We start from the raw sequence: 288,358 nt of genomic DNA, 5'->3' as shown, positions 1-288,358 counted from the left end.
AGTGTGCTCCTAATCTCAGCTCGTTACCTGTATAAAAGACACCTGGGAGCCATACATCTTTCTGATTGAGAGGGGGTCAAATACTTATTTCCCTCATTAAAATGCAAATCAATTTATAACATTTTTGACATGCGTTTTTCTGGATTTTTTTTATGTTATTCTGTCTCTCACTGTTCAAATAAACCTACCATTAAAATTATAGACTGATCATTTCTTTGTCAGTGGGCAAACGTACAAAATCAGCAGGGGATCAAATACTTTTTTCCCTCACTGTAGGTATTCAGACCCTTTACTCAGTACTTTGTTAAAGCACCTTTGGCAGCGATTACAGCCTCCAGTCTTCTTGCGCCATTCTTCAGCAGATCCTCTCAAGCTTTGTCAGATTGGATGGGGAGCGTCGCTGCACAGCTATTTTCAGGTCTCTCCAGAAATATTTGATCCGGGCTCTCGTTGGGTTACTCAAGGACATTCAGAGACTTGTCCCGAAGCTACTCCTGCATTGTCTTGGCTGTGAGCTTAGGGTTTTTGTCCTTTTGGAAGGTGAACCTTCGCCCCAGTCTGAGGTCCTGAGCGTTCTGGAGCAGCTTTTCACAAGGATCTCTCTGTACTTTGCTCCGTTCATCTTTCCCTCGATCCTGACTAGTTTCCCAGTCCCTGTCGCTGAAAAACATCCCCACAGCATGATAATGCCACCACCATGCTTCAGAGTAGGGATGGTGCCAGGTTTCCTCCAGACGTGACGCTTGGCATTCAGGCCAAAGAGTTCAATCTTGGTTTCATCAGACCAGAGAATCTTGTTTCTCATGGTCTGAGAGTCCTTTAGGTGCCTTTTGGCAAACTCCAAGAGGGCTGTCATGTGCCTTTTACTGAGGAGTTGCTTCCGTCTGACCACTCTATCATAAAGGCCTAATTGGTGGAGTGTTGCAGAGATGGTTCTCCTTCTGGGAGAACGTTCTCCCATCTCCACAGAGGAACTCTGGAGCTCTGGCAGAGTGACCATTGGGTTCTTGGTCACCTCCCTGACCAAGGCTCTTCTGCCCCGATTGCTCGGTTTGGCCGGGCGGCCAGCTCTAGGAAGAGTCTTAGTGGTTCCAAACTTATTCCATTTAAGAATGATGGAGGCCACTGTGTTCTTGGGGACCTTCTATGCTGCAAAATTGTTTTGGTACCCATCGCCAGATTTGTGCCTCGACACAATCCTGTCTTGGAGCTCTACGGACAATTCCTTCGACCTCATGGCTTGGTGTTTGCTCTGACATGCACTGTCAACTATGGGACCTTATATAGACAGGTGTGCGCCTTTCCAAATCATGTCCAATCAATTCAATTTACCACAGGTGGACTCTAATCAAGTTGTAAAAACATCTCAAGGATGATCAATGGAAACAGGATGCACCTGAGCTCACCTGTGAGTCTCATAGCAAAGGGTCTGAATACTTATGTAAATAAGGTATTTCTGTTTTTAATTTTTAATACAACATTTCTAAAAACCTGGTTTCGCTTTGTCATTATGGGGTATTGTGTGTAGATTGATATGGAAACATTTTTATTGAATCCATTTTAGAATACGGCTGTAATGTAACAATGTGGAAAAAGAGAAGGGGTCTAAATACTTTCCAAATACACTGTATGTAAGCACTCTGATTTTAATGGGAACCCGGCTAAATTCTGGAAAACTGTCAAATCCCTGAAGTGTTCTACTTCCTCTTCTCTGCCACAACAAATTAATTCAGACACTGGCCTCATTACTGAAAAAAATGCCAAATGCATTTAATCACTATTTTATTTCAGCGGGCTATCTCTTTGAAATAACTTCTAAGCCTATTCACAATGATATTGGGCTGGATGCTGATAGGGGAAACTTGCTGAATGATCAGAGAAATGATATTCAAAGCTTTCTTTTAGGCTATTTAAAGAAAAATAAGTCCTGGATGCTTTGCTAGCAATAGACAACAAGAAATCCACAGGGGCCGATCAATTGGATCCTGGTCTGCTTAAGTGTGCAGCGCCCAGCATTGTTGACTCGATAACCCACATTCTTTATTTAACATTGTTATCAGAAAATATTCAAAAAGTAGGGAAATCAGCTCCATATGGGCGGGATAGTAGTGATCTTAATAATTATCGGCCCATTTCAAGGCTTCCTCGTCTAGCTAAGATTCTTGAATCCTTGGTAAATGTACAACTTTGCTCTTTTTTATTTGATAAATGTATTTTGAATGTAAACCAAATCAGGGTTTAGGCCTGGCATAGCCCTATTACAGCAACCATTTTTGTTGTTAAAACCTCTTAAGGATCAGAACCTTTTTTTCAATTTTCGCCTAAAATGATATGCATATTCTTGATACCATTTGAAAAGAAACACTGAAGTTTGTGGAAATGTGAAATTTATGTAGGAGAATCTAACACATTAGATCTGGTAAAAGATAATACAAACAAAAAAACATTTGTTTTCTATTTATTTTTTTGTTCCATCATCTTTGGCCACAATATAATATTGCAGTTTAGGCACAATTTAGATTTTGGCCACTAGATGGCAGCAGTGTGTGTGCAAAGTTTCAGATTGATCCAGTGAAGCGTTGCAATACTGGACTATTTTGTATCAAGTCTGCCCAAATGTGCCGAATTGGTCAATCGATACATTTTCAAGTACATAACTATAGAGAACATACAAAAATTTAAGTTTACACACTCCCAGGAATGTCATACATGACGGATCATTAGATTATACACTAACTTTCACACATCTAGATGGCCGGGCAGGGTGAGTGTGGAGCCAGAGACCCAGTTCCTACATTTGAATATAAAAATGGATTTTATCAAACAAAACTATGCTACATTTTATCTCTGGGACCCTTAGGATGACAAATCAGAGCAAGATTACTGAACGTAAGTACATTATTTACCTTCAGAGGTGAATGTATCAAACCAGTTGCCTTGATAAGTGTTTTGTTTTTGTGCACTCTCCTCAAACAATAGCATGGTATTTTTTCACTGTAATAGCTACTGTAAATTGGACAGTGCAGTTAGATTAACAATAATTTAAGCTTTCTGCCCATATAAGACGTCTATGTCCTGGAAAGTTTGCTGTTACTTACAACAGTCATGCTAATCACATTAGCGCACGTTAGCTCAACCGTCCCGTACACGGGACACTAAAATGAAATGTGCTGCTTTGTATGTGGACTTGTCAAAAGCATTTGATACTGTTGATCATGCTATTTCATTGAATAAGTTGTCCTCGATAGGCATGATCTCTGACACCTGTTAATGGTTTTATGAATATCTTAGTGACAGAACTCAGGCCTTCGTGATTGTGGGGTTAAGTCTGAATTTCTTGAAGTGCATAAAGGTGGGACCTGTTCTCTTCACTATTTATAGAAACACCATTGGTCAATCTGTTAAAAATGGTCAACTTAATCTACAGTGAGGGAAAAAAGTATTTCATCCCCTGCTGATTTTATACGTTTGCCCACTGACAAAGAAATGATCAGTCTATCATTTTAATGGTAGGTTTATTTGAACAGTGAGAGATAGAATAACAACAAAGAAAAACGCATGTCAAAAATGTTATAAATTGATTTGCATTTTAATGAGGGAAATAAGTATTTGACCCCCTCTCAATCAGAAAGATTTCTGGCTCCCAGGTGTCTTTTATACTCTTAAAGGGTGTGCTCCTAATCTCAGTTTGTTACCTGTATAAAAGACACCTGTCCACAGAAGCAATCAATCAATCAGATTCCAAACTCTCCACCATGGCCAAGACCAAAGAGCTCTCCAAGGATGTCAGGGACAAGATTGTAGACCTACACAAGGCTGGAATGGGCTACAAGACCATCGCCAAGCAGCTTGGTGAGAAGGTGACAACAGTTGGAGCGATTATTCGCAAATGGAAGAAACACAAAAGTACTGTCAATCTCTCTCGGCCTGGGGCTCCATGCAAGATCTCACCTCGTGGAGTTGCAATGATCATGAGAACGGTGAGGAATCAGCCCAGAACTACACGGGAGGATCTTGTCAATGACCTCAAGGCAGCTGGGACCATAGTCACCAAGAAAACAATTGGTAACACACTACGCCGTGAAGGACTGAAATCCTGCAGCACCCGCAAGGTCCCCCTGCTCAAGAAAGCACATAGACATGGCCGTCTGAAGTTTGCCAATGAACATCTGAATGATTCAGAGGAGAACTGGGTGAAAGTGTTGTGGTCAGATGAGACCAAAATAGAGCTCTTTGGCATCAACTCAACTCACCGTGTTTGGAGGAGGAGGAATGCTGCCTATGACCCCAAGAACACCATCCCCACCGTCAAACATGGAGGTGGAAACATTATGCTTTGGGGGTGTTTTTCTGCTAAGGGGACAGGACAACTTCACCGCATCAAAGGGACGATGGACAGGGCCATGTGCCGTCAAATCTTGGGTGAGAACCTCCTTCCCTCAGCCACGGCATTGAAAATGGGTCGTGGATGGGTATTCCAGCATGACAATGACCCAAAACACACGGCCAAGGCAACAAAGGAGTGGCTCAAGAAGAAGCACATTAAGGTCCTGGAGTGGCCTAGCCAGTCTCCAGACCTTAATCCCATAGAAAATCTGTGGAGGGAGCTGAAGGTTTGAGTTGCCAAACATCAGCCTCAAAACCTTAATGACTTGGAGAAGATCTGCAAAGAGGAGTGGAACAAAATCCCTCCTGAGATGTGAGCAAACCTGGTGGCCAACTACAAGAAACGTCTGACCTCTGTGATTGCCAACAAGTGTTTTGCCACCAAGTACTAAGTCATGTTTTGCAGAGGGGTCAAATACTTATTTCCCTCATTAAAATGCAAATCAATTTAAAACATTTTTGACATGCGTTTTTCTGGATTTTTTTGTTGTTATTCTGTCTCTCACTGTTCAAATAAACCTACCATTAAAATTATAGACTGATCATGTCTTTGTCAGTGGGCAAACGTACAAAATCATCAGGGGATCAAATAAATTTTTCCCTCACTGTATATGCGGATGATACCATTATGTATGCTATTGTCTCGACTGTTGGACTCTGCAGCAGTGGAAACGCGTTCTCTGGAGTGACAAATCTGGGTTTGGTGGATACCAGGAGAAGGCTACCTGTCCGAATGCATAGTGCCAACTGTAAAGTTTGGTGGAGGAGGAATAATGGTCGGGGTTGTTTTTCCTGGTTTTGGCTAGGCCATAGAAGGGAAATCTTAATGCTACAGCATACAATGACATTTTAGACTATTCTGTGCTTCCAACTTTGTGGCAACAGTTTGGGTAGGCCCTTTCCTGTTTCAGCATGACAATGCCCCCGTGCACAAAGCGAGGTCCGTACACAAATGGTTTGTCGAGATCGGTGTGGAAAAACTTGACTGGCCTGCACAGAGCCCTGACCTCAACCCAATCGAACACCTTTGGGATGAATTGGAATGCCGACTGCGAGCCAGGCCTAATCGCCCAACATCAGTGCCCGACCTCACTAATACTCTTGTGGCTGAATGGAACCAAGTCCCCGCAGCAATGTTCCAACATCAAGTGGAAAGCTTTCACAGAAGAGTGGAGGCTGTTATAGCCACAAAGGTGGGACCAACTGCATATTAATGCCCATGATTTTGGAATGAGATGTTTGACGAGCAGGTCCACATACTTTTGGTCATGTAGAGTGGCTGTACACAGCAGAGCTGATGGCAGTACTGTTGGCCTTGCAGTGGGTGGACGAAATTAAGCTGGACAGGATTGTTGTGTGTTCTGATGCGTGTGCTGTATGGATGAGTCTGAAGTCTTTTAGTTCACGGAGGAGACAATATATGCTATATGAGGTACTCCAAATTCATGCCCAGGACGGGGGGGGGGGGGGTGGGGGGGGGGACGACGACGACTAGATATGCTAGCTAAACAGGCCCTTAGGAGAGAGGAGGTGGATGTGCCAATGAGCAAGGCGGAGGCTAAGGGAATGATATGGACAGTGGTGGTGCAGAGATGGCAGGAGCAGTGGAACAGAGACACTAAGGGCAGGCATCTATTCCAACTACAGAGTAAAGTCAGGGAGGATGGAAGGAAGAGACAGAAGAGAGGAGGCCATCTTTACAAGGGTGGGACACAGCCATTTGAACAAGATATTAAATGTGATTGGAAATCATCCAACAGAAAGGTGTGATTACTACCAGGAAACAGAGACAGTGGAGCATGTACTGATACAGTGTGGGCAGTATCATAGGGAAAGAGAGAGACAGATCCAGTATTTTTTTTAATTTTTATTTATTTTACCTTTATTTAACTAGGCAAGTCAGTTAAGAACAAATTCTTATTTACAATGACAGCCTACACCGGCCAAACCCGGACGACGCTGGGCCAACAGTATGAGGGAGAAGGGGATACAGGAATTGAGTTGAACGAGCATACTGAGTAGAACATTAGATACAGTCTCAAATATTTTATATTTTTAAGAGAAACGGGCCTGGCAGGTACTGTAGGATTTAGTTCCTCCCTGTCTTTGGCCCACACTCCAGTGCAATAGGTGGCGGTAATGCTGCACCATAACATTGGATGCCTAGCGCCAAAAAACTCCACAGCAGTAGAATAAGTGCGCATGACCGGTTGTGGAATTGTCTGACGTCACGACTCCCTACAGTTTTGGCAGTTAGCTGAATTCCGGCTAAATAACTACATTTCTTGGACGCAAGTCACACCCTCGCCCCCAAAATGGCAAGTGCATTGTATATTATGTGAATACCTTGATTTGCATTCGTGTCCTTTACATGCTCTGTTTAGTTAATATCTTGCTAACTATAACGGTAGGTAGCTAGCGACTAGCTATAGGCTACATGATGCTGGGCGTTGCCATAGCTAGTTAGCTCGGCTTCGACGCCGGTGTCAAATTCCTTTCGTAGGATAGCAAATGGAAGGCAAATACCGCGTTCAAAACAACTGGGAACTCGGAAAAAATGTCCTCCTACTCGTATCTTTCTATAGCTCAGACTTTCCGATTCAAAGATAACTGTCGTCATGATTTGGCCTCGTTTTTTCCCCAAGTTCCCAATTTGACAACGAACATCCAGAGCGCACTCTGGCACTCCAGATTGAATGTACTAACACACCCCTAATATTCCCGCATCCCAATAACATTGTCGCCGTGGAGGGCTTGTTACTTAGCTGCAATGTTTGTCACCTCCGTAGGCTGGACATATGACATTTTTAACAACGCTTTTTTCTAATAAAAACGAGTTAATTGTATCCGCCACGGAGCCCAGTTTCATAATATTACCATATGTCCCAGCTGCTTGCCGTAGTTTTGAAGTAATCACAAAAAAACAGGCCTAATTTTAGGGCATTTTTCACCCTGCCAGCTCCTATTAGTTCTATTGACCACTGTGGCACCAATTCGCCTTCCGAAAGTTATATTCTATTGTTTTGCGTCACAATGCCAGTTTCGCTATTGCTGGCAATGAGACCTGCCTGCGTTTACCTTGTAGGCTTACCTCAGGTAACTTACTATTAACAAGGTCACGGCTACGCCTCACTTCGCCTGTGTAGGCGATGGTTGGCGCATAGCCATCAAACGTTAAACATTTTCTGGTATTGGTAACCATCTTTTTTTCTTCAGAAAAAGGTGTATAACCTAAACAAAACCCATGTCCCTGGCCTCTTTTTCAAGATGTGGCCGATTTAAACAACCAGAATAATTTTTTTAATCAAGATAACTTTTTTTTGTTGAGGATTTGTTGTTTCTAAATGGCTGCTGGGTAATTTGATATGCGTGGAAATCTGTTCATTCATAGGCATCGAATTGAGCAAATGCTGCGCAGGTTCACTGACTTGCAAACTGAATGGATAGGTCTAGCTCATTGATTTGTAGATCTGACGCAGTTGCTACCTCAGATGATGAGCCTTGCAAGTGTCGCGAATGAGGTATATAGTACCCACAAAGGCTACAGGGAGGAGCAAGAGAGCATAAACCCATACAGTTTTTTGCCTTAACTGTAAAAATAACCAATCCCATTTATTTATAAAGCCCTTTTTACATCAGCAAATGTCACAAAGTGCTATACAGAAACCCTAACCCTAAGTATAACCTAAGCCTTAACCCTAACCCTAATTCTAGACTAGTATGAACATGTATGCACTCACTACTGTAAGTAGAATGACGTAAATGTAGGGTAGGATAGCCTGGAACACTTTTAGAAAATATTTTATTAATAATATTATTATGTTAGTAAATACCATTATAGTACTAAATAGCATTTATATAAAAAAAAATAAAAAAATCTAAACCTAAGCATTATGTTGCATTTTTTTTGTTATTAGTTATTTTATTACATTTATTATTGCAAGGCAGAACACTTGATAAACAAGCCACATTTGTTTTATTTTTCAAATGTGGTTTGAACTGGGTGTGGCCAAGTAACCTCTATGTGAAAGTCCAGCAATTGGTATGGGGCAGGTTTGAGACTGATCTCAGGAATTAATCAAAATTGCCACAGCCATAGTTTCAGTAAATGTGAAAAGAAAAAGACACTTTATTTCTCAGCTTCCTCACCAATGTCTTTAGGTGAATGAATAACTTTTAATTGCTAAATATTTCCAATAGATGGCAGCATAAGACCACGAAGCATCAGTTATAGGCTACAAGCAGCAATATGATTGACATAAAATAGCATGCAACCAAAGACTATGTCCCATGATTTTCTAAAATGGTCACTCATTACTTTACAGTTTTATATCTCGTATTTATTAGGCCTGTGTTGCTTTTGGGAGAGGAAAAAAATAATAACTATAGCATATATTGAACCCCATCCAAATAATCACCAGTCAGATGCGCTAACCTCAACCCGAGTATACATGCACTATAAAATCATCTTAATATCTCATATGACAGTCCGAGTAAACAGCCTCGGAATAGAAAAGACAAGAGAGTGCATCTTCCACAGCCCGCCAAGAGATTACATCATGCAACCCTCGCGGTTAGCAAATTTACCTCAACATGCCAACAAGTCAGAGTGCTCGCTGACAGCACAAGCTTTTGGCGGGGCTTGTTGAGTTGGCTACTTGTGCGAAAAGGCAGAGCGGCTCGATGCTGGTTGATTAATTTGACAATGACTGTACTAGGAAAATATGTTTTTAATCGAACAGAGGTGACTGAATTAATGTTCAGGATTATTGATAATAGTTAGATATAGTAATGAAGTATAATTTGAAAACATGAGCATAAAGAGGTAATAATAAAGATGAATCATCATTACAGTAATTCACAGTCTGCTAAATCTGCTAAAATTATGTTTCAGTCCTTACTCTTGCGTTAGCAGTGTGGAAAGGGACAGAAAGAAACGTGCGCAGGCGTTTTCCCTTCACCCTCACAGGAAAACGCCTGCGCACGTTTCTTTCTGTCCCTTTCATTCGTGGTCTTATACTGCCATCTATTGGAAATATTTAGCAGTACAATCAACACGTTTCTATAGCCAAGGTCACTGAGTACGTGTATAGTAATCCTTATTGAAGTAGTAATTACTCAGAATTGCAAAATATACTATATTTGTTCGTTAGTTTTATCGCTTACAACCATAAAATAGCTATTTACAGCATAACAATGAACAATGCAAAATGCAAAAAAACACCATACATTTAGCTAATTATATTACTTTCTTAAGATGGGTAACGTTATCTGCCAAAGTAACACCCCCTTAAAGTGCCAATCAGCAGTTGAAACAATAACAAAAGTGCTCTCCCGACACTGTTTTGGTAAAAAGCTGGGATAGGGCTGGAGAAATTTAACCACAAAAATTAATAGACTGGCCTCCCGAGTGGTGCAGCAGTCTAAGGCACTGCATCGCAGTGCAAGAGGCGTCACTACAGACCCGGGTTCGATCCCAGGCTGTGTTGCAGCCGGCCGCGACCGGGAGACCCATGAGGCGGCGCACAATTGGCCCAGTGTCGTCCAGGTTAAGGGAGGGTTTGGCCGGCTGGGATGTCCTTGGCTCTAGTGACTTCTTGTGGCGGGCAGGGCGCATGCATGCTGACTCCGGTCGCCAGCTGAACGGTGTTTTACCTCCGACACATTGGTGCGGCTGGCTTCCGGGTTAAGCAAGCAATGCGGCTTGGCGGGGTTGTGTTTCGAGGACGCATGGCTCTTGACCTTCGCCTCTTCCGAGTCTGTACGGAGTTGCAGCGATTGGACAAGCCTAACTACCAATTGGGGAGGAAAAAGGGGTAAAAAGTGCGACTTTTTTTTTTATAGACAGAGTTATGGATGCAAGGACTGACCATCCATGGTATAAAAGTGATAGTTTTAACCATGTTTTGAGGCTTTAGTGTTTTTTCTTTTAATTTACAAACATGGGAGTAAAACAAGCTTGTATTTGGGTTCTGATAGAGAATGACAGTTGAACTAAGCTCATGAGGCATTTATACGTTTAGGGGAAATGGAATTCTGAGCATCACTCCAGTCAGAAGAGGCTCAGCAAAGGTTTGTTTAAATTAATTTGCTATGGCCTCGCGCTAGTGTTCCAGCTCAGCCAATGTTCATTGGCCGTTTTTCAGCCTTGGGTGAATTTTGACTCGTTCTATTGTCCAGCCAATGAACATCTGAATGATTCAGAGGAGAACTGGGTGAAAGTGTTGTGGTCAGATGAGACCAAAATCGAGCTCTTTGGCATCAACTCAACTCGCCGTGTTTGGAGGAGGAGGAATGCTGCCTATGACCCCAAGAACACAATCCCCACCGTCAAACATGGAGGTGGAAACATTATGCTTTGGGGGTGTTTTTCTGCTAAGGGGACAGGACAACTTCACCGCATCAAAGGGATGATGGATGGGGCAATGTACCGTCAAATCTTGGGTGAGAACCTCCTTTCCTCAGCCAGGGCATTGAAAATGGGTCGTGGATGGGTATTCCAGCATGACAATGATCCAAAACATACGGCCAAGGCAACAAAGGAGTGACTCAAGAAGAAGCACATTAAGGTCCTGGAGTGGCCTAGCCAGTCTCCAGACCTTAATCCCATAGAAAATCTGTGGAGGGAGCTGAAGGTTCGAGTTGCCAAACGTCAGCCTCGAAACCTTAATGACTTGGAGAAGATCTGCAAAGAGGAGTGGGACAAAATCCCTCCTGAGATGTGTGCAAACCTGGTGGCCAACTACAAGAAACGTCTGACCTCTGATTGCCAACAAGGGTTTTGCCACCAAGTACTAAGTCATGTTTTGCAGAGGGGTCAAATACTTATTTCCCTCATTAAAATGCAAATCAATTTATAACATTTTTGACATCAATCTACACACAATACCCCATAATGACGAAGCAAAGACAGGTTTTTAGAAATGTTTGCAAATTTATTAAAATTAAACTGAAATATCACATTTACATAACTATTCAGACCCTTTACTCAGTACTTTGAAGCACCTTTGGCAGCGATTACAGAATCCAGTCTTCGTGGGAATGACGCTACAAGCTTGGCACAGCTGTATTTTGGGAGTTTCTCCCATTTTTCTCTGCAGATCCTCTCAAGCTCTGTCAGGTTGGATGGGGAGTGTTGCTGGACAGCTATTTTCAGGTCTCTCCAGAGATGTTCGATCGTGTTCAAGTCTGGTCTCTGGCTGGGCCACTCAAGGACATTCAGAGACGTGTCCCGAAGCCACTCCTGCGTTGTTTTGGCTGTGTGCTTAGGGTCGTTGTCCTGTTGGAAGGTGAACCTTCACCCCAATCTGAGGACCTGAGCGCTCTGGAGCAGGTTTTCATTAAGGATCTCTCTGTACTTTCCTCCTTTCATCTTTCCCTCGATCCTGACTAGTCTCCCAGTGCCTGCCATTGAAGAACATCCCCACAGCATGATGCTGCCACTACCATGCTTCACCGTAGGGATGGTGCCAGGTTTCCTCAGACGTGAAGCTTGGCATTCAGGCCAAAGAGTTCAATCTTGGTTTCTTCAGACCAGAGAATCTTGTTTCTCATGGTCTGAGAGTCCTTTAGGTGCCTTTTGGCAAACTCCAAGCGGGGCTGTCATGTGCCTTTTACTGAGGAGTGGCTTCCGTCTGGCCACTCTACCATAAAGGCCTGATTGGTGGAGTGCTGCAGAGATTGTTGTCTTTCTGGAAGGTTTTCCCATCTCCACAGAGGAACTCTATAGCTCTGTCATAGTGACCATCGGGTTCTTTGTCACCTCCCTGACCAAGGCCCTTCTCCCCCGATTGCTCAGTTTGGCCAGGCAGACAGATCTAGGAGTCTTGGTGGTTCCAAACTTCTTCCATTCCATTAAAAAAAAAATTGGTACCCTTCCCCAGATCTGTGCCTCGACACAATCCTGTCTCGGCGCTCTACGGACAATTCCTTCGACCTCATAGCTTGGTTTTTGCTCTGACATGCACTGTCAACGGTGGGGCCTTATAAAGACAGGTGTGTGCCTTTCCAAATAATGTCCAATCAATTTAATTTACCACAGGTGGACTCCAATCAAGTTGTAGAAAAATCTCATGGATCATCAATGGAAACAGGATGCACCTGAGCTCAATTTCATGTCTCATAGCAAAGGGTCTGAATAATTATGGTTTTTATTTTTGATAAATTTGCAAAAATGTCTAAACCTGTTTTCGCTTTGTCATTATGGGCTATTGTGTGTAGATTGCTGAGGAAAATGTTTTATTCAATCAATTTTAGAATAAGGCTGTAATGTAACAAAGTGGAAAAAGTCAAGGGGTCTGAATACTTTCCTAATGCACTGTATATACTGTTTGTCAACCAGCTCTCACAGTCTCGCATCAGAATTAGACGTTCATCCATGTGTCTCTCATTTCTAAGTGTTTAAGGTAAACTTAACTCTGAATTTTGAAGGTTAAGTTCAGCCATTCACTCCAAATTCTTAAGGCTAGGCATCAACTCTGAATGGTTAAGGTTTGGGATAGGCTTAAAACAAAAATATCAAACTACTTTCTATCGCTGGATTTGAAACTTGCAACCTTTGGAATCAGAGGCAGATGTTTACGCCCAGCCGCCATCCCTGTCTACAACACCCTAGCAAAACTGAAACCTACTTGAAGGTAACAGCGCTCACGGTTGCCCCTAGTGGCTGGTTTCCACGTCATCTCCCGATGTCCTCAGACATGGATGGACGTCGAATACTGACTTGTATCACGGGTGATCTGGTTGATAAGTATTCAGACCCCTTCACTTTATCCACATTTTGTTACGTTACAGCCTTATTCTAAAATGGATTAAATAGGTTTTTTCCCCTCATCAATCTACACACATAACCCCATAATGACAAAGCAAAAACAGGTTTTTAGAAATGTTAGCAAATATATGAAATATAATAAAACGGAAATATCACCTTTACATAAGTATTCAGACCTTTACTCAGTACTTTGTTGAAGCACCTTTGGCAGCGATTACAGCCTTGAGTATGACGCTACAAGCTTGGCAGACCTGTATTTGGGGAGTTTCTTCTCTGCAGATCCTCTCAAGCTCTGTCAGGTTGGATGGGGAGCGTCGCTGCACAGCTATTTTCAGGTCTCTCCAGAGATGTTCGAGCGGGTTCAGGTTTTCATCAAGGCTCCCTCTGTTCTTGGGGATCAGCAGGCTTCCATTGTCAATACCAGTGATTTAATAATGAATGTTATTTTGTGAAGTGGTTCCTTGCATCAACACAATTTTCAGTCACCTTTGTGGCCCATGGTTTTACAGAACTTTTTTTATTGATTTAGTTTTTGGGACAAGTGATTTTGAGCTTTCGGACAAGTAAAAAAAAAAAAAAACAGTCCACAGTCCTGGCTAAAAAAGTAAATGTCAAGCCCTGATGTAAACACTTTACTCTGCTCATTTTTAAATCAGCGTCCGGTCAAAATCGAAGTAAGCATACACCGATTAAAACACCTGGTTTTCTGAGCAATCTTTTGAATTATTAGGTGTATTTGATTTGGTTTGGCTGGCACCTAGCCGAGAACCGAAGGAGTGTGCTCGCACTCTCCCTCAAAATACCTTACATGCTGACTAGACCGGGCACGCGCGTGCGTCCGCCTTCGCGCTCATGTTGATTTTTCCACCCACACCAGACGCGATCAGAACATGCAGGTTGAAATATCAAAATGAACTCTGAACCAACTATATTAATTAGGCGACAGGTCGAAACGCATGAAACATTCATGGCAATTTAGCTAGCAAATATTTTCTGGGATATAAAGTTGGGTTGTTATTTTACCTGAAATGCACAAGGTCCTCTACTCCGACAATTAATCCACATATAAAAGGGTAAACCTAGTTCGTTTGTAGTAATCTCTCCTCCTTCAGTCTTCTTCTTCTGACTTTATATGGCTGTTAATACTTTGTCCATCTTGAGACACTGTAGCCAGGATACACTTCCTCAAAAGTCAGAATTAATCTAAGATAACTCAAGAAATGTCATTCATCTTTATGTATTTGCTGAGGAGATCTTAGTCGCACAATTTTACATCTAACTAAGATGTTTGGTGCAGTATTTGCAAGAAATATTTGCAAGAAAACAATTAGTCTCTCGTTGAATGACAACAAACATTTAATTGAAGAATCTATACTGTTGACCAATCACGACGAAGTGGCATAGACTTCGGCTACCGATTTTTGGCTTGTGCACGAACAGCCGAAAACATAGTAAACGAACAAAAACGTCACAAAATGTCGTAATATATGCACAAACTGTTCCAAACTGTTTCGGATGGGAAGCATGCACAAGTGAAGGGAGTTTGGAAAAACTGAAAGTATGCATCTTAGAAATAGTTCACATACAAACTTTTCTGCATTTATTTAAGTTCCATCAGGTAGCCTGATTTCAGATATCCATGTAAACAGGATTTGTATTTATTTGGGATCCCTATTAGCTGCTGCCTTGTTTGGCCGTATTGCCCCCTAAAATAATCCATGCCTTTTGTGGCTGTTGTGCCCTTAGGCTGAATTTAATAATTATTATTCCCTTCTACCGGCTGCGTGCCGAAGCACCTCACTCACATGACTTTCAGTCACATGATCAGGTCTTTCTCACAGGCTACAAGTGAAGACAGACACATCGGGGACTCAACTGCGCGCGTCCTTATCCAATTCCGAGGCGCATATTGAAGATATTGGAAGAAATGTCCACATTTACTTTTCATCAGCCAACAAGATGAGTAGGCCTAACGAACAGCAAAAGCTAATCTAATATCCCCCGCAGTACAAAAGTTGACCTATTCTGTACGATAAATAAATATTCAAACATAGTCTGGGACAGTTGTGGGATTTGATAGATCCCAAATTAATACAACCACTAGCATCAAAAAAACTGTTTTAAGCAATTAGCCTGATGCAACAGATGAGAAAGTTTAGTTTAGTTTAAAATGTTGATAAACTATTAGGCTATTTCTTTACATTATATGCGCAGCAATGCGAACACGGCAATAGGCTATAAGCGCGAATGTTCCATTAGCAGGAAAACACCATTATTAAAAGTGACCGCAAATGCGATTATGCATGGGTGCTTTTATTATAAAAGGTGAATTTTTATAGTGAAAATTATCTTCCCCAAACTTGAAACTCACGCCAGTTAGGCTGTACACCAGTTGTAAAGTGGATTAATGTGTTTGAACACTTTTTAGTTGTGATACAAACCTTATCAGAACATACAGTACCAGTCAAAAGTTTGGACACCTACTCATTCCAGGGTTTTTCTTTATTTTTTACTATTTTCTACATTCTAGAATAATAGTGAAGACATAAAATATGAAATAACACATATGGAATCATGTAGTAACCAGAAAAGTGTTAAACAAATCAAAATATTTTATATTTGAGATTCTTACATTTTACATTTTACATTTTAGTCATTTAGCAGACGCTCTTATCCAGAGCGACTTACAGTTAGTGAATACATTTTTTTATATTTTTTTTTATACTGGCCCCCCCGTGGGAATCGAACCCACAACCCTGGCGTTGCAAACGCCATGCTCTATCAACTGAGCTACATCCCTGCCGGCCATTCCCTCCCCTACCCTGGACGACGCTGGGCCAATTGTGCGCCGCCCATGAGTCTCCCGGTCGCGGCCGGCTGCGACAGAGCCTGGATACGAACCAGGATCTCTAGTGGCACAGTTAGCACTGCGATGCAGTGCCTTAGACCACTGCGCCACTCAGGAGACTCACGGGCGCCACTCAGGAGACTACTTCTTCAAAGTAGCCACCCTTTGCCTTGACAGGTTTGCACGCTCTTGGCATTCTCTCAACCAGCTTCAGGAGGTAGTCACCTGGAATGCATTTCAGTTAGCAGGTGTGCCTTGTTAATTTGTGGAATTTCTTTCCTCCTTAATGCGTTTGAGCCAATCAGTTGTGTTGTGACAAGGTAGGGTTGGTATACAGAAGATAGCCCTATTTGGTAAAATACCAAGTCCATATTATGGCAAGAACAGCTCAAATAAGCAAAGAGGTCAGTCAATCCGGAAAAGTTAAGAAAGTTTATTCAAGTGCAGTCGCAAAAACCATCAAGCGCTATGATGAAACTGGCTCTCATGAGGACCGCCACAGGAAAGGAAGACCCAGAGTTACCTCTGCTGCAGAGGATAAGTTCAATAGAGTTAACTGCACCTCAGATTGCAGCCCAAATAAATGCTTCACAGAATTCAAGTAACAGACACATCTCAACATCAACTGTTCAGAGGAGACTGCGTGAATCAGGCCTTCATGGTCGAATTGCTGCAAAGAATCCACCAATAAGAAAAAGAGACTTGCTTGGGCCAAGAAACACGAGCAATGGACATTAGACCGGTGGAAATCTGTCCTTTGGTCTGAAGGGTCCAAATTTGAGATTTTTGATTCCAACCGCCGTGTCTGTGTGAGACGCAGAGTAGGTGAATGGATGTTATCCGCATGTGTGGTTCCCACTGTGAAGCATGGAGGAGGTGGTGTGGGGGTGCTTTGCTGTTGACACTATCGTGATTTATTTAGAATTCAAGGCACACTTAACCAGCATGGCTACCACAGCATTCTGTAGCGATACGCCATCCCATCTGGTTTGCGCATAGAGGGACTATCATTTGCTTTTCAATAAGACAATGACCCAACACAACTCCAGGCTGTGTCAGGGCTATTTGACCAAGAAGGAGAGTGATGGAGTGCTGCATCAGATGACCTGACCTCCACAATCACCCGACCTCAACCCAATTGAGATGGTTTGGAATTAGTTGGACCGCGGAGTGAAGGAGAAGCAGCCAACAAGTGCTCAGCATATGTGGGAACTCCTTCAAGACTGTTGGAAAAACATTCCAGGTGAAGCTGGTTGAGAGAATGCCAAGAGTGTGCAAAGCTGTCATCAAGGCAAAGGGTGGCTACTTTGAAGATTCTCAAATATATAATATATTTTGATTTGTTTAACACTTTTTTGGTTACTACATGATTCCATATGTGTTATTTCATAGATTTAATGTATTCACTATTATTCTACAATGTAGAAAATAGTACAAATAAAAACCCTTGAATGAGTAGGTGTACAAACTTTTGACTGGTACTGTATATGCCTAAGGGATAGGCTACATGAGGTGTGCAACCTATGATTTAAAAAAGTCGCAAAAAAAAGCATGTGCTGTTTGCCTTAAGCTGGGCATCATTCACAATGATAAAATATAATTCACAAGTGATAGGCTAATATTGTCACCCATCACACTGGAGAGAAAAAAACATCACATTGTTCTTGATTTAACATTTGCATTGATGTCAGAGTGATTAGCGGGACAATGGAGTGCGGAGTACCAGGCAGTTGGCGAGTTTGGTAGGCTAGTAATGACCATCAGCAGCATCAACTTGGAGAAGCCTAATTACCGTGACTAAATGATCACGTTGAATTTGACTGCCGTCATGACTCATGACTGCCGGTGTGGCGGTAATAGTCACCGTAACAGCCCTAGTTATGATTTATGTTTATTAATGAAATATTGTCTACACAAGAAATTTGACATTACAGTATTTAGGTTGTAGGCTATTTTGTGACAAGAGTAGCCTATTAGGAATTTATTCTGCAATGATCGTGGAAATAAAATAAATAATAGGAAATAATATAAGCCTGTTTCTAATTATTTTAGAATGCAAAGATAAGAAAAATAAAATAAAAATCGCTCCCCCCTAACGGCAAATGAAACTCCCCAAATACAGGTGTGACGAGCTTGTAGCGTCATACCCAAGAAGACTCGAGGCTGTAATCGCTGCCGAAGGTGCTTCAACAAAGTACTGAGTAAAGGGTCTGAATACTTATTTAAATGTTATTTTTCAGTTTTTTATCTTTAATACATTTGGTAAAATTCCAAAAAAACTGTTTTTGCTTTGTCATTATGGGGTAGAATGTGTGGATTGATGAGGGAAAGAAAACAATTGAATCAATTTTAGAATAAGGCTGTAACTTAACAAAATGTGGAAAACGTCAAGGGGTCTGAATACTTTCCGAAGGCACTGTATATCGTGAATCGCCCATAAGTTTGAAAAAAAATGATTTTTAGGCCCCCTCAAACAGCAAGCAAACAAAGTCTGTTTTACATCCATTGAGAATGACAATAGTTCCTCAATGTATTTGAAAAATCTTTCCAGCTCTCTCCCTTTCGATAACCACTCAGCATGAAAGGGAAACATGTCATGCTCTGATCGAGTGGAAACTTCATAAAAAAAATTGGTCTACCTGATCTGCTCTTATCCCTTGCGCAAAAAGCCTACAGCTGTGTCTGTCCCGAGCTCACTGGCTGGGAAACCGAGGGCCCAGAATATTTTATACAACGTTGCAAGTTTGCTAGTGCGAGCTTCAGGCTGGACCTTGGCCATGCGAAGCCAATGTGATTTATAGGATATTTATTTTTGTCAGGATATTTTCTACCTGCAGGCTGCAATGTTTTTATTTGTTGGTTTTATCTAGGCTATTTTTACATAGTTGTCAATGGCAATAGAAGTTACTTTTTAGGGTTGTATAATTTTCATTTAGATTTGGATAGAATTTGGATTAATTAACCACGACAATGATTTTGCGATACGAAGGCGTTAATATAAATTAAATGTAACTGTTCCACGAAAATGTGCATATGAAAACCTTAACTGGTAGAAATTGTAAAATAAATTGGCATTCCACATGAGAAAGGTTGCAGACTCGTTGTGTACACCGATAACTTCAGCAGAGTAATGGCAGAATCTGTGAAAGCCAGCAGGAGCGGGAGGAGGATGGTCGGTCAGGTTAAGGTTTTTCTCTTCTGGTTATGTTGATCTTTGGCTCCCTCCTTAAGTAATTTGTCTTATTTCATCAAACAGCATCAGACAAGCATATAGTTGATTTTTATTAAAACACATAGGGGGCAGTGGCGGTCAGTCCCGTTTTAAGATGAGGGAGGACGATTATTTCTATTACAGCATATTAGATGACTGTCATTCATATTCCATTCACCCAGTTCAATGGAACAGCGATACGTTTAGGCTACTACAGGATACTAAAACTTTCCCTTTACCCATCATGAGATTGCTACAACCTAGCCTATGAATGAAAGTTTATAACGTAGGTGCACACAGGTCGAGAGAAAGATTTGAGGTGACACAGTGACACATTCAATACCGACTTGCACACTCTTGCCTTCATCTAGCTGATATAGGGTGTAATCATTAGTCCAACAGTTGCAAACAACAGTTTCTATTGGACAAATTCAGGCATGTTCATCCCCATTTTGTTCCGTTTGCTTCCGTTTTAAGAAACATTTTAACAGAATCGGCGTAAACACAATTCACTTTCATAGCAGCCACGTTGTATTCCTTCTCACATCTATGCTATCTCCTCCTCTCACCGTGTCCCTTCGCTTGTGGACTTCAATGCACAACACATCAGCTGTATGTGACCAGGTGAAAAAAAACGTTCCAAGCCAAACCATATCGTAACAGCTACATCATTGTCACCATATTAGCTAAAGTAACGTCATAGTCAACATAGCTAATACAACTAACGCATTAGTAAACCCGCTACAATCATGCAGTAACGTTACAGTGTACAGTCAGTAAGCAGTTACACCGGCGGGCCCCGGTGGCAATAAATTAGTAAAAGCTTACCTTGACTTGGAAAAGTTCCAGTGTTGTGTTGGATAACATAGCATCCCTCTGTTCGAGCAGGGTGTTTGAGTAGGCTAAACTAGCTAGCTGCATTTAATAGCTAAGAAAGTGAAAAGTGACACTCTTGCTCTCTCTCTTGCTTCTCCTTCATTTTGGAAGAAATTAATTTGTTCAAAACTGTTAAACTATTGTCTTTCTCTCTCTTTGAGTCAACTACTCACCACATCATAATGGCGCCGGAGGAGATGGCTGCTGTTTTACGGGCTCCTAACCATTTGTGTGTTTTTTCACGTTATTTGTAACTTATTTTAGACAATGTTTCTGCCACCGTCTCTTATGACCGAAAAAAGCTTCTGGATATCAGGACGGCGATTACTTACCTCATACTGGACAAATATTTTTTCTTTAACGAGTCGGACGCGAAGGATTTACTTCAGACACCCGACAAGGCCCAAATCCCTGTCATTCACATGAAGAAGAGACGGAGATATCGGGACGTATGTCAGTGTGCCTTGGAAGGATCCGACAGCGAGCGAGTAATCTGCCTCTACCATCAGTCCTATTAGCCAACGTATAATCATTGGATAATAAAATGGATGAGCTCCGATCTATACCGGTACACCCTGTATATAGCCTCGCTACTGTTGGTTTACTGCTGCTCTTTAATTATTTTTTATTTTTACTGATCTGTTTTTTACTTAACCATTAATGCAGTTAAGAAAAATAAGTGTTAAGGGCTTGTAAGTAAGCATTTCACTAAGGTCTACACCTGTTGTATTCGGCGCATGTGAAAAATAACATTTGATTTGATTTGGTTGTATCACCGCCTGGTATGGCAACTCCTCGGCCTCCGACCACAACTGAGGGTTGTGCGTACGGCCCAGATTGGTCAACAGTAGGGATTCTTCAATTAAATATGTTGTCATTCAACGATAGACTAATTGTTTTCATGGAAATATCTTCACTTGAGAAATACTGCACCGAACATCTTAGTTAAATAGTACCCGCAAAACACCAGTCTCAACGTCAACAGTGAAGAGGCGACTCTGGGATGCTGACCTTTCTAGGCAGAGTTGCAAAGAAAAAGCCATATCTCAGACTGCCCATCTTAATCTTTTCTTTTTGTTGGCCAGTCTGAGATGTGGCTTTTTCTTTGCAACTCTGCCTAGAAGGTCAGCATCCCGGAGTCTCCTCTTCACTGTTGACGTTGAGACTGGTGTTTTGCGGGTACTATTTAATAAAGCTGCCAGTTGAGGACCTGTGAGGCATCTGTTTCTCAAACTAGACACTAATGTATTTGTCCTCTTGCTCAGTTGTGCACCGGGGCCTCCCACTCCTCTTTCTATTCTGGTTAGAGCCAGTTTGCGCTGTTCTGTGAAGGGAGTAGTACGAGATCTTCAGTTTCTTGGCAATTTCTCGCATGGAATAGCCTTCATTTCTCAGAACAAGAATAGACTGACGAGTTTCAGAAGAAAGTTATTTGTTTCTGGCCATTTTGAGCCTGTAATCGAACCCACAATTGCTGATGCTCCAGATACTCAACTAGTCTCAAGAAGGGCAGTTTTATTGGTTATTTAATCAGCACAACAGTTTTCAGCTGTGCTAACATAAATTTCAAAAGGGTTTTCTAATGATCAATTAGCCTTTTTAAAATGATAAACTTGGATTAGCAAACACAACGTGCCATTGGAACACAGGACTGATGGTTGCTGATAATGGGCCTCTGTACGCCTATGTAGATATTCCATAAAAAATCAACCGTTTCCAGCTACAATAGCCATTTACAACATTAACAATGTCTACACTGTATTTCTGATCAATATGATGGTATTTTAATGGACAAAAACAATAATTCCTAAGTGACCCTGAATGGTAGTGTGTGTATATATAATATAATATAATATAATATAATAAATGCAGGCCTCAACCACTACCCTGAGAGCACTTGATTCAGTATATCATGCAGTCCTCAGGTTCATTACCAATCAAAAACTTCTAACACATCATTGTGATCTCTACAGCGCCGTTGGCTGGTCGTCATTGACCTTGCATAGGCTTAAACACTGGGATACACTGATTTTATAAGGCCATGCTGGGTAAAATGTCACTTTATCTCTGTTCTTTTTCAAATCGGGTCAGTAAATAAATATCAATTACAGTCCCATTCTCATTTGCTTTTAACAGTACCAAGAATTAGAACAGGTCATTGTAGAAATAGTTTTAGTTACTCAGCTCTGTGGTCCTGGAATTCTCTCCAGAACATAACTTTTTTTGATGATCTAGTCACGTTGGTGGAGTTTAAACACGTAGTCGATGTAAATATCATAGAGTGTAATTGTCTTTAGGACAGCAGTTTTTTAGTTATGACATTCGTGTTTCTTTACGTAATATGTCATTGTTGTACTGTATGTGTGGCTGTAGTTCTGTTCAATGTTGCGTTAGTGTATGTAAGTTGTTTTGTCTGAAACTTTGTTCCCCCTGCTGCTGTTGGACCAGGTCTCTCTTGAAAAATAGATTTTATCTCAATGAGAAAAACCTGCATAAATAAAGGTTAAATAAAACATTGATGCCATTGCACGGACTGTTGACCAAGCTATGTTAGAGCTGCAATCTGATTTTGTTACATTACAGAAAGACCTTGTTGATTTAAAACTTGTAAATATATTGTTCTCTAATTCACAGAAAAATGTCTCAAATGGGCTACATTCACTCATTGAATGGTTCTCTCATGGAGTAGGTTCCCACCTATAAATATCTGGACATTTGGATTGATAAAGATCTAACGTTTTTTTTTTAAACATACTGATGAGATAGTTAAAAAGAGAAGATTTAAAAGTGGTCTTATTTTTTTGCCTCTATGAACAGCAGGAATCAGATTGTAGTCAACTTTCCTGCCAGTTCTTGACTATGGTGACACCATTTACCAGAATGCAGCAGCCACTACTCTTAAACCTTTGGATACCTTCTACCATAGCACCCTTCGCTTTATCATAGGTGACAGTTTTAATACTCATCACAGCATCCTGTATCAGAAGTTTGGCTGGACCTCACTAAAGTCCCGTAGATCACTTCATAGGACAATTATAAGCACCCAACAAATTATTATTATTGTTGAAAGGAAATTTCGCAGGTCGGTGGCTGCTGGCTAGCTCGCTAAGTTAGTACCAAACCAGAATGTTGTTAGCTATTTCATGAAGGGAAACCATTTTAATTAACTTAGCTAACTAACCCTAAAAACAGTAGATTAACTGCTTAGCCACCACTGACCAGTCTAGTGCTTTGTCACTTTGAAGCTGAGTTGGCCTGCTAATGTTAGCTAACTAGTCAATGGCTAGCTAGCTACAGTAGCTAAAGTTTTTTTGTTCTTCTGTCTTGTTGCAATCTAGATGATAATGCTTTTCTTCCAAAAGTAGCAAACTTATAAGGAATGTGTGATCTTTTAAATTATATTTAAAATAACTGCTGTCTTTTAGGCTGAGGTAGAGGAAACCCTCAAGAGAATTCAGGGTCAAAAAGGGGTGCAAGGAATCATCATTGTCAATGCTGAAGGTAAGCCTAATTCAATGATTACCATAGTTTAAACTGGTTAGCTATTTTATTAATAATATCCTTTGTTATGGTAAATCATGGCACAATGAAGTTTCTTTCAAATGTATTTTCAAGACCGCAATGATCTTCCACAGACTCAATGCACAATGGTTCCTTTTGCATTCCCCTCTGACATTCTCCAGGCATCCCTATCAAGACCACCCTTGACAACTCCAGCACAGTGCAGTATGCTGGACTCATTCACCAATTAGTGATGAAGGCACGTAGCACAGTTAGGGACATTGACCCCCAGAATGACCTCACCTTCCTCAGGGTCCGCTCCAAGAAGAATGAGATTATGATTGCTCCAGGTAACTCACAATGATTGTCTCAGTCACATATAGCATGGCTTTTGAACATCGCTGTCCCCTCTCCACATTTATCTTGGATGTTGAATTGTGTCAAATGCAATACTGCAGTGGTAGTAATTTGTTGTAGAGAGGACACTGACACTACAGAAGTGTTTAGAATCTGTATACAGTTAAGATTAGGGTTTTCAAATCAACTTTTATTTGTCACGTGCACAGGATACAGTACAGTGAAATTCTTACTTGCAAGCTCTTCCTCAAAAGTGCAGTGTCAATATCAAAATAGAAATAAAGGGTTGATTTAAAAAAGTATCAATCAACAAAATATAAATGTAACATGCAACCATTTCAAAGATTTTACAGAATTACAGATTATATAAGGAAATCAGTAAATTGAAATATATGGATTTCACATGAATGGGAATACAGATATCCATATGTTGGTCACAGAATACAGTACCTTAAAATAAAAAGGTAGGTGCGTGGATCAGAAAAGCAGGAAGTATCTGGTGTGACCACCATTTGCCTCATGCAGCGCGACACATCTCCTTCGCATAGAGTTGATCAGACTGTTGATTGTGGCCTGTGGAATGTTGTCCCACTCCTCTTCAATGGCTGTGTGAAGTCGCTTCATATCTGTATTCCCAGTCATGTGAAATCCATAGATTAGGGCCTAATGTAGTCCCGTGTAGCTCAGTTGATAGAGCATGGCGCTTGCAACGCCAGGGTTGTGGGTTCGTTTCCCACGGGGGGCCAGTATGAAAATGTGTGCACTCACTAACTGTAAGTCGCTCTGGATAAGAGCGTCTGCTAAAGGACTAAAATGTAAATGTAAAATGAATTTATTTCAATTGACTGATTTTCCTTATATGAACTGTAGCTCAGTAAAATCGTTGAAATTGTTGCGTTTTATATTTTTTGTTCAGTGTATATTTGTTTGGAATAATACTCCTTGCTTTCCCCCACAGATAAAGACTATTTCCTCATCGTCATTCAGAACCCCTCAGACTGAGCGGATAACCTCCACCATCTCTTTGCTGTATTAGTTTTTTTCTATTTAATGGCCAAATGTTTATTCTATTGTGTTAGCAAAATAATAACTCGTGCAATAAGCTTGATTCATATCATCCTGGGTGGGTTGATATGCTATGTATGTTCATGTTTGATCATCATTGCAGTTCCATCTCCCCTGTCTGAAAGGTTCTTTATTGGCACATAACCTTATAGAAGGATAGTTGACTGTCATTGGAGGTTGCTGTCATTTTGGGGCAAAGTCCTTAAAGCGTTTGAAACTTTGTAACACTTATTTATTTTGTTGTTTACATCCAATCACCAATAGGTTTGAACAATATTCTTTGTAAATGGTGAGCAGTGTATAACACATCTGATTCAACATTTTATGTTGGTACCTTGTAAGGCCTGATAAGAGATATACAATAAACATTTATCATACAAAAGAGCCTAAACTCAGTGACGTTTCAAATGTTTACTCAGTGAAGATGTACAGCTGAATAAATACATTCAATACAGTGCACTTCCACAAAGATGTACTTCAGTACTTTTTCCATCACCCAGGATTTCTCCGTGCTCCTCCGTGCATATCACAGGACTTATCAGTCAAGAGAGGCCTTGAATTATTGGGAGGACACATTCCTGCAGTCCCTGTAGCTCAGTTGGTAGAGCATGGCGCTTGCAACGCCTGGGTTGTGGGTTCGTTTCCCACGGGGGGCCAGTATGAAAATGTATGCACTCACTAACTGTAAGTCGCTCTGGATAAGAGCATCTGCTAAATTACTAAAATGTCAAATGTAAATAATTAAATTTCTCATACACTAAGAACTTGAGCCTAATGCTACTTTCAATATATATATCACAACAATATATTACTACGAAGAGGATATAATGATATAAAACGGTAACTTACAATCTATCAGGCCTATAAAAGTAAAAGCTAGTGCTGAGCGATGACTGATTTTTTTTGGTCGTTTCGGTAATTTGTTTTATATATATATATATATATATATATATATATATATATATATATATATATATATATATATATATATATATATATACACACACACACAGTGGGGAGAACAAGTATTTGATACACTGCCGATTTTGCAGGTTTTCCTACTTACAAAGCATGTAGAGGTCTGTAATTTTTATCATAGGTACACTTCAACTGTGAGAGACAGAATCTAAAACAAAAATCCAGAAAATCACATTGTATGATTTTTAAGTAATTAATTTGCATTTTATTGCATGACATAAGTATTTGATACATCAGAAAAGCAGAACTTAATATTTCGTACAGAAACCTTTGTTTGCAATTACAGAGATCATACGTTTCCTGTAGGTCTTGACCAGGTTTGCACACACAGCAGCAGGGATTTTGGCCCACTCCTCCATACAGACCTTCTCCAGATCCTTCAGGTTTCGGGGCTGTCACGATACATGGCCCCATCCATCCTCCCCTCAATACGGTGCAGTCGTCCTGTCCCCTTTGCAGAAAAGCATCCCCAAAGAATGATGTTTCCACCTCCATGCTTCACGGTTGGGATGGTGTTCTTGGTTGTACTCATCCTTCTTCCTCCAAACACGGCGAGAGGAGTTTAGACCAAAAAGCTATATTTTTGTCTCATCAGACCACATGACCTTCTCTCATTCCTCCTCTGGATCATCCAGATGGTCATTGGCAAACTTCAGATGGGCCTGGACATGCGCTGGCTTGAGGAGGGGGACCTTGCGTGCGCTGCAGGATTTTAATCCATGATGGCGTAGTGTGTTACTAATGGTTTTCTTTTGAGACTGTGGTCCCAGCTCTCTTCAGGTCATTGACCAGGTCCTGCCGTGTAGTTGTGGGCTGATCCCTCACCTTCCTCATGATCATTGATGCCCCACGAGGTGAGAGACAGAATAACAACAACAAAATCCAAAAAAACGCATGTAAAAAATGTTATAAATTGATTTGCATTTTAATGAGGGAAATAAGTATTTGACCCCTCTGTAAAACATGACTTAGTACTTGGTGGCAAAACCCTTGTTGGCAATCAGAGGTCAGACGTTTCTTGTAGTTGGCCACCAGGTTTGCACACATCTCAGGAGGGATTTTGTCCCACTCCTCTTTGCAGATCTTCTCCAAGTCATTAAGGTTTCGAGGCTGACGTTTGGCAACTCGAACCTTCAGCTCCCTCCACAGATTTTCTATGGGATTAAGGTCTGGAGACTGGCTAGATCACTCCAGGACCTTAATGTGCTTCTACTTGAGCCACTCCTTTGTTGCCTTGGCCGTGTGTTTTGGGTCATTGTCATGCTAGAATACCCATCCACGACCCATTTTCAATGCCCTGGCTGAGGAAAGGAGGTTCTCACCCAAGATTTGACGGTACATAGCCCCGTCCATCGTCCCTTTGATGCGGTGAAGTTGTCCTGTCCCCTTAGCAGAAAAACACCCCCAAAGCATAATGTTTCCACCTCCATGTTTTACGGTGGGGATGGTGTTCTTGGGGTCATAGGCAGCATTCCTCCTCCTCCAAACACGGCGAGTTGAGTTGATGCCAAAGAGCTCGATTTTGGTCTCATCTGACCACAACACTTTCACCCAGTTCTCCTCTGAATCATTCAGATGTTCATTGGCAAACTTCAGACGGGCCTGTATATGTGCTTTCTTGAGCAGGGGGACCTTGCGGGCGCTGCAGGATTTCAGTCCTTTACGGCGTAGTGTGTTAACAATTGTTTTCTTGGTGACTATGGTCCCAGCTGCCTTGAGATCATTGACAAGATCCTCCCGTGTAGTTCTGGGCTGATTCCTCACCGTTCTCATGATCATTGCAACTCCACGAGGTGAGATCTTGCATGGAGCCCCAGGCCGAGGGAAATTGACAGTTATTTTGTGTTTCTTCCATTTGCGAATAATCGCACCAACTGTTGTCACCTTCTCACAAAGCTGCTTGGCGATGGTCTTGTAGCCCAGTCCAGCCTTGTGTAGGTCTACAATCTTGTCCCTGACATCCTTGGAGAGCTCTTTGGTCTTGGCCATGGTGGAGAGTTTGGAATCTTATTGATTGATTGCTTCTGTGGACAGGTGTCTTTTATACAGGTGAGTGTGCTCCTAATCTCAGCTCGTTACCTGTATAAAAGACACCTGGGAGCCAGAAATCTTTCTGATTGAGAGGGGGTCAAATACTTATTTCCCTAATTAAAATGCAAATCAATTTATAATATTTTTGACATGTTTTTGTTGTTATTCTGTCTCACTGTTCAAATAAACCTACCATTAAAATTATAGACTGATCATTTCTTTGTCAGTGGGCAAACGTACAAAATCAGCAGGGGATCAAATACTTTTTCCCCCTCACTGTATATATGTATATATGTAGATATATGTGCTGATATTTGTGTGTCCAAACCTTTGACTGGTACTGTATATATTAATTTTTTTAACATTAAATACATTGAAATAATGACATTAAAATGATTTTAGAGCTTTTTAATGGAAATTCCAAAGCCCCAAATAGTGAACATTCTATTGCCAAAACATTGAAAATATTCCATTGTCTCTGTCAGGCCCACATTGGGTAGACATCAATAGAAAAATAGGAAATTACTATGAAATTATAAAATATTTCAGTTGTGTATATTACTTAGTTTTTATTTGATTACTATTATTTTTCTTTCCTTTAAAAAGTACTAATCTCATCTCTGCTCAGGCTGTAGCAGCCAGCCAGACAATGTTATATCTGTGCTCCCCATACTGTACTGTCTTTAGTCATCCTATTTAGCTAGAGCTGTCTGATGAAATCATTTTACTAGTTCTTCAAGGTAGATAAGGTGTAATTTCACAAACTTACTCTATTCCTCTCATCGTGTGTTGTGTACCTTCCTCGTCTATGCGGTCATTGTGTATCTAACCTAACGTAGCAGGTGTAAAAGCACAGACAGAAGGGGAAACCCAAGCACGTCACAGCCATAAACCTGAAGCATCCGTTAAGAACGTTTTCTCACCACCAAATATGGTAGTGAGAGGAAGTCCAGTCGCGGGTAGTCGGAGAGGATGGAACTAGGTGAAACTGGGCCGACATTCTGCACATTATCTCATCGATGAAACATCTGATCTCTCTACATTTTTCTGTTCCCAAAACTAGAATCTGTTACGAACACAGTGCACTAAGTTCTATAGACTTTACGCATTGCCAAAGTTAAAAAAAAAACTGTTGTTTTGAAGGAGTGCAAGGTTGAATTGAATTTTGCACACGTGCACTTCAGAGGAAGCGTTCCCTAATGGAAATATCCAAATACATGCTACAATGCGCCAATGGGATCTCACTGGCTTGTGCATGGCTTTGCCCACCTCCTTGCTTGTTCTGCCTACTATGCTTAATTTGCTCCCACTGTAAACGACACAGATTAACTATCTTGGATTAGTTAAAAGTGTAAATTAGTAAAAGTGTATCCATCTTTGTCTGAGCCATAAAGAACAGGCGCAATGGAATATCGTCATTGTAGTTCATTACCATGTTTCTGCGCTGAACTAAGTTGAATATTTGCTTAATGAAAACTACAGCTCCATCCAGCCCAGCGTCCCACATAGTTCGACTTGATTTCTTTCGTGAATGATTTGATTTCTCTCTGATGAAACGGCACGCTGTGTTCACAAAATAACGAACTAAATGGAATTCAAGTTATTGAACCGACGTCCATCAATTATTGTCACGGTTCAGACAGACGACCAGAGGACCACAATTGCGTCACACCAGAAAGTTTATTAAAACTTAAGGGAAAAGGGAAGTAGGGAGTGAATGAAGGCTCCAGGGGTAACAGGGATCCCGTCCAATGTGCTGGGTCTGTGCCCCCCCCAGTGGCAGCGATGCGTCCTATGAAGCCGGTGGTGGGTGGTCCAGAAGTCCTGGGGGGGGGGAGACACAGACACAACAGGGCGGAATGAAACAAGGCAGCAGTACAGTTCAAGGGAAATCCAAAATACGTAGTAGCAAGGCAGAAGGCTGGTCAGAGTTACCGGGATTGAAGAGTAGTCAGGAGTCGTTAAGGCAGAAAGCAGGTCTGGATCTCCTGGGGCAGAAGAGTATCCAAAAATCAGGCAGGTCCGGGGTCACAAAACCAGGGTGAGCCAGAAGCGCGAGCAAACAGGTTCCGGGAGTGAGCTTTGCAGACGATCTGACACCGGAGAGCTGAAAGACAGGGCCTTAAATACTGGGAGAGGTAGTGGGTAATGCAGCGCAGCTGGCAGAGTAATTAGAGCAGAGCAGAGCAGGGACAGGTGGAGCTAGTTAGGCTGAGTAGAGAGAGTGGTGAGCAGAGTGGAAGAAAATTAGGGTGGTAACCCGGTGGAGTGAGAGGCTCATGACAGAACCCCCCCCCCAAGGGACGGCCCCAGAAGTCCCAAGAGCAACACCACGCCGGGCGGGAGGAGGGGAGCCGGAGGAGGGCTAGAACTCCTCCGAACGGTCCGAGTGAACGTCCTCATCCTCGGAGGAAGCCGGAGGGCCGTGGTCGGGAGATGGGACAGGTCCCGAGACAGGATCAGGCACAGGACAGGAAGCCGAGCGGGCAGGACGGTTAGGGACCCCTCTGGGGCGGCCCCTACGGATTGCAGGTTGATCAGGATGCCGTTGGTGGAAAGCGGTGATGAGAGTCCTATCCACAATCCGACTAGCTGGCACCCAGGTCCTTTCCTCAGGTCCATAGCCCTCCCAGTCAATGAGGTACTGGAGACCCCTACCCCTCCGTCTGGACCGAAGCAGGCGGCGGACGGTGTAAACCAGACCACCATCGACGAGCCGTGGAGGAGGAGGACAAGGCGCAGCAGGGACCAGCGGACTCTCATGGATGGGCTTAATCTTAGACACATGGAAAGTGGGGTGCACCCTCAGGGAATTAGGCAGTTGGAGCCGGACAGCAGTTGGGCTAATCACTCTTATGATAGGGAATGGGCCAATGAACCGAGGTGCCAGCTTCTGCGACTCCACCCTGAGTGGCAGGTTCTTCGCTGACAACCACACCCTTTGACCAACATGGTAGGTGGGAGCAGGAATTCTCCGACGGTTGGCCCCGGTAGTGTAGCTGGCAACGGATCTGAGGAGTGTGGCTCGGGCTTGTGACCAGGTGCGGCGACATCGACGGGCAAAAGCAAGTGCAGATGGGCAAGTAACCTCCTCTTCCTGGCTGGCAAATAGAGGAGGCTGGTATCCATAAACACATTGGAAAGGGGACATACCGATGGCAGAGCAGGTCAGAGAATTGTGTGCGTACTCCACCCATGTCAATTGCTGCGACCAGGAGTGGGGGTTGCGTGAAGTCATGCATCGCAGTGCCTTCTCGAGCTCCTGATTAGCCCGCTCTGACTGCCCATTGGATTGGGGATGGAATCCGGAAGTCAGACTGACTGTGGCTCCCAGCAGGTGACAGAACTCCTTCCAAAAAGCGGAGGAGAATTGTGGACCACGGTCAGAAACTACATCCTTTGGCAGTCCGTGGATCCGGAAGACGTGTTCCAGGACCACCTGGGCGGTCTCCTTGGCGGTTGGGAGCTTGGGGAGGGGAATGAAGTGTGCCATCTTGCTGAAACGGTCAACTATGGTGAGAATGACGGTCATGCCACTTGAAGGGGGCAGCCCCGTGACAAAGTCAAGGGCGATGTGAGACCAGGGACGTCTGGGCACAGGCAGGGGCTGCAGCAATCCGGCTGGGGGCTGGCAGGACGACTTGTGTTGGTTGCAGATGGGGCAGGCTTGGACGAATTCCCGTACATCCTTTCTCAGAGAGGGCCACCAGAACCTCTGGGCGAGCAGGTTGTAAGTGCGGGTGGAGCCAGGGTGACAAGCTAGGCGGGAGTCATGTCCCCACTGAACGACCTGGGACCTCAGGTCTTCGGGGACAAAAAGGCGGTCAGCTGGGCAAGTGCTGGGACCTGGCTGGTTACGGAGAGCTTCCAGCACCTGTTCCTCAACAGCCCAGGTCAGAGCTGCAACGATGCAGGGACTTGGCAGAATCGACACAGGGTCCTTGGAGGGGGTGTCATCCTTCTGGAATTGACGGGAGAGGGCGTCTGGCTTGGTGTTGCGTGATCCAGGCCGGTATGACAGAGTGAAATTAAACCTGGTGAAGAACAGGGCCCAGCGGGACTGCCTGGAGTTCAACCGTTTGGCCGTGCGGATGTACTCCAAGTTCTTATGATCGGTCCAAACGAGAAATGGAATGGTGGACCCCTCCAGCCAGTGACGCCACTCCTCCAAGGCAAGCTTCACAGCCAACAGCTCACGGTTCCCTATGTCGTAATTGCACTCAGAGGGGGACAACCGACGTGAGAAAAAGGCACAGGGATGGAGCTTCCTATCCTCCGCAGCCCACTGAGAAATCACAGCACCAACTCCCACATCCGAGGCGTCCACCTCCACAATGAATTGCCGGTCCACATCAGGCATCTGGAGGATGGGAGCGGAGGTGAACCTCACCTTGAGGGTACTGAAGGCTTTGTCGGCTGCTGGGGTCCAGGTGAAGGGTTGCTTGGTGCTGGTTAGAGCAGTGAGAGGGGCAGCAACGGTACTGTAGTTCCGGATAAACTTTCTATAGAAGTTAGCAAACCCCAGAAACTGTTGCAGCTTCTTTCTGTTCTCCGGAACTGGCCATGAAGTGACTGCTGATACTTTGGCCGGATCCATTTGGATACTTCCCTCTGCCACTATGTACCCCAGGAAGGCCACTGTCTTGACGTGAAACTCACATTTCTCTGCCTTGGCGTAGAGGGAATTCTCCAGAAGACGATGAAGGACTTGCTGGACATGGCGGGTGTGTTCAGACAGGTTTCTGGAGTAGATTAAGATGTCATCCAGGTAAACGAAGACAAACTTGTTTAACATGTCCCGCAGTACATCATTCACTAGAGCCTGGAACACAGCAGGAGCATTGGTGAGGCCAAAAGGCATAACCAGATACTCGTAGTGGCCTGTTGGTGTATTGAATGCGGTTTTCCATTCATCTCCCTCCCGGATCCGCACTAGGTGGTAAGCGTTTCTGAGATCCAACTTGGTAAAAACAGTGGCTCCCTGGAGCAACTCAAAAGCAGAGGTGAGCAGAGGCAGAGGGTAACGGTTTTTCACTGTGATGTCGTTGAGTCCCCTGTAGTCGATGCAGGGGCGAAGAGATCCGTCCTTCTTCCCCACAAAGAAGAAGCCAGCACCAGCAGGAGATGAAGATGAACGGATTAATCCTGCGGACAGAGAGCCATTGATGTAGTCCTCCATGGACTTTCTTTCAGGAGCAGACAACGAATAAAGACGACCCTTTGGAGGGGCTGTTCCAGGGAGGAGGTCGATGGCACAGTCGTACGGTCGGTGAGGGGGCAGAGATGTGGCTCTTGCTTTGTTAAACACCTCTCTGAGACCATGGTAGCATTCTGGGACATTGGAGAGGTCAGGAGCGGAGTTAGTAGGTTCTGGCCGAGGGGGTAGTGCGGCAGCAAGCAGGCAGGTTCGGTGGCAGTCCTCTCCCCACTCCCTGATCACCCCGGTCACCCAGTCGAGCTGAGGGTTGTGCCGGCGGAGCCATGGGTAACCCAGGATGAGGGGTTGGCCTGGAGAGGGGAGCAGGTGAAACTGGATAGTTTCTTGATGGTTTCCGGACAGACCCATCGAGACCGGGGCCGTGACATGAGTGACCGATCCGAGTAAGTGTCCGTCCAGTGCCCGGGCAGGAATAGGAGGTGTCAAACGGAGGTTCTCCAGTCCCAGTTGGCGTGCCAGCTTGATGTCCATTATGTTGGCTTCGGCGCCAGAATCCACCAGAGCAGCCAGGGTGTGAGTTGAGTCAGAGAGGCGGAGGTGAACTTGCAGCAGGGGTTTGCGGTCGGAGGACTGGATGGTCATAGAACTCAACCGGACTCCCCCTATGCCCGGTGAGCTTCGCCCCTTTAAAGGGCAGGTTACCACACGATGTCCATCACCTCCACAATAGAGGCAGAGGTTTGAGGTGAAGCGGCGCTGGCGCTCTGCAGGAGTGAGAGAGGCTCGCCCAATCTCCATAGGCTCAGACTGATCAAGCTGACCTGGGTGAGTGGCAGTAGATGACAGGAGCCCAGTCGGATCTCTCCGAATGCCGGTAGTAGGTGGACCTTGGCGCCCCCTCTCACGACGACGGGTCTGTATCCTTCTGTCGATCCTGACAGTCAGTGCGATGGCTTCATCAAGAGTGGAAGGCAGTTCATGGGAGACCAACTCGTCCTTGATATAGTCAGCCAAACTATGGAAGAACGCGTCCACCAACGATGGTGTGTTCCAAGAACTTCGTCTAGCCAGGGTTCGGAAGTCGATGGAATGGTCTGCGACTGTACGTCCGCCTTGTCGAATACTGAACAGTTCACGAGACGCCTCTGCGGTTGGTGAATCCAGGTCAAACACCTTCAGCATCTCCTCAGCAAACAGGTCGAAGGTTGCACATGCGGGGGTTTGACGTTCGAACTCTGCTGTTCCCCAGAGTCGAGCTCGGCCCGTCAGGTGAGTGATGGCATACCCAACTTTAGCCCCCTCCGTGGCGAAGGTCCTTGGCTGCAAGGAGAACTGAAGTCGGCAGCTAGTCAGGAATGGCCGGACCTGGGTTGAATCGCCGTTGAACCGCTCGGGGGTTCCAATCTTGGGTTCCGGAGCAGCGGCTGCAATGACCGGGGCAGGTAACTCGGGGGCAGGGCTGGTGGGCAGACTGGCTGGGGTAAGGTTGGTGAGGAGTTGAATGATCATGGCGAGTTGTTGTTGCTGCTGCTGGAACTGCTGCTCATGCTCATCGGTTTCCATGTCGAGGGAAGTGTGCGCTGAGTCCATAATGGTCAGATCGTACTGTCACGGTTCAGACAGACGACCAGAGGACCACAATTGCGTCACACCAGAAAGTTTATTAAAACTTAAGGGAAAAGGGAAGTAGGGAGTGAATGAAGGCTCCAGGGGTAACAGGGATCCCGTCCAATGTGCTGGGTCTGTGCCCCCCCCAGTGGCAGCGATGCGTCCTATGAAGCCGGTGGTGGGTGGTCCAGAAGTCCTGGGGGGGGGGAGACACAGACACAACAGGGCGGAATGAAACAAGGCAGCAGTACAGTTCAAGGGAAATCCAAAATACGTAGTAGCAAGGCAGAAGGCTGGTCAGAGTTACCGGGATTGAAGAGTAGTCAGGAGTCGTTAAGGCAGAAAGCAGGTCTGGATCTCCTGGGGCAGAAGAGTATCCAAAAATCAGGCAGGTCCGGGGTCACAAAACCAGGGTGAGCCAGAAGCGCGAGCAAACAGGTTCCGGGAGTGAGCTTTGCAGACGATCTGACACCGGAGAGCTGAAAGACAGGGCCTTAAATACTGGGAGAGGTAGTGGGTAATGCAGCGCAGCTGGCAGAGTAATTAGAGCAGAGCAGAGCAGGGACAGGTGGAGCTAGTTAGGCTGAGTAGAGAGAGTGGTGAGCAGAGTGGAAGAAAATTAGGGTGGTAACCCGGTGGAGTGAGAGGCTCATGACAATTATTAGTTTAATAACCAATAAACAATTAATCTGTTAATCGCTCAGCACTAGTAAAAGCAAATAGTCATATTCTGGCCGCATTCCACAACTAAGGCAAGCATAAGGATGTGACCTATGTGATAGTACCCTATGAAAGTCCTGCCTACTTCCTGGTGCAACGGGCACATTTTACATACAAAAATACAATTTGTTCAAATATACAGACTGAGCAACATATGTTGCAGCATTCAAATCATGGTCATCATGTGTCTGTGAATCACAACATTAAAGACTATGAGTGATCACAGCGTTTCCATAAATTGAGCCATAGAAAATACAATTTAAGCATTGAGGTCTAGGGTTGGGCGGTTTCCAGATTTTCATATCGTCATACCGTCCTCTTATCCTGGGATTTACAGTATTACCGGCTTAGTACACAAGGGGGCGCCAAGAAAATGCTAAAAATACCATTGGGCATCTGTTACCAGAATGCTAACAAAATTAGCACAAGTAATAGCGAATTTCCATTGAGTCTGCTAGCTAAATATGCTAACGAGCGCAAACGAAAATAAACTGATTGCAGACAGGCAATCCAGCTCAAAGTTACCAATTGTGCAAGTTCTCCCACTTAAAAAGATGATAGAGGCCTGTAATTTTCATCATAGGTACACGTCAACTATGACAGACAAATTGAGGGGAAAAAATGGTGCAAGTTCTCCCACTTAAAAAGATGAGAGGCCTGTAATTTTCATCATAGGTACACGTCAACTATGACAGACAAATTGAGGAAAAAAAATCCAGAAAATCACATTGTAGGATTTTTAATGAATTTATTTGCAAATTATGGTGGAAAGTAAGTATTTGGTCACCTACAAACAAGCAAGATTTCTGGCTCTCACAGACCTGTAACTTCTTCTTTAAGAGGCTCCTCTGTCCTCCACTCGTTACCTGTATTAATGGCACCTGTTTGAACTTGTTATCAGTATAAAAGACACCTGTCCACAACCTCAAACAGTCACACTCCAAACTCCTGCTGAGTTGCATCCAAAGAACACCATACCTACTGTGAAGCATGGGGGTGGAAACATCATGCTTTGGGGCTGTTTTTCTGCAAAGGGACCAGGACGACTGATCCGTGTAAAGGAAAGAATGAATGGTGCCATGTATCGTGAGATTTTGAGTGAAAACCTCCTTCCATCAGCAAGGGCATTGAAGATGAAACGTGGCTGGGTCTTTCAGCATGACAATGATCCCAAACACACCGCCCGGGCAACGAAGGAGTGGCTTCGTAAGAAGCATTTCAAGGTCCTGGAGTGGCCTAGCCAGTCTCCAGATCTCAACCCCATAGAAAATCTTTGGAGGGAGTTGAAAGTCTGTGTTGCCCGGCGACAGCCCCAAAACATCACTGCTCTAGAGGAGATCTGCATGGAGGAATGGGCCAAAATACCAGCAACAGTGTGTGAAAACCTTGTGAAGACTTACAGAAAACGTTTGACCTGTGTCATTGCCAACAAAGGGTATATAACAAAGTATTGAGAAACTTTTGTTATTGACCAAATACTTATTTTCCACCATAATTTGCAAATAAATTCATAAAAAATCCTACAATGTGATTTTCTGGATTTCTTCTAATTTTGTCTGTCATAGTTGACGTGTACCTATGATGAAAATTACAGGCCTCTCTCATCTTTTTAAGTGGGAGAACTTGCACAATTGGTGGCTGACTAAATACTTTTTTTCCCCCACTGTATTACCTCAACTAGCCGGTGCCCCCGCACATTGATTCTGCACCGGTACACATATAGTCTTCCTACTGCTATTTTATTTTACTTCTGCTCTTTTTTTCACAACACTTTTTTTGTTGTTGTTGTTTTATTTTACTTTTTTTATTAAAAAATAAATGCATTGTTGGTTAAGGGCTGTAAGTAAGAATTTCACGGTAATGTCTACACCTGTTGTATTCGGCGCATGAGTTTAAAATAGAAAAAAATATTACGGCGAAGGGGGAACATTCCGTACAGATTCTTAAAGACTTGAAACTAGTTTTCCGAAGACACCTCAGAGGGCTTTATACTTATACTCCTGTGGTAGCTGTAGTAATAGCCCTTTACTAAATCTTGAACTATATCCACATATCTACGGGTGTTGTGAGCCGTAAAGTATTTCCACATCCTCTCCTTCAAAGTCCTGTTAAAGTGTTCAACCACTGAAGCTTTCAAATCTGAGCCTGTAGCAAAATGTACTATATTGTGATTCTTCATGAGTTTCTGAAAAGTCGCTGTCAGTCTGCACTTTCTTGCGTGCTCCTCCTTCCTCCAAGATAGAGTCAAAGGCCCGGGTCACCTCTGACCCACTCTTATTTTTTAAGACCCTTACAAAAGCTATTTTAGAGAATGTCTATAACTGTTAACATATTATGCAAATAGTTCCCCATTACTTTATATGTAATAAAATAAAATACAAAGTTTTAGTTTTCTGGGGCCTTATTGAGCCAGAAAGTCACCACATCCGCCACCAAAGCTTCCTTGTCTTTGTTGTCGTCCACCAGTGAATGTTTGATTTCTTTGAGTTTCTCATGGATGAAGATCGACTCCTTCAGTTCATGTAGAAAAGCCTCTGTTACACCATAAACCCTAGGAATAGATGGTACAAGACTTAGACTCCAGGGCTCTGACCGTCGATGTTATAAAACAATCGGACCACAGTCTTTTCACCAGTTCCTCAAAGTGGTTGAATAATAATAATATATAATAATATGCCATTTAGCAGACGCTTTTATCCAAAGCGACTTACAGTCGTGCGTGCATACATTTTTTTTTTGTGTATGGGTGGTCCCGAGGTTCGAACCCACTACCTTGGCGTTACAAGCGCCGTGCTCTACCAGCTGAGCTACAGTTGAAGAAGAAGTACTTGGGTAGATTATATAAACAAGGATGTCGTTGCTGGCTGGGATGATTGATCTCACAACCTTGGCATTTTCTCTTATATACTGTCCAATCACCACATCTAAAAGTGCGGCTACAGAGGCCTTGATGGTATTCTTCCTTTGGGCTCGGGGCGTGGTTAACGTACCACCAGCATACTTAGTTTTTTTCAGGGGTTGACCCTTCTGGGGTCTCGTTTGAATCAATATCCGTAGTATCCATAGGTATAATGCACTTCCTTAGTTTAACAATACTCTGCCTGCGAGAGCATCCACTAACTCAAACATTTTAAATTCCATTATATCCCAACCTAAAAATGGAATAAGCATACATAACCTAAAATCCCCTATCAGCCCCCCATCACGGAGGTTCCTGTTGCGGATTTTCTTGTTGCTGACATAGAACTCCTCGCCTCCACAAGGAAGTCCGTTCTTTCTTTGCATTTTCACCCTATGAAATATTCTTCCTGAGGAGTCAGGGGCACCTTCCCACCATGTCTCGTACCCCGTGTACAAGCTATAACCCTTTGAGCTAGCTCTCAGTTCAGGACACACCACCTTGCGAAACACATGCTAGTCTTCAATCCTGTAGTCCACTCCTAAGGTTTGGTCTGTATATTCTTCTTCTTCGGCTAAGGTATAGAGTTTCACTCTACATGCAGGGTAATCAAACATATACCCCCATAGTTGTCCATTAGACATCAACAATTGATCTTTCAGTACAGTTACGGGAGGTATTTGGGTTCTATACAAATTTAGAGAATGCTTTTTTGGAGCATCATATATTGATGATTTATACTCATCCCTTTCTCTATGATATAGCCTGGGTCCTACTTCCGATGTTAAGGTCGTCACGGGTGTGTCAGTACGTAACAACTCCATGTTTTCCATCGAGTTTTCAGGGGTTTATCTCTCTTGAGGTTTCTTGTCACTCGTAGTGTTCACAGGTCTAACACTTACTTATACTCAGGCAGACCTACCCCCCGGAAATTACTTTTTCATTCTACAAGGGGTCACAAGCTCACTACACAGCAACTCCATAAGTTCACCACAAAAATTCCCAACTGTTTCAACTCTTCAAACACTTCAAACTCAGGCCTCCCCATTCACTACAAGGTCACTACACAACACATCAATCACCAGGACATTACTTTTTATTGCAAACAGGTGCTTTCCTTCAAAGGAACAGCTGCACTATCAAGTTACATAAGCACTCAATCGATAGCATGAGAACATCCAGACAGGATGTCCTTAATAGGGCATAAACACAGGACACAAAAATAGCCCATCAATCACTTTTTGACACATACCGTCTACTATATTCTCTCTGATAAGTTCATTAGAGTTATTAGCCTCAGAAATTGCAGCCCAAATAAATGCTTCACAGAGTTCAAGTCACAGACACATCTCAACATCAACTGTTCAGAGGAGACTGTGTGAATCAGGCCTTCATGGTCGAATTGCTGCAAAGAAACCACTACTAAAGGACACTAATAAGAAGAAGAGACCTGTTTGGGCCAAGACACACAATCAATGGATATTAGACCAGTGGAAATGTGTCCTTTGGTCTGGAGTCCAAATGTGAGATTTTTTTTTTGGAGTGTCTTTTGTGAGACGCGGTGTGGGTGAATGGATGATCTCCTTATGTGTAGTTCCCACCGTAAAGCATGGAGGAGGAGGTGGTATGGTGTGGGGGTGCTTTGCTGGTGACACTGTCTGTGATTTATTTAGAATTCAAGGCACACTTAACCAGCATGGCTACCACAGCATTCTGCAGCGATTTGCTATCCCATCTGGTTTAGGTTTAGTGGGACTATCATTTGTTTTTCAACAGGACAATGACCCAACACACCTCCTGGCTGTGTAAGGGCTATTTTACCAAGAAGGAGAGCGATGGAGTGCTGCATCAGATGACCTGACCTCAACCCAATTGAGATGGTTTGGGATGAGTCGGACGGCAGAGTGAAGGAAAAACAGCCAACAAGTGCTCAGCATATGTGGGAACTCCTTCAAGACTGTTGGAAAAGCATTCCAGGTGAAGCTGGTTGAGAGAATACCAAGAGTGTGCAAAGCTGTCATCAAGGCAAAGGGTGGCTATTTAAAGAATCTCAAATTTAAAATATATTTTCATTTAACACTTTTCTGGTTACTACATGATTATTGATGTCTTCACTATTATTCTACAATGTAGAAAATAGTAAAAATAAAGAAAAACCCTTGAATGAGTAGGTGTCCAAACTTTTGACTGGTATTGTACATGAAGACTGGAGTTTGATACTCCTGGTAATGTCTCACAGACATTCATAGCTGAACCGCACCTTTATTTGCCAAGGGAGAGTACATGATCAGTGAATATATTCAATGTACAGGCTACAATGTAGGGATCTCGTGCTTGGTAATAACTACATGTATATACGACATATCCTTGGCACAATAAAGTTATATTATATTCTAGTCAATCCATAGGCTTCATTGATGCCATTCAGACTGTTTTGATGTCGATACATCAGGTCTGTGAAGACGCCCTGGCGGCACAGTGCGCAACGCCGGCGCATAGCCTGGTGCCTGCACGGTCACACGCTCCTCAAAGCGAGTGCGGGGAGTTGGCTCTGCTCTGCAAACTGGCTTCGCCAGCCTCTGCTCTAAGTACTGAGCTCTCTGCTGCTGAAGGGTTATCTCCTCTCTCAGCTCCTCCAATTGCCTGGCCAACTCCTCTCTCAGTGCATCCACTGACTCCTTCTCCCTGTGAGCCTCCTGTAGCGCCTCCCTCTGAAGGGAGAACTCCTGCTCCTTCCTCGCTATCAGCCCCCGTAAAGGTGGTTGTCTCTTCTGTCAGAGTGCTAATCTGCAGGTCTTTCCGGGCCTCCTGCTGCTTAGCCAACCACCCCGAGTGCCCCCCCAAAAACATTTATTGGGGTTGCCTCTCGGGCTTCCTTCGCGGTCTCGAACTCCGATTTCGCCGTTGATCCTCTCCTGCCTGGGCTTCTTCTTTCACCCAGGGTCATTTTCCAGCCAATATCTCCTCCCATGTCCAAAATGTCTTCCCCACCTGTGTCCAGGGTGTCTTCTCCTCCTGGCCACGCTGCTTGGTCCATTGGTGGTGGGATCTTCTGTCACGTTCGTTGAGTATAGGATTGGACCAAGGTGCAGCGTGGTATGCGTACATGTTTAATTATGAAGTAAACACACGACAAAACAACAAAAGCAACGTAGCGTGAAGTTCTAATGGGCAACACTTAAACAAGCCAAACCAGAAACAAGATCCCACAACTAAAGGTAGGCAAAATGCCTGCCTAAGTATGATCCCCAATCAGAGACAACGATAGACAGCTGCCTCTGATTGGGAAACACACCCGGCCAACATAGAACTAGATAAACTCGGGGCACCACCAGTGCAGAGCTTGCTCAGGAATGGCAGCAGGCAGGTGTGAGTGCATGTGCACGCACAGTGAGGCAAAGACATTTGGAGGATGGCCTGGTGTCAAGACGGGCAGCAAAGAAGCCACTTCTCTCCAGGAAAAACATCAGGGACAGACTGATATTCTGCAAAAGGTACAGGGTTTGGACTGCTGAGGACTGGGGTAAAGTCATTTTCTCTGATGAATCCCCTTTCCGATTGCTTGGGGCATCCGGAAAATACCTTGTCCGGAGAAGACAAGATGAGCGCTACCATCAGTCCTATGTCATGCCAACAGTAAAGCATCCTGAGACCATTCATGTGTGGGGTTGCTTCTCAGCCAAGGGAGTGGGCTCACTCACAATTTTGCCTAAGAACACAGCCATGAATAAAGAATGGTACCAACACATCCTCCGAGAGCAACTTCTCCCAACCAAGAACAGTTTGGTGACGACCAATACCTTTTCCAGCATGATGGAGCACCTTGCCATAAGGCAAAAGTGATAACTAAGTGGCTCGGGAACAAAACGTTAACATTTTGGGTTCATGGCCAGGAAACTCCCCAGACCTTAATCCCATTGAGAACTTGTGGTTGATCCTCAAGAGGCGGGTGGACAAACAAAAACCCACAAATTCTGATAAACTCCAAGCATTGATTATGCAAGAATGGGCTGCCATCAGTCAGGATGTGGCCCAGAAGTTAATTGACAGCATGCCAGGGCAGATTGCAGAGGTCTTGAAAAAGAAGGGTCAACACTGAAAATATTGACTCCTTGCATAAACTTAACGTAATTGTCAATAAAAGTATTTGACACTTATGGAATGCTTGTAATTATACTTCAGTATACCATAGTAACATCTGACAAAAATATCTCATAACACTGAAGCAGCGAACTTGTGAAGCCCAATACTTGTGTCATTCTCAAAACTTTTGACCACGACTGCCGTGCGGTAGCAGAGAGAACAGTCTATGACTAGGGTGGCTGGAGTCTTTGATAACCTTTAGGTCCTTCCTCTGACACCGCCTGGTATAGAGGTCCTGGATGGCAGGAAGATTGGCCCCAGTGATGTACTGGGCCGTACGCACTACCCTCTGTAGTGCCTTGCGGTCGGAGGCCGAGCAGTTGCCATACCAGGCGGTGATGCAACCAGTCAGGATGCTCTCGATTACTTACATTTGCTTCCATCCTAGTATTTTTTAGCCCTTTTTCTCCCCAATTGGTAGTTACAGTCTTGCCCCATCACTGCAACTTTCGTATGGACTCGGGAGAGGCGAAGGTCGAGAGCCATGTGTCCTCCTTAACACGACCCTGCCAAGCCGCACTGCTTCTTGACACACTGCTCACTTATAATAATAATAATAATAATATGCCATTTAGCAGACGCTTTTATCCAAAGTGACTTACAGTCATGTGTGCATACATTTTTACGTATGGGTGGTCCTGGGGATCGAACGCACTACCCTGGCGTTACAAGCGCCATGCTCTACCAATTGAGCTACAGAGGACCGCTTAACACGGAAGCCAGCCGCAACAATGTGTTGGAGGAAACACCATACAACTGGCGACAAGAGTCAACGTGCATGCGCCCGGCCGGCCACAATGAGTCATTAGAGCGCAATGGGACAAGGACATCCCCGCTGGCCAAACCCTCCCCTAACCCGGACCATGCTGGGTCAATTGTGTGCTGCCTCATTGGTCTACCGGTCGTGTCCGGCTGCGACACAGCCTGGGATCGAACCTGGGCCTATAGTAAAGCCTCTAGCACTGCCCTGTGTACACTAGCACGTGGTGAAACACTGCTTCCCATTCATTTTCAATGGAAGGAAAGCGGTGAGAAGCGGGTAGGGCGGCGGATCGTTGGGCGGCGCGAACGTTGCGTTGGAGGCGGTGAAAAAGTTGAACGTTTCCCAACTTTGTGCAACCTCCGCTATCTTAGCCGGTTGTATCAACTTAAAAATGGTTTGAATGACATTAATGAAGCATATGGATTGAGTAGAATATAACTTTATTGTGCCAAGGATGCCAGTCTTATATACATGTAGTTATTACCATGCATGAGATCCCAACGTTGTAGCATGTACATTGAATGCAGTCGTGGTCAAAAGTTTTGAGTTTGAGTTTGAGTTTGAGTTTGAGTTTATTTTTACAGGGACAGTGCACATTAATCAACGTTTCAGTAAAAGTGCCGGTTTTAGCCAGCCGGCTAATTTTCAACCGCAGTCCCTGGGCAGGTTATTAGAATGACAAGTATTGGTCTTCACAAAGTTCGCTGCTTCAGTGTTATGAGATATTTTTCTCAGATGTTACTATGGTATACTGAAGTATAATTACAAGCATTCCATAAGTGTCAAAGGCTTTTATTGACAATTACATTAAGTTTATGCAAAGAGTTGTGGGTTCGATTCCCAAAGGGGGCCAGTATGAAAAATAAAAAAAATATGTATGCACTCACTAACTGTAAGTCGCTCTGGATAAGAGCGTCTGCTAAATGACAAAAAATAAAGAATTATACATGCATTATAAATATTATAATTGTAATATATTCTAAATACAAGTTCAATCTGTACTTCAATGCACATCTGGTGTGCATTATGAAAGAGGAGGTGGGTAGAGAGGTGTAAGAAAGAGTGTAAAACACAAAGGGAAAGAGGTAAGAACAGAGGAGCAGGGAAGACAGCACATGATTAATGAATCACAGTGCTACCCTAAAATGTTCTCAGTTCATCACAATTACATAATAGTGTCTCTAGCAGTGTCTCCTAACAGCCTTGGGCCCCCAGTTGGCCCGAAGGTTATCTTAAGAGCGGGTGAGATGGTGAGGACGGGACTGGGGGTTGGCACCCTCTCTCACATCAAAACATACCTGCAGACGAGAGACAGATTGAGAGAGAGAGCATGATTTAGCGTGTTTTTTTATTCTAACACTCAGTCATCATCATCATCAGGAGATGAAATGCAAAACGGACCTTGGTATCATTAACTCTGTGACTACTACATCTATCTGTATTTCAATGTAAATCATCTCTTTAATAATACTTCCCGTTGACCCGACCAAGTGACCTCTCACCTCTGATCATGCTGTGCCCTCTGTGTCAGCCAGTTCAGATGCGGGAGGGGTTCACTGACACCGCTGATATAACCTAGAGGATTTATAGGAGAAGGGGGGAGAAGGATGAAGTGAAGGAGAGAGACTGTTATTGAGAAAATAAGGTAGTAAAGAGACAGTGTTCAACAGGAATCTGTGTGTGTGGCCTCACCTGGTGTCCACACTTAGTCGCTGCAGAGTACTTTATACTGAAAAACATGCACAGACACATGAGGACAAACAATATAGCGTAGTTCTATAAATATAAATAATGAAGTGTCTTACTATTCTCCATGGTTGGTCCTCTTGCCTATTCTTTGAAGGTGGAAGGAGCCACAGTTATACACCTGAGCCTGCTTACTGCACAACACAATCCATCTATCAGATTGATACATGAGTATGTAGGCGTAGGTTATCGTGTGTCTAATTGTTTTAAATGTTTTCAATATGGGTGACTCTTAAAAGAGCCTGTTTTGTTTTTGTACAGACATCACCCTTACCTGAACAGCACCCTCACCTGAGAAGTAGAGAAACTGGGAATTTAATAACTGCAGTTGACATAGCTAAGTAAATGGAAGAATACTCTTATTGCAATGTGGATGGCTCTTAAAAGAGCATTTGGTTGTGCATAGTGTAGTCTATGGTGTTGCCAGGGAACAGCATCCTCTTCGAAGAAGTAGGAGGTGAAGATCTCCCTCACATGGATTGCCTCCCATGCTGCGTTGTTGGCCCCCATCCTTGTAACATCCTGCAGAGCAGTAGACCTCTCCTCTGGCACACGGCGGTGAGCTGCAGATCCCCTCCTGGTCCTCGTGTCCATCCTCATGAAGTTAGGCAAGACACAGGTAGCCTTCACACACCTGAATTCCCCCAGGAGGCAGTCCCAGATGGCCCTGGTCACCCAACCTTGCAGTGCCCTACACGGTAACTGTAGGCAATCGTTTTGAAGGAATCTCCAGTTGCAAGGTATCTGTAGGAATATGGAAGAATGTCATTATTAGACTTTTACATCACAAGGTCATTGTGGATTACTAAAGTATCATATCCCTTATAGCAAATCATGATAACATTGGATAGATAGATGCATGTGCACACACGTGCATGTGTAGCATGTGACAATAGCAGGATCATATCAAGGATAGCATCACAAATGAATACATAAATACCACTTGAAGCTTGATGATGACTTGATCATTTGAATCAGCTGTGTAGTGCTAAGGCAAAAACAAAAATGTGCACTCCTTTGAGTCCCCAGGACCAGGACTGAGAACCACTGCTTTTCATTGGGACCTCTTCATATGCAAACAGGCTTTCACAGCTCTCTGTATCTGAGGACAGAAAACCTCACAAGAAACAGACTTCATTACACTCAAATTAGACCGCACTGAATATTATGTTACTATTATCTCCGTCCTCACTTCTAGGGACTGGAACTACACAAAAGTACCTGCCCTATCCAGAATAGCCTCTCACTTTGACAGATGGGGCTGCTATCCTTTCACCCTCCTCCATGTCTAAATTTGAGGAGGGTAACCACCTGATATATACTTTATATCAGTGGTTCTCAAACCTTTCCTCTGGGATCCCCAGCCATTCCATGTATTTGATCTATTCCAGAGCTAGCACACCTGATTCAACTTGTAAACTACTCATCAAGCCCTTGAATAGGTGAATCAGGTGAAATGGTTCCAAGCTACAACAAAATTGTTAAACTTTGTGGGTCCCCAAGGAGAGGTTTGAGAACCACTGCTGTATATTCTATATCTATGAAGGTAACATTCTAGTAATATCTGGTTTGTTTGAACATAACGTTTGTTCAGTCTTTGTACACAACCCAACAACAGCTAACAGTGTCACCTATCAGTACCATTATTTCATTTAGTGCATCCATTTGCTAATTTTTTAATCATTAATAAAGCGACGCCCTGATGCTTAATATATGACCCTCCGCTTCAGGACATTCAATCTCACTGATGCCAATTATAGTAATGCTACACTGAACAAAAATAGAAACACAACATGCAACAAATTAAAATATTACAGTTCATATAAAGAAATCAGTCATTTGAAATAAATGCATTAGGCCCTAATCTATGGATTTCACGACTGGGCAGGGGCGCAGCCATGGGTGGGCTTGGGAGGGCATAGGCCCACCCACTGGGGAGCCAGGCCCAGCCAATCAGAATGAGTTTTCCCCCCCACAAAAGGGCTTTATTACAGATGGAAATACTATTTTATTTCAGCTCATGAAACATGGGACCAGCACTTTACATGTTGCGTTTATATTTTTGTTCAGTGTATATGTGTGCTTTAAACTTGCTTGCATGAAATGCTTGCCTCAGAATACACAAGCCCTGCAACACCTCCAGGTGGTTCAATTTAAAAGACGGGTCAGGCAGTTGGAAAATGTTTTTACTACAGTGTGCCCTAATGAATGCAACCATGGTAAAGTGACCAGCCCTGACCCCCTGAATCCCCATGCAGGCGCCAGCTGCAGCTCAACCCCACGCATGCCTTCTTCCTCCTGGTCAACCAGCACAGCATGGTGAGCGTCTCCACACCCATCTCAGAGATCTACGAGCAGGAGCGCGACGAGGATGGCTTTCTCTACGCCTCTCAGGAGACCTTCGGCTGCTAGGGAGAGAGGGAAGTCTGGTCAGAGAAAGAGGGGAGAGGTGAGCAAGAGGGAGGCACAGGGGTACAGAGAGAGGTGAGGTTGGGTAGAGTTAGGTCTCGCCCGGCTGTGTGTTCTCTCTTTTGCCCCACCCCCTGGATGGTTGAGTTCCCCTTAAGGGTCATTAAACAGATAACAAAATAACTGCGTCTTTTCATGACCGTAGTAGGTAAACAGGAATACTGTGCAACATCCCCTTCCCCTTTTGTCCTCCTTATTAAAACTAGTATTCTTGGTGTAAGATTGGGTGGAGGTACATTATATTAGGAGTCTTTAAGGTTAGGGTAGGGTTAGCGGTGTGGTGGCTGTGCCAGCTAGTGACCACTGCAGAGCTGCTTCTAGTACGAGTCCTCTGAAATGCCAACCTGCGACCTGCTTTTAAAGACAGCAACATGTCGTTTGTCCTTGTAAATAGGTTTTTCAGGAGAGAAAACTAAACATTTTATTTTTAGGTTTTCATTCAGTCTTTTTACTAACGTGGTAATAGGTTTTATCCATAACCATTGGTTTAGGCAATGTCTTGAGTTTTCCCCAATATTGATACAGCTTACCGACGTTACGTCTCTGTTTGCCAACAGTGCAACTGAATAAACTACACAAGGAAAGCAATTGCGCTACCATAGGCTAAGCCATCAATATCATTGTACCTAAATCTGCTAGAGCAATGGCTATTTTAGGTTGTTCTCCCCTCTCCCTGTATTTTCAAGTACTGTTTAATAATCAATAAGATAACTGTGATGAACGCTTATTCAGTAGTTTCAGTCTGTCACCTTCGAATGGCAACAGTCTTGGGTGGCTGACTGGTTCCATGGGCAAGACGAACATCCATACAGTCATGACAGGCAGTGGTGGAAAATGTGTTGTGATATAGGCTAGTACATAGAATTGAGTGGTGGAAACTGATATGTAGAAATAAGCTTCTTTGCACATCAATAAAATAAGACTCAGCATTGAATAAAAAAAATGTATTACTGTATAACATTCATATTTGTCTGATATTCTCGCCGTATGCCTTTGGTAAATATACTTTTGAAATGAAGGGCTTGTGATACACTACATACGTTGCATGTTTTTGACACAATAGATATTTCTGTAAGTTTATAAAAAACGTTCTTTTGGTTTGAAACATTGTGTGTGTATAAACAATCAAATCAATGTGTATTTAAATTCTTCAAATTGTAACAAACTCAAGCAGCGTCACAGCATTGCTTCAAATTTATTTTAAGCATTTGCCAATAATGACTTTACTTGAGCCATGAATGCAATTAGTGGTTTACAGGTGTCACTTAAATACGAATTAGGGACGAACAATAAATTGGCCTTCATATTACCGATAATCTGGGCAGATGTAGAAATTAGCATAAAAGTAGCTCCATCACCACAGGTGGATTGTATGGTGAGCAGCCAGAGTCAATCTGCCACTCAAGTATACCCACAAATTACTGCTAAGGATGCATGCATAGTAAACAAGATTTAGAATTTGCAAATGAATTTAGATGTGAGTAGGTCTAAAGAACTTTACCAAAGGGCACCAGAGACCCATGTAGGTGGACAGTAAAAGAAAGGAATAACTTTCAAATCAGAACAGTGTCTTCACTCAAAAGTTTGACCACAAGGTAAGATGTAATAACTTGATGAGAAACAGATTGTGACAAAAATGCAACGTGTTAAAGGGTAATCCATTTATTGTACATTGCAGAAATCTGCACAGAATATCCCCACATCTCAACTATGTTAAGTGTTTACCAATTGTATTACAGTAAAGCCATGCATGGCAGACACAGACATGTAATGTACACTTCACATATGGAACATTCAACTTTTCTAGGAATCAAAACATGGCACTCAAATGTAACATTGATACTGTTTTATGGGAAAATCTTGATTTAATATTGCCAGACTATACATAGTTATTGTACAAAATTATGAAGTCTAGCATTGATATACCATACACATTTCCAATGCTAAACATTGAAGGTTTTAACCATATCAAATGACGAGAAGTGTTTTATGGGAGACATTTCCAGCTTCTTGCATTCTGCAGCAGTTTTTCCAGAGGTGCCTCAAACCTTTCATTCAAGGTGGAATGGCATCTTATGTGAGGCTAGAAAAGAGAATGTAATATTAGAAATGGTGCTACAGTATAGCCTTTTATCTGCAATGGTAATTGTATGTCAAAGGCGCCAGTAAATATCCATGAGCATCTTAACGCAATTTTTTTTTAACTGTTCCCGTTGAAAAAAACGATACACAGTAATGTACACACACTTAAGTGTAAAAAAAAAAAGTTGAGCAAAATGGTTTCAGACTTTTCTGCGCATTCAAAAAATATCCACCCCAAAATAAAGGGTTTACAAAGGTGATTTGCTAGGTCATTGGCCATAACTCCTCCTGTAGGGCAGGGGTTCCCAAACTTTGAGCTCACGACCCCACCATGTGAAAAGAATGATGTAATAAACATACAATATTTACTTTATAAAATCAGTCACAGTATTTCATAGGGTTGGGCAGTTTCCAGATGGTCATACCGTCCTTCTCATTACGGGATTACCGGCTTAGTACACAAGGGAGCGCCAAAACATGAGACCATTGGGCATTTTACCAGAATGCTAACAAAATTAGCACAAGTAATAGCAATTTCCATGGAGGCTGCTAGCTAAATATGCTAATGAGCGCAAACGAATTGCAAAGACAGGCAATCCAGCGCATAAAGTTATACATGTATAGGTAGGCGCTACCAAATGTCATTTTTGGTGAGTTTGGACATTTACAAGCGAATGTGAACGAGAGACATTGTGCAAATGAACAAAGCTGACGCATGCTTGTCTGCTCTGAAGCAGCATGTGTACAACGCTGTGTCTGGAGTCGCTAGGGCAACGGGCCTGCCTGCTCGGAGAGGAGGAGCAGACAGCCGAGAATGGAGAGGAGAGAAAAAAGGCAAGGAAATCAAGATGGTGGCAGCTGTACAGAACTCCTTCAAAGGGCTATGACTTCTCAAACACGGCACAAAGCTTACATAATATGATGCCCTGTCACCTTATTAATTCAGTTACTTAGATAACTAGCAAGTTAGACTTGGGGTCGCGTTAATCCAGAATTTATTTTTACGCAGGAAAAAGAGATAAACGCCTAACAACTATCTTGCTGCGTTTTTGTAAACACAGATCTAAAATGCTTCTTATTGTAATTTCTGTTCGGCATCAGAGTCATTTTGTGCTTCTCCACTCGGATGAGAATTCACAAACGGGCATTCTATCACAGCCAGCGCTGTGACTGATGTAGCTTTTTTCTCCCGTACTTTTTTCTCTGTGGTAAAATTCAAGATTAACTTTAAGCAAACCTTAAGGAAATGTAGCTGGCTACATTCTTTCTATGATAAACAGAAATATGATGGCCATGCATTGTTTTTGCAAAAACAACCTTGCCTTTTTCATTGTAACCTCATTTACTGTGGCTGCCAGCCAAATTGCGTTGCACTTCTGTTGTCATCTGAAGCGAACTCTGGATGGTGCCTATAATAAGTGAGTTTCTCATGGTGTCAAGAAATGATCACTCACCTGTCAATTAGAGAGTCTCTCATTGTGGTAGCGATGGCGCTGGGCTGAGACTCGCTCAGTCTGAACACACTCTCGATGACAGACAGCTCTGTGCTGGTGGTGTCCAGCCCAGTGAAGGCGCACCAGTCGTTTACCACCATCCCTGCGGCGATGACCTCGCTACCACGGTTCACCGTTCCTGCCTGTGGAGTGCGGACAGAGAGAGTTGGGAGTAACTCAAGCACTCATCACCAACTTGATGCAATGTGCCCCCCCCCCCCTTGGCACTTCAGTAGATCTAAAAATGTAAACAATGTGGAGAACTGTCCACCTAACCTATCAGAGGGCAAGGTAGACGTATTATCACATTGCTTATACATATCCGATTGATTTAGATCTACATAAAAAGCCTTGTAGTATGGGATAGGAACATAGTAGAAATGACCATAAGCAGCACCATGACCACTATCACTCACCACCAGAGGCACTTGGAGTAGGGAGGAGAGCTCATCCTGGTCTTCTATGGATGTCTTGGGGTGTACCAGTCCCCCCTGATTGCTGAAGGCACAGTAGCTCCCCACTAGAACTTGCTCTGCTACTGTCTGACGGAACACCTCCACCTTCAGACTGTCTGCCAGGATCTCCTCTGTCTCCTAAACAAACATGGGAAGTGTGTTAACATCCCCTATGTCAGACAATGTCCTAGGGATGGGCATTTGAAATAATTTGTGTTAAGAGTACTCGTGAAAATCATTTCATTTAAAAAATGTGAAATGTGGCTGGCTGAAGGCAAAGTTAGGAGTATGCTGTATGTTCCAATGAATGGCTGTTCTGATACAACTCAAAACATAAAATATTTGCACTGCACTCCAAACACATCTTTTGGTTTGACATTGTCATAAATTTAACCTGTTAAATATTAGCTTTTGAAAATGTAGAGTACCCATTGTAATCGAATACAAACAAGGGAAATATAACTTCTGACGAATTAAGGTATATAGCAGCTAGTCAGACTGGTTATCCACTCATAACTTTTACTAGCCCAGGACAATGTTTAGACATCCAGGCAATTACGCATCGTTTCCCCTCACCCTGTCCAGGTCAGGATGCACCAGGGCCACATAGTCATTACAGGCAATGACATTCCCCAGTGCTGAGAGCCTCTCCTCTACCCTCTGGATCTTGACTGTGTCTGGGAGACAATTCCTAATGTGCTGCAGCTCCTGGTCCGTGGTGTTGTTGGGCACCAGGAGTCCATGACGATTCCCTGGTGCGCAAAGTTACAATTAGAAGTAGTTGAGTGTTCGCTGTACATTTGTATTTATCACAACAGTCAATTACCTAAAATATTTTCATAAAATATCAAGTACAGTCCTAGTCTATTACATAAAGCGTAATTAACCCTTGGGCGCATACGATAACATTTATGAGCATTGTTGAGTGGTCCCTGCAGCGTACCATCGCAAATATGTGATTGGAACAGTGCCAACAGAACATATGATGCAACATTCGTGTCTGAAAAGCATCTAGACAATGTTTTGTACTGATGGGAAATAAGTCCACAACTTTATTCCTCAATTTCACCTTTTATTGTAAAAGATAAATGCGAACTTGATCATCCAAAACATCACACGGAACACATCCACAGCCAAACACATTCCATAAACCAGTCTAAAGAACAGGTTGCGCTGACAAAACAAAACGTAAGTTAGAGACCGAACAGCTAGACTTGTTTACAATCTCTCTGGTGAGCACAAGGGAAAAATGTAATATTGTTTAGAAAAGAGATGTGTGTCAGCTAAGCTAACAGCAGCTAAATTCTTTATGATGGCAGCCATGTTTGTTTATGTTTGACAAGCGAAAAACTCCAATTCCAGAATGCCATTCACTATAAGACGCAAATAAACAAAGTAAAAGACGGCTTTGCTCATTGCCTGAAAAATATGAACAAGTTTGGCCACTTTTCAGCATATTACAAATCTTCAATGTACTTGTTACAGTGTATACAAGAACCGGAGCACATGACTTTACAAGTCGTTTACCGTTTGACCAATCACAAAGCAAATAAAATGTTCATTTCATTCGTGGGGGATTTTCAAGTACATGGAGGGTAGAAATGGGGGAAGGTATCGTTGGGGGATATGATGCAGGAAATACGCTGCAGAGGTTTATACGCCAAATACAAATAAAACCACTGGATCTGAGCTGGCAACCCTGAGATACCATAGTTATAATCTGATGCCGCATTCAAAACAACTGGGAAATCTCAGACTTCCAAGCGTTCAAGACAACTGGGAACTCTGGGGGGAAAAAAACTAGCTCAGACTGGGAAAAATCTTTGAACGGTCATCCAACTCGGAATTCCAACTCAGGAACTCAGGCCTCTTTCTAGAGCTCCGACATTCCGACCTGAAGATCACTGACGTCATGATTTGACCTCGTATTTTTCAGAGTTCCCAGTTGTCTTGAAAGCAGCATAAGTCAGTCGAGTGAACTATCCCTCTACCTCATTTTTTTACAACATCTTTGGTCTGACAGACGCTTACGTGACAACCAGAATGCATTGTATGTCAACAAACATGGCGCCACACATAGCTGGCAAATAGCTTAGCTCGTCATAATCAATACAACCTTCTAAAAAGTATTTTACAGACATCATGTGTCCATTACAATCTATGCAAGAATCGGAATGCATGATTTGTCACCAGTACTTGAAAACTTGAATAAAACAGCAAATACATTATTATCATCCAAAACATCAAATGGCAGTGGTGGTCTCTCGTGACTGTTAACGTAAGCGCATGTGAGATTTTGTTCTAGCTAGCGGGTAGCTACTGGTAACGATTAGCTGTTCCCACTGTTAAATGTGCTTCTAGCCAACGTTTAATTTTTGCTGCGTTCTGCGTTAGCTGGAGGTAAGCAAAGCTGGAGGTAAGCGTAGCTGGAGGTAAGCAAACTTCTCATTTGGTGTTGAGTATAGCTTAACCATGCATTAGATCGTAGGTTGGTAGTTAGTGTAGTTAGGTATTGTATTTATTATAGGTTAGTATTGTTGTTATTGTAGGTTTCCGTAGGTTATTGTAGGGTAGTATCGAAGCACGAGGCTAGCTAGCTAGCGGGTAGCTACTGGTAACGATTAGCTGTTCCCACTGTTAAATGTGCTTCTAGCCAACGTTTAATTTTTGCTGCGTTCTGCGTTATGTAAGGAACTAGACAAGGACATGAATCATCTGTTTAGTGTGCTAACACACTCTTGGCAGTTTGTTGTAACCAAGTATTGGTGCTAATTGTGTGTTAATGGATGCTAGCTTGCTAGTTAGCTACGGCGTCATAGCTAGGTATCGTGGGTAGCTACTGTGTCTTGGCAGTGTCTTCCGCCGTGCCGGCTGTAGCACGAAGCGAGCTAATTAGCCGTTTTTTCGAACAGAGTCAGAGTCAACACAGTAGCCATTGTGTGCCGGGTGTAGCACGAAGCTAGCTAGCTAGCCGTTCTTAAAACAAAGCCAACACAGTGGCCATTGCTAGCTACCCAGCACGACCAGCGAACGGTACGGTAGTAGCTAATTACAATATACTTGTCCTAGCTAGCCAATGTTGAATCATTGCTGCGTCATGAAAGGAACTTGACACAGACACGAATGATCTGTTTAGTGTGTTATCACACTATTGGTGGTTTGCTGTGACCAAGTGTTTGTGCTTGGCTGTGTGTTACTGGATGCTGGCATGCTGGTTAGCTAGTTAACACACTATTGGTGGTTTGTTGTGAGTATTTGTGCTTAACTGTGTGTTAAACTGTGTGTTATTGGATGCTAGCATGCTAGTCAGCTATGGTGTCATAGTTGGCTAGCTGAATAAAGTGGGTTTGAGTTTATTCCTTTAAACATTGAACAACTGTTCAGTGAAACAATTTTAGTTTCTGAGGTAGAAGTTTTTGGTGAGGGAGGCCCCCCTCTCTCCTCTCCCAGATGCTTAGCTCATTTCATTCCGATCTCCTCTGCATTTTTGTAGCCATTTGCTACAGCCTGTCAACTATGCCTCTGCCTATCCCTGTTCTCTCGTCTCTGCACAGGCTACACAAACAACGCACAACACCGCGCGGCTGCTGCCTCTCCAACCTGGTGGTCCCTGCTCGCACCCCTCACCTGGAGTTCCAGGTCGCAGGCAGCCTCTGGAACTGCCGTTCTGCTGCCAACAAAGCTGACTTCATCCCAGCCTATGCCAACCTCCAGTCCCTCGACTTCCTGGCGCTGACGGAAACATGGATCACCACTGAAAACACGGCTACTCCTACTGCTCTCTCCTCGTCTGACCATGTGTTCTCGCATACCCCGAGAGCATCTGGTCAGAGGGGTGGTGGTACAGGAATCCTCATCTCTCCCAAGTGGACATTCTCAATTTTTCCCCTAACCCATCTGTCTATCTCCTCATTTGAATTCCATGCTGTCACAGTCACTAACCCATTTAAGCTTAATATCCTTGTCATCTATCGCCCTCCAGGTTCCCTTGGAGAGTTCATCAACGAGCTTGACGCCTTGATAAGTTCCTTTCCTGAGGATGGCTCACCCCTCACAGTTTTGGGGGATTTCAACCTCCCTATGTCCACGTTTGACTCATTTCTCTCTGCCTCCTTCTTTCCACTCCTCTCCTCTTTTGACCTCACCCTCTCACCGTCCCCCCCTACTCACAAGGCAGGCAATACACTTGACCTCATCTTCACTAGATGCTGCTCCTCTACTAATCTCACTGCAACTCCCCTCCAAGTCTCCGACCACTACTTTGTTTCCTTTTCTCTCTCGCTCTCCTCCCACACTACTCACTCTGCCCCTACACAGATGGTAATGCGCCGCCGCAACCTTCGCTCTCTCTCTCCCACTACTCTCTCCTCTTCCATCCTATCATCTCTTCCCTCTGCTCAATCCTTCTCCCTCCAATCTCCTGATTCTGCCTCCTCAACCCTCCTCTCCTCCCTTTCTGCATCCTTTGACTCTCTGTGTCCCCTATCCTCCCGGCCGGCTCGGTCCTCCCCCCCAGCTCCGTGGCTTGATGACTCACTGCGAGCTCACAGAACAGAGCTCCGGGCAGCGGAGAGGAAATGGAAGAAAACTAAACTCCCTACCGACCTGGCATCTTTTCACTCCCTCCTCTCTACATTTTCTTCATCTGTTTCTGCTGCTAAGGCCACCTTCTACCACTCTAAATTCCAAGCATCTGCCTCTAACCCTAGGAAGCTCTTTGCCACATTTTCCTCCCTCCTGAATCCTCCCCCCCCCCCCCCCCCCCTCCTCTCTCTCTGTGGATGACTTCGTCAACCACTTTGAAAAGAAGGTTGACGACATCCGATCCTCGTTTGTTAAGTCTAACAACACTGCTGGTCCTGCTCACACTGCCCTACCCTATGCTTTGACTTCTTTCTCCCCTCTCTCTCCAGATAAAATCCTGCGACTTGTGACTGCAGGCCGCCCAACAACCTGCCCGCTTGACCCCATCCCCTCCTCCCTTCTCCAGACCATCTCCGGTGACCTTCTCCCCTACCTCACCTCGCTGATCAACTCATCCTTGACCGCTGGCCATGTCCCTTCCGTCTTCAAGAGAGCGAGAGTTGCTCCCCTCCTCAAAAAACCAACACTCGACCCCACTGATGTCAACAACTACAGACCAGTATCCCTTCTTTCTTTTCTTTCCAAAACTATTGAGCGTGCCGTCTTTAGCCAACTCTCTTGCTATCTCTCTCAGAATGACCTTCTTGATCCAAACCAATCAGGTTTCAGGACTGGTCATTCAACTGAGACTGCTCTTCTCTGTGTCACGGAGACTCTCCGCACTGCTAAAGCTAACTCTCTCTCCTCTGCTCTTGTCCTTCTAGACCTGTCTGCTGCCTTTGATACTGTGAACCATCAGATCCTCCTCTCCACCCTCTCCGAGATGGGCATCTCCGGCGCGGCTCACTCCTGGATTGCGTCCTACCTGACCGGTCGCTCCTACCAAGTGGCGTGGCGGGAAGCTGTCTCCGCACCACGTGCTCTCACCACTGGTGTCCCCCAGGGATCGGTTCTGGGCCCTCTCCTTTTCTCCCTATACACCAAGTCACTTGGCTCTGTCATATCCTCACATGGTCTCTCCTATCATTGCTACGCTGACGATACACAACTAATCTTCTCCTTTCCCCCTTCTGATAACCAGGTGGCGAATCGCATCTCTGCATGTCTGGCAGACATATCAGTATGGATGACGGATCACCACCTCAAGCTGAACCCTGGCAAGACGGAGCTGCTCTTCCTCCCGGGGAAGGACTGCCCGTTCCATGATCTCGCCATCACGGTTGACAACTCCGCTGTGTCCTCCTCCCAGAGTGCGAAGAGCCTAGGCGTGACCCTGGACAACACCCTGTCGTTCTCCGCCAACATCAAGGCGGTGACCCGCTCCTGCAGGTTCATGCTCTACAACATTCGGAGAGTGCGACCCTGCCTTACACAGGAAGCGGCGCAGGTCCTGGTCCAGGCACTTGTCATCTCCCGTCTGGACTACTGCAACTCGCTGTTGGCTGGGCTCCCTGCCTGTGCCATTAAACCCCTACAACTCATCCAGAATGCCGCAGCCCGTCTGGTGTTCAACCTTCCCAAGTTCTCTCACGTCACCCCCCTCCTCCGCACACTCCACTGGCTTCCAGTTGAAGCTCGCATCCGCTACAAGACCATGGTGCTTGCCTATGGAGCAGTGAGGGGAACGGCACCTCTGTACCTTCAGGCTCTGATCAGTCCCTACACCCAAACGAGGACATTGCGTTCATCCACCTCTGGCCTGCTGGCTCCCCTTCCTCTGCGGAAGCACAGCTCCCGCTCAGCCCAGTCAAAACTGTTCGCTGCTCTGGCACCCCAATGGTGGAACAAGCTCCCTCACGACGCCAGGACAGCGGAGTCACTCACCACCTTCCGGAGACATTTGAAACCCCACCTCTTTAAGGAATACCTGGGATAGGATAAAGTATTCCTTCTAACCCCCCCCCCCAAATTGTAAAGTGGTTATCCCACTGGCTATAGGGTGAACGCACCAATTTGTGAGTCGCTCTGGCTAAGAGCGTCTGCTAAATGACGTTAATGTGCCCTTGAGCAAGGCACTTAACCCTAATTGCTCCTGTAAGTCGCTCTGGTTAAGAGCGTCTGCTAAATGACTAAAATGTAAATGTAAAAAAATTATGCTCCATACATACGGTATGCTACAGTAGGAACGACAACGTGATATACAGAAAATAAGGCACTTACTTTGATATGAACGTACACATATCCAAAGTTATTATTTGTAAGGAAAACAACAAAGGCAATGCGGCAGGGGGGAAAAGTTTGTGAAAGGCCTATTCTGACTAGAGATGTGCAATGTCTTCATACTTGATCTGGGGAAACACTGGGGAAGTGCTTGGGCTCTTGTCGAATAGAGAAGTTTGTCCGGCTCAGTAAAGCCTCAACCATAAATTGTCTGTAACAGTGAAATGGGCTACTTCTTATTTGAATTAACGAGGAGGCGGAACACACCTCAATTCAATCTGTTGTTAGAAAATAGCGTGCCTTGGTTTGAGGGCAGCTCAGGTAACTGTCCTGTTGCATAACAAATCACATTTTGGAAAATTGAGTGCATTCGGTCATCACAAGCAGAAAATAATTCACGCTGGGGGGAACGTTAGAGATATTTGGAACTCACACGTGAAAAGGTTAAGTATTCCATTCTCCTGTTGAACTGATGACATTGCTTTGTGTTTCTTTGTGCACTTGCAGTCTCTAGCTGTTTGACCTACAATGTTAATCTGTTACAGAGCCATACTCACCCACACACATTCTTCCAATTATCCGACATCCTGCTATTGAGGCATGTACAACTGGGATGGTTTCGGACAACTCGCCTTCAAAGACACTGTAATCATAAATGGCATGTTACCATGACAACAATGCTGATTTTATAACAAACACTCCCCAGAGAAGGCTGACATTACTGTATGTAAGTATGTAAGCTTTCAATACAACTTTACTCTTATGCTCTGTTTTCAATCAGACACACACACTGAGAAGAACACAGGGTCAGCCACAGTGCAGCACCCATGCAGCTAGTTATGGGGTTAAGTGCCTTACTCAAGGGCACAACGGTAGGCAATTGCACCTGGGATCTGACATCAGCAGCCCTCTAGTTGCCAGTAGTCCCCACTTTGTTAGTGTCATACAATCACACCAGGAACACTTGTGGTATTACATAACTTCAGTCATCTACCATTCTACTCATGTCATAAACATTCTCAAAATGTAGTGCCGATTAGCCTCAATGCTTGGTAGACCATTATATTGGTCTCCTGTCGCTGAACACTATATCCTCATACCTTAGACTAGTTAAATAAAAGGTTACATTTAAAAAAAATACCCCACAAAATATATACCAGCCCACTGGTTTACCTGTTTCCGAAAAACGTTTCGCGTCAAAGGCACATCTATAATCCGGAATGCTTTACCAGTCAATAGAGGTTGTTAAATGTGTGAACCACTAAAAATGAACAAACATTGAAATACAACTTTTCCAGAGCTCACCGAATTCAATTCATACTGTATCTCCCTAAAGTCCGCCGCCATCTCGGATCACGCGGTAATCTCGCGTGGCAACTACTACCGAGTATGTCCTAGGGAGTGAGCGTCGGAAAATTTTGATTTAAAAGTTTATTTTAGTTGTTTACACATTTTGCAACCCGTACTGACTGGTAAAGCTTTCCGGATTAGGTGACTGGAAACAGGTATTCATTACATCTTGAAACTGAAACGGTTTAAGAACCAAACGGAACGGAGAGGGGCATACCTGAATTTGTCCAATATAATAATAATAAGCCATTTAGCAGACGCTTTTATCCAAAGCGACTTACAGTCATGCGTGCATAAATGTTTATGTATGGGGGGATAAACTCTCGTTTTCGTTACAAACCGCTTTCCGTTTGGCGTAAACGGTTTCTTTCGAAAACCGTTAAGAGGACTGATAACGTAACATATTTTGCGGAGTACTGGAATATAGCGTTCCGCGACGAGATACCCGTCTTCGCTAACGTTAATGGTAGATGCTGTTCTCGATAAAAGATGCCACATCTCGCTTACCTGTAGAAGTTCTCTGACCCGCCAATTGCAACTAGGCAGTATGTGTTTGTTAATTTGGCGAAGCAGCCTATTTCGTTGTTCTTCTCGAAAGATGCCCTGACAGCCATGTTGAAGTTTTACAGTTGAGGCAGAACTTTTCTTAAACAAAAGAAAATGGATGTGAAGATTACGCACTTCCTAACTAGCTAACGTTTACCGTTAGTTAACTATCAATAGTTTCTACTAGTACTAGCCAAGCGAGCTAGCCGTCTCAGTTAGCCCAGACTGACAAATTAGCTTCTTATAAAATTTAGTGGCTACCGACGGCTGTATTACTACAATGGTCCATACAAACATGACAACTGTTTCATTGCAATACATTACTACGCGATCCATACAGATAGTTAGCCAACGTTGGCAATTTAGCTAGCTAGCCAAATTGAGTAACGTTTGCTAACCAACATTTTAAGAAAATCCAAGATCACTGGCTGGTACCCATACAAACTATAGTTATATACCTACGTTTCAATATTCACCAGATATTTTTGCCATATCGGATTATATAAATAACAATATATAACTTTACCTACTTAAGTGTGGCCTCTCAGCAAGCGTTGATTCCTTTTTCCCCACACGTGTTCAGTTCCTCATCTACGTTGACTTCTTCTATGATATCATGGCTTCTTCTTCGATGAGGTTTAACGGCGGTTGGCATCCAATAAATGTTAAATTACCGCCACCTACTAGACTGGAGTATAACTCCCTTATACTTTGCTTACATTTTTTTTTTTAAATACAACAAATACCCTACCATCTAATACTACACTAACAAAAAAAACCCACAATATTTATAACTACCATACTCCACTATTTAAATCGATGTATTACTACTGCAGGCCAACAGCCTGAAGGGATGAGACACCACCACTTAACACACCCTGTAACTCTTCTGATGTCAAGTCTCGCACACCCAAATACCTCTCTGCAGCTGCCACCACAACCTCTATTTTCTGCGACTTTAGTACAGTTGATAACCATTGCTATAAATGCCAAAAATCCAATCTTACTGATACATATCACTTGTTGGTTTATCCCTCTGTACTGGTACATCTCTACTACTCACACCATTCCTCTCAGGATACCTCCCCCTTTACCCATCTTCCTCTACTTTCTTCACTGCCTCAGCATATGACAACTTCTGCACTACTCTAACCCTGGAAACTTCAACCTGCCTCTCTCGCACCAGACATTTCGGATCCCCAGCCCCATGGGCACCCCTACAATTAACACATACCACTACTTTCCCCAATGCTACACATTCCTTTGTCTCATGCCCTTCTGCACAATTCTCACACCTAGGAACCTCCCTCCTACACACTGCTGCCACATGCCCATAAGCTTGACACCTGTAACAACGTAATGTATTCGTCACAAAAGCTCGTACAGGATAACTTATATATCCTAACATCACTTTGTCGGGCAAAGACTCAACATCAAAACTCAAAAGAGCAGACAATGACTCTTCTGTTTCTCCACTCACGCCACCCTGTCTGCGTCGCACCAAACGACGAGCATCACAAACAGCGGGAATCTTCCCCTTCAGTGGTCAGCTTTCACATTTACCGCTACCCCAGTAATCATTCCTTTCAATGGCACCCTTTTCCTGAGAACAAAACAATTCACATCTCTTGCCCCCATTCGTTTAACACGGAGCGCCTGCTCCCTCTGACCAGCAGAAACACAAACAATTATCACTAGACCACTTCTGGTTACCCTCACCGATTTCACAACAACCATCCTGAAACCACAAATGGATCAGCCAAAAGGCAAGGGTCCACTTTTTCCCAAAACTTCACTCCTACTGTCACAGACTCATCTTTATCCTGACCCTCGGTGCAAACCTCAGGCTCAGAGAACTTCACCACACCTACCACCTCCGATACTTCGCCCTCATTCACTTCCATTTCTCCTCCTGTCTTCAACTCACTCTGTTTACACTTTCTACCATTCTTCTTTAACAAACCATCTCCCTTTCTCCCGACATTTTTAACTGACTCAAGCTCACCCTCCCTCTCTCTCTTAGACCTCCTCTGCCTCTTTTTCCTTCCATACCTCCTCCGTATTCCAAGTATAACTCTCCTTATGATAGTACTGCACGTCTCCTGGTCCCCTGTAGCTCAGTTGGTAGAGTATGGCGCTTGCAACGCCAGGGTTGTTAAGCAAGTTAAATGTTTCAGTGCTGTTATTGGAGAAGTGGAGTGAGTTCTTGCAGCCATTTCTGGTGGATAGTAGTGATGTTCCGTTTGATACCAAAGCGCCGAGGCATGCATCGAAATGGCTAAGCAGTTAACTTCTAATCAGTGTGCCGATGCGTGTATCACTTTATCAGAAGTACGTAATCAATGACATCCGAAGCTTTGTTTGATCACGTGCTTTTTCAAACCTTGTGTTGCAAAATGCGAGATCCCACAGATTTTGCCGTGGTTCCAGTGCTTTCTTTCGATTCCTCCGATTCCAAGCGGCTTTCAAACACTGACCTCTACTGGACACCGTACTTACAAATATAGTTAGGATTTTGACAAAAATCTGTACCTGACCGGTACTTTAGCAAATATATTAGGGGACATTCAGGGACGTGAGGGTATGAGGTCGAATCCTGTTGAAGGCACACTATTTAATATAGTATAAACCTCTGTCTTAAGCATCCTAAATAATGCCATTGATTCAGTAAAACCAATGGCACAGGGGCCCCACAAGAGTGCGTGCTCAGCCCCCTTCTGTACTCCCTGTTCACCCATGACTGCGTGACCACGCATGCCTCCAACTCAATCATCAAGTTTGCAGACGTCACAACAGTAGTAGGCCTGATTACCAACAATGACGAGACAGCCTACAGGGAGGAGGTGAGGGCCCTGGTGGAGTGGTGGCAGGAAAATAACCTCTCCCTCAACGTCAACAAAACGTTGGAGCTGATCGTAGACTTCAGGAGACAACAGAGAGAGCATGCCCCTTTTCACATGGATGGGACCGCAATGGAGAAGGTGAAAAGGGGGGGGGGGGGCTCTGCCGGTCTTGACACCTTAATACTGCCATAAATTAGAGATAGATTCTCCTATCTCTGGCCCTGTTGTATGGTGAAAGGAATGTCCTTTGTTTCAGAGTCTTTTGCCGCCCAAAAACTTCAACATCCTACAATGAACATTGGGACAATATATTTCAACATCCAAAACGTTGGGAATGATGAGAAATTGAATATGGAAAATTAATGTATATTTTGTGATGTCATAAAAAATGGTATAAAGGCGTTAAAACGAAAACATTGTGACTTGAAGAGCTTTTACACTGTGTATATCAGGTATACATCCTTTACCTTGTGTAGAAAATATCAAGGAGGAAGACAATGTTTCTGTGAAGATGGGAATGTGATTTTAGCTTTCTAACAAAATCATAGTGATGATAATACTTTTGCCTCGTAACTAGCCACGCCCGAGGGAGCTCAGAGAGCGTGTCAATATGACGGAAACACCCCTCTTTACCAGAGTGCATAAAATATTTTGTTAAGAATTATCAGACTAGACGGACCTCAAGCTGCAGCTTTTGTCCATATTGGTCCTGACCCTGAAAATCAACACGAGGTGAAGACGACTGTGACGAGTACTGAGGTTACGAAGAGGCAGGACGCAGACGCAGGAATCAACAATGTAAAGGTTTACTTACCACTGTGCAATAGAACAACCAAAGAGCGAGTACATGACACTAACAATCACACACAACACAGAACAGTCCAGGTCTAGTGGTTAAGAGCGTTGTGCCAGTAACCGAAAGGTCGCTGGTTCTAATCCCCGAGCCGACTAGGTGAAAAATCTGTCGATGTGTCCTTGAGCAAGGCACTTAACCCTAATTGCTCCTGTAAGTCGCTCTGGATAAGAGCGTCTGCTAAATGACGTAAATGTAAATGTAAATGTAAAATGTATATAGGAGTGGTGATGAGGTGCAGGTGCGCTGGAGGTGATTAGGGTGCATTGGGTTTCTATTCCGGTGTTGCCGAGGTGGTGCGCTCAGACCGGTGGCTCAGTAGACCGGCGAATCAGAGCGCCTGAGGGGAGCAACGGGAGGAGACTTGACAACGACAAAGTTGCCTCCACTAACAATCAATGTTACGGCTGAGTAGCTGTTCTAAGTACTGTATCTAAGAAGGTGAATTTAAGTTGGACCATCCTGTTACTCTCTTCAAGCCATCGTCTACTACACTGCTCTCATCACCCCACAGGGGCTCATCGACACGGCTGATTAGCCGTCCTCAGAAGACCACTTCCAGAACGAGTGAAAGTAAACAGACAACTAAGAAGAAGGACATTGTGACTTCTTGTGGACAATCTGAGCCTTACATATAAAAGGCAGTCCGAAAGAGAACCTATGACGTGTACCTATGATGAAAATTACAGGCCTCTCTCATCTTTTTAAGTGGGAGAACTTGCACAATTGGTGGCTGACTAAATACTTTTTTTCCCCACTGTATATTTTTGTTCAGTGTAGATGGAACATATTCCCTTTTGCTTACAAGATGAACCGCTATGGTGACAAATATTTACCATCTAAACCATGTGTGACCGCTCACCTCACTGGCTGCAGAAGTGTTCTTCCTAACCAGTCCCTCAGCAGCTCTCTGACTGATCTCCACCCTCACTGGGTCCTCAGAGGAGAGGAAGGCTGGGGAGAGATGTAGGGATGGAAGGATGAATGGATCAATTGTTGATAAGCTTAAAATGTCCATCTCCCACCCAAGGAGAGACGTACAATGCATTCGGAAAGTATTCAGACCCCTGGTCTTTGTCCACATTTTGTTATGTTACAGTCTTATTCTAAAATGGATTAAATAGTTTTTTCCCCTCATCAATCTATAAAAAATACCCCATGATGACAAAGCAAAAACTGGTTTTTAGATTTTTTTGCAAATGTATTAAAAATAAAAAACGGATCACATTTACATAAGTATTCAGACCCTTTACTCAGTACTTTGTTGAAGCACTTTTGGCAGTGACTACAGCCTCAAGTATTCTTGGGTATGATGCTTCAAGCTTTGCAAACCTGTATTTGGGGATTTTCTCCCATTCTGCTCTGCAGATCCTCTCAAGCTCTGTCAGGTTGGATTGGGAGCATCGGAGGAATTGTCCGTAGAGCTCAGAGACAGGATTGTGTCGAGGCACATATCTGGGGAAGAGTATCCAAAAAATGTCTGCAGCATTGAAGTTCCCCAAGAACACAGTGGCCTCCATCATTCTTAAAATGGAAGAAGTTTGGAACCAACAAGACTCTTCCTAGAGCTGGCCGCCTGGCCAAACTGAGCAATCGGGGGAGAAGGGCCTTGGTCAGGGAGGTGACCAAGAACCTGATGGTCACTCTGACAGCGCTCCAGAGTTCCTCTGTGGAGATGGGAGAACCTTCCAGAAGTACAACCATCTCTGCAGCACTCCACCAATCAGGCCTTTACGGAAGCCACTCCTCAGTAAAAGGCACATGACAGCCCCGCTTGGAGTTTGTCAAAAGGCACCTAAAGACTCTCAGACCATGAGAAACAAGATGTTCTGGTCTGATGAAACCAAGATTGAACTCTTTGGCCTGAATGTCAAGCGTCACATCTGGAGGAAACCTGGCACAATCCCTACGGTGAAGCATGGTGGTGGCAGCATCATGCTGTGGGGATTTTTTTCAGTGGCAGGGACTGGGAGACTAGTCAGGATCGAGGCAAAGATGAACGGAGCAAAGTTCAGAGAGCTCCTTGATGAAAATCTGCTCCAGAGCGCTCAGGACCTCAGACTGGGGCGAATGTTCACCTTCCAACAGGACAACGACCCTAAGCACACAGCCCAGACAACGCAGGAGTGGCTTCGGGACAAGTCTCTGAATGATTTTGAGTGGTCCAACCGGATCGAACATTTCTGGAGACCTGAAAATAGCTGTGCAGCAACGCTGCCCATCCAACCTGAGAGCTTGAGAGGCTCTGCAGAAAATAATGGGAGAAACTCCCTAAATACAGGTGTGCCAAGCTTGTAGCATAATTCCCAAGAAGACTCGATGCTGTAATCGCTGCCAAAGGTGCTTCAACAAAGTACTGAGAAAAGGGTCTGAATACTTATGTAAATGTGATATTTCAGGTTTTTATTTTTCATAAATTTGCAAACATTTCTAAAAATCTGTTTTTGCTTTGTCATTATGGGTTATTGTGTGTAGATTGATGAGGGAAAAAAACAATTTAATCACTTTTATAATAAGGCTGTAATGTAACAAAATGTGGAAAAAATCAAGGGGTCTGAATACTTTCTGAAGGCACTGTAAATGATCAGTATTTCAATATTTTATTTGGACGGGCAAGGAGGTACGGTAGGGCGGGCCAGGCCCCCTAAGGCCTGCCAATAACAACGGCCCTTCCCTCCAGACAGTCTCGGAGGTAGCGAGGTGGGCGGCTTGGCTCATCTCCTGGTTAGCTGACTTATTGTAGGAAGTGAGCGAATCATCACTGGTTCATATACACACACACGACAGAGACATAGAGCCTAGTTAATACAATACTACTATAGAGAGAAATAGAAATGGCGTCTTTTTGTAGGCTCTAACCGCCATGGTTCGTTGGACAAAGCCTACGGGGAAATGAATGGCGTTTTTGTATAAATGCCGAAAATAAGATCGGTGGTAAACACAGGCTTAGGAGATCTTATATGTTTTGTTATGAGATCATCTTTATCAGCCAAAGTCACTGTGAATTTTGAAGCATTTATGTAATCATAAAAAGCACATAAAGGCTTCATAATTCATGAAGGTCATGTTAACTGACTGATTATCTCATAGAACAAAACGTATAAAATCTCCTAAACCTGTGTTAACCTCAGACCTTATTTTTGGCGTTTATCACAAAACCCTATTCTTTCCCCATAGGAATGTCTGAACAAACGCATGTCCGTTTTTAGGACTACAAGCTGGCGAGCTCTATATCATGCTTTCTTAAGTGCCCGTGGGAAGCTTCATTAAGTTGTAATGATTTGAATGAAATATAAAACTTCAGTTTCACAGACATTATGTTAATACATGTAGTGTATAAAAACCGGTATTAGAGTGTTATAGGTTTGATTATGATAATGCCATCTCTTACCTATCCAGCTTGAGTCTGGGTCCGTTCCTGGGTTGGTACTGCCTGAGAGGGTGCAGTCTGCCCTTTGACCTCTTGAGGAAGATCCAATCTGTCATCAAGCGGCTCTGTTTCTTCATTAGACAGTGGACTCATCAGTGAGAGCAGCTCCTTGGTCATCCTGAGGGAAAGAAACACATTCCCTGTGTCCTACACAGAACTCATAACAAGGCAGTCAGCCTACTGTAGGGGTGCACCTCAACAGTAGCTTCCTCCATCTCCTTTCTTTCATTTTTTACATTTTTACATTTTTAGTCATTTAGCAGACGCTCTTATCCAGAGCGACTTACAGTTAGTGAATCCTTATTTTTTATTTTTATTTTTTTATACTGGCCCCCCGTGGGAAGCGAACCCACAACCCTGGCATTGCAAACACCATGCTCTATCAACTGAGCTACATCCCTGCCGGCCATTCCCTCCCATACCCTGGACGATGCTGGGCCAATTGTGCGCCGCCCATGAGTCTCCCGGTCGCGGCTGGCTGCGACAGAGCCTGGATTCGAACCGGGATCTCTAGTGGCACAGTTAGCACTGCGAAGCAGTGCCTTAGACCACTGCGCCACTCTGTTGCATTATTTGTTCTGTTGTTTCTGGAGGATTCAATTGAAATTGCAACCAACTTCCTACGGACAATTCCTTCGATCTCATGGCTTGGTTTTTGCTCTGACATGCACTGTCAACTGTGGGACCTTATATAGACAGGTGTGTGCCTTTCCAAATCATGTCCAATCAATTGAATTTACCACAGGTGGCCTCCAATCAAGTTGTAGAAACATCTCAAGGACGATCAATGGAAACATGACGCACCTGAGCTCAATTTAAGTCTCATAGCAAAGGGTCTGAATACTTATGTAAATAAGGTATTTCTGTGTTTTATTTTAAATAAATTAGTTAACATTTCTAAAAACCTGTTTTCGCTTTGTCATTATGGGGTATTGTATGTAGATTGCTGTGGAAAATGTTTTATTTAATCAATTTTAGAAGGCTGTAACGTAACTAAATGTGGAAAAAGTAAACGGGTCTGAATACTTTCTGAAGGCACTGTAACCAAATTGAATCATTTCCCCCCCTGTATAAACACTTATCGTTTGTGTATCGTATCTACATACATATCGGATCATGCTGAAAGGGAAATTCAAGCTTTTTGGAATTCAAATTCTTCAAATGCATTTTCTGTTTTAACATCAGCTATGCAAAAACCAAACTGTTACATGACATACCTTGTTTAACAGAAAAGCAAAAATAAGCATGGCAACATATTATAAAAACTATTCTGTTGATATTATCCTACCATGACAGTTAAGTTATGCGACTGGTATGACAATAATATCACTAGCTAGCTATTATGGCTGTCACTCAGCAATAAAGTGAAGTGCATCACAGCCTAACAAAACTCTGGGAACGCACAGCTCTAGTTTAACTTTGTCACTGAGGGTGCTCACAGACACATGCACACAGAGAGGGGGTGAACGTTTAAACAAAATGTGGACCCGTTTCATGATTTTGCTCAATGAAAACATGTTTGACTCACTAACTAACTAATACAAATGGTGCAGTAATCAAATGTATCACGGCAGAAAAGTGCGTGCTGGCGCACCAACAGTAGGTACATTTAACAAGCCAACCTGATTCCCTCTCAGCGCCATATTAAGCTCCTTTTATGAGCTAGCTAGCTTATGACAGGGCACGTATGCTCGGACAAGCATACCCAGGTGCAGTGCACCTACCCGTGACATTTCCCCATCTTTTCCCGCGACGATTTAAACCCCCCCTGGCAAAGAAAAAGTAGGTCTCATACAGTGTAACATTCAAGAGTACAAATACAAAATATCACGACTAAGTGCATATTTAATGATATAAAGACTTCCTCACTACTACATGTGACCAAATGTCCAGTTTAAATTATTAACTCGCACCGACTGGCTCCTACCAGCTCCTCACTCCAGTTACCTCGTAATTCGCTCTCCATTTAGGGTATGGACGTTAGCGTTTATTGATTTTGTTGCCATGACACCCATACCTACGAAAACTAACGAGGATCAAATGAAGAAATTCGTTTTGCTGCTGGTAGACAGAGATCCTTAGCGGAAATGAGAATGCGTTTCTCAACTGGCGGATTTGGAATCATATGCAGACATTGCGATGCGATTCAAGATCAATAAATGGATTCACATTAAACACACATTAACACATTCAACCAATAATAATGAAATGCATTACAAATGATTTCCATTTGATTTGATTCCCTCTTGTTTAAATGCCATTCATGCTGCAGTAGACACATTTTCATGGAGCAGTAGATGGCAATATTTCCCTGATGAGAAGCTGACACCCTAAGCAGGTCAGTGCAGTTCAAATGGTAGTTAAAATATCGATTTCAAATTGTTATAAATTCAGTTGTTATGCACCCATAAAATTACAGGCCGTTTTCAGTCATATTATGCCTATGTCAGAACATCTGACAACTTGACAAGTTACATGTCATCAACAAAAATATATATTTTATGAACATGTTGTGGATATTTCCATGAAGCCACCGTAATTCAATCAATATAGGGTATGCAATATATTGTTATTATTGTGGATCTCATGTTTCCAATACCGCAAGCTAGCAGTCAGGCTAATCTTTGGCTAAATTTGGACCAAAAGGGATGGACTAAACATGGGATGACTATATTTGGGCGAAATAGTGGCCAGGACAGACCTGATATTGCCAATAATTCAACGTCCATGGACGTCACGTGATGAGTGGGCTTCTTCAAAAACTGCATGACCTTTGATCACATGATTTTTGTAAAGTTCATGCATTCGATATGCAGGCGCAAATCGGACAATTTTATACCCATAATGCAACACACTTGGAAAGGCAGACAACATGTATCCGCTCGAACGTGCCCATTTCCATTCAATAACCCGCATAGCAACTGCGATTTCAGAGCCAATCACTTTGGGGCTCCGTGTGACGTCTTGTTTGTTGACACGTTTATTAGCTAGCCACCTGTGAATCGTCATTGCAGTAGGGGAACATCATTCCGTGTACTGTCAGCCAGCCTTTTCTGCCTAGAAACACAAAACTAACGGAACATCGACACATACGGATCTCGTGGCTTTTCTAGGCATCTAGCGTACACCTTTATCACGTAGCATAGTGTTCATGAAGCATACTCATCAAACTGCTGAATGCATAGATCTGCTCGCTTTCAACCTTGAATATTATTTGCCACTGTGCTGTAAGGTTAGCTAGGATATTCCTTGCAAGTTAGGCTACTCTAAATGGCTTTCAAGTTGGCTATAGTGCAGCCACCAAAATGTTCAACTATAAACACATTGATTTCACCAGCTTCCTTATAATGATCATAATATACGGTCTAGGGAAAGGTCTTCTTTAGCCTTATGTTTTGATTAGTTGTGAGGGTGAGTTGCTTTGAGGAGAAATTTGGTCTACCAATTGTCTTTCACAAGAGGGCAGCATAGAGAGAAGCAGGGGTGGTCAAAAGCACCACATAGCATTATATATAGCAACATGTAGTGACTTTTTCTGAAACTGCATGCTGCATGACTTTGTGTTAGGCTATTTTATATGAATAATTTGTTATATACCTAAAAGTGTTCCCGAAAGAAGTTTAGACCTCTTGGCATAGGACCTACCTAGACTGATAGATTTAAGGTTGCGGGTTCAAGTCGCGCCTGGACTGCAGTCAGATCTGTTGTTGAATTGTTGTCAGTGGGATAGTGGCATCAGTATGTTACCACTCCAATCTTTAGGGATTTCATATCCCGAAGCAAGAGGGTATAGGTATAAATGACGGTGTAGCGTTGTGGTAACACCTGACTTAATCAAAAGGTTGGATCCCTTTGGGTTGGACCGACAGACACAAGGTTATCTTACATGTACTGCAACAACAACAACAAAAAACATCCAGTCACAAACTCTGATGTGACTGATTGAGTTTGAATCTCCTGTGTGCCACAAGACTGTGTTAGCTCGCCGAGCTAAAGCCTAGGCATTCACTTGAGGAGCAAACACAAGCCTTCAGGTCTCAGGCAAGGTTACTCATTATCCAAATATGGTTCCTAATGTCTTAAGCTCCATTTAAACCTGGTTTTAACATGTGTCCTTTGTCCTGATCTTGTCCACATTCTGATTGTGCCCACGTTTTCAGACATGCATCTACACATAAAATAAGTATCATATTCGTCCACTGTGTCCAGATTGTGACCAGTTTTCCTGGTCCCTCCCTATATGCAAACTATTTGAGAGATATTCTTTAAACCGTATATTTATTTATTTACTTTAAGTGACATATTGATGCCATAAGTCAATAGGACGAGTGGCGCAGCGGTCTAAGGCACTGCGTTGCAGTGTAGATGCATGTCTGAAAACGTGGGCACTGCGTCACAATCCCGGGCTGTATCACAACCGGCAGTGATCGGGAGTCCCATAGGGCAGCGCACAATTGGCCCAGCGTTGTCTGGGTTAGGGGAGGGTTTGGCCGGGGTAGGCCGTCATTGTAAATAAGAATTTGTTCTCAACTGACTTGCCTAGTTAAATAAAGGTCAACGTTTCACTGGTTACACCTTGCATTAACAAGTGGATGTCGTCATCTGATTAAGATGATCCAATCACTATCTGATCGAGATTTGTTGCGTCTACACATGGTAATAAAATGTCTTATCTGCCCATTTCGTCTGTATTGTGACCAGATTCCCTGGTCCCTTCCTGTATGCAAATGATTCCAACCTGCCTTGGACCTGCCTTTATGGCAGAAGCTGTATAAATCGACAGACAACAGCACTTTTATAGTCAATAGTTTTATACTCCGATGATTACAGCCTACTTTTGTTATCGAACGATTTAAAGGTAGACTCAGCGATATGACGTAGATGCAGAAAGTATATAGCATAGTGGGTCAAATTCCTCAACATCTGAGAGCGTTGAAGCATGAGGCTCAACTTCTCTGCTGGTTTGGTGCCCTGGCTGGGGTGCTGTTCGTGGCAATGCATTTAGTTGAATCTACCTTTAAGACTGGGCGTAATAGGCTACTGTCTTGATAACCTCGACTTGTCCACAGCCATACAAATAAACATTCAGAGAATCGTTCCCATTCCTAAAAAAGTCACCACGTAAACGAGCTGAGTATCTGGATGTGTGTACAAAATACAGTGAATGCACTGTATAAATAAAAATGACACTTCGACCAGCGGCGGCCTGCCGATTACGGCATTAGGGGGGGCACCCCACTTGTGATTGGTAAAACAAAAAACACTTGTTATTGGTCCCCCCAAAAAGTACAAATATTATTTAAAATATACACTACCGGTCAAAAGTTTTAGAACACTTACTCATTCAAGGGTTTTTCTTTATTTTTACTATTTTCTACATTGTAGAATAATAGTGAATACATCAAATCTATGAAATAACACATATGGAATCATGTAGTAACCAAATAAGTGTTAAACAAATCAAAATATACTTCAAATAGCCACCCTTTGCCTTGACGACAGCTCTGCACACTCTTGGCATTCTCTCAACCATCTTCACCTGGAATGCTTTTCCAACAGTCTTGAAGGAGTTCCCACATATGCTGAGCACTTGTTGGCTGCTTTTCCTTAACTCTGCGGTCCGACTCATCCCAAACCATCTCAATTTGGTTGAGGTCGGGGGATTGTGGAGGCCAGGTCATCTGATGCAGCACTCCATCACTCTCCTTCTTGGTAAAATAGCCCGTACACAGCCTGGAGGTGTGTTGGGTCATTGTCCTGTTGAAAAACAAATGATAGTCCCACTAAACCCAAACCAGATAGGATGGCGTATCGCTGCAGAATGCTGTGGTAGCCATGCTGGTTAAGTAAATTCTAAATAAATCACAGACAGTGTCACAAGCAAAGCACCCCCACACCATAACACCTCCTCCTCCATGCTTTACGGTGGGAAATACACATGCGGAGATCATCCGTTCACCCACACCACGTCTCACAAAGACACGGCGGTTGGAACCAAAAATCTCCAATTTGGACTTTAGACCAAAGGACAAATTTCCACCGGTCTAATGTCCATTGCTCGTGTTTCTTGGCCCAAGCAAGTCTCTTCTTCTTATTGGTGTCCTTTAGTAGTGGTTTCTTTGCAGCAATTCGACCATGGGTGCAGGCCAGGCAGCAGGCTGTTAGCCAGCCTGCCAGCTTAGTGGAGTCTGCCACTAGCATAGTCAGTGTAGTCAGCTCAGCTATGCCCATCGAGACCGTGTCTGTGCCTCGATTTAGGTTGAGCAAAACTAAACATGGCGGTGTTCGCCTTAGCAATCTCACTGGAATAAAGACCTCCTCCGTTCCTGTCATTATTGAAAGAGATTGTGATAGTTAACATCTCAAAATAGGGCTACTTAATGTTAGATCTCTCACTTCCAAGGCAGTTATGGTCAACTAACTAATCACTGATCAAAATATTGATGTGATTGGCCTGACTGAATTTACTGTGTTAAATGAGGCCTCTCCTCCTGGTTACACTAGTGACCATTTTCCCCGCGCATCCCACAAAGGCGGAGGTGTTGCTAACATTTACGATAGCAAATGTCAATTTACCCCCCCATAAATGACTGCGTTTTCGTCTTTTGAGCTTCAAGTCATGAAATCTATGCAGCCTACTCAAATCACTTTTTATAGCTACTGTTTATAGGCCTCTTGGGCCGTATACAGAGTTCCTAACTGAGTTCCCTGAATTCCAATCAAACCTTGTAGTCATGGCAGATAATATTCACATTTTTGGTGACTTTAATATTCACATGGAAAAGTCCACAGACCCACTCCAAAAGGCTTTCGAAGCCATCATCGACTCAGTGGGTTTTTTCCAACATGTCTCTGGACCTACTCATTGCCACAGTCATACCCTGGATCTAGTTTTGTCCCGTGGAATAAATATTGTGGATCTAAATGTTTTTCCTCATAACCCTGGACTATCGATCCACCATCTTATTACGTTTGCAATCGCAACAAATAATCTGCTCAGACCCCAACCAAGGACCATCAAAAGCCATGCTATAAATTTCCGGACAACCCAAAGATTCCTAGAGGCCCTTCCAGACTCCCTCCACCTACTCAAGGATGTCGGAGTACAAAAATCAGTTAACGATCTAACTGAGGATCTAAATTTATCCTTGCGTAAAACCCTAGATGCAGTCGTACCCCTAAAAACAAAAAACATTTGTCACAAGAAACTAGCTCCCTGGTATACAGAAAATACCCGAGCCCTGAAGCGAGCCTCCAGAAAATTGGAACAGAAATGGCGCTCCACCAAACTGGAAGTCTTCCTACTAGCTTGGAAAGAAAGTACAGTGCAATATTGATGAGTCCTCACTGCTGCTCGATCATCCTATTTTTCCTACCTAATTGAGGAGAATAAGAACAATCCAAAATGTATATTTGATACTAAAAAGCAGTGATGAATTCATGAACTTCTTCGACGAAAAGATCATGATCATTAGAAAGCAAATTACAGACGCCTCTTTGAATCTGCGTATTTCTCCAAAGCTCAGTTGTCCTGACTCTGCACAAAACTGCCAGGACCTAGGATCAATGGAGACACTCAAGTTTTTAAATCCTATATCTCATGACACATTCATGAAAATAGTCAGGGCCTCTAAACCTTCAAGCTGCATACTGGACCCTATTCCAACTAAACTACTGAAGCTACTTCCTGTGCTTGGCCCTCCTATGTTTAACATAATAAATGGCTCCCTATCCACTGGATGTTTACCAAACTCACTAAAAGTGGCAGTAATAAAGCCTCTCTTGAAAAAGCCAAACCTTGAACCAGAAAATGTAAAAAACTATCGGCCTATATCGAATCTCCCATTCCTCTCAAAATTTTTAGAAAAAACTGTTGTGCAGCAACAAAAAATGAATACGAAACGCAACAGTCTGGTTTTAGACCCCATCATAGCACTGAGACTGCACTCGTGAAGGTGGTAAATTACCTTTTAATGGTGTCAGACCAAGGCTCTGCATCTGTCCTCGTGCTCCTAGACCTTAGTGCTGCTTTTGACACCATTGATCACCACATTCTTTTGGAGAGATTGGAAACCTTAATTGGTCTACACGGACAAGTTCTTATCTGGTTTAGATCTTATCTGTCGGAAAGATATCAGTTCGTCTCTGTGGATGGTTTGTCCTCTGACAAATCAATTGTACGTTTCGGTGTTCCTCAAGGTTCCGTTTTAGGACATCTATTGTTTTCACTATATATTTTACCTCTTGGTGATGTCATTCGGAAACACAATGTTAACTTTCATTGCTATGCGGACGACACACAGCTCTAAATTTCGATGAAACATGGTGAAGCCCCAAAATTGCCTACCCTGGAAGCCTGTGTTTCAGACATAAGGAAGTGGATGGCGGCAAATGTTGTACTTTTAAACTCGGACAAAACAGAGATGCTAGTTCTAGGTCCCAAGAAACAAAGAGATCTTCTGTTGGATCTGACAATTAATCTTGATGGTGGAACAGTCGTCACAAAAAAAAACAGTGAAGGACCTCGGTGTTACTCTGGACCCTGATCTCTCTTTTGACGAACATATCAAGAATATTTCAAGGACAGCTTTTTTCCATCTTCGTAACATTGCAAAAATCAGAATATATTTGTCCAAAAATTATGCAGAAAAGCTAATCCTCAGTTAGTGCTAAACACGGCTGCTAGAATCTTGACTAGAACCAACCTACAAAGCATTATATGTACTTGCTCCTACCTATCTCTCCGATTTTGTCCTGCCGTACATACCTACACGTACGCTACGGTCACAAGACGCAGTTCTCCTTATTGTCCCTAGAATTTCTAAGCAAACAGCTGGAGGCAGGCTTTCTCCTATAGAGCTAAATTTTTATGGAATGGTCTGCCTATCCATGTGAGAGACACAGACTCGGTCTCGACCTTTAAGTCTTTACTGAAGACTCATCTCTTCAGTAGGTCCTATGATTGAGTGTAGTCTGGCCCAGGGGTGCGAAGGTGAACGGAAAGGCACTGGAGCGACAAACCACCCTTGCTGTCTCTGCCTGGCCAGTTCCTGTCTCTCCATTGGGATTCTCTGCCTCTGGCTTACTGGTGCATTCCATGCCATCCCTAGGAGAGGTGCGTCACTTGAGTGGGTTGAGTCACTGACGTGATCTTCCTGTCCGGTTTGTCGCCCCCTCAGGCTTGTGCAGTGGAGGAGATCTTCGTGGGCTATACTCAGCCTTGTCTCAGGGTAGTAGGTTGGTGGTCTGTTGATATCCCTCTGGTAGTGTGGGGGCTGTGCTTTGGCAAAGTGGGTGGGATTAAATCCTGCCTGGTTGGCCCTGTCCGAGGGTATCGTTGGACGGGGCCACAGTGTCTCCCGACCCCCCCTGTCTCAGCCTCCAGTATCTATGCTGCAATAGTCTATGTGCCGGGGGGCTAGGGTCAGTATGTTATATCTGGTGTTATTCTCCTGTCTTATCTGTTGTCCTGTGTGAATTTAAGTATGCTCCCTCTCTCCCTCCCCTCCTGGAGGACCTGAGCCCTAGGATCATGCCTCAGGACTACCTGGCCTGATGACTCCTTGCTGTCCCTAGTCCACCTGGTCGTGCTGCTGCTCCAGTTTCCACTCTTCTTTCTGCGGCTATAGAACCCTGACCTGTTCACCGGACGTGCTACCTTGTCCCAGACCTGCTCACTCTCTCTACCGCACCTGCTATTTCAACCTCTAAATACCTGGCTATGAAAAGCCAAGTGACATTTACTTCTGATGTACTGACCTGTTGCAAACTCTACAACCACTGTGATTATTATTTTACCCTCCTGTTCATCTATGAACATCTTGGAGAAAAAACTGGCCTTAATGGCCATGTACTGTTATAAACTCCACCCGGCACAGCCAGAAGGGGACTGGCCACCCCTCAGAGCCTGGTTCCTCTCTAGGTTTCTTCCTAGGTTTCTGCCTTTCTAGGAAGTTTTTCCTTGCCACCGTGCTTCTACATCTGCATTGCTTGCTGTTTGTGGTTTTAGGCTGGGTTTCTGTATAGCACTTTGTGACATCTGCTGATGTAAAAAGGGCTTTATAAATACATTTGATTGATTGATTGATGAAGGCCTGATCACACAGTCTACTCTGAACAGTTAATGTTGAGATGTGTCTGTTACTTGAACCCTGTGGAGCATTTATTTGGGCTGCAATTTCTGAGGCTGGTAACTCTAATGAACTTATCCTCTGCAGCAGAGGTAACTCATCATCGCGCTTGATGGTTTTTGCAACTGCACTTGAAGAAACTTTAAAAGTTCTTGACATTTTCCGAATTGACTGACCTTCATATCTTAAAGTAATGATGGACTGTCGTTTCTCTTTGCTTATTTGAGCTGTTCTTGCCATAATATGGACTTGGTCTTTTATCAAATAGGCTATCTTCTGTATACCCCCCCTACCTTGTCACAACACAACTGATTGGCTCAAACGCATTAAGAAGGAAAGAAATTCCACAAATTAACTTTTAAGAAGGCACACCTGTTAATTGAAATGCATTCCAGGTGACTACCTTATGAAGCTGGTTGAGAGAATGCCAAGAGTGTGCAAAGCTGTCATCAAGGCAAAGGGTGGCTATTTGAAGAATCTCAAATATAAAATATATTTTGATTTGTTTAACACTTTTTTGGTTACTACATGATTCCATATGTGTTATTTCATAGTTTTGATTTCTTCACTATTATTCTACAATGTAGAAAATAGTAGAAATAAAGAAAAACCCTTGAATGAGTAGGTGTTCTAAAACTTTTGGCCGGTAGTATATATATTATATAATTCATGGATTATGTTTTAAATGCTCATAAAAGTGCGTTAAATGTGTACATCTGGGCTCCCGAGTGGCGCAGTGGTCTAAGGCACTGCATCTCAGTGCTAGAGGCTGTATCACATCCGGCCTTGATTGGGAGTCCCATAGGGCGGCGCACAATTGGTCTAGTGTCGTCCGGGTTTGGCCGGGGTAGATCGTCATTGTAAATATGAATTTGTTCTTAACAGACTTGCCTAGTTAAATAAAGGTTAAATAAAATAAAAAATCTTCCTGTTCAAAAAATATTGTTCAACATAAGCTGTTCAGTTAATTACTACTGTGTGGTCAGGTGCCACAAAGAGGGACATAGGAAAATTACAATTGGCTCAGAACAGGGCAGCACGGTTGGCCCGTAAAAGTACACGGGGAGCTAACATTAATGATATGCATCTCTCCTGGCTCCGTGGAAGAGAGATTGACTTCATCACTACTTGTTTTTTTAAGAAGTGTTGACAAGCTGAATGTACCAAGCTGTCTGTTTAAACTACTAGCACACAGCTCGGACACCCATGCATACCCCACAAGACATGCCACCAGAGGTCTCTTCACAATGCCTATGTCCAGAACAGACTATGGGAGGCGCACAGAACTACATAGAGCCATGACTACACGGAACTCTATTCCACATCAGGTAACTGATGCAAGCAGTAGAATCTGATTTAAAAAAGTTAAAAATACACCTTATGGAACAGCGGGGACTGATATTGTTGGATGGTGGTATTATACATTTTGTATTGTAGATATGTAGTGGTGTAATAATGTTACATGATGTACTGTTTTATATTTTGTTTTATATGTAATGTAAGTGCCTTAATGTAGTTGGACCCCAGGAAGAGTAGCTGCTGCCTTGGCAGCAGCAAATGTGGATCCCTAATAAATACAAGTACAAATACTACTCTGCCCCTCAGTGACTGCCAGCAGCAGCAGCTCTGCCTCCACGGGCGCATAGGCCATGCGAACATTGCTTGGATTGTTTTGCTAGCTATTTCTTATGAGGGGGAACTGCCCCACAGCATAAACTATAACAGCACAAAGTAAATGGTCCGTCCTGGTGTGCTCAAATGTACGTTCAGTCAGAACTTCTGGGTCTGCTCTAGTCTCCCTCCCAATATGTATCTAGCGTCAGACTGCTTACTTGAGACTAGATCTGCTCTATCAGGTACAGATGGCGCCAAAGCAAAAATAAAATTGTAATTAACTTGTAAATAAATAATCATAACAGTCATGGGAGCCTGGGACCTGATAAAGTGTACATCTACATCCAACAAGAGTCGAAGGACAGAGGGATACACTAGCTAGAACCTTCTCATCGTGGATCTGGTAGGAGAAAAAAGCATGACGTTGGCTTGTTTTTTCCCCCCCCATGTTGTTCATCAGGTTCTTCTGTAGGTGAAGGGCGACATGTTGTGTATACTAAAACAGCATTAAACCGGGTGTATCACAAAGCATGATCAAATGAATTAGCCAGTTACAGTAATTTTTTGAAACATTGAGAAAACTTCATCACTACGTGGTCCTCTGTAGCTCAGCTGGTAGAGCACGGCGCTTGTAACGCCAAGGTAGTGGGTTCGATCCCCGGGACCACCCATACACAAAAATGTATGCACGCATGACTGTAAGTCGCTTTGGATAAAAGCGTCTGCTAAATGGCATATTATTATTATTATTATTAGAAATAATTAGGTAATTATTTTGGTAAAAAATCTTTTTTTGTTGTTGGTCAAATTAACCAGTTATCTACCTTAAGCAGCTAGCTAGCTGGTAGCTTGCTAGCTAGTTAAATCCCATGCCAATTTCAAGTATTTTTAAACTAATATCTTACTAACTAAAAAATATGAAATTATTTCAGAATGACTGGATAGCGCATCATGATTTTGACATTATGTTAGCTAGCTATTCCCAGTTAGATAATGTGTTTTCACTTATTGCATCTGCATTGTTGACAACTCCAACCACTTCACGCCCCGGGTATTCAGCTAATAAAGCGGCCGCCACTGACTTAGCCCTAATGGCACAGTAAAAACAGAAACAGGTTAAATTACAGAGTATGCTACAAAGTACATATTCGAATGGCACAACATGGTCTGGATTGGGTTGATCTTTACGCATAGATGTTTACATATGTTGGCTTTATATTATTGTAATCTTGTATTGTAAATAACCTTTAGCGTGGAACCCCGTATTATCCGCATATTCAACAGCGTTTAAGAAATATATTACCTTCAACAGTGTTATCTTGCGATCAAGCCATCAATGTTAGGTGATTATTGGTGTCGTAAAAATGTTAGCTAACGGGTTAGCAATTAGCAAGTTTGACATTTCAGTGGTTTACTAGATAGTTGACTAGTTGGCTAGCCTTCCTGTAAAAAAGAATTACTTGCCTGTCAACTTTTCATTGCGTAGCCCGGTGCGCCCTCCTGTGGACTCTTAACAAATGGTTATTCACCAACATATTCAGTGTTGTAACCAAATAATGTCTCATCATTTGTTTTCCAGATTAATCTTATGTTTTGAGAAAGTAGATAACAGTTGAATACTAAAATATGAGTATTAATAATTTACATCAAATAAAACTTTAATTTCAGTTATGTGCATTGACATAAACAATGAAAACACTGTTGGAGTTTGTGTTGCAGAGATGCACTTGGAAAGTAAAGGAAGAAATACACAAGATGGGTTGAATAAATATATATATTATATTTTAGACATTTCTTTTTTGTACAAATAAATAATTTCATATGAACACAAACAAAACAAACAATTGAATCTCGACCTCCATCCCTATATTGGCACAAAAATCACAATAAAAATCCAGATCCACCACTACCTCTGGATCCCACTGCACACACCTGCAGTGGAACCAGTGCTGGCAGAAGTCACAGCACAACCATGGCACCTCGGATCTACACTCCTGAGGGGAGCTTGCAGGCGGATCACGCTCCCCGCAGCGAGCACAGCAGGTGGTGTCTTCTTTTATAAAAAATAAAATAAGAATAACAATTGATTAATATGGTTTTGCAAAATCAAAATCAAATCAAATCAAATCAAATCAAATTTTATTGGTCACATGCGCCGAATACAACAGGTGCAGACATTACAGTGAAATGCTTACTTACAGCCCTTAACCAACAGTGCATTTATTTTAAACAAAAAAGTAAGAATAAAACAACAACAAAAAAAGTGTTGAGAAAAAAAGAGCAGAAGTAAAATAAAGTGACAGTAGGGAGGCTATATATACAGTAAAATAAAGTGACAGTAGGGAGGCTATATATACAGGGGGGTACCGTTGCATTGTCAATGTGCGGGGGCACCGGCTAGTTGAGGTAGTTGAGGTAATATGTACATGTGGGTAGAGTTAAAGTGACTATGCATAAATACTTAACAGAGTAGCAGCAGCGTAAAAAGGATGGGGTGGGGGGGCAGTGCAAATAGTCCGGGTAGCCATGATTAGCTGTTCAGGAGTCTTATGGCTTGGGGGTAGAAGCTGTTGAGAAGTCTTTTGGACCTAGACTTGGCACTCCGGTACCGCTTGCCGTGCGGTAGCAGAGAGAACAGTCTATGACTAGAGTGGCTGGAGTCTTTGACAATTTTGAGGGCCTTCCTCTGACACCGCCTGGTATAGAGGTCCTGGATGGCAGGGAGCTTTGCCCCAGTGATGTACTGGGCCGTACGCACTACCCTCTGTAGTGCTTTGCGGTCAGAGGCCAAGCAGTTGCCATACCAGGCAGTGATGCAACCAGTCAGGATGCTCTCGATGGTGCAGCTGTAGAATTTTTTGAGGATCTGAGGACCCATGCCAAATCTTTTTAGTCTCCTGAGGGGGAATAGGCTTTGTCGTGCCCTCTTCACGACTGTCTTGGTGTGTTTGGACCATGATAGTTCGTTGGTGATGTGGACACCAAGGAACTTGAAGCTCTCAACCTGTTCCACTACAGCCCCGTCGATGAGAATGGGGGCGTGCTCAGTCCTCTTTTTTTTCCTGTAGTCCACAATCATCTCCTTTGTCTTGGTCACGTTGAGGGAGAGGTTGTTGTCCTGGCACCACACGGCCAGATCTCTGACCTCCTCCCTATAGGCTGTCTCATCGTTGTCGGTGATCAGGCCTACCACTGTTGTGTCGTCGGCAAACTTAATGATGGTGTTGGAGTCGTGCCTAGCCATGCAGTCATGGGTGAACAGAGAGTACAGGAGGGGACTGAGCACGCACCCCTGAGGGGCCCCCGTGTTGAGGATCAGTGTGGCAGATGTGTTGTTACCTACCCTTACCACCTGGGGGCGGCCCGTCAGGAAGTCCAGGATCCAGTTGCAGAGGGAGGTGTTTAGTCCCAGGATCCTTAGCTTAGTGATGAGCTTAGAGGGCAAAATGTTGAAGTTCTTCAACAACAATAGTAATTGATACAACTGAGAGAGAGAGAGAGAAAAACTGATTATGAAGTACCTGAGAGTGGTGCCATGGGTGGCGTGACAGACGTGACTTTTCTCTTCCTTTTCTGTGCTACAGTTTGAGAAAAAGTAGTGTTAAACAGAGCATGTTGCATGAAAACTCTTTTCAACTTTTTTACATCAATACCTCTGGAGGAAGCTGCAGAGGTTTTGGAGGAGGTGGAGATGACTTGACGGCTGGTGCTATGGACTGTAGATATGTAAAGAGAGATTTTTTGTTGTTGTTGACATTACTGTTTTATAAAACAGATAACAAACTGTCATTTTTTCGTAATTTAACATGTGTTTACCTGTGGAGGTGGCGGTATTCAAATTGCAGGGGGCAGGGACACCAGATGAGGCTGCTATGGTGGTGTGACCAGGGGAGACGGAGAAGGCAGTTGGTCCAGAGGAGGCCGTGTTGGTGGTGACAGACAGGGGGGGTGGTGTGCATCGTGGTGGTGGTGGACAAAACCGCAGACGATGGCTTGGAGGAGCTGGTGTTTGTAATGGTGGGGTTGAGGGGCCGACGATGGTGTGGCCGGGAGAGTAGGCATGTGGCCTTCTTCTGCAGCTGGGGACTCTGGCGGCTCCTACAGGTGTTTCACACTGGGAGGCACTGGCAGTGGTGATGCAGCTGTCAGGAGTGGTTCCAGCAGGGGGTCCAGCAGAGGCGATGGCGTCAATGGTCTCATCCATGGCAGCCCTCTCCTGTGCCCTCTGTGTTCTGAGGGCTGCCCGACGCTCTTTCTACTCTGCCTCGGCCCTCTCCTTCTCACCCCTCTCCTGCCACTGGCGCGTGTATTCCTCCCCGGTGAGGCATGTGGCGACCACAGGGAGTCTTCTGTATCGGTCCAGCCGATACTTCAGGACAGTAAGGATGTGCCCCAGGTCCTTTGCTATCAGCCCCCCCCCCCCTCTAATAGGGGGTGCTCTTCTAGAGCTAGGGCTGGGACTGGAGCAGGGGCTGGGACTGGAGATGGGGCTGAGGGTCCTGCTGTGGTCACTGGGGAGGAGGTGCTCATGGACAACAGTGCTGCTGGTTCCAGGAGAGGCGGTGGTAGTGTGTAGTGGCCCCCAGTGTGTAGTGGCCTCCGGGGAAACACTTGGGGTAGATGATAAACAGGGGGACGTCCTCCCCAGCTGCGTTGAAGCAGGCCAGCACTGTGATGTGCTCCTTGGTCCCCGGAGCCTGCTGGTACACGTGTTTTGCGCCCCGGGGAGCCAGCACTTTGTGCCTGCTCTGGTCGCTACGAACCCAGACTCATCGCAGTTATAGATTCGTCTGGGTTTCTCCCTCAACCCACTCTCCTCCAAGTACTTCTCATAAGAAGTGAAGAAGGTGTCCATCGTCGGACGTGTGGCACACTCAGCTCTCCCCCTGTCCAGGGTGTCCGGCCTCCTCATGCTCAGGTTCTTGTGCCTCCTCCTGAACATTTCCCACCACCTCTTCCCCAGTGGTGGGATTGTTTCCCCTGGGTGCCGAAACCTACAATAGAATAGAATATATAATTGTCCATCCAGGATGAAAATGTTTGTTTTGGCATCACCATACACATCCACATTTACATCACACACATTGAGAACAGTCAGTCCACCAATCTACATACATAAACACATAGAATACCAAATACCTGCGTATTTTGTCGGCATATTTCATCAGCCTCTGTCTGGTGAAGGGGAACCCATGGCTGGTGCAGTAGATACAGTACTGCACCAGATAATTTTCATCCTCTGGTGCAAACAATGTGGGTGGTCCACTGCGACAACCATTGGTCACCCTGCCGCTCAGCCTGTCCATTAGGGTCTGCCGAGGTACACCATGCACATTGGTAGATAAGAAAAGAAAACTGTTACTAGCAGATAAAATTCACATACACATGGTAATCTCCTAAAAACAAAAGATGCCTAACCTTGGCAGCCTGGCGGATAGCCATCCCTGCCCCGCAGTCCTCCATGGCATGGAACATGTCCACCTCACTCCACTGCTTCCTCTTGGTTTTCTCCATGCTGTGGTGGTAAATACATGTAGCTAAATAACTTGGCATACTATACATCTTTTAGAAAGATAACTCAATCTGAATATATATATAAACATTTACATTTCAAAGCTAAGGCATTGAAAGGTGATGAAAGTTTTCACAATAACTGAAAGTGTACCCACGTTTTTTGTTTGATGTTATCTGTAATGAAAATTAGTGTCCCAATTAGTTTAATATTGATGCATACATTGTAACATTTGACTAAATACTACCTCTATGTAGCTGTTGTAAGATGAAACATAACCAACAGTGATAGGTGTCAAAAAGTTAATGGTTCAAAGTTCCAAATACGTTTTTGCAGATTGTGCAAAACGCCTCCGTCAGAGGACTCCAATTTTGATACGGTAAAGCTTGACAACATTCAGCTGTTTTCGTGATATGTATTATCTAACACTTACAATTTCTTTCCTTTTTGCTGTCTTAGCAGTTCTATCAACATTTAGCAACCAAGCTAGCAATATTAGAAAATCCGTTAGCTATATTTCAGAGGTAAACTGTTGGATATTAAATGATGTGTGGTCTGTCGCGCAGTTGAATTTTACAATATGCGACGTGTCCCACAAAATGTGTACATATATAACTTTTTTGAAAACTCTCAAAACCTAACTTAACTTACATAAATTGCACTGAAAATCGGTGGTCAGCTAGCTAGAAGGGTGTCTTTAGTCGCAAAACGTACCGTTATTTTTCAGTCCATTTAAATGTTGAGTTCGAGGTGATTTAGTCCTCCAACCGCTAGAGAGTGTCCGAAGTTAGGGGGTGTCCGATGTTGGGGGAAAATGAGCTAGTATTGGCCTAAACAGTACCAAAGGAAAAAAAGTGGCATGCTAGGTCAACCACCGTGGCTTAGTTTCCTCCAAATGATTGATCAGTGATTTAAACAATAATACACTATATATACAAAAGTATGTGGACACCCCTTCAAATTAGTGGATTCGGCTATTTCAGCCACACCCGTTGCTGACAGGTGTATAAAATCGAGCACACAGCCATGCAATCTCCATAGACAGACATTGTCAGTAGAATGGCCTTACTGAAGAGCTCAGTGGCCCACACTCATTGAATATGGCACTTTTAAATGTTAGAGCAATCACTAGTAAAATGTATCTTGTGAATGACATCATTGCTGAGCGCAAAGTTGATTTGCATGTTTCTCACTGAAACATGGCTGTCTTCAGACTGTAGTGCCGCTCTTATTGAAACGCTCCAGTCTGGTTTTAGACCCATCATAGTACTGAGACTGCCTCGTGAAGGTGGTAAATGACCTTATAATGGCGTCAGACCAATGCTGTCCTCATGCTCCTAGACCTTAGTGCCGATTTTGACACCACCGATCACCACATTCTTTTGGAGAGATTGGAAACCCTAATTGGTCTAGACGGACATGTTCTTGCCTGGTTTAGATCTTATCTGTTGGAAAGATATCAGTTCATCTCTGTGGATGGTTTGTGCTATGACATCAATGGTACGTTTCGCTGTTCCTCAAGGTTCTGTTTTAGGACCACTATTGTTTTCACTATATATTTTACCTCTTTGGTGATGTCATTCGGAAACACAATGTCAACTTTCATTGCTATGCGGACGACACACAGCTGTATATTTCGATGAAACATGGTGAAGCCCCAAAATTGCCTACCCTGGAAGCCTGTGTTTCAGATAAAAGGAAGTGGATGGCGGCAAATGTTTTACTTTTACACTCTGACAAAACAGAGATTATAGTTCTAGGTCCCAAGAAACAAAGATCTGCTGTTTGATCTGACAATTAATCTTGATCAAATCAAATTTTATTGGTCGCATTCACATATTTAGCAGATGTTATTGTGGGTGTAGTGAAATGCTTGTGTTCCTAGCTCCAACAGTGCAGTAGTATCTAACAATTCACAACAATTCACACAAAACTAAAAGTAAAACAATGGAATTAAGAAATATATAAATATTAGGATGAGCAATGTTGGCGTGGCATTGACTAGAATACAGTATATATATATGAAATGAATAAAACAGTATGTAAACATTATTAAAGTGACCAGTGTTCCATTATTAAAGTGACCAGTGATTCCATGTCTATGTACATAGGGCAGCAACCTCTAAGGTGCAGGGTAGGGTACTGGGTGGAGGCCGGCTAGTGATGGATATTTAACAGTCTGATGGCCTTGAGATAGAAGCTGTTTTTCAGTCTCTCAGTCCCAGCTTTGATGCACATGTACTGACCTCGCCTTCTGGATGATAGCGGGGTGAACAGGCCGTGGCTTGGGTGGTTGATGTCCTTGATGATCTTTTTGGCCTTCCTGTGACATCAGGAAGTCCAGGACCCAGTTGCACAGGGCGGGGTTCAGACCCAGGGCCCGAGCTTAATGATGAGCTTGGAGGGTACTATGGTGTTGAAGGCTGAGCTGTAGTCAATGTACAGCATTCTTACATAGGTATTCCTCTTGTCCAGATGGGATAGGGCAGTGTGCAGTGCGATGGCGATTGCATCGTCTGTGGATCTATTTGGGCGGTAAGCAAATTGAAGGGGGTCTAGGGTGTCAGGTAAGGCAGAGGTGATATGATCCTTAACTAGCCAATCAAAGCCCTTCATGATGACAGAAGTGAGTGCTACGGGGCGATAGTCATTTAGTTCAGTTACCTTTGCTTTCTTGTGTACAGGAACAATGGTAGACATCATGAAGCAAGTGGGGAAAGCAGACTGGGATAGGGAGAGATTGAATATGTCCATAAACACACCAGTCAGCTGGTCTGCGCATGCTCTGTGGATGCGGCTAGGGAGGCCGTCTGGGCTGGCAGCCTTGCGAGGGTTAACATGCTTAAACGTCTTACTACGTTGGGTACAGAGAATGAGAGCCCACAGTCCTCGGGAGCGGGCCACGTTGGTGGCACTGTGTTATCCTCAAAGCGGGCGAAGGTGTTTAGCTTGTCCGAGAGCAAGACGTCGGTGTCTGCGACGTGGCTGGTTTTCCTTTTGTAATCCGTGATTATCTGGAGTCCCTGCCACTTATGTCTCGTGTCTGAGCTGTTGAATTGCGACTCCACTTTGTCTCTGTACTGACGTTTTGCCTGTTTGATTGCCTTACGGAAGGCATAACTGCAATGATTTTATTCAACCATATTCTAAGTCACCTTGCCGTGGTTAAATGCAGTGGTTCGCACTTTCAGTTTTGCGCAAATGCTGCCATCTATCCACGGTTTTTGGTTAGGATAGGTTTTAATAGTCACAGTTGGAACAACATCCCCTAGACACTTTCTGATGAACTCAGTCACCGTGTCAGTGTATACGTCAATGTTATTCTGAGGCAACCCAGAACATATCCCAGTCCTCGTGATCAAAACAATCTTAAAGCATGGATTCCGATTGGTCAGACCAGCGTTGAATAGACCTTAGCACGGGTACTTCCTGTTTGAGTTTCTGCCTATAGGAAGGGAGGGTGGGGGTGGGCCTTGAAGCCATCCCGGAAGGGGGAATAACAATGGTCGAGAGTTTTTGAAGCGCGAATACTAGAGGAAATGTGTTGTTTTAACTTCGGTAGCGTTTTCCTCAAATTGGCTTTGTTAAAGTCCCCAGCTACAATAAATGTAGCCTCAGGATATGTTGTTTCCAGTTTGCACAAGGTCCAGTGTAGTTCCTTGAGGGCCGCCGTGGTATCAGCTTGAGGGGGAATATACACAGTTGTGACTATAACCGAAGAGAATTCTCTTGGTCAGCATTTGTTTGTGAGGTATTCTAGGTTGGGTGAACAAAAGGACTTGAGTTCCTGTACATCACAATCACACCATGAGTAGTTAATCATGAAACACACCTTTCTTCTTCCCGGAGAGTTCTTTATTCCTGTCTGCGCGATGTACTGAGAACCCAGCTGGCTGTATGGACGGGGACAGTATATCCGGAGAGAGACATGATTCCGTGAAACAGAGTATATTACAGTTCCTGATGTCTCTCTAGAAGGAGATCCTCGCCCTGAGCTTGTCTATTTTATTATCCAGGGACTGAACATTAGCGAGTAATATACTCGGAAGCGGTGGATGGTGTGCACGCCTCCTGAGTCGGACTAGAAGTCCACTCCGAACACCTCTTCTCTGCCGGCCCCGTCTTGGAGCAGCCTCTGGGATAAGTTCAATTGCCTTGGGGGTACGAACAAAGGATCCGATTCGGGGAAGTCGTATTTCTGGTCGGAATCCCTCTAGTGGTGTGGGGGCTGTGCTTTGGCAAAGTGGGTGGGGTTATATCCTGCCTAGTTGGTCCTGTCTGGGGGTATCTTCAGACAGGGCCAGTGTCCCCCCACCCCCTGTCTTATCTGGTGTCCTGTGTGAACTTAAGTACGCTACCTCTAATTCTCCCATCTCTCTCTCTCGCTCTCTCTCCTCCCGAAAGACATGAGCCCTAGGACCATGCCTCAGGACTACCTGGTCGTGCTGCTGATCCAGTTTCTGCTGTTTTGCCTGTGGCTATGGAACCCTGACCTGTTCACCAGATGTGCTACAGCACCTTGTCATGCTGCTGCTCCAGTTTCAACTTTTCTGCCTGTGGCTATGGATCCCTGACCTGTTCACCGGACAGGGCTACCTTGTCCCGGACCTGCTGTTTTAATGAATTTATTTGCAAATTATGGTGGAAAATAAGTATTTGGTCAATAACAAAAGTTTCTCAATACTTTGTTATATACCCTTTGTTGGCAATGTCACAGGTCAAACATTTTCTGTAAGTCTTCACAAGCTTTTCACACACTGTTGCTGGTATTTTGGCCCATTCCTCCATGCAGATCTCCTCTAGAGCAGTGATGTTTTGGGGCTGTCGCTGGGCAACACGGACTTTCAACTCCCTCCAAAGATTTTCAATGGGGTTGAGATCTGGAGACTGGCTAGGCCACTCCAGGACCTTGAAATGCTTCTTACGAAGCCACTCCTTCGTTGCCCGGGCGGTGTGTTTTGGATCATTGTCATGCTGAAAGACCCAGCCACGTTTCATCTTCAATGCCCTTGCTGATGGAAGGAGGTTTTCACTCAAAATCTCACGATACATGGCCCCATTCATTCTTTCCTTTACACGGATCAGTCGTCCTGGTCCCTTTGCAGAAAAACAGTCCCAAAGCATGATGCTTCCACCCCCATGCTTCACAGTAGGTATGGTGTTCTTTGGATGCAACTCAGCATTCTTTGTCCTCCAAACACGACGAGTTGAGGTTTTACCAAAAAGTTCTATTTTGGTTTCATCTGACCATATGACATTCTCCCAATCCTCTTCTGGATCATCCAAATGCACTCTAGCAAACTTCAGACGGGCCTGGACATGTACTGGCTTAAGCAGGGGGACACATCTGGCGCTGCAGGATTTGAGTCCCTGGCGGCGTAGTGTGTTACTGATGGTAGGCTTTGTTACTTTGGTCCCAGCTCTCTGCAGGTCATTCACTAGGTCCCCCCGTGTGGTTCTGGGATTTTTGCTCACCGTTCTTGTGATCATTTTGACCCCACGGGGTGAGATCTTGCGTGGAGCACCAGATCGAGGGAGATTATCAGTGGTCTTGTATGTTTTCAATTTCCTAATAATTGATCCCACAGTTGATTTCGTCAAACCAAGCTGCTTACCTATTGCAGATTCAGTCTTCCCAGCCTGGTGCAGGTCTACAATTTTGTTTCTTCTCTTTGGTCTTGGCCATAGTGGAGTTTGGAGTGTGACTGTTTGAGGTTGTGGACAGGTGTCTTTTATACTGATAACAAGTTCAAACAGGTGCCATTAATACAGGTAACGAGTGGAGGACAGAGGAGCCTCTTAAAGAAGAAGTTACAGGTCTGTGAGAGCCAGAAATCTTGCTTGTTTGTAGGTGACCAAATACTTATTTTCCACCATAATTTGCATATAAATTCATAAAAAATCATACAATGCGATTTTCTGGATTTTCTTTCTCTCAATTTGTCTGTCATAGTTGACGTGTACCTATGATGAAAATTACAGGCCTCTCTCATCTTTTTAAGTGGGAGAACTTGCACAATTGGTGGCTGACTAAATACTTTTTTCCCCCACTGTATATACTTATTATGGACACAGTATGCTTACATTATTAGCTATCTTTGTTATTATTTGTTGTTATTTGTTATTAGTCCCATCCTTCAACTCTATTCAATACCTCCCATCTATCTCTTAACACCATCCATATAGGATTTCTATTTGCCATATATATTTTAACAGTACTGTGATGTTTTACAAAAGTTCTGAACCTTTATATTCTCATTGCTTCTACAGATTGTGAATTAAAAATAAACATTTTTGCTAAAAGTATTATTATATTATTGATTGATTGACTATGACTTTTCAGATCACCCAGTAATGCAATCTGCAAGGTTAGTTCCAGGTAAATATTGCAATCCTTTAGCCATTCCTGGACCTGTGTCCAAAATCAAGCTACAAATGGACAGAACCAAAACAAATGATCTAATGATTCTGTTTCTTCACAGCAAAATCTGCAGAGCTGGGAAGATTGTATCCCCCATATAAATAACATTCTATTGGTAGCAAGAATTTTATATAATAATTTAAATTGAAAGATTCACATTTTTGAATCCGGTGTCGTTTTGCGTGTCAGTTCATAAACACTATGCCATGGGATCGGTACGTCAAAGATCTCTTCCCAACTATTTTGCAATCTATATGGGATGGCTGTCAATCCTTTGGTCCTTAAGTGAAACTGATATACTTTTTTAGTTATCACAGTTTTCCTTAACCAATTATGTTCTTTAATGCAAGGCCGACAGACAAGTTCCTTACTTTCTCCCCCTTCCACTTTCCACTTCCACTTTTGCGGTAAGGCTGCAATTATTTGGTTGTAATTTTGGGTAGAGCAGACATTTCCATATGTTTTTGTTAGCTGCATGTGCGACATAACTCCACCAGTCCTACCGATTCTGTCAAAAAATTAAGGTTTTTTGTCAATTAGTATATTTGAATTTAACCACAATATTTGTTGCATTATTTGTTCTGTCGTTTCTGGAGGATTAAATTGAAATTGCAACCAACTTTCTATGGCTTGTTTTAGAAATAGTGATATTTGGGAGATTATTTCCTTTTCAAATAACTGAAAGTGAGAGGTTGTAATCTGAATAAAGGGAAAAAGGCCTTTCTTGAACATTGGGTGAGACAATCTTACTAATTTGCTTGAGAACCAGTTCGGATTTAAGTATAACTTTTGTATGAGTGAAGCTTTTAGGGATCGGTCTAATGCTTTAATATGTAATAATTTCTGTCCTCCGAATTCATATTCATTATATAAATATGCCCTTTTAATTTTGTCTGGCTTGCCGTTCCAAATAAAATTGAATATTTTTTTCTCATATAATTAAAAAAACTGTTCGCTAGGCGTAGGCAAGACCATAAGCAAATAGGTAAACTGGGATAATACTAAAGAGTTAATCAGGGTGATTTTCCCACAAATTGACAGGTATTTTCCTTTCCATGGTAGTAAGATCTTATCTATTTTTGCTAACTTTCTATTAAAATGTATTGAAGTGAGATCATTTATTTCCTTTGGGATATGTATTCCGAGTATATCCACATCACCATCAGACCATTTTATTGGTAAACTACATGGTAATGTAAAAATTGTATTTTCTAGTGATCCAATACGGAATATAGTACATTTGTCATAATTGGTTGTAATCCAGAGAGGTTAGAAAATGTATCTAGATCCTCTATGAGGCTGTGGAGGGATTCTAGTTGTGGATTTAAAAGAAAACATGAATCATCAGCGTACAATGACACCTTTGTTTTTAAGCCCATGATTACATTTTGGTTCCAGCCAGTGACATTGGGCATGATATTTGGCTTAGATTATGACCAGATAAGACTGTACTAGTCATAATCTAAAACAAATTGTGTCAGTGTTGTGCAATCCAAATTAACTTGTTGATTTGTAAATGGAAAATCCACAACGTGGATGCATTTAAGGAAACATCCCCAAAAATGTGTCACAGGACGCATTTTGATACCAGGTGTGGACGCACTGACTGCTATTGGAGGATAATTGGTGATGGGATTTGAAATATTATTTTACCAGGTATGGGCAGGATCTGACAGTGTACTAGGTGAAGTGGTCTGACATTTACATTTTACATATTTAGCAGAAGTTCTTATCCAGAGCGACTTACAGGAGCAATTAGGGTTAAGTGCCTTGCTCAAGGGCACATCGACAGATTTTTCACCTAGTCAGCTCGGGGATTAAAACCAGCGACCCTTCGGTTACTGGCACAACGCTCTTAACCACTAAGCTACCTGCCACCATGGGGGCAGAGCTATTAGAAGACAACATAGCATGAAGAAGACAGTGAGATCACTTCGAGCCAACCTAAGGAGTCACCCACGAGGCCTCCTCCAGAACAATAGATACAGTCCCCCGGCCAGAGGCCTCAGCCGAGCTTCGCCAGTGTCAGATGGGCAGCAGAGGAGTGGACAACATGCGCTTCATGATCTCATTCACCAAGTGGTAATGATAACAGTAATGACGGAAGACAATTGCACACAAGAAGGCTTGCTTTCACTTTCTTTTATTGACATTTCTTTGTTAATAGAGCATGGTGATATTGTTAGATGGAACTGTTAAATGAAACTGAACATAAAAATATTTGATCCAATCTGTTGAAAATTAAAATGATATTTCTTTTTAAATAAAGCTTCAATAATATCTTTAGACATAAACATTAACCAAGCCAATTTCATTGAAGCATCTTCTTGAAAATTGTAATCGATTTTGTGCAAATTATAAGCTTCAAGAAAGAGAAAGAAGCTTAGATCTGTCTGTATATTTACATGAACTGATACACTACATTATCAAAAGTATGTGGACACCTGCTCATCGACCATCTCATTCCAAAATCATGGGCATTAATATGGAGTTGGTCCCCCCTTTGCTGCTATAACAGCCTCCACTCTTCTGGGAAGGCTTTCCACTAGATGTTGGAACATTGCTGCGGGGACTTGCTTCCATTCAGCCACAAGAGCATTAGTGAGGTCGGGCACTCATGTTGGGGGATTAGGCCTGGCTCTCAGTCAGCGTTTCAATTTATCCCAAAGTTGTTCAATGGGGTTGAGGATAGGCTCTGTGCAGGCCAGTCAAGTTGTTCCACACTGATCTCGACAAACAATTTCTGTATGGACCTCGCTTTGTGCACAGGGGCATTGTCATGCTGAAACAGGAAAGGGCCTTCCCCAAACTGTTGCCACAAAGTTGGAAGCACAGAATCGTCTAGAATATCATTGTATGCTGTAGTGTTAACTGGAACTAAGGGGCCTAGCCCGAACTATGAAAAACAGCCCCACACCATTATTCCTCCTCCACCAAACTTTACAGTTGGCACTATGCATTCGGGCAGGTAGCGTTCTCCTGGCATCCGCCGAATCCAGATTCGTCTGTCGGACTGCCAGATAGTGAAGCGTGATTGATCACTCCAGAGAACGCGTTTCCACTGCTCCAGAGTCCAATGGCGGTGAGCTTTACACCACTCCAGCCGACGCTTGGCATTGCGCATGGTGATCCTATGCTTGTGTGCGGCTGCTCGGCCAATCAGTAGTGAGTGTTGCAACTGAGGACAGACGATTTGTACGCGCTACACGCTTCAGCACTCAGCGGCCCCTTTCTCTGAGCTTGTGTGGCTTACCACTTCGCGGCTGAGGTGTTGTTGTTCCTAGACGTTTCCACTTCACAATAACATCACTTACAGTTGACCGGGGCAGCTAAAGCAGGGCAGAAATTTGACGAACTGACATGTTGGAAAGGTGGCATCCTATGACGGTGCCATGTTGAAAGTCACTGAGCTCTTCAGTAAGGCCATTCTACTGCCAGTGTTTGTCTATGGAGATCGCATGGCTGTGTGATTTTATACACCTGTCACCAACGGATGTGGCTGAAATAGCCGAATCCACTAATTTGAAGGGGTGTCCACATACTTTTGTATAGTGTATTATCTGATTGTAAATTAAACAAGATTCCACCACAAAATGTTGCAATTTACCAAGTTGTTTTAACAAATTAATTAATCAACAAACAAAAACAAATCAAAGCGTATGTACAGAAAATTTTATAAGAAACACCAATGAATTAATTTTCTCTTAAAGCTGTATCTGTTAGAATCTCCATTGATCAGTAGTATCCAAAGAATTTCAATATATGTAATAATTTTAAACATCTGGACCTTTATGTTTTAACCAATTATTACTTTATGAAAAAGAACATTAGAAACAAAAGGCAACAACAGGGAAGTGAAAGGCAACTCACTGTTGTCTAAAGCCACCAGCATATCCTTAACAGAGGCAAATTCAAGAGGACTCGTCGCCCCCCTAGAAGAGTAGAAACCATTTCAATAAATAAGAGAAAAAGAAAAGTGGGAAGTCCACCTTAGAATAAAAGTCATGTACATTTTGCCTTCATGTGTTCAATAAACAATTGTAAGTGAATGTCATTATAATGAATCTCAAGTACCCCTACATCTTCTCAAACATAACCATGCCCAATTCATATGTTGTGGTTTATTGGTACTCTTTTGGACATGTCAGATCTGATTTTACATTTCAGTAAATATATACATTACACAGTTTTGCCTTGACAACTCTGTGGGTACACGCAAGCATTGTGATGCCCCGTGTAGCTCAGTTGGTAGAGCATGGCGCTTGCAACGCCAGGGTTGTGGGTTCATTTCCCATGGGGGCCAGTATGAAAATGTATGCACTCACTAACTGTAAGTCGCTCTGGATAAGAGCGTCTGCTAAAATGTAAAAAAATGAAATCAATGAACAAATTCAAATTACTTTGGAACAATTTCATGTGACCTCCAATATGAAATGTCCTTTTCGTAACGTGAAGCATATGGTGAATGAGATGTATTTGGCTCCCCCTTCTACAACAGGATTTAACAACATGATAACCATGCAGATTGAAAATGGCTTTGCCTGGAAAATGTTAATCTAATGAACAATGCCTGGCTAATACCCTGAACCTTTCCCATTCATCTGCCATCATCTTTAGTTGAGATGTGAGTTGAGTAATACCAAGAACATGGTCTTATTAGATAAGCATGATTGTACTCATAGGTTCCCTACTCATATGAGCATGTTCCACATACATTGAGTGGATGTTTTAATGGGTTATTTTGTCAGAATCAGATTTTTGTAATCTGCATCAAATACTCCAAAATGTAAATTGATCCAGTAGCTATCAGTTAAGACGTTGGTTTCAGATCCCGCCCATAACACTAGCTAATAAACCTTGTTTCGTTGTATTGGATACTTCACTCCATACAATGTTTGCCTATAAAGACATACAGAGTTTAGAAGTCAGAAGTTATGTTCTGACGTTGAGGGAGAAATTGAACATCACTATTTCACTATTCCTTTTGTGGCTCTCTGTAGCCTGAAAATAGATGCATAATGCCACTCCAAAAATGTTACCAAAAGTCTGCCCAATGATTTATCTAGAGATCGTAAAATGGAGTCATTAAAATATGGCAAACACACTGATAAGTCTGTTCTGATTCAGTGCCATGTCTCTGCCACTAGCTAAACTGCTCAAAACGAAAACAGAAAATGACAGAATAAGAAAAGAAAATAGAGAGAAGAAATACCTTCAACTAAGTGCATTTTCTAGTGTGAGAAATATTGGAGGGAAATACACCTTGAAAAATAAGTTATACAAAAGAAAACATACAAATGTTAAGTCGGATGTTATCTCCTTGAAAGAAACCTTCAAGAGGTATGTGTTCATCAACTAAAAAAGCACATTAATTGAGCAAGCCACCGCAAAGTTTGACAAGGCACAACTTCCAGAAGTACCAGCAGAGGCTATTAAGGCAGACACTGACATGGTCAGACATATACACTATTTCAGTAAAGATCTCATGGTGGGGAGCATTTTGGAAGACTAGAGCAGCTTAGGGATGTAGACATAAAGTAGGGTAGCCTACAGTAAATATATTTTTTCAAGTCACAGATTCCTCACAAAACAAAATTATCTTTGCCTACTGGAGATTTTTCTGATGAACATTCAAGTCCTCCAAGACAGAGCAAAATACCAGACTGGGAGGGCTGTGGTGTGTCTTAGTACATATTGCTCACACATTCAGTGCAACACAGAACTAGAGAGCTCTTGACTAGGAGCATAAAGGATACAGAGAGGGGGTCAATGGTGGCAGAGCTGAATAGGTAGTATAGACCCATTCTCAGACTCTTCTCAGAGACAAAAGCCACATAACTGATAGTTTTGTTAAGCTGATGGTTTTGCGGATGAATGATTGGGAATGGGATATATTTTGCTTTGAAATGATGGAAGGAGAGAAAGCGATTTGGCACTTTGTCAACGCAGCCATATCTGCAGTATATAAATAAGCTCACCCCAATTTACAGATGTATGAATAAAACCGTAGATGTAATTTATTTGTTAGTAGTACTACATTATGACAAGGGGTAAGCAGTGTTATAGAAGGCCCTCCTGTAGCTCAGTTGGTAGAGCATGCAACGCCAGGGTTGTGGGTTCGATTCCCACGGGGGGCCAGTATGAAAAATGTATGCACTCACTAACTGTAAGTCGCTCTGGATAAGAGCGTCTACTAAAATGTAATAATGTAAGTAACATTATCAGTATGCACATCTGAGATTTAAAAAATTGGATAATGAGAATATCCTTTAAAAAAAATCTATGCAAGTTACTTTCAATGTAATTTCATAGTACATGTTATCAGAATTCTGATAATGATTCCAGTGGTTGCAAAAACCCAAAAGATAAAGTTTCTTTCAGAAAACTGTCAGAATTTCAAATTCTCACCATAATAACACACCACTTCAGAAAGCTTTATACAAAACATCAGGCCATTTACCTATTCAACTCCACTTACCAACAATAATTGTGTAATATCCAAATGTTTACATGACATATGTGCATTTGAGTCTCTGTGTGTGTGTGTGAGAGAGAGAGACGGGGATCGAGAGACACAGAACTGAGAAGAATCTCGCAGGAGTTAGTAACATCACAGATAAACTAATAGAAGTACTTAATAGGCATGATAAAAAAGCATGTCAAATTATTAGGAAAAGAACATTAACAGTTTAAAAGAGGTTGTTGAATTAACTTTTTAGCAACAACCAATCTACACTTAAGATTGTAACAACACTTTGCCAGTGATTATCATACTATTAAGAACCATTAGGAGAAGAAGTGGAATTCCCGCTCTGGTTGCAGGTAACCTAGCGGTTAGAGAGGCGAGCCAGAAACCGGAGGGTTGCCATTTGGAATCTTGGGTCCAACGGGAAAAATCTGGCGGGAAGTGAGCTGGCAACCAGAGGGTTGCTGGTATCAAATCCTAGATGCCATTGCCTTACGTTGTGCCCTTATGCAAGGCACTTAACCCCTCACAATCAAGCCTCCTTATATTTGTGAATGCAGAAAAACATATATGAATTTTAGAATAGGCTAGCTCGATAGGATACATACAACCAGAGAGGGATATTCGCTAATAATAAGTTAAACACAAATAAAAAACATTTAAAAGTTATTAAAAAATAAAAAGACTACATTTTTTATGTGTGAGTTCTGGATGGTACCCAAACCCCATTGGGGTCAATGTTAAGTCAGAAAATACAGTATCAAGGACTATACAGATGTTGGATCTTAATTTGAGCCAGTTTGCTACAGCAGGAACATAATCCTGCAGCAATGGGAAATGTAAATGATGTGGATTATAATTAATGGACATTTTTGTAGGTGTTGATACATTTTTCGTTAGGGCAAATCAAGTCTGACATTTCTGGAAATTACTAGCTTTAGAGGCCTTTTTAAACCTCAAGTAAACCGCAAGTTTGCATTTCCTGCTGTACAGGAAAATTCTCTGCAACAAAAGATCAGATTAAGATCCTACATCTGTATCTGGTTTCAGTCTTGGTAACTACATTGCCATTATTATCTGGGTGAGATTAATACATGATGTAGCAAAGCAGTTGAGAATAAAAATACAGGGAAATGGAACATATGAAATAACTTTGCTTTTATCATGGGTCATCTGTGTATTTGTTTTTATCAGGGTAAGAAACAGCTGAACTCAGGAAATCCTGACCTGTCCTACAGAGATAGACAAAGGACGGTAATTACCCCAGTGTACCAATGCACCCCAGTGCAGAAAGACTCTACCTGGATCTTGCTTTTAAACATCATTTTCCCATTGACATGTTTTCCTATTGAAGGCGAGGTTAAAAACAAAATTGTAAAATAGATCATGATCATGAGGACAGCATTTCAATGAAATGTAGGTTGTTAGATACAGTGCCCTCCGTAATGATTGGGACAGTGAAGCATTTTTTTTATTTTGTCTCGAACTCCAAAAGTTTGGATTTGAAATCAAACAATGACTATGAGGTTAAAGTGCAGACTGTCATCTTTAATTTGAGGGTATGAAACGTGAATACTGAAAAGTTAGAAAGTTACAGACGCACAAATATCATACCCCCCCAAGACATGCTAACCTCTCACCATTACAATAACAGGAGAGGTTAGCATTTTTTAGGGGGGGTATGATATTTGTGAGCTGTAACTTTCTAGAAATATATTATATTCTTATTTACCTTAAAATGGACTCCAAAATGACACAATACATTATTTACCATTTATTTCTATTGGGCACAAAATAATCTAAAACACAACCAAAAGAAACAGCAAATGCATCCAACAAATTTGTAGAGTCACAAGCTTGATGTAGCCATTGCGTGCTATGAATATGGGACCAAATACTAAATTTTTTACTACTTTAATACACATATAAGGCGTTTTTCCTATTTTGTTGCATTACAACCTGTAATATAAATTTATTTTTCTATCAGGAATATCAGGAACTTTGAACATCCCACGGAGCACCATTAAATCCATTATTACAAAATGGAAAGAATATGGCACCACAACAAACCTGCCAAGAGAGGGCTGCCCACCAAAACTCACGGACCAGGCAAGGAGGGCATTAATCAGAGAGGCAACAAAGAGACCAAAGATAACCCTGTAGGAGCTGCAAAGCTCCACAGCGGAGATTGGAGCATCTGTCCATCGGACCACTTTAAGCCGTACACTCCACAGAGCTGGGCTTTACAGAAAAGTGGCCAGAAAAAAGCCATTGCTTAAAGACAAAAATAAGCAAACCCGTTTGGTTTTCGCCAAAAGTCATGTGGGAGACTCCCCAAACATATGGAAGAAGGTACTCTGGTCAGATGAGACTAAAATTGAGCTTTTTGACCATCAAGAAAAACGCTATGTCTGGCGCAAACCCAACACCTCTCATCACCCCGAGAACACCATCCCCACAGTGAAGCATGGTGGTGGCAGCATCATGCTGTGGGGATGTTTTTTATCAGCAGGGACTGGGAAACTGGTCAGAATTGAAGGAATGATGGATGGCGCTAAATACAGGGAATTTTCTTGAGGGAAACCTGTTTCAGTCTTCCAGAGATTTGAGACTGGTACGGAGGTTCACCTTCCAGCAGGACAATGACCCTAAGCGTACTGCTAAAGCAACACTCGAGTGGTTAAAGGGGAAACATTTAAATGTCTTGGAATGGCCTAGTCAAAGCCCAGACCTCAATCCAATTGAACATCTGTGGTATGACTTAAAGATTGCTGTACACCAGTGGAACCCATCCAACTTGAAGGAGCTGGAGCAGTTTTGCCTTGAAGAATGTGAAAACATCCCAGTGGCTAGATGTGCCAAGCTTATAGAGACATACCCTAAAAGACTTGCAGCTTTAATTGCTGCAAAAGGTGGCTCTACAAAGTATTGACTTTGTGGGGCGAGGGGGCGGTTGAATAGTTATGCACGCTCAAGTTTTCTGTTTTTTTTGTCTTATTTCTTGTTTGTTTCACAATAAAAAAATTTTTGCATCTTCAAAGTGGTAGGCATGTTGTGTAAATCAAATGATACAAACCCCCCAAAAATCAATTTTTATTTCAGGTTGTAAGGCAACAAAATAGGAAAAATTCCAAGAGGTTTGAATACTTTCGCAAGCCACTTTATGTACAAGAAGTGCTGTAAGTTCTTAACAGTTCACCCGATATGGATGAAAATATCCTCAAATTAAAGCTGTCAGTCTGGACTTTAAACTCATAGTCATTGTTTGATTTCAAATCCAAACTTTTGGAGTATAGAGCCAAAAGAAGAAAAAATGCTTCACTGTCATTAAGGAGGATACAAACAAAGAGCAACACAGGAAGAGAGAAAGTGAGAGAAATGAGGAGGAATGAAGAGGGGTACGGAGTGGAATTCAGGCTGCCTCAACAGCAGTTCATTGTGCCTAGTCAATGTTGGTCTGACGTGCTGAGCCTATTGAAACGGCCATAGGTACTCCTCCACGCCTTCGGGCATGTAAAAAAACAAAACATAACTGTGACCAATGTCTTTAAACGCTAACTTAACTAGCTTTCCCCTACGCCCCTCGGTCCAGACAGAGGAGCAGGGAGTCTGTGCTGGGGGATGTTGTTATAGCGGTGGTCCTTCAGTGGACATACGTATAGTCTCAGTCCTCTAGCTTAGGTGAGTCGATCGCTAGAGGCAGAGGTCTGGGTATGAAGACATTTGTCATTTGCGATGTACAGACAAAGTTTCTCCTCTTGATAACTCAAAGCTCTCTAACTGAAAATATTAAATGATCCACAGAAATCCTTGGTATTCTTTTCTATGGCCTTTCTACCTACATTTTTTGTTAAAGTTTACATTTTTTTCTTTAAATATCTTGTTTGACTTGACAATACTTGAAGTTCATGTACAAGTTGATATTGGACTCAGACAGATTGCTGGTACCTGGCTATGTGAGGGGTTGGCTCCCCCCCCCCCCTCTCTCCCCCTGAGAAAGAGTGTATGGGAGTCCCATCGAGGTAAAGTATGTGTGACAACCCCCACTGAAACAGCCAGATAAGAATGGACAACATATAGACAAGAGGTGCAAAAGGCAGAGCAATCGGATTGGCTCTGCTCTCCCAGCGTCCTATGCGTCGCCTCATGCTAATATTCAACATACTCAATTTTGCCGATGTTCATCTAAGGGTCCTTGCCAGGGGACAAAAGGGAGTTACTTAATCCCCCTCCTTCCTTTCTCGCAAAGGGTTTGTGCAAGACAGGCACTGGTCACATGGTGCTCAGAGTTTTTGTAGCCCTCTCAGCGCAGTTTCGTATCGTAAGCGGCGGCGCGCAGCCTAAGCCTGTCATACCCACTCCTGGACAGGATGTTTGTAGTAGGTGACGTTCTGTTGCACCCCTTTGTTTTTGAACTGGAAGATGGTGTAGACCAGGACCAGGATGCACAGCGACAGGATGCAGGGAATCACCACAGCGATGGCGTTGACAGTGCTGTGCACGTCGTTGATGGTCACCATGATGTCCACGTCATCGTGGGGAAGCTGCCGGTCCTTGTTCTTCTCCATGTCTGATTGGTGGCAGCCCATCCAGTCATTGACAATAGACTTGGGGTAGCCGGGCTCAACGGTCAGCTTCTGGTTGTCAAACTTCCAGTAGTCCTTGCCTTTGTAGAAATAGGTATAAACTAAAGAGGGAAAAAGAGTGCGAAAGTACAAATTCATTTGTATCTAACATAGATAGGTTTGCAAACTGTACAAGTCAAACACCTCAAACATTTTGCCTGACAACTCATCCTGAATTTAACGCCGCTGCTCTATCAATCACTTCATACATTCTCCACACATTCCATTGTGGAGAATAAACGCTAGTGGGCATGGCGTTTGGCCCGGAGCGATGTGATTTGGTAGTCAGGCTACTCAAACATTCCCCTGTCCAAATAAACACTGTACCTGATTATCTACCATTTGTCATATCATAACGGTATGCTATCAAAGCTCTACAACCGAAAATGCAGTCTCCAAACCATAACGCTCTAAATGCCCTGTTTGTTTTGGAGGGGTAGTTCTCTGTACTACGCAATGCCTGGGAGACAAGGCATGCTGATTGAGAATGTCTGGCAATCAGAGGACGACAGAAACCCTGGTGGCTACTGATTGTTGAAGTGCTCCCTTCTGCTGCCTCCCAAAACAGCACCTCCAGATCCCTTAAGAAAATGGCTGAGCTAGAGTCTAGTGGACGGACTAGCCAAATGGACCATGCGACCCCCTCTAATTTCCACCTCTGATGTTCTCAAGTCCTCTGTTTAATGTGTTTTAGGAGGTTGTGACATGACTCGCAAAAAGTGATGAGAGTTCCTTCCAGAGGAAGTCTCCCGGGAGGTGCCGGGGCAGTGCAGCGTATTTTAGCTAGAGCAGCACAAATGAGCGGTGGGCTGAGGTCCCCGGTTGGGTTAACCCTCTGACCCTGACTGACACCGCCACTTCCACCACACTCATGGCACAAACAGACCTCGGACACAGACGGCCAACAGTTCAGTGACAGCCCTCTGGCCAGAAGGGACACTTATCTGATGTTGACATGGCTGACATGGCTCTCACTGATGGGTTAATATTAGCCGACAGCATCTCAGAGAACGGCGAGCAATTCTGACTCACACAAGCTGCTGAGACTTCATAAATACACACTAAAAACAAATGGTTCTATAAAGTGCCAAATAAGGGTTATTTGGGTTGAAACGATAGTGGAACCCTTTTTGGTGCTATATGGAGCCTTTTTTTGAAGGTTCTATAAAGAACCATGCTCATAAGGTTCTAAATGGAACATGTATAGTGCTATAAAGAACCATTAAAAAAAGGTTCTATATAGCACCAAAAAAGGGTTCTGCTATGGTTACAACCCTTTTTGGGGCTATATAGAACACTTTTGATGGTTCTTTATAGAACCTTTATGGAGAAAGGTTCTTTATAGAACCATTCTCAATCTCAAAGGTTCTTTGTAGAACCATACATGTTTTTATTTAGGTTTAATAGCCAAATTATATTGTTAAAATACCATAGTTTTTGTTATTGTGCTTATTAACAAGTTGAATCAAATGTGCTAGCTTTGGAACAGCTTGGGTTCCCTGAGGAGAGAATTGAGAACTACTGAGTCAACAGTTCTAAATTGACACAAGGACATACATGAGTCTTTCACAAGAGACTGTCACTGGCCATAGACATATATAAGATGAACTAGCATAACACAACAGATTGAATAAACTGGAATGACACTCTCACTCACGGTTACACAAAAAGAGCTGTGAACAAACCATACCCCAAAATATTCTAATGAGCTGTCGCCCCTACATTTTAATTATCACTAAAAGAGGAAATAATACTTTTTTTCAGTATGGTTCCACATAGAACCATCACCCTTCACAAAGAGCCCTTAAAGAATCCTAATGTTTTAGTATGTACATGATGAACTTCAGCTATTTTCTGCTGTGTTGTTACGAATGTGTTGTCAATACTAATGACCGACCAAGACTGTCAGTCAGCGCAACACATTTGAGCTCGATCTCGCATAATATGTACCTCCTGTATACATCTTTAGTAGGCCGACTATCCATTGGTACTTTACTCCAGAGGTAGTCAGGGACCCAGATCTGGATTGTCAAACCATTAAAATCATCATTATACCAGCCTCTAAAATCATTGACAGGCATCAATGATTGACTTATGGCATCAATAATTGTCTTAAAATAAATACATTCATATTATTCTGAAAAGATATCTGTTAAATAATATGCCTGAAGGGAGGCACCAGGATATCTGGTCAGCAGGAAAACAATGTGGACACAGTGGACAGATAAGATACATTTTAATACCATGTGTAAACATGGCAGACCTTGATCCGATAGTGATTGGATCACGAAACCCACATGTTAGTGCAAGGTGTAAACAGGGCCTTCTGATAAGACTAAAATAAAAGTGCAATGTTGGTATCATAAGACTTCAGTTATTGATTCTATGTGTAGATATGACTACTGTTAATGGTACTATTGCAATTACAGCAGATAACAGTTCAATTGCTTTGTTACAGTAATAGCAATTACAGTACCAAATGTAGTTAATTAATAAAGTAAACAGAAATTGGAATTTCAAATTACTTCCCGAATTGACGGTATTGAGATGGAATTAACCCAAACCCCTGTTCCTCTGCATCCCTTCAAGGCGGTAGCCACATGGTCTGTGGAGAATTATACTCACAGCCCTCCCTGCTGACAAAGGCTCCCTGCGGCGCCTCGGGGATGCCCTTCCACACAGTGATGGGTTTGGGGTAGCCCGGGTCGACTGTGCGTTTCTCCTCGTTGTAGCGCCAGTACTGGTCCCCTTTGAAGAAGTAGGTTTTGCCCACGGGCTCCCAGCGCAGTGCTGTGTCAATGCCGTCCTTAGGGAGACAGTTACCCAGCTCCACCAGACTGTGGGGGTACCCGGGCTCAGCAGTCACTTCTTTGAACACCCAGTACTTGTCACCTGTGGGGTAAACAACAACAGGGTCATGTTCATTAGGCACCAAACAGAGGAAAACCGACTGAAACGGGGAGATTATCTCTGAAACTATTTTCATTTTCCGTTGTAAAACCTTTTTTAACCTTTTACTGCAGTGGGCTAAATCAGGGTCACACATTGTTTCTTGGTAGTCTTAAACAAAACTACTTTGAAACAAAAGTATACACCTCACACATATGGTTATGGGCTTAAAAAAAAGAAGACACCTGTACCATGTCAGATATAGGGCTCTATTTTTGGCTGCCGTTAAGCCGGCACTAGTGTCAAACGCACGTTAGTTTGCAATTTCAGCATGTAAAAACTGGCGCATTGGCATGTTCCAGCCCTAACGCCAGGTTTAGCAATTTACCTGTCTAACATAAGCATGCTTGCACTCAGATGGAAGGGATGGAAATATTTGAGGCATGTCCTTAAAAACATGCTCCAAAGTGCTAATTTCAGGTAGCGCTGGTTGGGAACGTAGCCTATCCAGCCATGACGCGCACTGCCCATATGCGCATGGAACAAGATGTGATTTGGTGCCTGTATACTTCGTATTTAGAAACATAAAACACAAATGTTTTTTCCCCATTTCGTTTTATTTGATTAAAAACCAAGCATAGCCTCCCCTCCTCTCAATGAAGACTGTTTTCTTTTTGTTTTGCCCAATGTCATCAAGTAGGCTAGTCAAGACCGTCGATAAAGTGTTTGGCTCATGAGACCGCTTGGAAATAAATCTTAAATCACCAAAGCTTTATTAAAATATAAAGTTTTAGAGGAGCAAAACAGTGAGCTGACGTTACATTATTTTAGCCATGCTTTGGACGTGCATAAAACTCCCTCCATGATGTAGGCTACATGTGTCCATGCCCATCATGAAACGAGAGATGATAACCTCAGTGAATACCGATGAACCTCATATTTAGAAGTTATTTTCCTGTAACAATTGTTTGTTTTCCGTTTCATATTTTTAAAACCCAAGCCTACCGTAGGCTACCCTTACCCTAGGCCAGGGGTGTCAAACTCATTTTAGCTCAGGGGCCACATGGAGGAAAATCTATTCCCAAGTGTGTCGATGTGCCCTTGAGCCAGGCACTTAACCCTAAATTGCTCCTGTAAGTCGCTCTGGATAAGAGCGTCTGCTAAATGACCAATTTATTTTATTTATATAAGTGGGCCGGACCGGAAAAATCATGGTATATATAACTTAAAAACAACAACTTCAGATTGTTTTCTTTGTTTTAATACGATCAACATACAACATAAAGCTGGAGCCTGAGGACAGTGTGTCCAAAATAGTACAAGCACAACATCACTATTAATCATAAAACACGTCAAGTTTATTTGAAAATTCTAAAGAAAAAGAACACACAAACACACAATGCCTCAGTGATTAACAGAACTGTTTCACAGATCACAGAACTATATCAGGGTGTCATTTCTCAGGCAGAAATGTAGATACAAATAATGAAATCCTGTTCCCCAAACAAGTGCAAGAACCACAGAGTCAAGAATAGGTTAAATATACAAATAAAATAAAATCAATTAAAAACAATAGCACATCAACATAAAAACATATAAACATAAATCTGAAAGCGTTGCTCAAACTCCCGTAACAGTCCAGTTATTTTATCTTTGAACCGCTTCATGTCTGCCACATGTTGGGTCGCGCACACATTTTTCAGACAGGGGAAGTGAGCTGCATCACCACCGGCAAGTTGCGTCTCCCACAATGACAGCTTCAACTTGAAAGAACGTATGCTGTCATAATACTGCGTGACAACTTTGTTGCGCCCTTGCAGCTGTTTGTTCAAGTTATTCAGGTGCTCTGTAACATCCACCATAAATGCAAGGTCCGGCATCCATTCTGCGGAATGAAATTCTAACACTGGTTTGCCCTTTTCTTCCATGAACTGTTCAATTTCTTCTCGTAAATCAAAGAAACGCCTCAGCACAGCACCTCGGCTTAACCATCTTACCTCAGTGTGGTATGGCAGGCCATAGATGTGGTCTTTCTCTCTGAGAAGGCTGTCAAACTGACGGTGATTTAGGCTTCTGGATCGGATGAAATTAACAGTTTGGATGACCACCTTCATGACGTTATCCATCTTTAATGACTTGCAACACAAAGCCTCCTGGTGCAAAATACAGTGAAAAGTCAAAAAATCACGTCCTCCATTTGCAGATTGCACTTTCTCTCTGAACTTTGTCACAACGCCTGCTTTTTTCCCGATCATTGAGGGCGCACCATCTGTAGCCAGGCTGACAGCGCGGGACCAGTCCACTCCGACCCTGTCCAGCGCGCCGACCAGTGCGGTAAAAATATCAGCTGCTGTCGTTGTATCTGTCATCGGCACCAACTCCACGAACTCCTCGGTGACGGTCAATGTGTCATCAACTCCGCGGATGAAAAAATGGCCAGTTGTGCAACATCTGTAATGTCCGTGCTTTCATCAATTGCAACCGAAAACGCAATAAATGACTTTACTTTTTGCTTCAACTGGCTGTCCAAATCCACTGAAAGATCGGAAATCCTGTCTGCAACTGTTTCTTGTCAGGCTGACAAGAAACAGAAACACACAATCTCCGCTGCCTTCATCATGCATGTTTTTACAAATTCACCCTCACTAAATGGTTTTGAAGCCACTGCGATTTCATTAGCAATGAGGTAGCTAGCTTTCACTGCAGCGTCACTGATGTCTCGGCTGCTGTTTCTTCAGACCCGCCAACAGTTCATTCACCTTCTCTCATCTCCGCTGTCCTTGAAAGTTGTCATATTTGTCGGCATGAAGACTCACATAGTGGCGACGAAGGTTATATTCTTTCAGCACTGCAACATGCTCTGAACACACCAAACATACAGCTTTCCCATTCAATTCCGTGATTAAATAGGATGACCATTTTTCTTGGAACACTCTGCACTCTGCGTCCACTTTTCTCTTTTTTGACAGAGACATATTGGGGCAATGAGGGTGCCAAAGCACATAATGTTAAAAGTAGAAGCCGTAATAAATATCGCGGGCAAAACAAAGTAGCTCATTGGCTGCACGTGCTTGACCTACTTGCTCTGCCCCGGTATAAACAGTTTGCTTGCTTAACACAATTGCTATTGCGCCATCCAGTGGACGCAATTGGAACAGCAGTTTATTTTATTGAAAAATTGCAGCGCATTTTTATACTTACAAAAAAACAAAAAAACAAAAACGTTTTTTTTTTTTTTTTTAATCATCTCGCGGGCCGGATTAAACCCGTTTGCGGGCCTGATCCGGCCCGCGGGCCGTACGTTTGACACCCCTGCCCTAGGCATACGATAACAAAGGCTGGTTCAACAGCAATGCATTGTCTTTTTTTATGATGGCGATTTTATGATATCATTACATTTTACATGTACTGTATTTATTGTAGTTGAAAAAAACAGAACAGATTACTTGTTTTTCATTTAATTTCTATTAAAACTTCAGATGGCGTAGCAGTGCGGTCGTGTACTCTGTGTGTGTCAGTGTATATTTTTGTATTTTTCGTACATATTTCCCTATCACACTTTTCATCCTTCTACTATATATACTTTCCTGCAACCCGCCTAACTCAATGTGGAATGAATTATATTATGCTTTATTCAATTTTTTCTAGAATCTCCAGTTGAAACTAGCTAGCCAGCTAACTAGCTACTTGCTATTAGCCACCGTTAGCGGTTTTCACCCAGAACATCGGATTTTCTGCCGGAATAACTGAATCACTGGACATTAACATGCAACTAGCTAGCCGCAACCGAATGGATGTTGCTGTTGGATAATCACCACTGCCCTCGAAGCAAGCACCAGTTAGCCTTGAGCTAGCCTCGAGCCAGGCCCATATCCCGGCAATCTACCTCTCTGTCTACCGGACGGGAGTAGCCAGCTAACTAGCTACTTGCTATTAGCCACCGTTAGCGGTTTTACACCATTGTCCGTGGCCTGCACTACCTACCAGCCAGCTCTAGCCTGGACTATTATCAGCCAGTCTGCACTGTCTGCACAGTACGTTATCGAACCAGAACAAATCGGTTTTTCTGCCGGAATCACTGAATCACTGGACCTTTAACACCGAATAATCGCAACTAGCTAGCTGCAACCAAATGGATGTTGTTGTTGGCTAATCAGCCTTGAGCTAGCCTCGAGTCAGGCCCATCTCCCGGCTATCTACATCTCTGTCAACCGGACGGGACCTCCTAGAGTCGACACGGAGCCCCGCCGATCCATCACGACTGGTCTGCCGACATAATCGTCTGTGGTTTCAACAGGCTTCCCGTTGCGATGACCACGAAGATCCATCTGCTAGCCCCGGCCCGCTAGCACACGCAAACAACAGCCATGCTTCCTGCTAGCCTGTGCTGTAGCACGAATTCGAACTGCTCTCAGACTCACATATTGCTGTTCACTGGACCTTATGATCACTCAGCTGCACAGCTGATGCCTGCTGGACTGTTCCTTTACACGGTACCCTGTCCTGTTTATCTGTTTAGCCTCAGCCCAAACTTTCATCGCCATTACCAGTTGTTGTCTTAGCTCTCTCGAATAACACCTGTGATTGCTTTATGCCTCTCTCCCATATCAATATGCCTTGCCTATTGCTGTTCCAGTTAGTTCTTATTATACAATTTCACTGTAGAGCCCCAAGTCCCTCTCAAACTGCCTCAAATACAGTGGGGAAAAAAAGTATTTAGTCAGCCACCAATTGTGCAAGTTCTCCCACTTAAAAAGATGAGAAAGGCCTGTCATTTTCATCATAGGTACACGTCAACTATGACAGACAAATTAGGATTTTTTATGCATTTATTTGCAAATTATGGTGGAAAATATGTATTTGGTCACCTACAAACAAGCAAGATTTCTGGCTCTCACAGACCTGTAACTTCTTCTTTAAGAAGCTCCTCTGTCCTCCACTCGTTTCCTGTATTAATGGCACCTGTTTGAACTTGTTATCAGTATAAAAGACACCTGTCCACAACCTCAAACAGTCACACTCCAAACTCCACTATGGCCAAGACCAAAGAGCTGTCAAAGGACACCAGAAACAAAATTGTAGACCTGCACCAGGCTGGGAAGACTGAATCTGCAATAGGTAAGCAGCTTGGTTTGAAGAAATCAACTGTGGGAGCAATTATTAGGAAATGGAAGACATACAAGACCACTGATAATCTCCCTCGTTCTGGGGCTCCACGCAAGATCTCACCCCGTGGGGTCAAAATGATCACAAGAACGGTGAGCAAAAATCCCAGAACCACACGGGGGGACCTAGTGAATGACCTGCAGAGAGCTGGGACCAAAGTAACAAAGCCTACCATCAGTAACACACTACGCCGCCAGGGACTCAAATCCTGCAGTGGCAGACGTGTCCCCCTGCTTAAGCCAGTACATGTCCAGGCCCGTCTGAAGTTTGCTAGAGTGCATTTGGATGATCCAGAAGAGGATTGGGAGAATGTCATATGGTCAGATGAAACCAAAATATAACTTTTTGGTAAAAACTCAACTCGTCGTGTTTGGAGGACAAAGAATGCTGAGTTGCATCCAAAGAACACCATACCTACTGTGAAGCATGTGAGTGGAAACATCATGCTTTGGGGCTGTTTTTCTGCAAAGGGACCAGGACGACTGATCCGTGTAAAGGAAAGAATGAATGGGGCCATGTATCGTGAGATTTTGAGTGAAAACCTCCTTCCATCAGCAAGGGCATTGAAGATGAAACGTGGCTGGGTCTTTCAGCATGACAATGATCCCAAACACACCACCCGGACAACGAAGGAGTGGCTTCGTAAGAAGCATTTCAAGGTCCTGGAGTGGCCTAGCCAGTCTCCAGATCTCAACCCCATAGAAAATCTTTGGAGGGAGTTGAAAGTCCGTGTTGCCCAGCGACAGCCCCAAAACATCACTGCTCTAGAGGAGGAATGGGCCAAAATACCAGCAACAGTGTGTGAAAACCTTGTGAAGACTTACAGAAAACGTTTGACCTGTGTCATTGCCAACAAAGGGTATATAACAAAGTATTGAGAAACTTTTGTTATTGACCAAATACTTATTTTCCACCATAATTTGCTAATACATTCATTAAAAATCCTACAATGTGATTTTCTGGATTTTTTTTCTCTCATTTTGTCTGTCATAGTTGACGTGTACCTATGATGAAAATTTCAGGCCTCTCTCATCTTTTTAAGTGGGAGAACTTGCACAATTGGTGGCTGACTAAATACTATTTTTCCCCACTGTAGCTCCTTTGTTCCACCCCCCATACACGCGGAGACCGGCTCAATCGGTGCCTCCAGTGATGCTATCTCTTTCATTGTTACCCAACGCTTAGGTTTACCTCCACTGTACTCATATCCTTCCATATCCTTGTCTGTATATAATGCCCTGAATCTTTTCTACAACGCCTGGAAATCTGCCCCCTTTATTCTCTGTACCCAACGCACTAGAAGACCAGTTCTTAAAGCCTTTGGCCGTATCCTTATTCTAGTCCTCCTCTGTTCCTCTGGTGATGTAGAGGTTAACCCAGGCCCTGCAGCCCCCAGTATCGCTTCTACTCCCCAGGAGCTATCATTTGTTGACTTCTGTAACCGTAAAAGCATTGTTTTTTTGCATGTTAACATCAGAACCCTCCTCCCTAAGTTTGAGTTATTCACTGCGTTAGCACACTCCGCCAACCCTGATGTTCTAGCAGTGTCTGAATCCAGGATCTCAGCGATCACTGCCTTATTGCCTGTGTCCGTAACGGGTCCGCGGTCAAACGACCACCCCTCATCACTTTCAAACGCTCCCTAAAACACTTTAGCGAGCAGGCCTTCCTAATTGACCTGGCCCAGGTATCCTGGATGGATATCGATCTCATTCCGTCAGTAGAGAATGCTTGGTTGTTCTTTAAAGTGCTTTCCTCTCAATCTTAAATAAACATGCCCCATTCAAAAAATGTAGAACTAAGAACAGATATAGCCCCTGCTTCTCCTCAGACTTGACTGCCCTTGACCAGCACAAAACATCCTATGGTGTACTGCATTAGCATCGAATAGCCCCCGCGATATGCAACTTTTCAGGGAAGTTAGGAACCAATATACACAAGCAGTTAGGAAAGCAAAGGCTAGCTTTTTCAAACAGAAATGTGCATCCTGTAGCACTAACTCCAAAAAGTTTTGGGACACTGTAAAGTCCATGGAGAATAAGAGCACCTCCTCCCAGCTGCCCACTGCACTGAGGCTAGGAAACACTATCACCACCGATATATCTACAATAAACGAGAATTTCAACAAGCATTTTGCTATGGCTGGCCATGCTTTCCACCTGGCTACCACTACCCCGGCCACCAGCTCTGCACCCTCCGCTGCAATTTGCCCATGCCCCCCCTCCCACTTCTCCTTCACACAAATTCAGACAGCTGATGTTCTGAAAGAGCTGAAATATCTGGACCCCTACAAATCAGCTGGGCTAGACAATCTGGACCCTTTCTTTCTAAAATTAGCCGCCGAAATTGTCGCAATCCCTATTACTAGGCTGTTTAACCTCTCTTTCGTAACGTCTGAGATCCCCAGAGATTGGAAAGCTGCCGTGGTCATCCCCCTCTTCAAAGGGGGTGACACTCTAGATCCAAACTGTTACAGACCTATATCCATCCTGCCCTGCCTTTTGAAAGTATTTGAAAGCCAAGTTAACAAACAGATCACCGACCATTTCGAATCCCACCGTACCTTCTCCGCTATGCAATCCGGTTTCCGAGCTGGTCATGGGTGCACCTAAGCCACGCTTAAGACCTAAACGATATTATCACCGTGATCAATAAAAGACAGTACTTCGCAGCCGTCATCATCGACCTGGCCAAGGCTTTTGACTCTGTCAACCACCGCATTCTTATTGGCAGACTAAATAGCCTTGGTTTCTCTAATGACTGTCTCGCCTGGTTCACCAACTACTTCTCAGATAGAGTTCAATGTGTCAAATCGGAGGGCCTGTTGTCTGGACCTTTGGCCGTCTCTATGGGGGTGCCACAGGGTTCAATTTTCGGGCAGACTCTATTCTCTGTGTATATCAATGATGTCGCTCTTGCTGCTGGTGACGCTCGGATCCACCTCTATGCGGCCGACACCATTTTGTATACTTCTGGCCCTTTATTGGACACCGTGTTAAAAAACCTCCAAACGAGCTTCAACGCCATACAACACTCCTTCCGTAGCCTCCAACTGCTCTTAAACACTAGTAAAACTAAATGCATGCTCTTCAACCGAACGCTGCTTGCACCCTCCCACCCGACTAGAATCACTACTCTCGGCGGGTGTGACCTAGAGTATGTGGACAACTACAAATACCTAGGTGTCTGGTTAGACTGTAAACTCTCCTTCCATACGCACATTAAGCATCTCCAATCAAAAGTTAGATCTAGAATCGGCTTCCTATTTCGCAACAAAGCCTCCTTCACTCATGCTGCCAAACATGCCCTCGTAAAACTGACTATCCTACCGATCCTTGACTTCGGCGATGTCATTTACAAAATAGCCTCCAACACTCTACTCAGCAAATTGGATGTAGTCTATCACAGTGCCATACGTTTTGTCACCAAAGCCCCATATACTACCCACCATTGTGACCTGTACGCTCTTGTTGGCTGGCCCTCACTACATATTCGTTGCCAAACCCACTGGCTCCAGGTCATCTATAAATCACTGCTAGTCAAATCCCTGTATTTATCTTAGCTCACTGGTCACCATAGCAACACCCACCCGTAGTCTACGCTCCAGCAGGTATATCTCACTGGTCATCCCCAAAGCCAACACCTCCTTTGGCTGCTATTCCTTCCAGTTCTCTGCTGCCAATGACTGGAACGAACTGCAAAAATCTCTGAAGCTGGAGACTCCCTCACTAACTTTAAGCGTCAGTTGTCAGAGCAGCTTACCGATCACTGCACCTGTACACAGCCATTCTGAAATTAGCCCACCCAACTACCTCATCCCCACATTGTTATTTATTTTGCTCATTTTCACCCCAGTATCTCTATTTGCACATCATCTCTTACACATCTATCATTCCAGTGTTAATACGAAATTGTAACTATTTTGCACTATGGCCTATTTATTGCCTTACCTCCATAACTGTATATATCTTTTCTGTTGTATTTTTGACTTTATGTTTTGTTTACCCCATATGTAACTCTGTGTTGTTGTTTTTATCGCACTGCTTTGCTTTATCTTGGCCAGGTCGCAGTTGTAAATGAGAACTTGTTCTCAACTGGCTTACCTGGTTAAATAAAGGTTAAAAAAAGCCACATGAAGTTCTTAAAACCTCCTTTCTGAGGAAGGTAACTATTGGGAATCCTCAACTATTGGGCATCTGCATGTTCAGGGCTTGAAAAGTTAAGCAGCATTCAAGGACAGTGTTAAAGATTTGGGTTTTATAGTTGCTATGTCTCTGTAATCCAGATGTATTCACCTAAAGCGAACATGACTTAGCTAACAATAACACTGAGCAGTGCGAAAAGGGCTATATCACATTTGAAAAGGAGAAGGGAGTTGAAATACCCTTAAAGAACACAAATTTGCCGTCTGATCTCTCGTAGGCGGCGTCGATACGGGGCGGTAGACCTTTCCAGAACTGCTCAATCTGCATCGGGTAGCCCTCCTGCACCTTGTTGTTCCGCAGTCGCCAGAACCATCGGTCCTAAAGAGAAGAAAAAAGAGAGGAGAGAGCTCACATCAATCACAGCTCATTATCATTTGGCTCCAGTAAATCTAGGGCACGGCCCAGCAAACTCCCCACTGACTGCTACCCACATGCAAATACCCACACTTACCCCTCAAACAGCCACAACTGAGTCGCATAGCAGAGGCCTTATAGCAGGGTAACTACAGTGCCTTCGGAAAGTATTCAGACCTCTTGACTTTTTCCACATTTTGTTACGTTACAGCCTTTTTCTAAAATGGATTTAAAAAACAAAATTCTACACACAATACCCCATAATGACAAAGTGAAAACAAGTTTTTTGACATTTTTGCAAATGTATTAAAAATAAAAACCAGAAATACAATTTTTACATAAGTATTCAGACCCTTTGCAATGAGACTCGAAATTGAGCTCAGGTGCATCCTGTTTCCATTGATCATCCTTAAGATGTTTCTACAACTTGATTGGAGTCTACATGTGGTAAATTCAATTGATTGGACGTGATTGGGAAAGGCACACACCTGTCTATATAAGGTCCCACAGTTGACAGTGCATGTCAGAGCAAAAACCAAGCCATGAGGTCGAAGGAATTGTCCGTAGAGCTCCGAGACAGGATTGTGTTGAGGCACAGATCTGGGGAAGAGTACCAAAAAATTTCTGCAGCACTGAAGATTCCCAAGTTGCCTACATCATTCTTAAATGGAAGAAGTTTGGAACCACCAAGACTCTTACTAGAGCTGGCCACCCGGCCAAACTGAGCAATCGGGGGAGAAGGGCCTTGGTCAGGGAGGTGACCAAGAACACTCTGACATAACTCTAGAGTTCCTTTGTGGAGATGGGAGAACCTTCCAGAAGGACAACCGTCTCTGCAGCACTCCACCAATCAGGCCTTTATGGTAGAGTGGCTGGACGGAAGCCACTCCTCAGTAAAAGGCACATGACAGACCGCTTGGAGTTTGCCAAAAGGCACCTAAAGACTCAGACCATGAGAAACAAGATTCTCTGGTCTGATGAAACCAAGATTGAACTCTTTGGCCTGAATGTCAAGTGTCACGTCTGGAGGAAACCTGGCACCATCCCTACTCTGAAGCATGGTGGTGGCAGCATCATGCTGTGTGGATGTATTTCAGCGGCAGGGACTGGGAGACTAGTCAGGATCGAGGCAAAGATGAACGGAGCAAAGTACAGAGAGATCCTTGATGAAAACCTTTTCCAGAGCGCTCAGGACCTCAGACTGGGGCGAAGGTTCACCTTCCAACAGGACAACGACCCTAAGCACACAGCCAAGACAACGCAGGAGTGGCTTTGGGACAAGTCTCTGAATGCCCTTGAGTGGCCCAGACAGAGCCCGGACTTGAACCCGATCGAACATCTCTGGAGAGACCTGAAAATAGCTGTGCAGCGCTCCCCATCCAACCTGACAGAGCTTGAGAGGATCTGCAGAGAAGAATGGGAGAAACTCCCCAAATACAGGTGTGCCAAGCTAGTAGCATCATACCGAAGAAGTATCGATGCTCTAATTGCTGCCAAAGGTGCTTCAACAAAGTACTGAGTATAGGGTCTGAATACGTATGTAAATGTAATATTTCAGTTTTTTATTTTTTATTAATTAGCAGAAATGTCAAATACTTGTTTTTGCTTTGTCATTATGGGCTATTGTGTGTAGATTGATGAGGGAAAAATAAACAATTTAATCAATTTTAGAATAAGTCTGTAATGTAACAAAATGTGGAAAAAGTAAAGGGGTCTGAATACTTTCTGAAGGCACTGTATAATGAAATAATTTATGAACCAAGTAGATTATGTGCAATTGTGTAATACTCTATCAACTACTTATCACAATCCATGCTATAATACTAGGGTTGCAAAGGGAGGGAGTATTACTGGTACCAGAATTTTGGACACTTTCAAGGATTATAGGTACATTAAAAATATATAAAATAATAAAATACGTTTTTAATATAAAACATAAAATCACAAAGCTGTAAAATATGATCCTAAATAGAGTGCCTTCAGAAAGTATTCACACCCCTTGACTTTTTCCACATTTTGTTGTTACACCTTCAATTTAAAATGGATTAAATGTAGATGTTTTGTCATTGGCCCACACACAATACCCCATAATGTCAAAGTGGATTTATGTTTTTCTAAATGTTTAATAATCAATTAAAAATGAAAAGCTGAAATGTCTTCAGTCAATAAGTATTCAACCCATTTGTTATGGCGAGCCTAAATAAGTTCAGGAGTAAACATTTGCTTAACAAGTCACATAATAAGTTGCATGGACTCTGTCTGTGTGCAATAATAGTGTTAACATGATTTTTGAATTACTACCTCATCCCCACACATACAATTATCTGTAAGGTCCCTCAGTCAAGCAGTGAATTTCAAAGACAGATTCAACGACAAAGACCAGGGAGGCATTCCAATGCCTCGCAAAGAAGGGCACTTATTGGTAGATGGGTAGAAATAAAAAAGAAGAAATTGAATATCCCTTTGAGCATGGTGAAGTTATTAATTACACTTTGGATGATGGTGTATCAATACACCCAGTCACTGCAAAGATACAGGTGTCCTTCCTAACTCAGTTGCCGGAGAGGAAGGAAACGACAACATTGTAGTTACTCCACAATACTAACCTAATTGAGAGAGTGAAAAGAAGGAGGCCTGTACAGAATACAAATATTTGTGATCTTGGGTATACTTGTTATCGTTAAAGACTTGGGAGTTTTTCAGGATAAAAAAGAAATGGAATGGAGCTAAGCACAGGCAAAATCCTAGAGGAAAACCTGGTTTAGTCTGCTTTCCACTGGGAGATGAATTCATCTTTCAGCAGGACAATAACCTAAAACACTTGAGATGTGTGGCCAAGTTACATTTTTGACTTAAATCTGCTTGAAAATCTATGGCAAGACATGAAAATGGTTGTCTAGCAATGATCAACAACCAATTTCACAGAGTTTGAAGAATTTTGAACATAATAATGGCCAAATTTAAAAGTCTTAGAGACTTACCCAGAAAGACTCAGCTGTAATCGCTGCCAAAGGTGATTCTAACATGTATTGACTCAGGGGGTTGAATACATATCTAATCAATACTTAGATAAGTGAATACTTTCTGAAGGCACTGTATCAATTTAGTGAATATAGTTGCTGTTTAATAAGATGGTTTCAGCATAGAATATAGTCATTTTTATTTATACATGTTTTATTTTGTCAATATACTCTGTCAATATACACTAAGTGTACAAAACATTAAGGACACCTGCTCTTTCCATGACATAGACTGACCAGGTGAGTTCAGGTGAAAGCTATGATCCCTTATTGATGTCACTTGTTAAATCCACTTCAATCAGTGTAGATGAAGGCGAGGAAACATGTTAAAGAATACTTTTTAAGCCTTGAGACAACTGAGACATGGATTGTGTATGTGTGCCATTCAGAGGTTGAGTGGGCAAGACAAAAGATTGAAGTGCCTTTGAACGGGGTATGGTAGTAGGTGCCAGGCATGGGGCTATTGCGGTGACCGTATTACCGCCATCCTGGCAGTCATGAGTCATGACCGCAGTAAAATTCCACGTGACCGTTGAGTCACGGTAATCTCCTTTTATGCACTCTGGACATGTCACACCCTGATCTGTTTCACCTGTCTTTGTGATTGTCTCCACCCCCCTCCAGGTGTCGCCCATTTCCCCCACATGTACATATTACCTCAACTACCTCAACTAGCCGGTGCCCCCGCACATTGACATTGACTCTGCAACGGTACCCCCCTGTATATATAGCCTCCCTACTGTCACTTTATTTTACTGTATATATAGCCTCCCTACTGTCACTTTATTTTACTTCTGCTCTTTTTTTCTCAACACTTTTTTTGTTGTTGTTTTATTCTTACTTTTTTTGTTTAAAATAAATGCACTGTTGGTTAAGGGCTGTAAGTAAGCATTTCACTGTAATGTCTGCACCTGTTGTATTCGGCGCATGTGACCAATAAAATTTGATTTGATTTGATTTGATTTGATTATCTCTAGTGTATTTATACCTGTGTTCTCTGTTTGGCTGTTGCCAGTTTGTTTTGTTCATCATGCCTACCAGCGGTTTTCCCCTTGCTCCTGTCTTTTCTAAAGTTCCTGTTTTGCCTCTGTACAGGATACAGCCTCTTGCGACATTCGTTTATCTCCTGGGGAAATTGGTCATTGAGACCGAATTTGGTCCCTTTAAGTTCCCTTCCCCTGCTTTTGATCAGCTCCTTTTGTTGGTAGTGTTCAAATTTTGCGATGATAGGTCGGGGACCCTCGGTGGAAAGCCACCTTGTTTACAGTCTCTAGAGGAAGTTTCAAGGCGGATTGCATGAACTCTCTGATCGCCCCCTCTGGAATATTAGATTTTCACGCATGCTACGTGTTTGTATGTCTAGTAGCGACTCCCTCATCACCCTGTTTTCCCTGAGTAGACAATCCATGTTGGAATCGAGGGTTTTTACCTTGCCTTGTTCTCTCCTTGGAGCGTGAGAATTTCACTCTGGCTAAACCCAAACTCCCCCTCAGCCCTGTTGCATGGATTCCAGCAAGAGCACTAGCCTCTACTTCAACGGTAAGTAAATTGTCCGTGTCTGTAGATGAATCTGTCATTCTTTTTTTTTTGTAGGGTTAGAGTTATTTTGTGAGGTAGCCGGATCATTCCACAATGGAGTATGTTGTTCCTCCATAGCATAAAGCTGTTGACTCGTCGATTTCCCTCAGGATCTCCTTAGTATCCAGATTGGCTCAGAACTGCAAGCAGTTGTTTACAAATGTTTTAATGATACGTCTTTCCCACGACTACCGAAAACTATGTAACAATAAAGTGTTTGCCACGTGCACTTGGAGGTGGAGGGCTCCGAGAGAGGTGGTGTTGCAATTGATTATATTATTGAATGTTATTGATGGATGCAGCCTTGTAGAACCAAAACCTACACAGCCTTCCTCTGCTTGACACTTGAACTCGAGCTCATTGTATCTTTGCTGTAAATATTGTGGGGCCGAAATGGTGGCATTTGTGAAAAACGTAAGTAGTTGGAAGTTGCAAATTTTACTTCAAATTACATCATTGTTGATTTGATTTTTTGATTTTTTATTAACTAGGCTATTTTCTCCTAAACCATATGGTCTATTTACTAAACACATGGACACAGATATAAAGATTAAGAAAAAATATGAATTGAACTATAACTATAAGATTTCCAAAATTACCTGTTAATTACCAACATTTCTGAAAAGTATGGTAACTTTGGTAAGTTACCAGAAGTTTTGCAACCCTACACTATAACATTTCCTGTAAAATGTACAATAACTTACTGGCTGCAATTGACCAGTAATTTATTTTACAGTACAGCTACTGTAATCCATGTTACGGTACCAAGTCAGTTACTGTAATCTAATTTACAGTACCAATTACAGCATATTACTTGGTGTCACACCCTGACTCATGGGACTCTGGTATGTTGAGTCAGGGTGTGGATTTCTATGTTGTATTTTCTATGTTGGCATTCTATGTTGTGTGTTTCTATGTTTGGCCGGGTGTGATTCCCAATCAGAGGCAGCTGTTGCTTGTTGTCTCTGATTGGGGATCATACTTAGGCAGCCTATTGGCAATCACTAGTTGTGGGATCTTGTTCCATGAGTAGGCTTATTTTGTGTTTAGCCTTAGGACTTCATGTTTCGTTGGTTTGTTGTTTTGTTAGTGTGTTTATCGTTTTAATAAACATGTACGCATTTCACGCTGCGCCTTGGTCTGACCAGTCCTTAAACGAACGTGACAGAAGATCCCACCATACTCAGACCAAGCAGCGTGCCCAGGAGCAGACAGCCTGGACATGGGAGGAGATCCTGGACGGAAAGGGATCCTGGACATGGGAGGAGATTCAGGCTGGGATGGATCGCCGTCCTTGGGAGGAGACAGTGGAGGCCCAGTTTAGAGAGGAGCAACGGCAACGCAGAAGGCACCGGCCGAGGAAGAAGCCCGAGAGACAGCCCCAATAAAAAAAAATTGGGGGGGGGGGCTAAAAGGGTGGTCGGGGAGGAGTCCTCACGGGAGGAGGACTGGGCGCGGAGAGTGAAAGACTGGTACAGTCGGAGAGCTCTAACGTCAGTTCTCAGTCCGGTACACCTCGTGCCTGCGTCTCGCACCAAGCCAGTGGTGCGTGTCGCCAGTCCGGTACGGCCCGTTCCTGCTCCCCGCACCAAGCAAGTGGTGCGTGTCGCCAGTCCGGCCCGGCCCGTTCCTGCTCCCCGCACCAAGCCAGTGGTGCGTGTCGCCAGTCCGGCCCGGCCCGTTCCTGCTCCCCGCACCAAGCCAGTGGTGCGTGTTCCCAGTCCGGTACGGCCCGTGCCTGCTCCCCGTACCAAGCCAGTGGTGCGTGTCGCCAGTCCGGCCCGGCCCGTTCCTGCTCCTCGTAACAAGCCAGTGGTGCGTGTTCCTAGTCCGGCCCGTGCCCGTTCCACCGGTGCCTGGTCCAGCACCGGTCAGCAGCTCCAATCCGGAGCCAGAGTAGTCCGCGCCACCGGTGCCTGATCCAGCTCCGGTCAGCTGCTCCACTCCGGCGCTAGAGCAGTCCGCTCCACCGGGGTCCAGTCCAGCTCCGGTCAGCTGCTCCACTCCGGAGGGGGGGGGGGGTGGATTTCTATGTTGTATTTTCTATGTTGTGTGTTTCTGTGTTTGGCCGGGTGTGATTCCCAATCAGAGGCAGCTGTCACTCGTTGTCTCTGATTGGGGATCATACTTAGGCAGCCTATTGGCAATCACTAGTTGTGGGATCTTGTTCCGTGAGTAGGCTTGTTTTGTGTTTAGCCTTAGGACTTCACGTTTCGTTGGTTTGTTGTTTTGTTAGTGTGTTTATCGTTGTAATAAACATGTACGCATTTCACGCTGCGCCTTGGTCTGACCCGTCCTTAAACGAACGTGACACTTGGGGTGGCAGGTAGCGTAGTGGTTAGAGCGCATTGGGCCCACCTTATTATTTTTATTATTATTATATAATTATCCAGTGACATCCAGTGTTCTTTGCAAGTTGCCATTTTAACATTTATATTTTGGTCATTTTAGCGTGTGTTATTGTCCTCGGCAACTTAGTCGGTGCGTTCAACCAAGGTTGATAAAAAAAACATATCACAGTAATACTATTTTTTTTAAGTACATTTTTTACATTTGAATCATTTAGCAGACACTCTTATCCAGAGCGACTTCCAATTAGTGAGTGCTTACATTTTTCATACTGGCCCCCCGTGGGAAGTTTTGTAATTTCTGTAACTGTTACTGAATATGTTGTAGGTAAGGATAAACTGGTCTTCAAAATAATTTGAATTACAACAAGATGTCTTATGTATCTCTGACTATATCTTAGCACCTCAATGTAATTTGTGCACTGATTTTACATGTAGAAGGTGAAAAATGTCAGCAGTCTACAGCCGGTGGTCCTTAAAACATGATCTGTAGACAAATGCTAGATCCACACTCGGTGCGATGTGTGCGAGCCCTTAGAACCAACTTCTCTGGTTTTAAATGGCCTACGTGGCATCGATATGAGTAAAACATTAATTCTAGTGTTAAAATTGACTACAATGTGTAAATAGGATAATTTTGGTCATAAAGACAGTCTCGTCCAAAACCGAGTTTTGTAAGTGAGTTCGTCACAATTTACTGGAGGGTAGGGTATGGATTACGATCATGCCCACTTGCCCAGTGCCCACTAGCATGAGAGAAGCAGCTGTGCTGATTGAGCGCTAACAGCTGCGCAGACTCTATGCAATCATAGCAGCCAGAACCTCCAGACAGTGAGACAGACAACCATTATGCAGCGCCTCAGACTTGTTAACATTGGCGACTTGTTGTCTTATGTAATGTTGAAATAACCCTTGTCCCTAAGCCCTTTATGGAGTGGCCACTTGCTGATGTGTTAGTGTCAATCACTCAAGTCTGCCACTTTTTGGGCCAAAATGAGAATTGAGACAATCAGAGCACACTTGTATCCCAACTGCAACTTGTCAATATTCCAAAACCCATTCGCGAGCATCTTGTGTCCCCACCACGACCTGTTTTGTAAAATGATTCCCTATGAAACACTGCCAGACAGACGCACACTCTGGTAATGGATCGTGAGAAAGTTGTAATAGATAGTGAGAATTATAAACCACCACTTGCCAGTGACTTGATAAGCTGATTGTGGCCTGGCTGCTCAATGTGCCTGCTAGCTACTACTTGCTAGCTTAATTGACAAACAGAGTTGGAACTTAGCTAGCTAGCAAGAGATTTTGGGCACTGGTAAACAGCGTGTAGCTCATGTTTTATTTATGATAGTTTGACAGCTTGCAGATGAACTTCAGGAACAGGGTTGGAGAGCCCTTCCTTAGACTATTTTAAGGAAGTGACTATTTTGAAGCAGTGGCTATGTTGTTGTTGCTGAGGTGATTAAGGAGAGCCAAACAGTACCTGCCAGGGTACGATATGCGAACATAACACACCCACAACAAACCACACCTACAAGACAACTCTAGTTTGGCTTCAGTCATGGCCGCTAGCATTTCTTAATGAGCAATCTTCAAAACAAAGCCGATTCAGGAAGTGCAGTCGCCCTTTAAAGGTGTACCATGCAGAAATCGCTCCACTATTTCCTGGTTGCAAAACTATAATAGTTTGCCTAATTTCAGTTTGTGACAAAACAAATTATAGTGTATAGAATCATTGTACAATCTACACCGCTGTGAAATATTTTCCATAACCAAAATTATTGTATTTTTAACTGTTTGAAGCTGATGTACAAAACCGAAAGTAAAATGCGCAAAAACGAAACTTAAGAACTGGAAGCATAGCAATAGCTCACATAGAACATATCTACCGCTTCTTAGACTTGCTTTCAACAAGAATGAGGGATCTATAACTGACATTTCTATGTGAATTTGGTCAGGTCGGCCAAAAAGTTACATACTGAAGCTTTATAACCTGCTGCCATTCTGATCTTTCCCCTATATATATTTAATTGTTAGGGAACTACCAACATATAGCCTATCACTTAAATTGGTACATGACTCTCACTAACGCGGTCTGACTGCAACCGTGTCCTGGCCAAGGCCAGGGAAGAAACTTCCAGGGAAGAACCGCTCAGGGAAATTCCACCCCCTCTTCTATTGGCTCTTGGCTACTTCCTTGTAGCATTTTTGGCTAAGCCTAACCTTAACCCAGGGCTCTCCTACCCTGTTCCTGGAGAACTACCGTCCTGTTGGTTTTCGCTGAAACCTTAATCTAGCGCACCTGATTCTAATAATCAGCTGGTTGATAAATTGAATCAGGTTAGTTACAACTGATGTTGGATCAAAAACCTACAAGAGGGTAGCTCTCCAAGAACCGCATTGGAGAGCCCTGCCCTAACCCTTTTCCTAACCTGCTACGTTTGTTCTCCTAACCTGCCATGTTTATTAGCTTAATCTTCTACGTTAGTTCTCCTAACCTGCTATGTTAGTTCTCCTAACTTGCCACATTTATTATCCTAACCTGCTATGTTAATTATCCTAACCTGCTAGAACAAGAAAGTAGCCAGGAGTGACTAAAAGAGGGGATGGGGTTTCCCTGGGCGGGTCATCCCTGGTGTTGCCTGGAGGAAGCGGGTTGCAATCAGACGATATTGGACAAATATATTCACTTACAAGGCATGCCTTAAAATATGTTGAGACAGCAATTCTTTCCCCTCCCACAATATTTTTCCACAATGCACCATCATTGAAATATACAGTGAAGGATCAATACAGTACTTTATTGTTGAATTATAATGAAAAACTATTCAGCAATTGCTAATAGTGAATATGTAATTATATATTACAACAGACCAACTGATATTTGGTGTTTTTATATAGCTTAACAAAGGTTTCTAAACTGACAGTGACTACAGAGCAAACCACTCAACCATGTTTGAGACTTGCTGCCACTCTGATCTGTCCCCTATGTACTTTAGTGACCTTAATTGTATTTCAGCTATCACTGAACCTGATTTAGCTTTGGGCCTTTTTGGAGATGTCTTCAATACTATTGTGGATAATCATGCTCCCTTCAAACAATTAAGGGTTAAAGGTAGAATGCCTGGTACACTCTGGAATTATCAGAAGTCATTCAAAAAAGAGATGCTGTGGCCTCCCGAGTGGCACACCGGACTAAGGCACTGCATCACAGTGCTTGAGGCTTCACTACAGACCCAGGTTCGATCCCAGTCTGTCACAACCGGCCGTGACTGGCAGTCCCATAGGGCGGTGCACAATTGGCCCAGCGCTGTCCTGGTTAGGGGAGGGTTTGGCCAGGGGGCTTTACTTGGCTCATCGCGCTCTAGCGACTCATTGTGGTGGGCCAGGCGCCTGCAGGCTGACTTCAGTTGTCAGTTGAACAGTGTTTCCTATGACACATTGGTGCAGCTGGCTTTCGGGTTAAGCAGGCGGGTGTTAAGAAGCGTGGTTTGGTTGGTCATGTTTCGGAGGACGTGTGACTCGACCTTTGCCTCTCCTGAGCCTGTTGGGGAGATGCAGCGATGATCAAAAAATAATAACATGATGCTTGGGTCAAGGCCAGGAACACAGGCTTAGGCCTGGACTGGCAAGCTTTTAAGCAACTGAGGTGTCATTGTGTAAGACAAATCAGAAAGGCTAAACCTGGTTATTATGTAACTGCTCTTTTGGATTGTAATGGGAAATTCTGGAAAACTGTCAAATCCCTGAAGGGTTCTACTTCCTCCTCTCTGCCAGAACAAATTATTTCAGACACTGGCCTCATTACGGAAAAAGATACCATTATGCATCCAAGATGGCGTAGCAGTGCGGCCGTGTACTCTGTAGTGTGTCCATGTAAATAGCCTTTTTCGTATATATTTTCCTATCACACTTTTCATCCTTCTACTAAATATACATTCCTGCAACCCGCCTCACTCAATGTGGAACGGATTCTATTATTTACTTACCTTTTATCTAGAATCTCCAGTTGAAACTAGCTAGCCAGCTAACTAGCTACTTGCTATTAGCCACCGTTAGTGGTTTTCACCCAGAACATCAGATTTTCTGCCAGAATAACTGAATCACTGGACCTTAACACCGGATCGCATCCAGCTAGCCGCAACCGAATCGATGTTGCTGTTGGCTAATCACCACTGCCCCCCAAGCAAGCACCAGTTAGCCTTAAGCTAGCCTTGAGCCAGGCCCATATCCCGGCTATCTACCTCTCTGTCTACCGGACGGGAGTAGCCAGCTAACTAGCGACTTGCTATTAGCCACCGTTAGCGGGTTTTTCCACCATTGTCCGTGGCCTGCACTACCTACCAGCCAGCACTACCCTGGACTATTATCTGCCAGTCTGCACAGCGCGTTATCGACCCAGACCAGATCGGATTTTCTGCCGGAATCTCTGAATCACTGGACCTTTAACACCGGCTCATCGCAACTAGCTAGCTGCAACCGAATAGATGTTGTGGTTAGCTAATCAGCCTTGAGCTAGCCTCGAGTCAGGCCCATCTCCTGGCTATCTACCTCTCTGTCAACCGGACAGGACCTCCTAGTGTCGACACGGAGCCCCGCCAATCCATCACGGCTGGTCTGCCTATGTAATCGTCTGTGGTTTCAACAGGCTTCCCGTTGTGACGACCACAAAGATCCATCTGCTAGCCCCGGCCCGCTAGCACACGCAATTCAACAGCCGTGCTTCTTGCTCGCCTGTGCTGTAGCACCAATTCAAACTGCTCTCGGACTCACATATTGCTGTTCACTGGACCTTATGATCATTCAACTGCACAGCTGATGCCTGCTGGACTGTTTCTTTACACGGTATCCTGTCCTGTTTTAGCCTCAGCCCAAACTTTCATCGCCATTACCAGTTGTCTTAGCTCTCTCGAATAACACGTGTGATTGCTTTATGCCTCTCTCCCATGTCAATATGGCTTGCCTATTGCTGTTCCAGTTAGTTCTTATTATACCATTTCACTATAGAGCCCCAAGTCCCTCTCAAACTGCCTCAAATGGCTCCTTTGTTCCACCCCCAATACACGCGGAGACCGGCTCAATCGGTGCCTCCAGTGATGCTATCTCTTTTATTGTTACCCAACGCTTAGGTTTACCTCCACTGTACTCATATCCTTCCATATCCTTGTCTGAACATAATGCCCTGAATCTATTCTACAACGCCCGGAAATCTGCCCCTTTTATTCTCTGTACCCAACGCACTAGAAGACCAGTTCTTAAAGCCTTTAGCCGTATCCTTATTCTAGTCCTCCTCTGTTCCTCTGGTGATGTAAAGGTTAACCCAGGCCCTGCAGCCCCAGTATCACTCCTACTCCCCAGGCGCTATCATTTGTTGACTTCTATAACCGTAAAAGCCTTGGCTTTTTGCATGTTAACATCAGAAGCCTCCTCCCTAAGTTTGAGTTATTCACTGCGTTAGCACACTCCGCCAACCCTGATGTTCTAGCAGTGTCTGAATCCTGGCTTAGGAAGGCCACCAGAAATGTCCATCCCCAACTACAACATTTTCCGTCTAGATAGCCTGCAGAGCTCTATCATACTATCCAGGTCTGTGCCCAATCAGTTTGAGCTCCTACTTCTAAAAATCCACCTTTCCTGAAATAAGTCTCTCACTGTTGCCGCTTGCTACAGACCCCCCTCAGCCCCCAGCTGTGCCCTGGACACCATATGTGAATTGATTGCCTCCCATCTATCCTCAGTTCGTACTGCTTGGTGACCTAAACTGGGATATGCGTAACATCCCGGCCATCCTACAATCCAAACTAGATGCCCTCATCTCACACAAATGATCAAGGAACCTACAAGGTACAACCCTAAATCCGTAATCATGGCACCCTCATAGATATCATCCTGACTAACTTACCCTCTAAATACACCTCCGCTGTCTTCAACCAGGATCTCAGCGACCACTGCCTTATTGCCTGCGTCCGTAACGGGTCCGTGGTCAAACGACCACCCTTCATCACTGTCAAATGCTCCCTAAAACACTTTAGCGAGCAGGCCTTCCTAATTGACCTGGCCCAGGTATCCTGGATGGATATCGATCTCATTCCGTCAGTAGAGGATTCCTGGTTGTTCTTTAAAAGTGCTTTCCTCTCCATCTTAAATAAGCATGCCCCATTCAGAACCAAGAACAGATATAGCCCCTGGTTCTCCTCAGACTTGACTGCCCTTGACCAGCACAAAAACATCCTGTGGCGTACTGCATTAGCATTGAATAGCCCCCGCGATATGCAACTTTTCAGGGAAGTTAGGAACCAATATACACAAGCAGTTAGGAAAGCAAAGGCTAGCTTTTTCAAACAGAAATTTGCATCCTGTAGCACTAACTCCAAAAAGTTTTGGGACACTAAAGTCCATGGAGAATAAGAGCACCTCCTCCCAGCTGCCCACTGCACTGAGGCTAAGAAACACTATCACCACCGATTTATATCTACAATAAACGAGAATTTCAACAAACATTTTGCTACGGCTGGCATTGCTTTCCACCTGGCTACCACTACCCCGGCCACCAGCTCTGCACCCTCCGCTGCAACATGCCCATGCCCCCCCCCCCCGGCTTCTCCTTCACACAAATTTAGACAGCTGATGTTCTGAAAGAGCTGTAAAATCTGGACCACTACAAATCATCTGGGCTAGACAATCTGGACCCTTTCTTTCTAAAATTAGCCGCCGAAATTGTCGCAACCCCTTTACTAGCCTGTTTAACCTCTCTTTCGTAACGTCTGAGATCCCCAGAGATTGGAAAGCTGCCGCGGTCATCCCCCTCTTCAAAGGGGGTGACACTCTAGATCCAAACTGTTACAGACCTATATCCATCCTGCCCTGCCTTTGGAAAGTATTTGAAAGCCAAGTTAACAAACACATCACCGACCATTTCGAATCCCACCGTACCTTCTCCGCTATGCAATCTGGTTTCCGAGCTGGTCATGTTTGCACCTCAGCCACGCTCAAGGTCCTAAGTGATATTATAACCGCAATCGATAATAGACAGTACTGTGCAGCCGTCTTCATCGACCTGGCCAAGGCTTTCGACTCTGTCAACCACCGCATTCTTATTGGCAGACTAAATAGCCTTGGTTTCTTAAATGACTGCCTCGACTGGTTCACCAACTACTTCTCAGATAGAGTTCAATGTGTCAAATCGGAGGGCCTGTTGTCTGGACCTATGGCGGTCTCTATGGGGGGGGGCCACAGGGTTCAATTCTTGGGCTGACTCTTTTCTCTGTGTATATCAATGATGTCGCTCTTGCTGCTGGTGACTCTCAGATCCACCTCTACGCAGACGACACCATTTTGTATACATCTGGCCCTTCATTGGACACTGTTAACAAACCTCCAAACGAGCTTCAATGCCATACAACACTCCAACTACTCTTAAACACAAGTAAAACTAAATGCATGCTCTTCAATCGAACGCTGTTTGCACCCGCCCACCCGACTAGAATCACTACTCCCGACGGGTCTGACCTAGAGTATGTGGACAACTACAAATACCTAGGTGTCTGGTTAGACTGTAAACTCTCCTTCCAGACTCACATTAAGAATCTCCAATCCAAAGTTAAATCTAGAATCGGCTTCCTATTTCGCAACAAAGCCTCCTTCACTCATGCTGCCAAACATGCCCTCGTAAAACTGACTATCCTACCGATCCTTGACTTCGGCGATGTCATTTACAAAATAGACTCCAACAGTCTACTCAGCAAATTGGATGTAGTCTATCACAGTGCCATCCGTTTTGTTACCAAAGCCCCATATACTACCCACCACTGTGACCTGTACGCTCTTGTTGGCTGGTCTTCACTACATATTTGTCGCCAAACCCACTGGCTCCAGGCCATCGATAAATCCCTGCTAGGCAAATCCCCGCCTTATCTTAACTCAATGGTCATCATAGCAACATCCACCCGTAGTATGCGCTCCAGCAGGTATATCTCACTGGTCATCCCCAAAGCCAACACCTCCTTTGGCCGCCATTCCTTCCAGTTCTCTGCTGCCAATGACTGGAACAAACTGCAAAAATCTCTGAAGCTGGAGACTCTTATCTCCCTCACTAACTTTAAGCATCAGTTGTCAGAGCACCTTACCGATCACTGCACCTGTACACAACCCATCTGAAATTAGCCCACCCAACTACCTCATCCCCATATTGTTATTTATTTTGCGCATTTGCACCCCAGTATCTCTATTTGCACATCTCTTGCACATCTATCATTGCAGTGTTAATACTAATTGTAATTATTTTGCACTATGGCCTGTTTATTGCCTTACCTCCATAACTTGCTACATTTGCACACACAGTATTTATATTTTCTGTTGTATTTTTGACTTTATGTTTTGTTTTACCCCATATGTAACTCTGTTTTTATTGCACTGCTTAAATTTTTCTTGGCCATGTCGCACTTTAAATGAGAACTTGTTCTCAACTGGCTTACCTGGTTAAATAAAGGTGAAATAAAAATAATAAAAATCATGGATGCATTTAATCACCATTTTATTTCAGCGGGCTATCTCTTTGTAAGAACCTCTATGCCTATTCACAATGATATCGGGCTGGATGCTGATAGGGGAAACTTGCTGAATAATCAGAGGTATGTGTGTGAATTTCTTATTAACAACCTATAATTTTGGCAAGTCGGTTAGGACATCTACTTTGTTCATGACATGTAATTTTTCCAACAATTGTTTAGACAGAAACAGAAATTGATCTGTTTGGCCATAATGACTGTCGTTATATTTTGAGGAAAAAGGGGGTGCTTGCAAGCTGAAGAACACCATCCCAACCGTGAAGCACGGGAGTGGCAGCATCATGCTGTGGGGGTGCTTTTCTGCAGGAAGGACTGGTGCACTTCACAAAATAGATGGCATCATGAGGAAAGAAACTTGTGGCTTTATTGAAGCAACATCTCAAGACATCAGTCAAGAAGTTAAAGCTTGGTCGCAAATGGGTCTTCCAAATGGACTTAAGGACAACAGTCAAGGTATTGGAGTGGCCATCACAAATCCCTGACCTCAATCCTATAGAAAATTTGTGGGCAGAACTGAAAAAGCGTGTGCGAGCAAGGAGGCCTACAAACCTGACTCAGTTACACCAGCTCTGTCAGGAGGAATGGGCCAAAATTCACCCAACTTGTTGTGGAAGACTAGCCGAAACGTTTGACCCAAGTTAAACAATTTTAAGGCAATGCTACCAAATACTAATTGTGAATTGCACCAGTCCCTCCTGCAGCAAAGCACCCCCACAGCATGATGCTACCACCCCTGTGTTTCACTGTTGGGATGGTGTTATTCAGCTTGCAAGCACCCCCTTTTTCCTCCAAACATAACGATGGTCAAACTGTTCTATTTTTGTTTCATCAGACCAGAAGACATTTCTCCTAAAAGTACGATCTTTGTCCCCATGTGCAGTTGCAAACCGTAGTCTGGCTTTTTTATGGCGGTTTTGGAGCAGTGGCTTCTTCCTTGCTGAGCGACCTTTCAGGTTATGTCGATATAGGACTCGTTTTACTGTGGATATAGATAATTTTGTAACTGTTTCCTCCAGAATCTTCACAGGGTCCTTTGCTGTTGTTCTGGGATTGATTTGCACTTTTTGCACCAAAGTACGTTCATCTCTGGGAGACAGAACGCGTCTCCTTCCTGAGCGGTATGACGGCTGCGTGGTCACATGGGGTTTATACTTGTGTACTATTGTTTGTACAGATGAACGTGGTACCTTCAGGCGTTTGGAAATTGCTCCCAAGGATGAACCAGACTTGTCGATGTCTACAATTTTTTTTCTGAGGTCTTGGCTGATTTCTTTTGATTTTCCCATGATGTCAATCAAAGAGGCACTGAGTTTGAAGGTTGGCCTTGAAATTCATCCACAGGTACACCTCCAATTGACTCAAATTATGTCAATTAGCCTATCAGAAGCTTCTAAAGCCATGACATCATTTTCTGGAATTTTCCAAGCTCTTTAAAGGCACAGTCAACTTGGTGTATGTAAACTTCTGACCCACTGGAATTGTGATACAGTGAAATAATCTGTCTGTAAACAATTGTTGGAAAAAGTACTTGTCATGCACAAAGTAGATGTCCTAACCGACTTGCCAAAACTAGAGTTTGTTAACATAAAATGTGTGTAGTGGTTGAAAAACAGGTTTTAATGACTCCAACCTAAGTGTATGTAAACCTCCGACTTCAACTGTATTATGTTGGGTATAATGTGTGTGTGTATATCTCTATATTACACACACACACACACACACACACACACTCAACGCATTTGTAAAAGAGACCTAGGTCTCAATATCAATTCCCTGTTAAAATAAATATGAGTTAAACTCGTACAGCATTCTCACTAACCGGTCAACAAATATAGCCTTTTACAAGACACACCTCAAAATACACTACATAGCCAAAAGTATGTGGACACCTGCTCGTCGAACATCTAATTCCAAAATCATACGCATTAATATGGAATTGGTCCCCCCTTTGCTGCTATAACAGCCTCCACTCTTCTAGGAAGGCTACATGTTGGAACATTGCTGTGGGGACAAAGGTGTTCAATGGGGTTGAGGACCGTGCTCTGTGCAGGCCAGTTAAGTTCTTCCACACCAATCTTGACAAACCATTTCTGTATGGACCTCGCTTTGTGCACGAGGGCATTGTCTTGCTGAAACAGGAACAGGCCTTCCCCAAACTGTTGCCACAAAGTTAAAAGCACAGAATCATCTAGAATGGCATTGCATGCTGTAGCGTTAAGATTTCCCTTCACTGGAACTAAGGGGCCTAGCCTGAACCATGAAAAACAGCTCCTCACCATTATTCCTCCTCCACCAAACTTTACAGTTGGCACTATCCATTCGGGTAGGTAGCGTTCTCCTGGCATCTGCCAAACCCAAATTCGTCCGTTGGACTGCCAGATGCTGAAGCGTGATTCATAACTCCAGAGAACGTGTTTCCACTGCTCCAGAGTCCTATGGTGGTGAGCTTTACACCACTCCTGTCGACGCTTGGCATTGCTCATGTTGATCTTAGACTCCCGACGAACCGTTCTTGTGCTGACGTTGCTTCCAGAGGTACTTTGGAACTTGGTAGTAAGTGTTGCAACCGAGGACAGATGATTTTTACGTGCTTCAGCACTCTGCGGTCCCGTTCTGTGAGCTTGTGCGGCCTACCACTTCGCGGCTAAGCTGTTGTAGCTCCTAGATGTTTCCACTTCACAATAACAGCACTTACAGTTGACCGGGGCAGCTCTAACAGGGCATACATTTGACGAACTGACTTGTTGGAAAGGTGGCATCCTATGATGGTGCCACGTTGAAAGTCACTGAACTCTTCAGTACGGGCCATTCTACAGCCAGTGCTTGTCTATGGAGATTGCATGGTTGTGTGCTCGATTTTATACACCTCTCAGGAACGGGTGTAGGTGAAATGGCCGACTCCACTAATTTGAAGGGGTGTCCACATCCTTTTGGCTATGTAGTGTATGTTAGTCAGAAACAACGTCATGCACCTGCTAGTGTTCAAAAGATTTTTAGTGCTCCAAAAATGCAGTATGGTACTGTTTTTTGAATTACAGTAAATTACTGGCAGCAGTTGGCCAGTAAGTAGTTGTAGATTTTCAGGACAAGGTTTATAGAATTCCTAAAATACAGTATATTACTGTATTATGTGGGGGTAGAGCATTCTCAGTCACAGGTGCAACAAATATAGCCTCTTACAAGACACTTCTTAAAATATGTTAATGAACTAGAGACTCCTTCCCAGCCCACAACATTTCCCCACAATGCACCATAATTAATGTTCTAAAACACATTTTAAGGTATTTTACTGTGCATTCTACTGCGTTTTACTGTTGAAATTACAGAAACATATTAGTGTATAATAGTTATTGCGAAAAGCACTTACAGATTCTCCATTGCGCATGCTATTTAATCCAGGATTCCCATAGGCTTAATCAGTGTTAACTGTGTTAGTCAATAGTAGTGTCATTACTACATAGTACGGTACTTACTTAGCGGTTTTACTATTATGGTTATTCTGGTATAAGTCAACTATCATCCAAATGTGACTAAATATTCCATTGTGATCAAAGGGGCAGGGGTTACTAATAATTATTCAATTTATGTAAATTGTTACATTTTCTATTGATTTGTTTATGAACACTGAACATGTAACAACCTATGCTGTAGTAAGTAAACTTACTGTGTGTATTCATACGCCTTAAACAAGCCTCCAAAAAGGAGCTCCTAAACAGGAATATACAGTTTGTATCAATAAAGGCCAGGGTTTATTGATGTGTGTTAACATTCATCAGATAGCGGAGGAGTGACCTTTTAAGACATTTAGGCAAATATCAAATCCATCAAACTAGATTTGTCTACACACTGCTCAGGATGAAATAAACTTGCATTGATACTTGTCTTTAAAAAAAAAATGTTTTGTTAAAGCACATTATCTGGTGACTAACTTGGTGATGGGGGGGAGGCCAATTGAGTGCGACACAGGCTACTGATTTAGTTTGTTCCTGTAAAAAGTGATCTGAAGAGCAAGGTTATACACCTAAATACGACAGAAATACTAGAATACAAACTCATACTAGATGTATTAATAATAACCAGAGAACCAATGCTTTGGCACGTTGTTTGTACCCTTGCAAAATCGAAGCGCTCCCTACAGTGTGAGAAGCTCTTCAGCATTGCTGAAACCCTTAAGTCAAACAAAAGATTCAATATGGTGGTGTTGTCCATCTTATGTGAGTCCGGTAAAAGAAAACCCTATACTACCAACCAAGGCACATGAAATTAAGAACAAATTGAATGGGTTAGATATTTAACCACTCTTGGAGGAAAATGGCACTGACACATTTTGTCATTGATGGTGAGAGCGATGAGTCGGGAACACGGCAAAATTACAAGCGTTAAAGCAACTCAATACTCAAAACTTAGTCAGTTTCACAACTGAATGCATTCATACGAAATGTGTCTTCCGCATTTAACCCAACCCCTCTGAATCAGAGAGGTGCGAGGGGGGTTGCCTTAATCGACATCATCGGCGCCCAGGGAGCAGTTGTTGTGGGGGTTAACTGCCTTGCTCAAGGGAAGAACGGCAGATAATTCCACTCTTGGGGATTTAAACAATCAACCTTCGCTTACTATCCCAACACTCTAACCACTAGGCTACCTGCCACCCCAAATTATAAAAGGATTGTCCCACACTACACAGACTTAATGTTACACTTTGTAAAGTTCGCCTTATAAAGGCAGTCTCACCCAATGATTTATACATACACTAGATGACTCACAGGGGGCACTGTTTTGAAGTCAGCGTGCCTCCATCTTGGCACTCCCCCGGCAGTGTAAAAAATATTGTGGAAGCTATAGAAATGCATTTACAAATGTCTACATTTTTGTTTTTGCCATATTCATTTTATTACAGACACCTTAATGCATACTTTTAAATGATATTATGTGAGCTAAACATCAAAATGAGAATTATATAAAAACATGTAATTTTGTCCTTGACACATTTAAATGAAATACTGTAGAATTCCATTCATTTCTATGGAGGACTGCTTTTCTGAGGAGTGACAATATGGTCAACCGTTGGATTCAATGTCTCATTGGCCAATACATAGCATCAGCAATCCAGGGTTTATATACGTAGTCCCCTGTAGCTCAGTTGGTAGAGCATGACGCTTGCATCGCCAGGGTTGTGGGTTCGTTTCCCATGGGGGGGGGGGTCAGTATGAAAATGTATGCACTCACTATCTGTAAGTCACTCTGGATAAGAGCGTCTGCTAAATGACTAAAAATGTAAAATCATTGGTCTCACCTTAAAGACAAACATCTCGCGTCTGAAGAAGGCCACGGTGTTGAAGTTGCCATCACAGATGTTGGGTTTGCCATTGGGGAAATAGGGCCTGTCATCGGAGGGTGGACGTGGCGGGCGGGACTGACGGTCGTGTTTCCTCTCCGAGGTGGGGTGGGTTCGGCGAGCGGGCAAGGTGGGCAGCGGCCGTGTAGGCTCCAGCATGGCTGTAGGGACACCTGCACACAGAGGCACGCTCATAAGAACAGGCTTTCAAAAAGCTCTCGTCATTCCTAGAGCTAAATTTGTCTAGGTCCTGCTGTATTAACAGTATATTAGCACCATTTTGTTGTCCCCCACAATGAAATCAGACGGAGGACTATGGATCTGTCTGTCTGTATGTACATTAGTCACACGCGATATCTCAGACACCACTGGCCCGACTCTGACTAAACTTAGGTGAATTATGCATCTTGCCATAGAGATCCGGCATGTACAAAAATTACTGATTTGGCCCAATGGAGGCGCTATAGTAATCAATTGTAATTCTTATCTTTGAACAAGCATATATCCTGTCCCGTTTTGAGCTTGAATTTTTATCACTAATTGGCCCAAGGGACGAAATGTTTAATGTTGCGTTGTTTCACGTTTACATGTACATATGCTATTCAATTGTAAGATGTTTCTGTAATTTCAACAGTAAAACATGGTAGAATGCACAGTAAAATACAGTAAATGGGTTTTACAGAATTCACACTAGTGGGTGCCTGGTAATGTTATTTCTGAACCATTAACATATTTTGAGGTGTGTCTTGTAAGAGGCTATATTTGTTGCACCCGTTAGTGAGAGTCATGTACCAATTTAAGGGATACAAATCAAATGAAATTGTATTTGTCACATACACATAAAAAAAAAAAAATGTAACCTTTATTTAACCAGGTAAGCCAGTTGAGAACAAGTTCTCATTTACAACTGCGACCTGGCCAAGATAAAGCAAAGCAGTGCGATTAAAAACAACAACAGAGTTACATATGGGGTAAAACAAAATAGAATATATATATATATATATATATATATATATATATATATATATATATATATATATATATAATGTGTGCAAATGTAGCAAGTTATGGAGTTAAGGCAATAAATAGGCCATAGTGCAAAAATAATTACAATTAGTATTAACACTGGAATGATAGATGTGCAAATAGAGATACTGGGGTGCAAATGAGCAACATAAATAACAGGTGTAGACCTTACAGTGAAATGCTTACTTACAAGCCCTTAACCAACAATGTAGTTTTAAGAAAAATAAGTGTTAAGTAAAAGCATTAAAATAACGGTAAAAATAACAGTAGCGAGGCTATATGCAGGGGGTACTGGTTAGTCGAGGTAATTGAGGTAATATGTACATGTACAGTGGGGAGAACAAGTATTTGATACACTGCCGATTTTGCAGGTTTTCCTACTTACAAAGCATGTAGAGGTCTGTAATAAAAATCCAGAAAATCACATTGTATGATTTTTAAGTAATTAATTTGCATTTTATTGCATGACATAAGTATTTGATCTCCTACCAACCAGTAAGAATTCCGGCTCTCACAGACCTGTTAGTTTTTCTTTAAGAAGCCCTCCTGTTCTCCACTCATTAACTGCACCTGTTTGAACTCGTTACCTGTATAAAAGACACCTGTCCACACACTCAATCAAACAGACTCCAACCTCTCCACAATGGCCAAGACCAGAGAGCTGTGTAAGGACATCAGGGATAAAATTGTAGACCTGCACAAGGCTGGGATGGGCTACAGGACAATAGGCAAGCAGCTTGGTGAGAAGGCATCAACTGTTGGCGCAATTATTAGAAAATGGAAGAAGTTCAAGATGACGGTCAATCACCCTCGGTCTGGGGCTCCATGCAAGATCTCACCTTGTGGGGCATCAATGATCATGAGGAAGGTGAGGGATCAGCCCAGAACTACACGGCAGGACCTGGTCAATGACCTGAAGAGAACTGGGACCACAGTCTCAAAGAAAACCATTAGTAACACACTACGCCGTCATGGATTAAAATCCTGCAGCGCACGCAAGGTCCACCTGATCAAGCCAGCGCATGTCCAGGCCTGTCTGAAGTTTGCCAATGACCATCTGCATGATCCAGAGGAGGAATGGGAGAAGGTCATGTGGTCTGATGAGACAAAAATATAGCTTTTTGGTCTAAACTCCACTCGCCGTGTTTGGAGGAAGAAGAAGGATGAGTACAACCCCAAGAACACCATCCCAACCATGAAGCATGGAGGTGGAAACATCATTCTTTGGGGATGCTTTTCTGCAAAGGGGACAGGACGACTACACTGTATTGAGGGGAGGATGGATGGGGCCATGTATCGCGAGATATAGAGCATTGAAGATGGGTCGTGGCTGGGTCTTCCAGCATAACAACGACCCGAAACACACAGCCAGGGCAACTAAGGAGTGGCTCTGTAAGAAGCATCTCAAGGTCCTGGAGTGGCCTAGCCAGTCTCCAGACCTGAACCCAATAGAAAATCTTTGGAGGGAGCTGAAAGTCCGTATTGCCCAGCGACAGCCCCGAAACCTGAAGGATCTGGAGAAGGTCTGTATGGAGGAGGGGCCAAAATCCCTGCTGCAGTGTGTGCAAACCTGGTCAAGACCTATAGGAAATGTATGATCTCTGTAATTGCAAACAAAGGTTTCTGTACCAAATATTAAGTTCTGCTTTTCTGATGTATCAAATACTTATGTCATGCAATAAAATGCAAATGAATTACTTAAAAATCATACAATGTGATTTTCTGGATTTTTGTTTTAGATTCCGTCTCTCACAGTTGAAGTGTATCTATGATAAAAATTACAGACCTCTACATGCTTTGTAAGTAGGAAAACCTGCAAAATCGGCAGTGTATCAAATACTTGTTCTCCCCACTGTAGGTATAGTTAAAGTGACTATGCATAGGTAAAGAGCGTAGTAGCAGCAGCTTAGAGGGAGGGGGGACAATGCAAATAGTCCGGGTAGCCATTTGATAAGCTGTTCAGGAGTCTTATGGCTTGGGGGTAGAAATTGTTAAGAAGCCTTTTGGACCAAGACTTGGCGCTCCGGTACCGCTTGCCGTGCGGTAGCAGAGAGAACAGTCTATGACTAGGGTGGCTGGAGTCTTTAACAATACAGTGCCTTCGGAAAGTATTCAGACCCCTTGACTTTTTCCACATTTTGTTACGTTACAGCCTTATTCTAAAATTGATTAAATAAAAACAATTCCTCAGCAATTTACACACAATACCCATAAACACAAAGCAAAATTGAGAAATTGAGCTCCGGTGCATCCTGTTTCTATTGATCATCCTTGATGTTTCTACAACTTGATTGGAGTCCACCTGTGGTAAATTCAATTGATTGGACATGATTTGGAAAGGCACACACCTGTCTATATAAGGTCTCACAGTTGACAGTACATCTCAGAGCAAAAACCAAGCCATGAGGTCGAAGGAATCTTCTGTAGAGCGCCGAGACAGGATTGTGTCGAGGCACAGATCTGGGGGTACCAAAAAAATTCTGCAGCATAGAACACTGTGGCCTCCATCATTCTTAAATGGAAGAAGTTTTTAAACCACCAAGACTCTTCCTAGAGCTGGCCGCCCGGCCAAACTGAGCAGTTGGGGTAGAAGGGCCTTGGTCAGGGAGGTGACCAAGGACCCAATGGTTACTCTGACAGAGCTCCAGAGTTCCTCTGTGGAGATGGGAGAACCTTCCAGAAGGACAACCATCTCTGCAGCACTCCACCAATCAGGCCTTTATGGTAAAGTGGCCAGACGGAAGCCACTCCTCAGTAAAAGGCACATGACAGCCTGCTTTGAGTTTGCCAAAAGGCACCTAAAGAGACTCAGACCATGAGAAACAAGATTCTCTGGTCTGATGAAACCAAGATTGAACTCTTTGGCCTGAATGCCAAGCATCACGTCTGGAGGAAACCTGGCACCATCCCTATGGTGAAGCATGGTGGTGGCAGCATCATGCTGTGGTGACGTTTTTCAGCAGCAGGGACTGGGAGACTAGTCAGGATCGAGGCAAAGATTAACGGAGCAAAGTACAGAGATCCTTGATGAAAACCTGCTCCAGAGCGCTCAGGACCTCAGACTGGGGCGAAGGTTCACCTTCTAACAGGACAACGACCGTATTTTTTATTGGTAAATTTACAAACATATATATATATATGTGTGTGTATATGTGTGTGTATATGTATATATATATATATATGTGTGTATATATATATATATATATATGTGTGTATATATATGTGTGTATATGTATATATATATATATGTGTGTATATGTATATATATATATATATATATATATATATATATATAATGATAAATAGACTTGAAACTTGTATCTCATTATGGTGAAATAAGTATAGCCAGTTATAATTGTAATGGCTTAGCTGATAATAACAAAAGAAGAACAATATTTACATGGCTCAAAGAGAAGGAATATAATATCTATTGTATACAGGAAACTCATTCAACAATTCGAGATGAAGTAGCGTGGAAAAAAGAATGGGGGGGGGGGGGAAATATACTTCTCCCATGGGCAAAGAAATTCAAAAGGGGTGATGATATTAATTAATAGTAATTTCGATCCGAATGTGCAAATTGTCAAAATAGATACGCAAGATAGATGGATTATTTTAAATATGTTATTGGACCATAAACAGATATGGCTCATTAACCTTTACGGACCAAATAATGATGATCCACAATTATTTGACAATATATATATATATAATAAATTATCAAGCCTGCAAGCAATTCAAGACAATATTGTTATGGTGGGGGATTATAATACTGTTTTAAATAGCTCAATGGACCGTAAAGGAAATCACACCACAAACAATCACCCACATGCTCTTAAGGAAATTGTGAATGTCATGGATACATTAGAATTAGTAGATATGTGGAGGCTTAAATATACTGATCTAGTGAGATATACATGGCGGAGACTGAATCAAGCTAGTCGTCTTGACTTTCTTATCTCATTCTCGTTGGCACCAAAAGTTTAAAAAGTGTTGATAGGGGACAGAATGCGGTCGGACCATCATATAATAGGCATATACATTACTCTTACTGAATTTCCACGTGGGTGAGGATATTGGAAATTTAATCAAAGCCTATTGGATGATAATTTATTTATAATTAGAACAAAGGAATTTATAACTGACTTTTTCCAACATAACATAGGTACAGCGAATCCCCTTATTGTATGGGACACCTTTAAATGTGCCTTTAGAGGCCATGCAATTCAGTACTCATCTCGAAAACAAAAGCAATTTAGGTCAAAAGAGTTTATACTAAGAAAGGAAATAGAAAGTCTAACAGAACAGATAGATGGCAAAAAAAACTGTAACATAGAGCTCAGAATAAATTAGAGGAAAAACAAAAAGAAATGGAGAAACTTATTCAAGAAAGATCAAGTGTAATATATTATAAAAATAAAGCAAACTGGATGGAATATGGGGGAAAATGCACAAAATTCTTTTCTAATCTTCAACATAGGAATGCTACCAAAAATAACTTAATGAAACTGGTTACAATTGACGGAGTCACCCATAATTCACCAAATTATATTTTGAAGGAAGAAACAAAGTACTTTAAGCATATGTTTTCTTTTCAGTCGCCTACATCTCCTCTAACTGAAGCTAATTGTAGGGATTTATTTTCTATTGATAATGTCAAATTAACAGCCACACAGAAAGACTCATGTGAAGGTGAAATTACAGAGGATGAACTTCTGGATGCAATTAAAGACTTTAAGTCTGGGAAAACTCCAGGGTTGGATGGCATACCAGTCGAGGTATACCAAACCTTTTTTGATATACTAAGAGGACCGTTATTAGCATGTTTTAACCACTCCTATGTAAATGGTAGATTATCTGACACTCAAGAAGATGCAAAAATCCTAGCAAAATGTATAGCGCATAGAATTAAAAAGGTATTGTCGGATATTATTCATTCTAATCAGACAGGTTTTTTACATTGAAGATACATTGGAGATAATATAAGGCAAGTATTGGAAACAATAGAACACTATGGAAAATATGGGAAACCAGGCCTGCTATTCATAGCAGACTTCGAAAAGGCATTTGATAAAATTCGACTGGGGTTTATATATAAATGCCTGGAGCATTTCAATTTTGAAGAATCTCTTATAAAATGGGTCAAAATCATGTATAGTACCCCTAGGTGTAAAATAGTAAATAATGGCTATTTCTCAGAAAGTTTTAAACTGTCAAGAGGAGTGAAACAAAAAACTGTCAAGAGGAGTGAAACAAGGTTGTCCACTATCGGCATATCTATTTATTGTGGCCATCGAGATGTTAGCTATTAAAATCAGATCCAATAATAATATCAGAGGATTAGAAATACAGGGCTTAAAAACAAAGGTGTCATTGTACGCTGATGATTCATGTTTTCTTTTAAATCCACAACTAGAATCCCTCCACAGCCTCATAGAGGATCTAGATACATTTTCTAACCTCTCTGGATTACAACCAAATTATGACAAATGACTATATTCCGTATTGGATCACTAGAAAATACAATTTTTACATTACCATGTAGTTTACCAATAAAATGGTCTGATGGTGATGTGGATATACTCGGAATACATATCCCAAAGGAAATAAATGATCTCACTTCAATACATTTTAATAGAAAGTTAGCAAAAATAGATAAGATCTTACTACCATGGAAAGGAAAATACCTGTCAATTTGTGGAAAAATCACCCTGATTAACTCTTTAGTATTATCTCAGTTTACCTATTTGCTTATGGTCTTGCCTACGCCTAGCAAACAGTTTTTTTAATTATATGAGAAAAAAATATTCAATTTTATTTGGAACGGCAAGCCAGACAAAATTAAAAGGGCATATTTATATAATGAATATGAATTCGGAGGACAGAAATTATTAAATATTAAAGCATTAGACCTATCACTAAAAGCTTCAGTCATACAAAAGTTATACTTAAACCCGAACTGGTTCCCAAGCAAATTAGTAAGATTGTCTCACCCAATGTTCAAGAAAGGCCTTTTTCCCTTTATTCAGATTACAACAACTCATTTGCAGTTACTTGAAAAGGAAATCATCTCCCAAATATCACTATTTCTAAAACAAGCCATAGAAAGTTGGTTGCAATTTCAATTTAATCCTCCAGAAACGACAGAACAAATAATGCAACAAATATTGTGGTTAAATTCAAATATACTAATTGACAAAAAAACTTTATTTTTTGACAGAATGTTTAAAAAAGGTATAATCTTCGTAAATGATATCATCGGTAGGACTGGTGGAGATATGTCGCACATGCAGCTAACAAAAACATATGGAAATGTCTGCTCTACCCAAAATTACAACCAAATAATTGCAGCCTTACCGCAAAAGTGGAAGAGGAAAGTGGAAGGGGGAGAAAGTAAGGAACTTGTCTGTCGGCCTTGCATTAAAGAACATAATTGGTTAAGGAAAACTGTGATAAATAAAAAAGTATATCAGTTTCACTTAAGGACCAAAGGATTGACAGCCGTCCCATATAGATTGCAAAATAGTTGGGAAGAGATCTTTGACGTACCGATCCCATGGCATAGTGTTTATGAACTGACACGCAAAACAACACCGGATTCAAAAATTAGAATCTTTCAATTTAAATCATTATATAAAATTCTTGCTACCAATAGAATGTTATTTATATGGGGGATACAATCTTCCCAGCTCTGCAGATTTTGCTGTGAAGAGACAGAATCATTAGATCATTTGTTTTGGTTCTGTCCATTTGTAGCTTGTTATTGGACACAGGTCCAGGAATGGCTAAAGGATTGCAATATTTACCTGGAGCTAACCTTGCAGATAGCATTACTGGGTGATCTGAAAAGTCATAGTCAATCAATCAATAATATAATAATACTTTTAGCAAAAATGTTTATTTTTAATTCACAATCTGTAGAAGCAATGAGAATAGAAAGGTTCAGAACTGTTGTAAAACATCACAGTACTGTTGAAATATATATGGCAAATAGAAATCCTATATGGATGGTGTTAAGAGATAGATGGGAGGTATTGAATAGAGTTGAAGGATGGGACAAATAACAAATAACAACAAATAATAACAAAGATAGCTAATAATGTAAGCATACTGTGTCCATAATAAGTATATAGGTTGTATGTTGGGAGCTTTTGGGAAAGAGCACAGTTAGAAAGATATGGCATATAGAAGCAAACCGGATGGACATCATGAAAATGATCGGAGAGGTTGAGAGTAGAAGTTCAGGAGCAAAAAATAAATAGATTATATATATATATAATAGAATTATTGTAAAATTAACTCTGTCCATAAGGTGTAGATAGTAAGTATACAGTGGGGAGAACAAGTATTTGATACACTGCCGATTTTGCAGGTTTTCCTACTTACAAAGCATGTAGTGGTCTGTAATTTTTATCATAGGTACACTTCAACTGTGAGAGACGGAATGTAAAACAAAAATCCAGAAAATCACATTGTATGATTTATATGTAATTAATTAGCATTTTATTGCATTACATAAGTATTTGATCACCTACCAACCATTAAGAATTCCAGCTCTCACAGACCTGTTAGTTTTTCTTTAAGAAGCCCTCCTGTTCTCCACTCATTACCTGTATTAACTGCACCTGTTTGAACTCGTTACCTGTATAAAAGACACCTGTCCACACACTCAATCAAACAGACTCCAACCTCTCCACAATGGCCAAGACCAGAGAGCTGTGTAAGGACATCAGGGATAAAATTGTAGACCTGCACAAGGCTGGGATGGGCTACAGGACAATAGGCAAGCAGCTTGGTGAGACGGCAACAACTGTTGGCGCAATTATTAGAAAATGGAAGAAGTTCAAGATGACGGTCAATCACCCTCGGTCTGGGGCTCCATGCAAGATCTCACCTCCTGGGGCATCAATGATCATGAGGAAGGTAAGGGATCAGCCCAGAACTACACAGCAGGACCTGGTCAATGACCTGAAGAGAGCTGGGACCACAGTCTCAAAGAAAACCATTAGTAACACACTACGCCGTCATGGATTAAAATCCTGCAGCGCACGCAAGGTCCCCCTGCTCAAGCCAGCGCATGTCCAGGCCCGTCTGAAGTTTGCCAATGACCATCTGGATCAGGGTTCTTCAATTCCGGTCCTGGAGGGCCGAAACACCTCTGTTTTTCATCCTCTCCTTCTAATCAGGGGCTAATTCAGACCTGGGACACCAGGTGAGTGTAATTAACTACCAGGTAGAAATAAAAAACAGAAGTGTTTCGGCCCTCCAGGACCGGAATTGAAGAACCCTGATCTGGATGATCCAGAGGAGGAATGGGAGAAGGTCATGTGGTCTGATGAGACAAAAATATAGCTTTTTGGTCTAAACTCCACTCGCCGTGTTTGGAGGAAGAAGAAGGATGAGTACAACCCCAAGAACACCATCCCAACCGTGAAGCATGGAGGTGGAAACATCATTCTTTGGGGATGCTTTTCTGCAAAGGGGACAGGATGACTGCACCGTATTGAGGGGAGAATGGATGGGGCCATGTATCATGAGATCTTGGCCAACAACCTCCTTCTCTTAGTAAGAACATTAAAGATGGGTCGTGGCTGGGTCTTCCAGCATGATAACGACCCGACACACACAGCCAGTGCAACTAAGGAGTGGCTCCGTAAGAAGCATCTCAAGGTCCTGGAGTGGCCTAGCCAGTCTCCAGACCTGAACCCAATAGAAAATCTTTGGAGGGAGCTGAAAGTCTGTATTGCCCAGCGACAGCCCCGAAACCTGAAGGATCTGGAGAAGGTCTGTATGGAGGAGTGGGCCAAAATCCCTGCTGCAGTGTGTGCAAACCTGGTCAAGACCTACAGGAAACGTATGATCTCTGTAATTGCAAACAAAGGTTTCTGTACCAAATATTAAGTTCTGCTTTTCTGATGTATCAAATACTTATGTCATGCAATAAAATGCAAATTAATTACTTAAAAATCATACAATGTGATTTTCTGGATTTTTGTTTTAGATTCCGTCTCTCACAGTTGAAGTGTACCTATGATAAAAATTACAGACCTCTACATGCTTTGTAAGTAGGAAAACCTGCAAAATCGGCAGTGTATCAAATACTTGTTCTCCCCACTGTAGATCGGAAGTAGAGGCCTGGGCATTGTTGTTCACTAATTTACTCCAAGTAGGGAAAGGATGGCGGGGTTGAAAAGTAATAAAGGGGAGTATATATATAAAAAACATGGGGGATTGGAAGTGATGCAGACAATTACATTGATAGATTGTATCTTCTATCTGCAATATAAAGCTGATCCACCCCCCCCCCCCCAAAAAAAAAAATAACAAACAAAAAAAACAGGACAACGACCCCAAGCACACAGCCAAGACAACGCAGGAGTAGCTTCGGGACAAGTCTCTGAATGTCCTTGAGCGGCCCAGACAGAGCCCAGACTTTAACCTGATCGAACATCTCTGAAGAGACCTGAAAATAGCTGTGTAGCGATGCTCCCCATCCAACCTGACCGAGCTTGAGTGGATCTGCAGAGAAGAATGGGAGAAACTCACGAAATACAGGTGTGCCAAGCTTGTAGCGTCATACCCAAGAAGACTTGGCTGTAATCGCTGCCAAAGGTGGTTCAACAAAGTACTGAGTAAAAGGTCTGAATACTTATGTAAATGTTATATTTGCTAATTTATTACAAATAATATAATAATAATATAAATAATATGCCATTTAGCAGACGCTTTTTATCCAAAGCGACTTACAGTCATGCGTGCATAAATTTTTTTTTGTGTATGGGTGGTCGCGGGGATCGAACCCACTACCCTGGCGTTACAAGTGCCGTGCTCTACCAGCTGAGCTACAGAGGACCACGCTACAGAGGACCACGCTCAGACCACGCTAAATAAATGAAACATTTCTAAACCTGTTTTTCCTTTATCATTATGGGGTATTGTGTAGATTGATGAGGGAAAAAAGTCAAGGGATCTGAATACTTTCCAAAGGCACTGTTTGTGGTAGTAGTTCCCTAACAATTTCATTTATATACATTTTAGCAGACACTCTTATCCAGAGTGACTTACGGTAGTCAGTGCATACATTTTCATACTTACATACAACCCTGGCATTAAAAGCGCCATGCTCTACCAACTGAGCCACACAGGACTATATAGGAGACAGATCAGAGTGGCAGCAGGTGTTAAACCTTTTAATGGTTGAATATTTAACCATGTCCATTTGATCTGTTTTGCCCATGTAATCACAGCCAGTTTGGAGGCCTCTAGAATTGCAAGTGATATAAAACACCTGGTATTCATTAACATGCTGTAATATGCAAAGGCCTAGCAGCCAACCTACTCGCTCCAATCCCTTGTAATTCCCTTGTAAAATACTGTAAAAATAACTTGGTATACTAGACAGTTTTACAGTATTGGACTGTTTCATTACTTTGACGTTATAGACATTTACAGTAAGTTGGCATCAAGTTACTGTGAATATCTCTAATGTATTGGCACTATCCAGAGATAACGCTATCATAAGATATCTTGTTGTAATTACAAATATTTTGAAGACCAGTGTATCCTTAACTACAACAACATGTTAACATATTCAGTAACATTACAGAAATGATTTACTTGCAATGACTGTGTTTTTTGACCAAAATCTCCTCGTAATGAACAGTGTTTAGTGTTGACGAGAAGGCAAACTTTTCTAGCTATGCCAGGAAAAATTGGGCATTATCAACTTATTGCTATGGATTCTACATCTGCATTGCTTGCTCTTTGGGTTTTTAGGCTGGGTTTCTGTATAAGCTCTTTTTGACATCTGCTGACGTAAAAAGGGCTTTATGAATACATTTCATTGATTTAATGTATCCAAATGAATGTCGCGGTGTTAGCCGTAGCTAGTTGGTTAGCTAGCAAGCAAGGGATAAGAATGTTGCAATCGAGTAAGGCAACGAAACATATAGTACGAACAACTGGGTTGCGTCCATAAATATAGAACTAATTGAACGAATGAATGAGAAGATGAGAAAGTATGAATTTGCGTATGAAAATGAAAGTATATAAAAAATCTTTTTTATATCTATATACACTGCTCAAAAACATAAAGGGAACACTAAAATAACACATCCTAGATCTGAATGAATGAAATAATCTTATTAAATACTTTTTTCTTTACATAGTTGAATGTGCTGACAACAAAATCACACAAAAATTATCAATGGAAATCAAATTTATCAACCCATGGAGATCTGGATTTGGAGTCACCCTCAAAATTAAAGTGGAAAACCACACTACAGGCTGATCCAACTTTGATGTAATGTCCTTAAAACAAGTCAAAATGAGGCTCAGTAGTGTGTGTGTGTGTGTGTGTGTGTGGCCTCCACGTGCCTGTATGACCTCCCTACAACGCCTGGGCATGCTCCTGATGAGGTGGCGGATGGTCTCCTGAGGGATCTCCTCCCAGACCTGGACTAAAGCATCCGCCAACTCCTGGACAGTCTGTGGTGCAATGTGGCGTTGGTGGATGGAGCGAGACATGATGTCCCAGATGTGCTCAATTGGATTCAGGTCTGGGGAACTGCTGACACACTCCAGCCACATGAGGTCTAGCATTGTCTTGCATTAGGAGGAACCCAGGGCCAACCGCACCAGCATATGGTCTCACAAGGGGTCTGAGGATCTCATCTCGGTACCTAATGGCAGTCAGGCTACCTCTGGCGAGCACATGGAGGGCTGTGCGGACCCCCAAAGAAATGCCATCCCACACCATGACTGACCCACCGCCAAACCAGTCATGCTGGAGGATGTTGCAGGCAGCAGAACGTTCTCCACAGCGTCTCCAGACTCTGTCACATGTGCTCAGTGTGAACCTGCTTTCATCTGTGAAGAGCACAGGGCGCCAGTGGCGAATTTGCCAATCTTGGTGTTCTCTGGCAAATGCCAAATGTCCTGCACGGTGTTGGGCTGTAAGCACAACCCCCACCTGTGGACGTCGGGCCCTCATACCACCCTCATGGAGTCTGTTTCTGACCGTTTGAGCAGACACATGCATATTTGTGGCCTGCTGGAAGTCATTTTGCAGTTCTCCTCCTGCTCCTCCTTGCACAAAGGCGGAGGTAGCAGTCCTGTTGCTGGGTTGTTGCCCTCCTACGGCCTCCTCCACGTCTCCTGATGTACTGGCCTGTCTCCATGCTCTGGACACTACGCTGACAGACACAGCAAACCTTATTGCCACAGCTCGCATTGATGTGCCATCCTGGATGAGCTGCACTACCTGAGCCACTTGTGTGGGTTGTAGACTCTGTCGCATGCTACCACTAGAGTGAAAGCACCGCCAGAATTCAAAAGTGACCAAAACATCAGCCAGGAAGCATAGGAACTGAGAAGTGGTCTGTGGTCACCACCTGCAAAACCAGTCCTTTATTGGGGGTGTCTTGCTAATTGCCTATAATTTCCACCTGTTTTCTATTCCATTTGCACAACAGCATGTGAAATGTATTGTCAATCAGTGTTGCTTCCTAAGTGGACAGTTTGATTTCACAGAAGTGTGATTGACTTGGAGTTACATTGTGTTGTTTAAGTGTTCCCTTTATTTTTTTGAGCAGTGTATATGGCAGAGCATTACATGTATTTGTACAGGTAAATGTGTGCTTTAGTATTGTTTTCTTTGGCAATTGTGGTATAGGCGGTATAAATGACTCCATTCCGTACATTACCTTGGGAAAATAAACTCTGCAAAGGGACTTGGCTCCGCCTCGTCCCGCTGCGTCATTCATTATCTCCAAGGTAATGTACAGAATGTCAGTTCTAGGGTTGCAAAACTCCCAGTAATTTACTAAATGTACCAGCATTTTCTGAAATGTTTAATTAACAGGTAATTTTGGAAATGTATGGAAACGTTGGTAATTTATACCTAAATGACTTTGTTGTATTCATATTTTTTCTGTCAATGTTGTTCATGTGTTTCTAGTAAATAGACCTATGGTTTAGAAGAAAATAGCCCCAAAAAACAGTGGTGTCAGTTCAGCTAAACCTAGAGTATGGAAAGTGGGGTGTGTAGAAATACACCTACCAGTTGAAGCTCATTTACTGTACCTTTTAACTCTAATGCAATTTGGAGAACAGCAAAAACAAATGTCCCCCAGACATTATCACCTCAATATTAGGTTTAAAGGTCTGTAGAATGACGTGTACAATGTACTTACTACTCAACCTCATCATACATAAGCTACATTGACTCATTGTGGAACAGTGCATACAGTGCAACAGGAAATAGATGCATAATACATGCTATGAAGGCCCACTTCAAATACCGACATCAATGTCAAATACCGACTGTAATGTGCCACTAGAGATCCTGGTTCGAATCCAGGCTCTGTCGTAGTCGGCCGCGACCGGGAGACCCATGGGGCGGCGCACAATTGGCCCAGCGTCGTCCAGGGTAGGGGAGGGCATGGCCGGCAAGGATGTAGCTCAGTTGGTAGAGCATGGCGTTTGCAACGCCAGGGTTGTGGGTTCGATTCCCATGGGGGGTATGAAAAAAATAAAAAAATAATGTATGCACTAACTGTAAGTCGCTCTGGATAAGAGCGTCTGCTAAATGACTAAAATGTTAAATGTAATGTGAAAGTAACTAGAGCATAAAACAGCTGACTGCGAATGCAAACTATGCCAGATAAATCCTACACATGCATTGAAATAAAAGGCATACGTCAAAGGAATTACTTAGGCCTATAATCGACAAGGACGCATAAAGATAAAACAAACTCGACCAAGGAATGAAGAAAAATCTACCCATTAAGGCGCGCCCGTGATTCAGCACCGCTGAATGGACAGTGCCTCTGTACAGGTAGGCATAGTGGAGCTTTGTGGGGTGTGGCTGAATGGACAGCGTCTATGTCTAGTAGCCAGCTAGAATTAGGCTAGACATTTTCTGGGCACAGTTGAGTAGCCTACAATGCTTATATGAAATTCATAACTGGCACGCAGATCTTTAGAAATTGTAGGATCAATTGTAAATTGTCACTCCTATGAAAAAGGTTGCAGACCCCCTGCTATAGGCTATATGAAGTCACCCTTGTGGAACGGCAAACAGTGTCATTGTCTCGGCCGTGTCCCACCAAAATTGTTGCTCTGCATTCAGAGATGTTCCTTATGTGGGCGCCCAATTCATTTTTGTATTTGCCTGTCTGCATTATTCGCTAGGGAAGGGAAACATTCTGTGACTATTGAAGCATTGCATCAACAAGGTGTTTCTGGGAATATTGAAACATTGTATCAACGAACGAGGCGGCCCAGAGAATATTGAAACATTTTGACTCATTTTAGGAAACTAGGCGTATGTCACTACTTCACAGGAGAGGCACTTTTTTGCCAGAAATACCTTCTGGAACATGAACTTTCATGTGCCTTAATAACAAAGTTGTATGCCATCTGTAAATACGAAAAACACATGTTAAATTACAAGCCTTGTTGGTTTAGTCACGGAAAAAAACGGGAACCTTCCCGCTAGCCATGATTGATGCCGGGAGATGTGTTCGGATTGATCTGCCATGTAGCACGCTTCTGTCTATAACATGAGCTGCTCAGTGTGTGTGTCGGTAATCCTTTCTAACGCATATTTTTTGAAAGTGTTGCTAATGCTCTTCACTTTCTGGAGGACAGAGTTTTGAAATCCGTGGAATGCCTGGTGGAAGTATGATAGCTAAGGAGATCCAATTCTGGCGTTTTGATTGCAAACAATGTGGAGGTAATCGAAAAGAGAACACCCAGAAGAGGCTGTTGTATAAAACACCTGTCTCCGGATTATATCTTCAAACTATATTATAATTTGTTTTTGTCAAAGTTGTTTTCTTTGCAAGTTAAAGCATACTGTTAGCTAGCTAGCTAGCTAGCTAATGTTAGCTGGCTGGCTGGCTTGCTAGCTAACATTACGTGTATGATCTGTGTAGTAATATTATTTGTATCTCAGAGCCATTTGCATTGCTAGTTATAGCCTAATGTTAGCTAGCTAGCTAACATTGAACCTAGTTAGTTGGTTAGCTTTAGCTACCAGCAGATTCATGCAGGGTAGTAACATGAGTTGGGATTATGGTTCATTGTTTAGCTAGCTAGCTACATGTCTAAACAAAGACTCCACTATGCAAGTAACCACTTCACTGTACCGTTTCCACCTTCTGTATCCTGTGCATGTGACAAATAAGCTTTGATTTGATTTGATATAGTGTTTGTTTAGCAGAGACTGTAATGTGAAGAACAACATGACCTGCACCAAAATCAAATTAGGGTATAACGTTAGGCCAACGAGACAGTGTCCAAGTTCTAAAATTCTCAGGTGGAATGCCCTGCTTTAATTTCGTCACACTCACAACTGTAAGCTATTTTCTGTAATTAGCTCACCATTAACCTGTAAATAATTATCTTGTTATGAGTTTATTTTCCTGTAAAATCTAATACAAATTAGCTAAAGTTAAGACTTTGTCTGCTGTATGATATGGTCATTATTTGAACTGGCTAGCCAGCTAACTTAACATTAGCTAGCTTGTTAACAAGCTAGACACGAACCAAAACATTGTTTTCATTTCCTGTTTTGCTAGATTGACATTTACTAAATTCATTTTTAAACTAATGGGTTTATTGGTGCTAAAACACACCATATATGCCATTCTGAACCACCAGGCTGCTGATGTCATGCAGCCTGTCATTTTTTTGTGTTTATACTTTTTCATAACGACAATGACAAGTTTGATGTCGGACGACAATAGCATGTTCATGATGTCACTGTGACAACTGTCTACAGATAAGTCGATAGACCAGCCTTTGAAATCTTTGGTTGTTTACTACACTACCATACTCACTCTGTATAGCACATGGCCTCACATGTGAATCCTTAAAGAGATGGGTGGGGCTTAAAAGGCTGTGAAAGATTCTGAATGGGTGTAGACAAAGAAGAGCTCTCCAGTAGGTATGCCAAACCATTTTCTCAAAAGTTTAACTTTCTACCATAAAGTAAACTTTCAAAGCAGAATTACTTTCCCATTTGTTCCTCAACTGCAGTGTATGATATACAATTTTCTAGCTCTGAGTCTCTAATTTTATCCAATGTAAAAAACACAATTTCAAATGTTGCTACATAAGACTGAATCGAGCCGGTCGGTCATATATTAATATTGCAACCTAGTAGCCAACGCGGAGGCGGCCCGTGCAAATGTTTCATCCCCAAACCATCACACCACCACCACCATGCTTGACCTTTGGTATGACGTTCTTACTGTGGAATGCAGTGTTTGGTTTTCGCCAGGCATAATGGGACCCATCTCGTCCAAAGAGTTGACTCAAGTTTGCCAAAAAGCACCTGGATGATCATCAAGACTCTTGGAAGAACGTTCTATGGACAGATGATTCAAAAGTATAACTTTCACCCCCTTTTCTCTCTGATTTCAATCTTGTCTCATCGCTGCAACTCCACAACGGGGTCATGCATCCTCCGAAACATGACCCGCCAAACCACGCCAGCTGTACCAATGTGTCAGAGGAAACACCATTTCAACTGACGACCGAGGTCAGCCTGCAGGCACCTGGCCCGCCACAAGGAGTCACTAGAGCGCAATGAGCCAAGTAAAGCCACCCCCGGCCAAACCCTCCCCTAACCCGGATGATGCTGGTCCAATTGTGCGCCGCCCTATGGGACTCCCGAACACGGCCGGTTGTGATACAGCCTGGGATCGAACCTGGTTCTGTAGTGATGCCTCTAGCACTGCGATGCAGTGCCTTAGACCGCTGCACCACTCGGGAGGCCAATTTAGCAATTTTTAATGACGTTTTGCCAGCAAGATTGATCTGTTAGAATATCTAATTTTAATTCAGGAAGATGGACAAGCAAGACTGGTATAATGCATTTCCACCTCTCACTCTATCAGAGGCAGTTAGGCTACAGGTAGGGATGCAGGCAGAGGTTGATGATGTAGCCCTACAGCAAGAAGTTAAAGAAGTTAGTCCAACTAGGTAATTATTTGCATTATCTCAATTATCATTCTGTCACTGCATGACAATGCACATTTGTTATAGCCTACAATTGTTATTGTCTTTGAAGACAAAAACAAGACATGTAATTTTGGGAAACGCTCTAAATAGCAAGTTCAGTTTATTTTCATACCAATAGGCCTACATAAACAAAAATAACAATTAGGCTTACAGCTATCTCAACCTATAACTCAGTCCTTCCGAGTTCCCAGTTGTCGGGAGAGGTCGTGTTTTTCTCTGGCTGGAGGTAAGCAGGAGGTAAGCTACATGTAGTGTTGAGTAAAGCTTAACCATGTGTTAGATCGTAGGTAGGTAGTTAGCTGTAGTTAGGTATTGTATTTATTGTAGGTTAGTATTGTTGTTATTGTAGGTTTCCGTGGGTAATTGTGGGTTAGTATCGAGGCACGAGGCTAGCTAGCTAGCGGGTAGCTACTGGTAACGATTAGCAACGCTGGAGAGCTGGTTCCAATGGTAATGTAGTCCTAGCCAACGTTTAACTTTTGCTTAACCATGTATTAGATCATAGGTAGGTAGTTAGCTGTAGTTAGGTATTGTATTTACTGTAGGTTAGTATTGTTGTTATTGTAGGTTTCCGTGGGTAATTGTGGGTTAGTATCGAGGCACGAGGCTAGCTAGCTAGCGGGTAGCTACAGGTAACGATTAGCAACGCTGGAGAGCTGGTTCCAATGGTAATGTAGTCCTAGCCAACGTTTAACTTTTGCTTAACCATGTATTAGATCGTAGGTAGGTAGTTAGCTGTAGTTAGGTATTGTATTTATTGTAGGTTGGTGCTGTTGTTATTGTAGGTTTCCGTGGGTAGTTGTAGGTTAGTATCGAGGCACGAGGCTAGCTAGCTAGCGGGTAGCTACTGGTAACGATTAGCAACGCTGGAGAGCTGGTTCCAACGTTTAATTTTTTTTTTTTTTTTTTTTGCTGCGTTGTGAAGGGAACTCGACACGGACTTGAATTGTCTGTTTGGTGTGCTGACACACTCTTGGCAGTTTGTTGTGGCCAGGTGTTGATGCTAAGTTGTGTGCTAATGGATGCTAGCTTGCAGGTTGGCTACGGCGTCATAGCTAGGCTTCGTGGGTTGTTGTGGGTAGTTACTGTGTCTTGGCAGTGTCCTCGGCCGTGCCGGCTGTAGCACGAAGCTAGCTAGCTAGCCGTTCTTCAAACAGAGTCAACACAGTGGCCATTGCTAGCTACCCAACATGACCAGCTGGCTGTACTGTAGTAGCTAACCACAATATACTTGTCCTAGCTAGCCAACGTCTAATCATTGCTGCGTCATGAAAGGAACTTGACACAGACACGAATGATCTGTTTAGTGTGTTATCACATTATTGGTGGTTTGTTGTGACCAAGTGTTGGTGCTAAACGGTGTGTTATTGTTATTGGATGCTAGTCTGCTAGTTGGCTATGGTGTCATAGTTGGCTAGCTGAACAAAGTGGGTTGAGTCTATTCCTTTAAACATTGAACCGCTGTGGTTCACAACAATTCTGATTTCCAAAGGCGGAAGTTGGGAGAGTTTTTTGTTCGGGTGGTTCAGTGAAACAATTTTAGTTTCTGAGGTAGAAGTTTTTGGTGAGGGAGGCCCTGCTCTCTCCGCTCCCAGATGCTTAGTCCATTTCATTCCGATCTCCTCTGCATTTTTGTAGCCATTTGCTACAGCCTGTCAACTATGCCTCTGCCTATCCCTGTTCTCTCCTCTCTGCACAGGCTACACAAACGCACCACACCGCGTGGCTGCTGCCTCTCCAACCTGGTGGTCCCTGCACGCACCACCCACGTGGAGTTCCAGGTCGCAGGCAGCCTCTGGAACTGCCGTTCTGCTGCCAACAAAGCTGACTTCATCCCAGCCTATGCCAACCTCCAGTCCCTCGACTTCCTGGCGCTGACGGAAACATGGATCACCACTGAAAACACCGCTACTCCTACTGCTCTCTCCTCGTCTGACCATGTGTTCTCGCATACCCCGAGAGCATCTGGTCAGAGGGGTGGTGGTACAGGAATCCTCATCTCTCCCAAGTGGACATTCTCAATTTTTCCCCTAACCCATCTGTCGATCTCCTCATTTGAATTCCATGCTGTCACAGTCACTAGCCCATTTAAGCTTAATATCCTTGTCATCTATCGCCCTCCAGGTTCCCTTGGAGAGTTCATCAATGAGCTTGACGCCTTGATAAGTTCCTTCCCTGAGGATGGCTCACCCCTCACAGTTTTGGGGGATTTCAACCTCCCTATCTCCACATTTGACTCATTTCTCTCTGCCTCCTTCTTTCCACTCCTCTCCTCTTTTGACCTCACCCTCTCACCGTCCCCCCCTACTCACAAGGCAGGCAATACGCTTGACCTCATCTTCACTAGATGCTGCTCCTCTACTAATCTCACTGCAACTCCCCTCCATGTCTCCGACCACTACTTTGTTTCCTTTTCTCTCTCACTCTCCTCCCACACTACTCACTCTGCCCCTACACAGATGGTAATGCGCCGCCGCAACCTTCGCTCTCTCTCTCCCACTACTCTCTCCTCTTCCATCCTATCATCTCTTCCCTCTGCTCAATCCTTCTCCCTCCAATCTCCTGATTCTGCCTCCTCAACCCTCCTCTCCTCCCTTTCTGCATCCTTTGACTCTCTGTGTCCCCTATCCTCCCGGCCGGCTCGGTCCTCCCCTCCAGCTCCGTGGCTTGATGACTCATTGCGAGCTCACAGAACAGAGCTCCGGGCAGCGGAGCGGAAATGGAAGAAAACTAAACTCCCTGCCGACCTGGCATCTTTTCACTCCCTCCTCTCTACATTTTCTTCATCTGTTTCTGCTGCTAAGGCCACCTTCTACCACTCTAAATTCCAAGCATCTGCCTCTAACCCTAGGAAGCTCTTTGCCACATTTTCCTCCCTCCTGAATCCCCCCCCCCCCCCCCCTCCTCTCTCTCTGTGGATGACTTCGTCAACCACTTTGAAAAGAAGGTTGACGACATCCGATCCTCGTTTGTTAAGTCTAATGACACTGCTGGTCCTGCTCACACTGCCCTACCCTATGCTTTGACTTCTTTCTCCCCTCTCTCTCCAGATAAAATCCTGCGACTTGTGACTACAGGCCGCCCAACAACCTGCCCGCTTGACCCCATCCCCTCCTCCCTTCTCCAGACCATCTCCGGTGACCTTCTCCCCTACCTCACCTCGCTGATCAACTCATCCTTGACCGCTGGCCATGTCCCTTCCGTCTTCAAGAGAGCGAGAGTTACTCCCCTTCTCAAAAAACCAACACTCGACCCCACTGATGTCAACAACTACAGACCAGTATCCCTTCTTTCTTTTCTTTCCAAAACTATTGAGCGTGCCGTCTTTAGCCAACTCTCTTGCTATCTCTCTCAGAATGACCTTCTTGATCCAAACCAATCAGGTTTCAGGACTGGTCATTCAACTGAGACTGCTCTTCTCTGTGTCACGGAGACTCTCCGCACTGCTAAAGCTAACTCTCTCTCCTCTGCTCTTGTCCTTCTAGACCTGTCTGCTGCCTTTGATACTGTGAACCATCAGATCCTCCTCTCCACCCTCTCCGAGATGGGCATCTCCGGCGCGGCTCACTCCTGGATTGCGTCCTACCTGACCGGTCGCTCCTACCAAGTGGCGTGGCGGGAAGCTGTCTCCGCACCACGTGCTCTCACCACTGGTGTCCCCCAGGGATCGGTTCTGGGCCCTCTCCTTTTCTCCCTATACACCAAGTCACTTGGCTCTGTCATATCCTCACATGGCCTTTCCTATCATTGCTACGCTGACGATACACAACTAATCTTCTCCTTTCCCCCTTCTGATAACCAGGTGGCGAATCGCATCTCTGCATGTCTGGCAGAAATATCAGTATGGATGACGGATCACCACCTCAAGCTGAACCCTGGCAAGACGGAGCTGCTCTTCCTCCCGGGGAAGGACTGCCCGTTCCATGATCTCGCCATCACGGTTGACAACTCCGCTGTGTCCTCCTCCCAGAGTGCGAAGAGCCTAGGCGTGACCCTGGACAACACCCTGTCGTTCTCCGCCAACATCAAGGCGGTGACCCGCTCCTGCAGGTTCATGCTCTACAACATTCGGAGAGTGCGACCCTGCCTTACACAGGAAGCGGCGCAGGTCCTGGTCCAGGCACTTGTCATCTCCCGTCTGGACTACTGCAACTCGCTGTTGGCTGGGCTCCCTGCCTGTGCCATTAAACCCCTACAACTCATCCAGAATGCCGCAGCCCGTCTGGTGTTCAACCTTCCCAAGTTCTCTCACGTCACCCCCCTCCTCCGCACACTCCACTGGCTTCCAGTTGAAGCTCGCATCCGCTACAAGACCATGGTGCTTGCCTATGGAGCAGTGAGGGGAACGGCACCTCTGTACCTTCAGGCTCTGATCAGTCCCTACACCCAAACGAGGACATTGCGTTCATCCACCTCTGGCCTGCTGGCTCCCCTTCCTCTGCGGAAGCATAGCTCCCGCTCAGCCCAGTCAAAACTGTTCGCTGCTCTGGCACCCCAATGGTGGAACAAGCTCCCTCACGACGCCAGGACAGCGGAGTCACTCACCACCTTCCGGAGACATTTGAAACCCCACCTCTTTAAGGAATACCTGGGATAGGATAAAGTATTCCTTCTAACCCCCCCCCCCCCCCCCCCCCAAATTGTAAAGTGGTTATCCCACTGGCTATAGGGTGAACGCACCAATTTGTGAGTCGCTCTGGCTAAGAGCGTCTGCTAAATGACGTTAATGTGCCCTTGAGCAAGGCACTTAACCCTAATTGCTCCTGTAAGTCGCTCTGGTTAAGAGCGTCTGCTAAATGACTAAAATGTAAATGTAAATGTATATTTTAATAGAAATAAAACCGCTTTTGGTTTCAAATGGTCACTAAAAAGGAGGGCTCCCCACCTCCTAATTCACAATTCCTGCGTGGCGCTAGATTTTTGTTTTTCGCACGCTACAGACGGTTATATCGAACCATTAATACATGACTGGTAAAGGCCCAGTGCACTAGCTTAGCTTGGCTAAGTAGTGAAAAAAATATAAGTGACAACGTACCGTATATTTTCTGGATGCCCTGGAGGTCATCGAGGGGCAGTTTGAAGTTGTGTGTCTCCATGTACTGGTAGAAGGGAGCCATTATGGCACTGGGGTCATTCGAATGCTCCAGCCCCAAGGCGTGCCCAAGCTCATGTACCGCCACCAAGAAAAGGTCATTACCTGGAGAAAAAACATTGCACTGGACCATATGAACAAGTAGGGGGGATACTGTAGGCTCTTCATTCAAAATAGCAGAGTCCAAAATGTATCAGTGAAACCATGTGAATTAGACTAAATGTGTTTTTTTGTCTTTTTTTAATCTGTGAGAGTGTAAAGTGTGTAAGCAAATGTCAGCGTCACAGAGATACTGTGGAAATTTGTTCGTTAGACATCTCCCCTTGTAAATAGATCCGAATGCTTAATTTAAAACGCTTAATAATATCTCAACTTCAGAGTGGGAGCGGTATTCATATTTTCATCACCGTGATAATTTGACTATTTGAACCTAATTATTTGACATTGTCCTTTTATTTCATTGGGCAGTCGCGTTGAGATTGACGTTCTGGACAGCGTAATACCCCTGTTGATACCTGTGCTGTCTTGAGCTTCAAGTAGAGTGCAGAGTAAAATAAAAACTCCTATTGTTACCTCCCCTTCAAACCAAGGCACTTGAACAGTGGAAAAAATGAAGATGAAAAGGTATTCAGCATCTCTTGGTAGCACAATGGACGTTTGCTTGAAATAAAGGATGCATTGGTTTTAAGAACAACATACAGATTTTTCAAGCAAACGTGCATTGGGCTACCAAGAATAGCTGAATGTCTTTTCATCTTCAGCTTCATGCACTGAATTCCTTACGGACCTATGCTGTCTGCTTTTGCTCTTAATGTTATGTCATCCTTCCATTCCCATGCCTTAATATTTGATGTAGGCCTACTTCTTCATTCAATCATTGAGAGTCAATTCGTACTTCCTATGTATTTTTGCAGCATGGTTTCACTGATACATTTTGGACACTGCTCTTTTGAATGATGAGCCTAGAGTATCCCCCTTACTTGTTAATATGGTCCAGTGTGATGACACACACACACACACACACACACACACACTTGGCCTTTTTCCTGCTGCTCACTCAGCACTCTAGGTCTTTCAGCTGATCAAGAGGTCACTGGTATTCAACTATTGATCATTGATCACTGAATCGTTCAGCAATGACCATCAGCCAATGAAAGAGGTTTTCTTCATCCTGATATAAACTATACTTTGGTAGCTTTTGAGTAGGCCAACACTTGTTAACCAATAACCTGAACAAAAATATAAACGCAACATGCAACAATTTCACTGAGTTACAGTTCATATATGGAAATCATTCAATTGAAATTGAATAAAAACCCAGCTGATGGTTAAATTAACCCACGTTTGAGTAATCCCAACAATCCAACAAGGTGGGTTATTCATGCAACCCAACTGAGTGGCGCAGTGGTCTAAGGCACTGCATCGCAGTGCTAACTGTGCCACTAGAGATCCTGGTTCGAATCCAGGCTCTGTCGCAGCCGGCCGCGACCGGGAGACTCATGGGCGGCGCACAATTGGCCGAGCGTCGTCCAGGGTAGGGGAGGGAATGGCCGGCAGGGATGTAGCTCAGTTGATAGAGCATGGCGTTTGCAATGCCAGGGTTGTGGGTTCGATTCCCACGGGGGGCCAGTATAAAACAAATATGTATTCACTAACTGTGGATAAGAGCGTCTGCTAAATGACTAAAATGTAAATGAAATAAACTCATTAGGCCCTTTATCTATGGATTTCACATGACTGGGAACACCGGTATGCATCTGTTGGTCAAATATACCTTAAAAAGAAGGTAGGGGCGTGGATCAGAAAACCAGCCTGTATCTGTGACCACAATTGACCGTATTGCCAAGTTCTCTAAAACGATGTTGGAGGCAACTTATGGTAGAGAAATGAACATTAACTTCTCTGGCAACAGCTCTGGTGGACATTCCTGCAGTCAGCATGCCAATTGCATGCTCTCTCAAAACTTGAGACATGTGGCATTGTGACAAAACTGCACATTTTAGAGTGGCCTTTAAGTGTCCCCAGCACAAGGTGCACCTGTGTATTCATCATGCTGTTTAATCAGCTTCTTGATATGCCACATCTGTAAGGTGGATGGATAATCTTGGCAAAGGAGAAATTCTCACTAACAGGGATGTAAACACATCTGTGCACAATTTGAGAGAAATACGTTTTTTGTGCTTATGGAAAATGTCTGGGATCTTATATTTCAGCACATGAAACATGGGACCAACACTTTACATGTTGCGTTTATATTTTTGTTCAGTGTGTGTATATAGAATCAGGAGCACTTTGAAAAAAGCGCTACGGTGGCATAAACCAGTTTGTAAAACCCATTCAACATTTAATAATCCATTCAAACCTGATGGTTCAACACTACACCTGAACAAGCCAAAGTAGTCAGTATTACTTACCGTCATGATTAGCGTTGCCTAGTGTCCAGGGCTCGTCCGAATCAAAGTGAGTGTCCCCTCCGATCCCAGGGCCCGGGAAGTAGGCGTGGGCCAGGAACCCCCCCTCCCCGTCAAAGGGCGAGCTATCACCATGGAAACCAGAGGCGAAAAAGATCATGATGTCGGCCTCCTTCCCCTCGTTCTTGATCTCGGAGTAGGCCACCTCCTGGAAAGTGAGTGGGGTCACCGTCTGCCACACGTCAAAGGCCTGCCGTATGGCTCTCTGCGTGTCCTTCTCCCCCACTTTAGGGGTAAAGTTGTGTATGCTACAGTAAAGAAGAATGGGAAAAGGGGAAGTATGGTAATACAGGAGTATGGAGTACTGTATGCAGTATGGTAGTAGGAAAAAGAGAAGGAAGAGTAAGTGCCAATTGGGTTATTTGGTAACCCAGCGCTAGGTAAATATTGGACAGAACACACGCTGGGTTATTTTGACACAGCCAGTTGGGTTGCATGAATAACCCACCTTGTTGGATTGTTGGGATTACTCAAACGTGGGTTAATTTAACCATCAGCTGGGTTTTTATTCACTTTCATGCTGGATTGACCCAGCAGCTGAGAAGGCTGTAATTGCAGAACGCAATTAGGGGCATTTTCTGATATCTGGCGTTTCTTGATATGAAGTTACACCTATTGATTTTTTTTATTGATTTTATTTTTTGGGGGGGGATGTTACACCTATTGATGTTTGTCATTGGTTGGTGGCCGTTTCTATCATGTCGGGCACAACTGTAGCATTGTAGCTAGCCCTTTTCCTAACCTTAACCTCAGTCTCCTAACCTGCCACGCTAATTCACCTAACCTGCCACGTTAATTATCCTAACCTGTCACATTAGTTATCCTAACCTGCTATGTAAACAAATCATCTGTGTTGAAAACATCCGTCTCATAACACCGGAACTGACCAATGGCAGGTATCAATGTGTTCAGGGATTTTAAAGTATTGATTGGGGACTGATTGTGGAGGAATGCAACTAATTCTGGGTGATTTGTAATGTTTTATTAGTGCTTCCCATTAATGTGTTTTAATGTCACTACCAGTCAAAAGTTTGGACACCTACTCATTCACAGGTTTTTCTTTATTTTACTATTTTGAACATTGTAGAATAATAGTGAAGACATCAAAACTATGAAATAACACATATGGAATCAGGTAGTAAACAAAAAAGTATTAAACAAATCAAAATATATCTGAGATTCTTCAAATAGCCACCCTTTGCCTTGACGCCAGCTCTGCACACTCTTGGCATTCTCTCAACCAGATTCACCTGAAATGCTTTTCCAACAGTCTTGAAGGAGTTCCTACATATGCTGAGGATTTGTTGGCTGCTTTTCCTTCACTCTGTCGTCCGACTCATCCCAAACCATCTCAATTGGGTTGAGGTCGGGGGATTGTGGAGGCCAGGTCATCTGATGCAGCACTCATCACTCTCTTTCTTGGTAAAATCGCCCTTACACAGCCTGGAGGTGTTGGGTCATTGTCCTGTTGAAAAACAAATGACAGTGCCACTAAACCCAAACCAGATGGGATGGCGTATCGCTGCAGAATGCTGCAGTAGCCATGCTGGTTAAGTGTGCCTTGAATTCTAAATAAATCAGACTGTCACCAGCAAAGCACACCATAACACCTCCTCCATGCTTTACGGTGGGAAATACACATGTGGAGATCATCCGTTAACCCACAATGTGTCTCACAAAGATATGGCGGTTGGAACCAAAAATCTCAAATTTGGACTCATTTCCACCAGTCTAATGTCCATTGCTCATGTTTCTTGGCCCAAGCAGGTCTCTTCTTATTATTGGTGTCCTTTAGTATTGGTTTCTTTGCAGCAATTCAACCATGAAGGCCTGATTCACAGTCCCCTCTGAATAGTTGATGTTAAGATGTGTCTGTTACTTGAACTCTGTGATGCATTTATTTGGGCTGCAATTTCTGAGGCTGCTAACTCTAATGAACTTATCCTCTGCAGCAGAGGTAACTCTGGGTCTTTGATTCCTGTGGTGGTCATCATGAGCGCCAGTTTCTTCATAGCGCTTGATGGTTTTTGCGACTGCACTTGAAGAAACTTTCAAAGTTCTTAATGTTCAGTTTTTTAATTTGTTGAGGTGATCTGAAGAGATTTCACCCCATGCTTTCTGAAGCACCTCCCACAAGTTGGATTGGCTTGATGGGCACTTATGTACCATATGGTCAAGCTGCTCCCTCCAGAGCTCAATAGGGTTGAGATCCGGTGACTGTGCTGGCCCCTCCATTATAGAAAGAATAACAGCTGACTGCTTCTTCCCTAAATAGTTATTGCATAGTTTTGGAGCTGTGCTTTGGGTCATTATCCTGTTGTAGGAGGAAATTGACTCCAATCAAGCGCCGTCCAAAGGGTATGGCATGGCGTTGCAAAATGGAGTGATAGCCTTCCTTCTTCAAGATCCCTTTTACCCTGTACAAATCTCCCACTTTACCACCACCAAAGCACCCCCAGACCATCACATTGCCTCCACCATGCTTGACAGATGGCATCAAGCACTCCTCCAGCATCTTTTCATTTGGTCTGCGTCTCACAAATGTTCTTCTTTGTGATCCGAACACCTCAAACTTCGATTCGTCTGTCCATAACACTTTTTTCCCCATCTTCCTCTGTCCAGTGTCTGTCCTTTTGCCCATCTTAACCTTTTTTCTTTTTATTGGCCAGTCTGAGATATGGCTTTTTCTTTGCAACTCTGCCTAGAAGGTCAGCATCCCGGAGTCGCCTCTTCACTGTTGATGTTGAGACTGGTGTTTTGAGGGTACTATTTAATGAAGCTGCCAGTTGAGGACCTGTGAGGCGTCTGTTTCTCAAACTAGACAAACTAATGTATTTGTCCTCTTGCTCAGTTGTGCACCGGGGCCTCCCACTCCTCTTTATATTCTGGTTAGAGCCAGTTTGAGCTGTTCGGTGAAGGGAGTAGTACACAGCGTTGTACGAGATCTTCAGTTTCTTGGCAATTTCTTGCATAGAATAGCCTTCATTTCTCAGAACAAGAATAGACTGACGAGTTTCAGAAGAAAGTTCTTTGTTTCTGGCCATTTTGAGCCTGTAATCGAACCCACAATTGCTGATGCTCCAGATATTCAACTAGTCTCACGTTTATTGCTTCTTTAATCAGCACAACAGTTTTCAGCTGTGCTAACATAATTGCAAAAGGGTTTTCTAATGATCAATTAGCCTTTTTTAAATGATACACTTAGATTAGCAAACACAATGTACCATTGGAACACCGGACTGATAGTTGCTGATAATGGGCCTCTGTACGCCTGTTTCAGCCGTTTCCAGGTACAATAGCAATTGACAACATTAACAATGTCTACGCTGTATTTCTGATCAATTTGATGTTATTTTAATGGACAAAAATTGCTTTTATTTCGAAAACAAGGACATTTCTAAGTGACCCCAAACTTTTGAACGGTAGTATACATTCATTCATTCATTCATTCATTCATTCATTCATTCATTCATTCATTCATTCATTCATTAAAATACAAAAACACAGTTTGGTTGTGTTCATTTATGATGTGTGTGTGTGTATATATGTATATACAGGGCGCATTTGTAAAAGCGACCTAGGTCTCAATATCTTGTTTTAAAAAAATGGCCTTGGCTTTCAGATAGTTATTATTGGCCAACCGTGAGTATATGTCATCCCTGTTCATCATGTTAAGTTTGTACAATGCACATTTTTATCTTCCTTTAATTTTATTTTTTTATATTATCTAATATTCCTAACATTGTTATGTACATATTGTAACAAAGTGGTAACTATGCCAACATTGGATTAGCACAGGCTTTTAAAGAACACTTGTGCAAGCCTCATTAAAGCTACACAATAGTCAGTGTTCAACCATACCATGTGATAACAATACAACAGAACAAATCAACTGGAATGATATTTACTCTCACGGGTAGCCAAAAATAACTATGAAAGCCACACCTTTGTTAAGCCACACCTCCAGTCATCTGATCTGACCCACTGGGTCATATCTCAATAAGCCAGCATCAACAACCAAACCTTGCCCTTTTTAAAGTAAGCAACCCAACTAAGTGACCCAGTGCCTGCAACCCAGCAGTTGGGTCATCCAAACAACCCAGCATTTTTTAGAGTATGGTGTGGCTGCCTTTAAAAAGGATGCCATACACTCTAAAAAATGCTGTGTTGTTTGGTTGACTCAACTGCTGGGTTGCAGGCGTTCGGTCACTTAGTTGGGTTGTTTTCTTTAAAAACTGTGGGGTTATTGATGCTGGGTTATTCAGATATGAAGACTAGAGGTGTGTCTTAGTAGGGGCATGGCTTTCAGAGTTATTTTGGGCCACCCTTGAGAGTAAATGTAATTCCGGTTCATCTGTTCTGTTGTAGCGTTAATACATGTTAAGGTTGAAAACTGACTTTTGAAGCTTTAATGAGGCTTACACAAGTTTATGAGTTTCTCAAGAGCCAATGCATATCCCAATATTGGGATTACATAAAAAATACCCAGCTGCTGGGTCAACCAAAAAAAACAACTGATGGTTAAATTAACCCATGTTTGGGTACTCCAAACAACCCAACATGTTGCGTTATTCACACAACTCAACTGGCTGGGTCAAAATAACCCAGCGTGTGTTCTGTCCAATACTTACTCAGCATGGGGTTACCAAATAAGCTAATTTGGGGTTCAGGAGTGAATGAATATCACAATATTAATATTTTAAAGAAGGATACTAGAGAGTTAGCAAAACATACACATCACAAGCTTATTCCAGCAACTGTAACACAGCTGATTGTGTGCTCTGTAATAAACTAGTTAAGAGTGACAACAATTTGCTTAATCTTATAACGTATAACCAAGTAGAAGATGATCGAGAGCAGATTGCTGGATCTGTAACCCAATATGAGACAAATGCAGTGACCAACTGCCTTATTTTTGCATACAAAACCCATACAATTAATAAAACATGCACATTATATGAACACAATGCCTCATCTGCTGTGTAATAGTTTATCTGCATAAATGATCTGAAATGTGAAAAATGCAGATGCAGCCAATTTAGCTATGACCGTGGTAAGCAGATGGTCCCTTTTTGTAATACATTGTGGTTGGCAAGCAAGATAATCTCCACTTCAAACTATGCAACATTGGATAAAGTGAGTGATTCTAGTCTGTAATCTGTATTCATGAGAGCAATGGGAGGACATGACCAAAAACTAATTAACACTAGAACCACAAGACGGTCAATCTGACAGTTTAACATTTTGTAATTTTAATAACTTTATTTCAATAAAAATCTTGAACCCACCTGTCCCTGACTTCTCCTAAATAACTATATATATATATATACACACAAAAGTATGACACCCCTTCAAATTAGTGGATTCGGCTATTTCAGCCACACCCGTTACATAAAATCGAGCACAAAGCCATGCAATCTCCATAGACAAACATTGTCAGTAGAATGGCCTTACTGAAGAGCTCAGTGACTTTCAACGTGGCACCGTTATAGGATGCCACCTTTCCAACAAGTCAGTTCGTCAAAATTCTGCCCTGCTAGAGCTGCCCCGGTCAACTGTAAGTGCTGTTATTGTGAAGTGGAAACGTCTAGGAGCAACAACCGCTCAGCCGCAAAGTGTTAGGCCTCACAAGCTCACAGAATGGCGCTGAGTGCTAAAGAATGCAGCGTGTAAAAATCGTCTGTCCTCGGTTGCAACACTCACTACCGAGTTCCAAACTGCCTCTGGAAGCAACGTCAGCACAAGAACTGTTCGTCGGGAGCTTCATGAAATGGGTTTCTATGGCCGAGCAGCCGCACACAAGCCTAAGATCACCATGCGCAATGCCAAGCGTCGGCTGGAGTGGCGTAAAGCTCGCCACCATTGGACTCTGGAGCAGTGGAAACGCGTTCTCTGGAGTGATGAATCACGCTTTATCATCTGGCAGTCCGACGGACGAATCTGGGTTTGGTGGATGCCAGGAGAACGCTACCTGCCCCAATGCATAGTGCCAACTGTAAAGTTTGGTGGAGGAGGAATAATTGTCTGGGGCTGTTTTTCATGGTTTGGCCCCTTAGTTCCAGTGAAGGGAAATCTTAACGCTACAACATACAATGCCATTCTAGACAATTCTGTGCTTCCTTCTTTGTGGCAACAGTTTGTGGAAGGCCCTTTCCTGTTTCAGCATGACAATGCCCCCGTGCACAGAGGTCCATACACAAATGTTTTGACGAGATCGGTGTGGAAGAACAACATACAATGCCATTCTAGACAATAAAAGGCCACTCTAAAATGTGCAGTTTTGTCACAACACAATGCCATACATGCCTCAAGTTGAGGGAGCGTGCAATTGCCATGCTCACTGCAGGAATGTCCAACAACGCTGTTGCCAGAGAATTGAATGCTCATTTCTCTGCCATAAGCCACTGCCAACATCGTTTTAGAGAATTTAGCAGTAAATCTAACTGGCCTCACAACCACTTGTAACCATGGCTGCCCAGGACCTCCATCTGGCTTCTTCACCTGTGGGATCATCTGAGGGGGTGCTGAGGAGCATTTATTTCTGTAATAAAGCCCTATTGTGGGGAAAACCTTTTCTGATTGGCAGGGCCTGGCTCCCAAATGGGGGGGCCTAGGACAAACAACAGCTTTTTAGCCAAAAACTATTTCTCAAGCAATAATTTTGCTAGGACTGTCTGGGAGTGGTCTGAGTGGGAGGGGAAAACTGAAAACGAGCTATTATTGGCAGAGAGGTTTGTTAATGGTCTATTAAACAATTTACCTCCTGGTGATGAGGGCTGTGAAGGTCATGGAATTTTGGATGACGGTAATTGTCCAGCCAAATGACCGCGGTCACGTAATAATAATAATTTATATATATATATATATATATCAGTCAAAAGTTTGGACACCTACTCATTCCAGGGTTTTTCTTTTTTTTACCATTTTCTACATTTTAGAATAATAGTGAAGACATCAAAACTATGAAATACCACATATGGAATCATGTAGTAACCAAAAAAGTGTTAAACAAATCAGAATATATTTTACATTTGAGATTCTACAAAGTAGCCACCCTTTGACTTGATGACAGCTTTCCACACTCTAATATTCAATTTACATAAGTATTCACACTCCTGAGTCAATACTTTGTAAAAACATATTTGGAAGTGATCATGCTGTTTTTAAATGACTGATATGAAAGTAAACTGTGTTTGCGTGTGATCAGAGGTGTATTCATTCCCCCATTCAGTTGAAAAAAGGTTCTTAAACGGAAGCAAACCGAACGATAAACATATCTGAATTTGTCCAATAAACTCTAATTTGCAACTGTTGGACTAATGATTACACCCTAGATCAGCTAGATGCAGACGAGTGTGCAAGGCGGTATTGAATGTGTCACTGTCTGTCACGTTGATTACTGAAGATTCTCTCGACCTGTGCACCTACATTGTAAACTTTCATTCATAGGCTAGGTTGTAGCAACCTCATGATGGGTAAAAAGAAAATTAGAGTATCATGTAGTAGCCTAAACCTATCAATGTGTCACACCCTGATCTAGAGAACTCTTGTTGGTTGGGTCAGGGTGTGAGTTTCTGTTGAGATGTATGTTATTGTTTTTCTATGTTTTAGATCTAGTTTGATATTTCTATGTTTGGCCGGGTGTGATTCCCAATCAGAGGCAGCTGTCGCTCGTTGTCTCTGATTGAGGATCATACTTAGGTAGCCTGGTTGCCTACCTTAGTTGTGGGATCTTGACTCGTGTTTGTCTTGTTGTGTGTAGCCACTGTTTGAGCTTCATGTTTCGTTGTTTTGTTATTTTATCAAGTGTTTAGTTGTCTTAATAAACATGTACGCATACCACGCTGTACCTTGGTCTGACCCGTCTCTCAATGATCGTGACACAATGTTACTTTGAGCTGGGGGAATGGAATATGAATGACAGCCATCCAATATGCTGTAATAGAAATAAGGCCATGCTCATAAAAAAAAATAATAATCCTCCCTCATCTTAAATGGCACCGACTGCCACTGTTACCCACTGTAGGCTTCGACAAAACTATTGTATGTGTTGCTATTCCTTTGTTATTTTTCCCGTCTTGTGTTTCCCGAGTTGGATGTTACTTAGGAACTATTGTTGTTTACTTGCTTTCAAATGAGCACAATGGAAAGTAACCTTTAGATTGAAGAATACCGAATAAATAGAATACAATGGCAAATAGAAATTAGAATTGGAACAGAATATAATAGAAACACAACAGAATACAATAGGCCTATAACAATTATAAAATAAAAAATGAACAGATGGCTACTCTGATCAAAACGAAATAGTGGCTAGCTATGTCAGGAAAGGAGTAGCTGAACACCGCACAGGCTTTAGTCATGCTCCAGGATCTGGAGGAGGGAGAGTGAGGCATTGAATCTGATGCAGGGAGTAATGTCTAATGGGTGTGGGAGAGCTCTTCCGACTGACAGGCGCCGACCGACATGGCAGCTCTGCTCCTAAGCAACTTTGCAGTATTTTGTTTTTTGTGTGTTATTTCTTACGTTATAAGCCCAGAATGTTATTTGTGTTATTAAGTAAAGCCGGAAATAACTTTTGGATATCGGAGCGGCGGTAACTCACCAGCATTCCGACCAGAAATACGTCTTTCCCGAATTGGATCCTTTGTTCGTTCCGCCCAAGGCAACTGAACTTATCCCAGAGGCTGCTCCAAGACACCGCCAGCGGACACCATCCACCGCTTCCCAGTATATTACTCTCTAAAGTTCAGTCCCTGGACAATAAAGTACAGTTGTGGTCAAAAGTTTTGAGAATGACACAAATACTAATTTTCACAAAGTCTGCTGCCTTAGTTTGATGATGGCAATTTGCATATACTCCAGAATGTAATGAGAGATCAGATGAATTGCAATTAATTGCAAGGTCCCACTTTGCCATGAAAATGAACTTAATCCCCAAAAAACTTTAACACTGCATTTCAGCCCTGCCACAAAAGGCCCAGCTGCAATAATGTCAGTGATTCTCCCGTTAACACAGGTGAGAGTGTTGACGAGGACAAGACTGGAGATCACTCTGTCATGCTGATTGAGTTAGAATAACAGACTGGAAGCTTTAAAAGGAGGGTGGTGCTTGAAATCATTGTTCTTCCTCTGTTAACCATGGTTACCTGCAAGGAAACACGTGCCGTCATCATTGCTTTGCACAAAAAGGGCTTCACAGGCAAGGATATTGCTGCTAGTAAGATTGCACCTAAATCAACCATTTTTCAGATCATCAAAAACTTCAAGGAGAGAGGTTCAAATGTTGTGAAGAAGGCGTCAGGGCGCCCAAGAAAGTCCAGCAAGCGCCAGGACTGTCTCCTAAAGTTGATTCAGCTGCGGGATCGGGGCACCACCAGTGCAGAGCTTGCTCAGGAATGGCAGCAGGCAGGTGTGAGTGCATCTGCACGCACAGTGAGGCGAATACTTTTGGAGGATGGCCTGGTGTCAAGAAGGGCAGCAAAGAAGCCACTTCTCTCCAGGAAAAACAACAGGGACAGACTGATATTATGCAAAAGGTACAGGGATAGGACGGCTAAGGACTGGGGTAAAGTCATTTTCTCTGAATCCACTTTCCGATTGTTTGGGGCATCCGGAAAACACCTTCTCCGGAGAAGTCAAGGTGAGCGCTACCATCAGTCCTGTGTTATGCCAACAGTAAAGCATCCTGAGACCATTCATGTGTGGAGTTGCTTCTCAGCCAAGGGAGTGGGCTCACTCTCAATTTTGCCTAAGAACACAGCCATGAATAAAAAGAATGGTACCAACACATCCTCTGAGAGCAACTTCTCCCAACCACCCAAGAACAGTTTGGTGACGACCAATGCCTTTTCCAGCATGATGGAGCACCTTGCCATAAGGAAGAAGTGATAACTAAGTGGCTCGGGGAACAAAACATCGACATTTTGGGTCCATGGCCAGGAAATTCCCCAGACCTTAATCCCATTGAGAACTTGTGGTCGATCCTCAAGAGGCGGGTGGACAAACAAAAACCCACAAATTCTGACAAACACCAAGCATTGATTATACAAGAATGGGCTGCCATCAGTCAGGATGTGACCCAGAAGTTAATTGACAGCATGCCAGGGCGGATTGCAGAGGTCTTGAAAAAGAAGGGTCAACACTGTAAATATTGACGCTTTGCATAAACTTAATGTAATTGTTAATAAAAGCCTTTGACACTTATGGAATGCTTGTAATTATACTTCAGTATACCATAGTAACATCTGACAAAAATATCTAAAAACACTGAAGCAGCAAACTTTGTGAAGACCAATACTGGTCAACTTTTGACCACAACTGTAGATGAGCTAAGGGCGAGGATCTCCTTCCAGAAAGACCTCAGGGACTGTAACATACTCTTTCATAGAATCATGGCTCTCTCCGGATATACTGTCCCTGTCTATACAGCCAGCTGGGTTCTCAGTACATCGCGCAGACAGGAATAAAGAACTCACCGGGAAGACGAAAGACGGTGATGTATGTTTCATGATTAACTACTCATGGTGTGATTGTGATAACGTACAGGAACTCGAGTCATTTTGTTCACCCGACCTAAAATACCTCACAATCAAATGCCCTACCGTATTACCTCCCAAGAGAATTCTCCTCGGATATAGTCACAGCCGTGTATATTCCCCCTCAAGACGATACCACGACGGCCCTCAAGGAACTACACGGGACCTTGTGCAAACTGGAAACCACACATCCCGAGGCCGCATTTATTGTAGCTGGGGACTTTAACAAAGAAAATATGAGGAAAACGCTACCAAAGTTAAAACAACACATTGCCTGTAGTACTCACGCTTCAAAAACTCTCAACCATTGTTACTCTTCCTTCCGGGATGGATACAAGGCCCTCCACCACCCTCCCTTCGGCAAATCAGATCACGACTCCATTCTGCTCCTCCCTTCCTATAGGCAGAAACTCAAACAGGAAGCACCCGTGCTAAGGTCTATTCAATAATGGTCTGACCAATTGGAATCAATGCTTCAAGATTGTTTTGATCAGGTGGACTGGGATATGTTCGGGTTGCCTCTGAGAATAACATTGCCATATAAACTGACACAGTGACTGAGTTCATCAGGAAGTGTATAGGGGATGTTGTTCCCACTGACTATTAAAACCTACCCAAACCAAAAACCGTGGATAGATGGCAGCATTCGTGCAAAACTTAAAGCACAAACCACCGCATTTAACCACAGCAAGGTGACTGGTAATTTAGTTGAATACAAACAGTGCAGTTATGCCCTCCGTAAGGCAATCAAACAGGTAAAACATCAGTATAGAGACAGTGGAGTCGCAATTCAACGGCTCAGACACAAGACGTATGTGGCAGGGACTCCAGACAAACACGGATTACAAAGGCAAAACCAGCCATGTCGCGGACACCGATGTCTTGCTCCCGGACAAGCTAAACACCTACGCCCGCTTTGAGGATAACACAGTGCCACCAACGCAGGCTGCTACCGAGGACTGTGGGCTCTCGTTCTCCGTGGCCAACGTGAGTAAGACATTTAAGAGTGTTAACCCTCAAAGGCTGCCGGCCCAGAAGGCATCCCTAGCCGCGTCCTCAAAGGATGTGCAAACCAGCTGGCTGGAGTGTTTACGGACATATTCAATCTCTCCCTATCCCAGTCTGCTGTCCCCACTTGCTTCAAGATGTCACCATTGTCCCTGTATCCAAGAAAGCAAAGTTAACTGAACTAAATGACTATCGCTCCGTAGCACTCACTAATGTCATAATGAAGTGCTTTGAGAGGCTAGTTAAGGATCATATCACCTCCACCTTACCTGACACCCTAGACCCACTTCAATTTACAAACCGCCCCAATAGATCCACAGACGATGCAATCGCCATCACACTGCACACTGCCCTATTCCATCTGGACAAGGGGAATACCTATGTAAGAATTATGTTTTATTGACTACAGCTCAGCCTTCAACACCATACTATTCTCCAACCTCATCATTAAGCTCGGGACCCTAGGTCTGAACCCCACCCTGTGCAACTGGGTCCTGGACTTCCTGACGGACCGTCCCCAGGTGGTGAAGGTAGGAAAGAACACCTCCACTACGCTGATCCTCAACGCATGCTCAGCTCCCTCCTGTACTTTGTTTACCCATGACTGCATGGCCAAGCACACCTCCAAATCAATCATTAAGTTTTCAGACGACACAACAGTGGTAGGCCTGATTACCAACAATGACGAGACAGCCTACAGGGAGGAGATGAGGGCCCTGGCGGAGTGGTGCCAGGAAAATAACCTCAACGTCAACAAAATGAAGGAGCTGATCGTGGAATTCAGGAGACAGCAGAGGGAGCATGCCCCCATCCACATCGAGGCCACAGTGGAGAAGGTAAAAAGCTTTAAGTTCCTCGGCGTACACATCACTGACAATCTGAAATGGTCACAGTGTGGGGAAGAAGGCGCAACAGCGCCTCTTCAACCTCAGGAGGCTGAAGAAATTAGGCTTGGCCCCTAAGACCCTCACAAACTTTTACAGATGCACCATTGAGAGCATTCTGTCAGGCTGTATCACCACCTGGTACGGCAACTGCACCGCCCGCAACCACAGGGCTCTCCAGAGGGTGTTGCAGTCTGCCCAACGCATCACCAAGGGCACACTGTCTGCCCTCCATGACACCCATAGCACCCGTCGTCACAGGAAGGCCAACAAGATAATCAAGGACATCAACCACCCGAGCCATGGCCTGTTCACCCTGCTGTCATACAGAAGGCGAGGTCAGTACAGGTGCATCAAAGCTGGGACCGAGAGACAGAAGCTGTTTTTCAATCTCAAGGATATCAGACTGTTAAATAGCCATCACTAGCCGGCCTCCACCCGGTTACTCAACCCTGCACCTTAAAGACTGCTGCCCTATGTACATAGATATGGAATCACTGGTCACTTGAATAATGGAACACTGGTTACTTTAGTAATTTTTACATATTTTTTTACTAATTTCATATGTACACTACCGTTCAAAAGTTTGGGGTCACTTAGAAATGCCCTTGTTTTTGAAAGAAAAGCAATTTTTTTGTCCATTTTAAAATAACAACAAATTGATCAGAAATACAGTGTAGACATTGTTAATGTTGGAAATGGCTATTGTAGCTGGAAATGGCAGATTTTTAATGGAATATCTACATAGGCGTACAGAGGCCCATTATCAGCAACCATCAGTCCTGTGTTCCAATGTCACGTTTTGTTTGCTAATCCAAGTTTATCATTTTAAAAGGCTAATTGATCATTAGAAAAACCCTTTTGCAATTATGTTAGCCCAGCTGAAAACTGTTGTGCTGATTTGAAAGAAGCAATAAAACTGGCCTTCTTGAGACTAGTTGAGTATCTGGAGCATCAGCAATTGTGGGTTCGATTACAGGATCAAAATGTCCAGAAACAGAACTTTCTTCTGAAACTCGTCAGTCTATTCTAGTTCTGAGAAATGAAGGCTATTCCATGTGAGAAATTGCCAAGAAACTGAAGATCTCGTACAACGCTGTGTACTACTCCCTTCACAGAACAGGTCAAACTGGCTCTAAGCAGAATAGAAAGAGGAGTGGGAGGCCCCGGTGCACAACTGAGCAAGAGGACAAAAACATTAGTGTCTAGTTTGAGAAACAGATGCCTCACAGGTCCTCAACTGGCAGCTTCATTAAATAGTACCCCCAAACACCAGTCTCAACAGTGAAGAGGCGACTCCGGGATGCTACACCTAATTTAGGTGCAACAGAATAAAATAGTAAAAACTGCAACAGAATAAAAAACGATCGTTATTATTTTCCTTTTTTAAATATTATTATTATGAGAATATTATTATTATTATTATTATTATTATTATTATTATCATTATTATTATTATTATCATTATTATTATCATTGTTGGTCAGTCACTGCTATTACTGTCTATAATTAGCCTATTATTTGTCACGATTCAGACAGACGACCAGAGGACCACAATTGCGTCACACCAGAAAGTTTATTAAAACTTAAGGGAAAAGGGAAGTAGGGAGTGAATGAAGGCTCCAGGGGTAACAGGGATCCCGTCCAATGTGCTGGGTCTGTGCCCCCCCCAGTGGCAGCGATGCGTCCTATGAAGCCGGTGGTGGGTGGTCCAGAAGTCCTGGGGGGGGGAGACACAGACACAACAGGGCGGAATGAAACAAGGCAGCAGTACAGTTCAAGGGAAATCCAAAATACGTAGTAGCAAGGCAGAAGGCTGGTCAGAGTTACCGGGATTGAAGAGTAGTCAGGAGTCGTTATGGCAGAAGCAGGTCTGGATCTCCTGGGGCAGAAGAGTATCCAAAAATCAGGCAGGTCCGGGGTCACAAAACCAGGGTGAGCCAGAAGCGCGAGCAAACAGGTTCCGGGTGTGAGCTTTGCAGACGATCTGACACCGGAGAGCTGAAAGACAGGGCCTTAAATACTGGGAGAGGTAGTGGGTAATGCAGCGCAGCTGGCAGAGTAATTAGAGCAGAGCAGAGCAGGGACAGGTGGAGCTAGTTAGGCTGAGTAGAGAGAGTGGTGAGCAGAGTGGAAGAAAATTAAGGTGGTAACCCGGTGGAGTGAGAGGCTCATGACAGAACCCCCCCCCCAAGGGACGGCCCCAGAAGTCCCAAGAGCAACACCACGCCGGGCGGGAGGAGGGGAGCCGGAGGAGGGCTAGAACTCCTCCGAACGGTCCGAGTGAACGTCCTCATCCTCGGAGGAAGCCGGAGGGCCGTGGTCGGGAGATGGGACAGGTCCCGAGACAGGATCAGGCACAGGACAGGAAGCCGAGCGGGCAGGACGGTTAGGGACCCCTCTGGGGCGGCCCCTACGGATTGCAGGTTGATCAGGATGCCGTTGGTGGAAAGCGGTGATGAGAGTCCTATCCACAATCCGACTAGCTGGCACCCAGGTCCTTTCCTCAGGTCCATAGCCCTCCCAGTCAATGAGGTACTGGAGACCCCTACCCCTCCGTCTGGACCGAAGCAGGCGGCGGACGGTGTAAACCAGACCACCATCGACGAGCCTTGGAGGAGGAGGACAAGGCGCAGCAGGGACCAGCGGACTCTCATGGATGGGCTTAATCTTAGACACATGGAAAGTGGGGTGCACCCTCAGGGAATTAGGCAGTTGGAGCCGGACAGCAGTTGGGCTAATCACTCTTATGATAGGGAATGGGCCAATGAACCGAGGTGCCAGCTTCTGCGACTCCACCCTGAGTGGCAGGTTCTTCGATGACAACCACACCCTTTGACCAACATGGTAGGTGGGAGCAGGAATTCTCCGACGGTTGGCCCCGGTAGTGTAGCTGGCAACGGATCTGAGGAGTGTGGCTCGGGCTTGTGACCAGGTGCGGCGACATCGACGGGCAAAAGCAAGTGCAGATGGGCAAGTAACCTCCTCTTCCTGGCTGGCAAATAGAGGAGGCTGGTATCCATAAACACATTGGAAAGGGGACATACCGATGGCAGAGCAGGTCAGAGAATTGTGTGCGTACTCCACCCATGTCAATTGCTGCGACCAGGAGTGGGGGTTGCGTGAAGTCATGCATCGCAGTGCCTTCTCGAGCTCCTGATTAGCCCGCTCTGACTGCCCATTGGATTGGGGATGGAATCCGGAAGTCAGACTGACTGTGGCTCCCAGCAGGTGACAGAACTCCTTCCAAAAAGCGGAGGAGAATTGTGGACCACGGTCAGAAACTACATCCTTAGGCAGTCCGTGGATCCGGAAGACGTGTTCCAGGACCACCTGGGCGGTCTCCTTGGCGGTTGGGAGCTTGGGGAGGGGAATGAAGTGTGCCATCTTGCTGAAACGGTCAACAATGGTGAGAATGACGGTCATGCCACTTGAAGGGGGCAGCCCCGTGACAAAGTCAAGGGCGATGTGAGACCAGGGACGTCTGGGCACAGGCAGGGGCTGCAGCAATCCGGCTGGGGGCTGGCAGGACGACTTGTGTTGGTTGCAGATGGGGCAGGCTTGGACGAATTCCCGTACATCCCTTCTCAAAGAGGGCCACCAGAACCTCTGGGCGAGCAGGTTGTAAGTGCGGGTGGAGCCAGGGTGACAAGCTAGGCGGGAGTCATGTCCCCACTGAACGACCTGGGACCTCAGGTCTTCGGGGACAAAAAGGCGGTCAGCTGGGCAAGTGCTGGGACCTGGCTGGTTACGGAGAGCCTCCAGCACCTGTTCCTCAACAGCCCAGGTCAGAGCTGCAACGATGCAGGGACTTGGCAGAATCGACACAGGGTCCTTGGAGGGGGTGTCATCCTTCTGGAATTGACGGGAGAGGGCGTCTGGCTTGGTGTTGCGTGATCCAGGCCGGTATGACAGAGTGAAATTAAACCTGGTGAAGAACAGGGCCCAGCGGGACTGCCTGGAGTTCAACCGTTTGGCCGTGCGGATGTACTCCAAGTTCTTATGATCGGTCCAAACGAGAAATGGAATGGTGGACCCCTCCAGCCAGTGACGCCACTCCTCCAAGGCAAGCTTCACAGCCAGCAGCTCACGGTTCCCTATGTCGTAATTGCACTCAGAGGGGGACAACCGACGTGAGAAAAAGGCACAGGGATGGAGCTTCCTATCCTCCGCAGCCCACTGAGAAATCACAGCACCAACTCCCACATCCGAGGCGTCCACCTCCACAATGAATTGCCGGTCCACATCAGGCATCTGGAGGATGGGAGCGGAGGTGAACCTCACCTTGAGGGTACTGAAGGCTTTGTCGGCCGCTGGGGTCCAGGTGAAGGGTTGCTTGGTGCTGGTTAGAGCAGTGAGAGGGGCAGCAACGGTACTGTAGTTCCGGATAAACTTTCTGTAGAAGTTAGCAAACCCCAGAAACTGTTGCAGCTTCTTTCTGTTCTCCGGAACTGGCCATGAAGTGACTGCTGATACTTTGGCAGGATCCATTTGGATACTTCCCTCTGCCACTATGTACCCCAGGAAGGCCACTGTCTTGACGTGAAACTCACATTTCTCTGCCTTGGCGTAGAGGGAATTCTCCAGAAGACGATGAAGGACTTGCTGGACATGGCGGGTGTGTTCAGACAGGTTTCTGGAGTAGATTAGGATGTCATCCAGGTAAACGAAGACAAACTTGTTTAACATGTCCCGCAGTACATCATTCACTAGAGCCTGGAACACAGCAGGAGCATTGGTGAGGCCAAAAGGCATAACCAGATACTCGTAGTGGCCTGTTGGTGTATTGAATGCGGTTTTCCATTCATCTCCCTCCCGGATCCGCACTAGGTGGTAAGCGTTTCTGAGATCCAACTTGGTAAAAACAGTGGCTCCCTGGAGCAACTCAAAAGCAGAGGTGAGCAGAGGCAGAGGGTAACGGTTTTTCACTGTGATGTCGTTGAGTCCCCTGTAGTCGATGCAGGGGCGAAGAGATCCGTCCTTCTTCCCCACAAAGAAGAAGCCAGCACCAGCAGGAGATGAAGATGAACGGATTAATCCTGCGGACAGAGAGCCATTGATGTAGTCCTCCATGGACTTTCTTTCAGGAGCAGACAATGAATAAAGACGACCCTTTGGAGGGGCTGTTCCAGGGAGGAGGTCGATGGCACAGTCGTACGGTCGGTGAGGGGGCAGAGATGTGGCTCTTGCTTTGTTAAACACCTCTCTGAGACCATGGTAGCATTCTGGGACATTGGAGAGGTCAGGAGCGGAGTTAATAGGTACTGGCCGAGGGGGTAGTGCGGCAGCAAGCAGGCAGGTTCGGTGGCAGTCCTCTCCCCACTCCCTGATCACCCCGGTCACCCAGTCGAGCTGAGGGTTGTGCCGGCGGAGCCATGGGTAACCCAGGATGAGGGGTTGGCCTGGAGAGGGGAGCAGGTGAAACTGGATAGTTTCTTGATGGTTTCCGGACAGACCCATCGAGACCGGAGCCGTGACATGAGTGACCGATCCGAGTAAGTGTCCGTCCAGTGCCCGGGCAGGAATAGGAGGTGTCAAACGGAGGTTCTCCAGTCCCAGTTGGCGTGCCAGCTTGATGTCCATTATGTTGGCTTCGGCGCCAGAATCCACCAGAGCAGCCAGGGTGTGAGTTGAGTCAGAGAGGCGGAGGTGAACTTGCAGCAGGGGTTTGCGGTCGGAGGACTGGATGGTCATTGAACTCAACCGGACTCCCCCTATGCCCGGTGAGCTTCGGCCCTTTAAAGGGCAGGTTACCACACGATGTCCATCACCTCCACAATAGAGGCAGAGGTTTGAGGTGAAGCGGCGCTGGCGCTCTGCAGGAGTGAGAGAGGCTCGCCCAATCTCCATAGGCTCAGACTGATCAAACTGACCTGGGTGAGTGGCAGTAGATGACAGGAGCCCAGTCGGATCTCTCCGAATGCCGGTAGTAGGTGGACCTTGGCGCCCCCTCTCACGACGACGGGTCTGTATCCTTCTGTCGATCCTGACAGTCAGTGCGATGGCTTCATCAAGAGTGGAAGGCAGTTCATGGGAGACCAACTCGTCCTTGATATAGTCAGCCAAACTATGGAAGAACGCGTCCACCAACGATGGTGTGTTCCAAGAACTTCGTCTAGCCAGGGTTCGGAAGTCGATGGAATGGTCTGCGACTGTACGTCTGCCTTGTCGAATACTGAACAGTTCACGAGACGCCTCTGCGGTTGGTGAATCCAGGTCAAACACCTTCAGCATCTCCTCAGCAAACAGGTCGAAGGTTGCACATGCGGGGGTTTGACGTTCGAACTCTGCTGTTCCCCAGAGTCGAGCTCGGCCCGTCAGGTGAGTGATGGCATACCCAACTTTAGCCCCCTCCGTGGCGAAGGTCCTTGGCTGCAAGGAGAACTGAAGTCGGCAGCTAGTCAGGAATGGCCGGACCTGGGTTGAGTCGCCGTTGAACCGCTCGGGGTTTCCAATCTTGGGTTCCGGAGCAGCGGCTGCAATGACCGGGGCAGGTAACTCGGGGGCAGGGCTGGTGGGCAGACTGGCTGGGGTAAGGTTGGTGAGGAGTTGAATGATCATGGCGAGTTGTTGTTGCTGCTGCTGGAACTGCTGCTCATGCTCATCGGTTTCCATGTCGGGGAAAGTGTGCGCTGAGTCCATAATGGTCAGATCGTACTGTCACGATTCAGACAGACGACCAGAGGACCACAATTGCGTCACACCAGAAAGTTTATTAAAACTTAAGGGAAAAGGGAAGTAGGGAGTGAATGAAGGCTCCAGGGGTAACAGGGATCCCGTCCAATGTGCTGGGTCTGTGCCCCCCCCAGTGGCAGCGATGCGTCCTATGAAGCCGGTGGTGGGTGGTCCAGAAGTCCTGGGGGGGGGGAGACACAGACACAACAGGGCGGAATGAAACAAGGCAGCAGTACAGTTCAAGGGAAATCCAAAATACGTAGTAGCAAGGCAGAAGGCTGGTCAGAGTTACCGGGATTGAAGAGTAGTCAGGAGTCGTTATGGCAGAAGCAGGTCTGGATCTCCTGGGGCAGAAGAGTATCCAAAAATCAGGCAGGTCCGGGGTCACAAAACCAGGGTGAGCCAGAAGCGCGAGCAAACAGGTTCCGGGTGTGAGCTTTGCAGACGATCTGACACCGGAGAGCTGAAAGACAGGGCCTTAAATACTGGGAGAGGTAGTGGGTAATGCAGCGCAGCTGGCAGAGTAATTAGAGCAGAGCAGAGCAGGGACAGGTGGAGCTAGTTAGGCTGAGTAGAGAGAGTGGTGAGCAGAGTGGAAGAAAATTAAGGTGGTAACCCGGTGGAGTGAGAGGCTCATGACATTATTGGCATTTATCGGCTTACACTGGTTGTTGTAGGCCTTATTGTTTCTATTATTAGGATATTATTATTATTATTATTATTATTATTATTATTAGCAGATGTAAAACTATGAAAGACAAGCATGATAAATTTGAATTCCGTAAAGTGAGTGTGGAAGAAGTGAAAAAATGATTGTTGTCTATCAACAATGACAAGCCACCGGGGTCTGACAACTTGGATGTAAAATGACTGAGTATAATAGCGGACGATATTGCCACTCCTATTTGCCATATCTTCAATTTAAGCCTACTAGAAAGTGTGTGCCCTCAGGAGGGAAGCAAAAGTCATTCCGCTACCCAACAATAGTAAAGCCCCCTTTGGGCGGCTATTTGAGCCAGTTATCAGCCTGTTACCAACCCTTAGTAAAGTTTTGGAAAAATGGTGTTTGACCAGATACAATGCTATTTACTGTAAACAAATTGCCAACAGACTTTCAGCACGCTTATATGTAAGGACATTCAACATGCACGGCACTTACACAAATGACTGATTGGCTGAGAGATATTGATGATAAAAAGATTGTGGGAGCTGTTTTGTTAGACTTCAGTGCGGCTTTTGACATTATCGATCATAGTCTGCTTACGGAAAAATGTATGTTATGACTTTACACCCCCTGCTATATTGTGGATAAAGAGTTACCTGTCTAACACATGTATGACATTCCTGGGAGTGTGTAAACTTACATTTTGTATTACCATATCATTTTTGTATGTTCTCTATAGTTATGTACTTGACAATGTATCAATTGACCAATTCGGCACATTTGGGTGGACTTGATACAAAATAGTCCAGTATTCTGGCCCAGGGATCAGTCAAAAGCAAAGCAGTGCATTCAATGCCATTAAGCCAATTAATTACCAGGTATTTACTGAAAATGTACGTGGTAGAATGGTAGTTATATTGCAATAACCTATGAGTTAGGCTACGTGGTTGTTTCTTTGGGATTCAATCGCTTCCGCATTGTCTCCGTGCTGCTGTGCTGTTTGTTGCTACTTGGCTACCTGCCAAACTATTCACGTTTTACTTTTAATAAACGTTTAATCAATCTCTGTGTTCAACAAATTTACCAACTTTTTAGTTTTGTCCTCACTCATCTTTTTTCGTTAAACTTTTTCACCCCGGACGTTTTATCCCGAGACAGAAGAGTCATTTTCCTGTGCGTTTTTGCTGCCAACTTTACTTTATTTTCCTTTTTTCCATCGCAACTTTTTTCCCTTATTCAACTTTTTCACTCCGGACGCTTTATCTGGACATGGTTCGTCAACATCTTCAACAGCCGAAGCTAAGTAGTAACATTAACATGATGTCTTCTAATTGCAGTCGCTGTACTCATAATATACAGGACAACGATCGCCTTACGGCGAAAATAGCTGTGCTACAAGCCCAGCTTCAGACGCAATCGTTAGGCAAGGGTAATTTCAGTGTAGGAAAGGAAGAAACAGCGTCTGTGCCACCAGTAAGTACAGATAGTAACGTTAGTATAAATCCCCCCGCACAGTCCCCGCAGCCGGACAACTTTCTCATGGCTTCTGGAGGGAAATACTGTTGGAATGCTCAACCGGTGTCGCTCATTCAGCCGACAGAAACTTTCAACCGGTTTTCCCCATTATGTAGCGAGTCGGAGTCTGAGTCTGAGTCTTCTCTTGTCTCTACTCCTCCCGTTACGGGGTCTGAGACGCCGAAGGCTCCCACCATTAGCTCTGACAAATTGAAAACCCTAGTCATTGGCGACTCCATTACCCGCAGTATTAGACTTAAAACGAATCACCCAGCGATCATACACTGTTTACCAGGGGGCAGGGCTACCGACGTTAAGGCTAATCTAAAGATGGTGCTGGCTAAAGCTAAAACTGGCGAGTGTAGAGAGTATAGAGATATTGTTATCCACGTCGGCACCAACGATGTTAGGATGAAACAGTCAGAGGTCACCAAGTGCAACATAGCTTCAGCGTGTAAATCAGCTAGAAAGATGTGTCGGCATCGAGTAATTGTCTCTGGCCCCCTCCCAGTTAGGGGAAGTGACGAGCTCTACAGCAGAGTCTCAGCACTCAATCGCTGGTTGAAAACTGTTTTCTGCCCCTCCCAAAAGATAGAATTTGTGGATAATTGGCCCTCTTTCTGGGACTCACCCACAAACAGGATCAAGCCTGACCTGCTGAGGAGTGACGGACTCCATCCTAGCTGGAGGGGTGCTCTCCTCTTATCTACCAACATAGATAGGGCTCTAACTCCTCTAGCCCCACAGTGAAATAGGGTGCAGGCCAGGCAGCAGGCTGTTAGCCAACCTGCCAGCTTAGTGGAGTCTGCCAATAGCACAGTCAGTGTAGTCAGCTCAGCCATACCCATTGAGACTGTGTCTGTGCCTCGACCTAGGTTGGGCAAAACTAAACATGGCGGTGTTCACCCTAGCAATCTTATTAGGATAAAGACCTCCTCCATTCCTGCCATTATTGAAAGAGATCGTGATACCTCACATCTCAAAATAGGGTTACTTAATGTTAGATCCCTCACTTCAAAGGCAGTCATAGTCAATGAACTAATCACTGATCATAATCTTGATGTGATTGGCCTGACTGAAACATGGCTTAAGCCTGATGAATTTGCTGTGTTAAATGAGGCCTCACCTCCTGGTTACACTAGTGACCATATTCCCCGTGCATCCCGCAAAGGCGGAGGTGTTGCTAACATTTACGATAGCAAATTTCAATTTACAAAAAAAAAAATGGCGTTTTCATCTTTTGAGCTTCTAGTCATGAAATCTATGCAGCCTACTCAATCACTTTTTATAGCTACTGTTTACAGGCCTCCTGGGCCATATACAGCGTTCCTCTCTGAGTTTCCTGAATTCCTATCAGACCTTGTAGTCATAGCAGATCATATTCTAATTTTTGGTGATTTTAATATTCACATGGAGAAGTCCACAGACCCACTCCAAAAGTCTTTCGGAGCCATCATCGACTCAGTGGGTTTTGTCCAACATGTCTCTGGACCTACTCACTGCCACAGTCATACTCTGGACCTAGTTTTGTCCCATGGAATAAATGTTGTAGATCTTAATGTTTTTCCACAAAATCCTGGACTATCGGACCACCATTTTATTATGTTTGCAATCGCAACAAATAATCTGCTCAGACCCCAACCAAGGAGCATCAAAAGTCGTGCTATAAATTCTCAGACAACACAAAAATTCCTTGATGCCCTTCCAGACTCCTTCTGCCTACCCAAGGACGTCAGAGGACAAAAATCAGTTAACCACTTAACTGAGGAACTCAATTTAACCTTGCGCAATACCCTAGATGCAGTTGCACCCCTAAAAACGAAAAACATTTGTCATAAGAAACTAGCTCCCTGGTATACAGAAAATACCCGAGCTTTGAAGCAAGCTTCCAGGAAATTGGAACGGAAATGGCGCCACACCAAACTGGAAGTCTTCCGACTAGCTTGGAAAGACAGTACCGTGCAGTACCGAAGAGCCCTCACTGCTGCTCGATCATCCTACTTTTCCAACTTAATCGAGGAAAATAAGAACAATCCAAAATTTCTTTTTGATACTGTTGCAAAGCTAACTAAAAAGCAGCATTCCCCAAGAGAGGATGGCTTTCACTTCAGCAGTAATAAATTCATGAACTTCTTTGAGGAAAAGATCATGACCATTAGAAAGCAAATTACGGACTCCTCTTTGAATCTGCGTATTCCTCCAGGGCTTAGCTGTCCTGGATCTGCACAGCTCTGCGAGGGCCTGGGATCGGGAGAGACACTTAAGTGTTTTAGTACTATATCTCTTGACACAATGATGAAAATAATCATGGCCTCCAAACCTTCAAGCTGCATACTGGATCCTATTCCTACTAAACTGCTGAAGGAGCTGCTTCCTGTGCTTGGCCCTCCTATGTTGAACATAATAAACAGCTCTCTATCCACCGGATGTGTACCAAACTCACTAAAAGTGGCAGTGATAAAGCCTCTCTTGAAAAAGCCAAACCTTGACCCGGAAAATATAAAAAACTATCGGCCTATATCGAATCTTCCATTCCTCTCAAAAATTTTAGAAAAAGCTGTTGCGCAGCAACTCACTGCCTTTCTGAAGACAAACAATGTATACGAAATGCTTCAGTCTGGTTTTAGACCCCATCATAGCACTGAGACTGCACTTGTGAAGGTGGTAAATGACCTTTTAATGGCATCAGACCGAGGCTCTGCATCTGTCCTCGTGCTACTAGACCTTAGTGCTGCCTTTGACACCATCGATCACCACATTCTTTTGGAGAGACTGGAAACCCAAATTGGTCTACACGGACAAGTTCTGGCCTGGTTTAGATCTTACCTGTCGGAAAGATATCAGTTTGTCTCTGTGAATGGTCTGTCCTCCGACAAATCAACTGTACATTTCGGTGTTCCTCAAGGTTCCGTTTTAGGACCACTATTGTTTTCACTATATATTTTACCTCTTGGGGATGTTATTCGAAAACATAATGTTAACTTTCACTGCTATGCGGATGACACACAGCTGTACATTTCAATGAAACATGGTGAAGCCCCAAAATTGCCCTCGCTAGAAGCCTGTGTTTCAGACATAAGGAAGTGGATGGCTGAAAACTTTCTACTTTTAAACTCGGACAAAACAGAGATGCTTGTTCTAGGTCCCAAGAAACAAAGAGATCTTCTGTTAAATCTGACAATTCATCTTGATGGTTGTAAAGTCGTCTCAAATAAAACTGTGAAGGACCTCGGCGTTACTCTTGACCCTGATCTCTCTTTTGACGAACATATCAAGACTGTTTCAAGGACAGCTTTTTTCCATCTACGTAACATTGCAAAAATCAGAAATTTTCTGTCCAAAAATGATGCAGAAAAATTAATCCATGCATTTGTTACTTCTAGGTTAGACTACTGCAATGCTCTACTTTCCGGCTACCCGGATAAAGCACTAAATAAACTTCAGTTAGTGCTAAATACGGCTGCTAGAATCCTGACTAGAACCAAGAAATTTGATCATATTACTCCAGTGCTAGCTTCCCTACACTGGCTTCCTGTTAAGGCAAGGGCTGATTTCAAGGTTTTACTGTTAACCTATAAAGCGTTACATGGGCTTGCTCCTACCTATCTTTCCGAGTTGGTCCTGCCGTACATACCAATACGTACGCTACGGTCACAAGACGCAGGCCTCCTAATTGTCCCTAGAATTTCTAAGCAAACAGCGGGAGGCAGGGCTTTCTCCTATAGATCTCCATTTTTATGGAACAGTCTGCCTACCCATGTGAGAGACGCAGACTCGGTCTCAACCTTTAAGTCTTTACTGAAGACTTATCTCTTCAGTAGGTCATATGATTGAGTGTAGTCTGGCCCAGGAGTGTGAAGGTGAACGGAAAGGCTCTGGAGCAACGAACAGCCCTTGCTGTCTCTGCCAGGCCGGTTCCCCTCTCTCCACTGGGGTTCTCTGCCTCTAACCCTGTTACAGGGGCTGAGTCACTGGCTTGCTGGTGCTCTTTCATGCCGTCCCTAGGAGGGGTGCGTCACTTGAGTGGGTTGAGTTACTGACGTGATCTTCCTGTCTGGGTTGGCGCCCCCCCTTGGTTTGTGCTGTGGTGGAGACCTCTGTGGGCTATACTCGGCCTTGTCTCAGGATTGTAAGTTGGTGGTTGAGGATATCCCTCTAGTGGTGCGGGGGCTGTGCTTTGGCAGAGTGGGTGGGGTTATATCCTTCCTGTTTGGCCCTGTCCGGGGGTTTCTTCGGATGGGGCCACAGTGTCTCCGGACCGCTCCTGTCTCAGCCTCCAGTATTTATGCTGCAGTAGTTTATGTGTCGGGGGGCTGGGGTTAGTTGGTTATACCTGGAGTACTTCTCCTGTCTTATCCAGTGTCCTGTGTGAATTTAAGTATGCTCTCTCTAATTCTCTCGTTCTCTCTTTCTCTCTGAGAACCTGAGCCCTAGGACCATACGTCAGGACTACCGGGCATGATGACACCTTGCTGTCCCCAGTCCGCCTGGCCTTGCTGCTATTCCAGTTTCAACTGTTCTGCCTGCGGTTACGAAACCCCTACCTGTCCCAGACCTGCTGTTTTCAACTCTTAATGATCGGCTATGAAAAGCCAACTGAGAGACCTGAGCCCTAGGACCATACGTCGGGACTACCGGCCGTGGTGACTCCTTGCTGTCCCCAGTCCGCCTGGCCTTGCTGCTATTCCAGTTTCAACTGTTCTGCCTGCGGTTATGGAACCCCTACCTGTCCCAGACCTGCTGTTTTCAACTCTTAATGATCGGCTATGAAAAGCCAACTGAGATTTATTCCTGATTATTATTTGACCATGCTTGTCACTTATGAACATTTTTGAACATCTTGGCATGGTTCTGTTATAATCTCCACCCGGCACAGCCAGAAGAGGACTGGCCACCCCTCATAGCCTGGTTCCTCTCTAGGTTTCTTCCTAGGTTTTGGCCTTTCTAGGGAGTTTTTCCTAGCCACCGTGCTTCTACACCTGCATTACTAGCTGTTTGGGGTTTTAGGCTGGGTTTCTGTACAGCACTTCGAGATATTAGCTGATGTAAGAAGGGCTATATAAAATAAAATTGATTGATTGATTGATTGGATCAATCTGAAACTTTGCACACAATGCTGCCATCTAGTGGCCAAAATCTAAATTGCGTCTGAACTGCAATATTATATTGTGACTTTTCTCTTGCATTTCAAAGATTATGGAACAAAAAAATAAATAGAAAACACATGTTTTTTTGTTTGTATTATCTTTTACCAGATCTAATGTGTTATATTCTCCTACATTAATTTCACATTTCCACAAACTTCAGTGTTTCATTTAAAATGGTGTCAAGAATATGCATATCCTTGCTTCAGGTCCTGAGCTACAGGCAGTTAGATTTGGGTATGTAATTTTAGGCGAAAAATGAAAAAAAGGGTCCGATCCTTAAGAGGTTAACAAAGAGCTGTAGTTAGTTTCAGAATGGGTGGCAAGGAATAAGTTAGTCCTAAATATTTCAAAAACTAAAAGCATTGTATTTGGGACAAATCATGCACTAAACCTTCACTAAATCTTGTAATAAATAATGTGGAAATTGAGCATGTTGAGGTGACTAAACTGCTTCGAGTAACCCTGAATTGTAAACTGTCATGGTCAAAACATGTTGATACAACAGTAGATACAATGTGGAGAAGTCTATCCATAATAAAGTGCTGCTCTGCCTCAACTAAATATTTTAATAAATAATGTGGAAATTGAGCAAGTTGAGGTGACTCAACTGCTTGGAGTAAACCTGGATTATAAACTGTCATGGTCCAACCATATTGATACAAAAGTAGCTAAGATGGGGAGAGGTCTGTCCATAATAAAAGTGCTGCTCTGCCCTTTCAACAACACTATGAACAAGGCAGGTCCTACAGGCTCTAGTTTTGTCGCACCTGGACTACTGTTCAGTCGTGTGGTCAGGTGCCACAAAGAGGGACCTCAGAAAATTACAATTGGCTCAGAACAGGGCATCACGGCTGGCCATTTAAATGTACATTAATAATATGCATGTAAATCTCTCATGGCTCAAAGTGGAGGAGAGATTGACTTCATCACTACTTGTTTTTGTAAGAAGTGTTTACATGCTGAATGCACCGAGGTAGGCAATTCTCTCCAAAAAGGACACACTTTGTAGGCCAATATTGTGGGTTGTTGTCTTTTTGTATTTTAGTGTTGTCTTTTATTATTATTCTACGTTAGGGTATACTTGGTCGTCTGATGAAATGTTTTAATTGTATTTTTTTTTACAAACAGGCTAACTAAGCTTAAATTATATATATTTTTATAGATCCTGTCGTGCCAAATCCACCGCCACCTAAGAACAGGAATTGGGAAATGACAGAACAGTCTGGAAGCTTGTACAGCCAGGCGAAAATGTAGGAAGACGACAAGGAAAGAATGTCATGACTGAAGCTGCAGGACCCACAGCGCACGCCAATTGCAATATCGATGATGCACTCACCGCCTTCCTGTGTGTATTTGATAATGGGATGCTGAACCACATGGCTGAGGCACACAGAGTAAAGGAGGACAGTTTGTGGGACATGTCTGTTGTCAAACTAAAAGCCTTCGTTGCGATTTTGTATATCTGTGGTGTACAAGGCGCAAAGAGTTTGGATTTGGAGAGCTTCTGGTTGGTTGACTGGGGCTATGCATTCTTCAAAGAGACCATGTCCCGGAATCGATTCAGGGAGATCATGAGGTAACTGCATTTTGACAAGCGAGAGACCCGAGGCAGACATCTCCAAGAAGACAAATTTGCCCTGGTTTCCGAGGTGTGGGTGAAATTCGTTGAGAACAGCATCGCCTGCTACAAGCCCGGTACCGACATCACTGTGGATGAGCAACTGTTCCCCACAAAAGCATGCTGCCGCTTTACTCCGTACATGGCGAACAAACAAAGTTTGATATAAAGTTTTGGCTGGCTGCGGATGTGAAGAGCAAGTACATGTTGAATGGCGCGTCATAGCTGAGAAAGCATGAGACGCGGAGACCTGGTCAAAGATGGTGCTGAAGATGGTTGATCCTTACCTGGGGAAGGGAAGAAACATCACTACGGACAACTTCTTCACCTAACTTGACATCGCGAAAGCACTGCTCTCCAAAAACACCAGCCTGGTGGGCACAGTAAACAAGGCAAGACAGAAGCTGTCCCCCCCTCCGCTAAGGAGCAGGCGGAGCTGTTCAGCACACAGGTGCTGAAATGTGAGAATGCCATGCTAACAATTTACCAGGGTAAGCAATGAAAGAACGTCTGCCTCATCAGCACGATGCAACCCAACTGTTGCCAAAAGGCGAAGCATGAGACGATTACCCACTACAATGCAACAAAGGTATATCTTTTTTTTTCTTGCTGTGTTTACATTGATTCTTTGTTTACACTGGCACTGTTTTGTGTAGCCTATAACTTGCAAGTAATAATATAATTGTAGCGTATGGTGTACTGTATTGTATTCCAGTGCAGTCGACTAATAAACTTGGCTTGGATGTGCTGGACCAAATGGCGTGCAAGTACGGTGTCCAAGGCGGTACTCGAAGATGGCCAGTGGCAGTGTTCTACAACATCTTTGACCTGGATGGCATAAACGGCTGCAGCATCCAGAGGATACGCGACCAGAGCAGAAGCGGAGGCAGTTCCAAGTGCGCAGGCATTGCAAACAAAACACACGACTTGTAACACTTGCCAGAAAGTTGTGTGTGGGAAATGCACAACGAAGTTAGTGATTTACTTGTGTTAACTGTGAGTAGGCTATAGAGACTAAACGGTATGAGCCAGGGTGCATTGCGTGCACAAAGTTTAGCCAATAATTAGCCATCCAGTTCAAATGTTTGAGCCCAACATAATAAAATGTAAAAAAAAGAATGTTAATGTTGTTCAACTGAGTTGTATTGCTATGATTGCTTTATATATCAGCTAAATTGCAGCATTTTAATGAATTATATTTTTGTCCCTGGTGACGGTCAGATTGACCACTATGGAAATTATCCATGTATTTTCATTTTACATTTGACACCTGTTACAATGACATGAAACTGTTTATTCCCATGTTTCAACTTTGTATTTTTAAAACAACAAAATAATATGAATTTCGAATCAAATTTTGTTGTACAGTCAGAAAATACAGTATTGTCTTATTTTAGTATTTACAGTATATGCGCATCTGGATCAATCAATAAATTGTCTGACTCATTACAATTTACATTTGGTTTCTTATGGCAAATTTTTACATAACAAATGCATTCATTTAGCAATTTATTATATTTGAGGGAATATTTACACAACTGAAATATCAACGGTCATTAATGGCCATTCTAGTAGACATGGAATTCTGGCGCTCCGAGTGTTAAGGAAATCTACATTTCTCAAGTGAAGAAAATCTAAAGAATATAGGCCTTAACGACGTGCAATACCATTGTTCCACATGCCTTAACATAATGAAATTAAGCTCACTTGACTTACTCATAATTTAGCTTTTAACAAAGACTAATAGTTAAAAGCTCATGTTCTATATTAGTTATGACTGAACACACAATGTATAAGTACTATCTATCTACAGTTGAAGTCGGAAGTTTACATACACCTTAGCCAAATACATTTAAACTCAGTTTTTCACAATTCCTGACATTTAATCCTAGTAAAAATTCCCTGTTTTAGGTCACTTATTAGGTCACTTTTATTTTAAGAATGTGAAATGTCAGAATAATTGTAGAGAGAAGTATTTATTTCAGCTCATTCCCAGTGGGTCAGAAGTTTACATACACTCAATTAGTATTTAGTAGCATTGCCTTTAAATTGTTTGACTTGGGTCAAACGTTTCGGGTAGCCTTCCACAAGCTTCCCGCAATAAGTTGGGTGAATTTAGGCCCATTCCTCCTGACAGAGCTGGTGTAACGGAGTCAGGTTTGTAGGCCTCCTTGCTCGCACACACTTTTTCAGTTCTGCCCAGACATTTTCTATAGGATTGAGGTCAGGGCTTTGTGATGGCCACTCCAATACCTTGACTTTGTTGTCCTTAAGCCATTTTGCCACAACTTTGGAAGTATGCTTGGGGTCATTGTCCATTTGGAAGACCCATTTGCGACCAAGCTTTAACTTCCTGACTGATGTCTTGAGATGTTGCTTCAATATATCCACATAATTTTCCTTCCTCATGATGCCATCTCTTTTGTGAAGGGCACCAGTCCCTCCTGCAGCAAAGCACCCCCACAGCATGATGCTGCCACCCCAGTGCTTCACGGTTGGGATGGTGTTCTTCGGCTTGCAAGATACCCCCTTTTTCCTCCAAACATAATGGTCATTATGGCCAAACAGTTCTATTTTTGTTTCATCAGACCAGAGGACATTTCTCCAAAAAGTACGGTCTTTGTCCCCATTGCAATTGCAAACCGTAGTCTGGCTTTTTTATGGCGGTTTTGGAGCAGTGGCTTCTTCCTTGCTGAGCGACCTTTCAGGTTATGTCGATATAGGACTCATTTTACTGTGGATATAGATACTTTTGTACCTGTTTCCTCCAGCATCTTCACAAGGTCCTTTGCTGTTTTTCTGGGATTGATTTGCACTTTTCGCACCAAAGTACGTTCATCTCTAGGAGACAGAACGCGTCTCCTTCCTGAGCGGTATGACGGCTGCATGGTCCCATGGTGTTTATACTTGCGTACTATTGTTTGTACAGATGAAAGTGGTACCTTCAGGCATTTGGAAATTGCTCCCAAGGATGAACCAGACTTGTGGAGGTCTACATTTTCTTTCCTGAGGTCTTGGCTGATTTCTTTTGATTTTCCCATGATGTCAAGCAAAGAAGCACTGAATTTGAAGGTAGGCCTTGAAATACATCCACAGGTACACCTCCAATTGAATCAAATGGGGCCTCTTGTAGCTCAGTTGGTAGAGCATTGCGCTTGCAACGCCAGGGTTGTGGGTACGATTCCCACGGGGGGCCAGTATGAAAAATGTATGCACTCACTAACTGTAAGTCTGCTAAATGACTAAAATGTAAATGATGTCAATTAGCCTATCAGAAGCTTCTAAAGCCATGACATCATTTTCTGGAATTTTCCAAGCTGTTTATAGGCACAGTCAACTTGGTGTATGTAAACTTCTGACCCACTGGAATTGTGATACAGTGAAATAATCTGTCTGTAAACAATTGTTGGAAAAGTTACTAGTGTCATGCAGAAAGTAGATGTCCTAACTGACTTGCCAAAACTATAGTTTGTTAACAAGAAATGTGTGGAGTGGTTGAAAAACGAGTTTTAATGACGCCAACCATGTGTATGTAAACTTCCGACTTCAACTGTAGATGTAATGTACTGTATATTAAATTACTTTATTCTTGCTACTGTAAAAAAATTAAAGAAGAAAAAGACTAATAGTGAAATAACAGTGGAAAAGCTGGAGGAATGACAGTGAGCCTGACCTTCTTACTATCACTCTGATGCTGGGTGACAGTCCTCAAAGATCAAATCAGATTCACTTGCCCAGACAGACTAAATATAGAGCGCAGCCAGTCAAGAAAACACATTTAAAGGTGCAGTAAAAATGTATTTCCCCATCTCTCCTGTTCTACTCCACAAGACAATATTTGTTTATATCCCTGTCTTCAGGAAGAATTTCAGCAAGTGTTGCTGGATTGCATAAGCTGTACTGAAAATATAGCAAAAATAATGTGTAGGCCGCAAGGTTGATCTGGAAAAACAACAGACAATAGATTAATAAATAGATGAGTAGAAATGTACAGTAATGGTGGGTCCGGTAAATGGGATGTCTAGGTGTCTCAGCGGCAGCATCTTCCTTATGGAGCAGATACGTTTAATATTCTTGCCAGATTTAATCAGAAACACAGGAGCAGATCCTGACTAGAATGCTAAATAAGGTAGCATACGCTTATAGTAAAAAATACATGTATTCCATGAACGAACCATAAACGTGTCAAGATAGGAGGCCAGCAAACACAGATCTCAGTCCATCATACCCATCCATCTTGGAGCCCATCACCCAGGGACAACAAATGGATCACGGGCATCTGAGCAACCTTTGGTCCAAAAACGAATAATGACCCTTGCCCTATGTACAGTGTGTGTGTGTGTGTGTGTGTGTGTGTGTGTGTGTATATATATATATATACCTGCCACTTTGAAGATGCAAAATATGTTATTGTGAAACAAACAAGAAATAAGACAAAAAAACAGAACTTGAGCATGCATAACTATTCACCCCCCCAAAGTCAATACTTTGTAGAGCCACCTTTTGCAGCAATTACAGCTGCAAGTCTCTTGGGGTATGTCTCTATAAGCTTGGTACATCTAGCCACTGGGATTTTTTCCCATTCTTCAAGGCAAAACTGCTCCAGCTCCTTTTAAGTTGGATGGGTTCCACTGGTGTACAGCAATCTTTAAGTCATACCACAGATTCTCAATTGGATTGAGGTCTGGGCTTTGACTAGGCCATTCCAAGACATTTAAATGTTTCCCTTTAAACCACTCGAGTGTTGCTTTAGCAGTATTCTTAGGGTCATTGTCCTGCTGGAAGGTGAACCTCCGTCCCAGTCTCAAATCTCTGGAAGACTGAAACAGGTTTCCGTCAAGAACTTCCCTGTATTTAGCGTCATCCATCATTCCTTCAATTCTGACCTGTTTCCCAGTCCCTGTCAATGGAAAAACATCCCCACAGCATGATGCTGCCACCACCATGCTTCACTGTGGGGATGGTGTTCTCGGGGTGATGAGAAGTGTTGGGTTTGCGCCAGACATAATGTTTTCCTTGATGGCCAAAAAGCTCAATTTTAGTCTCATCTGACGAGAGTACCTTCTTCCATATGTTTGGGGAGTCTCCCACATGCCAACCAAACGTGGTTGCTTATTTTTTTCTTTAAGCAATGGCTTTTTTCTGCCCACTCTTCCGTAAAGCCCAGCTCTGTCAAGTGTACGGCTTAAAGTGGTCCGATGGACCGATGCTCCAATCTCCGCTGTGGAGCTTTGCAGCTCCTTCAGGGTTATCTTTGGTCTCTTTGTTGCCTCTCTGATTAATACCCTCCTTGCCTGGTCCGTGAGTTTTGGTGGGCGGCCCTCTCTTGGCAGGTTTGTTGTGGTGCCATATTCTTTACATTTTTTATAATGGATTTAAATGGTGCTCCGTGGGATGTTCAAAGTTCCTGATATTTTTTGTAACCCAACCCTGATCTGTACTTCTCCACAACCTTTACGGTGTAAAGCATGGAGGAGGAGGTGGTATGGTGTGGGGGTGCTTTGCTAGTGACACTGTCTGTGATTTATTTAGAATTCAAGGCACACTTAACCAGCATGTCTACCACAGCATTCTGCAGTGATACATCATCCCATCTGGTTTGGGCTTAGTGGGACTATCATTTGTTTTTCAACAGGACAATGACCCAACACACCTCCAGGCTGTGTACGGGCTATTTTACCAAGAAGGAGAGTGATGGAGTGCTGCATCAGATGACCTGGTCTCCACAATCCCCTGGACTCAACCCAATTGAGATGGTTTGGGATGAGTCGGACGGCGTAGTGAAGGAAAAGCAACCAACAAGTGCTCAGCATATGTGGGAATTCCAGGTGAAGCTGGTTGAGAGAATGCCAAGAGTGTGCAAAGCTGTCTTCACAAAGACACGGCGGTTTGAACCAAAAATCTCACATTTGGACTCCAGACCAAAGGTCACATTTCCACCAGTCTAATGTCCATTGTTCGTGTTTCTTGGCCCAAGAAAGTCTCTTCTTCTTATTGGTGTCCTTTAGTAGTGGTTTCTTTGCAACAATTCAACCATGAAGGCTTGATTCACACAGTCCCCTCTGAACAGTTGATGTTGAGATGTGTCTGTTACTTGAACTCTGTGAAGCATTTATTTGGGCTGCAATTTCTGAGTCTGGTAACTCTAATGAACTTATCCTCTGCAGCAGAGGTAACTCTGGGTCTTCCATTACTGTGGCGGTCCTCACGAGAGCTAGTTTCATCGACTAGGTGAAAAATCTGTCAATGTGCCCTTGAGCAAGGCACTTAACCCCAATTGCTCCTGTAAGTCGCTCTGGATAAGAGCGTCTGCTAAATGAGAAGGAAATCAATTCCACAAACTTTTAAGAAGTCATTCCAGGTGACTACCTCATGAAGCTGACAAGGGGCAAAGTGTGGCTATTTGAAGAATCTCAAATATAAAATATATTTTGATTTGTTTAACACTTTTTTGGTTACTACATGATTCCATATGTGGTATTTCATAGTTTTGATGTCTTCACTATTATTCTAGAATATAAACAATTTTTTAAAATAAAGAAAAACCCTTGAATGAGTAGGTGTGTCCAAACTTTTGACTTGTAGTATATATATAAATAAACTCAGCAAAAAAAGAAACATCCCTTTTTAAGGACCCTGTCTTTCAAAGATCATTCGTAAAAATCCAAATAACTTCACAAATCTTCATTGTAAAGGGTTTAAACACTGTTCCCATGCTTGTTCAATGAACCATAAACAATTAATGAACATTCACCTGTGGAACGGTCGTTAAGACACTAACTGCTTACAGATGGTAGGCAATTAAGGTCACAGTTATGAAAACTTAGAACACTAAAGAGGCCTTTCTACTGACTCTGAAAAACACCAAAAGAAAGATGCCCAGGGTCCCTGCTCATCTGCGTGAACATGCCTTTGGCATGCTGCAAGGAGGCATGAGGACTGCAGATGTGGCCAGGGCAATACATTGCAATGTCCGTACTGTGAGACGCCTAAGACAGCGCTACAGGGAGACAGGATGGACAGCTGATCATCCTTGCAGTGGCATACCATGTGTACCAACACCTGCACAGGATCGGTACATTCGAACATCACACCTGCGGGACAGGTACAGGATGGCAACAACAACTGCCAGAGTTACACCAGGAACGCACAATCCGTCCATCAGTGCTCAGACTGTCCACAATAGGCTGAGAGAGGCTAGACTGAGGGCTTGTAGGCCTGTTGTAAGGCAGGTCCTCACCAGACATCACCGGCAACAACGTCGCCTATGGGCACAAACCCACCGTTGCTGGACTAGACAGGACTGGCAAAAAGTGCTCTTCGCTGACGAGTCGCGGTTTTGTCTCACAAGGAGTGATGGTCGGATTCGCGTTTATCGTCGAAGGATTGAGCGTTACACCGAGGCTTGTACTCTGGAGCAGGATAGACTTGGAGGGGGAGGGTCCATCATGGTCTGGGGCGGTGTGTCACAGCAAAGTCTTGGTTTTCTGCACATAAATATCAGAAGCCTCCTTCCTAAGTTTGAGTTATTCACTGCGTTAGCACACTCCGCCAACCCTGATGTTCTAGCAGTGTCTGAATCCTGGCTTAGGAAGGCCACCAAAAATTCTGAAATTTCCATCCCCAACTATAACATTTTCCGTCTAGATAGAACTGCCAAAGGGGGTGGAGTTGCAATCTACTGTAGAGATAGCCTGCAGAGCTCCATCATACTATCCAGGTCTGTGCCCAAACAGTTTGAGCTTTTACTTCTGAAAATCCACCTTTCCAGAAATAAATCTCTCACTGTTGCCGCTTGCTACAGACCCCCCTCAGCCCCCAGCTGTGCCCTGGACACCATATGTGAATTGATTGCCCCCCATCTATCCTCAGAGTTCGTACTGCTTGGTGACCTAAATTGGGATATGCTTAATACCCCAGCCATCCTACAATCCAAGCTAGATGCCCTCAACCTCACGCAAATTATCAACGAACCTACCAGGTACAACCCTAAATCCGTAAACATGGGTACCCTCATAGATATCATCCTGACTAACTTACCCTCTAAATACACCTCTGCTGTCTTCAACCAGGATCTCAGCGATCACTGCCTTATTGCCTGCGTCCGTAACGGGTCCGCGGTCAAACGACCACCCCTCATCACTGTCAAACGCTCCCAAAAACACTTCAGCGAGCAGGCCTTCCTAATTGACCTGGCCCAGGTATCCTGGATGGATATAGATCTCATTCCGTCAGTAGAGGATGCCTGGTTGTTCTTTAAAAGTAATTTCCTCTCAATCTTAAATAGACATGCCCCATTCAAAAAATAAAGAACTAAGAACAGATATAGCCCCTGGTTCTCCTCAGACTTGACTGCCCTTGACCAGCACAAAAACATCCTGTGGCGTACTGCATTAGCATCAAATAGCCCCCGTGATATGCAACTTTTCAGGGAAGTTAGGAACCAATATACACAAGCAGTTAGGAAAGCAAAGGCTAACTTTTTCAAACAGAAATTTGCATCCTGTAGCACTAACTCCAAAAAGTTTTGGGACACTGTAAAGTCCATGGAAAATAAGAGTACTTCCTCCCAGCTGCCCACTGCACTGAGGCTAGGAAACACTATCACCACCGATAAATCTACAATAATCGAGAATTTCAACAAGCATTTTGCTACGGCTGGCCATGCTTTCCACCTGGCTACCACTACCCCGGCCACCAGCTCTGCACCCTCTGCTGCAACTTGCCCATGCCCCCCCCGCTTCTCCTTCACACAAATCCAGACAGCTGATGTTCTAAAAGAGCTGCAAAATCTGGACCCCTACAAATCATCTGGACTAGACAATCTGGACCCTTTCTTTCTAAAACTAGCCGCCGAAATTGTTGCAACCCCTATTACTAGCCTGTTCAACCTCTCTTTCGTAACGTCTGAGATCCCCAGAGATTGGAAAGCTGCCGCGGTCATCCCCCTCTTCAAAGGGGGTGACACTCTAGACCCAAACTGTTACAGACCCATATCCATCCTGCCCTGCCTTTCAAAAGTTTTTGAAAGCCAAGTCAACAAACAGATCACCAACCATTTCGAATCCCACCGTACCTTCTCCGCTATGCAATCCGGTTTCCGAGCTGGTCATGGGTGCAGTTCAGCCACGCTCAAGGTCCTAAATGATATTATAACCGCGATCGATAATAGACAGTACTGTGCAGCCGTTTTCATTGACCTGGCCAAGGCTTTCGACTCTGTCAACCACCGCATTCTTATTGGCAGACTAAATAGCCTTGGTTTCTCAAATGACTGCCTCGCCTGGTTCACCAACTACTTCTCAGATAGAGTTCAATGTGTCAAATCGGAGGGCCTGTTGTCTGGACCTATGGCAGTCTCTATGGGGGTGCCACAGGGTTCAATTCTTGGGCCAACTCTTTTCTCCGTGTATATCAATGATGTCGCTCTTGCTGCTGGTGACTCTCAGATCCACCTCTACGCAGACGACACCATTTTGTATACATCTGGCCCTTCATTGGACACTGTGTTAACAAACCTCCAAACGAGCTTCAATTCCATACAACACTCCTTCAGTAGCCTCCAACTGCTCTTAAACACTAGTAAAACAAAATGCATGCTCTTCAACCGAACGCTGCTTGCACCCGCCCACCCGACTAGAATCACTACTCTAGACGGGTCTGACCTAGAGTACGTGGACAACTACAAATATCTAGGTGTCTGGTTAGACTGTAAACTCTCCTTCCAGACTCACATTAAGAATCTCCAATCCAAAGTTAAATCTAGAATCGGTTTCCTATTTCGCAACAAAGCCTCCTTCACTCATGCTGCCAAACATGCCCTCGTAAAGCTGACTATCCTACCGATCCTCGACTTCGGCGATGTCATTTACAAAATAGCCTCCAACACTCTACTCAGCAAATTGGATGTTGTCTATCACAGTGCCATCCGTTTTGTCTCCAAAGCCCCATATAATACCCACCACTGTGACCTGTACGCTCTTGTTGGCTGGTCCTCACTACATATTCGTCGCCAAACCCACTGGCTCCAGGCCATCTATAAATCACTGCTAGGCAAATCCCCGCCTTATCTTAGCTCATTGGTCACCATAGCAACACCCACCCGTAGTCTGCGCTCCAGCGGGTATATCTCACTGGTCATCCCCAAAGCCAACACCTCCTTTGGCCGCAATTCCTTCCAGTTCTCTGCTGCCAATGACTGGAACAAATTGCAAAAATCTCTGAAGCTGGAGACACTTATCTCCCTCACTAACTTTAAGCATCAGTTGTCAGAGCACCTTACCGATCACTGCACCTGCACACAGCCCATCTGAAATTAGCCCGCCCAACTACCTCATCCCTATATTGTTATTTATTTTGCTCATCTGTACCCCAGTATCTCTATTTGCACATCATCTCTTGCACATCATTCCAGTGTTAATACTAAATTGTAATTATTTTGCACTATAGCCTATTTTATTGCCTTACCTCCATAACTTGCTAAATTTGCACACTGTATATTAATTGTATTTCTGTTGTATATATATATTTTTTGATTTTTGTTTTGTTTTACCCCATATGTAACTCTGTGTTGTTGTTTTTATCGCACTGCTTTGCTTTATCTTGGCCAGGTCGCAGTTGTAAATGAGAACTTGTTCTCAACTGGTTTACCTGGTTAAATAAAGGTGAAATAAAAAAAAAAAAAAAAAAAAAATCATCGGACTGAGCTTGTTGTCATTGCAGGCAATCTCAATGCTGTGCATTACAGGGAAGACATCCTCCTCTCTCATGTGGTACCCTTCCTGCAGGCTCATCCTGACATGACCCTCCAGCATGACAATGCCACCAGCCATACTGCTTGTTGTGTGCGTGATTTCCTGCAAGACAGGAATGTCAGTGTTCTGCCATGGCCAGTGAAGAGCCCAGATCTCAATCCCATTGAGCATGTTTGGGACCTGTTGGTTCGGAGGGTGAGGGCTAGGGCCATTCCCCCCAGAAATTTCTGGGAACTTGCAGGTGCCTTGGTGGAAGAGTGGGGTAACATCTCACAACAAGAACTGGCAAATATGGTGCAGTCCATGAGGAGGAGATGCACTGCAGTACTTAATGCAGCTGGTGGCCACCCCAGATACTGACTGTTACTTTTGATTTTCATCCCCCTTTGTTCAGGGACACATTATTCCATTTCTGTTAGTTACATGTTTGTGGAACTTTTTCAGTTTATGTCTCAGTTGTTGAATCTTGTTATGTTCATACCAATATTTACACATGTTAAGTTTACTGAAAATAAACGCAGTTGACAGTGAGAGGACGTTTCTTTTTTTGCTGAGTTTTGTGTGTATATATATATACAGAAGTATGTGGACACCACCTCAAATTAGTGGATTCGGCTATTTCAGCCACACCCGTTGCTGACAGGTGTATAAAATCAAGCATACAGCCATGCAAACTCCATAGACAAACATTGGTAGTAGAATGGCCTTACTGAAGAGCTCAGGTACTTTCAATGTGGCACCGTCATAGGATGCCACCTTTCCAACAAGTCAGTTCATCATATTCTTGGCCTGCTAGAGCTGCCCCGGTCAACTATAAGTGCTGTTATTGTGAAGTGGAAAAGTTTAGGAGCAACATGGCTCAGCCGCGAAGTGGTAGACCACACAAGCTCACAGAATGGGTGCTGAAGTGCGTAGCACATAAAAATATTCTGTCCTTGGTTGCAATGCTCCCTATCTAATTCCAAACTACCTCTGGAAGAAACGTCAGCACAAGAACTGTTCGTCGGGAGCTTCATGAAATGGGTTTCCATGGCTGAGCAGCCGCACATAAGCCTAAGGTCACCATGTGCAATGCCAAGCGTCGGCTGGAGTGGTGTAAAGCTCGCCGCCATTGGACTCTGGAGCAGTGCAAAAAAAAAGCATTCTCTGGAGTGATGAATCACACTTCACCATCTGGCAGTCCGACGGACAAATCTGGGCTTGGCGGATGCCAGGAGAACGCTACCTGCCCCAACGCATAGTGCCAAGTGTAAAGTTTGTTTTTAAGAGGAATAATGGTCTGGGCTGTTTTCATGGTTCGGGCTAGGCCCCTTAGTTCTAGTGAAGGGAAATCTTAACGCTACAGCATACAATGACATTCTAGACGATTCTGCACTTCCCATCTTTATGGCAACAGTTTGGGGAAGGCCTGTTCTTGTTTCAGCATGAAAGCGAGGTCCATACAGAAATGGTTTGTCGAGATCGGTGTGGAATTACTTGACTGGCCTGCACAGAGCCCTGACCTTTACCCCATCGAACACCTTTGGGATGAATTGGAATGCCGACTGCGAGCCAGGCCTAATCGCCCAACATCAGTGCCCGACCTCACTAACGCTGTTGTGGCTGAATGGAAGCAAGTCCCCACAGCAATTTTCCAACATCTAGTGGAAAGCCATCCCAGAACAGTGGAGGCTGTTATAGCAGCAAAGGGGGGACCATCGGACCCTTTTTTTCCATTTTCGCCTAAAATGACAAACCCAAATCTAACTGCCTGTAGCTCAGGACTTGAAGCAAGGATATGCATTTTCTTGATATCATTTGAAAGGAAACACTTTGAAGTTTGTGGAAATGTAAAATTAATCTAGGAGAATATAACACATTAGATCTGGTGAAAGACAATATCATCTTTGAAATGCAAGTGAAAGGCCAGACAGTGATGTAGGAATCTAGGTGTAATTCAGATGTGGTCCACAAGATGGCAGCATTGTGTGTGCAAAGTTCCAGACTGATCCAGTGAAGGATTACATCACTACACAATATTTGTATCAAGTCTGCCAGTAGCCAGAGACAGCAGGGGGTCAAACTGTCAAACCCAGTTCCTACATTTGAATATAAAAATTGATTTTGATCAAACAAAACTATGCTACATTTTATTTCTGGGACCATCAGGATGACAAATCAGAGCAAGATTACTGAATGTAAGTACATTATGTACCTTCAGAGGTGAATGTATCAAACCAGTTGCCGTGACAAAAGTGTTTTGTTGGTTTGCACTCTCCTCAAACAATAGCATGGCATTTGTTTTTGCTGTAATAGCTACTGTAAATTGGACACTGCAGTTAGATTAAGAAGAATTTAACAGACATGACTATGTCCCGGAAAGTTGGCTGTTGTTTACAACGCCAGGGACACCGATCCTGTAGAGGTTAATGCCCATGAGTTTGGAATGAGATGTTCGACGAGCAGGTGTCCACATACTTTTGGTCATGTAGTGTATATATACTGAACAAAAATATAAGATCCCAGAAATGTTCCATATGCACAAGAAGCTTATTTTTCTTTAAAAAATGTGTTTACATCACTGTTAGTGAGCAAATACCCCTTTGCCAAAATAATCCATCCACCTGACAGGTGTGGCATATCAAGAAGCTGATTAAAGAGCATGATCATTACACAGGTGCACCTTGTGCTGGGGACAATAAAAGGCCACTCTAAAATGTGCAGTTTTGTCACAACACAATGCCACAGATGTCTCAAGTTTTGAAGTAGCATGCAATTGGCATGCTGACTGCAGGAATGTCCACCAGAGCTGTTGCCAAATAATTTAATGTTAATTTCTCTAACATAAGCTGCATCCAACGTCATTTTAGAGAATTTGGCAGTATGTCCAACCGGCCTCACAACCGCAGACCACGTGTAACCACGCCAGCCCAGGACCTCCACATCCGGCTTCTTCACCTGTGGTATCGTCTGAGACCAGCCACCCGGACTGCTGATGAAACTGAGGAGTATTTTTGTCTGTAATAAAGCACTTATGTGGGGAAAAACTGCCTCCCCAGTGGGCGGGCCTATGCCCTCCCAGGCCCACCCATGGCTACGCCCCTGCCCAGTCATGTGAAATCCATAGATTAGAGCCTAATTTATTTATTTCACTTGACTGATTTCCTTATATGAACTGTAACTCAGTAAACCACTGAAATTGTTGCATGTTGTGTTAATATTTATATTCAGAATAATAGAAACATTTACTTTACCTGTAAGAGATCTTTCTGTCTCTCCATTTCTGTCCCGTCAGGGCATAGCGTTTATTCCGCCTCCGTCGGCTGATGTGGGGGTGGTCGGGAACGCCGCATCGAGGTTTCCTCATCCACCTTTAGAGAATGGGACACAATCCAAAATACATAATCACAGATGGAACCACACCTAAAGTATAACGTGTACAGTGCCTTAGGAAAGTATTCCCCTTTACTTTTTCCACATTTTGTTACGTTAGACTTATTCTAAAATGGATTAAATACATTTTTTTCCTCAGCAATCTACACACAATACCCCATAATGACAAAAATGTTTGCAAATGTATTAAAAATAAAAAAACAGAAATACCTTATGTAAATAAGTATTCAGACCCTTTGCTATGAGACTCGAAATTGAGCTCTAGTGCATCCTGTTTCCATTGATCATCCTTGAGATGTTTCTACAACTTGATTGGAGTCCACCTGTGGTAAATTCAATTGATTGGACATGATTTGGATGTCAGAGCAAAAACCAAGCCATGAGGTCGAAGGAATTGTCCGTAAATCTCAGAGATGGGACTGTGTCGAGGCACAGATCTCGGAAAGGGTACCAAAAAATGTCTGCAGCATTGAAGGTCCCCAAGAACACAGTGGCCTCCATCATTCTTAAATGGAAGAAGTTTGGAACCACCAAGACTCTTCCTAGAGCTGACCGCCCGGCCAAACTGAGCAATCGGGGGAGAAGGGCCTTGGTCAGGGAGGTGACCAAGAACCCGATGGTCAATCTGACAGAGCTCTAGAGATCCTCTGTGGAGATGGGAGAACCTTCCAGAAGGACAAACATCTCTGCAGCACTCCAACAATCAGGCCTTTATGGTAGAGAGGCCAGACGAAAGCCACTCCTCTGTAAAAGGCACATGACAGCCCGCAGCCAAAAGGCACCTAAAGATTCTCTGGTCTGATGAAACCAAGACTGAACTCTTTGGCCTGAATGCCAAGCGTCCCGTCTGGAGGAAACCTAGCACCATCCCTACGGTGAAGCACGTGCTGGCAACCATGCTGTGGGGATGTTTTTCAGCGGCAGGGAATGGGAGACTAGTCAGGATCGAGGCAAAAATGAACTGAGCAAAGTACAGAGAGATCCTTGATGAAAACCTGCTCCAGAGCCTCATTACCTCAGACTGTGGTGAAGATTCACCTTCCAACAGGACAACGACCCTAAGCACACAGCCAATACAACACAGGAGTGGCTTCAGGACAAGTCTCTGAATGTCCTTGAGTGGCCCAGCCAGAGCCCGGACTTGAACCAGATCAAACATTTCTGTAGAGACATGAAAATAGCTGTGGAGCAACGCTCCCAATCCAACCTGACAGAGCTTGAGAGGATCTGCAGATGGGAGGATCATCTCACGTCTGGATTACTGCAACTTGCTGTTGGCTGGGCTCCCTGCCTGTGCCATTAAACCCCTACAACTTATCCAGAACGCTGCAGCCCGTCTGGTGTTCAACCTTCCCAAGTTCTCTCATGTCACCCCGCTCCTCCGCACACTCCACTGGTTTCCAGTTGAAGCCTGCATCTACTACAAAACCATGGTGCTTGCCTACGGAGTTGTGAGGGGAATGGCACCTCCTTACCTTCAGGCTCTGATCAGACCCTACACCCAAACGAGGGCACTACGTTCATCCACCTCTGTCCTGCTAGCCCCCCTACCTCTATGGAAGCACAGTTCCCGCTCAGCCCAGTCAAAGCTATTCGCTGCTCTGGCACCCCAATGGTGGAACAAGCTCCCCCACGACGCCAGGACAGCGGAGTCACTGACCACCTTCCGGAGACACTTGAAACCCTACCTCTTTAAGGAATACCTGGAATAGTATAACAGTAATCATTCTACCCCCCCATAAAAAAGACTGCCATCATTGAAGTCGTTTCTGGTGGCGTTTCACAAAGTGGCGTTTCACAAAACAGTCATCAGCGATTGGATTGTCTCTAACCAATCAGAGTATCAATGCCAATGAGGGATTTTGAAGACGGCCCCGAATGTGTTTGCATTCGGTGAAAAGTCGGGGAAGTACTCAGATCCAGACTCGATGCAGAGAAGAAACTAACTTCCGTGGGCTGATGTAGCGTTTAGCCGGAGCAAGGAGTCTGGGTAACCAGGCAAGGTTTTCTTATCATATTTAGCACTAATTTTCTAATATTTTAGTCATAAAACAAAGCCAGCATCTATATTAGATTGGGTCTCATTCTCATTACACACTTTATTGATCCAAACAGTGAAATGGGTCTATCGCCATGGCCCTGTACTGAATAGGTCCAAAATACAGACAGCATGGCAAGTCAGAAAGTATTTCAAAAAGTGTACTAGGACAATGCATAATTATGGCAAAAAAAAACTACAAAAACATCACGTCTCGTTTGTGTAGGAGGATCTGATTTTGAGGTAAATTACCCCTTTAAAGCTAATGAGAAAGTGACAACGACACTCACTCTATGGTGGTTTGATCCAGGATCCCAGTCACTGGGATGCCATAGAACCGCTGCATGGCAGCGACCGCCGATTGCATGGCTTTCTCCGACCGCAGGTCTGATGTTCGGATGTCATGGGGGAGCAGGTAGCCATAGTTCTTCAGCCATGTCTGTGGAGGAAAAAGAACAAAATCACTGCACTTAAACTGACAGCCCTCTCGGGTGTCCCTCTTTCATCTCTCCGGTGGCGGTCGGGAAGAGCAGACGCGGAAGCAGGGTCCCCTTTAACTGCATGCCACAGTATAAAAGGCCCTTTAAAAGGCCCTCCTCAATTGAGCTCATTTTGGTCACCCCCTCTTTTACGCTGCTGCCACTCTCTGTTTATTATCTATGCATAGTCACTTTAACTATACCTACATGTAAATATTACCTAAATATCCTCGACTAACCAGTGCCCCTGCACATTGACTCTGTACCAGTTCCCCCTGTATATAGCCTCGCTACTGTTATTTTACTGCTGCTCTTTTTTCATGTTTTACTTATCAATTTTTTACTTAACACTTATTTTTCTTAAAACTGCATTGTTGGTGAAGGGCTTTGTAAGTAAGCATTTCACTGTTCACCTGTTGTATTCGGCACATGTGACAAATCACATTTGATCTGATCTGTGCTTTCTGTAGGGGATCCAGCACATTTACATTTTAGTCATTTAGCAGACGTTCTTATCCAGAGCAACTTATAGTTAGTGAGTGCATACATAATTTTTTTATTTTTCATACTGGCCCCCCGTGGGAATCGAACCCACAACCCTGGCGTTGCAAACACCATGCTCTACCAACTAAGCTACATCCCTGCCGGCCATTCCCTCCCCTACCCTGGACGACGCTGGGCCAATTGTGCGCCGCCCCATGGGTCTCCCGGTCGCGGCCGGCTATGATAGATCATGGATTCGAACCAGGATCTCTAGTGGCACAGCCTTAGACCACTGCACCAATAACAACACTGCAAGGTAGCTGATATAGAACACAACACAAGGGATGCAAGCCTTAGAGGCTTTTAAATGAACTAGGCTTAGCACCCTCTTTGGTAAATATTCGGTCAAGTGAGAAGAGAGGTGCTGGTGTCTAGATTTTGAGGGTGTTTTTTTAAGACACTTTATTAGTGATTTATGCACAATCATATCGGTTTACTGTAAATTATAAAACTGAAAGTATGGTCTGGTAACACACAAGATCAATTACATCAATTACAATGAAAATGTTTAATAGGATTTCATTTGAATTGCTGTGTTTTGCACTTAGGAACAAAACCTTGCTTTTATCTTGGGTCTCATTTAGCCGGTCCAGAGCAAATGTAATACAACCTCCCCCTGATAATGGAGTCTTAAAGCCTCCGAATACTGTGCGTGCATGTGTGTAGGTGTGTGTTTGTGTGTGTACGTGTGTGCTTGCTGCGCACGTGCCTGTGTGTATGTGCATGTAGAACACTTTCAACTGAAGCAGCTGCTTGCTGCTCGGGGGAAATGACTCAAATTAAATAATTCACCAGTGTCTGTTATACAGCATCATTAAAGCTCAACACACAGGCAAAGTCAGTAGCATGAAGCCACCACAAACCAAGACAATGGGTTCCTTATCCCCCATATCAAGCAAAACAGACAGTAAGTCATTTGGACAGGCTTCAGTGGGCTTATTGTTTCCACAGTAAAAATACAAATAGCCACATGCTTCACTCGCTTAACAATTGAAATGTTGACTGAATATGAGCAGGTAGTAAGACAGGCCACTTCATTATGTAGTTCTGCAATATAGTGTGAAAAATAGAGGAAAATATGGGATAGTAGCAGATTAACAAATAAATTATTGAATATTTGCTCAAGAGGGTTGTGATTTTATTTGAAAGAGTTGGCATACAGTATTTTCTCATTCTTGCAGAAAGAATTCCCTTATTTACATTTGAGTCATTTAGCAGACGCGCTTATCCAGAGCAACTTACAGTTAGCGAGTGCATACATTTTTCATACTGGCCCCCCGTGGGAATCAAACCCACAACCCTTGCGTTGCAAGCGCCATGCTCTACCAACTGAGCTACATGGGACCTTATCAACCATGAATGAAAATGTAGATTGTACATTAGATTGAGGGTAATGATATTGAAGTCTATGCAACATAACTACAATTCCTTCTCAATTTGATTATAAGAAAGCCCTGGAGAAAATAAACAATAACTCAAATTATGGGCCGTAAACTGGGATTTAACTCCCTCACAATCCTTATCCAGGCTTGCTACACCACAGTTGACCTTAGGACATTTCCAGCTAGGCTACTTCCCCAGAAACACTATGGCCCTGTTTGAAATGCATCCTTCCTTCCTCCCTCCCTTGCAGTAATCATAGATCTGATTGGTGAAAAAAATAGGTTGGTAACCACTAATAGATCTGTGATTATCTCAAGGAAATTAGAAAGTAATTGTGCATTTCTGAGGTATTCGAAAAGGGCTAGTAACAACACAACACAAAGAAAGTAAAGACTATTCTCTCCAACATGGTGGTCTGTCTGGTCCCTGACCAAGTAGAAGAGGCTGTGAGTCTTTGCCTCCATCTTGTCTAATTACATTCACAGCAGGTCCTCTTTCCCCCACATTTCTACTTGGCTTCATTCAGACAGAACAGCAGCATCACACACCCACCTAGGCACCACCACCACAACAACAACAACAACAACTATATCATGCCAGGAATGCAAGCACGGCACATTCCTACACGTCTCCTATGCATCCATATCATATTGCTGTTTCGTTATAAAAAACACTACCTCTAATGTATCTGATTCTCGACAGTCATTTGAAGTGTGCAGTCAATGAAATGAATGGAGAGTGAGTTAGAGGAGATTGAATATGGAGCTGCTGATGCATCATCAATTTGGGCCTAAGACGCAAAAACAAAGCAGGTCAATGATTTCCCATGCTGACAATTGATTTCATGTTTGGTTGAGCAGGATCGGGCTGAATCTAAGGTGTGTCCATCTGTGTGGAGGGCAGTTGGAAGATCATTGGGCCAAACACGCAGGGTGGGTGATCATTGGTCTGATATGAGCACTGAGCATGGAATGTCATGCGAGACGAGGGATGTGGAGATCGATGGCCACAGCACCATGACTTCACATCTGCTGTCTCTTACTTCACAGCAAAAAGGGAGCCCACACACACAGTCGTGTGCAGGGCAGAGAGGGGATCAATAAGTGCCAAGGTATGGATGATGTAAATAGGGCTGTGAGTGCGGTCACCGTAATAAGTTTCATCATGTTATAAGTCCATGTTACCGCAGAAACGGACTCAACCGCACGAATGCCCGGTCATCCTGTCTTCAGTCAGCTGTTTGTTCCACACATTTTTTAAAATTAATATTACTATAATATATACACTGAAAAAATATATAAACGCAACATGTAAAGTGTTGGTCCCATGTTTCATGAGCTGAAATAAAAGATCCCAGAAATGTTCCATACGCACAAAAAGCTTATTTCTCTAAAATGTTGTGCACAAATTTGTTTACATCCCTGTTAGTGAGCATTTCTCCTATACCAAGAAAATCCATCCACCTGACAGGTGTGGCATATCAAGAAGCTTATTAAACAGCATGATCATTACACAGGTGCACCTTGTGCTGGGGACAATAAAAGGCCACTCTAAAATGTGCAGTTCTGTCACACAACACAATGCCACAGATGCCTCAAGTTTTGAGGGAGCGTGCAATTGGCATGCTGACTGCAGGAATGTCCACCGGAGCTGTTGCCAGATAATTTAATGTTAATTTCTCTACCATAAGCAGCCTTCAATGTCGTTTTAGAGAATTTGGTAGTACGTCCAACAGGCCTCACAACAGCAGACGAAGTGTAACCACGCCAACCCAGGACCTACACATCCGGCTTCTTCACCAGGAGGATTGTCTGAGACAAGCCACCCGGACAGCTGATGAAACTATGGGTTTGTACAACCGGAGAATTTCTGCACAAACCCTTGACAAATCTTGACCTGACTGCAGTTTGTCATCGTAGCCGACTTCAGTGGGCAAATGTTCGCCATCGATAGCCACTGTCACGCTGGAGACGTGTGCTCTTCACAGATGAATCCCGTTTTCAACTGTACTGGGCAGATGGCGAGCGGTTTGCGGTGGGGTTATGGTATGGGCAGGCAAGCATAAGCTACAGACCATGAACACAATTGCATTTTATTGATGGCAATTTGAATGCACAGACATCCCGTGATGAGATCCTGAAGCCCATTGTCTTGCCATTTATCTGCCGCCATCACCTCATGTTTCAGCATGATAATTCACAGCCCCATGTCGCAAGGATCTGTACAAAATTCCTGGAAGCTGAAAATGGCCCAGTTCTTCCATGGCCTGCATACTCACCAGACATGTCACCGATTGAGCATGTTTGGATGCTCTGGATCAACGTGTACGACAGCGTGTTCGAGTTCCCACTAATATCCAGCAACTTTGCACAGCCATTGAAGAGGAGTGGGACAACATTCCGCAGGCCACAATCAACAGCCTGATCAACTCTATGCGAAGGTGATGTGTCACGCTGCATGAGGCAAATGGTGGTCACACCAGATACTCACTGGTTTTCTGATCCACGCCCCTACCTTTTTGTTTAAGGTACAGTATCTGTGACCAACAGATGCATATTTATTCCCAGGCATGTGCATTTTATAGATTAGGGCCTAATGATTTTCTTTCAATTTTTTTTATTTTTTATTTTTATTTAACCTTTATTTAACCAGGTAAGCCAGTTGAGAACAAGTTCTCATTTACAACTGCGACCTGGCCAACATAAAGCAAAGCAGTGCGATAAAAATAACAACAACACAGAGTTACACATGGGATAAAACAAAACATACAGTCAATAACACAATAGAAAATATATATACAGTGTGTGCAAATGTAGTAAGTTATGGAGGTAAGGCAATAAATAGGCCATAGTGCAAAATAATTACAATTTAGTATTAACACTGGAGTGATAGATGTGCAGAAGATTATGTGCAATGTCACGAATTCAGCCGAGGGGAAACTATGATGTGGGAGACCGGGAGCTGTTAGCTGTTGTTAAGGCTCTGACGGCGTGGAGACATTGGCTTGAGGTGGCAAAACACCCTTTTCTCATTTGGACTGACCACCACAATCTGGAGTACTTCTGGGCGGCGAGGAGACTGAACCCTCGCCAGGCAAGGTGGGCCATGTTTTTCACACATTTTGATTTCACCCTCTCTTACAGACCAGGTTCCCAGAATGCTAAGGCAGATGCTTTGTCCCGACTGTATGACACAGAGGAGCGGTCCAGGGAGCCCACTCCCATACTTCCGGCTTCTTATCTGGTGGCACCGGTGGTATGGGAGGTTGACGCGGACATCGAGCGGGCGTTACGCACGGAGCCCTCTCCCCCCAGTGTCCAGTGGGTCGTGTGTACGTTCTGTCTGATGTCCGCAATCGATTGATCTATAGGGCTCATACGTCACCCTCTTCTGGTCATCCTGGCATCGTTCGGACAGTGCGCTGTCTTAGTGGGAAGTACTGGTGGCCTACTTTAGCTAAGGACGTGAGGGTTTATGTTACCTCCTGCTCGGTGTGCGCCCAGTGCAAGGCACCTAGACACCTGCCCAGAGGGAAATTACAACCTCTACCCGTTCCACAACGGCCATGGTCACACCTATCGGTGGATTTTGTTACGGACCTCCCTCCGTCACAGGGGAATACTATGATCTTAGTCGCTGTGGATCGGTTTTCTAAGTCCTGCTATATCATTCCTTTGCCTGGTCTCCCTACGGCCCTACAGACTGCGGAGGCCCTGTTTACACACGTCTTCCGGCACTACGGGGTACCTGAGGATATAGTGTCTGATCGGGGTCCCCAATTCACATCAAGGGTCTGGAGGGCGTTCATGGACCATCTGGGGGTCTCAATCAGCCTGACCTCAGGGTTTCACCCCGAGAGTAATGGGCAGGTGGAGAGAGTAAACCAGAATGTGGGTAGGTTTCTGAGGTCATATTGCCAGGACCGGCCGGGGGATTGGTCGGTGTACATCCCCTGGGCAGAGATGGCCCAAAACTCCCTCCGTCACTCCTCTACTGACCTGTCTCCATTTCAGTGTGTACTAGGTTATCAGCCGGTCCTGGCACCATGGCATCAGAGCCAGATCGAGGCACCTGCGGTGGATGAATGGTTTTGGCGCTCGGAGGAGACCTGAAACGCTGCCCATGTACGCCTGCAATGGGCTATCAGGTGACAGAAGGCGAGCGCCGACTGCCACCGTAGTGAGGCTCTCGACCCGAAACCTGCCCCTTCACCTGCCCTGCCGGAAGCTGGGTCGGCGGTTTGTGGGGCCATTTAAAGTCCTGAGGAGATTGAACAAGGTATGTTATAGGTTACAGCTCCCTCCTGATTACCGTATTAACCCCTCGTTCCATATGTCTCTCCTCAGGCCGGTGGTAGCTGGTCCGCTCCAGGAGTCTGAGGTGCGGGAGGTTCCTCCACCCCCACTCGACATCGAGGGGGCACCGGCGTACTCGGTCCGTGCCATCCTGGATTCGGTGACAAAACAGATGGCACTGTGATAGACTACATCCAATTTGCTGAGTACAGTGTTGGAAACTATTTTGTAAATGACATCGCTGAAGTCAAGGATCGGTAGGATAGTCAGTTTTACGAGGGCATGTTTAGCAGCATGAGTGAAGGAGGCTTTCTTGCGAAATAGGAAGCCGATTCTAGATATTCTAAGTCAGACCCGCCGAGAGTAGTGATTCTAGTGGGGCAGGCAGGTGCAAGCAGCGTTCGATTGAAGAGCATGCATTTAGTTTTACTAGCGTTTAAGAGCAGTTGGAGGCCACGGAAGGAGTGTTGTATGGCATTGAAGCTCGTTTGGAGGTTTGTTAACACAGTGTCCAATGAAGGGCCAGATGTATACAAAATGGTGTCGTCTGCATAGAGGTGGATCTGAGAGTCACCAGCAGCAAGAGCGACATCATTGATATACACAGAGAATAGAGTCAGCCCGAGAATGGAACCCTGTGGCACCCCCATAGAGACTGCCAGAGGTCCAGACAACAGGCCCTCCGATTTGACACATTGAACTCTATCTGAGAAGTAGTTGGTGAACCAGGCGAGGCAGTCATTTGAGAAACCAAGGCTATTTAGTCTGCCAATAAGAATGCGGTGATTGACAGAGTCAAGGCAGGCCAGGATGGATATAGGTCTGTAACAGTTTGGATCTAGAGTGTCACTCCCTTTGAAGAGGGGGATGACCACGGCAGCTTTCCAATCTCTGGAGATCTCAGACGATACGAAAGAGAGGTTGAACAGGCTAGTAATAGGGGTTGCGACAATTTCGGCAGCTAATTTTAGAAAGAAAGGGTCAAGATTGTCTAGCCCAACTGATTTGTAGGGGTCTAGATTTAGCAGCTCTTTCAGGACATCAGCTAGTCTTCAGGCTGTATTGGTTTTGTTTACGTTCAGTAAGCTACTCCTGTTTTGTTTATCTTAATTTGTCTTATTATTAAACTCACCTTCTGTACCTGCTTCCTGACTCCCTGAGTATACGTTACACAATTTCTGGTGGAAAGCAGACTGAACCAAGTTTCCCCCCAGGATTATGCCTGTGCTTAGCTCCATTCTGTTTCTTTTTTATCCTGAAAAACTCCCCAGTCCTTAACGATTACAAGCAGCCACCACTATGCTTGAAAATATGGAGAGTGGTACTCAGTAATGTTTTGTATTGGATTTGTCCCAAACGTAACACTTTGCCACATATTTTGCAGTATTACTTTAGTGCCTTGTTGCATGTTTTGGAATATTTGTATTCTGTACAGGCTTCCTTCCATGGTGAAATCCATGAGCGGTTTCCTTCCTCTCCGGCAACTGAGTTAGGAAGGATGCCTGTATCTTTGTAGTGAATGGATGTATTGATATACCATCCAAAGTGGGGCGGCAGGTAGCTTAGTGGTTAAGAGCATTGTGCCAGTAACCGAAAGATTGCTGGTTCTAATCCCCGAGCCGACTAGGTGAAAAATCTGTTGATGTGCCCTTGAGTAAGGCACTTAACCCTAATTGCTCTGGATAAGAGTGTCTGCTAAATGACTGAAATGAAAGTGTAATTAATAACTTCAGCATGCACAAAAGGATATTCAATATATATATATTTTTACCCATCTACCTCGACTGAGGGACCTTACAGATAATTGTATGTGTGGGGTAAAGAGATGATGTAGTCATTCAGAAATCATGTTAAACGCTAGTATTGCACACAAAGTGAGTCCATGCAACTTATTATATGACTTGTTAAGCAAATCTTTACTCCTAAACGTATTTAGGCTTGCCATATAAAAGGGGTTGAATACTTTTTGACTGAAGACATTTCTGAAGACTTTTTAATTAATTTGTAAAAATGTTGAAAAACATAATTCCACTTTGACATTATGGGGTATTGTGTGTAGACCAGTGACACAAAATCTCAATTTAATCCATTTTAAATTCAGGTTGTAGCACAACAAAATGTGGAAAAGTCAAGGTGTGTGAATGCTTTCTGAAGGCACTAGACATACAGTTATGACCGTTATTTTATTTTCAGGGTCTTCATTCATAGCCCTAGATGTAAGACCAACCCCACCCTACCCTACCCCAATGCCCGGCAATGACATGTCTCCCTTCTTAACACACACGCACACGCGCACACACACACACACACACAGAGCTTGTGTGTGGGGGAGGGAGCCCGGAAAAAGGCATGAGCAGCAGAGCAGTGATGAGGGACGGAATACGAGAGCAAACCATCCAAGAGGGAGCGAGAGAGCGAGAGTGAGAGAGAGATGAGATGAGAGGGAAGGAGAGTGAAGATGATGGGGGATGGGAGTGCAGTCTGCTAGAGCTGAAGGAAAAAAAAATCACATGGTACAGCAAACAAAGGAAGCCAGCTACAGTAAGAGGGGTGAGACCAATGCTCAACAGCAGCAACAATAACAACACCAGTAACTCATCATTAGTGGGTGGAAGGTTAGAAGAGATGAGAAATAGGTACAACTCTCACTCACAATTAAAAGCTGATATGTTATCCAAACCTGACCTAACCATATGAAGTGAATAACATATATTCAATTGTTCTTCATTACCATTATGTCATAGAAAAAAAAAATATATATATTTGCTACAATAAAGTAGAATCAGTAGTATCTATGAAGCCCATGTGGTGCTGTGGAGGTTCATTTTGGGATTATGAAATAAGGTAACACTTTACGTTAAGTTACCCTTATTATTATGCAACTAACACAGTAATAACTGTGTTAACAACATAGTAGTTACATACATTTTACTATGTAATTACATGGTAATAGGGTTGTTGTGGAATCAGGTATTACACACTTGGAACAAGGAATGTGTAACTACACATTCACTTGCTGAAGGTTATTCCACATGTGTAACTACCAGAAAACCTGAAAGCCAGTCAGTATCTGGTGACAACCATTTGCCTCATGCAGCGTGACACATCTCCTTCGCATAGAGTTGATCAGGCTGTTGATTGTGGCCTGTGGAATGTTGTCCCACTGCTCTTCAATGGCTGTGTCAAAGTTGCTGAATATTAAATTTACATGACATTTTAGTCATATTGGCGGGAACTGGAACACGCTGTCGTACAAGTAGATCCAGAGCATCCCAAACATGCTCAATGGGTGACATGTCTGGTGAGTATGCAGGCCATGGAAGAACTGGGACATTTTCAGCTTCCAAGAATTTTGTACATATCCTTGCGACATGGGGCCATGCTAAAACATGAGGTGATGGCGGTGGATGAATGGCACGACAATGGGCCTCAGGATCTCGTCATGGTTTCTCTGTGCATTCAATTGCCATCGCTGAAATGCAATTGTGTTTGTTGTCCGTAGCTTATGGCTGCCCATACCATAACCCCACCGCCACCATGGGGCACTCTGTTCACAACATTGACATCAGCAAACCGCTCGTCCACACAACGCCATACACGCTGTCTGCCATCTGCCTGGTACAGTTGAAACCGGGATTCATCTGTGAAGAGCACACTTCTCCAGCATTCCAGTGGCCATCAATGGTGAGCATTTGCCGACTGAAGTGAGTTACGACGCCGAACTGCAGTCAGGTCAAGACCCTGGTGAGGACGACGAGCACGCACATGAGCTTCTCTGAGACAGTTTTTGCCAGTTTGTGCAGAAATTATTCGGTTGTGCAAACCCACAGTTTCATCAGCTGTCCGGATGGCTGGTCTCAGACAATCTCACAGGTGAAGAAGCCGGATATGGAGGTCCTAGGCTGGCGTGGTTACACATGGTCTGTGGTTGTGAGGCTGGTTGGACCAGTGGCGGTCAGTGACGTTTAAGATGAGGGAGGACATATTTTTTTTAAATTAGCATGGCCTTATTTCTATTACAGCATATTGGATGACTGTCATTCATTTTCCATTCACCCAGCTCAATGTAACATCGATAGGTTTAGGCTACTACATGATACTTGAATATCTATCATGAGGTTGCTACAACCCAGCCTATGAATGAAAGTTCACACGCACAGGACGAGAGGAAAAATTGGAGTAATCAAGGTAACAGATTCAATACCGCTTTGCACGCTCTTGCCTGCATCTAGCTGATCTAGAGTGTAATCATTAGTCCAACAGTTGTAAACGAGAGTTTCTATTGGACAAATTCAGATATGTTTATCCCCGTTTCATTCCGTTTGCTTCCGTTTAAGAAACACTTTTCAACAGAATCGGCGGAATGAATACACCCCTGATCACACGCAAAAACAGTTCACTTTCGTAGCAGCCACATAGAAACAGCATGATCATTTTGCTCGTTGTAGAATTCCTTCTTGCATCTACGCACTCTCCTCCTCTCACCTTTTCCCTTCCCTTGTGGACTTCAGTGCACAACACATCAGCTGTCTGTGACCAGGCGAAAAAACATTTCCAACCCAAACCTTCATATTATAACCGCTAACCACTACACACAGGCTACATCATTGTAAGTATATTAGCTAACATCAAAGCTAGTCAACATAGCTACAACAACTAACACGTTAGTAAACCCGCTATAATCTTGCAGTACAGTCATCAAGCAGGTTAGCAGTTACACTGGCAGGCCCCGGTGGCAATAAATTAATAAAACTAAAAGCTTACCTTGACTTAGAAGAATTCCAGTGTAGGATAGTCATAGCCAGCAAGCTAACATAGCATCCCTATTTGTTCGAGCCAGGTGTTTGAGTAGGCTAAACTAGCTAGCTGTATTCGCTAGCTAAGTGAAAGTGAAAAAAATAGAATGAAATATATTTCTCTCTCTCGCTCGCTTCTCCTTCATTTTTAAATACATTAATTGTTCAAAACTGTTCAACTATTATCTTTCTCTCTTTTTGAGTCAACTACTCACCACATGTTATGCTAGCTAGCTGTAGCTTATGCTTTCAGTACTAGATTAATTCTCTGATCATTTGATTGGGTGGACAACATGTCAGCTCATGCTGCAAGAACTCTGATAGGTTGGAGGACATCCTCCAGAAGTTGTCATAATTACTGTGTAAGTCTATGGAAGGAGGTGAGAACCATGAGCCTACTTGGTTTTGTCAATGTACCCAGAGGAGGACGGAAACTAGCTGTCCTCCGGATACACCATGGTGCTACCCTACAGAGTGCTGTTGAGGCTACTGTAGACATTCATTGGAAAACAGTGTGTTTTAATCTATTATTTGGTGACATGTGAATATATTTAGTATAGTTTTATCGACAAAATATACGTTTTTTTAATGTTTCACTATTTACATTTTTATGAAATTCACTAAGGAGGATGTCCTCCCCTTCCTCCTCTGAGGAGCCCCCACTGGGTTGGACGTACTGCCAAATTCTCTAAAACGACATTGAGGCGGCTTATTGTAGAGAAATGAACATTCAATTCTCTAGCAACAGCTCTGGAGTTAATTCCTTCAGTCAGCATGCCAATTTATTGCCTTACCTCCATAACTTGCTACATTTGCACACACTGTATAAATATTTTCTGTTGTATTTTGACTTTATGTTTTGTTTTACCCCATATGTAACTCTGTGTTTGTCACGCTCTGGCTCCGGGACTTTGTATTTTGAGCCAGGGTGTGTTCGTTTTGTTTGGTTGGGTTGTCATTGGTTGTGTTTTCCTTGTTTGGTCAAATGACTCCCAATCGGAGGTAACGAGTGTCAGCTGTCGGCTCGTTATCTCTGATTGGGAGCCATATTTAAACGTTCTGTGTTCACCTTGTGTTTGTGGGTTTTTGTTCCTTGTCAGTCATTGTCTGAGGACGTTACGTATCGTTTATTGTTTTGTAATCGTGTGTGCACTTTACTATTAAAGTATGTTCGCTCAACACGCTGCGCCTTGGTCCTCTCTAACCAACGATCGTGACAGAAAAAACCACCAAGACCAGACCAAGCAGCGTGTCCAGGAGCCATCGCTAATTGATCTCCGTGGCAGCTTCGACTGGGTCAAGCCCATTGAGGAGCTGAGTGAAGAGGGTTGGAGACAGAGGAGCGAGAGGTGGGAGAGAATGTTGGAGGCCTGGTCCACGGGGAGGAGAGACCCCCAGAAATTTTTTAGGGGGGGGGCTCACGACATCGGGGCAGCAGGAGGCCGCTATGGAGCGGTCCAGCGGGGTTGCAGAGGAGGCCGCCAGGTTACGGGGGCCACTGGTAGAAGAGGGGATGGAAGGTGTAGAGGCACGGCGAGAGGTACTGGCGGGTGTTGCCAGTCCGGTCCGGCCCGTTCCAGATCCCGGTGTAGAGCCAGTGGTGTGTGTCCCCAGTACGGTCCGGTCTATTCCTGCTCCCCGCACCAAACCTACGGTGTGCGTCGACAGCCCAGCCCGGCCCGTTCCTGCGCTCCGCACCGAGTGTGTGGTGCGCGTCGCCAGCCCAGCCCGGCCTGTTCCTGCTCCACGTACAAAGCCTACGGTGTGCGTCGCCAGCCCAGCCCGGCCGGTTCCTGCTCCACGCACAAAGCCTACGGTGTGCGTTGCCAGCTCAGCCCGGCCTGTCCCTGCTCCACGCACAAAGCCTACGGTGTGCGTCGCCAGCCCGACCCGGCCTGTTCCTGCCACTCGCACCAAACCAGGGGTGCGCGTCGTCAGCCTGGTCCAGCCTGTTCCTGCTACTCGCACCAAGCCAGGGGTGCGAGTCGTCAGCCTGGTCCAGCCCGTTCCTGCTACTCGCACCAAGCCAAGGGTGCGAGTCGTCAGCCTGGTCCAGCCTGTTCCTTCTACTCGCACCAAGCCAAGGGTGCGAGTCGTCAGCCTGGTCCAGCCCATTCCTGCTACTCGCACCAAGCCAGGGATGCGAGTCGTCAGCCTGGTGAGGTCCGTTCCGGCTCCACGCACCAAGCCTAGGGTGCGTATCGTCAGCCAGGTCCGGTCCGTTCCTGCCTCACGCGCTAAGCCAGGGGTGCGCGTCGTCTGTCCTGATCCAGCCAGCTGGGTCAGATCGGATCGGAGCCATTACGGGGGGATTGAAGTAGGGTGGTGGTCAAGCCCGGAGCCGGAGCCGCCTCCGAGGAGCAACACCCACCCAGCCCTCCCCTATTTGGGGTTTTGAGGCGCGGTCACAGTCCGCGCCTTTAGGGGGGGGTACTGTCACGCTCTGGCTCCGGGACTTTGTATTTTGAGCCAGGGTGTGTTCGTTTTGTTTGGTTGGGTTGTCATTGGTTGTGTTTTCCTTGTTTGGTCAAATGACTCCCAATCGGAGGTAACGAGTGTCAGCTGTCGGCTCGTTATCTCTGATTGGGAGCCATATTTAAACGTTCTGTGTTCACCTTGTGTTTGTGGGTTTTTGTTCCTTGTCAGTCATTGTCTGAGGACGTTACGTATCGTTTATTGTTTTGTAATCGTGTGTGCACTTTACTATTAAAGTATGTTCGCTCAACACGCTGCGCCTTGGTCCTCTCTAACCAACGATCGTGACAGTGTTGTTGTTTTTATTGGACTGCTTTGCTTTATCTTGGCCAGGTCGCAGTTGTAAATGAGAACTTGTTCTCAACTGACTTGCCTGGTTAAATAAAGGTGAAAAAAAGAAAAAATAATAATAATTGCACGCTCCCTCAAAACCTGAGACATCTGTGGCATTTTATTATGTGACAAAACTGCACGTTTTAGAGTGGCCTTTTATTGTCCCCAGCACAAGGTACACCTGTCTACCACTCTAAATTCCAAGCATCTGCCTCTAACCCTAGGAAGCTCTTTGCCACATTCTCCTCACTGCTGAATCCTCGTGTGGCGAGAAGCTGTCTCCGCACCACGGGCTCTCACCACTGGTGTCCCCCAGGGCTCAGTTCTAGGCCCTCTCCTTTTCTCCCTATACACCAAGTCACTTGGCTCTGTCATATCCTCACATGGCCTCTCCTATCATTGCTACGCTGACGATACACAACTAATCTTCTCCTTTCCCCCTTCTGATAACCAGGTGGCGAATCGCATCTCTGCATGTCTGGCCGACATATCAGTATGGATGACGGATCACCACCTCAAGCTGAACCCTGGCAAGACGGAGCTGCTCTTCCTCCCGGGGAAGGACTGCCCGTTCCATGATCTCGCCATCACGGTTGACAACTCCGTTGTGTCCTCCTCCCAGAGTGCGAAGAGCCTTGGCGTGACCCTGGACAACACCCTGTCGTTCTCCGCCAACATCAAGGCGGTGACCCGATCCTGCAGGTTCATGCTCTACAACATTCGGAGAGTACGACCCTGCCTTACACAGGAAGCGGCACAGGTCCTAATCCAGGCACTTGTCATCTCCCGTCTGGATTACTGCAACTCACTGTTGGCTGGGCTCCCTGCCTGTGCCATTAAACCCCTACAACTCATCCAGAATGCCGCAGCCCGTCTGGTGTTCAACCTTCCCAAGTTCTCTCACGTCACCCCCCTCCTCCGCACACTCCACTGGCTTCCAGTTGAAGCTCGCATCCGTTACAAGACCATGGTGCTTGCCTATGGAGCAGTGAGGGGAACGGCACCTCCGTACCTTCAGGCTCTGATCAGTCCCTACACCCAGGCGAGGGCATTGCGTTCATCCACCTCTGGCCTGCTGGCTCCCCTTCCTCTGCGGAAGCATAGTTCCCGCTCAGCCCAGTCAAAGCTGTTCGCTGCTCTGGCACCCCAATGGTGGAACAAGCTCCCTCACGACGCCAGGACAGCGGAGTCACTCACCACCTTCCGGAGACATTTGAAACCCCACCTCTTTAAGGAACACCTGGGATAGGATAAAGTAATCCTTCTACCCCCCCCCCCCTCCCCCCCCCCCCCCAAAAAAAAAAAAAGTATAATTGTAAAGTGGTTATCCCACTGGCTATAGGGTGAATGCACCAATTTGTAGTCGCTCTGGATAAGAGCGTCTGCTAAATGACGTAAATGTGCCCTTGAGAAAGGCACTTAACCCTAATTGCTCCTGTAAGTCGCTCTGGATAAGAGCGTCTGCTGAATGACTAAAATGTAATGTAAAATGTAATGATCTTGCTGTTTAATCAGCTTCTTGATATGCCACACCTGTCAGGTGGATGGATTATCTTGGAAAGGAGAAATGCTCACTAACAGGGATGTAAACAAATATGTGCACAAAATTGGAGAGAAATAAGCTTTTTGTGCGTATGGAACATTTCTGGGATCTTTTATTTCAGCTCATGAAACATGGGAACAACACTCTACATGTTGTGTTTATATTTTTGTACAGAGTACATATTGCAGCTTTAAAGTGTCTCCTAAAGACATGATTGTCATCGGGAAAAGAGGGAAGGCTATCTGCTGATCAGTGTCACGCCCTGACTCTGGGGACTCTTATTTGTTGAGTCAGGGTGTGATTTTCTATGTTGTATTTTCTATGTTTAGATCTATTATGTGTATTTCTATGTTGGCCGGAGTGGTTCCTAATCAGAGGCAGCTGTAGCTCGTTGTCTCTGATTGGGGACCATACTTAGGCAGCCTATTGGCACTAGTGGGTTGTGGGATCTTGTTCCGTGTAGGTATGTTTTGTGTTCTACCTTGGACTTCACGTTTCGTTTGTTTATTGTTTTGTCAGTTGTTTATTCATTAAAATAAACATGTATGCATATCACGCTGCGCCTTGGTCTGACTCGTTCATGAACGATCGTGACAATCAGTTAGCTAGCTCGATAATTTTTTACTGATTGTGATTTATCTTAATATAGCCTAATATTCATAATCTTCTAACTCATGATATATGGCTAGCTGGCTAGTGGCTTGTGTGGATATGTTAGTATATGGTCAATAACTGTGTTCAGTGCTTAATTTGTAAATCGGGAGGTGCCGGAACAAAAAGTGATTGTGAAAGGGGGGTGACCCGGGGAGCTCTTAGGTACCAGAACGCATGAAAAAGAAAATCCACCTTTATAATAAAATCTTGCATGCATATAATCACATTTGCTTAGTGGCATAGAGCAGTTGAGTAACGTTAGAGGCGTTTAGAGAATTTGCACACATGGGGAATTATTTTTGTAGCCATGGGTCTGGTAAAGATTTAGCCTTTTATACTGTAAACACATTTCATGCAATTCTACGTAATTTTACATGACTGGAGACTTTGGCAGAATCTTTTTTAATTCTGCACAAATGATCGAAATGACAGGCTAATGTAACACAGGCAAACTGAAATCAATAAAAACAACCTTGTCTTGAATACATCAATAGCCTAGGCCTAGGTGTGTGGAAACTATAGTCCTTAAAAAGCTTTCCCGTTTCTCTGATTTACCCAATGAGGCGCAGCTCCTCGTGCCAAAAGCCTACCTCTCTCTTGTTTTACTTTGTAAAACAATGTTCGCTCAATAGGCCTATTTGGTAGCCTACAGCCGACTGATTTGAGTCTTCTCTTTTCAGCAGGAGCCATTTGCTTTCCAACCTTTCCGCGATTGTATTAGAAATATTGTGAAAGGCCGGTTTTGTCTTCATGCTGTTCAGTGACAGATTTGATGTGCATTCCCGACTGTAGTCTATGCCTTGTTATTGGGCTACACACAATCCACAGCTAGGCTAGAAAAAAAATGAAGCTATTGATCCACTGTGGCTAAATTATAGGCCAACTCATGGTGTAGTAGGCTGTTTTGAATGATTTCATTTCTTTCTGAACTGACAGCAGTAACTCTATAACTTTGGTAAATGTATTTCAATTTATCAGGGGTGCTCCAGCACCTTCCCGCGGCTATGATTATACAAGGAAATACATTAAGTGCTGCTGCGCGTAGAGAAACACTATTTTCATGCCACTTCTAAACTGCTACGACCAGAAGTGACATTTTGTAGCAGGTTAGGAGAACATACTCAGGAGGTTAGGATAATTAACGTAGCAGGTTAGGAGAATTAGGTTAAGGTTGGGAAAGGTTTAGCGAAAATGCACTCCAAACCTGCTACGAAAATCACTTCCGGTCGTAGCTGTATCGAAGTGGCATGAAAGAGTGTGCGGGTAGGCTATCAGCCAACCAGAACGAATATTGATGATGATGTAAATCAAGTGTTATCAAGTTTTAATCAAATGGTATGCTGCTGTGGCAGTACTGTTGATATTTAAACTAGGTAACGTGCTACACACACTCGACCAGTGACCGCACCTCGCCATACATGTTTGGATACCGGGCGCAAGCAATCTCCATACAAGGCAGACTGGAAAAAAGGCACAACTGGGCGCATGTGAGCTCCGTACAGGGCAGACCAACAGACGAGGTAGGGGTAGGGGTAGGGGTGGGGGTGGCAAATGTAATGACGTCACAATGACTTAGTGGCAATGGGTTCAGAACAACAACGACAAAAACTGTATACGAACAAATATTATACCACCACCCAAAAGGGCACTTGGCAAGTGGAGGGCAAAGGTGCAGGTGTTCGGGCACAGGTAGACCCCTATCTGTGCATGTGCCTGGTAACTACTGATGTTATTACACATTCTCTTGTTCCACTATGTAACTAATGTTTTGTAATTACACACTTGAAAGTCACCTGTCAATTCCATGTTAATAACTCAGACCAAAATATGACCTTACACCATATGACCTTACACAAGGTGCCACTACCATCGAATCCACATGTAATACCAGGGTTGATAAATAGGCTAGGACCTGGTAACAACAATTGTAACAAAGCACACCCAGTCATTAACTACCGGTCATTTTCTATTTGTTTATTTCTATGTTATGACCTGGCTCAAAGGCTATACTGAATCAAGTGTAATGTAAGAACAATGTAGTTACATAGAATATACTTGTATTTATCATGTACCTACCCAGGAGCAAGCAACTTAATGTAAAGTGAAACCCAGTAGGGTATAACCTTTATAATTATTATGTAGTTACAATATAACAACCTTTGCAGACAATAGTCTAAACAGGAGACATTTGGAGACATGAGAACATTAGGTATAACCCTTCTAGTTACATTGTACTTACAATGTAACAATCTTTAACAACAAACTCTGTAATTCCAGGACTCTGTACTTACCCAGGAGCAAGCAACTTAATTTAAAGTGAAGTGACATTTGAATTACTTTAAAAGTTAATTTTCTGAATTTCTTTCCTGCGTTCGAGTCAATCAGTTGTGTTGTGACAAGGTAGGGGTGGTATACAGAAGATAGCCCTATTTGGTAAAAGACCAGGTCCATATTATGGCAAGAACAGCTCAAATAAGCAAAGAGAAACGACAGTCCATCATTGCTTTAAGACATGAAGGTCAGTCAATCTGGAACATTTCCAGAACTTCGAAAGTTTCTTCAGTGCAGTTGCAAAAACCATCAAGCTCTATGATGAAACTGGCTCTCATGAGGACCGCCACAGGAAAAGAAGACCCAGAGTTACCTCTGCTACAGAAGATAAGTTCATTAGAGTTAACTGCACCTCAGATTGCAGCCCAAATATCTGCGTCACAAAGTTCAAGTAACAAACACATCTCAACATCAACTGTTCAGAGGAGACTGCGTGAATCAGGCCTTCATGGTCGAATTGCTGCAAAGAAACCACTACTAAAGGACACCAATAAGAAGAAGAGACTTGCTTGGGCCAAGAAACACGACCAATGGACATTAGACTGGTGGAAATCTGTCCTTTGGTCTAATGAGTCCAAATGTGAGATTTTTGGTTCCAACCGCCGTGTCTTTGTGAGACACAGAGTAGGTGAACGGATGATCTCTGCATGTGTGGTTCCCACCGTGAAGCATGGAGGAGGAGGTGTGATGGTGTGGGGGTGCTTTGTTGGTGAAACTGTCTGGGATTTAATTAGAATTCAAGGCACACTTAACCAGCATGGCTACCTCAGCATTCTGCAGCGATACGACATCCGATCTGGTTTGTGCTTAGTGGGACTATCATTTGTTTTTCAACAGAACAATGACCCAAAACACACCTCCAGGCTGTGTAAGGGCTATTTGACCAAGAAGGAGAGTGATGGAGTGCTGCATCAGATGACCTGAACTCCACAATCACCCGACCTCAACCCAATTGAGATGGTTTGGGATGAGTCGGACCGCAGAGTGAAGGAAAAGCAGCCAACAAGTGCTCAGCATATGTGGGAACTCCTTCAAGACTGTTGGAAAAGCATTCCTCATGAAGCTGGTTGAGAGAATGCCAAGAGTGTGCAAAGCTTTCATCAAGGTAAAGTGTGGCTACTTTGAAAAATATAAAATATAAAATAGATTTGATTTGTTTAACACTTTTCTGGTTAAAACACTATTCCAATGTGTTATTTAATAGTTATTATTCTACAAAGTAGAAAATAGTAAAAATAAATAAAAACCCTTGAATGAGTAGATCTGTCCAGACTTTTGACTGGTACTGTATATATTTATTAAAATATTAATATCATACAGTGGACACCTAAGCCTATAGGCCTATGCATGCGATGCCCTGATACATTTACTGCTCAAATCTCTGACAGCTGAACCGTGAGGTTGACAATTATTGTTTTAGGAAAGTAGCCTAAAAACCTATTTAAAAATAGGCTATAAAGTTTTGCATATGCTACACATCGAAACGCAAGGAATAGTGTTTTTTGTAATTTGTTATAGGCTGTTTTTAAGGACATGTAAATGTGGCTCATTTGGCCAACATCCCTCTTTTATTGATGGTGCTGGCTGTGCCAGGTTGGATCTGAATGCATATGGGCATTACATTTCTCAAATGTCCGGTACAATAAAATATTCCCTGTCATGTTGTCCGGTACCAAATTTTCCTAAAGGAAACTCTGAAATGGCATAGTGTTTTTATTACGATTTTAGAATATTCACATGACAATCTGTCGCCAATTGGATGGAAACCTACTGTGGCTTGCGAAAGTATTCACCCTCCTTGGCATTTTTCCTATTTGGTTGCCTTACAACCTGGAATTAAAATGGATTTTTGGGGGGTTTGTATCATTTGATTTACACAACATGCCTACCACTTTGAAGATGCAAAACATTTTTTATTGTGAATCAAACAAGAAATAAGACAAAAAAACAGAAAACTTGAGCGTGCATAACTATTCACCCCCCCAAAGTCAATACTTTGTAGAGCCACCTTTTGCAGCAATTACAGCTGCAAGTCTCTTGGGGTATGTCTCTATAAGCTTGGCACATCTATCCAATGGGATTTTTGCCCATTCTTCAAGGCAAAACTGCTCCAGCTCCTTCAAGTTGGATGGGTACAGCAATCTGGTGTACAGCAATCTTTAAGTCATACTACATATTCTCAATTGGATTGAGGTCTGGGCTTTGACTAGGCCATTCCAAGACATTTAAATGTTTCCCCTTAAACCACTTGAGTGTTGCTTTAGCAGTATGCTTAGGGTCATTGTCCTGCTGGAAGGTGAACCTTTCAGCAGGACTCAAATCTCTGGAAGACTGAAACAGGTTTCCCTCAAGAATGTCCCTGTATTTAGCGCCATCCATCATTCCTTCAATTCTGACCAGTTTCCCAATCCCTGCCGATGAAAAACATCCCTACAGCATGATGTTGCCACCACCATGCTTCACTGTGGGGATGGTGTTCTCGGGGTGATGAGAGGTGTTGGGTTTGTGCCAGACATAGCGTTTTCCTTGATGGCCAAAAAGCTCAATTTTAGTCTCATCTGACCAGAGTACCTTCTTCAATATGTTTGGGGAGTCTCGCACATGCCTTTTGGCGAACACCGAACGTGTTTGCTTATATTTTTCTTTAAGCAATGGCTTTTTTCTGGCCACTCTTAAGTAAAGCCCAGCTCTGTGGAGTGTATGGCTTGAAGTGGTCCTATTGACAGATACTCCAATCTCCGCTGTGGAGCTTTGTAGCTCTTTCAGGGTTATCTTTGGTCTCTTTGTTGCCTCTCTGATTAATGCCCTCCTTGACTGGTCTGTGAGTTTTGGTGGGCGGCCCACTCTTGGCAGGTTTGTTGTGGTGCCATATTCTTTCCATGTTTTAATAATGGATTTAATGGTGCTCCGTGGGATGTTCAACGTTTTGGATGTTTTTTTTTTATAACCCAACCCTGATCTGTACTCCTCCACAATTTTGTCCCTGACCTGTTTGGAGAGCTACTTGGTCTTCATGGTGCCTCTTGCTTGGTGGTGCCCCTTGCTTAGTGGTGTTGCAGACTCTGGGGCCTTTCAGAACAGGTGTATATATACTGAGATCATGTGACACTTAGATTCCACACAGGTGGACTTTATTTAGCTAATTATGTGACTTCTGAAGGTAATTGGTTGCACCAGATCTAATTTAGGGGCTTCATAGCAAAGGGGGTGAATACATATGCACGCACCACTTTTCCGTTATATTTTTACGAATTTCTTTAAACAAGTAATTTTTTTCATTTCACTTCACCAATGTACATTACATGAAATCCAAATAAAAATCCATTTAATTTACATGTTGTAATATAACAAAATAGGAAAAACGCCAAGGGGGATGAAAACTTTTGCAAGGCACTGTAGCTATAGACTTCCTAAAGACTCTGGAAAGTGCGCTAGTTCAGTGTCACTTTGATTATGCCTGCACATCATGGTTCACCAGCAGCCCCAATTCAAAAGAATAAGCTACCAGCCAAACAAGCTTATAAGAACTGTACTTAAACTCCCCCCTCATACTCATCTGGAGGTTGAGCATTTTTTCGTCTCTATCTCTGTAACGTCTGTATATATGTAATTGTATATGTATGTACTGTATATATTTTTGTAAAATAAAATAGGGATCACAATGGAAATAAGTCCCCGACTTTACTGTGCAATCTGTCACTTTAAAAAAATGTATGTATATCTGTATTGTTTTTACTGACAAATAAAATCAATCAATCAATTCAAACTGTGCAGCTGCCAATTGATGAATGGAAAGAGATATCTGTTACAAAACACCAAAAAGTTTAATGACATTCGGAGATCGTCAAGCCAATCCTTCGATACTGGGTAAGCCTACAAGGTACGGAGGGATGTATCTTCTGTTTGTCGAGATTGATATAGTCTAATTATTGTGGTGTTGAAAACGCAAACCATAATATTTAAGTGCCTGAAGTCGGTATGCTTTGTTTATTGGTTGTGTGGTGCATTGGCACAGAAACCTGTTGGTGGAAAAGTCATTGCATATATTTGATATGATTATAAATATGGCATCAAAATGTTGAAAATGTGATTTCCCCCTAGCTGATCATTGCCTGCAGCCGGCTCTCATCGTAGTGTAATGAAACAGGCAGGGAGAGTGAGCTCGTCCGTGGTGGTCGGCAAACCTTCTGGCCCGTAGCCCTGCATGGCATCGACCGTGCCACAAAAGCATGCTGAAGTGGCAAAGTCGATATCCACATTCATAAACACAGGGTCGCTACAGTTATTCTAATTTGTGGTCGTAAACATTATTTTGAGTTATTTCTATGAAGGGGGAGGGTGTTCAATTTATTTTAGTGATAATAGTTCGATGATTAAGTATTACCACTGACTGTAGCGATTGATTATGATGTTCATGATAGAGCAGCATTTGGGCTAGTCGTAAAATCTTGTATTTGTTGGCAAGATCAGTGTCATTTTTTAAAATTGCCTTTTGGCACGTAAACAATGGGAGAATGACTAACAGTCGAATGGTTGTGGTGGTATCTTGATTCCAATAAACTGTGCAAAACTGCGTTGTAGATGACAGCAATACAAGGTAATGAAATGAGTGAATTCACATAGATTTGATATCTTGAAACAACCTTCTTTATACTATTTGGGGAGGAACATTCTCCAAAGATGTGCCATCTTTCCAAAACTGGCAGCAGCCTATGGTTTGTGCACATGCAAAGGATCTTATTAAAGCGTAACACAAAGCAGACAAAATATCAAACATACTAACACGGCCCTCTAAAAACGGAGGTAAAGACTACTTTGAAGACAAAGACTAGTAACATACTGCAGTTTTAGACTGTATTAATATAGGGGGGGGAAATTGTATATCTAGCTGATATTTCTTTTAAAGTTTTCAGATCTTGAGATTTCCAGTTTGGTTGATGGGGGAAAAAACTGTACATCTAGCTGACATTTATTATAAAGTGTTCAGCTCTTGAGATTTCCAGTTTGGTTGGTGGGCAAATCATCCTCAAATAGACAGCGGAAATAAATATCTTACAGTTACTGTACTGTGGCTATATAGGCCAAGTGTTTAAATATTACACAACTCGTTGCAGTATCACTGGATTCTCAACAACCCAGTTTTCAGTCTAATCTTACCAAACTACCATGAAACCCTTGTTATATCATAACCTCACTGGCTGATTTCCAAATTGCCTGACATGCATTCAAGAAGACAACGTATTAGATCCAATCCAGAGCAGCTAGCAAGCTACAGTACACCACATAATTCTATTGAGCACAAAGTGTTAAAATGATATTGCAAGCATAAAAGCTTCTGTCATCATCAGTGGATATTACATCTTAAACACATGACTGAAATGATTGAGTCAAGCGCTATGCCCTTGATGCAGGTTGCATAACTCCCGAGTCGACTTGTTTTTATTCTTGTCTTTTATTCGATGTGTGCACTCAGGGCATCAGTGACATTCACTGATCAATTACTGTACCAGGGAGAACCCAAAAATCTGCATGACTGGAGCTGTGCAACATCTTGTGAATTCAGTGTGAATGTGAGTGATGTGAATTTAGCTTGCTGAACTTAGTAACCAACCAAGTCCTATCCTTTCCCTCAGCTGTTTTGTCTCCCTCTTGTTTGGTTTGGGTCAGGAGGCAGGTTTCAGGTTAATGTCAGTAAAAGCCCCCTCTGAATCTTGACAGTGTCAAGTCACCTCTCATCAATCAGCCAATGTCAATTTGTAATTAAGCAAACACTGGTCAATCAATTCTCTTTAATTAGAACGAGATGGCGGTGTCCTCTAGGAATACGGCTGAACAAATAGGCCTATTGTTAGCAGTACAGTATCCTCAAGAGAAACACTGAAATATATAAATATGATTAAGAATACATGCATTCTCTGAGCATAAAATAGAAATAATGATGTGTGTGTGTGTGTGTGAGAGAGAGAGAGAGAGAGAGAGAGAGAGAGAGAGAGAGAGAGAGAGAGAGAGAGAGAGAGAGAGAGAGAGAGAGAGAGAGAGAGAGAGAGAGAGAGGAAGCATACTAGAGAGTCCATTGTAGGCTATCAATGGTGACTGACAACATATCTCTAAATTGTTTATTTGCATTCATAATTAGCTATAGTCTGGCCAATGGTCATGAATTCTATAATCAATCTTGAAATGTCTATAGCCTTTTAAGGGAGCCTAATGAGAGGGTTTAATGTTTGTTTAAAAGGGTCCTCCATGATTATCAGTAGGCTAAATTCAGTAGGCTATAACAGCAGCTTTATCTAGCCTGGTAGCCAGATGTGTTTCTCCTTTAGCCAACTCCTTTGTCATTGTCATGCCTAACAAAGGAGAACCAGACTGAGCCACCAGGCTAAAGTTCAGCCACAATACAATAATCTCAGGTACGCATGTGATGTCACAGAAAAGGTTTGAGTGAGGATTATGCTAAATGATGGACTCTTCATGATGGTCTATTCATTCATACATAATAAAAAATAATGTAAATGAGGATTCATCCAATTGATTTAAAGCTCACTCAAAGATCGTAGAATGTGACACATCAGATTCATTCAACAATTCAAGAAAACACATAATGTTATAAGGCTCCACCCAATAGTCCACATAGGGCTATTTTATTGAGAAAGAACAAAAACAAAACATGTTGACCAAACAGTTTACAACATCAACTTCCTTTGAGCTGAATGAAAGAACAAACAAAGCAACAAGGCAGAAGGACTGACACAAATAATCAAAAGCCCATCCATTCAGTTACTATTTGTTTTTCATGTTCCCGTTTCTTTATTTGTTGTCTTCATCCTACTGTCCACACTCACCAGCCATGCTTTGTCCAACACCTATAAATAACTATCTTTGTGTGTGTAGGTATCATCATGAGATCGTTACATTACAAGCAATTGGCAAGCAAGACTTTCACTGCAAACAGCTTATTCAAAACACAGCACACTTTCATATCCAACTCTATATGCCACCAGTGCCCTCTCTACTCGCATACAACTCCCTGCTATTACGATAAATTATGGAGGAAGCTATATTTGGAATCATGAACAAATTCAGGATTCTTTGTTCTGCACACATGAAAGCAAAGCATAGGAGTTTTTTTTTTTCCAGTGTGGAAGGACCTATTTTATTTGCATATTGTTGATCTGCTGTTATTGACAAAATACCTTATGATAATAACAGTGTTTTAGATAACTGGGAACACTGTGAAAGGGCCAATGTTTTTGTAGCTTGTGCTTCAACTCATTGCGCATATCAAATATGAATGTTGACTGTTGTGTTTAGCATTGACCCACGTAACCTTGATTTTAACATTAGCCATGTTTCAATCAGCTCCAAATATGGGAAATCATATGTTTGCTAGGTGACATAGACAGTGATACCGAATTGGAATTTGCTACATGTGCTGTGGCGCAATGAATCTCCTCTTCAATACAAGCAAAACATACAATCAGTCTCTCTGTATGTCGTTTGTCATTGCAATCCATATAATAGGCTACCACTAGTGGATGAATATGCGACTAGAAAGGTTATAAAAATCTCATTCGAAAATTAAACGTAATGATCGTCAAGGCAGCTATGTTCATAAACAATACATTCGATGGAGAACAGCTTTCAATGTTTTCTCCAACATGCATTAAAGTGGAAATGTGTAGATGAGTTGAAAATGTAGATCTAGGTTAATATATAGATATTTTGAGGTGAGGTGATACATAGGCTAATGCCACTAAAATATCAATAAATAAAATGGTAGAGCTGCCTGACATCTTGTTTATGTGGTTTATTTATTTGGCTAATTTTCTTTTTATAGAACTGTTATTGTGGTCTAACAGTTCGGATAAGCTATTCCTAAACAATACGCACAAAAACATTCAAACGCACGATTATATTTTATTTCCACCTGCGCTATAAAGAAGCGCAATACAGTGCTGTGCGCTTTTGCCCCGTCCGTTTCGGTAAGGATGCTGTATAGAATAAATCAATTGCATCCCTATTTGTGCATCTGACCTACCTCAACGATGAACGTCTTCTCTTCACCACAGACCGAGACAATCCAGAATAAAATATGAAAGTAGCAGGTTTTCCAGCAAAAACCAGGGAGCCCCGCTTTCTTCCTCTTCACTCCAAGCCCCGCCATGACTGTCCCCAAATTCCCCCCTCAGTCCGCGTTTGAGTTCCAGTCTTATGTCCTGTGTCTGTGCTTCATTCCCGGGGAAAATGATGATCCTTTTACCTATATTTCTTTCTCTGGTTGAATTTCAACGCAGACCAACTGCTATACTCGGGCTCTCATTGCGCAGACTCTGTTCTTAAAGCGTCACACAAAACGGAAGGTATTTCTGCCTGCACTCCAATGCTTAAGTTGTAAACCGGGAGGTGCCACAACAAAATGTGAGCGCGAGAGGGGGGTGACCTGGGGGACTCTGAGGTACCGGAATGGATAAAAATAACTAAAAATAAAGCAGTGCATGCATATCATCGCATTTGGGTAGTGACATAGAACATTGGAGTAGAGGTGCTTACTGAAGTTGCACAAATGTGAGAAAAAAAGTGTACTTGGGTCCGGGAAGAATCTGGGCTTTTATAAACACATTTCATGCAATTCTACATCATTTTATATGACTGGAAACTTTAGCAGAATATTTTTTTATACCGCACAAATGATCGAAATGACAGGCTACTTTGACACTGACAAACTGAGAATGCAAGATCAATAAAAACGACCTCTTGAATCCAACAATAGCCTAGGCTTAGGTGTGTGGAGACACATATTGTACAATATGAGGAGGAAATTATAGTCCTAGAAAAGCTTTCCACTTTCACTGACTCACCAATAGCCGCAGGAAGCCTGAAAAATCGGAATAAAAAAAGGATCTTTAGTGCAATAATTGTTTCCCAAATTAATAATTGCTTGAAGAAAAATGTAATTTTTGTAATGCCAGTTGGCTACTAGGTTGCAATATTAATATTCTCAGAGCAGTCTTGTTGATACAATGTTTCAATATTCTCCTAAACACCTTGTTGATGCAATGCTTCAATATTCACAGAATGTTTCCCTTCCCTAGCGAATAATGCAGACAGGCAAAACAAAAATGAATTGGGCGCCCACATTATAAGGAACATCTCTGAATGCAGATCAACAATTTTGGTGGGAAGCACCTGAGACAATGACACTGTCATAGAACACTGTATGTGCCTTTCCACAAGGGTGACTTCACTTAGCCTATAGCAGGGGTCTGCAACCTTTTTCATAGGAGTGACAATTTACAATGGATCCTACAATTTCTAAAGATCTGCGTGCCAGTTATGAATTTCATATAGCATTGTAGGCTACTCAACTGTGCCCAGAAAATGTCTAACTGCCCACAAACTGAATAGCCTAATTCTAGCTGGCTACTAGACATAGACGCTGTCCATTCAGCCACACCCCAAGAAGCTCCACTATGCCTACCTGTACAGAGGCACTGTCCATTCAGCGGTGCTGAATCACGGGAGCAGCCTTAATGTGTAGATTTTTCTTCATTCCTTGGTCGAGTTTGTTTTATCTTTATGCGTCCTTGTCGATTATAGGCCTAAGTAATTCCTTTGATGTATGCCTTTTATTTCAATGCATGTGTAGGATTTATCTGGCATAGTTTGCATTCGCAGTCAGCTGTTTTATACTGTGGTTACTTTCACATTGATGTCGGTATTTGAAGTTGGCCATGATAGCATGTATTATGCATCTACAGTATTTCCTGTTGCACTGTATGCACTGTTCCACAATGAGTCAATGTAGTCTCTGCCACTTTGTCCGTGGTTTACAGTTTAAGACATACATAATATTTCAGATCTATACTTACAGGCTGCAAGTCAATGGATGGTTGAGCGGACATTCTTCCTCCTAACTCGGTACATTGGTGGTGGGAGCAGCATTGGCAGCACCATCGGGCCACGTCACCCTTTTTTATCTGTCATAAGGTTTAGCAGGTACATATTTCAATATGTACCTGCAGTAATCACATCTGCCTCCAGCTCTGACAGCAGGTTCTCAGGATGAATATCCTTGCGGGCCTGACGCAGTATCTTCTCAGTGAAAACTATTTTCGGTCAGCTTTGTTGAACATCCAAAGTTGAGTAAATCAAAATCTGGAGCAATCTGGAAAACAGGTAGACACAAACAAATCGATGAATTTATTTATAATTTAGATTAGAAGGGTAGATTGAAAGGTAGCACGTTCAATGGCAAAATCTAAGCTGTAATGCATATCCTTTTGTACATCAATGAAATTGGCACAAGAATAATTAAATCATACATTTAATTCTGCCTACTGACAAGTATGAGTATCAGGGTTGGGGTCAATTCCAGACAATTCAGAAAGCACACTAAAATTTGTCGAGATCGGTGTGACCTCAACCCCATTAAACACCTTTGGGATGAATTGGAACGCCGACTGCAAGCCAGGCCTAGTCGCCCAACATCAGTGCCCGACCTCACTATTGCTCGTGGCTGAATGGAAGCAACATGAAAGTGTCCGACACCAGTCAAATGTCAGCCTTAGCTAGCTTTCTACAGGCACTGACATAGCTACCTAGCTAGCTAACGATGTTAACGTTAGGTAGCCAGACGTCGACAAAAACCTTACATTTAGCTAGCTATGTTCCGTGACACATGTAAAACATCAACGTACAAAGCTGTCATCAAGGCAAAGGGTGGCTATTTGAAGAATCTCAAATATAAAATGTGTTTTAATTTGTTTAACACTTTTTTGGTTACTACATGATTCCATATGTGTTATTTCATAGTTTTGATGTCTTAACTATTATTCTACAATGTTGAAAATAGTAAAAATAAAGAAAAACCCTCGAATGAGTAGGTGTGTCCAAACATTTGACTGGTACTGTAGGTATACATCAAGTCACATCTCTGGAGTCCAGAGCAAGCTAAATCATACAACCATATGGCCTACTTGTAGCAGAGGTTGCAGGATCGGATGGAAGGCATGTTCTGTCTGCACTGCGCCATCACGTTGGAGGACAGCCTGCCTGCCGAGTGCTCATTGCCAGCTCAGAACCACTTGTGTTTCAAACATGGTCCTGTTTTATCAATTGCTGTGCTGATCAATGGACAGCACAGTAAAATAATGTCCCTTAAAGTTTGTACTTGATTTATTTTTGCAACAAAAGATGGTGACACAAATATAATGCACATTTACAATAGGCTTCGGTCTAAAAATACATACAGCCAAATGATATATACACTGAACAAAAATATACACGCAACATGTAAAGTGTTGGTCCCATGTTTCATGAGCTGAAATAAAAGATCCCAGACATTTACAATATACACAAAAAGCTCATTTCTCTCAAATTGTGTGCACAAATTTGTTTACATCCATTTTAGTGAGCCTTTCTCCTTTGCCAAAATAATCCATCCACCTGACAGGTGTGTCATATCAAGAAGCTGATTATACAGCATGATCATTACACAGGTGCACCATTTTTATATTCAAATGTAGGAACTGGGTTCTACAGTTTGAACCCCTGCTGTCTCTTGCTCCACACCCACCCCGCCCGGCCATCTAGATGTGTGAAAGTTAGTGTATAAGCTAATGATCCATCATGTATGACATTCCCGGGAGTGTGTAAACTTACATTTTGTATTACAGTGGGGGAAAAAAGTATTTAGTCAGCCACCAATTGTGCAAGTTCTCCCACTTAAAAAGATGAGAGAGGCCTGTAATTTTCATCATAGGTACACGTCAACTATGACAGACAAAATGAGAAAATAATCCAGAAAATCACATTGTAGGATTTTTAATGAATTTATTTGCAAATTATGGTGGAAAATAAGTATTTGGTCACCTACAAACAAGCAAGATTTCTGGCTCTCACAGACCTGTAACTTCTTCTTTAAGAGGCTCCTCTGTCCTCCACCCGTTACCTGTATTAATGGCACCTGTTTGAACTTGTTATCAGTATAAAAGACACCTGTCCACAACCTCAAACAGTCACACTCCAAACTCCACTATGGCCAAGACCAAAGAGCTGTCAAAGGACACCAGAAACAAAATTCTAGACCTGCACCAGGCTGGGAAGACTGAATCTGCAATAGGTAAGCAGCTTGGTTTGAAGAAATCAACTGTGGGAGCAATTATTAGGAAATGGAAGACATACAAGACCACTGATAATCTCCCTCGATCTGGGGCTCCACGCAAGATCTCACCCCGTGGGGTCAAAATGATCACAAGAACGGTGAGCAAAAATCCCAGAACCACACGGGGGGACCTAGTGAATGACCTGCAGAGAGCTGGGACCAAAGTAACAAAGCCTACCATCAGTAACACACTACGCCGCCAGGGACTCAAATCCTGCAGTGCCAGACGTGTCCCCCTGCTTAAGCCAGTACATGTCCAGGCCCGTCTGAAGTTTGCTAGAGTGCATTTGGATGATCCAGAAGAGGACTGGGAGAATGTCATATGGTCAGATGAAACCAAAATATAACTTTTTGGTAAAAACTCTACTCGTCCTGTTTGGAGGACAAAGAATGCTGAGTTGCATCCAAAGAACACCATACCTACTGTGAAGCATGGGGGTGGAAACATCATGCTTTGGGGCTGTTTTTCTGCAAAGGGACCAGGATGACTGATCCATGTAAAGGAAAGAATGAATGGGGCCATGTATCGTGAGATTTTGAGTGAAAACCTCCTTCCATCAGCAAGGGCATTGAAGATGAAACGTGGCTGGGTCTTTCAGCATGACAATGATCCCAAACACACCGCCCGGGCAACGAAGGAGTGGCTTCGTAAGAAGCATTTCAAGGTCCTGGAGTGGCCTAGCCAGTCTCCAGATCTCAACCCCATAGAAAATCTTTGGAGGGAGTTGAAAGTCCGTGTTGCCCAGCCCCAAAACATCACTGCTCTAGAGGAGATCTGCATGGAGGAATGGGCCAAAATACCAGCAACAGTGTGTGAAAACCTTGTGAAGACTTACAGAAAACGTTTGACCTGTGTCATTGCCAACAAAGGGTATATAACAAAGTATTGAGAAACTTTTGTTATTGACCAAATACTTATTTTCCCCCATAATTTGCAAATAAATTCATTAAAAATCCAACAATGTGATTTTCTGGAATGTTTTTTCTCATTTTGTCTGTCATAGTTGACATGTACCTATGATGAAAATTACAGGCCTCTCTCATCTTTTTAAGTGGGAGAACTTGCACAATTGGTGGCTGACTAAATACTTTTTTCCCCCACTGTACCTTATAATTTTTGTATGTTCTCTATAGTTATGTACTTGAAAATGTATCAATTGACCAATTCGGCACATTTGGGCAGACTTGATACAAAATAGTTCAGTATTGCAATGCTTCACTAGATCAATCTGAAACCTTGCACACACACTGTTTCCATGTAGTGGCCAAAATCTAAATTGCACCTAAACTGCAATATTATATTGTGGCCTTTCTCTTGCGTTTCAAATATGATGGAACAACAAAATATATAGAAAACACATTTTTTTTTTTGTATTATCTTTGACCAGATCTAATGTGTTATATTCTCCTACATTAATTTGTGGTATATGGCCAATATACCACGGTGAAGGGCTGTTCTTAGGCACAATGCAACTCGACGCCCTTAGCCTTGGTATATTGGCCATATACCACAAACCCCAGAGGTGCCTTATTGCCATTATAAACTGGTTACCTACATAATTTGTCATACCCGTGGTATACCACGGCTTTCAGCCAATCAGCATTCAGGGCTCGAACCACCCAGTTTATAATTAGTTAGTTTTAACAATAAAAGTGAAGTAAAAGTAAACAATAATGACAAATGGCAACAGAAATAATGTAGTAGTTAGTATATTATTATATATTATATATATATAGTATTGTGTATTTAATATTAACAACTGATTTTCTAGAGGGAAGCGAAAAACCAGAAACCCATTTAAGACAGTATGGAGTAAACTGGAAAAAAAATCTGCTGATCTCTCTTAAGACAATCGAGCAAGCTCCTGGAACCATTAACTATTATATGAAAATGCACCTTAAAGTTTACTGAAGAAAGGCCTAGTACTACATTACCTGTAAACAAAGGTGAGTTATCACTCAATATAAAATTCACAACCAAATGTACATTAATCAGATATAGTAAACTTTGGAAATACAATTCAGGGATGGCCACAAGCTACAGGCGTGGGCTGAAAATCTATGTTTTTCACATTACGTTTTTTTAGGGGGCAGGAGAATTAATGAGGAGGCAACTCAAAGGAAATCTGATCGCCTTTATTATAATTTTTACATTGCAAACAGCGATTTATTTTCTCATGTAGAGGTACTGGATCCGGCCAAATAGGTTCCGGAACTAAACAGTCCAAAACGGAGAGGTGCCAGATCCTGTGCTCCGATCCTATTCTCAAATTAAGCACTGCTGCACTCTAAAAAATGTTGGGTTCTTTGGTTGATCCAACATCTGGGTTGCAGGTGTGGGGTCACTTAGTTGGGTTGCTTTCTTTAACCAGTGGCGACTTGGTTAAAGAAAGCAGCCCCGTCCATCGTCCCTTTGATGCGGTGAAGTTGTCCTGTCCCCTTAGCAGAAAAACATCCCCAAAGCATAATGTTTGCACCTCCATGTTTGACGGTGGGGATGGTGTTCTTGAGGTCATAGGCAGCATTCCTCCTCCTCCAAACACGGCGAGTTGAGTTGATGCCAAAGACACAACACTTTCACCCAGTTCTCCTCTGAATCATTTAGATGTTCAAAGGCAAACTTCAGACGGCCCTGTATATGTGCTTTCTTGAGCAGGGGGACCTTGCAGGTGCTGCCTTGAGATCATTGACAAGATCCTCCCATGTAGTTCTGGGCTGATTCCTCACCGTTCTCATGATCATTGCAACTCCACGAGGTGAGATCTTGCATGGAGCCCCAGGCCGAGGGAGATTGACAGTTATTTTGTGTTTCTTCCATTTGTGAATAATCACACCAATTGTTGTCACCTTCTCACCAAGCTGCTTGGCGATGGTCTTGTAGCCCATTCCAGCCTTGTGTAGGTCTACAATCTTGTCCCTGACATCCTTAGAGAGCTCTATGGTCTTGGCCATGGTGGAGAGTTTGGAATCTGATTGATTGATTGCTTCTGTGGACAGGTGTCTTTTATACAGGTAACAAACTGAGATTAGTTGCACTCCATTATAGAGTGTGCTCCTAATCTCAGCTCGTTACCTGTATAAAAGACACCTGGGAGCCAGAAATCTTTCTGATTGAGAGGGGGTCAAACTCTTATTTCCCTCATTAAAATGCAAATCAATTTATAACATTTTTGATGTATTTTTCTGGATGTCTTTGTTGTTATTCTGTCTCTCACTGTTCAAATAAACCTACCATTAACATTATACTGATAATTTATTTGTCAGTGGGCAAACGTACAAAATCAGCAGGGGATCAAATACTTTTTTCCCTCACTGTACATACAGTTGAAGTCGGAAGTTTACATACACCTTAGCCAAATACATTTAAAATCAGTTTTTCACAATTCCTCACATTTAATCCTAGTAAAAATTCCCTGTTTTAGGACAGTTAGGATCACCATTTTATTTTTAGAATGTGAAATGTCAGAATAATAGCAAAGAGAATGATTTATTTCAGCTTTTATTTCTTTCATCACATTCCCAGTGGGTCAGAAGTTTACATACACTCAATTAGTATTTGGTAGCATTGCCTTTAAATTCTTTTACTTGGGTCAAACGTTTCGGGTAGCCTTCCACAGGCTTCCCACATTCCTCCTGACAGAGCTGGTGTAACTGACTCAGGTTTGTAGGCCTCCTTGCTCGCACATGCTTTTTCAGTTCTGCCCACACATTTTCTATAGGATTGAGGTCAGGGCTTTGTGATGGCCACTCCAATACCTTGACTTTGTTGTCCTTAAGCCATTTTGGCACAACTTTGGAAGTATGCTTAGGGTCATTGTCCATTTGGAAAACCCATTTGCGACCAAGATTTAACGTCCTGACTGATGTCTTGAGATGTTGCTTCAATATATCCACATAATTTTCCTTCCTCATGATGCCATCTATTTTGTGAAGTGCACCAGTCCCTCCTGCAGCAAAGCACCCCCACAGCATGATGCTGCCACCCCCGTGCTTCACGTTGGGGATGGTGTTCTTCGGCTTGCAAGCGTTCCCCTTTTTCCTCCAAACATAACGATGGTCAATATAGCCAAACAGTTATATTTTTGTTTCATCAGACCAGAGGACATTTCTCCAAAAAGTACGATCTTTGTCCCCATGTGCAGTTGCAAACCGTAGTCTGGCTTTTTAGTGGTGGTTTTGGAGCAGTGGCTTCTTCCTTGCTGAGTGGCCTTTCAGGTTATGTCGATATAGGACTCGTTTTACTGTGGATATAGACTTTTGTACCCGTTTCCTCCAGGTCCTTTGCTGTTGTTCTGGGATTGATTTGCACTTTTTGCACCAAAGTACGTTCATCTCATGGAGACAGAACGCGTCTCCTTCCTGATCGGTATGACGGCTGCGTGGTCCCGTGGTGTTTATACTTGCGTACTATTGTTTGTACAGATGAACGTGGTACCTTCAGGCGTTTGGAAATTGCTCCCAAGAATTAACCAGACTTGTGGAGGTCTACCCATTTTTTTCTGAGGTCTTGGCTGATTTCTTTTGATTTTCCCATGATGTCAAGGAAAGAGGCACTGAGTTTAAGGTATGCCTTGAAATACATCCACAGATACACCTCCAATAGACTCAAATTATGTCAATGAGCCTATCAGAAGCTTCTAAAGCCATGACATAATTTTCTGGAATTTTCCAAGCTGTTTAAAGGCAAAGTCAACTTTTGTATGTAATCTTTTGACCCACTGGAATTGTGATACAGTGAATTATAAGTGAATTAATCTGTCTGTAAACAATTGTTTGAAAAATTACTTGTGTCATGCACAAAGTATATGTCCTAACCGACCTGCCAAAACTATAGTTTGTTAACAATACATTTGTGGAGTGGTTAAAAAACTCGTTTTAATGACTCCAACCTACGTGTATGTAAACTTCCGACTTCAACTGTATAGTTAGGGGTAAAATGACTAGGCAACAGGATAGATAATAGACTGAGCTGTAGCAGCAGCTTATGTGGAGCAGTAGCGGCAGTGTATGTGGTGAGTGTGAAAGTGTGTGTGTGGCGTCAGTATGCATGTGTGCACATGTTATGTGTGTGTGGGCATATGTAGTGTGTGTGTGTGTGTGTGTTGGGTGAGTTAGTTCAAAAAAGGGTCAATGCAGGTAGTACGGGTAACAATAATACTTGTCCATTGTTAAAAGTAAACCAAGAGCACACAAAATAGGAGCAGGAGTACATGTAAAACACAGGCCCGTTGTGGAAATGATGCAAATTGCAACATCACTTAGCCTGAATTCAAACAACTCTCTTCCTTCCTTCCATCCCCCACCCCTTCTAATAGATTACAGTACCAGTAATGGTTCAATCAATGGATTACAGTAATGACATTGGTAGCGTAAAACTGTTTAGTTTACAATAACTTACGGGCAGCCAGTTACCTGTAAGTTAGTTTAAAACAATTTTAATATCTGTGTTTTTGCATGTACATTGATTGATTGATTAATCGTATGCTGCACACAGATAAATAACATACATGTTTCTAAACTAATCCAATCAGTTAGTTCGATATTTTGCACCTGTTACTGAAATGGTTGTTCCGTTTTAAATGGCTTAGGTAGTCACCACACAATGTTTCTAATCCTGGCAGTTATTTTGAATATGCAGGTTGAGGGTAAATATATTCCATCTGTTGGATATACTAACTTTGGCTGGTTTCCAATAGGAATTTCACATCACTTTGCAAGCCAACATAATGTGACTTGCAGGTAGGGTTGCAACATTCTGGTACATTTCCCCAAATTCCCAGGTTTTCCAGAAATCCTGGTTGGAAAATTCATCCATGAATTCCTCTGGAAAATCTGGAAATTTTGGAAAATGTACTGGAATTTTGCAACCCTTTTTGCAGGCCTGATGTGGATCTAGGCCCTCAAAATATGTATTGTGTTAAAGAAGAACATTTTAATTTTAACATATTCACTTAGGATCTCACTTGGTGAAGGCCACAGGACTGAACATAGATGAATGCACCACCATGTCTTTTTCACTAACATATAGTCATGGGTGGTAACTCTACAATTCATTCGAAAGCAAGACACTCTGGGAAATATGCAAATAAGGCTTTACATTAACAGTATTGGATACCATAAAATAGGGTACGGTAACATACTGTTCCTTTTTTTACAGGAATTGTTTTACAGTGTTGCATTGTCCCAAAAAATGAATCTAATCCATGGTAGTTAGTAGAGTTTGCAGAGATTTTTTAATGTACATACTGCTAAAGTATGTCTCACAACCACATTTTCTTCTGTTGTTTGCATTAGAGCTGTAAAATCCACAAGCAGCTCCCAGCATTACACCTAGAGAAATCCCATGCAGCCTTGTTTACAAGTTCGAACACTGGAATGTAAGATCTACACTTTGATTAGGCTGATAGAAATCCTCATGATTTTCAATTTGAGCATCATTATTTCTATATAGCCTTCACTTTGTCGTTTTGAACTTCTAACGCAAGTGGGACGGGTGTGGCTTCCTGACAGTGATCCCAAGAGCAGCTGCTCACTGATTTGACACCTCCAACACAGTTACAGTGCCTTAGGAAAGTATTCAGACCCCTTTACTTTTTCCACATTTTGTTACGTTACAGCCTTATTCTAAAACTGATTCTCAGCAATCTACACACAATACCCCATAATGACAAAGCGAAAACAGGTTTTTAGAAATGTTTGCAAATGTATTGAAAAATCAAAAACAGAAATACGTTAATTACATAAGTATTCAGACCCTTTGCTATGAGACTCGAAATTGAGCTCAGGTGCATCCTGTTTCCATCGATCATCCTTGAGATGTTTCTACAACTTGATTAGAGTCCACCTCTGGTAAATTCAATTGATTAGACATCATTTGGAAAGGCACACACCTGTGTATATAAGGTCCCACAGTTGACAGTGCATGTCAAAACAAAAACCAAGCCAGGATGTCGAAGGAATTGTCCGTAGAGCTCCGAGACAGGATTGTGTCGAGGCAGAGATCTGGGGAAGGGTACCAAAAAACGTCTGCAGCATTGAAGGTCCCGAAGAACACAGTGTCCTCCATCATTCTTAAATGGAAGAAGTTTGGAACGACCAAGACTCTTCCTAGAGCTGGCCATCCGGCCAAACTGAGCAATCGGGGAAGAAGAGCCTTGGTCAGGGAGGTGACCAAGAACCCGATGGTCACTCTGTCAGAGCTCTAGAGTTCCTCTGTGGAGATGGGAGAACCTTCCAGAAGGACAACCATCTCTGCAGCACTCCCCCAATCAGGCCTTTATGGTATAGTGGCCAGACTGAAGCCACTCCTCAGTAAAAGGCACATGACTGCCCGCTTGGAGTATGCCAAAAGGGACCTAAGGACTCTCAGACCATGAGAAACAAGATTCTCTGGTCTGTTGAAACCAAGATTGAACTCTTTTGCCTGAATGCCAAGTATCACGTCTGGAGTAAACTAGGCACCATCCCTACGGTGAAGCATGTTGGTGGCAGCATCATGCTGTGGGGATGTTTTTCAGCAGCAGAGACTGGGAGACTAGTCAGGATCGAGGCAAAGATGAACGGAGAAAAGTACAGAGAGATCCTTGATGAAAACCTGCTCCAGAGCGCTCAGGACTTCAGACTGGGGCGAAGGTTCACCTTCCAACAGACAACAACCCTAAGCACACAGCCAAGACAACGTAGGAGTGGGTTCGGGACAAGTCTCTGAATGTCATTGAGTGGCCCAGCCAGAGCCCGGACTTGAACCCAATCTAACATCTCTGGAGAGAACTGAAAATAGCTGTGCAGCTACGCTCCCCATCCAACCTGACAGAGCTTGAGAGGATCTGCAGAGAAGAATGGGAGAATCTCCCCATTATACTGTTGTGCCAAGCTTGTAGCGTCATACCCAAGAAGACTCGATGCTGTAATCGCTTCCAAAGATGCTTCAAGGGTCTGAATACGTATGTAAATAAGTTATTTAATTTTTTCATTTTTAATAAATTATATATATTTTTTATAAAAACCTGTTTTTGCTTTGTCATTATGGGGTATAGTGTGTAGATTGATGAGGGGGGGGGGGGGGGGACAATGTAATCAATTTTAGAATCAGGCTGTAACGTAACAAATTGTGGAAAAAGTATAGGAGTCTGAATACTTTCCGAAACCGCCAAAACATCAGTATGCGGGTGTCAGCTATCTCCAGTTAATAAAGCTTGATCTGATTTAATTGAGGCCTTAGCTAGAATGTTTTGGCTTGCAATGCAGCTTTGCTAACATACTGTAGGTACCATGGATTACATAATTTTGGGGGGGGGATGATGCTCTCTCATGCTAACTCCTGACTGTGGCAAAAGTAAACATCAGATTATTGGGGATGCTGTAACTAGGCAATGTTTTTTGTTAGCTCAATTGGAAATTACCTTTAAATGTCAAGCATGCCACAACGCGGTTCCAGATTGAATCCCAGCCATGGTTTTGTCCTCCAACCAGCTATCTCTCAGCCTGGGGACAAGGTTACCCTGGACATAACAAGAACGCATCAACACTAGGTCCTTAGGTTGAAGCCCCGTGCAATCCAGGCGAGTTATCAAATTGAGTACGGTAAATACATCCAGGCATGTTATCAAATTGCCGTACGGTGAATTATACGCAAACATCACAATCCATGCTCCGCATATTCACAATCTAAATTATGCAAACATGGAGAAGAGCCATTTACTATGGGCAATTTTGTCATCAGCAGCCAACTATTAATTCAGTAAATCAATAATGAGGGTACACAATTTACCAGAGACAAATTGCGAGCTGTTCACCTGGATTTATGGGCTCGCAGTAGTGGGTCTACATCCTAGCGATGCTTGCTCCTCTCTTGCTGAGCAAGAGGTCGAACTACCCCAGTCCAGTCGAAAGTAGGGTTGGAACTCCTCTCCAAACAGGCGTAGTTCCATGACTAGCCGATGGTACTCTCCATGCTGCTTTCTGGTCTGCAGCAGTGGGTGGATACAGAAAGACCTAATGCGCCGCCGGGCTTCCTCAACATGTAGATGAATTAAAACCTTTAAGTAATCTAGCCTATACACTGTTTACAGAAAGTATTCACACCCCTTGACTTTATCCACATTTTGTTGTATTACAGCCTGAATTTAAAATGGATCAAAATGCCTACACACAGTACCCCATAATGTCAAAGTGGAATTATGTTTTTAGAAATGTTTACAAATGAATTAAAAATGAAAAGCTGAAAAGTCATTAAGTATTCAACCATTTGTTATGGCAAGCCTAAATAAATTCAGGAGTGAAAATGTGCTTAACAAGTCACATAATAAGTTGCATGGACTCACTCTGTGTGAAATAATAGTGTTTAACATTATTTTTTAATGACTACTTCATCTCTGTACCTCACACATACAATTATCTCTAAGGTCCCTCAGTCGCAGTGAATTTCTAACACAGATTCCACCACAAAAATGAGGGAGGTTTTCCAATGCTTCTCAAAGAAGGGCACCTATTGGCAGACATTGAATATCCCTTTGAGCATGGTGAAGTTATTAATTACACTTTGGATGGTAAATCAATACACCCAGTCACTACAAAGATACAGGCGTTCTTCCTTACTCAGTTGCCCGAGAGGAATGGAAACCGCTCAGGGATTTCACCATGAGGCCAGTGGACTTTAAAACAGTTACAGAGTTTAATGGCTGTGATAGGAGAAAACTGAGGATGGATCAACAGCATTGTAGTTATGCCACATTACTCACCTAATTGACAGAGTGAAAAGAAGGAAGCCTGTACAGAATACGTGCATCCTGGGATGGATCGAAATTCACAGAATGGATACCTGGAGGAAAATGGGGGAGGGTCATGCTAATTCAATTTCAGTCAAGGGGAGGGTTTAGCATTTTTTAAATCTAGTCCAGTGGAGGGTCATGTCATTTGTAATTGATACAATTTCCATATTTCTCATTGTTTTAGAATTAGTTGTTTATTAGGCTACATATTGATGTGTGCCCGATGCCACCCCTCATCTCTGATTCTCTGCTGGGCGTGCAGTATCAAGTGTCTATAGGCTATTTAGTGTGGTCTCAATCAAATGATCCATAGCCTATAGGCTACGAAGTGCATCCTCAGAGAAGTACAGAGCAAACGTATATTTGTAAGATAACTGCTGGGATGGTATGAATAATACTAGGCTGCATTACACAATGTAATGGATATTCCAACTATGAGCCCCGGCCTACTCTGCTCTTGCTGATCAAAACCATTTTTTATGGTGCCTAACTAATGTTGTGCTGTGTGTAGGCCTACAGTGGCAGTTCAGGAGGAGAATCAAAGAATTCTTCAGATTTTTAAATTTTTATTAGGCCTAGTCCAAAAATGTCACTATCTTGCGTGCGGTCTAGCCTATAGCCTATGTTCTGTCCAGTTTGAGAAGGAGAGTGCAAAGATGAGAAGGAGGACCAGAGGTCAACTTTGATAGCTTGCTACTACTACAATTGATTTTAATAAAAACAATATGTTTCTTGCCCATAATGTATTTATCAGAGTTATTGACCTCACAATAAGCCAGATTCAAGTAACTTACATCGTGGTGCTGAAACTTGAAGCAGCAGTCGCAGCACAATCAATCTGAAAGTAGGCAAATTCGAGTAGGCATAATTAATTTCAACCGTCTTCATTTTAATTAGGCTTTTGTATTTGTATTTATTAAGGATCCCCATTAGTTGCTGCCAATACTTTACTAACAACAAAAGGGCTTTGTGGTTGAGCTTATTTCTTCCTATTTAAGAAATAAGAGGCCTACCTGTTTGACAGACGAAATTAGGCTATAGTCTGCTATCTCCATAGATTTGTTTGCCAATTCCTCCACCCACCATGCACTCTTTAAATAGCCGTCCTCCGTGTCACTGAAGGGCTGCTATGTTAAAACCAGGACTCGAATTGAAGGGGTATGAGAGGGTATGCCGTAGGCCTACCTTTATTAAAGAAAATAACAAAAAGCACATTGTTAGCTTAAGAAAATAAAACTGATCCGATTATATAAACTGATCTATAACAGGGCTATGGCCCGTGATGCTTTATGCTAGAAACAAGCTGTAAAATACCCAGGAAAGACGTGACTCCGATGCGTATGGGGATATCATTGTTTCGTTTCTTTGACATTCAGTGTCACGGTTCAGACAGACGACCAGAGGACCACAATTGCGTCACACCAGAAAGTTTATTAAACTTAAGGGAAAAGGGAAGTAGGGAGTGAATGAAGGCTCCAGGGGTAACAGGGATCCCGTCCAATGCGCTGGGTCTGTGCCCCCCCCAGTGGCAGCGATGCGTCCTATGAAGCCGGTGGTGGGTGGTCCAGAAGTCCTGGGGGGGGGAGACACAGACACAACAGGGCGGAATGAAACCAGGCAGCAGTACAGTTCAAGGGAAATCCAAAATACGTAGTAGCAAGGCAGAAGGCTGGTCAGAGTTACCGGGATTGAAGAGAAGTCAGGAGTCGTAATGGCAGAAGCAGGTCTGGATCTCCTGAGGCAGAAGAGTATCCAAAAAACAGGCAGGTCCGGGGTCACAAAACCAGGGTGAGCCAGAAGCGCGAGCAAACAGGTTCCGGGTGTGAGCTTTGCAGACGATCTGACACCGGAGAGCTGAAAGACAGGGCCTTAAATACTGGGAGAGGTAGTGGGTAATGCAGCGCAGCTGGCAGAGTAATTAGAGCAGAGCAGAGCAGGGACAGGTGGAGCTAGTTAGGCTGAGTAGAGAGAGTGGTGAGCAGAGTGGAAGAAAATTAAGGTGGTAACCCGGTGGAGTGAGAGGCCCATGACAGAACCCCCCCCCCAAGGGACGGCCCCAGAAGTCCCAAGAGCAACACCACGCCGGGCGGGAGGAGGGGAGCCGGAGGAGGGCTAGAACTCCTCCGAACGGTCCGAGTGAACGTCCTCATCCTCGGAGGAAGCCGGAGGACCGTGGTCGGGAGATGGGACAGGTCCCGAGACAGGATCAGGCACAGGACAGGAAGCCGAGCGGGCCGGACGGTTAGGGACCCCTCTGGGGCGGCCCCTACGGATTGCAGGTTGATCAGGATGCCGTTGGTGGAAAGCGGTGATGAGAGTCCTATCCACAATCCGACTAGCTGGCACCCAGGTCCTCTCCTCAGGTCCATAGCCCTCCCAGTCAATGAGGTACTGGAGACCCCTACCCCTCCGTCTGGACCGAAGCAGGCGGCGGACGGTGTAAACCAGACCACCATCGACGAGCCGTGGAGGAGGAGGACCAGGCGCAGCAGGGACCAGCGGACTCTCATGGATGGGCTTAATCTTAGACACATGGAAAGTGGGGTGCACCCTCAGGGAATTAGGCAGTTGGAGCCGGACAGCAGTTGGGCTAATCACTCTTATGATAGGGAATGGGCCAATGAACCGAGGTGCCAGCTTCTGCGACTCCACCCTGAGTGGCAGGTTCTTCGATGACAACCACACCCTTTGACCAACATGGTAGGTGGGAGCAGGAATTCTCCGACGGTTGGCCCCGGTAGTGTAGCTGGCAACGGATCTGAGGAGTGTGGCTCGGGCTTGTGACCAGGTGCGGCGACATCGACGGGCAAAAGCAAGTGCAGATGGGCAAGTAACCTCCTCTTCCTGGCTGGCAAATAGAGGAGGCTGGTATCCATAAACACATTGGAAAGGGGACATACCGATGGCAGAGCAGGTCAGAGAATTGTGTGCGTACTCCACCCATGTCAATTGCTGCGACCAGGAGTGGGGGTTGCGTGAAGTCATGCATCGCAGTGCCTTCTCGAGCTCCTGATTAGCCCGCTCTGACTGCCCATTGGATTGGGGATGGAATCCGGAAGTCAGACTGACTGTGGCTCCCAGCAGGTGACAGAACTCCTTCCAAAAAGCGGAGGAGAATTGTGGACCACGGTCAGAAACTACATCCTTTGGCAGTCCGTGGATCCGGAAGACGTGTTCCAGGACCACCTGGGCGGTCTCCTTGGCGGTTGGGAGCTTGGGGAGGGGAATGAAGTGTGCCATCTTGCTGAAACGGTCAACGATGGTGAGAATGACGGTCATGCCACTTGAAGGGGGCAGCCCCGTGACAAAGTCAAGGGCGATGTGAGACCAGGGACGTCTGGGCACAGGCAGGGGCTGCAGCAATCCGGCTGGGGGCTGGCAGGACGACTTGTGTTGGTTGCAGATGGGGCAGGCTTGGACGAATTCCCGTACATCCTTCCTCAGAGAGGGCCACCAGAACCTCTGGGCGAGCAGGTTGTAAGTGCGGGTGGAGCCAGGGTGACAAGCTAGGCGGGAGTCATGTCCCCACTGAACGACCTGGGACCTCAGGTCTTCGGGGACAAAAAGGCGGTCAGCTGGGCAAGTGCTGGGACCTGGCTGGTTACGGAGAGCCTCCAGCACCTGTTCCTCAACAGCCCAGGTCAGAGCTGCAACGATGCAGGGACTTGGCAGAATCGACACAGGGTCCTTGGAGGGGGTGTCATCCTTCTGGAATTGACGGGAGAGGGCGTCTGGCTTGGTGTTGCGTGATCCAGGCCGGTATGACAGAGTGAAATTAAACCTGGTGAAGAACAGGGCCCAGCGGGACTGCCTGGAGTTCAACCGTTTGGCCGTGCGGATGTACTCCAAGTTCTTATGATCGGTCCAAACGAGAAATGGAATGGTGGACCCCTCCAGCCAGTGACGCCACTCCTCCAAGGCAAGCTTCACAGCCAGCAGCTCACGGTTCCCTATGTCGTAATTGCACTCAGAGGGGGACAACCGACGTGAGAAAAAGGCACAGGGATGGAGCTTCCTATCCTCCGCAGCCCACTGAGAAATCACAGCACCAACTCCCACATCCGAGGCGTCCACCTCCACAATGAATTGCCGGTCCACATCAGGCATCTGGAGGATGGGAGCGGAGGTGAACCTCACCTTGAGGGTACTGAAGGCTTTGTCGGCTGCTGGGGTCCAGGTGAAGGGTTGCTTGGTGCTGGTTAGAGCAGTGAGAGGGGCAGCAACGGTACTGTAGTTCCGGATAAACTTCCTATAGAAGTTAGCAAACCCCAGAAACTGTTGCAGCTTCTTTCTGTTCTCCGGAACAGGCCATGAAGTGACTGCTGATACTTTGGCAGGATCCATTTGGATACTTCCCTCTGCCACTATGTACCCCAGGAAGGCCACTGTCTTGACGTGAAACTCACATTTCTCTGCCTTGGCGTAGAGGGAATTCTCCAGAAGACGATGAAGGACTTGCTGGACATGGCGGGTGTGTTCAGACAGGTTTCTGGAGTAGATTAAGATGTCATCCAGGTAAACGAAGACAAACTTGTTTAACATGTCCCGCAGTACATCATTCACTAGAGCCTGGAACACAGCAGGAGCATTGGTGAGGCCAAAAGGCATAACCAGATACTCGTAGTGGCCTGTTGGTGTATTGAATGCGGTTTTCCATTCATCTCCCTCCCGGATCCGCACTAGGTGGTAAGCGTTTCTGAGATCCAACTTGGTAAAAACAGTGGCTCCCTGGAGCAACTCAAAAGCAGAGGTGAGCAGAGGCAGAGGGTAACGGTTTTTCACTGTGATGTCGTTGAGTCCCCTGTAGTCGATGCAGGGGCGAAGAGATCCGTCCTTCTTCCCCACAAAGAAGAAGCCAGCACCAGCAGGAGATGAAGATGAACGGATTAATCCTGCGGACAGAGAGCCATTGATGTAGTCCTCCATGGACCTTCTTTCAGGAGCAGACAACGAATAAAGACGACCCTTTGGAGGAGCTGTTCCAGGGAGGAGGTCGATGGCACAGTCGTACGGTCGGTGAGGGGGCAGAGATGTGGCTCTTGCTTTGGTAAACACCTCTCTGAGACCATGGTAGCATTCTGGGACATTGGAGAGGTCAGGAGCGGAGTTAGTAGGTACTGGCCGAGGGGGTAGTGCGGCAGCAAGCAGGCAGGTTCGGTGGCAGTCCTCTCCCCACTCCCTGATCACCCCGGTCACCCAGTCGAGCTGAGGGTTGTGCCGGCGGAGCCATGGGTAACCCAGGATGAGGGGTTGGCCTGGAGAGGGGAGCAGGTGAAACTGGATAGTTTCTTGATGGTTTCCGGACAGACCCATCGAGACCGGGGCCGTGACATGAGTGACCGATCCGAGTAAGTGTCCGTCCAGTGCCCGGGCAGGAATAGGAGGTGTCAAACGGAGGTTCTCCAGTCCCAGTTGGCGTGCCAGCTTGATGTCCATTATGTTGGCTTCGGCGCCAGAATCCACCAGAGCAGCCAGGGTGTGAGTTGAGTCAGAGAGGCGGAGGTGAACTTGCAGCAGGGGTTTGCGGTCGGAGGACTGGATGGTCATTGAACTCAACCGGACTCCCCCTATGCCCGGTGAGCTTCGGCCCTTTAAAGGGCAGGTTACCACACGATGTCCCTCACCTCCACAATAGAGGCAGAGGTTTGAGGTGAAGCGGCGCTGGCGCTCTGCAGGAGTGAGGGAGGCTCGCCCAATCTCCATAGGCTCAGACTGATCAAGCTGACCTGGGTGAGTGGCAGTAGATGACAGGAGCCCAGTCGGATCTCTCCGAATGCCGGTAGTAGGTGGACCTTGGCGCCCCCTCTCACGACGACGGGTCTGTATCCTTCTGTCGATCCTGACAGTCAGTGCGATGGCTTCATCAAGAGTGGAAGGCAGTTCATGGGAGACCAACTCGTCCTTGATATAGTCAGCCAAACTATGGAAGAACGCGTCCACCAACGATGGTGTGTTCCAAGAACTTCGTCTAGCCAGGGTTCGGAAGTCGATGGAATGGTCTGCGACTGTACGTCTGCCTTGTCGAGTACTGAACAGTTCACGAGACGCCTCTGCGGTGGGTGAATCCAGGTCAAACACCTTCAGCATCTCCTCAGCAAACAGGTCGAAGGTTGCACATGCGGGGGTTTGACGTTCGAACTCTGCTGTTCCCCAGAGTCGAGCTCGGCCCGTCAGGTGAGTGATGGCATACCCAACTTTAGCCCCCTCCGTGGCGAAGGTCCTTGGCTGCAAGGAGAACTGAAGTCGGCAGCTAGTCAGGAATGGCCGGACCTGGGTTGAATCGCCGTTGAACCGCTCGGGGTTTCCAATCTTGGGTTCCGGAGCAGCGGCTGCAATGACCGGGGCAGGTAACTCGGGGGCTGGGCTGGTGGGCAGACTGGCTGGGGTAAGGTTGGTGAGGAGTTGAATGATCATGGCGAGTTGTTGTTGCTGCTGCTGGAACTGCTGCTCATGCTCATCGGTTTCCATGTCGGGGAAAGTGTGCGCTGAGTCCATAATGGTCAGATCGTACTGTCACGGTTCAGACAGACGACCAGAGGACCACAATTGCGTCACACCAGAAAGTTTATTAAACTTAAGGGAAAAGGGAAGTAGGGAGTGAATGAAGGCTCCAGGGGTAACAGGGATCCCGTCCAATGCGCTGGGTCTGTGCCCCCCCCAGTGGCAGCGATGCGTCCTATGAAGCCGGTGGTGGGTGGTCCAGAAGTCCTGGGGGGGGGAGACACAGACACAACAGGGCGGAATGAAACCAGGCAGCAGTACAGTTCAAGGGAAATCCAAAATACGTAGTAGCAAGGCAGAAGGCTGGTCAGAGTTACCGGGATTGAAGAGAAGTCAGGAGTCGTAATGGCAGAAGCAGGTCTGGATCTCCTGAGGCAGAAGAGTATCCAAAAAACAGGCAGGTCCGGGGTCACAAAACCAGGGTGAGCCAGAAGCGCGAGCAAACAGGTTCCGGGTGTGAGCTTTGCAGACGATCTGACACCGGAGAGCTGAAAGACAGGGCCTTAAATACTGGGAGAGGTAGTGGGTAATGCAGCGCAGCTGGCAGAGTAATTAGAGCAGAGCAGAGCAGGGACAGGTGGAGCTAGTTAGGCTGAGTAGAGAGAGTGGTGAGCAGAGTGGAAGAAAATTAAGGTGGTAACCCGGTGGAGTGAGAGGCCCATGACATTCAGAGGTTGAGCTACAACCTTCTATAGCTAAGAAGACAAAAAAACTATAATTCTGTCACTATCAATTAGGGGTGTAACGATTCGTTTTAACAACGATTCGATTTGTATCATGATTCGTGGTTGTCGATACGATTCAAGGACGATATTGGTTCATTTAGAACGATACGATCCGAAACGATTCAGTGACTTGAAATCGATTCAGTAACCTTTTAGCCAAAAATTCAACCAGTGTGACTGAAATAAATACCTGGATACTGGACAGTGCAGGTGAAGTTTCCTAGATTCCTGTTTCTTGTAAGGACCGCAATGGTGGCTTGATAATTTCTCGCTCGTCGGCTTCTCCTCTGTCGTCCGCCATGCTATGTTTTGTTGTCTTTGCGCCTTTGCGCTGCTGCTGGCGCGGGGCGATGACGTCACGGATAGGCAGACTGAATCGAGTAATGTTTAAAGCCTTTATCATTAAAAGTGCTAAGAAAAAACATCCATATAAAGTCTGACGTGCTTAAATCCAATGGGTTATTTCCTAGTATCGATACAATCGATTTATTACATTTTAAAACGATGTTAGATTGATATATGTTGTCCAAAAGGCCAACTCGCCGAGCACAGATCGATGTAGTTGGATCATAGGAATATAAATCGATACATCGATGTAGTAGATGGATCGTTACACCCCTACTATCAATTGATTAAGTTATTCACTTTCTGTACAATAGAAGATGTTTAAACCCAGAGAGCTTTTAGGGAAACACTTGTGACCTTCTCCCGTTGGGTTAAGCCACAGAAGAAGAGTAGCCAGCAGTTAAAGCTGACATTTTTCTGCGTCGGTAAGCCAACTGTCTGGGGTGGAAAGGTAGGCCTAACTTTTGAAAGTACCATGCCCTGATTCCTATTGACGTCTCAGATTTAATGATTTGCAAACAGGGACAGTTAAGTTGCAAACAAGACATACTGATTTGGCATTGGATAAATATGATAAGATGAACACATAGGTCTATCTCTCTGTCCATTCTTTAGCCTGTAATTTCTGATTTTTTTTTGCATGACATTTTTATAAAAGGCAATTTTTCCTGGACCTGCAAATACGATGATAGAGTCATGCAATGCTTTTACAACACTAAAGACCCGTAGATCTCTACATTACTCCCTTTTTGTTTAGAAGGCCCTACTTCATAAACGTACGTCTTATCTAATTTTGTTGTTGAAGTATAGACACCTGAGTTGCCTAACCCGTTCACAGGGTTGGTTAACACTTGAGGTTCCTAGGGTCTCCACTGAGCTAGGTAAATCTGCTTTTAGTTTTAATCACATTTTGTTACGTGACAACCATATTCTAAAATTGATTGTTTTATTTTTTTAATCCTCATCAATTTACACACAATACCCCATAATGACAAAGCAAAAACAGGTTTTTGGAAATGTATTCAAAATAAAAAACTGAAACATTACATTTACATAAGTATTCAGACCGTTTACTCAGTCCTTTGTTGAAGCACCTTTGACAGCGATTACAGCCACGAGTCTTCTTGGGTATGACGCTACAAGCTTGGCACACCTGTATTTGGGGAGTTCCTCCCATTCTTCTCTGCAGATCCACTCAAGCTCTGTAAGGTTGGATGGGGAGCGTAGCTGCACAGCTATTTTCAGGTCTCTCCAGAGATGTTAGATCAGGTTCAAGTTCGGGCTCTGGCTGGGCCACTCAAGGACCTCAGACTGGGGTGAAGGTTCACTTTCCAACAGGACAACGACCCTAAGCACACAGCCAAGACAACGCAGGAGTGGCTTCGGGACAAGTCTCTGAATGTCCTTGAGTGGCCCAGCCAGAGCCCAGATTTGAACCCGATCTAACATCTCTGGAGAGACCTGAAAATACCTGTGCAGCAACGCTTTACTCAAAGCCAGTGGCATGTCGTTGGTAAATATTGAAAAAAGTAAGGGGCCTAGACAGCTGCCCTGGGGAATTCCTGATTCGACCTGGATTATTTTGGTGAGGCTTCCATTAAACAACACCCTCTGTGTTCTGTTAGACAGTTAACTCTTTATCCACATTATAGCAGGGGGTGTAAAGCCATAACACACATGTTTTTCCAGCCGCAGACTATGATCGATAATGTCAAAAGCCGCACTGAAGTCTAACAAAACATCCCTTTTTATCATCAATTTCCCTCAGCCAATCATCAGTCATTTGTGTAAGTGCAATTCCTCATCATTCAACAAGAATGTCCTTCCCTATAAGCGTGCTGAAAGTTTGTTTACCGTAAAATAGTATTGTATCTGGTAACAGGCTGATTGGTCGGCTATTTGAGCCAGTAAATGGGGCTTTACTATCCTTAGGTAGGGGAATAACTTTTGCTTCCCTCCAGGCCTGAGGGCACACAATTTCTAATAGGCTTAAATTGAAGATATGGCAAATAGGAGTGGCAATATTGTCCGCTATTATCCTCAGTAAAGTTGTCAGACCCCGGTGGCTTGTCATTGTTGATAGACAACAATACTTTTTTCACCTCTTCCACACTTACTTTACGGAATTCAAAATTACAGTGCTTGTCTTACATATTTGGTCAGATATACTTGGATGTGTAGTGTCAGCGTTTGTTGCTGGCATATCATGCCTAAGTTTGCTAATCTTGGCAATGAAAAAAATCATCAAAGCACTTGCCAATATCAGTGGGTTTTGTGATGAATGAGCCATCTGATTCAATGAATGATGGAGCGGAGTTTGCCTTTTTCCCCAATGTTTCATTTTTGGTGCTTCAAATCTTTTTACTATCATTCTTCACGTCATTTCTCTTTGTTTCATAGTGTAGTTTCTTCTTCTTTTTATTCAGTTTAGTCACATGATTTCTCGATTTGCAGTACGTTTGCCAATCGGTTGTACAGCCAGACCTTTTTACCATTTATTTTGCTTCTTCCCTCTCAACCATACAATTTTTCAATTCCTCATCAATCGACGGGGATTTAACAGTTTTTACAGTCATTTTCTTAATGGGTGCATGCTTATTAGTAACTGGGATAAGCAATTTCATAAATGTGTCAAGTGCAGCATTTGGTTGCTCCTAATTACACACCATGGACCAACAAATATTCTTTACATCAACAACATAGGAATCCCTACAAAATGTATTGTATGACCTCTTATACACTACATTAGGCCCAGCCTTTGGAACTTTGGTTTTCCTAGATATGGCTACTATATTGGGATCACTACATCCGATGGATTTGGATACTGCTTTCAAACACATTTCTGCAGCATTAGTAAAGATCAATACATGTTGAGGATTTCATTCCTGTGCTGTTTGTAACTACCCTGGTAGGTTGATTGATAACCTGAACCAGGTTGCAGGCACTAGTTACAATTTGAAGCGTTCTCTTGAGTGGGCAGCCTGGTGAAAGCCAGTCAGTATTTAAATCACCCAGGAAATATATCTCTCTATTGATATCACATACATTATCAAGCAATTCACACATGTTATCCAGATACTGACTTTTAGCACTGTCAGTGTGAAATGTGGATGTGGTGCAGGAATCAGGCGCAGGAAACAGAGGCTTCGTCCAACAGGCTTTAGTAAATACACAAAAAAAAAAAAAACGGGCCTCAACAAGAGCCCGGAAGGCAAAACACGAAAATTACGAACACAACGCGTAAAACTCTACTCGCCAAAATAGCGTGCACAACAAGTGCGGAAACTCTCTCCTATCCAATGGAGGAAACAAACACTGCACCTCTGACCGGTGAACAATTACACACAACACAAGACTCAAACAACGAGAACTTATAGGACACATAATAAGCACAAAACAGAAACAGGTGTACCAATAAGACAAAACCAAACAAACATCGAAAACATACAACGGTGGCAGCTAGTACTCCGGGGACGACGACCGCCGAAGCCTGCCCGAACAAGGAGGAGGAGCAGCCTCGGCTGAAACCGTGACAAGCACTTGGTGGTCTATAGCAGCTTGCCACCAGAATGGGCTTTAGGTGAGGCAGAGTAACCTGTAGCCATATTACTTCAACAGTATTTAACATGAGATCCTCTCTAAGCTTTACAGGAAAGCTTCTGAATATAAACAGCCACACCTCCACCTTTGGCATTTCTGTATTTTCTGTAGATCTTATAACCATGTATTGTTACCAATGTATCATCAAAGGTATTATCTAAGTGAGTTTCAGAGATTGTCAGATTATGAAAGTCATCTGTTACTAACAAATGATTGATTTCATGAACATTGTTTCTTAAGTTTTTCTTGCTTTACTGGGAAGCTTAGCAGAGGTAGACATGCTCAAGTTATTTATATTAGTGCAGGGTGAGCTGCACATAGTGGACTTCCTGCTAGGGCACACCCCCTCAGTGCTAACAGTATAACTATGGTTCATATGCATATGATTACTGCAGACAATAGCTGTAGGATCAGCAGAGACATTCAGGGCAGTAAGAGGGACATACGTTAGGTTACTTAATTTGTGTCTTCCAACGCCCCTGGGATAATGTACATTTGCTGAAGCATTATGACAACTCAGCAACACAATGGTAGGGATTAAATGAGCTGGGTTTGGGTAATTGATAAGTCATTGTTTCAATGCAGTCTTATAATGCTGTGAAAGGATCCAGGAAACCAACAGATTTGGGTGGATCCCATCCTCCTTTTAATACAAGCTTTATTTCCAGAAGGTATCAACATTGTCAATAAATGTTACACCCACAGAGCTGCAATAGTCTCGTAGCCAGTTATGGAGGGCTAAATGTCTGCTGAACCGTTCAATGCCACGATTTAGGCAGGGCAGAGGGCCAGACATTATGGGGCATTTCTTGGTGTCAAGTAGTGACCCAATCAGTTTTCTTTAATCCATCTTCAGCTGTTCTGAGCTGCCCTTCATAATGTCGTTCGACCCCACATGAACCATGACAGTATCAGCCCCCGGTGACTGACGCACAACTTCGGGAAGCAACCCAAACTTTTGCAGCAGGAAAACACAAAGTCTTTGCCCTAGGTACAGATATTAGCTGATTGCTAAGCCAGAGCCACAGAATTCACCTGAGAAGACGGCTGCTGAGATGCCAGCTGCGTGCAGGCTACAACAGCCAAAGGGACAGAGCTCTGATCCAGAGAGCGCTAACCAGTGAAGGGGGGCCGCAGTGGTCCAGGCTGTGCCCAGGCAGTTGATTTACTAGGACAGGGAGAGGTATCTGGAGGGACATCCACAGCCATTGAGGGAACACCCAAGCCCCCGGCAGAAGACAGCTGGTACAGCGGCTCAAAGCAATTTAAAAGTCTTAAATCTGGATGCGGAGGAAGAAGGCAGGCGTGCCGAGAACGATTCTTCTCCGTCTTTCTGGTTCCGACACACATCCATTTACAGTGAGGGAAAAAAGTATTTGATCCCCTGCTGATTTTGTACGTTTTCCCACTAACAAAGAAATGATCAGTCTATAATTTTAATGGTAGGTTTATTTGAACAGTGAGAGACAGAATAACAACAAAAAAATCCAGAAAAACGTATGTCAAAAATGTTATAAATTGATTTGCATTTTAATGAGGGAAATAAGTATTTGACCCCCTCTCAATCAGAAAGATTTCTGGCTCCCAGGTGTCCTTTATACAGGTAACGAGCTGAGATTAGGAGCACACTCTTAAAGGGAGTGCTCCTAATCTCAGTTTGTTACCTGTATAAAAGACACCTGTCCACAGAAGCAATCAATCAATCAGATTCCAAACTCTCCACCATGGCCAAGACCGAAGAGCTCTCCAAGGATGTCAGGGACAAGATTGTAGACCTACACAAGGCTGGAATGGGCTACAAGACCATCGGCAAGCAGCTTGGTGAGAAGGTGACAACAGTTGGTGCGAATATTCGCAAATGGAAGAAACACAAAAGAACTGTCAATCTCCTTTGGCCTGGGGCTCCATGCAAGATCTCACCTCGTGGAGTTGCAATGATCATGAGAACGGTGAGGAATCAGCCCAGAACTACACGGGAGGATCTTGTCAATGATCTCAAGGCAGCTGGGACCATAGTCACCAAGAAAACAATTGGTAACACACAAAGCCGTGAAAGACAGAAATCCTGCAGCGCCCGCAAGGTCCCCCTGCTCAAGAAAGCACATATACAGGGCCGTCTGAAGTTTGCCAATGAACATCTGAATGATTCAGAGGAGAACTGGGTGAAAGCGTTGTGGTCAGATGAGACCAAAATCGAGCTCTTTGGCATCAACTCAACTTGCCGTGTTTGGAGGAGGAGGAATGCTGCCTATGACCCCAAGAACACCATCCCCACCGTCAAACATGGAGGTGGGAACATTATGCTTTGGGGGTGTTTTTCTGCTAAGGGGACAGGACAACTTCACCGCATGAAAGGGACGATGGACGGGGCCATGTACCGTCAAATCTTGGGTGAGAACCTCCTTCCCTCAGCCAGGGCATTGAAAATGGGTCGTGGATGGGTATTCCAGCATGACAATGACCCAAAACACACGGCCAAGGCAACAAAGGAGTGGCTCAAGAAGAAGCACATTAAGGTCCTGGAGTGGCCTAGCCAGTCTCCAGACCTTAATCCCATAGAAAATCTGTGGAGGGAGCTGAAGGTTCGAGTTGCCAAATGTCAGCCTCGAAACCTTAATGACTTGGAGAAGATCTGCAAAGAGGTGTGGAACGAAATCCCTCCTGAGATGTATGCAAACCTGGTGGCCAGCTACAAGAAACGTCTGACCTCTGTGATTGCCACAAGGGTTTTGCCACCAAGTAGTAAGTCATGTTTTGCAGAGGGGTCAAATACTTATTTACCTCATTAAAATGAAAATCAATTTATAACATTTTTGACATGCGTTTTTCTGGATTTTTTTGTTGTTATCCTGTCTCTCACTGTTCAAATAAACCTACCATTAAAATTATAGACTGATCATGTCTTTGTCAGTGGGCAAACGTACAAAATCAGCAGGGGATCAAATACTTTTTTCCCTCACTGTACGCTCCCCTGGAGTCGAACAATGAGCAGCCATTTTCTGGTTCAAGCTAGTAGAAGGGTGCAGTGGTGGAAATTGATCATAGTCCAGGAAGGTCCCATTATGATCCTGTTGGATGTTTTGATAGGGAGCATTTAAAGATGCCGATAGTCTCATGGAATCCTTATTCAGTTCAACGTGCTTGGTCAAATGTTTAATTTCTTCATGAAGAGTAATAATCCTTTCTTTAGCTGCATCAAGCTCAATACATTTTTAACAAATGAAGGTATCCATTGGACCTTTCCCCGTGACAACAACGAACATGTCGCAGATTATACACTTGATAGCACGAGAGTCCCCAGCAGATTCAAAGGGGTTTTCACTGCTGAACACCGACAGTCCAAGGGAACAAACATTTCCCGGTGCTGCTGGGAACATAGATGCTCCCTCCATGGCCGCGGACATCCCTACCAGCGCCTTGCACAACTGTGTTGTTGTCTGTCTCTCGTTGAATGTGAAGAGCGAGAGAGAAGCGCATGGGGGCGGGTGATGGCTAGGTCAGTTGTCACTGACAGGTCACCGGCTGTTCCTTGCTACCCCCTGGCCCGGCTGCGTGTTAGCGTTTGGTGTAGCCTCTTAGAGCTGTGTCGGGCGTGTCCCCAGTGTCTGTAGTCATGGGGGATAAAAAACATACAGTTACATTATGTACTGGCCAACAATTGGAGTCACACTCACACGCTGGAAATAAGGACATTCCTTTAGTAGTTCTATAGAGAGCGTTGTATGAGTTGAGCTCTTGGTAGCCTGGCTCGGTTGTTGGTATCCAGGTACTAAAGCGTCCAGTGTGAAAAGTTGAATGAAAAAAGTTGAGCGAGGAAAAAACTAAGACGTTGGTAAATGTGTTAAATGCAGAGTTTTAATTAAACGGTTATTAAAAGTAAAAAAACAAAAAGTTTGGCAGGTAGCTAAGTCGCAACAAACTGCACAGCAGCACGACAACGCAGAAGTGTGACGTTTTCCAACATGAGATGAGAAGGAGGAGCGTTGACCAATGTTCCTGAGTGGCCTAGTTACAGTTTTGACTTATATCGGCATTAAAATCTATGGCAAGTCTTGAAAATGGCTGTCTAGAAATGATCATCAACCATCTTGGCAGAGCTTGAAGAATTTGAAAAATAATAATGGGCAAATATTGTACAGTCCAGGTGTGCAAAGCTCTTAGAGACTTACCCAGAAAGACTCACAGATGTAATCACTGCCAACGGTGATTCTAACATGTATTGACTCAAGGGGTTGAATACTTATCTAATCAAGATATATTAGTGTTTTATTTTTCATAAATTATTTACTAATGTTAGAATTTTTCTTTGACTTTGACAGTACAGAGTATTTTGTGTTTAGATCATTGACAGAAAAATTACAGTTAAATCCATGTTAAACCCACTTTGTAACACAGCAAAATGTGGACAAAGTCAAGAGGTATGAATATTTTCTGAATGCACTGTAAAAGACAATTTATGCTTGATCTGAAAATGTGGTCGGAGGCTTCGTATGGAGGGTGCGACGCAATTGCGGAGCCTCCGGAGGCATGCAGAAGCCAAATCAAGCTCCGTACCGCATCGCTGTGCGCCTCTCAAATTTTGTAACAATGCAGAGGGCTCCGCATTGACATGATTGGTTGATGGTAGGTGGGGGCGGTACGTCCTGTATAAACACAAACTCACTTCCTTGACAACTTCCTTCACAATAGCTCTGCTCCGCTAAATGCAAGAATTATGAAAGCCCTGAAGTATTCAACTGGCTCGGCTTGCTATTACAGCACCACCAATTTCGATTTATTAAAGGTGGATACAATTCCTATTGAGAGGGGTGGCTGGAAACAGCCGATGAATCTTCCAAAGTCTGCCAAAAGCTCCAGCATGTGTTTGTTAAAGTTAAAATCAGGAGATACCACCGTATTTGTTTGAGCTCCTCTGGAAAAACCTGTTACCGAGTCTAGACTTGCGTAGTGTGGCATTGTCGTTGACTCCATTGTGAAGAGGAAGAATATGAGCACCATAATCATGGTGAAGCAGAGTGGGTATTGGCCGGCGGCCACGCTGATGATCTGCAGCTTGGAGAAGAAGGAGTGCACGTCGTAGACAAACAGGTAGACTACCATGAAGAGACTGGTCAGGAAGGAGTGCCACCACCAGTGAGTCCTATACAAAAAAAAGCACACTCTTTAGGTTCGGCTCAATACAATTTCTGGACACTGTAGTGAGGTCTAGGTGCTTGGATCGAAGAGCAGAGATAAATTGAGTGATATGAGAAAGAAACATTTGCATAATTTAGAATGTTTTCATAAAACTAAAATAGATTTAGTGTTGACATGAAGACTTCACACTTGGTAGTTAAACATACTGACAAAGATAATCTGGCAAACTGGAAACATTGGAAATTCGTTAAAAAAATATTACACAATGCTTTCACATACAAAGAGAGAGAGCACAGTATACCATTATTGTGATAACCAGATCCATGTACTGTATGTACGGATCCATCCACCTCTGCACACAAGTGGAAGTAGCACAGCAGGATGGTGGCCTTGGAGGAGGTGATGAGGACAATGATGAACACCAGGAACAGGAACCCAAACATGTAGTATATCTGGTGAGATAAAATACTCAACAATCAATCAAATTCAATCTCCTTGCTTAGAGGCTGAGTTGACCTTACATTTTACATTTTGTTAATTTAGCAGACGCTCTTATCCAGAGCGACTTATAGTTAGTGAGTGCATACATTTTTATACTGGAATCGAACCCACAACCCTGGCGTTGCAAATGCCATGCTCTACCAACTGAGCTACATCCCTGCCGGCCATTCCCTCCCCTACCCTGGACGACGCTGGGCCAATTGTGGCCGGCTACGACAGAGCCTGGATTCGAACCAGGATCTCTAGTGGCACAGCTAGCACTGCGATGCAGTGCCTTAGACCACTGCGCCACTCAGGAGGACTAATAAATTGTTAGGTATTTACTTATTAGTTAAATTGTCAATGTTAATTACACATTAATAATCCATTAATTACTTGTTTCTTTCTTTATTAATCATTATACAAGCACCACTAGGCTAATTCAGGCTCATGGTTGAGTGGCAGACTTGACCCTTGTTCTTACCAGGTGCTGTTGAGGATGAAGAAGAGTTGGATGAAAATGCCCCCAATGACGATGCCGGGCACAGGCTTGGTGAAGAAGGAACGTTCATGGATCTGCCGAGTGATCTTGTTGGTTCGCACTGGCTGCTCAATTGCCTGGAGTAAAGAGAATAGCATAGAAACTCATCAAGACATTGTTAGTCCCTTGTTAGTGTGCTATGTTTTCTCTGATTGTTATGCCAGTGTGAAAGAGATTGCAAACACAGAGGGGAAAAGCACATGATGAATGATGATCTGAAAGAGTTATTCATACAGACAGTGTGATTGATAGGTGAAACTCACAGGCCTCTTGAAGCCGAAGTAGGCTAGGCGCCCACGAAGGTGAGGGGCACGGAGATGCAAAACCACAAAGCCAAAATGGCCACCAGTGTGCCGAAGGGGATGATGGCTGCCAAGAAGCCCTCCACCCACAGGATCAGGTTAATCAGGAAGAAGTCTGCAAACAAGATCCTGAGAGGGAGGGGGCGGAAATAGGTAGGGAGGGGCGGGACAGTGAATATCTCACCTGAAAAATGGGCAACAACATCACCACCATAACCTCCATAAAGTCATAAGACATGTTTGAAGATTCTTTCAGTCAAGCATGTTGCCATGATGTGTAGAAGCTGTTATTGACTAAAGGGAATATTAATCATAAAAACATAGAAAACCATGTTGTTCCATGTACAATAGATTGAGGAGGAGTGTTCATTAGAAAAGTGGTGGTGGATTGCATGTAGATGGTAGTCATGGATAATGATGGATGTAAGTAATCCTAGCGAAAACAAATGTAGTCCACTCCAGTTAGTGGGAGCATGCCTAAGATCACACATTATACCAGGGCCCATATTCACAAAGTATCCAATGCTCCTTTTCGACTGTAACATCAGTGTTACACTATTGTATACAGTCGTGGTCAAAGGTTTTGAGAATTACATTTACATTTTACATTTACGTCATTTAGCAGACACTCTTATCCAGAGCGACTTACAAATTGGTGCATTCAACTTATGTGGGACAACCACTTTTTTTATGGGGGGGTGGGGGAGGGGGGGTAGAAGGATTACTTTTATACTATTCCAGGTATTCCTTAAAGAAGTAGGGTTTCAAGTGTCTCTGGAAGGTGGTCAGTGACTCCGCTGTCCTGGCGTCGTGGGGGAGCTTGTTCCACCATTGGGGTGCCAGAGCAGCGAATAGCTTTGACTGGGCTGAGCAGGAACTGTGCTTCCGTAGAGGTAGGGGGGCTAGCAGGCCAATAACACGAGTATTGGGCTTCACAAAGTTTGCTGCTTCAGTGTTTTTAGATATTTTTGCCAGATGTTACTATGGTATACTGAAGTATAATTACAAGCATTCCATAAGTGTCAAAGGCTTTTATTGACAATTACATTAAGTTTATGCAAAGAGTCAATATTTGCAGTGTTGACCCTTCTTTTTCAAGACCTCTGCAATCCGCCCTGGCATGCTGTCAATTAACTTCTGGGCCACATCCTGACTGATGGCAGCCCATTCTTGCATAATCAATGCTTGGAGTTTGTCAGAATTTGTGGGTTTTTGTTTGTCCACCCGCCTCTTGAAGATCGACCACAAGTTCTCAATGGAATAAAGGTCTCGGGAGTTTCCTGGCCATGGACCCAAAATGTCGAATTTTGTTCCCTGAGCCACTTAGTTATCACTTTTGCCTAATGGCAAGGTGCTCCATCATGCTGGAAAAGGCATTGGTCGTCACCAAACTGTTCTTGGATGGTTGGGAGAAGTTGCTCTCAGAGGATGTGTTGGTACCATTCTTTATTCATGGCTGTGTTCTTAGGCAAAATTGTGAGTGAGCCCACTCTCTTGGCTGAGAAGCAACCCCACACATGAATGGTCTCAGGATGCTTTACTGTTGGCATGACACATGGTACATGGTAGCTTAGTGGTTAAGAGTGTTGTGCCAGTAACCGAAAGGTTGCTGGTTCTAATGCCCGAGCCGACTAGGTGAAAAATCTGTCGATGTGCCCTTGAGCAAGGCACTTAACCCTAATTGCTCCTGTAAGTCGCTCTGGATAAGAGCGTCTGCTAAATGACAAAAAAAAAAAATATATATATATATATATATCCTCCAAAAACCGGCTTAGAGGGCATTATCACTTTTATACAACGGGTTACCAACATATTCAAATAATGATTGACATATTTTCATAATTTTTTTTATTTTGATGAATTTATTCATACTATTTCATCCTTCCACAAGACGTAGTCCCGACACAAATCTAGGGTTGCTACCCAAGCCGGCTGGTCGTTCGTTCTATCGGTTCGGTTGCTAGAGACGCGACCCAGTCATTCAGTCTTTTTGTTCAGTATCTATGGACGCGACCCAGTCGTTCGTTCTAAATGTTCCATTGCCATACTTGCTGGCAACGTTCTTATCCCTTGCTTGCTAGCCAACTACGGCTAATTTATGTCAAAGAGTGCAGCCAGAATAACAGCAAAGTAGCTGCATTTGCATTTGTTTAAGCTGTTTTCTAGAGGCATTTATTTGTGGACATCCATAACAATGAGCTAATGAGGCACGATTTCGCCTGGCATAGAAAATGTGCTCACTCGTCAGGACACTGTTGTTCAGAGGAGCTAGCCAACAACACAGCTAACACAATCACTTCAAACTGAAGCTGGAAAGACTGCAAACTAGCTGCACTTCGTTTCGTTTGACCTTTTTTCCATTTCCATTTCTTTGTATATATCCACAAAAATGATGTCAGCTGATTCATGATTTCGACAGGTTGAGAAACGCTGCCTGCCTGTCTGTCTCGTCCCGACTCCTGACACATTAATTACTATGGGACAGCTGGCGATCGAATTTGAATATTGAAACAATGTTGCAAATGTCGGAGAGACTGACAGCAAGGTTTATACAAATCTCCGCTGTTGAAAACGAAATGTTAGTCTAAAAGAAATGTGAGATAATGTCTGGTGGAGATCAAGTTTATAAATTGCTTGGCTGGGCTGATGAGACAGTGGATTGCGCAGTCAGATGGAACAGAGTAAATAGGCATTTTAACGTCATAGATTTAGCCGGTGGTAATTTGTGGAATAGACACCAGCTTGAATGCGGTTTTAACCAATCAGCATTCAGGATTAGACCCACCCGTTGTATAAGAACCACTAGATACAGGCTAGCCAGAAGGCTCTAATGCTATCTAGCTAGCAATCAGCCACGTAATTTCAATAGAAAAGAGGCTAGCTAGCATCATCTTTGTAGCAGTCATGCTATGTGGAAACACTTGTTTTAATTATTTCCTTCATCTTCCTCACCAACGCCTTGCTATAGCTTTCAAATTCTGTGAATATAATTTAGCTAGTAATTTTAACAAATTTGATTCATATTTAGCATAGTGGAAAGCGTACTTCCAGACCGGAACCCTGTGAAACGTGAAAATGCATTTCAGAATGACATCACATCCCTCACCTGATTGGTCGGAAGAAAAAACCCTGCCCACCAGGGCTGTCGTGTTTTTTCTGCTGCTTGATCTTTTTGTTTTACAACTACAAAACTTTTGGCAGATGTTAGTTGCTAAATTGTGACCGACCGGCTCAATTCGGTCATTTGTAGCAACATTTCAAATGATGTTTTTTACATTGGATAAAAGTAGAGACTCAGAGCTAGAAAATTGTATATCATACACTGCAGTTGAGGAACAATGGGAAGTAATTCTGCTTTGAAAGTTGATAAACTTGTAACCCCACTTTTGAGAAAATGACCCTTAAATGTTTTGGTACACCTACTGGAGAGCTCTTCTTTGTCTAGACCCATTCAGCATCATTCACACCCTCTTAAGCCTTAGCCCCACCCATCTCTTTAAGGATTCACATGTGAGGCCATGTGCTAAACAGAGTAAGGTAGTGTAGTTAACAACCAAAGATTTCAAGACTAAAAGTGGTTAAAGTAGTAGTAAAAATACACTTTATCTAGTTCAGTAGATTACTATAATCACCCCCAGACACACCTGGCTAACTTGATGGGTCATTTAATCATCTTGTGAAGTGGAGTCTTTTGTTTAGACATGTAGCTAGCTAGCTAAACGATGAACCTAATGGTGCTTTCAAGACAACTGGGAACTTGGAAAAATACGAGGTCAAATCATGATGTCAGTGATCTTCAGGTCGGAAAGTCGGAACTCTAGAAAGAGGCCCGAGTTCCCAAGTTGGAATTGCAAGTTGGATGACAGTTCAAAACAATTTCTCTCAGTTGTCTTCCCAGTTGTCTTGAACACACTGAAGTAGGAAGTCGGAGATTTCCGAGTTCCGAGTTCCCAGTTGTTTTGAATACGGCAATAATCCCAACCCATATACTTCTAGCAATACAAACTGATTGTCATACCATGCATGAATCTGCAGGTAGCTAAAGCTAAGGTTCATTGTTAGCTAGCTAGCTAACATTAGGCTATAACTAGCAATGCAAATGGCTTTCTGAGATACACATAATATTACTGGATGTAGTCTATCACAGTGCCATCCGTTTTGTCACCAAAGCCCCATATACTACCCACCATTGTGACCTGTACGCTCTCATTGGCTGGCCTTCACTACATATTCGTCGCCAAACCCACTGGCTCCAGGTCATCTATAAATCCCTTCTAGGCAAATCCCCGCCTTATCTTAGCTCATTGGTCACCATAGCAACACCTACCCGTAGTATGCGTTCCAGCAGGTATATCTCACTGGTCATCCCCAAAGCCAACACCTGCTTTGGTCGCCATTCCTTCCAGTTCTCTGCTTCAAATGACTGGAACGAACTGCAAAAATCTCTGAAGCTGGAGACACGTATCTCCCTCACTATCTTTAACCATCAGTTGTCAGAGCAGCTTACCGATCACTGCACCTGTACACAGCCCATCTGTAATTAGCCCACCCAACTACCTCATCCCCATATTGTTATTTACATTGTTATTTATTTTGCTCATTTGTACCCCAGTATCTCTATTTGCACATCATCTTCTGCACATCTATCACTCCAGTGTCAATACTAAAATATAATTGTAATTATTTTGCACTATGGCCTATTTATTGCCTTACCTCCATAACTTACTACATTTGCACACACTGAATATAGATTTTCTATTGTGTTATTGACTGTACGTTTTGTTTATTCCATATGTTACTCTGTGTTGTTGTTGTTTTTTCCGCACTGCTTTGCTTTATCTTGGCCAGGTCGCAGTTGTAAATGAGAACTTGTTCTCAACTGGCTTACCTGGTGAAATAAAGGTGAAATAAATAAATAAAAATAAAATAAAAAATTGGGGGGATGTCAAGCCTTTTGAACTGTGATCACAGATAGTGGAGGGTAAACTCGAACTACCCCCTTTTTACCATCCTACCCTGCTACAGTCTATGATTTACACTCTCCAACAACCTTGCCAAAAGAGAAATGCATACTACTTACAGTAGGTTGCGGCACCTCTTAAACCCTCACAGAAGAAGCCGGAAAGCCCAACGCCATCAACAGGAAGTTAGTTACCATCCTGCCTCGAACGTGGTAGTAGCTATAGAAAAATGGCGACGGTAGGCTTTTGGAACTAAAGAATAGTCTAATTGTTTATTTATCACCACCGAATGTTTTGAAACACAGAATATACACTAGTGGCACACAAAAAAGATAGATGGAGCACCAATTCGCTGGCCTGGATTTTGAATCATGGAGAATGATTCTTGTTGTCAATGTAAAAACTTGAGATGATGGACCTATTTTTCCCCCCCTTTTTTTTAACCAACGCATTATAATTGTTTCTAGTTTTTAGTGTATTAATCTGTTCATGCACCAGATTGGAATGCAAAGTCTGTTGCATTTGTTATTTTCCCCTTGCAATGGAGTATCTTTTTCACAAATATATTTTTATGACCTAGTTATATTTGTTTTGCAACTGAAGTCAATTTGGGCAATTCCATTGGTCCTTGAGCAAAATCCCCACCCATGTTACCGCACAGAAAGGAAAAGGTCTACTGGGATTAGTTAGTGGGCTTGTCACGTACACTTTATCATCAACGCCAATCCATTCATTTTCATTGTTGTTAGATGCCATCCGTCGATTTTCTGTGGGGAAAAAACCTTCTCTACTACAGAATTTTTTACTGCGACTCAGCTTGTTTGTTCAAGAAAGTAATGTTACAGCTTTCCTTCTTATGTTATATGTTATCAGACTATAGTCATAGCTAATGCAAACTTTTATAACTTACGATTGTTTGTCTTTAATGTTTGCTCACAACAGTAACGTTAACACGTTAACCTAGCAAAGTAAACTCAACTCGACGATGAAGTACATGCTAACATAGCTGGCGCTTTTCACAGCATTATATTTAGGGCAATTACTTTAACGCAAGTTTCTAACGTTAGTGTGGCGGTATGTTGGCTTGCTAGCTAGCAGCTTGTGTGGTGTTGCTAACCTAATGTTAGCTAGCAAGCTAACGTTAGTTGCTAAACGGTTTCGTCGTTTCAAGTTGGCTAGCATACTATCTGCTTGTGTCCTTGCTAGCTGAGTTACTTTTTTTCTTCTTCTTAGAATTAGTTGTCTCCTCTATAACACGGATGCCACTTCAAGGGGCCAAGAGTCTGAATACAAGTAAGTGAAGCAGTATTCATGAAAAAAATCCATTGGAGGATGTATTCTGGCCTACTAAATACTGATGGAATTTCAGAGGAGAAACATTCCCCTTTATTCATATAATCTGTTTTTCAATTAGGACAAGCATCATATTCCCCAGCGTCATATTCACCACAGCAGCATGTGGATGACAGCCACTGAGGTATGTAGTACATTCGCTTAGCCCGGATGAGACTTTGCCTATCTGTTCTTTTTTCTACAATATTAACTTCATTTCAATGTATTATTTCAAACAGGGCCAGGAGTGAGACACTTCAACGGGCAAAGTTATGGCCATAGACATGAAGGTAAGAACATACGACTTAAATATGAACAGTAACTTTTGCATCATGTTTGAATGTGACTATTGTATATGTACATTCAGAAGATAAACAAACCTCTTTATTAATGTAATCTGTCTTTCAAAAAGGACACTGGACACCCCAGCATCATATTCACTACAGCAGCATGTGGATGACAGCCATGGAGGTGTGTAGTACATTCACGTAACCCAGATGAGACTATGCTTATCTGTCCTGTTTTGCACAGAATGTAATTGTATTAAAAAGTAACCTGTAATTTTCCATGAGGGGGTCACTTTTAACCTTTTAAAAATTTGTTTTATTTTTCCGGTTAGAAATCCAAAGACTCTGGCAGGAAAACAGAGCCCTGAGGGAAAAAGTGAAGGTGCTAAGGAGTGGGAAAGCAGGTGAGAACATAATTTGCACATCTATTTTTGGTGTATAATTGTTTTCAGGAGTGTGACAGTGATTAACTGCTTATTTTGTTATATACAGTAGGTCCGGGTGGAATGCAGACGACACTACAGTAGTAGGCTTGATTACCAACAATGACGAGACAACCTACAGGGAGAAGGTGGGGGCTCTGGGAGTGTGGTGCCAGTAAAATAACCTCTCACTCAACGTCAACATAACAAAGGAGATGATCGTGGACTTCAGGAAACAGCAGAGGGAGTACCCACCTATCCACATCAACGGGACCGCAGTGCAGAAGGTGGAAAGCTTCAAGCTCCTCGGCGTACACATCACTGTCAAACTGAAATGGTCCACCCACACAGACGGCGTGGTGAAGAAGGCGCAACAGTGCTTCTTCAACCTCAGGAGACAGAAGGAATTTGGCTTGGCACCTAAAACCCTCACAAACTTTTACAGATGCACAATTGCAAGCATCCTGTCGGGCTGTATCACCGCCTGGTATGGCATCTGCACCGCCCGCAACCGCAGGGCTCTCCAGAGGGTGGTGCGGTCTGCCCAACGCATCACCAGGGCAAACTACCAGCCCTCCAGGACACCTACAGCACCCGATGTCACAGGAAGGCCAAAAAGATAATCAAGGACATCAATCATCTGAGCCACTGCCTGTTCACCCAGCTATCATCCAGAAGGCGAGGTCAGTACAGGTGCATCAAAGCTGGGACCGAGAGACTGAAAAAGCTGCTATCTCAAGGCCATCAGACTGTTAAATAGCCTTCACTAGCACGTTGGAGGCTGCTGCCTATATACATAGACTAGAAATCACTGGGCACTTTAATAAATGGAACACCAGTCACTTTAATAATGTTTACATATCTTGCATTACTCATCTCATATGTATACACTGTATTCTATACTATTCTATACTATTCTACTGTATCTTAGTCTATGCCGCTCTGACATTGCTCGTCCATATATTTATTTATATATTCTTAATTCCATTGCTTTACTTAGATTTGTGTGTATTGGGCATATGTTGTGAATTTGTTAGATATTACTGCACTGTCGGAGCTAGAAACACAAGCATTTCACTACACCCGCAATAACATCTGCTAAACATGTGTATGTGACCAATACCATTTGATTTGATATCAGACACTTGAGATGGACAACAACATGATTACCTTGTTAGCCTATCAACAGGCCAATGGGTCAGTTGGAGGTTTGTCCTTGCCTGATGATCTCAATCTCCCGATGGGAGACCGGCAAGGCCTGGAGCTGCTGGAGACCAGGCTGAACCAGGACACCGAGCTCCAGGGGAGACTAGTAAGTGTACTCAGAATGTTATATAGCCATTGCTTTTTCTGGGAAGGAGCAAGAGACATTCAACTTTGACCCTGTTGCAACCTGATGTGACAGCAGCATGTTCTAAATTCCTTCGCTCAGAATTTTAACATAAGGCATTCATATTACATGTAAATACTTATTGGAAATCTGACATCCGTCTTTACAGACTGTCACAATAAAGGTATATAAAATATAGGGGGTTGGGGAGGGAAACATGTTAACATAGGGTGTCATTTCTAATACTTTTACATTTGTAGCTTAGGTGTCTGGCTGTAAAGGGTGCCAAGGACCTGAAGTCGACAGTGTGGCGGATGCATTGTCACGTCCGTTGTGTAAAGGATTGGACCAAGGTGCAGCGTGGTATGCGTACATAGTCATTTATTATTATAAACACGGATAAAATAACAAAATCCAACAGAACGTGAAGTTCTAGAGGCTAAACATCCAACAAGCCAAACAGAAACAAGATCCCACAACATAGGTAGGCAAAATGGCTGCCTAAGTATGATCCCCAATCAGAGACAACGATCGACAGCTGCCTCTGATTGGGAACCACACCCGGCCAACATAGAAATATATAACATAGATATGTCAACATTCATACCCTGACCAAACTAACTAGAGAATAACAGGGTTCTCAAGGTCAGGGCGTGACATGCATTCTGTCAAACCGGCTTGCCATCGCCACAACCTGGACTGGTGCAGGGGATAAGGGCTTTCAATTAATTGTTTCTAAAGACTATTCTTCACAGTAAGTTTTCATATTATTAAACGTGTTACTTTTAAGTATTTTTTAAATATTTTTATGTTGTGTAAGACGTTGTGCAATTCAAATGTAACTCTATGTTATTTTCTTTGTGTATAGGAGCCATTCGGAAGAACCCTGCTACCCAGGATGCCACAGATGAAGGGGTCAAGATTAAGGTCACCCGTTACCTGTAAGGATCCTCCAATCGTGAAGGTGGGAGAAGGTGGCGCACACGGGAGACGGATCTGCTACAGTGAGGGTCAACATCAAGTCTCGGATCACCTATCTCAAAGCTACCCCAAGCCACAAGACTGATCCAACAGCTGAACCCTGGGCTGACTACTGCACCCTACCACACACTTACCAGTTATTCATAGACACACTTAAATCACTTTAGTCTACCGGACCAATGCAATAGTTATGTCACCTAACTGCTCTATGTAGATATACTTTAATTATACTGTGATTCTATGCTGCTAATGCACTGTAGTTATTCTGCACATGGGCAAACAATGTCCATACTATATGCCATTTTTGTTTGATTTTATTTTCTCTGATCTGCGTTTTTCTTTTGTACTTGATTTAGTTGTGTTTTTTATTTTTAGTTTATTTACAATGTCACTTATTTGATTCATTTAATATGTCACTTTGATTACTACAGTATGCTACTTTTGTTGCCATTTCACTGTGATAAACATGTCAATAAAAAATACAAGACAGGATTTTTTTTTATCACATGTTGATCCAGGGAACCAGGACTGGCCCTCTATCTGATATATTTTGCACACACATAATAATTTACAGTACTAGCAAATATTGTTTTTCAAATGGACATCCAATGTATCTTAAATAATAATACAAATATATAAAAATAAGTGGCGAAAGGGAGTAGGCACGCTGCTGGCTTGACTCTGAAAAAGCTTCTTGCCTCTGACTAGCAGCTGTAGTGTCGCCGGTCGGGTGAAGGGTGGGTGGGCTGCGTGAGGAAAACAGCAAGTGGATGGCAGGAGCACGGCTGATGCTTGACAAAGTGGCATATCTCGGGTGCCCCGTGAATGAGGCGATGGGCAAAGAAGCTGTCACACGGCGTGTAAAAATGAAAACTGGGCAATTACAGTAATATGCTGTAATTGTAATTGGTACTGTAAATTAGACTACAGTAACTGACTTGGTACTGTAAATTAGATTACAGTAAAAATGTTGGTACCCTAAAATTGATTACAGTAGCTGTACTGACAATTTTACAGGAAATGTTTTACAGTGTAAGGATTACAATAAAAAAGATCCAGCTGCTAGGTCAACCCAGCATGAGAGTAAAAAATACTGATGGTTAAATTAACCCATGTTTGGGTAATCCCAACAATCCAACTTGCTGGGTTAATCACGCAACCCAACTTGCTGGATCAAAATAACCCAGCGTGTGTTCAGTCCAATGTTTACCCAGCGCTGGGTTACCAAATAACCCAAATTTGGTTGTTTTTAACACAGCATTTTTTAAAGTGTATACAGCCGACAGATCGCATTCACGTTAAACACTACAGATGACGGCTCATTCGGGAAATACCTTTAAATGTCAGGCACTCTACAACGCGCCTCGGATTGAATCTTGGCCTATGAGTCCATTGGGTGACGAACCTTTACCAAACAGAGAGGTTAGCGATGATGATAATGAGATTGTACTATTCCCTCTGATAATGTAATAGTGTCAATTAAAAACAAACAAAACATCTTTGGGATAAAAATTGAAGAGCTGTGCATTTGTTATCTACAGTCTATACCGGTATTATCTAAATGCACTGCAAATAATCTAAATGTTGGAAGAGTTTCGATACTGCTGGTTAATGACCCAGCAGCTGAAAAACGGCATGTGTCCCCCTCCTCCCCCCCTGTCGTTTTTTTGTAAGAAGTGGTTTCATTAGGACACATTCTTTTTTACTCATACATGCAAGTGTGCATGAACATATAAATGCATGTCAGAATCAGAATCCTTTACAGAACCCTTTATTTGTGCATTTACATGTACTAGGAATTTGACCTGGTGAAGTGGTGCTGACATTGCCTTAAACCAGGGTTTCCCAAACTAGGTCCTGGGTCCCCCCATGGGTGCAAGTTTTGGTGTTTGCCCTCGCACTACACAGCTGATTCAAATAATCAAAGCTTTTAGCTAGGGAAAATACCAAAACGTGCACCATGGGGGTCCCGAGGACTGAATTTGGGAAACCCTGCCTTAAACAGAATACACAGTACAGATATAGTCAAAACAAAACACATAATAGATTAAAAGTATATAATAAAAAGATGAAAGTTCAGTATATACAATCTAAAGTGAGGAGGTGCAAATTGCATATACACTCTTAGAAAAAAGGCTTCCAAAAGGGTTCTTCGGATGTCCCCATAGGAGAACCCTTTTTGGTTCCAGGTAGAACCCTTTTGGGTTCCATGTAAAACCTCTCTGTGGAAAGGGTTCTACATGGAACCAATAATGGTTCTTCAAAGGGTTATCCTATGGGGTCAGCCGAAGAACCCTTTTAGGTTCTAAATAGTACCTTTTTTTCTAAGAGTGTACACACAGAAACAGACACAGGCACAGGCATGCACACACAGCTGCTTAAAACCTCTTTAGCCCTCTTTAGCCCTCTCAGCTGGGTTCTGGTGTGTCCCTCCATCTCTCCACGTCCTCCTCCTCTCGAGGTGGCCTAGTCTCAGATGTGGCAGCCCACTGAGTGCCTACCCAGCAGTCTCTCAGAGAATGTTAGTAAACAGCATGTGAGGGGAGAATCAGCCTGTCTCCCTCCTTCTGTCTCTCTCTCTCCTCCACGTCTCAGTCAGCAACCATCCATCTATTAGCTAACATTTTGTAGGTCATAACCAACATTTCTGTCTTTCGTTCTGTTCATATTTTGTTTTGTTTGTGGAGGATGAAATCTTATATCTTTTTTTGTGTGAAACACAGGTTATCAAACACAGTTCTCAGACCAAAATCTAAAAATGTGGGCATATTATTTTTGTATTGCCTAACACTTTGACAATTCAATGTCAAGATGCGGTACAATATTGAGGCTTATGATCTATCTCTTTAATAATAGTTCACATATCCGTCCACAGCTTGAAAGAGATACCACAGAGATACCACTAAAAGGATGTGTCTACATGGAAACTACCTGGTACATAATTATAACTACTAATAAACTAAAATATAACTACCTAATAACTACTATTTGTTTCTTTGAGATTCAGACTGGTTGCTGGCTTGAATCGGTGGGGTCATGTGCACTGTGTGGCTGAAGCTGAATCTGTTTCCACCTGCTAGGGTGGACAGACAGCACTTCTCCCCTTCATTCACAATCAATCTCATCCCACCGTCCAGAGGGTGACTCACCAGGTTCCGCCAGATGAGACTATTAGCTTATTTGTGGCAGCCCAACGTTGTTAATCAAAACAAAATAGCCAATTTCCTGGTCCTGTTGTCGCCTGTTAGCCTGAAAGGTCACTATTGAAGAGGAGTTGGTCAGGGGGAAATGCCCACATGCTACAGTACTTACTATAGAATTCTATAGTAAACTGTAGTATAGTGTAGAATACTATACAACACACTGTAGTATCCCTCAATCATGTGTAGTACTTACTATATAATGTTGTAGTATACTGTAGAATACTATAGTAAATACTGTAGTATTACCTGCTAAAAAGCACTGTAGAAAATACTACAGTAATGTCTGCAAAAACACATCACAGTCCGCAACAACACTACACTTTTTTTTAACTATAGTAAATACTACATATACCCTTTCCATTCTCTTCACCCATATTGCAATTTGTGCCACCCACCCATAAGTGAGAAACCTACATGCCATATATTGTGTTTGCTACAGGTTATAGAAAAGAGCAGAAGCGATGAACTATCTGTTCAGACCCAGTCCTAGCTACAGGTTATGGAAAATTTGTTCTATCAGTATTTCTCCAGTAAGTTTCCTGAAGGAGAAAGCCTCCACTTCAATGTCAAAGACATTACAACAGAAACACTATAGTAAATGTTACAGTAATGTCTGCAAAAACACTACATTGTATACTAACATAACTGTAGTATATACTACAGTTATTTTACTACAGTATTTATACTATAGCTAACTGTAAATACTACAGTATACTACAGTAAATACTACAGTAAAGTCTGTAAAAACACTACCTACAGTGAATACTACAGTATTTATACCATAGTATACTATAGTATACTATAGTAGTTCTCCAAAGACGGACCACATGGTACTGTACCTTACTGTTGAAAGAGAGGAGATGTGACTGGGAGGTAGCAGGCGCTGTCACTTAAAATGTCCTGCAATTAGTGGATGGACTGTGGCCCTCATCAAATCAAATCAAATCAAATTTTATTTGCCACATGCGCCGAATACAACAGGTGTAGACATTACAGTGAAATACTTACTTACAAGCCCTTAACCAACAAACTGGATGGGACTGAACACGCACCCCTGAGGGGCCCCCCGTGTTGAGGATCAGCGTGGCAGATGTGTTGTTACCTACCCTTACCACCTGGGGGTGGCCCGTCAGGAAGTCCAGGATCCAGTTGCAGAGGGAGGTGTTTAGTCCCAGGATCCTTAGCTTAGTGATGAGCTTTGAGGGCACTATGGTGTTGAACGCTGAGCTGTAGTCAATGAACAGCATTCTCACGTAGGTGTTCCTCTTGTCCAGGTGGGAAAGGGCAGTGTGGAGTGCAATAGAGATTGCATCATCTGCGGATCTGTTGGGGCGGTATGCAAATTGGAGTGGGTCTAGGTTTTCTGGGATAATAGTGTTGATGTGAGCCATGACCAGCCTTTCAAAGCACTTCATGGCTACAGATGTGAGTGCTACGGGTCGGTAGTCATTTAGGCAGGTTATCTTAATGTCCTTGGGCACAGGGACTATGGTGGTCTGCTTGAAACATGTTGGTATTACAGACTCAGTCAGGGACATGTTGAAAATGTCAGTGAAGACACTTGCCAGTTGGTCAGCGTATGCTCGGAGTACACGTCCTGGTAATCCGTCTGGCCCTGTGGCCTTGTGAATGTTGACCTGCTTAAAAGTAATTGGTCATTCAATAAAAATGGTAAAGGTTGAAGGACTTATTACAGTTATTTTGAATTGCGTTGGTGAAATTTTCAATAGATCCACAGACGATGCAATCGCCATCACACTGCACACTGCCCTATCCCATCTGGACAAGAGGAATACCTATGTAAGAATGCTGTTCATTGACTATAGCTCAGCATTCAACACCATAGTACCCTCCAAGCTCATCATTAAGCTCAAGGCCCTGGGTCTGAACCCCTCCCTGTGCAACTGGGTCCTGGACTTCCTGACGGTCCGCCCCCAGGTGGTGAAGGTAGGAAACAACATCTCCACTTCGCTGATCCTCAACAATGGGGCCCCACAAGGGTGAGTGCTCAGCCCCCTCCTGTACTCCCTGTTCACCCATGACTGCGTGGCCAAGCACGCCTCCAACTCAATCATCAAGTTTGCAGACGACACAACAGTAGTAGGCCTGATTACCAACAATGACGAGACCGCCTACAGGGAGGAGGTGAGGTCTCTGGGAGTGTGGTGCCAGGAAAATAACCTCTCACTCAACATCAACAAAACAAAGGAGATTATCGTGGACTTCAGGAAACAGCAGAGGGTGCACCCCCCTATCCACATCGACGGGACCGCAGTGGAGAAGGCGAAAAGCTTCAAGTTCCTTGGCGTACACATCACCAACAAACTGAAATGGTCCACCCACGCAGACAGTGTGGTAAAGAAGGTGCAACAGAGCCTCTTCAACCTCAGGAGGCTGAAGAAGGCTTAGCACCTAAAACCCTCACAAACTTTTACAGATGCACAATTGAGAGCATCCTGTCGGGCTGTTTCACCGCCTGGTACAGCAACTGCAGCGCCCACAACCGCAGGGCTCTCCAGAGGGTGGTGCGGTCTGCCGAACGCATTACCGGGGGCAAACTACCCGCCCTCCAAGACACATACAGCACCCGATGTCACAGGAAGGCCAAAAAGATCATCAAGGACATCAACCACCCGAGCCACTGCCTGTTCACCCTGCTATCATCCAGAAGGTGAGGTCAGTACAGGTGCATCAAAGCTGGGACCGAAAGAATGAAAAACAGCTTCTATCTTAAGGCCATCAGACTGTTAAATAGCCATCACTAGCACATTAGAGGCTGCTGCTGCCTATTGAAATCACTGGCCACTTTAAGAAATGGAACACTAGTCACTTTAATAATGTTTACATATCTTGCACTACTCATTTCATATGTATATACTGCATTCTATTCTATAATATTCTACTGTATCTTAGTCCATGCCGCTCTGTCATTGCTTGTCCATACATGTATATATTCTTAAATCCCATTCCTTACTAGTTTTGTGTGTATTGGGTATATGTTGTGAAATTATTAGATATTACTTGTTAGATATTACTGCACTGTCGGAGCTAGAAGCACAAGCATTTCACTACACCCGCTATAACATCTGCTAAACACGGTGTATGTGACAAATAAAATGTGATTTGATTTGATTTAGTGCCATGCTCTTACTATCTAAGCCACACTGGACCATATAGTCCTGTGTAGTTCAGTTGGTAGAGCATGGCGCTTGCAACGCCAGGGTTGTGGGTTTGATTCCCACGGGGGACCAGTATGAAAAAAAACATTATGCACTCACTAACTGTAAGTCGCTCTGGATAAGAGCGTCTGCTAAAAATGACTAAAAAAATACATACAGTGACTTGCGAAAGTATTCACCACCCTTGGCATTTTTCCTATTTTGTTGCCTTAGAACCTGGAATTAAAATTGATTTTTTATGGGTTTGTATCATTTGATTTACGCAACATGCCTATCACTTTGAAGATACAAAATATTTTTTCTTGTGAAAGAGCAAGAAATAAGACAAAAAAACTGAAAACTTGAGCGTGCATAACTATTCACCCTCCCAAAGTCAATACTTTGAGAGTAGAGCCACCTTTTGCAGCAATTACAGCTGCAAGTCTCTTGGGGTATGTCTCTATAAGCTTGGCACATCTTGCCACTGGGATTTTTGCCCATTCTTCAAGGCAAAACTGCTCCAGCTCCTTCAAGTTGGATGGGTTCCGCTGATGTACAGCAATCTTTAAGTCATACCACAGATTCTCAATTGGATTGAGGTCTGGGCTTTGACTAGGCCAATACATTTACATTTTAGTCATTTTAGTCATTTAGCAGACGCTCTTATCCAGAGCGAATTACAGTTAGTGAGTGCATACATTTTCATACATTCCAAGACATTTAAATGTTTCCCCTTAAACCACTCGAGTGTTGCTTTTGCAGAATGCTTAGGTTCATTGTCCTGCTGGAAGGTGAACCTCCGTCCCAGTCTCAAATCTCTGGAAGACTGAAACAGGTCTCCCTCAAGAATTTCCCTGTATTTAGCGCCATCCATCATTCCTTCCATATCCAAGTCCCTGCCGATGAAAAACATCGCCACAGCATGATGCTGCCACCACCATGTTTCACTGTAAGGATGGTGTTCTCGGGGTGATGAGAGATGTTGGGTTTGTGCCAGACATAGCGTTTTCATTGATGGCCAAAAAGCTCAATTTTAGTCTCATCTGACCAGAGTACCTTCTTCCATATGTTTGGGGAGTCTCCCACGTGCCTTTTGGCGAACACTAAACGTGTTTGCTTATTTTTTTCTTTAAGCAATGGCTTTTTTCTGGCCACTCCATTAAGCCCAGCTCTGTGGAGTGTACGGCTTAAAGTGGTCCTATGGACAGATACTCCAATCTCCGCTGTGGAGCTTTGCAGCTCCTTCAGGGTTATCTTTGGTCTCTTTGTTGCCTCTCTGATTAATGCATTATGTTGTTTATAAAGAATAATGCTAATCTTTGCTGTGAGACCAAGGAGTCCGCTTACACTGTACTTTGATTATAAAGTTTTATTTATATCACAAGATTTCAGCATAAGTTTACAGACGTCTGCAGCATATGGAGAACAGCGACCCAAAATAGTATGTTTGTTCTGATCTCCTTTGTCTCAACCAAGTATTTATAATCTTTACCATGATGTGGGTGGTTTCCCATACAGACCAATCACCTGTCTCCACATAACAGACTTCCTCTGTTCTATGGGGTGTCCCCACAAAACTGCTCCCCAGATGCTCCTTCCAAGCTGAATAAACATCCTCTCAGATACCATTTGAAAACGTTAGCAAAGTCATAATTCCTCAGATACTACAATTCCTTGCCTGGTCCATGAGTTTTGGTGGTGCTCTTGGCAGGTTTGTTGTGGTGCCATATTCTTTCCATTTTTTAATAATGGATTTAATGGTGCTCCATGGGATGTTCAAAGTTTCGGATATTCTTTTATAACCCAACCCTGATCTGTACTTCTCCACAACTTTGCCGCTTGCTTGGTGGTGCCCCTTGCTTAGTGGTGTTGCAGACTCTGGGGCCTTTCAGAACAGGTGTATATATACTGAGATCATGTGACAGATCATGTGACACTTAGATTGCACACAGGTGGACTTTATTTAACTAATTATGTGACTTCTTGTCACGACTTCCTCCGAAGCTGCCTCTACTCCTTGTTTGGGCAGGCTTCGGCGTTCGTCATCACCGGCCTTCTAGCCACTGCTGCATCACATCTCGTCATTCCATTTTTTTTGTCTTGTCTATTGCACACACCTGGTTCATATCCCCTCATTAGTATGTGTATAAGTGTTCCCTCTGCCCACTTGTCCTTGTGGGTGATTGTTTCATGTGAGGAGAGAGTAGCTCGGTTGAGCTACGTGTATTTTGTATTGCCGGGGTATATTTTCCCTGTGTGCCTGTTTTGTTCCAGTGTGCCTGTTTTGCGCACTGGACTGTTTGATGCTATCCTGCGTAACTCTGTTTTCCTGGAATAAACTCTGTGTTCTGTGATTTACCCTCCTGCGCCTGACTCCTTCAAATCACCCATCACACTTCTGAAGGTAATTGGTTGCACCAGATCTTATTTAGGGGCTTTATAGCAAAGGGGGTGAATACATATGCACGCACCACTTTTCCGTGATTTTTTTGTGTGGATATTTTGAAACAAGTTATTTTTTTCATTTCACTTCACCAATTGAAATCCAAATAAAAATCCATTTAAATTACACGTTGTAATGCAACAAAATAGGAAAAATGCCAAGGGGGATGAATACTTTTGCAAGGCACTGTAAGTATAATGGAATACTGTAAAATGTTATACGGCCTGATTCCGACCCGAGTTAAGCGTGCGTAAATGGAACACTTTTTATGGACTCCCCTCAGCAGCCTTCACTGCTACATTCCATTTAATTACATTGTTGACCTTCATTTGCTTCCTCTGTAAACGCCGTCAAGACCATGTGGTGGTTGCTGAGGATCATTAGTAACAGTTGATAATATAAAAAAATACATTTAGCCTAATTAAATTGTTATAGAATGGAGTGCAGACCAAGCCGTAACAGTTTGAACCTGACCCATGGGACAATACTTGGCTGTGTCCTCACACAGTTCCATGGTTAGTGCAGGCAATAGACAAGGGAATACCGTACTATTGTACAGTATTCTCTCTATTATAATTCTATGTACACTAATCTTCTAACATTACCAATGGTTAACCCTTTACTGCAGTGGGCTAAATCAGGGTCACAGACTGTTTTTTGGTAGTCTTAAACAAATCTACTTTGAAACAAAAGTATACACCTCACACACATGGTTATGGGCTTAAAAAAAAGAAGACACATGTACCATGTCAGATATAGAGTTGAAATGTATTCAATTTTGAATTTGCACCCCAATATTACCCTTTATATACAGTTGAAGTCGGAAGTTTACATACACCTTGGCCAACTACATTTAAACTCAGTTTTTCACAATTCCTGACATTTAATCCTAGTAAAAATTCCCTGTCTTAGGTCAGTTAGGATCAGCACTTTATTTTAAGAATGTGAAATGTCAGAATAATAGTAGAGAGAATGATTTATTTCAGCTTTTATTTCTTTCATCATATGCCCAGTGGGTCAGAAGTTTACATACACTCAATTTGTATTTGGTAGCATTGCCTTTAAATTGTTTAACTTGGGTCAAACGTTTCGAGTAGCGTTCCACAAGCTTCCTAAAATAAGTTGGGTGAATATTGGCCCATTCCTCCTGACAGAGCTGGTGTAACTGAGTCAGGTTTGTAGGCCTCCTTGCTCGCACACGCTTTTTCAGTTCTCCCCACACATTTTCTATAGGATTGAGGTCAGGGCTTTTTGATGGCCACTCCAATACCTTGACTTTGTTGTCCTTAAGCCATTTTGCCACAACTTTGGAAGTATGCTTGGGTCATTGTCCATTTGGAAGAGCCATTTGTGACCAAGCTTTAACTTCCTGACTGATGTCTTGAGATGTTGCTTCAATATATCCACATAATTTTCCTTCCTCATGATGCCATCTATTTTGTGAAGTGCACCAGTCCCTCCTGCAGCAAAGCACCCCCACAGCATGATGCTGCCACCCCCGTGCTTCACGGTTGGGATGGTGTTCTTTGGCTTGCAAGCTCCCCCTTTTTCCTCAGAACGTAACGATGGTCATTATGGCCAAACAGTTCTATTTTTGTTTCATCAGACCAGAGGACATTTCTCCAAAAAGTACGATCTTTGTCCCCATGTGCAGTTGCAAACCATAGTCTGGCTTTTTTATGTGTCACGGATTCTGCCGAGACTGCTCCTCCTCCTAGTTCGGGCAGGCTTCGGCATTCGCCGTCCCCGGAGTACTAGCTGCCACCGTTGAATGTTTCTTGGTGTGATTGCTTTGGTCTGTCTTTTACACCTGTGTTCGTTTGTGTCTGATTACGTGTCCTATAAGTTCCCTGTTTTACATTGGTTAGATTGTGTGTTGTTTTTCGCCTGTCCGTAGTGCTGCGTGTTTTGTATCTGTTTTCTTGTTTATTTTGTTTTACGCATAGTTTGCGTATTACTCGCCTCTGTCTTTTTGTTGAGGCCGTTCACTGTATTTTGCCTATTGGTTTTCTCAGTAAACTTTGTTGGACTAGCTTCGGTGTCCTGCGCCTGACTTCCACACTTCATACACCTCAGCCCTTGACATTATGGCTTTTTTTTATGGCTTTTTTGGAGCAGTGGCTTCTTCCTTGCTGAGCGGCCTTTCAAGTTATGTTGATATAGGACTCGTTTTACTGTGGATATAGATACTTTTGTACCTGTTTCCTCCAGCATCTTCACAAGGTCCTTTGCTGTTGTTCTGGGATTGATTTGCACTTTTCGCACCAAAGTATGTTCATCTCTAGGAGATAGAATGCGTCTCCTTCCTGAGCGGTATTGTCACGGTTTCGGCCGAGACTGCTCCTCCTCCTGGTTCGGGCAGGCTTCGGCGTTCGCCGTCCCCGGAGTACTAGCTGCCACCGTTGAATGTTTCGTGGTGTGATTGCTTTGGTCTGTCTTGTACACCTGTGTCTGTTTGTGTTCTGATTACGTGTCCTATAAGTTCCCTGTTTTGTATAGGTTAGATTGTGTGTTGTTGTCTGCCTGTATTTCGGAGCTGCGTGTTGACGCTCTGTTTGTTTGTTTAGTGTTTACGCATGGTTTACGTATTCACTCACCTCTGTTTGTTTCAAGGCCGTGTTTTGTATTTTTGCACTTTTGACTAGTAAAGTCTGTTGGACGAAGCCTCTGTGTCCTGTGCCTGACTCCTCCACCACATCCACATCGGTTCATTGACAGAACAACACACCAACCATGGAGTCAGCAGGAGCAGCTGCGACACCCAAGTCGCTGGAGGAACGGATCAGCTATCAGGACACCATGATCCGGCAACTTGGGTCCGCCATGGACGAGGTGTCCAACACTCTGCGCCGGTTGGTTACTGGGGAGGTGCCCACGTCTTCTTACACCATCCCATCACCAACGGCCAGTCCTCCTCTCTCAGCACCGGAACCCAGGGGCATTTGGCTCTCGCTCCCGAGGGCATATGACGGTTCTGCAGCCGGGTGTCAGGGGTTCCTCCTGCAGGTGGAACTTTACCTGGCTACCCTACACCCAGCGCCCTTGGGATACGAGAGCGTCTCCGCCCTCATCTCCTGTCTATCCGGCAAGGCGTTGGAGTGGGCCAACGCCGAATGGAGGGGAATAGACGCCGCTACCATCACCTACGCGGAGTTCTCCCGCCGCTTCAGGGCTGTCTTCGATCACCCACCTGAGGGAAAGGCGGCGGGGGAGCGTCTATTCCACCTCCGATAGGGGAAGAGGAGCGCACAGGAGTTCGCCCTGGAGTTCCGGACTCTAGCGGCGGATGCGGGGTGGAATGAGAGGGCCCTCATCGACCATTACCGGTGTAGCCTACGAGAGGACGTTCGTCGTGAGCTGGCCTGCAGGGACACCAACCTATCCTTCGACCAGTTGGTAGACATCTCCATCCGTCTCGACACCTTGCTGGCTACCAGCGGACGTCCCGAGTGGGGGTCGTCCATTCCACCCTCCAGCACCTCCGAGCCGATTCCCATGGAGCTCGGGGGTGCTGGCGCTAGAGAGAGGAGGAGAGAGAACCAGAGGGGGGCCATCCTCTGCACCAACTGTGGCCGTGGAGGACACACCACGGCCAGGTGCTGGGGAGGGTCTCCTGGGAGAGGGGACAACAGGTCACGCACTGGGGAGTCATTTCAGGTGAGTAGGCGCCCCACTTACCCAGAGCTCACTGTTGGTCACATGAGTATTCCTGTGAGATTTCCACAGGTGGCACCTCATTCCCAGCATAAGTCGCTAGTAGATTCAGGCGCAGCTGGGAATTTTATTGATCGTGCATTTTGTTATAGGTTAGGAATTCCCCTTCGGCCGGTAGAAGTCCCCTTTCCTGTCCACGCCCTAGACAGCCGGCCGTTGGGGTCGGGGCTGATCAGAGAAGTCACAGCACCACTTAAGATGACGACGCAGGGGGGTCATGAGGAGATCATTCAGTTTTATCTGATTGACTCTCCTGCGTACCCCGTGGTGCTGGGGCTTCCCTGGTTAAGCGCCCATGATCCTACCATTGCGTGGCAACAGAGGGCTCTTATGGAGTGGTCTGCCCAGTGTGTAGGGAAATGTCTAGGTGTTTCCTTAGGGGCGACCTCGGTAGAGAGTCCGAACCAAGTGCCCGCAATGCGCATTCCCCCTGAGTATGAGGACTTAGCACTTGTGTTCAGCAAAACGAGGGCAACACGGCTACCACCTCATAGACAGGGGGACTGTGCGATAAATCTCCAAACAGGAGCGGCACTTCCGCGGAGCCGTGTGTATCCCCTGTCTCAAGAGGAGACTGCGGCTATGGAGACTTACATAGCCGAGTCCTTGGCACAGGGATACATACGGTCCTCCACTTCCCCGGTTTCCTCAAGTTTCTTCTTTGTGAAGAAGAAGGATGGGGGTTTGCGCCCGTGTATTGATTACCGTAGTCTCAATCAGATCACGGTTAAGTACAGTTACACTCTTCCACTGATTGCGACTATGACAGAATCATTACGTGGAGCGCAGTTCTTCACAAAGTTGGATCTCAGGAGCGCGTACAATCTGGTGCGCATTAGGGAGGGGGATGAATGGAAAAAGGCATTTAGCACCACCTCGGGTCATTACGAGTATCTCGTCATGCCATACGGGTTAATGAATGCTCCTTCAGTCTTCCAATCCTTTGTTGACGAGATTTTCCGGGACATGCATGGGCAGGGTGTGGTAGTGTACATCGACGACATCCTAGTGTACTCTTCTACACGAGCCGAGCATGTAGCCCTGGTGCGCCGAGTGTTGAGAAGACTGTTGGAGCATGACTTGTATGTCAAGGCAGAGAAATGCCTGTTCTTCCAGGAGTTCGTCTCCTTTTTGGGTTATCGGTTGTCCGCGTCTGGTGTGGAGATAGAGGTAGACCGTGTGTCGGCCGTGCGTAAATGGCAAACTCCAACCACTGTAAAAGAGGTGCAGCAGTTCTTGGGTTTTGCTAATTACTACCGGAGGTTTATCCGGGGCTTTGGACAGGTTGCAGCTCCCATTACGTCCCTGCTAAAGGGGGGTCCGGTTCGTTTGCAGTGGTCAGCTGAGGCGGACAGGGCATTTGTCAAACTGAAGAACCTGTTCACCTCGGCCCCGGTGCTGGCGCATCCGGATCCCTCTTTACCATTCCAAGTAGAGGTAGACGCGTCCGAGACCGGTATTGGGGCAGTTCTGTCACAACGGTCCGGCACGCCACCTAAGCTCCGCCCCTGTGCGTTCTACTCCAAGAAGCTCAGCTCGGCGGAGCGCAATTATGACGTTGGGGACAGGGAGCTGTTAGCTGTAGTCCAGGCCCTAAAGGTGTGGAGGCATTGGCTTGAGGGGGCTCAACACCCTTTCCTCATTCTGACTGATCACCGTAACCTGGAGTACATCCGGGCAGCTAGGAGATTGAACCCTCGTCAGGCTAGGTGGAACATGTTCCTGACCCGGTTTGTTTTTAAGATCACATACATCCCAGGGTCCCAGAACGGTAAGGCAGACGCCCTGTCCCGGCGGTATGACACAGAGGAGAGGGCCATTGAGCCTACTTCCATACTGCCGGAGTCTTGTCTGGTGGCTCCGGTGGTATGGGAGGTCGATGCGGAAATCGAGCGGGCACTGCGTACCGACCCTACTCCCCCCGAGTGTCCTGTGGGGCGGACGTACGTTCCGCTCGAGGTTCGTGATCGTCTTATTTATTGGGCTCATACATCACCCTCCTCTGGACATCCAGGTATTGGCCGGACAGTGCACTGCCTTAGCGTGAAATACTGGTGGCCAACGTTAGCTAAGGATGGGAGGGTTTATGTCTCCTCCTGCTCGGTGTGCGCCCAGTGTAAGGCGCCTAGACATTTGCCCAGGGGTAAGTTACATCCCCTGCCCGTTCCACAACGACCATGGTCCCACCTCTCGGTGGATTTTGTAACCGACCTACCCCCTTCCCAGGGGAATACCACCATTTTGGTCGTTGTGGATCGGTTCTCCAAGGCCTGTCGTCTCCTCCCAATGCCGGGTCTCCCTACTGCCCTACAGACCGCCGAGGCCCTATTTACCCACGTGTTCCGGCACTATGGGGTCCCCGAGGATATTGTGTCTGACCGAGGTCCCCAGTTCACCTCCAGAGTCTGGGGGGCGTTCATGGAACGCTTGGGGGTCTCGGTGAGCCTTACCTCGGGGTACCACCCAGAGAGCAATGGGCAGGTTGAACGAGTCAACCAGGATGTGGGTAGGTTTCTGAGGTCCTATTGCCGGGACCGGCCGGAGGAGTGGTCTAGGTATATCCCCTGGGCAGAGATGGCCCAGAACTCTCTCCGCCACTCCTCCACCAATTTAACACCTTTCCAGTGTGTTTTAGGGTATCAGCCGGTCCTGGCACCGTGGCACGAGAGCCAGATCGAGGCCCCTGCGGTGGACGAGTGGATTCGGCGCTCGGAGGAGACGTGGGACGCTGCCCATGTCCA

The 288,358-nt window shown here is 43.7% G+C and overlaps 3 protein-coding genes across 6 annotated transcripts; 1 reads left to right on the top strand and 2 right to left on the bottom strand.

Annotated features, from left to right (window-relative positions):
* The first annotated feature begins 6,567 nt into the window (after positions 1 to 6,567).
* Positions 6,568 to 25,398, top strand: LOC311137887 (dynein light chain roadblock-type 1). Its single transcript, XM_084172494.1, has 4 exons — positions 6,568 to 6,704; positions 23,517 to 23,592; positions 23,775 to 23,942; positions 24,908 to 25,398. Exons 1-4 carry the CDS (start codon positions 6,702 to 6,704, stop codon positions 24,949 to 24,951), a joined length of 291 nt encoding a protein of 96 aa, XP_084028620.1. The 5' UTR covers positions 6,568 to 6,701; the 3' UTR covers positions 24,952 to 25,398.
* A 23,777-nt stretch (positions 25,399 to 49,175) lies between these two features.
* eif6 (eukaryotic translation initiation factor 6) lies at positions 49,176 to 60,826 on the bottom strand. 4 transcript variants are annotated; one of them, XM_084173279.1, is made up of 7 exons: positions 60,730 to 60,826; positions 60,161 to 60,298; positions 58,861 to 58,946; positions 52,136 to 52,311; positions 51,521 to 51,697; positions 51,066 to 51,247; positions 49,176 to 49,612 (listed from the first exon to the last, which is right to left on the bottom strand). In XM_084173279.1, the coding sequence occupies exons 2-7, from the start codon at positions 60,265 to 60,267 to the stop codon at positions 49,603 to 49,605; spliced, it is 738 nt and encodes a 245-aa protein (XP_084029405.1). In that variant the 5' UTR covers positions 60,268 to 60,298; positions 60,730 to 60,826; the 3' UTR covers positions 49,176 to 49,602. The 4 variants fall into 4 exon arrangements, with proteins under 4 accessions (XP_084029405.1, XP_084029406.1, XP_084029407.1 ...); XM_084173280.1 differs by having other exon boundaries at positions 60,726 to 60,812; XM_084173281.1 differs by having other exon boundaries at positions 60,161 to 60,293; positions 60,726 to 60,806.
* Positions 60,827 to 101,817: 40,991 nt separating this feature from the next.
* Positions 101,818 to 232,387, bottom strand: mmp24 (matrix metallopeptidase 24; the record flags this gene model as incomplete). Its single annotated transcript, XM_084172871.1, has 9 exons — positions 101,818 to 102,155; positions 104,719 to 104,985; positions 114,533 to 114,671; positions 135,517 to 135,731; positions 158,651 to 158,812; positions 161,122 to 161,426; positions 203,215 to 203,331; positions 205,682 to 205,830; positions 232,262 to 232,387. 9 exons carry the CDS (start codon positions 232,385 to 232,387, stop codon positions 101,818 to 101,820), a joined length of 1,818 nt encoding a protein of 605 aa, XP_084028997.1.
* Between the last annotated feature and the right edge of the window lie 55,971 nt (positions 232,388 to 288,358).

Source organism: Coregonus lavaretus, assembly GCF_964263955.1.
Source record: "Coregonus lavaretus genome assembly, chromosome: 12".
Taxonomy (NCBI): Eukaryota; Metazoa; Chordata; class Actinopteri; order Salmoniformes; family Salmonidae; genus Coregonus; species Coregonus lavaretus.
The sequence above is the reverse complement of the archived record's forward strand: the minus strand, read 5'-3'. Positions and strand labels throughout refer to the sequence as shown.

What these genes read in the sequence shown, in the direction of transcription:
- eif6 (XM_084173279.1), bottom strand. Translation starts at nt 60,267, where the DNA reads ATGGCTGTCAGGGCATCTTTCGAGAAGAACAACGAAATAGGCTGCTTC. An exon ending in GGGTCAGAGAACTTCTACAG is followed by an intron (nt 58,947 to 60,160) that starts GTAAGCGAGATG and finishes TTATGATTACAG; the next exon opens with TGTCTTTGAAGGCGAGTTGT. An exon ending in AATTGGAAGAATGTGTGTGG is followed by an intron (nt 52,312 to 58,860) that starts GTGAGTATGGCT and finishes TTTGCGCACCAG; the next exon opens with GGAATCGTCATGGACTCCTG.
- LOC311137887 (XM_084172494.1), top strand. An exon ending in CATCATTGTCAATGCTGAAG is followed by an intron (nt 23,593 to 23,774) that starts GTAAGCCTAATT and finishes GACATTCTCCAG; the next exon opens with GCATCCCTATCAAGACCACC. An exon ending in TGAGATTATGATTGCTCCAG is followed by an intron (nt 23,943 to 24,907) that starts GTAACTCACAAT and finishes TTTCCCCCACAG; the next exon opens with ATAAAGACTATTTCCTCATC.